Source organism: Buteo buteo, chromosome 2 (genome assembly GCF_964188355.1).
Source record: "Buteo buteo chromosome 2, bButBut1.hap1.1, whole genome shotgun sequence".
NCBI classification, from domain to species: domain Eukaryota; kingdom Metazoa; phylum Chordata; class Aves; order Accipitriformes; family Accipitridae; genus Buteo; species Buteo buteo.
The window spans coordinates 6767861-7056218 of NC_134172.1; the positions used below are offsets into that span (position 1 = coordinate 6767861).

At 42.7% G+C, this 288358-nt stretch overlaps 1 protein-coding gene across 6 annotated transcripts; it reads left to right on the plus strand.

Annotated features, from left to right (window-relative positions):
• The first annotated feature begins 10795 nt into the window (after positions 1-10795).
• On the plus strand, positions 10796-227944 carry LOC142038847 (sodium channel protein type 5 subunit alpha-like). Of its 6 annotated transcripts, none has more exons than XM_075044726.1 (27): positions 10796-11427; positions 51990-52308; positions 54024-54141; positions 59518-59608; positions 63027-63155; positions 67960-68051; positions 76190-76420; positions 91897-91960; positions 104710-104851; positions 106460-106657; positions 110529-110711; positions 122737-122869; positions 126405-126643; positions 131404-131577; positions 133006-133362; positions 157133-157603; positions 171993-172139; positions 178940-179060; positions 187740-187894; positions 191754-191927; positions 207042-207164; positions 214123-214404; positions 221075-221128; positions 223091-223232; positions 223930-224030; positions 224503-224773; positions 226390-227944. In XM_075044726.1, exons 2-27 carry the CDS (start codon positions 52042-52044, stop codon positions 227622-227624), a joined length of 5694 nt encoding a protein of 1897 aa, XP_074900827.1. In that variant the 5' UTR covers positions 10796-11427; positions 51990-52041; the 3' UTR covers positions 227625-227944. The 6 variants fall into 6 exon arrangements, with proteins under 6 accessions (XP_074900827.1, XP_074900818.1, XP_074900836.1 ...); XM_075044717.1 differs by having other exon boundaries at positions 10796-11008; XM_075044735.1 differs by having other exon boundaries at positions 10796-11008; positions 171996-172139.
• Positions 227945-288358: the final 60414 nt, after the last annotated feature.

Sequence of the window (288358 nt, forward strand, 5' to 3'; positions counted from 1 at the left end):
AATTAGGCCCTCACCTGGTATTATTTGATTGATAGTGTTGAGCCCATTTATACCAGCTGAGGACCTTGTCTGCTAAAATAATCAAGAACTAAACCAAAGTTATGAGGGTTTAGGATTTGGGGGTTTGTTAGTTTGGGGGTTTTTTTGGTTGGTTATGAGACAAGCTAATATGAAATTTATACATTAGAAAAAAATCCAGAATTTTTTCCCTGTTTTGATTAAACTACTTTCCGAGCCAGTCTTATGTGCATTACCAAGTCTTTTAGAAAATACTATTGTATCCTCTATTACTTAAATTCTGCAAACTTCCTTAAAAATCCATTTTTCATTTTTTTGAGCAAGCCTTAGCGGCCCATTAGCTGACATCAATCCCAACATCTTCTTCAAACAACACCTCTTTAAACAAATAATCTGATTACAGAGCAGTTTACTGGTGCTTCTGGGGTCTCTTTCTAGAGTGCACCTTCTGGCACTGCTCTCTGCTCAGGAGGACACCGTCTCCATCTTTCTCTGAAGCTAAGAAAAATCTGAAGTATGGTGGCTCTTACAGTCAGCAAAATGACAGAAAAATCTTTAGGAAGGAGGCACTGTTCAGACAGTAGCTGTTTTATAAGTGGGGTCTTCTGGTTATGCTTGTGGCAAGAACTTACCAGTTTAGGAGAACCAGTCTCCTTAGCATCTCTGTTGAAGGACTTGGTGTTATAGGTTTGTTGAAGTGAAGAAAAAAACCCCAAAAATCCAAACCAACCACCCCCCCCCCTATATATGTGTATATATGTATACTTATCTAAAATAAAACCCAATTCAATAAAAATAATGCTGAGATTCCTGCCTGACTTACTGTCTTCAAGGTACAGAAAGCAAGTGGGAGGACTGGGACTGGGTGCCTTTACATCTTACTGCTTACAAGTCAGTTCAGGCAGGAAGAACCCCATAGAGGAGCTGCAAATCTATGTATTGGGTTTATGTGGCAAGGTAAACTCAATACAATTTATTAATAATACAGAACAACCTCAGTTCTAGGCTCATGACACAGTGAGTGCAGGGGAGAAATGCATCTCAAGAGGTTGATTGATCTTATCCATCTAGGGATGGGTAATCACTTATATCTCTCCACTCTCCCTTTGAGGGGGAGACATGGTATGACTTACTCAGACTTGGACTTTGGTCTCACTTTTAGGCACCTTAATGGGAGCACATGAATCCCACTATAACTCACGCAAGATTGGAAAAGATGTGCAAACCTCATAGTTGTAAAGCACCAACCTCTGACAGGTTTACTGGACAGTCACAATTTTAGGAGAAATTCTTGGACTTTGCAGTGAGCGCAGGTCTGCTCAGTCTTGTGAGTACCCTCCCTCATTTCAGTCTCAGAGTTTCTTGTGCTACGTTATGACCCTAAACCCATCACGGCCTCTGTTTCTAATGAGATAATAGGGCTGAGAGGTATTTGTGCTGTGTTTCTCAGAGAAGTCCTTGCTGGGGAAATTGTTGCAGCCAGGTTTTCAAAGCCTGTGGAGAATTCATCCTGGGTTTTTTTTTTTGTTTTGTTTGTTTGTTGTTTTTTTTTTTTAAGAAATGACTACTTTTGCTTCCTTATCCATTGTACAGGCTGGGTTTCATACTTGCACTTGTCTTTGTGTTGGGCACAAAACTTAGTGTGTGAAGTGAGATTGTGGAGTGGTGAGATGCTCTTGGGGAGGGACCAACATAAGTGTTTTACTGGTGTCAGTGTGTTGTACAAAAATAGTAAAATGATGACCCCATTTGTAAGAAAAATGGGGTAAACTGTCAATCAATTCAGAAGTGGGTACCTGTCTTTTACATATATTTACACTTCAACTTTTCCTTTACTTCAAACCATCCATTTAAAACAGCTTTTGTGCTGTTTTTCCCTTCTCTTTTGATATGAACATGAGTACAGAAAAAGCTAAGAAGTGAAAATCTGTTAGAAACAGCAAAATATGAAAAGTGGCAGGCAGCAGGAAGCACTTCTCCAGCATCCATCCTTTCTGTTGGACACCAAAATGCCCACGAAGAGAAGCCGCTCTTGAACCCATCCAACTCTTCTGGAAACCAAAGTCAATTGTTAGGATTTTGTATTCTTGTCTGTGGGTGGCTGTGTTTGTATTGAGTACAGCAATTCCCTTCAAAATACCTGGCAGAAGCCCCAGTCCTATCCCATTTAAAGTCACCCCCAAATCAATGCTTGAAAATAGATGAAAGAATAAATAAAAAAAAAAAACACCTCCCTGAGAGAGTACTCAAACTCTGCAGAGGGAAAAAAAGCTGGACTTTGCTTGATGCTGAGGAAAGCATTCAATATCCAGCGAGGGTCTGACCCTGCACTCAAAGGGGGTCAGCTTGGAAAGCAAAATGTGGTTGTTCAGTGTGCACATTGATGTGCTTTAATGCTAGATTTCCAGTCAAGGACAGTACGGTTCTTAAAGGCTCCGTTTGTCAGAGATAGGATATTGCATTAAGGATGAAGTATAAAAAGCTGGAAGCCTTGAGCAGTTACGGCTTTGTTTCAAATCTTCTCCAAAGAGGCAAACCAGAAGGAATCAAAGGATTCCTTGATTTTTTAACAGGCCAAATTTTCAGATGCTTAGAGGACCCGATGACTTCACTATAGTTTATCTCAGCAGGTAATTGGGCCTGTTGCGTTAACAGCCAGGTTCTGATTGAATGCTGTCCTCCTCCAGCCCTTTCTTGTTATTGTGAGTGGCACGCTGGTTTATTGCATTAGGGTTACAGGTGATTTATGCTGAAGGATCCTCTGGTAGAGGATTTAGCTTTGTCTCAGATCTAGTTTGGTCTAAAAATTGCTTGCTGGGGAAAGGAAGATGAGGGGGAAATCGGTGGTGGGACCTGATAGCAGTTTCAAGCTGGAAACGGGAGCAAGCAGGAGGAGGGTGAGAAGTTTGCAGGTTGTGCTTGCAAACAGGCAGACAAAGGAGAGAAGGTGAAAGCCCAAAGGTATGTGTGAAGGCTAGTGCTTGGCTTTTCACATGTGCAAAAGAGGCAGCTGGTGGATATATTTGGTAATTATTTCTGGTTGCGCAGCATTCCCTCAAAGGTGGAGGGTGGAGATGTGCACATCAAAGCGTCTCCTGGTCTTTGGTCTTGTTGGTGCCTTTTGTATTCCCCACGTAGAGAATGGGTCAGCCCAACAGAACCCCCAGTTTGTGAGTGCTTGTTTGTTATTGAATCCTTTTCTACTTACAACCTTCCACCCAGGCTTTTGCTGAGCACCCATCTTCCTTGGGCCTGCATCCCCCCAGGAGGATGAGTACCAGCACTCGTGCCACAAATCCCCAAAAGCAACGGGGCTCAGACAAGTTGCCCACATGCAGTATCAGGATAAGAGTTTTAGACTGAAACAGCCTGAGCCCCATGTCCACCTGGGACTCCTTAAGCTGCTCAGCTTGAAGATGCTAAAAAACATAGTAATGAGAGTTCCTGAATTCAGTCATGTCTCCCTCTTTTTAGAAGGAAAGACTGTTGCCACATCTCTGTGCTGTTGCAGTAGACTTGGGTTGGAGATGGATGGAGAAGCAGGCGTGCTAGGGAATAGCGAACAGAAAGAACTCATCTGGTGGACTGGAGACTTTTGCAAGCAAAATAACATGGGCAGTCAAAGCCCTGCAGCCTACAACCCCTGGCCATGCAACTTAGCAAGTATAGGGATGAAAACATCAGTGAGGAGCACCAGAGGAAGGGCACTGAAGGGTAAAGATGATGTAGAAACCTTACAGGAAACCCTACAAGAAAAGGAACAGGAGGATAGCTCAGTTTAATTTCCCTCCAATTTGTCAAGCTTTTATCAGAAATTCTGAGTCACTTAACCACTTGTAACCACAATTTGCCTGAGATCTGCTGATGCAACCATCGATAGGCCTAGAGGAGTCCTTAAAGAAGTCTGTGGGACTATTTCTGTGCTGGAAGACATTGTGGTCTATTGCTTAGTTACATGGGTCTTTCTATCCCAAGCACTTCCCAGAAACTGAAACAGCAGTGTCTGAATAGAAACTAATAGGCATTACAATTAATTAGAAGATTCAAATTTAGAAAAAAATGGGAAATAGTTCATGATTCATGTCAAATATTAAGTAAATGTACTGGAAGGAAGTTTGACTTTAATTAGTGTTAAAATGCAGGAGGGAGGGCTTGATGGACTGCAACGAAAGAAAGAAAAGGGATCGGGGTACTAAATGCAGAAAATTACTTTATCACTTTGAATTTCCCTCCAGTCCTTGTGGGGGTCTTCTCATTAGCTATGCCTCCGTGACGCACCCAAAGGCATGTTTCTAACTGCAGGCTTGCAGGTAGTGTTTGACCAAACCCAATCAATCAACCAACTTTCTCTGACTCTGTTAGAGATTTCTTTTTTTTTCTTTTTTTTTTTTTGGTGTCTTTAACACAATGAAATGTAACAGACAGGCCAGTATTAATTTCAGCCTGGAAACAGCGGTGAAATACCTTGGAGATCCTCTTTATAAGGTGCAAGGGGTGGTTCTGGAGGCAGAAGTAAGGCAAGGATTTGCTCAAAGTGCCTGCGCAAGGAAAGGAAAGCATACAGTAAATGTGATTTGCCACAAATCAAACGTGATTTTTACATCATGTATGGTCAATCTTGCAGGGTCTATAAGGCACCAATATTTCTAGATGTTTTAGATTCTATGTGGAAATATTTCTAGAAACGGTTAACTTCTCTCTGGTCTGCTTTGAAGCCCTTCGCGTATGGAGATCATAGCCAAAAATCCCACGGAGCCTGGCAAAGTTTAGATTTCAGCCCCCTAAAACATCTCCCCAGGGCATCCAAAGTCCAGCTGTGCCTAGGAGCTCTCTTGGTTCCCTCCATGGACTAAGCCTTGCTGCCTCTCAAAGCCACTGGACTGGTGGCAGTGTCCTCCACAAGACAGGTCACAGGGGTAAAGCATCTTTGGTGTCATGAGTTGGTGTTTTTGACCCCAAAAGGAGGGAATATATTTATATTTCTCAGTCACTTTGCAAAGGCTCAATGTGTGATCATTCGCTTGTAGGAGGGTTTACCTAGCCTGGGAAAGCTGGGGGTTGGATAACTCTTTGGAGGGAGTTAGGGAAGAAAAATTTGTGTGAATATTTTTTCAACTTTCTGGGTGTCAAAAATTCATTTAGCCTGTGATTTGTTAGGATGCAGGGAACACAGGAGGAGCAGGGAACACAGGAGGAACAGAAAACTTTGCTGGAAACCCAGGCTCTGCCTTTGTGACACTGCTCATCGCTAAACCCCATGTAATGCTTTCCCCACTTGGCAAAGCAGTGTTTCTCTGCTCTCTGAACTGCCTAATCACCAAATATTTGTCCTGTCCACAGGTGGCAAGAGCATGGTAATGGGACATAATTCAGCCCAGCACAGTATAACCTTCATCCCCTTTGAAATTAAAATGCAGCTGTATTCTGGTGTGACATAAAGTGGCCTAATTCGGGGTGAGGGGAGGTGGGAGGGGAGAGGTGAGCCATTTCAGGGAGATAAAATAAATTTTACTTTAATGATGTGAGCTGTTATGTGCCTATTAGAGCACTGAATGTTTTCTTCACACTTGGACACGTTCGTTGACAGAGGCACTGCCTGCCTGTAAATTTTTTTTCTTTCCCCATTAAATTAGATTAGCTCACTTTAGGATTATATCTTTGAGTCTGATTGAACAAATGTAGCAATTTAGCCAGGCGTTACAGGATTTCCCCATGGATGCTTGATGAGAGATGCTCCACGAGGATGATACGCTTAATTAAAAGACGGAAGCTGAAGACTGATACAGATGTATCCTGACACAGCAGCTGGGTTTATGTCAGGGTCTCTTTGCTTATTGAAATTGAAGTGGGGGATGAGAAGAAATCAGGGCTTTTATTAGAGAAGAAGGACCAAACCCAGATCCCAACCAATGTTATCCGATGAAGCTTTAGCACCATCCCCGATGTGACCCAGCGGTGGGCTCAGTCCTGGTGCAAATAGCGGGCTGACCTTACGTTTTCCATAGCACAGAGGTGGGGATGCTCCATTCAACCGCAGTGGGGCTGGGAAGGCAACAGGGAAGGGAGCTTGTGGGGATCCTCATTGAATTGGGGTCAATACGGGATGGCCAAACCCCTTTTGACTGGTTAATAAATGAGCCACGTGTTGGTGATATCCCGAATCTGAAGCCCTTTCTTCATCCCAACCACCCTGAATTTCCTCTTATCTTTAGATTGGAAAACCCTTCTTGTCCTGGTATCTCCCTTTATTTCAAAGGCAATTATAACGAACCGCAGTATTTTTCTTTCCCGGTAGAGGGAAGTATTGGCTAAAATGAGTTTTGCGTGTGACAACCCCATGGAACCTCGTGCTAAAGGAGCTTCTCACAGCACTTATCCCAGGTCGTAAAAGGCTTTATAGAAAGCCGAGGTCTGTGGAAGTCAAAAGCAGTCCATTGAGCACCAGCAGGGTGGGAAGGCAGGGAAAAACCTTTCAAATTTTGAAGAAAAATACTTTTTTTTTTTTTTTTCCTTTTTGCCAAATGAAGTTTGTGAGAAAAGTATTTCTAAAGAAGCAAGGTTTTTTAAAGAAAAAACAAAGAATGTGTTTTAAACTAAAACTGTTCTCCAAACTCTCACAGGGTTCAAGAACTGCACATTTTTCAATTTCTTTGTTTCCTTAAAATAGGCAGCAACAAATGTGTAGGGATATGGGATGAAAGAAAGGCTTTATAAAAAATCTTGGGAGAATAAATGGGTCTTTACAACCAGCACTGCTGTCTACAATCCCTTTAAGCAAACAGTGATTGCTTTGTGGGGAAAAAGGTATCTTTCTGGAGAGAAGAGAATAGAAAGATGACATCAACCGATCTCCCGCATAGTATTTATTTTCCTGCTGGTACTTACTTCTATCTGACATGTACATTTATTTGGTTTCAGCTGACTCGTCTGAACTTTTTCAGACATTCAGTAAGCCAGCATTACCTGAATGTTTCTTGCAGAAAGGAAGATTTTTGGCAAGGCAGCACAGGTTTAATCAATTTTCCTCTCTCGGAGCAGTCTGTCTATAGGGTTCCAATTAATGTGGTTGCTTTATGATTAGTGTTTGCATTACAAGTTGCTCCTGTGCCAAGGATGCTCCCTGCATGCTGCACGAGTTCGATGCTGCACAGATCCAGAACCCACTCCCAAAATGCTGCCTTCAGCATATGTTCCTGGGTCACATTTCTGTATCTTTTGAAGTGATGCTCAAAGGGAGGCAATTTAGAAACAAGAACCCAAATAATGTGTACATATCGGAACTGAAAACTGGGGGAAGGGACAGTTTTCTGGGCTGTGAGTTGATCTAGGGAGTAGGAAATGGGGGACTCTCTCAGTCCTGCTCCTGGCATGGAATAAATTTGACGGGTAGCTTTCCCCTCCTGTACTTCTTCCTACCTTTTATTCATCTTATTTATTTCCTTTGTGAATGTTGCTCTGTGTTTTCTGTAAGCTGAGTTCAGACTGAGCTGATTTCATTATCATGGGAATGAGGATTTGCTAGTATTAGGAATAATTTCTCAATTTCTAAAGACAGATGAAACAGAGTTGGGTCTTTCTGGTGCTTCACCAGGGTTTAACAGTATTTCCTCCCTCCATAAACAAGTGGTAGAGTTGAAAATTTAGAGTAGCATTACGTATTACAGACTGCAAAAGAGAGACAAGAGATGGGACAGTGGACAGTAGATGGGACATCAAGTGAAAGCTTGTGCCTTTCCCCTCCTTTCCCTGGCTGTGACACTAAATCTGTGCCACTGAGACCCTGCTGCCCCCCGTGCCCCTGTCCACTCCCACTTCATTTCTGTCATCAACCCTGAGATAGTCTCTGCTGAGATTACTGAGGAAAGAGAGAGGACAGACATGAGGACCTTCATTCAAGGGTTGTGAGTGGAGCAAGAACTGGATGGGAGAGACTAAAATATTTACTTTTAGCAGCTGATGCCCCTTCCACATGAAATTCCTGAATTTAAGTTAAAGCTCCAGCAATGTCTGTGTAACATCAACCTGCAGAGGCAAACTCTGGCCTGTGAGAGCACAAGTGAGGATACACCAACCCCCAAATTCCCTCAAATGCATACACATGCAAATCAACCCCAAAACATACGTCTTCACCTGTCATCAGCCCAGAGAGCACTATGCCACAGCTAAGGCAGTCTATTAATTAACTCCTCCTCCATAGGAAGAAGGATTAGGTTCACCTGTCCTGTCTCTGCACAAGCCAAGCTCCCCCGTGATACTACTTTTTAGCTGTTTGGGGGATTTGAGGGAAGAAGCACCATTTTCAGAAGTGATGTAGGACATGGCTCCATGGTAGGAGGCTCTGCAGGTCTGAGCACCCCCCAGTGATGCTGAACCTGCTGTCCCAGAGCTGGGGGTGTTTCTGGGTGCTGAGAGCATCTGCATGGTGGGACCATACCATGACCATCCCAGCGTGGAGGATTTCCACTGGGGCTGTGCTGCTACGATGAGCAGCGTGAGCCCAGCTCGCTGGTGCTCAGGCCGGCAACAATCCCTACACAGCATTTTTGCTCTGGTTTGAATTCCTCGTTCTGGTTGAGCATAAAATGGTGCTGGAAATCCATTAAACTCTGTGGAAAAAAAGCTGTTCCTCTTGGAAGGTAGGGATGTCCTACAGAGATGTACTGGCACAGAGGTAGGGGTTCAACAGCAGGGCTTGAGCTGCCAAGGACTCAGAGTTTGCCTTTCTGGTGTTGAAGACGTGCCCGTCCTCTCTGGGTCCTCGTGAGAACCTCCTTCCCTTTGCAAAGCTACCGTTCAGCTTCACGTTGAGTGATTAAATCCCTGAGGATTTGTCTTCCTTTATCTCCTACCCTGCACATCATTCTGCGCCTCTGCGCTGCTCTGGGCTTTCGCGGGCTGTTATCCCACCGGGAACTCATGGTCCTCCTCCTCTGCTTTTCCTACCCTTCCTTCTCCTCCATCTCCCTTCATCTGGAGTCTTTGTTTTCCAGTCTCTGACCTCTACCCCCTCTTCTCCGCTCCCTCTCTCCTCCTCTTCCTCACCCTGTTCTTCCCTATGATATGCTTCCTCATTATCTTCTTTTCCAGTTCTGAGTCTTTGTATATTTTGAATCCCTTAATAATTTCCTTGAGCATGAACTTGCTCTTGAATGAGGACCTGCTCTCCATCCATCTTCCTGGGGCCACTGCTGCATTTCTGGGGCTGTTTTGTAGCCCCCTTGGTTTTTCCCTACGTGATCTGCTCCTTTCCCAGCACTTTCTTTTTTCACAGGGGTGTTTATTACAGCTCTGGACTCTCTTTCGGGAGCGGTAACAGCCACTTCACAGCCCATCACTGAGCCAGTAAAGCAACACCAGTCTCCCCTGTACGCCCTCCTTTACCTTGCTCAGTATTTTGAGGTCTTCTTGCAGTTCTTCAGAAGTTTCTTCCACTTTTACCACCCTGAATACATCAATATTGCCAGCGAACTCCCGCCACCCCTCTCTCCACCTGTGAGCATCTGCCTGAGCCCTTCCCAGTCAATGCTGGGCAGCTTTTTTTCACTCCAAGCTGCTGTTCCCGCTCAGCGGAGTTGCTGCGCTGTAAGGGTGACCCCGGCGAGGTGCGAGGCACCAGGGAGAGGCGGCTGCAGGAGGTCTTGGGTGGGTTTGGTCGGCCGGGGGCGGGGGGGGGGGATCAAAGGGTCACTTCTCACCTACCCCCTTCCCCCCGCTGTGCCCCACCTCGGCCCTGGTCGAACCCTCTTTCCAAGCACCTGTGGCAACCCCCAGCCACCACCGTGACTCCTTCCCCCCTTCTTCCCTGTCTTCTTCCTCCCACCTTGTTCCCACACCCTCCCTCATCCCCTCTCCTGCCTTCTTTTCCATCCTTCTCCTCCCCAGCTCTCCTTCCTCCCTACCCACTCCCCTTCCTTTCACACATTTTCTCCTTCCCCCCCTTCCCCATCCTGCTTCCCCCCTCCTTCCCCATCCTGCTTCCCCCCCTCCTTCCCCATCCCGCTTCCCCCCCTCTTCCCCATCCTGCTTCCCCCCCTTCCCCATCCCGCTTCCCCCCCTCCTTCCCCATCCCGCTTCCCCCCCTCCTTCCCCATCCCGCTTCCCCCCCTCCTTCCCCATCCCGCTTCCCCCCCTCCTTCCCCATCCCGCTTCCCCCCCTCCTTCCCCATCCCGCTTCCCCCCCTCCTTCCCCATCCCGCTTCCCCCCCCCTCCCCATCCCGCTTCCCCCCCCTCTTCCCCATCCCGCTTCCCCACCCTTCCCCATCCCGCTTCCCCCCCTTCTTCCCCATCCCGCTTCCCCCCCCTCCTTCCCCATCCCGCTTCCCCCCCCTCCTTCCCCATCCCGCTTCCCCCCCCTCCTTCCCCATCCCGCTTCCCCCCCCTCCTTCCCCATCCCGCTTCCCCCCCCTCCTTCCCCATCCCGCTTCCCCCCCCTTCTTCCCCATCCCGCTTCCCCCCAATTCTTCCCCATCCCGCTTCCCCCCAATTCTTCCCCATCCCGCTTCCCCCCCCCTTTCCCATCCCGCTTCCCTTCTTCCCCATCCCGCTTCCCCCCTCCTTCTTCCCCATCCCGCTTCCCCCCTCCTCTTCCCCCCTAGCCTTTCCCCTCCCCATTCTCCTCCTCCTCCTCCTCCTCTTCCTCCCCCCCCCCTCACTGCCGGCAGGGGGCACTGCGGACCCGGCCGGGCGGGGCGGGGAGGGGCGGGCGGTGCCTCCTCCTCCTCCTCCTCCTCCTCCTCCTCCTCCTCCTCCTCCTCCTCCTCCTCCTCCTCCCTCCGCTCTCCCCCTCCCCTCTCCCCCCCAGCCGCCCGGCCGGGGCTGCGCTCCCGCGGCAGCCGCACAGACGGCGCGGCGGCTCCGAGCCATGCGCCCTCCGCGCCCGGCAACCGGGCCCTTCCCGCGGGACGGTACCGCTCGGGGACTAAAACTCTGTGGATACAATGAAGTGGCTCTGGGACTCATGGTTTAGCAGGAAAAATTAAATAAACCGATGTAAGTTTCTCCTTTTTTTTTGTTTTTTTTTTGTTTGCTTGTTAATAAAATAATAATAATAAAAAAGAAAAAAAAAAGAGGCAAAAGAAACCAAAAAAACGTCCGGTTCCGAGCGTGTCGTGGAGGAGGAATGGGTAGTGCCGGGGTTTTTCCCTTCCCCAAACTTTCCCCTGGAGGAGGGGGGACCGCGACCGCCCTGTCCGGGCAGGGTGGCGGAGGGGCTGCCAGGGGCTGGAGGAGGGAGAAGTTGGCTCAGCAAAGCTTGCGCCGGGGTGTAAGACAGGAGGATAGAGAGAGATGGATCTGTTTTGCCGTTGAAGGGGGAACTCCGGCAGGGAAACGGTCTAGTTTCCGTCTCGCTTCTCGCAGAAGTGCCGGAAAGAAAGAACGACGGGGAAAAAGACTCGGCGAATCGTTCGGTAATGTCATGTGGCGTCAGATGTGTTGGAGTGGTAATTTAGTGGCACGTTTGGAAGGGAAGAAATGAACTGGAGCGGGGATTTCTGTGGTGGCAGGGAAAATGTGCCGTTCTCCTGTATCATGAGAGTATTACTGGTATTACTTACTGTAAGAACTGACATATTTTAAGCGTATATCTTAACGGGCACCGCTCGCCTCAGAGCTGCTTGTAGAATACCTCTGCTTAAAACGTCTGGAGTTTTTAGCAGCACAAATTAAAAACTCGACTTGGCTTGTGCAAATAACAGAATAAACAGGGAAAGCTGTGCTGCGCTCCGGCAAGGTGATCGTGTTTTTATTGAGGCAGCCCTGAGGGGAGCAGTGACATACTGGGAGCACTGTAAGACAGAACGAAAGCTGAATTAAAGCAAAACTTATGCAACCGAAGTGGGGCTGCAATGGGAATAAATCAGAGCTTTTTATTTCATTTTTCCTGGAGGTTTGGGTGAGGAGGTGGAGATGAGCTTCTAGGAAGCGGAGAAACGCACGAGCCACGCACACCTACAGCAACAGGTCTTGTTTTGCCTGGAAAGGATAAGCTGAGCTTTGTGAGTGCTTGAGCCGAGCCTTTCCAGTTGCAACTGGGGCAGCCGCTGATCCCGCAGACGGGCGTCGGATCCGGAGCTGCTGGCCCCGATTTCTCCCACCGCCGGGTTGGCGAGCAGCTCTTCCCAAAATACAGGGTGGATAGTGGAATAAACGCGGCGATTCAAAGAGGATTTGTCAATACTAAAAATAAACAGGCCCGCAGATGTGTCCTAGAGGGTCACGTCCAGGCGCAGCGTTTTCAGGGCCGATGAGCCGATTTCGGCGATTTTCCGTCCGTGTGTCCTGTCCAAGGTGCTGAAGTTCATTTTCTTGCGATTTCCCAGGATTTCGGGGCTTTGCAGAAGTGGTCTTGGAGGCTTCCTCTCGGCTGAAACCGGGAGCGGGGGGGGGAGAGGAGGTTCCAGCCCGGGTGGTAGGAAGAGAAAGCAGGGATGTGTTTTCAGACACGTATATTTGATCCGTCGTTTTGGCGTGGGAAAGCGGGCCAGGTGGAGCCGCAGATGGATCCGGCAGATCCTATAAGCTTTTGGTGGCAGAGAATTGGAAAGGTCAGAGCTGTGAGGCAGCGAGGAGTGAAACCCCCTTATTCTAATGGACCAAGAAAGTGGTATTTCTGAGAGTGTCGCTGCTGTTGGTTTGAGTGGATTGCCTCCGATGAGACATCTGGTTCCGAAAAAGTTGAGGGGAGCCCAGTGTCAGGATGGGATGGGAATGATGCAAATGGGATTGGAGTGATGTCCACTGATTTTGGTAACATTTCTTTTTTTTCTGGTGTAGCCTTTTCAAATGGCAAACACGGTTGACAGACAGCTTCAGAAACAGAGGGTCCTTAAAAAAAACCAAACATGTCTTTTGGGGGCAAGTGTCTCAACATTTAAGCAATGGAAGCCTGTCCTGCAAGTTGTGATATTTTTAGATTAATGTGCCAAAAGGTCTCAGCCTTAAGTAGTGGAGTTTATGTAAGATTTGGTATGAGGCAGATCACAGTATTGCCAGAAATAATCATAGATGAATATGTTACTTAACTTATATGTGACTGGAGTTCAATGTTGTAACATGGTTTTTTTCTCAGTTCTCGACACTTGCTCTGAATCCATTCATAATACAGCTTTGTACTTCTGTCTGAGACTCTCAAAGGGTTTTACAAACACAAAGGGTCAGAGTCTAATGCCTGTGTTTGCACGGAGAAGTAGTTTATGCTGTGAGGAGTCCTGCAGATCTAAAGCATGCAAAAACTCTGTACAGTATGGTAGAGAACTGATATCGTTTCATACCCTCAATCATTCGTCAGAGCTCACAAAGGTATTCGGTTGCATCATTGGGTATGTAGCCTAAATACCTTGACCATGAAGGGTGTATGTAGACCATGAGGCTTCCTGACTCTGAGTGACAGCTTATGGGTACAGACTTTAAAACTGCAACCGAGTTGAAAACATTATATTCCTGGCTTGAATCAGAAACTGGCCTCAGTTCTCGCTATGAAGGAGTAACACCTGTGGCACCAGCTGACACCTCCTAGGACTTTTACAGGCTACAGGAAAACGTTGAGTAGTTGCTGTACTCTTGATTTAAATGTCTTGTCAAAATTATATTTAAAAATGTCCTGATAGGAAATGACATCCTGACGGGCATGGGAGATTTATGAAATACAGTTAGTTTTAATTTCTTTAAAAGATCCTACTTATGATATTAGACAGGGATTGACCTCTTCTCTCTTCTGTCTTCTCTCTTCTGTCTTCTGTCTTCTCTCTTCTCTCTTCTCTCTTCTCTCTTCTCTCTCATTACCATTTTCTATCCAGTATCTTGAAGGAATGCTCTGTGTATGTATGTGAGTAAAGAACATTTCGGGTTGCATATTAAAGCATGTTGATGGTTGCTTGGAAATCCTGGTCATGCTTTTCAGAAGGAACAGGTTTTTATTATCTGTTGTCACCTCGGATATCTTAGTTTTTGGAAGCTCAATTTGAAAAACAGAGAAGAGACCTGTTGTTTTCAGAGGGTGGGTGCTCAGTTCTTCCTGAAAATTACTACCTTGTAAGTTGTCTCCAATCGTCCTCAAGAATTACTTTGGAAAATTATAGCTCTGATAGTTAAAAGGTGACAACAAGTAATTTCTCAGTTCTGTTAAATAAAACTCAGGTATCACAGAAGCAGCATCACTTTTAAGTACATGCTTGACTTTTCTGCTTTGTGTTTACGTGCTGTCTTGAGATAGGGCCTTAATCATAGTGTGAAGCAATTTATATTTTAAATTCTGTCATTGCTTCTCACTTTTACCATCTAACCTAGAGGAAAATACACAAAGTCAGTCGGGTATATTCCTGTTTGCTTATAGTGAATATCTCTTCCATGGTGTCATGTATGACTGCAAACAGTTCAGATAAACAAGTGTTTATTTATCTTTTAAATAACATCGTCCTTATAAACATCTACCAAAAGAAAACCCCGGTTATATTTCTATTGATCTTGGTTTATTATTTACTCTGCAAACCAAACTGATGGGCCCTCTTTGACCTGGCTCTGTCTCTTTGGGTTTCTCTTGCAAAGTGACAGTTTCTAAATCAGGAAGGAAATCAGGTCACATTTCTGGCTCTGCAGGATTTATCTCATTGCTCTTCTTTCAAAGTAATTAGAGTTACTAATAATGAGGAAAAGAAAACTTTTCCAGAACTGGAATGTCCCTAACCCTTCTCTCCTTCTTGCGGTTTTTGTGTCACCGAAGAGACCCAGGTAGTTTAGAAAGTTTGTTGTGGAGGATCCTTTTGCTGCATTATACAGACAGTGACTTCCTTTAATTGTAGCTGCAGTGATGTGGTTGCCCTTACTTTCTTTCCCTTGGATTAATAGCGTTTCCTTATTTATTTCCCACTTGTTCCGGGATGGTGTTACTGGACCAGCTGTGGGCTGCCTGGTTGCAGTAGGTGAGATCCCACTGTGGAGCTGTTCAGATTTTAATCTGGGAGAAGAACAAGGAGACATTTACCAAAGTTATCCCCATCCCAGTCCTGAAGAAGGCTGGGGACAGAGTGGGCATGCTGGTTTTGTTAAATGCATGTAGTATCAGCTGTTGTGATCGCCATTTGTACCCCTTCTTTTTAGGTTTCTTATCAGTCCCAGTTCACGGAGGCATATTCCCAGGAAAGATGGCAAATGAACCACAAAAATTCGCTCTCTTCTAACACACCCACCTCTGAGGAGGTGCGGTTTGGCCTCCTGTGAGGAGGTCACCTTGTGAATCTTGTGTGTGCAAAATTTTCATTGATGTCAAAAGATCTCTTATCTTTTCTGGCAAAAAACATGCCTCCCTGCTCTTTTTAATGAACAAAGCCTTTTTTAATCACAATTCTTCATTACAAGAATGGCTTCTTTTTATTTTTATCATAATATTGCAAGAACTTTTTAAATGTAGAGATACCACACATCAAATAATGTTTTACCAAAGCATACAGAAAAATTAAAAATTCTGTTAAGCTCTGAGTTTTCCCTTTGCCTTTTTTTTATTTACTTTTAAAATGAGAAGATTTTCTTTTCTATCTTGGAAAAAATAAGCCCATTCTTTACCAGATTATTTAGTTCATCTTTCAGCTTGAATTGAACTTTCCTGGTTCACTAAACTTCTGCCAAAGAGGCTTTCTGCTGCAATGCCGAGAGCCCTACCAACAGGTTATAAATGCTTTTTAAAGCTTGCTGGATTCCTAAGGTACTAAAACTGCTCTGCTTCCAAGTTATAATTTGAAAGATATCTGCAAGCTGTGCTTTATTAATTTTAATCCAACTCCAGTATTAGTATGGGATATTTAAAAGGCCTTATTGGTGTCAAGTTCATTTTTAAGTGTGGAAAAGCTAGGTAACTGAACGCAGACCGTAAGCACCAGTAAGGTGTCTGTGTTAGAAGCAAGGAGTCCCTCTCAATATTCATGGCATTTGCAGGCTGATTCTGACCAATAAGCCAGATTTTGGGGCTTTGGAGGGGTCTTGGAAGGGAGGAGTTGTGGGACTTTTTTTTGCTGTTTCTAAAGGCTTTAGAGAAAATTGGAAAATCTGTGTAATAAGAACTTATGGAAAAACTTGCCCGTGAACAAATTCCTTCAAGACCCGTTAGCTGGAGATAGATTAGATATTAACTTTTTAGGCCAAAATCCATTCTCAAAGACTGTATTATTTATAAAGTGATTTTTCCAAGATTCTTTCTCGTGTCATAATGAAACGGTCACTTTATCCAAAGAAATGGGCAGTTTTGTTAGTGTCTTGGTGGCTGAATACGTCTGGCTTGCAGCGCGCTGGGTCTAACAAGCTGTGTGTGCATCACGGCTCCGGCTTTACAGAACCAGATTCCCGCTTGGTCCTGGGTAACCAAACCAGGACAGCACAGAGGGATCATTTCTAGTGGTTTTCAGTGAGCAAACATTCACCCCTGTAGGAGCCAGCTCAGGTTTTATGCCCTGCTGTCAGCCCATTTCAGTCCTCTGAGGAGCATCTCTGCTGCCGGGCTGTACAAGGGCAGACGCTGCCCCTGGGAAATCCTGAAAAACATGAACTTTAGAAAAAGGTGATGATTAAATAAACTAAAAATGGCTCACCATCATGTAAAGCTCGTAAAGAGGAGCAACTCCGTGATGAAGTTTTCGTTTTTCCCCGTGATATAGCCGCCAAAAGTGGGCAGGGGGCTACGGAGAGAGATGTTAGAGGGAGGCTTTCGGTGATGGGAGGAATCTCCGCGCACGGCTGCCTTGCTGGAGTTGCAGCCGAAGCCTCCGGACAGGGATGGGGGTGGAAAGGGAGGGCACGATAACGAGAGGTTTAAGCCCAGACTGAACCGCTCAAACACATCATTAAAGTATTACAGCCTGACCTGTAGACAGGCATTTAGCGTTGTCTGAGGCCTGACACGTTAGTAGCTGTTACATAACGCACAATTATAAAATCACACTAAAGCCTCTTTAAAATACCTGCCTGATTATAACAGGGTAATTATGCCACGTTTAATAGAGCTGGGTGCTGCGGGGAAGGGACCCCCCAGCACCCGAAACCTGTTCCTCCTCCTGCCATATCGGATGCGGCCGACGGTGCCGTCCTCTTGTCCCGGGGAAGCCCTAAACCCTCCGAAGCCCCCCACGGTCGCGTGTCTGCCCCCCGCTTTGCCGGCCCGCGCCGGCTCTCACGTTACAGGGGTTGTCCTTTCCTTCCGGACGAGGATTTCTGGCAGCCGCTGCTCCCCATATTAGTACAGCCAACGCGGCGGCGTGACGCAGCCACCCCCCCTCTCCCTCCCCAGGGCCGAGCACATCGTCTCCGCTGCCTCCCCAGCCCCATTTCCAGCCTCCCACATCGAGCTACGCGCGGTTCCCGTCCCGCTGGAGGGGCCGGAGGCGTTGCCAGCGGTGTCTGCGGCAAGAGGGTCTGGAAAGCACTGCAAGTATCTTAAGAATTTTTTTTTTTTTTTCCCCTTTTATCTCGTTTCAACAGTGTTTCACGTCGAGAGGTCTAATCTCCCTCGATGCGCGTGTGTAATTCCCATCCATGTGAGCGCAGGGGCTGCCGCCGGCTCGTGCTGCGCGTCCCTTAGGAAATAACCCCTTCAGAGTTGCGGCGCGTGGCAAAGTTCCCCCTGTTTGCTGAAGTCCTCGTAGCTCTTTTCTTCCCTGCGTCCGTCAAACGGAGGGGTGAATCCTCCTCTCGGCTCCACCGGCGTAAATCCAGATCGATTCGTTTGGCTTCAGCGGAGCTAATCCAGATTTACACAGCCCTTTCCCTGAGGACTTCCCTGTTTTTTTTGCTCTAGGTGGGCCAATGTCAAAATACATCCGATGTAGTCAGATTCCCTGTCTGCAACCATTAATTATTCCTTGGCAAAAGTTTCTGAGGAAGAGTGGTTGTATTTGAAAACAATACACAAATTCCGTTGCTAATTTTAGAAAGTAAGGGGGAATTTTTTTCTCCTCCTGTTGAAACTAAATATAATTTGAAAGATAATGTACGGAGATTTAAATATAGCATGCAATTATACATTGCATATGAATAGTTTCTCTCGTTTTTAACATGTTTAGTTTATTTTTCCATCGTTCTCAGCAGACAGCTGTTAGATAAAGAGAGAAAAGTAAATAGTTGTTATGAAACCATACGTCATAACTAAAAGGAAAAAAAAAAGGAATCATCATATGAATATGGAAGAAAAAGGCAGAATAAATCCTCTCTGTGCTTTTTCCCCCTTGTCCCATTCTTTCTTGATACTTCTGTAGTAGTACATTAGCTAAAGAAGTACTTTATTACTTTAGTCGAGAACAAATTTCCTGTAGGTCCGCTGTGCTCCTATTCCTGCTGGGTCCAGGCAGCTTTGAATCGAGGATCTGAATTCTTCACGGGAGGATGAAATTGGGGTAGAAACTTTCCCAGGAAAGTGTCTGAGTTCTTGGCTTCTTTTGCCCTTAGTGGAAGTTTCGTTTGAGTTACGTTGAGTTTGCTTTTCTAGGAAGCTGCCTGAACTTGACAACCCCCAAATGTTTTGTCATGACCACACGGTGTCTGAAAGAGCATCTATCTGCAAGGTGTACAGATGTCCTTCTGGCTGCCTTGGAGAACTTGCTTTCTTCTGTAGCTGTGAAATGCAGCGCTGCTCCTCGTGTGCTGTTAGATCTGTGAAAAATTGTTCTTTTCGTTAAAAGATTCCTCCAGCTTTCCCCGGGTTTTCCCCGTGTTGTGAAATCTGAGCGGTGCTGGGCTGGCAGGGCTTGCTGTGAGCTCAATAGTCAAGACTCAGCAAAGCTCTCTGCTTTTTAGCGGCTTCTCAGGGCAGGCCAGAAAGAACCTAGAAACACTGCACTGAGTCACACATTGCCTTTTCTAAAGAAATACGGAGAAAGGCAAAAAAGACCCCCAAAACAATAATAACAATAACAATAATTAAAAACAAAAAAAAAAAGACCTGGTGACTCTAGAGTCCTGGGAACAGAGCAAGTGGCTGAATATGAGGTTATGGTCTGAAAACATTGAAAGTTTCTGGGCTGTGGTTTTCTTTTATTAATTAGCTAAAGTGATGTTCAGAACCTGAAACCAAGGCTTTTAGACACATCTCTGGTGCCTAATTCCACTCACTGTCTCATAACAGGGTGAATCAGGAGACTGTTTATCGAAGTCAGTGATGCAGCGTCAACGTAAAAGCAACATAGGGAGATGGAGGATTTGTTTACAAGCATAAAAGTCCCCTGGACAGTTTAACACTAACAGTGAAAATTACTGAATAGCTGCAAAGCACAGAGCTTACATGTAGCTGAAATAAGTTTTCTGGAACATTTCCAGAACTATTTTAAGGGCCTGATCCAAAGCCCGGTGAAGCCAAAGGTAAAGCTCCTTTTGACTTCTTCGGATCTGGCATTACGCTTTGAAACATCATTCCCTCCCCGGAATTTTCTGAAGCTGTCTTTTAGGTGTTTTTTGATTAGCTATTATGCCAGATGTAATGTCTTTTGTATCCCTTTAGCGCTTGGATTGGTTAAATATAAGAAGGAAATAGCATAATTACTTTGTTGCACAGGAAATTCTGATTTTCTATGTATTCAGTCATTCATTGCACAAACCATAGAAAATCATCTTTTGTTGCTGGGCTTCTCAGTTGGTTTACCATTGCTCTCATTACACATCTGTTCTATCCTGTAGCTTTTGAACCCGCTGGGCAATTTGATTCAGAGATTCAGGACTAAAAGATATCTGGGGTTTGCAAGTGCTGTCAAAGGATGTTCCTGGATAGACAGTAGAGATACTCAAAGGAGTGTCATATGTAAGAAAGTGACTGTAGGGTGACTCAGCCACATACCACACAGCAATGAATCCACCAGAGATCCATAGGGAAGCAGATTACTTAGGCACCGTGGGTTGTTCACAGAATTTCTATTGTTATACCATATTGTATTTTATGTTTAGTGTCCTGTTGCCAGGCCAGTGACTGCTTAACCTACATCAACCAGGTTCATGAGATCAGGTAATGCCAGATGTAGGCTATAACTGTATCGTTTTAAAGGCAACTTGGAAACAAAGCCCTGGGATTTCAGCCTCTTTTGAGATCACATCTCAAAAGGCTCCATCATATGAATGTAGTGCCTGATCCAGACCCACCAAAGCTCCCCGTTGGCTTCAGGAGGCTGTGGATAGGTCTGCGTGTGCCACCTGCTGAGGAGTGGGTGTCAGGAGTCAGGGACCAAAGGTGCCCCCAGCTGTGAGAGAGCCCGTGGTCCTGTCGAAAGACTGGAGGAGGTGAAAGAGGGACAAGGATGATGTCCCAGAGGACCGTGGCCCTCCTGCTCTAATCCCGCTCCGCATGCTGTTATATCTGAGTCTCCCTGTGCGCCTGGGGGATGTTTGACTGTATTGGCACTGCTGCCCACTTATGGGCATCAGCTATGGATTAATAACCATATATATGCATATGTGTAGAAAATATATATTTTATTTATATACGTGTATAAACAAATCAGGAATGAAGCAGGGCTATAGAAAATGCAATTTCCAGCTCCACCAGTTGCCTACTTCCCCTTTTGCTGGGAAGAGATGGGACATGCGTGCCCAGCTATTGCAAGAAGCTGGTGCAAACCGGGCTAAAAGGCAGCAGGGGATACGCTGAGGATACCTTGCAACAAGGCTGCGGCTCTTTCTCCCCCAGCCCTTGGCCCGACCATCGCTGCGAGTGGTACGAGGAAGGGAAAATGGAGGGTGTCCCTGACCCCAGTAATCCCCAGCTGCCACCGAGCCTCCTGGGAGGCACCCATGGCCAGCGTAGATTAACACAGCCCACAGCGGGGACTGGCCTGCGGCCAGCATGGCCCCGGGATCAAAGGAGCATGGAGGTGGCTGAGAGCCACCAGCGGGCTCCTCCTCCTCGCCCAGCTCTGCAACAGCTTTTGCCTTCCCTGATAAATCAAGCCCACCCTCTGCAGTCGATTGCAGATCAAAATGGTGGTTTTTCCCCATGTATTGCGTGGCTTTCTGAGCTAATAATTGGCATATAGTCGTCTTCCTTAAGCATCTTGCTAGGGGAGCGACATGCGTGCGTGCTGGCTGCCTTTTTTTCTTGATGAACAGAAACAGGGTCTTCTGACCCCAAATGATAAATCACGATGGCGCAAGGCTGGGAACCATTGTGAGGTTGTCATAAGCAGATCCAGTGCAGAGGCATGTAACGAGCTGTGCCCAGTTCTCTGCAGTGTCCTTTCTGGGCAAGCTGCCTCTAGGAGGAAAGGAGCAGGAGGGAACTGCATGCACCATTACTTTGGAGATCGAAAGGTCATGAGAAGCCAGGGAAAACACAGGCATGTGCACACCCAGTGCTGAAAACGGTATATATTAATGTCAGGCTAGTGCCCTTGATGTGGTTTGTGGTGGGTGGCCTAGCTGAGAAGCTTTATCTCTGTTAGAGAGGTTATTTTGGAGGGCTGCTTGTCTGCCAGGACCAGGAGGAAGGTGTTTTAAAGCATACTTTGGAGAGACCGTCAGCGTTGTCCCCATCAGCTCCAGCAGCCCTCGTGCCCCAAAACACGGAGGATATTTCCCTGTGCGTGGGAGAGCCATTCCAGGGAGGTTCCTCATCCCATGTGCTCCCCTTGGGCACCTTCATTTTCAGCTTCTCATCCCTGGGTCGACAGCAGCTTTGTAAAGCAGGGAGTGCTGCTGACCAGCCCTGCGTGGCCATAGAGTCGCCAACAACCAGCCCCATAAGCCCCGTGGTTCATAGGTTTATTTTCCAAGGTGGGGATTGTGCCAACTGTACTGTTTTTATGGTGAGATGGTCTCTGGGGGTGGCCGGGGAGTAACACTGCCTTAACTTTTGTGAGCGTGTCAAGTTATGCCTCCTCAATGTTAACCCAAAGTCCTGCTCAGGCAGGAAACAAGCTGAGCAGCAACACGCGGAGAAATGCTCTTGCGAGGGCATTTTCTCCTCTCACTTCAGTGGGCCAGGATCTCACCTTGAAGGCAGAGCACCTTCACTTCATGCTCATTTTAAATTGTGGCAGCAGGATGTGCACAGTGGTTTGCAGGACCACGTGGCCCAAAGCAGGACTCAGAAAGCAGCACTCTGCACATTTAGGTCTGTGGGATGTACAATATGTTGGATATTGTTCTTCCCAATGCCAGTTTGAAAGCAGGTTTTACAGTCATAGCTAGCTTTGCATATGTTTGAATGGTTCCCTGGTACGTGATTTCTTCCAGGAGGTTCCTATAATGTTAATGAATGTGAAAGTTGTGATTAGCATGGGAGATTATTGCTTATAGCAACTACACAATGTATTAGGCTACCCATCAGTCTTGCTGTTAGAGCACTCCACAGAATTCAATAAGTGACATTATTTACACAGTTGCCTTTACGAGCTTGGGAAACTTTGCAAAACGCCTTATAAGCTGGGCGGTAGCTTTGCTACAAAGCACGTTAGCTTCATCGACTGCAGTTCTTCACTTTGGTTGCTGAACTGTACGCTAAAAAGAAATTTTAAAAAAAGCAGAATCGAGATCAATCTCTTATTGATTTTGACTTGACGTATCCAGTTAAAAGCAGAACCAATGCTTTCTGAAATGTTACTGATGTTCAGGAGCTTCGTAGAGCTGCATATGAGAGAAAGCATCAATAGCAGAGTATAAGATCTCTTAATTTGGGCTTCATACAGAGTTTTAGGCACTTAAATGTCAGACTAAAGTTCAAGTGTTCATCAAAGTCCTACGAGGATCTTCAATGTCAATGAAATTCCTATTAAAAACTGTCCTGCGAGGCTTTGCTGCCTGTAAATACTGATTCCGTGAACCAGAAATTGCACGGACTGTTGGAGCAAAGGCCTCCGCAGAATAACGGGATGGCTGGAGAGAGCTTCCGAGCAGGGAACAACAGGGGACCTGCCGCGGGAGCTGCCACGAGAGTCAAGCTCAGCTGCTTTGCTGTGGCTGTGGGTCGGCTGGGGACAGCATCCCGGCGGGCAGGGACGGGCTCGGTGGCTCCGTTCTGTCCCTGCACCTCCAGCGAGGCTGGGGGAGCTCGGATTGCAGCTCCCGTGCTAAAGGTGGGGGAAACGGCTCTTTCCCAGAAGAGGGACGTCAAGCAGGGACCCTCCACGCGATGCTCAGCACCACCCCGATAACACCCCATCCCGCTCCTCCGTCTCCAAAAAATACCTCCCGGCGCCTTCCGCTGAGGTTGCTGCTTTTCTGGGTGTTTTACCCTGGACCGCCAGCCCTGTGCCTTTGCGGGGGGACAGAGGGAGGGGAGAGCCAAAACAGAAGGCAGCCTATTTTTAGGCTGACTATCTCCCACTCCCTGGAAGGATGGGTGCCAATTAGGTGGTGTCGCGAGGCGACGCTTGCCTGTCTGTAACGCAGCCCCGACGGCGGCCGGGCTGGGGCAGGTGCTGGAGCAGAAAAAGAGCGGAGATTTGAGCCATCTTTCTGCAGTGAGGGACCCTGAGTCTGGCTAGATTTGCAGTGATGGTTCTTTTTTGCCATTGCATCTGTTTATTTTTAGCTGGATAGCTTTCTCGTCCCTCCCATCACATTTTATAACAGAGCTTCATACACACCGTGACACACAGTGTTTTGAAGTCCAAGTACGGGGTTTCAGCTTGTGCCTTTCTGTTCATTTGGTAGTGGGATAAAAAAAAAAAAAGCTATAAAATTTAGCGTCAACCCTCTAATTTAGATATTATAAAACCATAAAGTAAAACTTGATAATCTACTCTGTCATCAGAATAGCAGAGGGCTCCTAGTAATTAGTGTTGTTTGAGCTAAAGCATATACTGTCTAGAAAACAGGAATTGAGGGGGATAGATTTTCCATCCTTCAGTTTTTGGTAAATTATCAGTCTTTGGTAAACCACGGTTAAATTATTTTCTTCTAAGTGTGCACATTACACCTGATTTATGTTTCTTTTGTGCCAGTTCCTGGCCACTGGATTTCTTCTATCTTATTCTGACAGACTGCAAAGTACTCTGTAAGGTGTGGAGTAGTAGTATTGTTGTAGCTGGTGTTGTCCAAGGGTGCTGCTGGTACAGTGATTGATTCATCCGTTTACTTTCTCTTTGTATGATTGAGCTCTCTGAAGCATTTACTATGAGGCTGTTTTCCAGCTCGTAATTGTCCGTAGTGATACTTCCCTAAACCTTTCTAATTTATCACCATAACCCTTGTGTTTGGACATCAGAACTGAAATGCTCTACAGGGGTAATGTTCCCATCAAATTATATTACTGTCCTCTGAGTCCTGATTAACCAATCCCTGCATCAGCTATTCTGCTCTTCTGCCCAGAAAGCAGAGATGCTGACAGTCACTCAGATCTTTCTGTTTATCTGTATAAAATACTGCCGTAACTGTGGTTTTCTTCTGGTGCTTTACAACAGTGTCCCAATAGCTGGGAAAGCAACATTGATATTCAGAGTACATCTTGGCCAAGTCTGTAGTAACTCTTGGGTGCAATTATCCTGACTTGTTGATTTAGAAAGTCTCGCTAAAAAAGCTGGTGTATATTGTAGTTCTTTATCGCTCTTAAATTGGAAAGAATGTCATTCTCAGCATATTACTGCTCTATTGCATGGATTTTTCCCAAGGACAGAACAGAAGTATGTATTGAACATTTCTGCCCTTTCCGTGGTGTTGCACCTGACAGTACTTACAGGATACATTTGGTTCCTTATGTGTTTGAAAAGTTCCTTCTTGTCCTTAAAAAGGCCAGCAATGTCTCTGGCTACAGTTTTCTCACTGTGTCTTTCTACTCTCACTGGCACCTGAGTTACATGTATTATTCTTGACTACTTTTTTTTTTTTTTTAAAAAAGCATTTTGTACTATGGAGTGTGTGCAGCATTTCTTTGCACCGTGCAAGACATTTTGGTTGACATAAGATAGGATGTAGACACTTTTTTGAGCCCTTCAGTGCCCAGGGAGAGTGACTGTACAGTCTCTGCACTACATGGCCAACAAGGGATTTGAAGGACAATGCAGTGGGTATTTGGAGAGAGCTAGGAAACTAGGGAAGAGAAAAGTCCCCAACATCTCATTAAGGGTGAAATCCTTTCTCTGCAAAAAGCCTCAGCAAAGCAGACCTGCTTCACATCACCAAACCTTGATGCATCCCTTTTAATAAAGGACAGACTAAGGGGAGCTACAAGTCCCCAGCCATTAATACAGAGCAGTCTTGTATGTGTTCATTCCCACATCATACTATATGATGGTAACTGCAAATATACTCTTTTCCCCCCGTGAAATGTGGTTGCCATCTCATGCCACCTTCTTCTGTGTTTCTGCTAACAGCCCACACATAACTGGAACTTAGGAAAATGATACCAGGGGCAAAACCAGAGTCATGATCCTACAGCCACTGTCCTTCTGCAGCCGAGCAGTAAATCGCTCCTCTCTGACTTCATTCTAAGCTGGGGACTGCAACAAAACAGCATCATTGGGACAGTCAGCGGCCTCAGCACGCTCTCGCTGGGCTGAAACACTCAGGATTTTGGGAGGAGCGCTCTGCTCTGTGGGAAAGCCCAGGCTGGGAGGTGAGCTATAGCACTGGGTCAATAAGCCAAACACCAAGGGTTACAAGGAGGAAGAATAACTTCCCAAATCACGATTGAAACCCTACAAGCTGGTGAGATTGTCTTCCATTTACTGCAAGTATCAGAATTCAGTCTCTCAAACCCATTGACACTGGGGTCCCTTAGCGAGAGACGCAAGGCCTCCTGGCTTTGACTGGATATGAACTCTGGGCTGATGCATATTTATTTATTGTTATTTTCTATTTCATGCTGCTGATTGTCCTAGATGCAGGGGAGGAAAATGACTTTCAAATGAGAAGATTTTTCATAAGCCTACAGCATAGCTGTACTTGGAATGCAAACTTTAATCAGTTATTTGCTGGAAAAATATGTAACAGAAGTGCCATCTCTGCTGGGTTCCCTTTCATCCTAATATCAGCTGTAGGATGGCGTCTCTTGGAAGAAACATGGATTCTGCGTAAAGAATTTAGGCTCTTTGTAAGCACATTGTGGCAGGCACTATCTACCTTTCTTATGTGCCCTGAGAGTAATAATAAATATTAATAAAAATGATATATGTGGCTCGGTGGGAAAGCTGTGCTTCACTGGCTTTACTGGGGAAGTAGAGTATTTTTAGTTTTGAGAATTTCTAAATCTTTCTCTTGGATTCAAATGTCTACTTCTGCAGTTCAGAAGCAGTCAGGTTCCCATACTCTTGGTCAAAGGAGCACCTTTAACCCCAAGGAGGCATCGCTTCTTCCAGCGCCCCAAAGCCTCTTGCCCCACGCGCCTTGCAGGTAGTCGCACACCAAGTAGGAGAAAGCTCTGCTGCAAGAGCAGCAGTATCTCTCTGTGGCTGATTGCGTGAGCTCTTGAGGGTCCATATCATCTCTCACCATCCCACTGTGCCCGAGGGGCAGTGCATGCCCCAAGAGCTTTTGCTGTGCACCTAAAAAATCACGCTCGTGTAAGTGATTGCAGTAAAGAGCTACTGGAGGAGGCTATTTTTTTTTTTCAGGGCACAATCGGAGAGGCTACTTAGCATAGTTTTACATGCTGCTAATGTGGTTTTATTGCTTCTAGGACCTGACCTACTATCGTTGTGTGCTGCTGTATTATGTGCTATGGATGCTTTTACTCATTTGGAGCTGGTCCAGGGATCTCTAATGGGGCTCTGCACTGCATGACCTAGGTGTGCTCAGCATGACACCATCCCCTGCACTGGGAAAGCTGGTTTATCGCACTGCTGTGGACTGGAAGGATTGGGGAATTAGGCCAGAAGCCCTCCCTACCTTATGCTGCGGTCTGGATCCTACAGAGTACTGGGGGATGGCGGGGAGGGGTGGAGGGAGGGAGGGATGCCTCTGCAGTCCCCATCACCGCATGAGGCCAGGGCTTTCTTTTTGCTCCGTCGAGGACTCAACGTGTGTGTACAGAGCGCTTCAGTCCAAGCAGTGGTGTGCAGGGGATTCGGTGAGCAGTGAGTCATCCCCCGCTGCTCCTAACGGGAAACCTGGCAGCATCCAAATTAGAAATGGAGAAAGGGTGGTTTCTGGGACTCACCTTTCCCCACACTGCTGAGCCACGGCTGCTCTACTCCATCCCAGCTTCTTCCTCTGGCAGGTTGAGCCTCCAGGAGGGAGAGGAAGGATGAGGCAGAGAGTACTGCTGAGGGAAAGAGCTCTTATTCATCCTGACCCATCAGCAGGACCACTCCTGTCTTGTAATTGTTCCGTTGGCCAAAATAACAGGTCTTAACATCATCTGTAGCGCCTTAAGCATTTACCACAGCGGTATATTTAGTAATATAAATTATGTTTTGTGTGTTTTAGTGTTGCTAGTTTTGACCTTCTTTCCCATTCTACAGCCTCAAATTGCTAAAGTGAACGTATACTGTCTATTGTGCTTTTCATAGTTTCTTCACAGTTAACAGCATTTTACATTTGGTACAGTTTTCTACTCTGCCCCCCCCAGTTTTAAAATGCTGATCCAGGCAATAATATCTTGGTTGTGAGGCCAGTTTCTTTCAGAGGTGCTTAAATACAGATTGAGAAAACCTTCTTTTGGTAAATGGTGACTTTTATGCCTGAATAGTCTATAGGGACCTTGTCTGTATTTTGAAAATCTAAAGACCTCTTCTTTGTCACCAAAGTAGCAATTTCTCATGGTAAGTGGCAAAAAATTTTGTATTACAGAGGTAAAAGCTTTGGATGACAATGTGATTTTACTGTTGGGTACTGTGAGCACAAGCAGGCATGTTTAGCTTTAAGTCAAAGGAGGTATTCATACATGTTGCTTGCCATTATTTTTAAAAGTTATTTTTTTAAGGGCAGGGCTTTGATTGTCCAAACACTGTTCCTGGCTTTTAGTCTGTGATAGTTCACTTGTTTCTCTGGGTGGGGAGAATGGGTGAAGTTGCAGAACGGACTGAGCGTGGGGCTGGAGTCAGGGGCAGAGTTTCCCAAAGACCCAATTGGACTGGGAAGCTCTTCAGTTACTGTCAGTTCAACCAGCCTCAAGGAAGCTTGGGCAGGGCTGAGATATCCTCCAAAAAAAAGGTTGCAGCAGCTGAGGCAAAGGGAATTGTAATTTTGGAGGAGAGGGCCATCCCTCCAGGGAGGAGAGCCTGTGTCTGCTTGAGAATGGGAGGTGGAGATCACTCTGAGAGTGATGTTTGCCTTGGGTGCTTTTGAGTTGCCTGAATGAGGTACCTGGGCATGTGAGAACACTGCCAAACTGGGTTGGAAAATTAAAGGACTGGTTCTCAGTGAAGAGAAAAAGAGATAGATGCTACCTAAATTAATTACTTGAGAAAAAAAAAAGAAAAAAAAAACAACAAAAAACCTCTACCAAAAAGTGACATCCCCTGTGTTTATTTAGACAGCATCTTTCTACCACAGGGAGCTCTGGTTTTCTCATTTTACAGAGGTAGACTTGAGGGCAAATTGCATGCCCAAAGTCCTGCAGAAACTGCACAGCAGACAGTTGTCCCTGCACCCTACAACAGCAAACAAGTTGTTGCACCATTTCTTCAAACCTCCACAGATACCCCAGCATGCACCTTCTAGGGGCCTGATGAAGGATCTTTCCACCCATAGCTCTCCAGTGTTCCTGCCTTCACCACCATTCTTTTTTCTTTCCCCAAAACCTTCCCGCTCCTGCCTTGAATTCCACTTAGGAGAACAGTCCCCATCACCTTGCTTTTGCTTCCTTCCAAGCAGGAGAACCTCCCCCCCCAAGAGACAGCACTGGATTCAGGCTTTTTGTGGACAGGAACTGTGTGTGTGAGCATGCCTTATGCAGTTAATCGGGTGTAAAGAGAGAACACAACTTGTATGGCGATGCTCTTGTATGACCTCAGACATTGCCCGGAGGTGCCTCTGTCTGCGTTGGTGCCATATGAACCCAGAGTATCTGCGCTTTCACCACGTGCTTTGCTAAAGTAGGATGGCTAAAATGTGCTGCTTAGGTGATCAAACGCAAAAAAAGCTCTTGTCTTCAGGGATGCCGAGTTTTTCAGCCAAGGTCTATGCTGCTCTCCAGTCCTCGAAATGGACCTCTCCTGGGGGCCTGCCTAGCTTTTTCTCTGCATGGAGTTTGCCATGCATGTCGAGACCGTGCTGTAGAAATAACAGAGCATTCAAAGTGTGTTGGCATGAGTGGCTCTAACCCCGATCCTAGCCCCGTATAGACTGAAAATGCAGACTCAACAAAACTGCTGAAAATGTGTTGGAGAGCTTAGCCATGAGCGTATAAGATCTGTAAAATATTTAAAAAGTAGGCAAAAAGGGGGAAAAGTTGAGAGCAAAAGGAGAAGCGAGTGTGCTGCTGGTTCAGCAGAAAAGACAATTGTACCTGCTAGTAGCAAGAACAACTTCATCATCTGACGCATGGACTTCTTCCAGCTTGTCACAACAAATACTGCATACCCAAGGCTATTTGTTGCATTAGCAATAAACCAGTGAGCATAGGGAGCTGCAGCTCATGTTGGCACATAAGCTAGGCACCAGTTACCGCCTGTGCAGATATACTACTATTTAGCAAGCAGGGGAAATGGTGAAGACATGAAATGGCGTCGGGGTCACACTTTGTTTCCCACCTCCTCTGAACTGGGTGTTGATCAAACCCAAGTGCTAAGTCGAGCCTCGAGTGGTAGTATTATCTACTCTTTTGCTAGGGGTACTTAAAAGGCACCTATCACCTTCCAGCTGAGGTTCACTTTGCTGTAGTTAAGATAGGACCAATCTCTGTTCTAGGACTGGGCAGGGCACAGGAGCGGCTGTCTTCAGATCCCAAATGGCAGTTCAGAGATGAATCTAAGGAGAAACCTGCATTCAGCTATAAATGAATAGAATGACATTATTTATCTTACTCTGAACTCAACAAGGATGGAGGCGAGATGTTTTTCCCAATATGGCTGAGTTCCAGAGGTAGGATCTGTCCTACAGACACAGCTTAGCTTCATCACAGGGAGCTGCATCAGAGCAGTGGTACAGCTGGGGCTCAAATCTTTCTTTGAGTTTGTTGCTAAGGACTTTCACGCTGAATAACACACAGGAGCAAATTAGCAGTCAGAGGCGTATGTATTACAAGTGTAATGTGCTCAAGTGGTCTGGTTTGTTCAGAAGGCAGATAGCCTCACATTAACATTTGCTATATTCTTGACAAAACAGTCTTACAAGGTAGACCCGAGTTGAGTGTGTTGCAATAATGCTGCCTTGCAATGACAGAGACCTGAATGAACTTGGTGGGAACTCCATTTTATAAAGGTATGTACAATCTTCTGGATACCTGAAATGAGAGAAAGGCATTCCTCAACAACACAGACGGAAGTAATCCTCCAGGTTGCAAATGACCGGGAGGACACATGCTAGAAAGGATAAGATGAAGAAGAAAGCCCACATTACTCTTGTTAAAAACACTTGAAGGTAGTTCTCTGCTGGACATCACTCTGATTTATCTTATTTGAGGTAAAATCACCTGGTTTTCATCAAGGTTCCTATCTGTACCAGGAACTGGATGACCAGGGAGACAAGTGAGCTGCACCTTCTGGAAAAGGCTTGCAAAATAGAGTGTCATTGACTTTCATGGTGGAACTATGTACCCAAGGTGTATATGACGTTGCAACCCAGATTTTTCTCAGCATCTTGACCTGAACAGAACTGTTCACAAGATAAAGGAATACAGAGATGACAGTAATGTGGAAAAAGCAATTAGATGAACTATCCTGTGTGAAAAAAGTTCGTACTGCCTTGCCTTCTGCTGGCAGCCTTGAGGCTGCCTTCAAGACAAGACTTGCAGGACATGCAGACAGTAAATCCTGAATTCCAGAGATGGGTACAGCAGATGTGGCTTTGAAAATCACAGGCTTGTTAATAATTGTGTATTAATATATCAGAAGAGTGTTGACAGGCTGCCTAGGAAGTGCTCGTGTGGGCAGGAGAGAGAGTCAGAGCACAAGGTACCTAGAGATCATGGAGACTGAGCTTTCAGATCTGCACTGACCAACCCACAAAAAACAATTCCAAGCCTAGTTTGGTCTCCCAGACACCTAAATTGTATCTTGTCCTTCCAATTTTCAAAGCCAGCAGCTCTGGTTTGCCTGTCAGGCGCTGATTTTGAGGTGAGAGCTGCCTCCAGAACCAGAGCTTGACTGATGGGAAAGCAGCTTGGCTGTTGAGCGGGAAGATGACCTCCCGTTGTGGGCATAATTGCTGCATTCCTTGATTGGGAGAGGAGCGGAGCAAGCCTGCCTGTGTAGGACTTACATGGAAATGGCATTTTTATGGGAATGACTGAAATGCCTCTTACAGGCACCCCGTTAAACACTCCTCTCAGTCTGGCCACAGGCCAGTCTGGAGTCCTTTGAACTTCTTGCCCTCCAGGCAGAACCCAGGGTTGAGTTTTCCTACTGACTTCCAGGATGCCAGGTCATTGCTAGCCACAGCGAAGAGAGCCCAGCTGCCTAAAGTGTTGCCCACAGCATTGCGTGCATCTCGTTGGCCACGGTAGCGGTTTCACAGGCACATCCGAAGGCAGGCGTTGCTTTCTGCACTTTTTGTGGCACTGGGTCCACTGGCAGACCTCTGTTTTTAGCAGGGTTAGAAATCGGACCACAGCTGGCAGCCAGGCAGTCTGCCAGTGTGCTGGGCGCATCGGCCATTTCTCATGATATAGAGCAGCTGAGCTGGATTTTTTTTTTTTTTGTGGAAGCTTTGAAACATGTTGAGCTTGCCATGTGGGAGAAAGTTCTGTTAGTCCTGTGCTTGTCTGCATCCGTTTGCAGCAAGGGCACGTGAGTTTGGGAGCATATTTCTGCTCCTGGCATAAAACTTGTTTTCAGCATATTGTGCATGTGCACACAAGACCTCTCGTTAAGATCCCGAGGTCCTGTTTCTAGGTTCAGATCTACAATGTGGTGCATGTAGTCAGGGAAATAAAGCTATAAGTGTGTGTAAATTCAGAGGCTGCTTTTGCAGCTCTCGTGTACCATATGCTGCTCTCAGGAGAGTAGGATTTCAGCCCAACAATCAGACTCCCCGTGGGAGTCTGTCACTGCTGCTTTACTGCCCTGGTCAGAGGCTTTGCATGAAGTTACTACCCCTGAACCAAAATGAGAACTGAACACAGCCACGGAGAGCTGAATGGCTTTCACGTTCTCACTATTCTGCATGGTGCTGCTTTAAGGGATTGATTCACCTTATCAGTGTTGTTTTCCTCCTCTTTCTTCAGGAGCTAAGTTTTAGACTTTACTATTTCAAGGCGGAAAAGGATAAGAGAGGAAGCCACAATATTAATCCCTGCACGGCCACACTGATTTTGCTTTTCTAAGGTTATTATCCTAAAACAGGAAAAATAAAGCTCTTGTTGCTTTATGAGTGGCAAAGCTGTGGATCTAGCTCATTTAACTTGCCCTTCCAAGCCCATAGTCTCTTCCTGACTGCTTGTGGGGCTAAGTGGCAATGTGTGCAACAGCTTATTAAGGCTTCATTTGCATCCCTAAACTGATTGACATGCAGACTGCCGTCTCTCAGAACGGGTAAGGGGCTGGAGCTACACCATAGTGGGAGCACTAACTACTGTTGATTTATTTTACTTAGCTCTTTATTTCTGTAGGATGAGTGGGTGTTTAGTGTATCTGAAATGTCTACTTCCGTCTCAAGTGTGGTTGAAATTGGCCAATGGATTCAAAAGTTATTAGAGGGGATTAAAAGACAGACAGCATGATCAGATAAGCCTTTTTCCTCAGAAAACTAGGCTAAAAAGGGAAAAAAATCTAGTGCAAGGACTCCTGCGATGTCCTCTGTACATCCTGGTTTTCTCAGCATCTGCAGTAGTTAATACTGGAAGCTCTGAGTATTTACAAATGAGTGATGCAGCACATACAGAAATGCCACTCTCCTTTCCTCTGGCTGTTTATTTACATTACACTTGCAATACTGAATGTGGTCAGCCCACTGATGTGGCATCGCTCCCTTGTGTCAGCAGCTGAAATCTGTCTCGTGTGCGTGAGGACTGGCTCCAGGTTACCCCCATCTGAACACCCCCTTGCCCAAAACAGGATTTAGCTGCCAGGAGACAAGCCCCATGGACTAGTCACTGTTTGCTGAGGGGCTGTCAGACAAGCCGACAGGTTGGTCATTCTGTATCCTTGAGCAGCTAATGAGGACTTTGCTGCTTCTCCTCAGTCTAGGTGTGAACGTGGAAATATTTTTGTTGAGTAGGGATATGAGGCTGTGCCCCTCTCAGCCCCAAATATATATTTGACCAGCACCTTTCACAATGGGCAACTTTTTGCTGTCTAGAAGCTGCCGGTCCCGTTCATAAATCAAGGTATACAGACTCTGGGAGGTGGGGAAGTCCATGAGGCCCTGTACTTGGTCTCTAGATAAGAGGTTGCCACTTTGCATGTACAGCAAAGCTGATGACCCTTTGATCCCTGTGCACATCTCAGAGCAAACTCTGTTAATCGTGATCCATGATCCAAGAGGAGTGCTGGAAAGGGGTTGGGTTTAATGGAGCCTTTCATCTGAGAGAAGGGTGCTGGGATGAAAGCCAGCCTCAGTTGCAAGAAGAAAAATAGTTAAAGCCTATGAAGGTATTAAGACTTGGAATTTAATTTCAGGCTAAATAAAGGCATGTGCTGGGAGATGGATTTTGAAACAGGAAGGAAAGGTACAAGGCTAAGATTTGGGGTTCTGGGTTATCTTGGCACTTCTAGCCCAATTTTCTGTGTTCCTGTTTATATAGCAGAGCTGGTACAAATTTTCAAGCAGACACACAAATCCAGAAATAAAAGGAATAGCTGGTTGTGAACCTGCCGCCCACGCACACAAATCCAGCAAGCCAGCTGGGCTCCAACGCTCCTCCCTCCCTTCCTGCTCCTCTGACATCCCCACCGTCTCAGCCGTCACGACATGCCTGAGCTCTTACAAGCATTGCTGAGGCCCACGAGGCAGCTTCCCGGAGCAGGATGGCAAATGAGCTCCAGAGGACAGCCCAAAGAGACTGCCTTGTCCCCCTCCACCTGTAGTGCTGGGGGTCTGGTAGCTTCTGAGCACCCCCAGGGAGAAGAGGCTTTATGGCTCACAATCAGTGCTTTGAACTCTATTTGGAGGAATTCGGATGAGCTGGTGGGCAACGTGGTTGGCTGAGGTGCTGGGCATGAGATTAAGTTCACACCTGCCAAGAAAAAAGTTTCATCTGGTGCTGGCTTGGGCTTTCAGACCTTCTGAGTGTGTCTCACCCCAGCTCGTGGTGCAGCTGCACTTCTTGCATGGGGAGGCAGAGGATGGGCTGCGGGGCAAAGCCTAGGAGAGCTGGAATCCCTTCACCTCGCTGGTGGAAGAGGCAAATAACTTCACGCTTTCCCACCCTTTGTTCAATCCACAGTGTGTTTGTCCAGCACCTAGCTGCAAAGTAATTTCATTTGGGGCCTCTGGGTGCTACTGTCAAAGAACAAAAAATAGCAACAGGAATTTTGGGGGCTGGGCTTCAGTTCAGAGGCTCAAAAAGATTGTGCGCGCTTGAAAATCCCTCCCTGCCCTTCCCCCTCAGCTGGACGCTTAACATTGTGAAGGAACGCTTGGTACCATGCCTAGTCTTCAGGATTAGTAATTTGCTTTGTTGTCTGTGTTAATCTAAAGCCCCTGACTACATAGCAAAAATTTAGCCAAGTTGCTTCTTGGAGAAGTCTGGGAGGAGGGAATTAATCTGGTGTGCGTACTGAAGCACTCCGCTCAAAAGGGTCGTTATCTGTGAGCCTGCTGGCCAGGAGGGACCACGCTGCCTTTACCCTGGGTACATCAGGTGTGCAGCTGGGGGGAACCCCCACCATCTCCCACCGCAGCCAGAAAAAAAGCTCTGAAAATGGCTCGGTGTCAGAAAGCAGTTTCCAGGCTGAAGTCTGATGTTTCCACCTGGGGACTGCAGAGCTGCTGCCTTTTGGCATTTTGCTCTCCAGAGGCAGTTGAGAAGAGGCAGCTTCTACCCCTGCTTTTGTTGGGTTGGTTTATGGGAGACTTGGGTGCGCACTGTGCCATCCAGGAGTGGGTCACTGCCCATGCCTAAAGATTGCGAGATGCCTTGCAAAGTACTTGCAAGATGCCTTGCAAAGTACTTTATGCCTCTACCCTGGCCTTGATCCCTTGGCAATGTATATTCTGTACAAGGATCCACCAAATGCTTCTCCTTCCCCACCCCCCCACTGAAACCAGCTCAGACTCATTGTTTTCCTTTGTTGCTAATTTGTGGTGGTGGTTTTTCTTCCTGTGCTGCAAGAGATATAGCCTCATATAACCTAACTCTGAAAGACTCCTGATACTAGCTTCCTCCCACCCTCCTTATTCATTTGTCTTGTGTCTCATTTTGCAATCGCTATTATTTCATCCCTCTGGGGCACCTACTAAGGCTACCCCGATGATGGATGCTGCCAGACCAGATGCATAAATATTAAGAAAGGCGGGAAGAGCCAGACTTGCAATTTCTTTGGGCAGAACAGTGGTGGGGATGCTGTTCTTAGAGCTGACAAACACAACTGCAACCTGAGCTCCAGATTTAAAAGCCTGTAGGTGCTGGTTAAGCAAAAAGTTTTAGCTGGGGCTGTAACTAGCTAGCATCTTGTGGTCAGGCAGACAAGCAAACATGCTGGTTATACTGGTAATTTTTGCTAGACTGCTAAAGGGCTTGTTCAGGAGACTGGACTGGTCTCCAGATGTATACTGTACCCTGTCTAATTTCTGTTGCTGGTAGAGCAAGTCAAATTTGTAACTAGATGATCTTATTTATTTGCAGAGTTTCCTGAATCTTGACATGCAAAATCTGATGTGAGCATTGGACCCTGTGCATGGCACTAGAAATGATTATGTTAACTGTCAATCTGGACGTAATCCTTGTAGTGCAGTATCACAAGTCACCTGTCTACGTGACCACCTTAATAAATCAGTGTGTGATCGCCTGGAAATGCCAGAGGTTTGGTATTATCAGAAAGCCTGATAGCAATATTCAGATACTGGAAGAACAGAAAGTCTTGATTAACGCTGAGTTAGCTGTCTTTTCTCTAATGCTGTTTCCAGTTCAATGGATGTCTTGATAATAGTGTTTGGTCCGAAGGCCACAGACTTATTGATGGTCACAGATCAAAATACCATCACTTCTAATAAATTATGCTGCCCTATTTCTGTTAAGAAGTGCACCAAGGAACAACATCTATAAAAGCAAGGGGAAAATCTGAGCAGCCTCAACAAAGGCTCATAGCACTACTATTCAGAGTGAGAGCGAACATGATTGAAATACATTTCCAGAAGTGAAATCCGGGGAACGCAGATTCATTGCTGGCAGGGCATCTTTACTGTGGATCCTGGAGCACACTAAGGCTGGTGTTGTTTTTAGAGGATGCCAAATTCAAAGCTGCCTTGCCTACAACCCTTTCTGTATCCCTTTTTGCCCATCTATCCCACCTTGGATCAGGTGTAGTTTGGGAAATTTGAGGACAGATAGATCAGGACTATTATTAAAAAAGCACAGAATATTTTTCTTACAGCTCAGGGTTGCAGCTAATAGTGGCAAAAGTTTTTGATAGATTAGAATCAGTTTAATGTTCACAGTCTCCAAAATATCACCTCTCTGTTATTACCTATGAGTATTGAGGCCAAGTGTGATCATGCAAAGATCTCAATAATCATACACCCAATACCAACTGAGTAAACTGACACTTTGTAAAATCAGGGATTATGAATGTAAAACCATCCTCATCTTGCTAGAGCTGATCAGAGTGGAGTATCTCTGCAATCTTACCACTCTTCCAAGGATCTTACGTTGTCACTCCTTACGCTGTGCGGGCAAAAGGAAGCTCATCAGCTTAGCATTTTCCAAAAATATTAACTTGCACTTACAAAAAATGTGCAAGTTACCTTCCTCTATTTAAAACTAGCGATCAGAGTCCATTATATTTTCTGTAGTAGGAAAGAGATTGGAAGGCATCTCATTTCAGAGCATACAAAAACTGACCGAAAGTCCAGAATCACTCACTTCTGTCCATTTACTACAGCAAACCCTAAAAGCAGCTGTTTGCGCAGTTCACACATTCCTTAAGATGAAAACTTTTGCTTTGTGATAACCTATGAGCATCCATTAAAACACAGACTGTGGAGCAGAGCAGATTGTGTGGTACTGCCCATCTGCACATCGGATACCCGTGCTTACTTTTTAATAAGAGCAAGGAGCTGGATGTAATGTCATGCAGTCATAATTCTTGGCAGTTGCTATAGTTCATATGTTTATTGGAAGCTGAAGCTTTGGAGCATTTATCAGATCTCTTTACGCTTCCTGCATTAGTGCTTGGGGTTTTTTTTTTGAGCTGAGCTCTCAGGCTGCCGAAGCCCTGTTTGGTAGGGAAAGAGCCGTGTGTCCGGTGGAGTGTTTCATGCAGTGAATGACTATGCTGAAAAAAGTGAACGAGTCCAGAAACACCTGCCTGGACAATGCATGCTTGTAAGGTTAAGGGGTTTTTTAGAAGTTTTGAGAAGGACAGAGAGATACCCATCTGTAAAAGAGTCGGGTGTGAAATGGAAGTTCTAGCCTGAGAGATGAAGGACTCTCCCTTGGAGAGAAGGTGGGCTGTGACAGACAGGTCTGGGGAAAAGCAGCATTTTCTGCCATCTGAAAGCGGACTGCTGTGAACTCATCTGTCAGCCTTGGGATGTCATTTAAGGGTTTGACTCAGGCTTGGAGCCACGGCTTGCAACAGAGGGGGTTATATGGCAGCTGGAGCCAAGGGAGAGTTTCTAGCTGGTTCATCCAGAAAACCTCCTCATACCACGTGCTATCTCCACCACATGTCCACTTTAGGAGAAGGCTCCAGGAGAGCTGAGGATGTACGTCCACCCCCAGTCCCGCTGGCTGCTCCCTGCGCCATGGCACTGAGTGTTCGACATCCCTGTGCACCTAAGCTGGGCTGGCACGTGCTCCCAGCCATAAACTGGGAGTAATGCTCCTTGCCGTGCAGGGCCGGGGGGAAAGAGATGCTCCCAGGGGTTCACAGCTCTTGGTGTGGGCTGTGGGACCTGCAGGGAGGATAATTTCCCGGCTTTGCTGGGACAGCCCTGAAAGGCGAGGGTCAGGGCTCGCAGGTCTCCCTCTTTTCTTCCTTTCCCATTGCTTCCATTTCAGTGTAGGAGGGCAAAACCAGAGGATGCTCTGAGCTCCCCTGCTCCTACGACCCCAGCCACCCAAATAAGCCAAGTAAAGCTGGAGTTTGCCCTTAGGAAGGTGGTATGGTATAACATTTCTTCTAGGGTGAAATTCCTTCTTTTAATAAAAGCCCCATTTAAATAATCAAAGTCTCAGAGATGAGATACAACTGGCCCGTTTGCCCAAGAGAGCGTTTCAGAATACTTTTACCCAACAGTTGGTCTGAGATCAAACAGACTTGGCATTGCACTGTTTCCTGGATAACACGCCATCATTATTTATTAATCTGAATCAAAGTGCTTGATGTTTTCATGCTATCAGTTAGACAGAGCCTTCTCGTCTGCCTGCCTTTTTTTTTTTTAATTTGTTGTGTTTCAAGAAAGTTTTGAAGCTGTTGCAGTGGGAAATCCATAGCTTAAGTGGCAGCTTGCTCATATTTTATTTATTTTTGTAATAATCCCGTTGTTACTCATTCAAAGCTCCAAAAATCCTTGTCCTCAGTCAAAAGTTTTATGCTTGGATGAGATTCTAATGATGACTTTTAGAAGAAAAACAGGTTTTTCTGGTTTTGAATAGGTATTGTCACATTTATTGTTTTGTGATTTAAAGAGGTGTCATTTGTCTGGTCAAAACCAAGTAATTTTAAAATACATTTTTATATTGGGATCAAAATGACTATGTAAAGTTCCCAATTTTCTCATATACTTTAGAAACACAAACACAGGGACGTCAAGCCAGTGGGAGAACCAGAAATGGGGTGTGATTAGGGTGATTTCTGGCCTGTTTCCCATCATTCTTGGAGATAAAATATTTTTTTTCCCCCATGAATAATTGTGATTTTCTGTAAGAAATCTGTCCCCTTTTCAGTTTGGAAGCTTCTTTGTTGTACAAAGAAATTTGTATCTCAAAGTGGATGCTCTTTACTAAAATGCTTCTCTTATTGGAAAAGCATTTTTCTATAGAAATAGAGTTTCAATAGGAAATTTGCAGTCAGCTGTTACATACGGCAGGCAATGCTGCTCCCCCTTCCTCTAGAGAGGGTGGTTTCATACAGAACCTGCACTTCTGCATACCCATGCCAGTGTTGTGGTTTTTTACAAGCACATTTTCCTATGTTAAAATGTTTTCCTGTCTCCTGTTTTTGTGTAAAACATCCTCACAAAGAGGGAGGATGATTAATTGGAAACTACAGAGGAAACTACAAAATCAATTGCACTCAAAGAACTGTCTAATGTAGAAACTAAACCAATAAAAAAAAAAACCCAAGAAATATATGTTTTTCTTTCTCTCCTTATTTAGTCATAAGAGTCTTAACTGTTACTTGGAAGATTTTCCTGAAACAGAATTATAACCCTTATATTTTGTCTTATTGGTGCGCAGCTACACATTATCTGTGAACATAGCAAACAATATAAAAATAGAGGCAAAAACTGTCTTGATGGGCTGCATACTTATTCTGACCATTTACACCAAAAGATCTGATCCCCAAGATGATTGTGCTTCTTTATAAAATTAATCCATAGATTTTCTGCTCATAAATAACTGTGAAATGATTGAACTTTAAAACATAAGACTTCTCGTGTGCTAAACCTCACGGAAGAATAATCTCTTGATAAATTTAGTTTTAAAGTAACGGAAGCATAGATGATTGCAATTCTATTTTTAGACATGCGCAGTAAAACATTTCTATTTGGTTTGTAGTAATGTTAGTTTAAGTCAGAGCCTCCAAATGAAGTTGGAGATGTGAGAACAAGCAGGAGCAGCAGGGTCAGCGTGGTGAACAGTCCTGGCCCTGGGTTTGGAGGCAGTTTTGGAAAAAGGAACCTAGCTTGTGTTTGCCAGGGCAGGGAGAAGGAGGCGATGAGTGAGATATGAGATGGCCAGAGCTGATGGCACCACTAGCCACATAGCAAAAACTCAAAGAGCAGGGCCTGTATCTCTGCCGCCTATCTGTGCCAGCCAGCAGAAAGCGAAGCACACGTAAACCATTAGTTCTTGGGATCATTATGGTGTGCATTGGGTATAATGGAGGCAATGATATCTGTGCTATCAGGCCATACCTAAATAATAGATACAAGAAGACCAGGTACTGATATGTGTTTCTGCTTCGGGTGTGTAAGGAGAAGGGAGTTAAGATAAATCAGCAGAAGTCTGTCCTGGACTATCTTATTCTTGTTAGCCACTGTAAGAGTAAATGTTAAGCATGTGAAGTGGGATTTCCCATTACATTCTTAATGTGAATCTTCAATTTAATTTAGAGATTCATCTGGGAATATTGTGAATTGTAAGAATTGAGAGGATCAGTAATGCTTTTAACGGTCTGATCTTACAAGCTAGATGTACTTCTTGCTTGGACCTAAGGGCTGGCTTACAGGCTCTCTTTTGTGTTTTGTGACAGCATTTTACACAGCTCTCTTTACCAGCTCCATCCCTTCGGGAGGGATGGAAAGGGGAGACAGGAGAACCCATTCTGAAGCCCAAGGCTGCTGTGACCAGTTCTTCCAGGCCATCATCTTTAACTTCTTTGCAGCAAACTGTCTTGGAGATCAAGTGAGAAGCGCAGTTTCCACAAAGGCTGGTGTGGTGGGTTAACCTTGTCTGGCTGCCAAATGCCCACCAAGCTGCTCTCTAACTCCCACCTCCTTGGGTTGGATTAACCCACCATAGGTGGTTATTAGGTAAAGGGGACCTAATATCCAACCATCCTATATAAAGGATGGTTATTAGGCCCTTGGAGAGTGTGAAATGTATCCTGGAGACATGGACAAGGGGAATCTGTGACATGCCATCCACATTTGCCTCTTTTCTTTTGCCCACTAACATTTCTCTCTTCTCCGGCACTAGAAGTGGGCAGGGGAGAGCTGGGATCCCAGACAGGTTTTCTAGAGTTAGCACTGCCAGTTTTGGGGATATTTTTGGAAGGGAAGTAGAGTCAGGGAAGCCTATTTTGGAGCCAGGCTAAACACTTGTGTGGGAAGAGAGAAACTGTGCCATCCCACTTGTTCTGTTTTTAAAATCACTACATGCTTTGACATAATCTGCAAGACAAGCCCAAGACTGGAGTAGGAAATTGGCTGTGAACTAGGATGGATGTGCATTTTCAGCTCTTTTATAGGTTGTTCCGTTGTTGTCCCCTAGAAGTCATGGATGCCACTAGCCCGTATTCCACTCTACTTTTAAAAATATTAGCTCAAAACAACTTTTGCCCATGTAACTGCACAATCCAGATCTCAAACATCCCTTTAATTTGTAGAAACAAAAGATAAGACAAAAAATATTTTCCAGATTTGTGAGTCCATGGTGAGTCTGAGAGTATCAGGATAACCTGGGTGATCATGTTTCTGAGAACAACATGGCTGTCATTGACTAATTAAATGTATGCCATTTTTGAAACTGAAGATCTGTGCTTCATGTTGTAACGTAATTGTGGGCACTGGAAAGCTGTTGTAGAAGTGTTAGAGTTTGCCACCGGCCGGAGTGGAACAGCCCCATGCTCCATTCCTTTACCACCGTGCGTTTAGAGGTAGCCGGTCCCTTTTTTTCCCGAGAAGAACCAAGCAGAAGAGAAGCTAACGCACATCACAGACCTTGCATCATATTTCATAATGGTCTGAATTTTGGGAGGACAGATTTCAGCCCAGATGTCCCTGCTCTGTCAGAGAAAAGCAGGCATGCAAGCATAGACACTCAGTTCACAGGTACCTACAGGTACGTATCAACACCTAAATTTAGATGTTCTAATAAACAAATTGAATCATCAGGACCTTCGCTAGGGTCTAAAGCATAGTTTATCTCACTGAAGTAGACATACAAAACAGGAGAGATGACTCATGTCCTAACAGTGTCTACTTCTTCCTGAATGTCTAACATCCTGCATTTCTTTGGTTTGGCTAATCTGTTCCAATGCATCAGAGAAGCTAGATTTTAGTTGATTCATTCTATCCTGTGTATAAGGCTATTTCACAAAAGCTGCATATCCAATACATATTTTTTAGCCAAAAATTTCTAGAATACATTATTTGTCCTGTCTAAGCTGCAGAACTATACTGCAGGATGGATAAAAATACAGGTGAATGTACAGAGGAGCAGGCAGTACTTGAATTATTAGCCCCGTACATGGCAGATTAAAAATTAAGAGATCTGACCAAAATCTTCCATTTTCTTGTCAAATTTTTATTTTTAGTTGAAGTTGTCTTGAAAGAGGAAAAAAAAATAAATCTGAATGTTCAAGCAGTACAGTCATTTCTGTATCATTTTAGGACCCTATGAGAGTACGTGCTGTTATACCTCGTAGACAAAATGTCATCTGGGGGCTCTTACGTTTCCCCCAATATCCATATATTATTGTGGGTCTCTAGCATAGACAGAACTCTGGCTATAGGAGGGTATTAGGGCCAAGATATTGGATGATCTCTTGGTGCAATTGCTGTTTATCATGGCTATTAGTAATGATAAAGTTATTTTTAGGAATAGTGTTTTTTCTTTCAGGAAGTGCAAACAAGTTCCCAAATTATGGAGCTAGTGCATTTTCCATTTAGAAAACATCCTGCATTGGTACCATCATCAGATGTTTCTCTTTCACAGGCCACTTGATGTATTTTTTTCTGGTTTATTCATTGACTGTTTGGTCCCATAAGCTAAATTAAGCAAGAAGCCACAACGGGGTTTGCAATACTAGGCCACTATTGTATGCTTCCAGTGCATTGTGCCTCAGGCCCAATTGAGTATTACCAACCACTCGAGCATGCACCGTTGACACATAAATGCATATTTCGATGTAGCTTGTTAGTAAATGCAAAGTCCCCAGCAGTTTTATTTGGATGATTATATTATTGCTAATTAACAGAAAATGTCATGACTTTTGGAAAATAATTGTTTGTGCAATGTGTTATTTACTCTGAAAAATTCTTCCATGTAAAAAGATGAGGAAATTATACAGGGGAGAAGGGGAAGAATATTCAGGAGAGCCACAGGGTTCTCAGAAGCCTAAGTCTCATTGACATCAGTGGGACATAGCCAAAACCACTCCTGGTAATGTGACTCACTCGTGTACCTCTAAAGTCATCCACGTTCACCACTCTTTAAATGCTCCCCATCATTTGCTCAGATGCACTTTAGGTTTTGGTTAATGTCAGGAGAAATAAAGTTTAATTCAGCCAACCTACCAGCAAAATGTAGCAGCTAGAAGAACATAATCTTGGTACTAGCGTTAAAGTGCTACTAGGTATTAAAAAAAAACAACACCCAACAATGAAAAATCCCTGGCTTCTCTGCTTCTGTGCTTCCATCCTCCTCATTTACATAATGGTTTAGAGCATTATGTAATTCAAATCAAATTGCTGTCAGTCGACACCAGCATCCATTGCATCTTTTCCATGAAGCTATGCCGGGTTGCTGAAGTAAACGTACTTGAAAGGAATGATGGAAATGAAATAATTCTGTCTCTTCGACGTCAGGGGTCTACCCACTGCCTATTGCAGTCACATGAAATATTCCCCTTGACTGACATGAGCCGAGGATTGCACCCCCAGAGCCCATGTAAGCTCTTAACTCTGATTCCTAAACTTGGCAACCAAACCCAGGAGGTTTTCAATCGCAAACGGGCAGAATATCCCTCGTCTTTGGACAGCAATAATCTCCCTCTGTCTCTCCGGGGGGAAAATCTCTTCCATCAGAGTGGAAGATCCACTAGCTTGATCCAAATAATATTGTCAAATTTACAGTGCACTAAATAATGAATTAAATCTTCTATATACCCCAGCAAGCAGCAACCAGCTACTCCCTGATAGGGTCCCTGTTCAATTTGTCCTTTGTGAGTCTCTATTTCCATTACCAGGGACTATAATTTTGCCAGTGCGCTTCTAAATCTGTGCCTTTTCATTTTTCTCCTGTGTATTTTACTGCAAAAGCACTGAAAATACCTGCCAGTAGCTGGGGCTCCATTAGCACCAAAGACCATCCAAACCCAGAGACAAACAGGGACCCTGCATCCTTGTCCAGGGGAACTTACCGTGATAGGCAGAGATGCATTGGATGGGACAAAGGGGAGAATAAAGTAGCCGTGCCAAAAAATCACGTCGGATTGGTGTGAATGTCACTTCAGGGTTGTCGCCGTGGACAGGGAAAGGTTTGTGGAAAGGTTATGTTGACTTGGCATAAAGTAGGTGGGAGGATGAGATCATTTTCTTGGCTAATGAATAGGAAAGGGACAGAGGTGGAGAAGAACGGGAAGCTGTGTGTAACGGAGGTGTACGGATGGGGTGCGGTTCAATGGAGGATGGTGGTCGTGGAGCAAAGTGCTCCTGGTACTGCAGATTTGGCAGGACCTGTGGTCTCACCTCATATCTGGGGGATGCGGGAGGGGGACCTGCCACCTCCCACAGCTTAGCTTTGTATGATTTGGGTCTGTCTCTCCCAGCCTTTCACACCCAGTATTTTCTTGACCCCTCATGTCAGCCTCGTTTTGTTTCTGTCACCTGAAAGAAGGAAAACCTATATTGCTCCATTCACTATTAAGAATGAAGTTCTGTTGTTACGTCATGTTTGTCTCTTAGTTCAACGCCAAAATTGTGAGAGGCGCCCTGGCTTCGCTTCTAGAGTTTCATCCATCTTTTTTAACATAAACATGCCAGTTCTGGTGATGGCTTTTAGAAGTCTGTTGGTTTTCCCTGCTGATGAAATGTGTCTCCATAACTTAGATGGGGGCGATCACTGATGCCTTTCCTATAACTTTGTGGTAATACATTAGACAGCTTTCCAGCCGTGGCTCCCTCTCCTCTAGGAGCATGCAGCCAAGCTTTTGGTGGCCAGCATAAAACCTGCCTTCTTCAGCAGCATAACTATCCCATAATGGCTTCAGAATATATTTTAATAGCCATTTTACAACTTCCTATATCCATTAGAATGTCTTTACAAAACGGTCTGCGAATAAAATGGACCAGATTTGATATATTTTATTCATGTGAGCATTCAAAGCAGCTAATGGTGTGAGCAGTGTATATTATATTTGGCACAACATGGAGTTCTCCTGTAGATTTCTTATTTCTTGTTCAAAAGCTAGTGACTGCATGCTGAGCTGAAAACATTCCTCTTTCTTGGTAGCTCTTTGCAAGCTCTGTTGGTTCAGAGTAGCAAAGGAGAAATCTTTCCCTGGATCTGAAGACTGAGTAGTTTATAGTAAAATAACTCTGAGGCCAATCTCTACTTAATTAAAATAGACATGAAAACCTGTTGGGTACGGAGAATTATAATTTTCAGCAAAATATAGAGATGCGCATTGGTAACTATAATGTGCTGCTTCCCTCTTGCTTATTTATGTCATTTGGTTGCAGCATAATTTGATATAAAAACACCTGCAAAGAAAGCAGAATATTTTTAGCTCACTAAAAATATATATTTTATCATAAGAGAAGACTTAGTGCCAGCATTTAATTCTTGGCATAACATTTGTCATCCCCAAATACTGTTTCAATATCGGGATGAAATCTTCTGAATTAATTTCCTTTTAGCACATGTTAGCTTTCGAAGACTTTATCTTATCAATAAGCCATTGGTAATGTCAGAATGCAGTGATTCTGATGAGCAAGATGCCAGCAAAACTCATTAAAGTGGATTTAAAGGAAGATACAGCGTAGGCAGAGCTGGTTGTGACGAAAGGCTCGTGGGTCGGTGCCTCTGAGATTTTGGTTTGGACATTTTGTGTTGTTTTTTTTTTTCCCAATGATGTGAATGCAATGAGATCTCTTATTTATTTCTGTCCCTGGTCACCATGCGTGGTGAAGAAACAGGGCTCATTTTAGGGAATGTGTGTTGCGCAAGGTCATATCAACCTGCAGGTTTGCCCTGTGACACAGGCAGCGAGAGGAACTCTGTCTCGCAGCTCCTCCTGCGTCAGTCTGGGGCTGACTTCAACGCTCTGCTTTTCCCAGATCTCCTTTGAGAACTCAACACTGCAGCCGTTTCCATTAGATTTTTGTGGAAAACAAAACCTTTCCCCTGCAGGCCAGTGACAGGAGCCTGCCCGGTCCCTGGCAGGCACTGGTGTCTCCAGCACCCCTTTTTGCACCTTTGACTCTGAGCTCACCCAACAAGACGTCTCTGGATGAAGAAGCATTCGCAGATTTCCTTCACACATTGCAGAAAACCCCAGGGGTTTCTAGCTCCTGCAAGCTTGGTTACCTTCTAGGCCATTACTTTAAAACCTCAATTACACACTCTCTGGTGTTCATGCTCTGGTGTGAAGGTAGTCTCTTTAGAGAAAGCATTTCTCTCTGAATATACCTGGTCCTAATAGATAATTTCCCCAGCTGCTGTGACTTCCCTGGGATGGGTAGAGCTGTGCTGATTTACGCCAGCTGGAGATGTGGCTGATTATATGTGTTAGGAATGTGTGCTACAAAAAAATCATTGTTTATGGTCTTGACAAAATCATGCCTGTTGAAAAAAAGAAACAAACCAGATATCAGTCTAAGCAGTGGTAATGAGTGTGCTGTGTAAAATTTCAAGGACTGTATTATTCAGTTCCCCCTTGTTTTGATGTGAGCGCACAGACCCTCAGAGTGTGTATTAACAGCAACTGAAATTTTTCAGTTAAAAGAGAATTTCCCATGACACCTCCTAGCTGTGGAATGTGAAGTGCGGTATAAATATAAGTGAATTAAGTCTCAAAAGGTTGCCTGTTGATTGTCAGTAAAATTATGAAGAGCGTCTAAGTCACCTAGACTCCTTTAGCCTCTTGATCTTTATGTAACTTTATGTAGAAGGTCTTTATTTGATCTTAGTTAAAAACAGGAGTTCTCCATGAAGCTATTACTTCATGGTTGGAAAAAACTTTCATGTGATCCCGTATCACCTTGTAGTCTTTTTAAATATATAAAATGTTTGTGTGTATGTGTAAATGTATGCAGAAGAATTTGTGAATCTAGGCCAGTGACATTAAATTAGATGTGTCATTGTATTGTTCTTTATTTCCCTAGCCTATTATTCTCATATTTTGCAGTGCTCTGCAGGTCAAAGGAAAATGCTAAAGAGATTATATGGAAAAGAAGGGGGGAAAAAAAGAGACGACTGTGCTCCATGCAGTCTCAGACATTTAAAAGAAACCCATCCTCATGACTGTTTTTGTTACCACAGCAGTTAGGAATGCAAAGTCTATATTTAGTCACAAATATTTCTTAAACAAAAGGAGAATTTAGGACTCCTGATTGTTATTTTGTAAGATTTAGGTCTAGCAGAATCGCAGTGGAAACATACCTTCTGCCACGGGCTATCATCCCTCTCCCCAGCCCATGGTCACCAGTAGCTTCTTGAGTGGCACCATGGAAATCCGTAGGGTTAAACTGATACAGTCCTGCTCGAGATGAACATGTCTGATGGTGTCTAACTTCTAGCCTGTGAGTGCCGCTTTCACATTGTTGATCCTCAAGTTTGGTTCCTTTCTTGTCATTGCCAAGTGTCTGAAATATAGGCCTGCATGTCCTTGATACCACGCCAGGCAAGCCACCCCATGCCATCGTGCAAGAAGGAGATGGAGGTGCGAGAAGCCGTGAATTCTCTGAAATCAGGCGTAGCGCACAGCAACGACCTCAGCCTCTGCTTCTGCTGTTGCTTCTGGGGGATGGGACCTCCCTGCTGGCTCATGTCAATGTCTTGGGCCATGATAAGGGGTTGGTGGGTGATAGTGGGGTGGTCTGAGTCCACAAAGCCCACGCAAGAGCAGGAGGGCAGCTAGCTGGAGGTGAGCAGGACCCACTTTCCCTGGATTTACGCCCCTGCAGGCAACCTGTTGCCCAAAGTGGCCTTTTGGGCCATGGTCACCCATCCACGAAGAGTCAGGGAAAGGCTTGTAGGGCATGCAGGTCATGTTCTGAGAACCTGAAAGGACATTTTGAGCTGGGGTGGCTGAAGCCTATGAGAGTAAGGCTAAAACTGTAATGGAAAACGGCATTTATCCTTCTGAATAAATACAGGCGCTAGCAATATCTTATTTGTTTGTACTGTTCTCACTTCTTGCCATGCCATAGAAAATATGCATCTTGGGGCTTTATTTTCATATGCACATTTTGTTTACATAACCAGTACATTTTTATCAGCAAGAACCGATGTTAACTGAATTTAACAAAGACAAAGCAAGAGGGAAATGTTCATTCTGTGCATGGTGATATCACAGAAACAATGTGTTTGAAGCCTTGTACTTCAAAAATATGCCTGAGAGGAATGGAAAAATCCAGGCTCATATTGTAAAAACGTGAGTCACAACAGCTATTATCTCTTTAAGAAATGGCAGTCCAGCTTTTTGATTCAGTCATTGATGATTTCCCTTTTTAAGTTGTGGTGCTTTCTTACCCTTTTAAGAAACATCTGGGCTAACCCTGGCTATTTGTAGAAATGTTTGCAATTCATAGATTAAAAGAAATTAGACATAGAAAGGACCCGTGAAATTATCTTGTCCATTTCCTGAAAGCATATGAAATTGAAAAAGAATTAGGCTAAATATATATATATATATTAAAATTTGGAACTTTAACTTATGTACAATATGAAGACAGAACATGTCAAGATTTTTCAAGGATGCTGGAAAATGTAATTTTTTTAAGGAAAAGTAAATAGAAGAGTAGCAAAAGCTCTAATGAAGTTTATGTCGGATTTTGCAGTTGTTCCTAGGCAGCTATCTTTCTGGATTTTGCAGACAAAACTGAAAAGATCTGGTTTTGACCAGTTTGAGGTTGATTCAATTTTCTAATAAGAGAGAGCTTTAAGCAAAAATAATTCCCTTTTAAAGAAAAAAAAGAAATTGAAACTTCTCATTTTGAGTAGGTTTTTCTGGCTATTTTATCTCCCTCACCACTACCTATCCTTTGTTTTTTTCTTTTTTTTTTTAAATTTTGACCAGTTCTGTTGCTAGAATACCATCTTTCAGAAGTCTTTAGGGAAGTCTGAGAGGACGCTGAATATTCTAATGAAGATTCAGTTTTTATGAACAAGCAACACCCATGAAAACCGCGACACTTAGTAGAGACATCCCACGTACTCTCTTATCATCTCAGTAAAGTCCTTGCTGTCCCTCATGCTATATGGCCATGCGTCCAGTTTGACTATATGGAGAAGGTGGTGCAGAGGTGGCTACCACCGGTTTTCCAGCAAAGGGAATGTCTGCGTAGGTTGGAGGCAGTCACGCAGCCCGTGCTCCGAAGCCCTGGAAGCAGGTAGTTGGTGCACCCGCAGATGTACGGGGGTATTAACTTTGGATCTCCATGTACTTTTACGTCTGCGCAAGCTCAGGCCAGCCGCGGAGTCGGCAGGCAGATCGAGCCCTTGCCCAAGGCAGCGTAGGCTGTCTTGTGTTGGCATTAGTGCTAGTAAGGACAAAAGCATGTAAGATGAGGTGACTGGTTTCTCCAGACTGGTAGCCTCGGAAGAGCGTAAAAATAGGGCAAACATAAGTAGTCCTTCTTGCATGCACCCAGGTTCTGCAGCTAAGGGATTTTCTCAGTCAGAGACAGCATCTTTGTGTTTAAAACCTTTAATGGATCTTTTGCCCTTGGATTTGTCTTGTGGTTTGGTGAATCCTTGCCATTTGCTGCCAACAAGTTTCCCAGGACAGCTCTGTGCCCTGTGGAAAGTGGCTCTAGTGGTTGTTTCAAACCTGCTGCTCTGTGGTTTCATTTAAAGTTTCTCCATTCTTGTATTATGAGAAAAAATGAACAATCATTCCCCATTCACCATCTTCACAGCACTCATGATTATCTAGTCCTAAACTAACAGCCCGCAATGATCTGCTCTCCAGTTTAGAGACCTAGTCTGTGCCCCTGCAGAAGTAGTGATCAGCCACTGATTTTTGTTGTCCCCTTCAGCACTGAGACAGGTTTCACTGTGAAAAAAACAAAAATTAAACCACAAAAAACTCTGAGAATTCTCTGGCCACCTGTACTGATGTCATTTATAGAAAGTGAAATTCTATTTGCTTGCACTGGTGCTGAGTCACAAAGCATTGAGCATAAGAAAACTCAATTTGCGGGAAAGCTTCTAATTTCCTGTTTTTCAGGAGGAAGGGGATAGAACAAATGATGTGAGGGGAGAGGGGAAAGGAATAAAGAGACTAAATCTGAATAGAGAAGAATGTCAGAATACCCAAACTCCGGGAAAGCTAATTCATTTTAGCCCTGCTTGTTCAAACAAGGAGTAATGCAGAGTATAATGTACAAGCTCCAGTAAATCATTCCTCTATGATAGGCTGTGATCAATGACAATTTAATGAATTCATTTTAAAATGAAGTCAGAATAGGAAAAACAGTAGTTATTTGAAAGAGTACTTTACTCAAATAAATTGAGTCAATAAATATGCTATTTGTCATGCAGAGTCCAGTTAAAGTCTTGTTTGCTAACAAAAATGCTGTCATCACAGAGCCTAATAGAGGCAAACTATCTGGAACTATCCACTGTAAATAGACAAATACCATCTGAAAGCAGAAAACAACAATTGCAGCTGAACAAAGAATTGTATCCTGTACACATCGATGAATGCAATAGGGTAGCCCACCTCAAAATCTACTATTTTGTTTGTCACCAGCTTATATTCTGATTTAGTATGAATGGTCTGGTGGTGGTAAAAAAACAAGGGCTGTGTTTCTTCTGTGAAATGAGTTTTAATTGTTGTGTAGTGAGGGTTCCTTTTGCTGGAAAGACAGGCCACTAAAGTCACTATTAAATTGCAAAATATGGCTTATTTGAACTTGGATGGATTTGTGCAGGCTACTAGAACAGGGATAAGCTTTATCCCTTTTCAAACAGTAGTTTTACATTAATTTTCACCGCTATCCATGTTGTTTAGTGCAGATACAAGAAGGCTTTTTGTTTTGCTGTTTTTCACACTTGTCTTTATTCACGTAAGTTGAAGAGATGTGACAATTGTCACTCATTTTCATTCAGGTGGGGATTGGAAGTGTTAACAGTGAAGCGCCATCAACCCAAGATGGTCAAAGCTCACGGGTTTGGGTTAGATGTTCAAACTGGCATTGGATGGAAGGAGCCTGGTTTTCAGATGTGATGAACTGGCAGCAGTGGCTATTCAGCATCTCAGAAGCTTGGAGTGCTCTCATGAAGGTCTCGGGGCTTTGCCATGCACATTTGGGCTTCCAACATCCTTCAGATTGTAGGGTGTGGAGGAGAAGAAAATGCTCAAAAGTCTTGACAGATATCTTGAAGATGGTATTTCCTATCCCAAAGGAAAACTAAATTATGTTGCAGAAGCCTAAGACAGAGATTATGAAGAATTTCTATGTGATTTAAGAATCGGAACTTGACCCTTCACTCTTTAAATTTGGAATAGAACAGCTGGGGCATTTTTAGAGTTTGCATCATGTGGCCGGAGATCGGCTGATTTAAATCTGCCCTGCAGTCATCTTAGGCACAGTGTTCATCCACTCCCAGAGCTGCATTTTCAAAAATGAGTTAGGAATCCAAATCCCTGTGACTTTCAATGAAACTTAAGCTTGTATGAATCTAAGTTACTCCTTAGTTTGGATTTAGGATCCCAAGTGACAGAAAAGCTTAAGAATACTCCACAGTCTATCTACAAAGTCTTTTGGCTCTGATCAGGAGTGATCCCTAATTGAAATTACAGTTTCAGACATTTCTTTTTTTCTTGATCTTCTACTAACCACATAAAAATAGATGAAGTGTTTCCTGGTAATAGATAGCCTACAAGTTATTTGCGTTATTTTTTCATTCCCATGGCTTTGTTCTTCTTGCTTTGCTCCTGTCACTAACTTTTGGTACTTTTTGTTTCAGCTGTTTCCACTACTAGGAGTAAAGACCAGTAAAGACAAAGCAGGATGAAAAGATGGCTGACTTCTTGTTACCACCGGGTACTAACAGCTTCCACCGGTTCACGCCTGAATCCTTGGCTGCTATTGAGAAACGAATTGCGGAGAAGCTTGCAAGGAATGCCAAGCAGGAATACAGAGAGCAGCTGGGCGAAGAAGAGAAACCTCAGCCTCAGTTTGATTTGCAAGCTTGCAAGAAGCTGCCCGATATCTATGGGACTGTTCCTCCAGATCTCATTGGGGAGCCACTGGAGGACCTTGACCCTTTCTACAATGATCGTAAGGTGAGCACCAGCCAGCCCTCCTGCTTCTTCGCTTTTGCTAAAGCATAAACACTGTCTCTGGTTTGAGGCCTCTTGTTTTTATCTTTCTACAGCCAGTAAAAATATTTTTTTCCACATTACGGATCAGAGTTTCAGCATGAGCAGGGCTCCCAGAAAACATCTAAGCGGGAGGGCAAAGAGGGATAAAAAGCATAATTAAAACTTGGGTGTTTTCAGATAACTCTGAGTATGAATATACAGTGTCTGAAAAGAGCAGAGCAGTAGCTGAGTTAAATTAAGCCAGAGGTTTTTATCTACCCTATCTTGTCTTCTGCATGAGCCTTGACTCTTCACAGGTCTGTTTATCACTTAAAACCCTTAATGTTAAGGGCTTCTGGGTGACTTGAGTCTTGTGCTAACACTCTGCACAAGGGCAGGAGGCACCTCCACAACCGTTCCTGGAGAGCAGCGGTTCTTTTCCTGCTGAGGGATAGCTCAATTCCATTTAAGATGACCAAAATAAAGCTGAAGGGAAATGTGAGTAGCATGTGCAATGCTGGCATTTTGCAGAAGGGTAAGTTTCATCCCAAAGCGAGAATCACCTGATGAGGAATCACATGTAGGCTGGACCAACGCCACAACAGTGCAAACAGCTTCTGTCAAAAGGCTGTTGACAGCAGAGCTGGGCTGGTTGCTTACTACAGTTCATTCCGCTTTCCAAATGTTTCGCAAAACAGAGGACAATATTGTGCTTGGAAGCATGGTGTATTTTTAGGCAGCTTCCAGTTCTTTCAGGTACTGATGTTCCTGATTTTGGGCTATGCGGTTTCCTGTAAACAATTAATTAATATGACCACGATGCTACTTCCATTCGAACAGTGTAGAAACAGGTGCAAGAACTAAGCTAAACGGATAAAGACAAATAGATTACTTACCTGGAAGAGCCAGAATTAATTTACCTTTTAATTTGCCTGCTATCCCCAGGCACAAGCAGCAGGATATAGATTTGCAATTTTAGTGTCATGAAGGTCTTAGACTCAAGGTGGGTGAGTTGCTTAGAGTTTACTTATTGGGTGTCCTGATCCTGTCTCTGAGTGAATATTAGTTCCTCTGTGCATGGTGGGGCATCTTCAGAGCTCTGTAAATTGGGCCAGCATCCAATTCACCTTTGCTTTGGATTTAAGATGACTCAGAGTATTGGTTTCCTCCGCCCGTATTAACCTGAGTACAATGACAGTGCTTCAGTGCCAGGGTCAGATTCTGCTGTGGAGTTGTGCCTCATGCAGATTCCTACTTGGTGAGACAAAAAAACATCGACTGAGAGCAATAAAGTGCTCAAGGTAGAGAAGGTGGAGTAACAACACAGTAAGGTTCCTGGCACCTGGGAAGAAAAGCATCATAAAAGTCCCTCCACCACATTTTAGTCTCCAGGTCATTTTTTATTTTTAAAGGTGATTCCGCTTTCTTCCCAGCCCCATGATGGAGACGATGGCACAGGACACTGTAAGGAGTGAAAGAAGAAAATATAGTTGCAAAATTGCAATAAGAGAGGCAACAGCTCTGCTGGGAGGGTCTTGGATAAAACTCTTCACTGAGTGAAAAGAAATTTGGGGGTCTTGGGAGGGAGTGGGGAAGATGTATGGAATAGTGGCAGGAGATTCCCAGTGGGACATGGGCTGGGAAAAGAAAAGCATAAACGCAAATACTGAATGTTCTCATTTTCTTTTTTTTTCCAGACATTTATAGTACTGAACAAAGGGAAGACAATCTTTCGATTTAGTGCCACTCCTGCCTTGTATATACTTAGTCCTTTCCATCCAATCAGAAGAGCAGCAATTAAAATTTTGGTACATTCATATCCTTTCTGTTGATTTCCTTCCTTGTGTACTTTATATGGTTTTTAAACACAGATGGATGGAAGTCAGAAACCATTTTATTTCATTAAGCTGTTTTAAATCTTTTGGTTGAATTTGCTTGCACAAGAAGAAATGCATTTGAATTTTGCATTTGTTTCACTTTACATTGTTATGTGAGCTATGAAAATGACTATATTATACTGCTGGCATCAGATAATGTGAACTGCACTGGAGACTCTGGTGAGTTTACTCAGGATTAAAAGGTGCGAAGGGCCTGATCATGTTTAGTAAAGAGTCAGTGGAAGAAACTGGGTGTAGTACCTTAGAAAGAAAGGGAACCAGGAGGCTGGAATACACCTGGGGACATCTACACTGACGGAGAGTTTTGCTACTGAGCACTTAAGCAACCTCTCCCGTAAGACTCTGTGACACCATATGCAGGTGCAATTTAATTTTGAACTGCCTCAGAACTGATTTTTTTTTTCTCTCCTGAAACAGAACATTTAAAAAATTGTTCTGCTGCTTTTTTAGTTTGTTTAGTACAACGTGTTATCCAGCTAGGAATGAAAGCACAGGCTGGCCTGCTGGACCTTTTGATGGAAGGGTGATGCCTGATTTCCCTAGTTCTAGTTCTGAAGTCATGCAAGATATATTGCAGTGGTTGGTTGTGGCTTGTTTTGTTAACACAGCAACAGAAACATTATATTCTGACATAGTCACATCTCTCTGGAAGACCAAACTGACCCAAATGTTCAGCTTTGTGTGAACATTACTAAAAACACACCCTTGTTCATGAGTTGCCTGCTTTCTCTACGGTTCACATGAGAGACCTGGCAGCGATAATTCAAAGACTCCACATGCTGCTGTGATGATTGTGTGATGTTTTAGTGATGGAAATCCCTCATCTGCAATGTTCACGTCCAGCACAGACAACTAATAAATACTAAGCAGGTAGTGTCTTAGAATCATTGGTTTATGATAAGATTTCAGGCAAAAAAATAAAGAAAGAAACCAGATTCCCAGTGGTTGTCCATACAGTGAGAAAGAAAAAAAAAGTGAGACTATAGATATTCCAGCAAGAGGAAAAATAGGTGAAGCTTCTAGTTACAATAATTCTATGCAAAAATGAATATGTGATATCAGCCAAGACATTATTATGGTTACTGAGAGTACACCATAGAATTTTGCAAAAAGATTTTCTTACGGACCAGGTTATATGTGCAGGCAGTGCTGCGCATACTGCTGCATACCCAGAGCCCAGCAGTGTTTATTAGGTACAATTACATCAGCACAGACTTGCTGAACTTAATTGAGGTCAATGAATTTGTGCAGGTATGGCTAAGAGAAGAATCTGAAAATTGAGCTTCTTAGAAAAAAGTAAGTATGTATGAATATTGCCTCCAGCTTTGGAGGCCTGTTCTGTCTTCTGCTCACTTTCTTCTGCACTGACTGGTGAAGCCAAGAGGTCACAGGTATGTGTAATACACAGGAACTACATGCCTTTGGCAGCAGTCGGCCAAAAGATAAGTATGCAAGAAATCCTGAGCACATTACTTCCAAAGATAAAGACCACAAAGGAGTGAATTTGAAAGATATGTCAGGAACAGAAATATGGTCAGATAAGGAGTGTAAAATCTGGGGAATGGAAGGTCACGATGCAAAGAGCATTTTAGTGCCAGAAAGACCCAAGTTATCACCTTGCATTGATAATGTCAGGAAATCCAACAGCTCAATCTTTGGCAAGCACGGGCAGGAGGCAACAGCTCTAGTCCCAGCGAAACAGCAGTGGAGTTCCTGCATTAGGCACTGATTTGTTTTCTGTCGATGAAGACCTTTCACATCAACCTGAAACACAAAGGCCAATTGGCTGAGCAGGCAGTCAATATCCCAGGCAGAAAGGAGCCTGAATCGGCAAGTACTCAAGCAGATAATATCACAGACATGAATCTGGGAACCAGATCTATTGTCTTGCGTGAGTGTAATCAAGCAATCTTTATTTTCCCCAGGGCAAAAGCCAAAAAAGAGCATTAACAAATGGTGCCCTGTCACGGAAGTGTCTGAAGCAACTTCTTTAGTAGATGCCATATTTCCATTTCCAGTCATTGAGTGTACTGTAAAGGCCAACAGTAGAACAGAATAGAGGACAGAGTAAAATCGTCCTATATAGGAGCTGTGGGGGTCACATTTCTTGGTTAAGTAGCTGTATATGGAGTTCTTCCTGTGAGACTTCAGGCAGGATAGATCCTGTAAGTTCACTGCTCATCCAGCCAAGCCTGATTAGTCTAGGCATTCAAAAATACACCTTTCCAAGGGCAAATAACATCCGCAGCCTCCTAGCAATGTGAATTACTTCAATTAACAACATATCCCTAAACCTCTTCTAGGTAATTTTGCTTCTTCTTCGGAGTCTAGGTGGCCTCATGAAAGGACCATGGCCCAGGCTGCTGCCCAGAACAAGGTCCTGGTCCGATCCTGTCACAGAGGACATGGGGAGTGTAGGTCCGCATCCCATTGAATGAACACTTTTTGCCTTCTGCATCATTATTAGCTATTATTAACATCTTTCTTTACCATGTCCACCTATTAATAAGATTAAACCATTGCTAACATTTCATTGATGCCTTATGCTTAAAAGACTCCTCTTAGTTCTTTTTGCCTGCAAGCCAAGGACCATTCTGTGGTGTCCTTAGTTTCTTCGAGCCCTTTGCTGCCCTGTATAAAATAGATAGCAATTGCTATTCCTAGTTTTTCTAGCTATTATAGATAGTTGCTCTCAGTTTGCCACTGATCCAAAATGGGGTTTTGGCCAAAATTACCATCCTTGATGCTAGAATTATGGATACTGGCCCATTAAAAAAAAAAATCTTCTTAAAGAATTTCCAACCTTCGTTCTTATTTTCTGCTTGCAACTTTTGTCCCATCTGATTTTACACACTTTCCTCCATAAGGGAAAATGAGACCTTGTGAAGCACCAATTATATGTACTATTGATTGGGACTAACCTTTGCTTGCACATATTATATGTAATTTGGCAATGATCACTTAAAAAGCCCCTAGTATTCAGTCTGCTAATTAACAATTATCCATCATAATGAGGACTAGAACAGAAGTATGCTGTGTTTGACTCAATATCTTTGTGCTAGAAGATAAAATTTATAACTTTGAGAATCGGTTTGCGCAAAGCCTATTCTATAACTTCACATTGGAAATAATAGGTTTAATTTATTGCAGAAAGGATCCTGATGAGTAGTTTAGTATATTTGGTTTGTGGTCCATAGCAGAGTCCAACCCATACTTCTGGATGCATTAGCCATGTCAACTCATGGGTCAGTAGGCTTTCAAAAATTAGAATTAAAAGCAGTTCTAAGACAGGTAACAGACAATGCTGCTAATATAGCTTATCTCAATTTCATCTGCTTCACTTTGTCCTTTCTGAGTAGATCATCATCACTGACCTTTTCTAATGCAAACAATTGCATTAGCTTTCAGGTCAGAATGCTAATTTTAATTCTGTAGGAGTTTCTGTTTTCTTTTTTCTTTTAACACAGGTCTCTGACTTCTGTGCATAACCAGCTGATATGTTTCATTCTTTTATGTTCTTTGTAGTTTTCAGCTTGGTCATGAAACTCAGTTTGAATTCATAGTGTGTTTGATGTCCCAAAGCTGACCCCTTACATTTTCAACCTGTGTTCTCTGGTGTATTGTCTCCGGTGTTTGGATAAGAAAGTAGTGACACCTGCCTATAAGTGAGCATCTGGGAAAGCTGTTAGGTTCAACTTATACACAAGGAAACAGGGATGTATAAATCAGACCAGTGATCCTAAAATGGGTGGTTATAGAGGAATGTCTTTCTTTGGAATTGGAGTATAGTATCTGTTTGGCATGGCCTGAAGATACCACTCTGTTTTACTGTTGTTGTTTACATAGCATTTCATAGCATTTCACTGTAGTTGAAAAAGTAATCCAGTGTTTTCTAGGCTAGCTGCAGCTTACAACCTAATTGTGTTAACCAGATGGACACAACTTATCTCAAGCTGACGTGAGAAAATGTGACTGGAAATCAGATATCCTTCCCAGTCCTTCAGCAGGAGGTGTTGGTCCAGAAGTGGAAAATGTTTGTGAGATGAACAGTCCCTTTGAGTTCAATTACTGCTTTCTGCAATGGCGCTGTGGGATATGCAGGTTGGTTACTACCAATTTAACCTCGTAGTTGCTTATGTGGCCCATTGGAAAACGTTCCACTCTGTATTCAGCAGAGATTTTGGCTCTGTGAAAGGACAATTTTCATGCAAACATTTCAGGACATATGTTTGAAGTTGTATTCTTTGATCACTATTCTCAAACAAAAATAACACCAATGAAATCAGTAAAGAGGTGAAAAAAAACCCTCAACTTATTTTTTTTCCTAAAGAAGACAAAAGAAATGTACATTTGGATGCTACCGTTCTTCACTGGGAAGGCTCCCAGCCTGTTCACTGAGTTGTAGGCTGTTTTCCTTTGCCTTTTCTTCTGTCCACTTAAACTCATTAGTTAAACTTTCTCCAGTAGCATGGGACCTATTATTTATGCAGGAGAATCCCATCATGTTTTGTAATTTTTTTACAGAAAGTGGCACGTGCTTTTAGGAGAGCAGTTCAGTGAACTATGTTTTCAATTTCAGGAATTTGATTTAGGGTGCTCCTTTTTGTATTTATGGCCTCAGCTTAGCAGCTAAGTGCATGGACTATACACTTGGGAGGTTCGGTTTAGCCTCCAATTAGGGAAACTGGTGCCTCAGCTGAGGCAGTCAGCTTTGCAGACCAAGACTGCATATTTGCCAAGCGGGTTTGCAGACCAAGCCTTAAAATTAGTGGTCTGAAACTCATATTAGCTTTTGGTGAAACTTTATACTGAAAGCGAGACCTCAAGCCCATTAGAGAGATTAGAAAGACCAGATTTATAACTTGCCCTACTGCCTGAGAAATGTTTCAGGATGCAAAATAAAATGGGAATTTGCAGACACAGGTTTTTCTGTAGATACTTAAATGAGACTAATCCCTCTTTTCATACAAAGTTGTGCACCTATGCACATTGTTATCTGACCAACACAGCTGTAAATTTGGGGTATTGTATTTTCAGAAGACTGCAGAGTCAGTACATTTGTTTACTATATAAAGTATGTATAAATGATGTAGGCAAAGAAAAAAAAAGCAGAAGAGGTTCCTTCATTTTTTCTATGTTTATATAATTGTTTCCTTATGCACTTGCAAACAAATGTTTTTAGTCCTTTTTAAGCAACTTGCAAGTTATGAGTGAGCTGTCACCTCTTGTGTAAATGACAAAAACTTATGAATTCTTATAACATATGCGTTGTTTTCCTTAATTCACTTATTTACATTGTTCAGTATGTTTATTATGTGCACTATTTTAACTAATTGTGTCTTCATGGCACAATCAGAGACTCCGCCATGGAATAAATATGTTGAGTAAGTATCCTTTCTGGTTTACAGCTGCCCTGTCCTTATCTCGTCCTTCCTCTTCCATTTGTTACATTCTTTTCATCTTGTTTGCTTTTGTCTAATTTCTTTCCAGTAATACTGACCATAGTATCTGTCCTGACAAAATGTGTTTTCCAGGTGTTTGTTGCCTGTGAAACCTCCCTTAGTAAGTAAACTAACAATTTTTAGTCTACCAAGCTCACACCTATTGCTAAATGCACCTGCTATGCTACATCTGAATGAAATCACATATGAGGACAACTCCATTTGAAACTGGGCAGCCTTCCACAGTTCCCATGCAAGAGATTTGATGGTTGGGTGCATTAGAATAGGCTGATGGAGTTTAAGTTGAATTATTTCAGAAAACACTTCCTGGACATACTTAGTGCTGTCCTTAAACTGAAACTTATTGGAAGCAAAAGTTTCTTTCAGACTGAGTGCATCATGAGAAGTGTTCCCCTGGAATTGTTGGTAGGCATACTTTATGAGCAAGCATAAAATTGTCTGGGAACACTTTTATGAGGTTCCTGTCTTTTTAGCTTGTCAAACCTTCAGAAAAAATAGCAAAGATATCACTTGAAGGTTTTTTGGTTGGATTTTTTTTTTTTTCTTAAATTTATTTAAAAAGAGGCTAATGGGCTTCAGGAAGCCCCTTTCATTTCTTTAAGTTGCTTTAAAATATTCTTCTTAGAAACAGATACCAGATGCACAAGCTAATCAACCTACAGTGCATTAAACAATTATTTTGGCTCATTGAACCAATCAGAACACACTTTTTATTTTTGACTGACATATGATAAACACAGCCATCTGCTGCTCCATAGCCTGGTGTTTGGTCTACTCAAGGCTGTAAGGAAAGACAATAAAATGCCCTTATTTTAGGTTTCATAAAATCATGCAAGGCACATCTTCTAGGCCATAAATTACTAATTATAGACAGCACTGAACCAAATATTTCCTCTGATCACAATAACATCCTAATCCCAGGTTGTTTCATGTATTCTGTATAGTCTAGTACCCCCGAGTATGTCTGTGACTTTCCTTTTCCCCTGACGTTGTCCTTTTCCTACTGAAAACTGTCAGACAGTACCATAGCCACGTTGTATTCAGCTGAAACACGGACAACTCATCCATGTGAGTCAAAATTTGGTCAGTGGGTCTACAGCTGGGAATTTGAACATTCTGGAGGAAAATGATATCAAAGTGCTTGTTGTGTCTTCCGTAAGCAGGAAAATGTGGATGATGTTATCAGTGCGCCAAGCAGGGCATGCAAGAAACGTAGAGCAGAAGTGCAAATGGGCTCATGTAGCATGGAGTAAATCTTCCATGTTTCCTCTTCTCCTGTGTCCCTTCATACCTCTCGGCTTTTCCTCCTCAAATGCATAGAATGAAATCCAAGGCAAGTACTTTTGAGGAGCAAAATAACTCAAGGAACTGTAATTGAAATTGATTAATATTGGATTTGGAAAAGACACATTAAATCTGTTTTGTTCTGCTGTTCCAGAGACTCACAGGGGATACAAGACTAACCTCGTGCAAATAATTGTCCTTTAAAATATTTTCCTTACCATTTTGGAAAAAGAAATCAATTCAACTTCCTTCCACTAAATTTTTTTTTAAAATCCTGACTCCTGTTGTTAAAGAAGCTGTTCAGTTGCTGGAGGACTTTGCCCCATCCATTTAGAATTAGATGATGATTATACAATCAATTAAACCATCTGACATGCTGAATAAATACAAGTGCTTTATCATTTTAATGAGCTTATGTACCGTTAAGTATTTTTTTTAGTTCTTTGCATGTGTTTTCTGCATGTATTACTGAATACACATGCTTAAAGAGACTATCACATGGGTGACCTATATTTGAAATACCAGAGCAAAACTGAATAGGAGCCATGAAAAGTCGGATACAAGATAATGCTTAGGTGTATGGTCAAAGAGGAGATGTAAGAAACATTTAATGCCTACTGTTGCACAAAAACTGTTCTGCTAATCTCCATTTTAAGATGAAGCATACTGAGCTTTTATAACATGTGTAACTAGCTCTACTGTGTGACACGATGGCAGGAGGGCGTGAGATTTGCCATTATCTGTCTGTATGCCCAGTTGCAGATCAGCGGAATACAGCTAGAGAAAAGCTTTCCTTTTTATGCATAATGAAGTTCTTCTTTATATTACCACCTTTAATTGCTTACATCTTTTTTTTTACTAAACAGAAGTCCCAACTGTTATAATTTTTTTGTGTGTGATGGCATGATTATAGCTACTGATGTTTAGGGACTGAACAGAAAACTCAAGCTAGTGTTTCCAGTAAAAGCCTCTAACATTATGACTTACCAGATTTGTGTTTTATGGGATTTTAGGTGTTTTGGTTTTTTTTAATAGGCTTTGATATCATCTGCATCTTCATTTGGAGAAAAGGGGTAGGGAATGCCAGTGGTGGATACTAAACTTTTATTATTTTTATTAAGATATGGCCTAGAATACCTAGTCCCACTGGGCTAGGTGTGTGAGGTTGAAAGATTAAAAAAGAGGTGTTGTATGCCCTGAAGTATGTCTCTAATGGTAGGTAGAGCCCTGGGTGAATGTTATAAGTCAGATACATTACTGTCCTCCACAGAGAATTTGCTGAATTTTATTACAAGTACCATCTTTATTACAGAAGGTAAGATGTATGTTCTACCCAAGATCATCACAGTCAAGAGACTGTTGGTAACAAACAATTTATCTTATTATGGGGAAAAAACCACCCTTGTGTCTTTTACTGTCAAGCAGGTCAAAATTACTAGAGATAGTATTCGGGTGGGAGTTGTTTACTCTTTTTCAGTGAGGGCAGTCTGTTGTTTAATTCTGAGGGCTGGTGTGATTTACCATGGATAGTGAAACACAAGGGAAGTTGCAGGAAGAATATTCTTTTTAGCTAATGAAACCAAGTGGTGACATTTTTTAACCTACTGTCCTTCAAAATGTCCTGGGCAGGAAGAGATGAGAGGTATGAATGGAACAACCACCCTCGTTCAAATTAGAGAAACAACAAGGAATGTGGCATAATCCATTCCTCTTTCACTGGCGGTGGCAGACAGAGCTTCAAAACATAGCACAGCTTAGCAGCGTAGTATTCATGCTTGACTTAATGAGTGAGGATTCATCCAGGTACACCCTCTGGTGAAAATTATCTTCATCCTGTGGCTGTCGTGAGCACTTTCCCATTTCTTACGTGTTCTTTGGTCCACACGTGAAGCGGCTCATACACAGCCCAGTGCTGCAGCCGTGACTCACATGAGCAGCCCCAATGGTTTGGGCAGGAGTGTCTCGTGTGAGTAGGACTGGGTTGAGTGTGCCTCTGCCGCTGCTGCCGTCTACTGCTTATAATGCTCTTGCTTATCTTGGCTACTTTATTCCCCAGGTACACTTTCACTGGCATTTACACTTTTGAGTCATTGATAAAAATATTGGCAAGAGGATTTTGCATGACAGAATTCACCTTCCTTCGAGATCCATGGAACTGGCTGGATTTCAGTGTTATTGTTATGGCGTAAGTAGCACTCCCTTATATTTTTCAAGACAGCGATAAGCAATAGAACTTTTTAAAAAATCGGCTGTTCTCTTTTTTCCCACTCAAATTGTACTGAAAATGAGAAAATGCTGAAGTGTATTAGGATGGAGGTTTTTTTTCCTGAGTGGTTTCTGAGGAAGAAGTCAGAGGGATTCTCAATTCTGTTCTCTCAATTCACTAGACTATTTTGGAGAAATTATCTACTCTCTGTCTGTGCTCCACAGAGAGAGCTGTTTGTAAAATATCTGTAATAATACTTTAATACTTGCCTATCTAATGTAGTTTTGGGAAGCTTCAGACCCCTGTATAGAAAGTGTTATAAGTGTGACTGAATACCCTTGTATTTAAATCCCTATTTATACTCTATCTATCCACAGCACCACCAAAGCTGTTTTTGCATTCTTAACTTCACAAACCTTCTTCGCCCTGAAAGTAATTACTATTTTACTACAATAGAGAATTAAATTAAAGGCCTCTGAAACTTGTTATATACCTTGGGAATAGAAACTTTTCCCCCAATATGATATTCCCCTTCAGCTGCATACTTCTACCTAGATTATTAGAGTTCACTCAGGACACGTGGGGTTCTGGTGCGTTGAAGGAGCTGATGGATTTGTGGCATCTAGACAGCTAAAAATACATGGGGGTAGGGGAGCAGTCAGCCAACGCTTGCAGCGGACACAGGGTCAGCCCAAGCTCTGGCCAAAGGCAGATGTCTGACACCATCGGTATCTGCAGCTGAGCTAGAAATCCAGATTTTCTTCACAGTCGAAGAGGAGAGAAAAGCATGCAAAGAGCACATGTCATCTTGAAGTGCAAGCTAGTAGAGATGCCCTGAAAGGTCCCATTTCCTTATCGTAGAAGGATTTCAGCTGACCTCCCTGTATTTTCTGCTTAATGAGACCTATATTCTGTTCTGGTTTTAGTTTAGTTCTCATTGCCATCTTTAAACCTCATAATTCACAGCGTTATGTGAGATGCAAGCCTGTTAGCACTGACATTTGAGCTGAACTCCTGGGCCCGTGATATTTGAATGGAACCAAAACTGGGAAAAAACTTTCAACCAAACTTAGTTCAAACACCAATGAGGGCCACTGCAGTTGACAGCACAACTCTGGTAGGGTGCAGGGATCAGGGCCAATATCCAAGGAGCATCTGGACGATGCTCTTAGTTGTATGGTTTAGTTTTAGGTAGTCCTGCAAGGAGCAGAGATTTGGACTTGATGATCCTAGTGGATGCCTTCCAACTTGAGATTTGATGTTTCTATGATTCTGTGATCCTCAGCAGCATTTAGCAGAACAGCATGAAGATGTGTAAAACCTATGTGGACTTCATCCGGAAGACTCCCATTTATTTTAGTAGGCTTTGGATCAAAGCCAGCCCTAGGCCAGATCCTGGTATCTGTTACTGCATTCCTATGGATTTGGCTGAACTGACATCTGGCCGTCGTGATAAGCTTTTTTTAAAAAAATGCAACGCAGATGGGGAGGAGCTTTTGGAGGTCAGCACATATTAGGTATTTTTCTCAGATAAACTTCTCCTCAAGTGGCGCTAAGTGCAATTCTCCTGCAACATTTAGAGGCAGACAGAACGACAAGCGTCACCCGCCTGCTCTCCCGTCCATCAGGCAGGTGGTAAAAGCAGGGTACGAGAGTTCATCGGTTTGTGAGTTACGAGATGAGTTTATTTGCAGGTCTCTGAATTCAGCACAACATGGAGAGTTTCTGTGCATGGGTTCCCTCTATTCTGCAAGGAAGGAGGTTTTTGAGAGTGAGGCAGAAAGGAACAGAGAAAAGGGCAAGAGGACTCACAGCCTTGGCAATGCATCTGCTCCACCTCATCTTCTCAGCTCAGGCGGAGGTTGGGGCATCGCCCCCAGCTCTGAAGAACTCCTCTGGTTCTCATCTCATTTACTGGCACTGAAACGCAAGTCTGAACAGTCAGGTCTGGATATCCCTTAAAGTCTGTCCACATCATCTCTGGGTGTTTGGGGCTTAGGGAGCTGGAAAGATGTGAAGGTTTGCACAGACCTTGAGGTGCAATTCACTCCCTGCTGGTAGGAAGCGGGATTTGGTGCCCAGAGGTTGTGGGCTTACACGTCTTTTTTCTTTTCTAATTCTAGACTTGAATGGCCACTCAGGGCTCCAGCTCAAGGATTCATGAAAACTTCCTTAAGGCTTATTTAATGAGAGGCTTGGGTGTCTGTGCTTTCTTTCCTAGTTACATTTCAATTTTCTTTCCAAGTGGTATTTCGTCTCTTAGTTAGAAGATCCTTAAAAGAGAGGGGCCAGCAACTGTGAAAAATCAAGCTTCTAAACATCAAATTATAGCAGTGGCTGTGCTCTTCGTAACTGGTACCTGTCCCTATTGTTTCTTACTTTAAGGCATATTATACTAACATTTTTCAAATAGAAAAAAAAAAGAATTGGAATTCTGGAAGACAAAAGAAATAGAAAAGTGTTTTATTGAGCCTATAGGCAGCAGTGAGAGAGTTAAAAGTGAACTGCAATATGATCTTCATATGTACAATGAAACCTCCTTCCCAAATATGCAAGCAGCAGATAGTACAGAGTGTTGGATAATGGACTCTGATATGATTTATCCTTCATATAAATCCAATTTGCAAGTAATTTAAAGTAAGATTGATCACACAGGTAACCCTGGTGTTGTCTTCGCTTATAGCCAGCGCGATGCTAGAGGTATTTCTGTATCTGGAAACAAAGATGGCATGAGGGTTCAAAATAAGAGGGCCATGAGATTTAGACGAACCGAGGGTTTTGAGCTAACAGAAAATCTGATTCTTTCACTGATGGGTGTTACAATGGAAAGACCACCCCTTGCTTTAGAGTTATTGCATAATAACTTCTTACCTCCTCTTTTGGGCAGAAACGGCACAGGTTGGGTCACAGAGAGTAGTTTTAAATAGCGCACTAGAGAGTAAGATGTGCCCCAGGTCTCCAGGGCTTTCCTCCCACCCAGTGCCAGCAGACACAGCCATGGCTTGGGACCCTCTGTGGGGCCATGGATGGGTTCTGGGAAACTTCTGAAACTGCCCCTGTTTCGATCAGTCTTTCCCAGACAAGCGAGTACTTTCCAGGACAGGCAAGGGAGAGGCAGCTCTAACTCAGGGTTGGAAAGTGTCTTGCCAAAAGCTTAAAGACAATAAGCAATTCCCTGGCTAGCAGGAAAATTCCAGATGGGGATTCCAGTTGCTTCTCGCTCCCCAATAGGGATGAACCAGTCTGCTGCAATTTCACCCAAGCAATGGCCAAAATAAATCTTAATTAAAGACTGTGAACAAGCAGCAGTAGGATTTGTTTCATATGCTTGTTCACTTATTAGTAATGTGTTTTTACAAATCTCTGGTCAGCAAAAGCATATGCCCATGCTATTGCTTCTCCCAAAATCATTTTTTTTTTCTACACTTGCATGCTGCAGAAGAGTTTGGGAGAGAAGCACTGGGTAAACCTGGGGAGGAAACAGGTAAATCTTTGCCCAGACTCCCCTATGAGATTATGAAGAGGAGAAGCAATATTGCTTTTCCAGGCTATAATCTGGATTAGTAGATATGGAGAGGATGCTTTGTCCTCCCCAGAGGCCTTTGCACAAAGCCCACTTAAGCAGGCTTTGTAAAATAACCAGGTGAGTTTTTTCCTTAACGTGTAAAAACAAATACCTCAAAGAAGTAGAATATGTTAATGAAATTTAATCGAAATTTAATAGTGAAATTAAAGGGTCCAAGAGCTCTTTTGTTCAGAAGAAACAGTGGTGACTATGCTTTTACTGTATACCGACTTGGAGGAAGTGATTTTGTACAACACTGATAAAGCCAAACTCATTCCATAACTGACCTTTCTGGGAGCATTTAGCTCAGATGTGGCATGGGTCTCCATGATGACCAAAATAGGCATGTCAGTGAAGAGCTGGGATTGGTATTTTAATCCTAAATAGTTTTTAGTAGGATTGCAATTATATTCATTCAAAATCCATCTTCCTGCAGCCAAAGGGAATGGATTTGATGTTCAAAACAAAATAAAATGTTAAGCATCCCTTGAAACCAACATCTGCTTTACCACAGAGTACAGCATCTTAGAATAAATAACTCAGTAGAAACATTTGCGCTGATATTTTCCAATGTTGTCCTATATGTAGTTTACAGAAGCTATTATGTGAAAATTACTTGGGTATTTGAAGCTTTTATTTTTTTTAAGAGCAGCAAAGTAACTCTTAATGTTTCCTATAATGTGAAGAATTTTTTGTTAAACTACATGATGGTAAAATCTGTAAAGTATTTATTGCTGAACAGCACGATAACAAAGTTCACCCAGTAGTTTTATAAATTGATGCCTATTAGATAAGTTGAATAGTTCAAGAAACATTTGAAATAATGTGTACTATGAAAAACCTGGGACAAATGGCATCAAAGAACAGCCTGAAAAGTGGATGCACCTCTCATTCGGCTGCGTTCGCTCCTGTTGTGTATGAATGCATTCTTCATTCAGACAAGTCTCATACTCTATTGTATAATTCCAAATAACTGTGACTTAATTCTACAGGTATGTAGGAGAATTTGTGAATGTAGGCAGTGTTTCACCTCTTCGGACTTTCAGGGTTTTGAGAGCTTTAAAAACTATTTCAGTAATCCCAGGTAAGAAGCCCTGATCCTTACGTTTTGGCTCTCAGCTACAAGTGATTCTTTCTCTGTCTCTCTTTGTCCCTTTGACTGTTGTTTTTTTTGCTGGTGTTTTGTCATTGTCTGTGTGTGACTTTCCCTTGTTACAGATACATAACTGAATTTGTGGACCTGGGCAATGTCTCAGCCTTACGAACGTTCAGAGTACTGCGGGCGCTGAAAACAATCTCAGTCATTTCAGGTGAAAATCAGGTTAAACACTCCGGCTGCAGTTAAAGCCTACATGCCATTTCCAGTAGTAAACACAGTAATTACAAATGACTTAACCATAGATATTGTTCAGGAAATGGAGGAATGTAGGGAATGTGACCTGTCAATAGAATACATTTTTCATATGTTTTTCCAATACTGTTTTTGTGGGCAGAAGGAATTAGAGTGCCTCCAAAATTACAGACCTCACTAAGACGAGTGCTCCTGTAAGAACGGCGGTATGCGGTGGCTCGTGAATCACATACATAAAGTACTCATTCATGAACCATAGGAAAATGGCAATGGAACTGTTTCAAAGTCTTCAGATATTGATTTTTAAAAATGGAAGGTTAATGACCTCAAAATGCATATTCGTGTTTAAGAGCGCATCGATAGAGGAATCTAAATCTGTGCTATGAGCTGAGGTTTCAAGACTGCAGGCATAGATAGCCTAATTTGTCATGGTGTTTATCCATTTGCATGTGATAGAAACACTGTTTAAATTTCGGACCCTGAAGAGATCAGAAAACGTTTCATCGTTGATTTCGGTAGGTTCAGCATTTCATCAACTCACGTCTTCTCACATTTTCAAGGATATGATTCTCTCCCTGCCCCCCCCCCCCAAGAAAAAATTACTACAGATCTGGTAATGAAAGAAGCTCTTTTTTCATAGCTTTTTATCTAATCTATTACTATTTCTTAAAATAATAAATAATATTTACTATTAAGTAATTTATACAGAGATGAGTCCACCGAGGACTAACCATATGACAATACTTTCTTGCCAAGCATTATCTATGGACAGGTCTCATTCAGCCTCAGTGTTTAACATCGCCAACCTGCATGACAAGGTAGAGAAGATAGCAAAACCCATGCATGGTAGATCCTTTCGGTGATAATCCTGAACAGATGTTGGCAATTACATGTCAAAAATATTCAAAACATTGAGACAGCTGCTCAGATTCTCACGCACAGCTCTTTAAGGTTAGAAAGGCTTTTCCACCCATTATATTATGCACATCTACACTGTAATAGAAATCTGATCAAATTCTGTGGTGTAAACTTATAGGGATGTGTATTACAACTATCACTAGCACTCACATGGAGTATAAGCTAGAAATGGGAATGATGGAATTGGGGTGTTAAGAAAACATATATATCTGGGTCTAGGGCTTACTCCCTCTTTCCAACATTAAAGTAATGAAAGTCAGTGGAATTACGGAAAGAGCAAGGTACTTTTCGTTGAAAGTGTATGTCAAAATATAGCTTTTAAAGAATACTTTAAGATGATAATTCATTAGGTCTGGTATTACTTGAAATCAGTTCCCATCAGGTTTTGGTTTTAAGTTTAAAAAGAATGATCTATTAGCAGAGAGGGTTTTTTTAAGTTTTCTCTAATTGGATTTCCACTGAGAAAGGATTTTTTTTTCCTTGGGAAGCAGAAAGTTGAGCACGGTTTGACAGATCATGTGGGATAGTAGTGGCTAATCAGAAAGAAAACTGGAATTTCCTAGTTTCCTTTGCCAGCAATTTGAAGACTAACTTGGAGGGACAGCCATCTCCAGGGGACACCTTTCACTTTCCATCTTGTCTCAAGCTTGAGCCTCTTCAGAGCAGAGCCTGTCAATTTTGCTGAGTTATATATATAACAATTTTCTGCTGTCCTATATCAGGGTTAGAGCTGGAGCTTGTTTTACATCAAATGATAAATTTTGGCTGTTTTTTTAGTGGAAAAAAAGGAGTACTGAGATTCAGAATAACTTTATTTAAAAATATATCAAAGCCCTTCAGTGATATTAAACACTGAGTTGTTCCATTTGTTGGTTAACAGAAAAAGAAAAAAAGATTAAGAGTCTTATTTATTAGTGTAATACATAATAACTCACATTCTCTTTTTTTCTTTCTGACTGACTATTTGATTAGGTTTTTGATAACTGCATTTTTAGGTACTAGTAACTAAATTATTTGCTGACATAACTGCATGAAGATATGCTAATAGAATATCTGGCCTTAGATTTTATTGTCAAGATTACCTGTGCCCTGAGTGTGTTTAAATTACACATGTGGAGGGTTACAAATTGCCAGGGAACACCTAGCTGCCTGTAAAGCACAGCTAAGGTTTCTTTTTAATGTTAGCAGATAATTTCGGAGGAGGTATTCATTTCTCAGTTAGGCAAGTATATTTTAAAAGAAATATTGGGCGTGATGCTGTCGTTTATTTGGAGATCGGTCTGAGTTTTTGATGATAACACAGGCTTATGCTGAGATGAAATATTTTTCCCCAATAGGCTTAAAAATGAAAAGATGATGAACACTAATATCTTCCACGAGATTTTGGGGTTCAGCTGCTAGAGAGAGGAGAAGGCAGCCGTCATTTTTGCCTCCTCTTTTACATCTTAGGTGAAGAACACTGAGAGGTATTCTCCTTTGCAAATATCTAAGCTTTTCCTCAATAAAATTGATCACACTTTTCCATCAGGTAGTTAGATTTGCACAAACATACTTGGCCTCAGCATGCTCAGTGAAATTGCTTACCGAAAGTAACGGGCCAAGTCCTCCGTGGTGTAAGGCTTCTGTCCAGCAAAGCACTTAGAGGCTGGTTTTCAAAGGCATTCTGCTTCACTTGAAATCAATGAGTTTCACTATTGACTCCAGAGGGAGTCAGTAAAGCTAACAATTAGTGCTTTTAAAAATCTCACCTACCTTCAATGCCTGGCTCTAAGTGCGCAAGCAGGCACAGGGACATTTAGGGGACATGGACTCGCAGGGCTCCAAAAGATCTCCTAAACTCCCAGAGTCCATTCCCCTGGCCTAAGGCTGCATTCAGTACAGCTCAGACTTGGCACGATATTTATTGCCTGACTTGTTCTAACAATCCTTCAAAGGTGGAGGTCTCACACCATCTTCCCGAGAAGTCTGTTCCAGCACCTCATTGCTTGCACCATTAGAAGATTTCTTCCTGGGAAGATGGGTTCAGATCCACATTCAGCAACACAAATATTAGCATCTACCAGCAAGCCCTGTACTTCCCCCTCACTGGAGCTCTGGGGCTCACTTTGGTTGCCATCACACCAGTATCTCCTGCTCCCCAGGACCATGGATCACCTCCTGTCTCTGAATCCAGACCCCCATCCAGCCTCGCTCTTTCTTGGTGCATTACCAGCTCTTTATTTTTTACCCGACAGCCAGTGTGTAGCACATCAGGTCAGTGCCTTACCCTCTGTGGCAGCCCTTAACATGCCAGAGGACCTTTATGGATCTCCTCAATTTTCCCTTTTTTGTGCTAAGCACACCCATTTCTTTTTGTTTTCCAGTTGCCCGTGATACCAAGAGAAAGCAAGCTTTGTACAGTAGCTGCATATCTGTCTATCTATACTCATTAAAAGAAAAAAGTTTTTAATTTCTTCAAATAACACTTTATATTCAGGTGCTTAGAAATAGGTAACATTTTCTCTATGAGAGCATAAAACCTTCAACTCTCAGTGATTTTCTGTATTAATTACCATCTTGCACATTGCCATGGCAACTGGATTCGTTCGTTTTCAATCTAGATGGGAACCATGGTCAGCAGCAGAACAATCCACTGAAGTCACTCATTTGTCTCCCATTACCAGCGTATCCAAGTCCCAGGGTGCTCAATAGGAACCCTTCCCATGACAACAGAGGGTCTCAAATCATAGTTTATCTGCATGGAAATCACCAATGTTTTTGATGACTACTAATTGAGGTAAAATTGAGATACACCCTTGTATGCCTCCCCATCAAAAGCCTGCAAAATACAGGCCATCGTCGTCACCAAGATTTTGTAAAGTGCCTGTATCTAGAGAAGCTCCACTGCTCTTTCTGGAACAGGCGTGTACATCACAGACATCTCACATGAAATGACAGGATACTGGCGAAAGGTGACCTCATAGAAAATTGGGCCAAGGCACTTTGGGGCCTGATCCAGCTCCTGTTTAAGTTAGTGTGAGTCTAAAGGCTATAAATAGTGCTGTGAATGTTATCCAGTGCTTTACTGATAGCCAGAAAAGAGCTGGGAGCACAAGAATTAAGACTGTGTGGAGGACAGTGACCCTCGTTCCCTGCTTCAATCTCACTGAAGTCCTCCTGCAGAGAGATAAATGTCATCCTTCCAGTGGCTAAATCACTCAACTCAAGAAGTAACTATCCCAGAGGTGAAAAAATACATGACATATTTGTGTTTTCCTTGGAGTCTGGCCTGACAGTCACATTTCCACGCAAAGATGGTCTACAGGAATGCTGACAACCATTCCGGTTTGCCAACATGCTCTTAAACTCTATGCTGCCCCACGTCTCAGTGGCTAATGACAAAACAGGTTCATCAAGAATGAACTTTTCCCTCCCTATATGCACATGGCTCAAGCAGACATTTACAGGACACGTGCATATCCTCAGGAGAAGGATTAGGCTAGGTGAGGACAATCATGGTGCAAGTCACACTCTCTTTTTTTTCGTTTTTGCTTTTTCTCCCCGCTTGTTTCCAGACTGTGCATGATAGCGCCTAATGTTCTGTAGGTGATTGCCAACATCTGGTATGGATGTCATACTGAATTACGCTAATACTTTCTCACATCTTGTAGAAGGAATGGATGGTTTTGTGGGATCTTGCCATTTCTCATTGTTTGGTGTTGCTTGCATTTTCTATGGTTTCTGATTTGCATTTGAAAACTGATTATTTGATTAACCTCTGAATGTGGTAATTTCTACCTGCATTAACAGGAATGTTTGGGCCAAATCCTTCTTGCTTTCTGCAAATGCCAGGCTGCCTGTACAGCCCCCATTCCACTGATTTTGGATCTCGTGGTGTTTTTCATGTCATGCAAGCAGGATTTGGCCCAGAGTTGTGGAAAAGAATTCAGTGATTCAGGAAAAGCCTGTATCGATTATTCCATAGGGAGTAATCTATAGACCCATTGTCATTAACGGGTGTAGATGTTACTCAGCTTTGGATCAGATCCTCAGTTTTTCTGTGCATGCTGCCTGGTTTGATGTTTGACTTGCAAGAATTAAGTAAATGCCTTTAATGCCCCATAAATAGTATCTTCTATTAAGCTATATTGCAGTGCTCTCATTGGCACTATTTCAAAGGAGGATTATTTATCTAGAAGATTTAACAGTGCTCTAAATTTGAATACATCAAGCATTGCATTTACAAAACATGGGATTGATTCAGAGAAATACAGAGCACCTGCAAGAGGTTCTGGGTGTCCTTATTTCCCCTCAGCCCTTCCATTTATGAGGCACAAGAAGTTTAAATGAATGGTGATTTAAACACTTTGCTTAGCAGTGAGTTGTGCCGAGCAACTTAACGGATGCTACTTCATTTTCTGGGCAAATTTTGTTTTTAAAGGGTGTGAAAAAACAGCTAGACTGTAAGTATACCACTCTCCAAATGGTTTTCCTGGAAAGTTTTAACAAAGGTCCAGGAGGCAGAGTACAAGTTATTTTTGAATGGTCTTTAATTAGAGCAATTGTATTACTAAAAAATTCTTTTCTTAAACTGTTCAGAAGCCTGTATGCTATTAAAACACAAAAAGGAAAAGAAAGTAAAGCAGAAAACCCTCTCATAAAGAAATTATTTGATACCTGCAAGGAATGAACTTGTAAAACTAATAGTATAGGATTACTATTCTATTTAAAACCCCAGTAAGTAAACTGAGAAAAACATGTTTCATGAAATGACCTTGAAATCAACAATACTGGGGCCTGATTTTGAAAACAGATAGTCTTTACGGGTGATTAGGATTTTGTAGGTCTTGTTTCCTAATATTATCCCTATTCACGTTAGGACTCCCATTGTACTTGCCCATGTGAGTAAGATTAATTAGTGTACTTAGATGATACTAATACAGGCTCCAAGCTTGTATTTGTATTATGAGCAAATAAATATGCTGCAGGGATTTCACAGAGGGGACTGCAGTAAAAGAATTTGTGGTTTGGCTTTTTTCCCTTTCTTAAGACTCAGTTTGCATTTGGACTTCCCAAGTTTCACCAGCCTCAGTGAAGAAACATCTGTGCATTCAAAGGACAGGCAGTGATGAGAATCATTGAAAACATTTCACAATATTAGATAAAATAAAAAAATATTCAAGTGCATTTGCAAATCATATTTCTTTTCCATACCTCACTACCTGTTTAAGACCTGGCTGTCTTAAAGGTCTTGTAGTCTTAACACTGGGTAAGGGTGAGACCCCAGAAAGACCTTCAGAAGTGGGCTACAACTAAACCTACTTTCACTTCAGGTCTAAAGTTCACTCAAGACTAGATTATCGGAAGAGCTATGCTTTTTATTTAGGCATCAGAATAGGTAGCCAAATCTAGAGATGGACTTAAAAGTTCAAAGCGGGCCTTTTTTTAGGTACCTGAATAGAATTGACCTCATTTGTAAAATCTCTTTCTGGTGAGGAGTGCACATAGCATGCAAATCCAGTGTTTGCCTCATGTTTGTACTACAATATTTTTGCTCTATTTTCGAGTGGAACGGGGAGCTGTCTAACCTCTCCTTCTTTACCATGCCACAAACTAGCTTTAAGGAGACAACAAAGAATTTAGTGGAGAAAGGGGACTACCCACACCTGATGGGTCAGTCCTTTTTGGTTAAATGGCCGTTTTATAGTCGTTAATATCATTCACATGTTAATGTAATGGCAATACCTTATCCAGGAGTGGAATATTTTAGGCTGCTGGATACAGGGACTGCTGGACCTGTTGGCCATTCTAGCAGCTCATCCTCCTTTGAGAAGCTATGATTTCCCCTTACTTTAACTGCAGAGTTTAAGCAAGACCAAAAACACATTTTGCCTTCCTGTGAGTCCTCGAGTACATTTTCATATTATTTTAAATTATACAGCACTAGCTCAACCTTTGTGGCTGCCAAACTCTTGGGGTGGAATTCCAGGGAACTGAGATTTAATGTATATGATCATATTCAGTGAGCAAATCAATGTGCTTCTGAGTATTGCCCAGGAGAATTCCTCCTGTTTCCTCTTTGCATTTTCTTTGTTCCATTTAACTCAATTTCTCTTACTGCTGCCATACTGGTGACATTGATTATCAGAAGCACTGATTACTACTTATCAAGTACTAATTAAATATAAATAGGAAAGAAACAACAAAATTGCTACCATTGTGCAGGTGATATTAACGTCCAACTGCAGCACACAAGTTTAGAAGAAGGGTCTTTTTTTGAAAAGAGTGGGGTTTGTCGTATTCATGTGATATTCAATCAGCTCAAATAGTGCTGATCGCCAGGAACATTTCAAAAGCAAGCAATATCTTTTGAGAAAACAGTATAATTATTTGTATCTGTGTATTTATAGAATAATAAACTGAAGCTAGTGCTACAGGATGAAATAACACAGGAGAAGCTAATTTGTGTGACCCAAGCCTTCGGTGTTTGTAATAAGATGATTTATCTATATTGGCAACATATTACAAAATTATACACTTCGCCCAGGTATTGTTGGAGCCTCAGGTTGTTTTAGTCAAATAGTTTCCACTGAGTTTATTCGATTGCCCATATTATCTGGCTTATTTTTAATCCCAAATTCTTGTTGTCTTAAGCAAATGAACTGAAGGCAGAGGAATTATTCATATGAGGACAGTGAGCTGGATTTGGCACCAAAATATGTAAAATAATCAGGGAATAAATAATATTTTCATACCTCTTCGTCTCTTTATGTGAGGGATAAAGTTATCAGAATCACCTGAGTGATTTAAAAGTAATTCACATTCTCAAAATTCAATGGGATTTAGGCTTTACAGCCTCTACTACCACTCCATGAAAATGTAAAAGACATTCTGTATTTTCTTTATCCATGAATATTTTTGTACCTCACTGTTCCTCCATTCAGTTCTTTCCCTTAATTTTTAAATCAGTGTTTGTGTAAGAGTAATACCAAGACTTTTGTCCAGACAAAAGTAGGCCAAATGAAACATTCATAGTGATCACTTGTCTCTCGTTTCTGCCGTCCAGTTACAAACATGTAGTGGAAACCCCTCCGATTTTCCTTTCCATGGAGATTTTCATAATTAAAAGTAGCTATCTTTTAGCTACACAGACATGTTTCAGCCTCTCAGTCTAGAAACTCTTGGCTTTTATCTCCCTAGGACTGAAGACCATTGTAGGGGCACTTATCCAGTCTGTTAAGAAACTTGCTGATGTGATGATCCTGACCGTTTTCTGCTTGAGTGTCTTTGCCCTCATAGGCCTCCAGCTCTTCATGGGCAACCTGCGACACAAGTGTGTCAGGGACTACACCAAGTTTAACTCCACCAATGGCACGCTGTACCTGGATGGTAGGATGTGGAACACCTCGGAGGAATTTCTTAGTGATCCAGGTAAGCTCTTTTTCATCCTGTTGTCTGGTGTTTTTTGGTTGGTTTAGTTGTTTTTTTAAAAATTTTATTATATCGACCATAATCTGTGAATCAGCAAATGCAGCATTACCTGACTACTGGCTCTTCATGTTGTTGATTTGGTTTTGAAAGTTCTAGATAGCTTTTTCTGATCTCTGTGGTGCCTTCACAGTTCATGCTGAAAGTATTTCTGGTGCTTTCCTATGATCCAGACTAAGGTCCTCGTTGTATCATTGATGCTTTTCACAGTTTTAGGGTGTCTCATGATATTTTTCTTAAAGCTCCCTTTCCTGGAATTAGGCAATCACATAAAAATTTCAAGCCTGTGTGTGGGTCTGGTTTGCCCACTGTTTCTTTGAACAATATATACCTCTTGCATTTTCTAGCAAAACTTCAAAATTTGAATTAAGGGTCTTAAAAAATCAAAAAGTGAAGCAGAGCAATTCAGTATTTATTAATCTGAAAAATCCCAAGAGCATTTTTTTTTTAAGGAAATCTTATGCTATTAGGGCCCTAACTCATTATCTGGGTTGGGCCATCTTGCAGTATCTGGTGCTCTGATGTTTATTATCAAAAGGCTTGTTTTCTAGGCCAAAGCAATTTTTAATACTCTACAGTCTGCTATACTTTGAATTACAATGAAATAGGTTCACTGAGCTAATTTATTAACATTTTTTAAAAAATAAGCACTTCATGTAAATAAACTTCAGAATGTAAACAAGTGGCCCAGCTGTTGCTGCTCTGAAACCCTCTGAGGCACTGGAGGACCCACACCAATTGCAGTGGACATGGACTCACATCTAAAACAATCCAGTATAACTCTCTTGAGAGAAGCAGACAGACTGATGTGCGTTGGTAGGAACTTATGACCGGTGACCTTTGGTATTTTATTTATTTTGAGGAGAAGAACGTGGACCCTACAGGCTTCTATCTCCAGCCATCCGCACTATAAAAACCCCACACCTGACTCCTGGAAATTGCCTGGCTTGACCCAGGGCTCTGTTAAATGCCTGGCACAGGGTTGTCTCCAGCTCCTGCTGGCTCCTCAGCATCGTATACCTCTTCAGCCAGGCTGTGTGGTCCAGGGATTGGGCCAAGCGCAGTCCCACCGTTCCCCACAGGTGACTTCTGGCCATTCTGCTCGGCTCCTCTCCCTGCGGTCTGAGGAGCTGGAAGCAGTGGTGTTAGAAGGGTTTCACTCAAGGAATAAAAAGTTCAACGTCGGTGTCTTTAATGTATGATGCGGTCGATGCAGCGTTAAGGAAGGGCAGGTCACAAAGCTCTGGCTGAATTAGGGTCGTCTTTGGGACTGACCCTGACTAGCAGGTTATGTGTCCTCTCAATGTCCCTGTATCAGAGCCTCTTGTCAGCTGAAAGGGGAAAGAGCTCTGTGCCACAGCTAAAAAACCACTGTGGGCCTATGCTGGCTGGTGATGGGCGTGCTGACATGTTTTCCCACCCACGGTCTCTGTGCTTCCAGCTTGGAGATGAGTGCTCATGGAGCTAGTAAAGAAATCTGTGCACCTGAGGTGGGTTACGGCACTTCGCGGCTCCTCCACCCCCAGATGTGACAGATGTGTGAGGTGCTGCTCTCCCCCTCTTATAGAGGCATTGAGGGATAAAATAGTGATGGCTGGAAGTATAAAGCCCTGCAATAAAGGTGAAAGGATGAAGCAGAGCTGTGAAAATAGTGTGGCTCTCTGGAAATGGAAGTAGGGTAAATGTGCTACTGGATAGTCTCTATAAAAATATAGTTAATGTCAGGGCCAGCTGCAGCATTGCTTTAAATGGGAGGAATTGTACAGCTGCTCCAGCATACCATGAGCAAGTTTATTTGTGTGGCCCTGATATGGGGAGGAGGGGAGACGCTCCCGTAAATCCATTTAGTAAATCCAGCAATGGTTAATATGGTCATGAAAATATACTTGTGTTGCTACAGGAGATTTACCTATTACAAAGGTAATCAACTTGGTGAGATAATGGATTAAAGCAAATTAAAGTTTGACCATGTGGTATTAATAGTAAGTAATAATAATATCAATGAATGTTTTCATGTTTTCAAAATATCTGAAAATAAAGACACGGTACATTATGGCAAACAGCCGTCAGTTATGGTGGATGGAGGAAAATGATTTAAATAGTTGAAATGTTGAGTCAGTGCAGCAGGCCACTGAAGAACTAGAACAAAAGTAGATTTATAGGAAAAACGTACTGACTTCTGACGAAGAATAATGAAGTGTTCCTCGAAATGCTGGAGAAGGTGGTTTAGCTATTAGGCTAGGGAGAACAATATTAAGTAGGATTTTCATTTAATGTTGACGGTTGCGCTAAAGCAATTCAGAAATGGAAGGACTGGCTCATTTTGTAACTAGATGGGATAGTGCTTTATATTTCATTTTGCATAAGTATTATGGTGAAATGAAGTGATTGTTTAACAGAGTAGTACTGACCACAATTTAATAACAGTCTGAATTTCAAGTACTGCAGGGAATTAAGCAATACATACAGTTAGATTAAAGTGTAGGCAGACCAAATTAGATAAAAAGAGGAGTATATTAAGAAACAGAGTAGTGTCAGTGTTTATTCTGAAGAAGAACTAGAGAAGAAAATTGGCCAACATGTTGAGATAGTAGAGTTCACTCGAAGGGAGCACAGGCAATTACAATAGCTCTTTGGAGACTTCAAAACCAATGAGGCTGAGTCACTTAGTTTGGAGCAGGGATACTAATCCAAAAAACAGAAGTGTCAGAGATTTATAAGAAAACTTAAAAAAAAAAGGGGGGGTGGGGGATGTAAAGAAATAAAGGAGTGAAAAACACTCAAAAACAAAGTTGGAAAAATGAATTGTTAATTCTATTCATCAGGACACCAAAATAGAGAATCAAAATGGGGTGATATGCAGTTCTCTTCTTGGAGAGCAAAAGTTTGCTTTGGATTCTTTGAGAGAGTTTTTAATGTTTTAAAGTACAGTGGGGAGCCTCTGAAATGGCATCAGCCTCCTCTTGTGCCTTTGAACCTTTTTGCATGAATGGAAAAACAAAAAACGAATGAAACCCCTTAAAAGGGTAAAACAGTGAAGAATTGCCTGGTGCTGCAGAGGAAATAGCTGAGAGACTTAGTCATGATGTGCAAAGAAAGATAAGAACTCAGTTTTCAGTCTTTCAGTGCCCTTTTTAGCTTGAGATAATTGTGTGCCACAGGCACTTCGTACAGTACAGGAGACATTTTGGGTTTGTAGAAGGCCTCGGATAGCTTCAGCTCTGCTTTTTTATTCCAAACTGACTTGGTATCTGGACTAAATTCTATCCTCTTTCCTTAGCTCCTTTCAGCCCTCAGGTAGGACATATTTTCTCATCTGTCTTCTCAATCCTCTTGTTTTCATTTTATAGATGGGGGGAAAAAGTCAGTTTATAAACTTTGCATCGTCATTGGCTTAACCACCGTTATGTGGTAACGTTTGATTTTTGGTTGATCCTTGAGGAAACAACCACAGTGCCCCCAGGGTTCAGGAACTCCTCCTTCCTACACACTGAAGACCCACTCGTACTTTCCTGCTCTACCACTCTGGTCACCACGACTATCTTGGCAGATGGTGCAGGTGCTGCCTGGCCCCCCTGCTACCCCTGTTCCTGCCTCCACCACCAGTAAAGGCAGCATATCAGCAGTGGTAGTGGTGGTGGCAGGAACTGTGGTGGCAGAAGAAAAATCTTTTTTTCCAAAAAAAAAAAAAAAAATTGGTCCATTTTTGTGCATGATAGATCCATAAGCAGGCATCCCTCACCACTTCCCCTTTCAGGCCTTTGGCTGTTACTTAAACTTTCTTGCATTAACTTGTCAGTTCTACATTGCAAGGTTGCTGGTGGTGTTGAGAATTGTTGGGTTCTCTCCTCCTCTTGTGCATCTGCCATGAGACAATCCTACAAACTAAATCCCATAAGGAGCAAGGATTTCCTACCTATCCACCCAACACTTAGCTTGTTCTTTCCATCATTTCACTGCGTCGTGCAGCTGTACGAAATGCCAGGTCACTTGGGAATCAAGGGACAGAGCCATTAAGCACGGGGATTCAGTGGGAAAATACACACTGAGTGATCTTTGCCATCTAGCTTCACTAATCATTAAGTCCTAGCATACAAAAGCAACATTGAATATTCCTGATCAGACTGTCAAGAAGGGGACTTTCTTGGCATTGTCATTAAAAGCTTAATTCTGTGAAAGAAACTTCATCTAAGCTGCTGGAGGTGCCTCTCTTTTCTCAGCTTTGTTACTGGGCGCAGCAGTTGTGGTAAGGTGAGATACCTGCTTAGTCTCGCCTCAACTCACAGCGGAGACGCAGGTCTAAAATCTGCCTTTTGGTGGGCACATCTATCTCATGATGAACAGGAGGATTCTTCTATTCTTTCCACCCATTTAAATGACTCTAGGTCATCACAATTTACAAACCAGCCTCTAAGAAGGCAACTTATCAGAAAAGTTATTCCAGTTTGGTTTGGCCTCCAATGAGTAATGCTTACCACTGCAAACCTAGGAAGGAGAATAAGGAAGAGTAAGGCAGAAGTCGCTCATCAGGTCTCCCAGACTCCTCCATAGGACAGTCCTTTGCCTGTATGAATGGAGTGTGGAATGGGTGACCGTTGAGTATTAGGTAGAATACGGCTAAAAAATTCTTGATGTCAAGTGCCAATGGTAAAGTTAAAATGGAGGCACAGTTCATTCATCTGGGAAAACAATGACTACTGGTAAGTAACTATTTTCCTACCTGCGATTCTAGACTCGGTAAGGGACTGCAATCAATAAGCCCAAGGGTGATTATTTTTAGACATTAATAATAACAAACCTGGGAATCTGAAGTTGTAGATGCAGCAGTGCTCATATATAAGAATGAAATCAAGACAAAAAAAGTAGAAAATAGTGATGGTTTACATCCACAGCATTATGAAAATTATGTGGTCAATATATCAATAGCAAAGTCATTGAGCTGTCAGTTATCTTTAGGAGAGCTAATAGTTTAGAAATACCAGCTGATTGAAGATCTGCAAGCTTAATTCCAATACTTGTAAAGATTTCTAGGAAAGCAGCTGCAAATAGCATGCTTGAAAGCCTGTCTTAGGCTGTGGTGTTTAAATTAAAGATGTATTTGATGAAGTGAAGCTTTATGAATGTGTGAGTTAGAGTGGATGTCAGATATGTCACTGGCTGAGAGAGAGAAAAGATGTAACAATGGACTGGGTGTAGTTGATTCATATGGCTGATGATTGTAGAATCTTTAATGTCATTTATGTATTCCATTACTAAAATGGATTATTGACTAGTCAGTAAGTAGAAATCTAAGTCTAAATAGCGTGTTCCTTTGTAGAGCAGGGCTCAATGTAAGTGCTGAATGCGTAAGAAAAAACACGTCAGAAAAAAACCTTAAAATTTAGTAAAATTATTATAAAATAGTTTTGAAATGATAGTCTCAAACGCCAGTATTTTCTTTTTCTTTAAACTAAATACCCTACTTAAGACACTCTGAAAAGGTCTTGTTTCAATGTATTCTATATATATTTTCTCTCAAAATCAGTATCTTGTAAGGTAAAATAAAACCCTGTAATTTCCTTAGATAATCTTGTCCAAGCTATTGAAATAAAAAAATTTAAAAAATAAAATAAAAGAATGTTTAAGCTTTATTAACCTTTTACTCGGGAGGTATCAACTGCTATTTTTATAGCTTAAAAGACGACTTTTCAGGGTTGTTTTTTATTTTTTTTTCCAGACTAGTTTCTGGCATTCATTTCGTGGCAGTGATTTTTCTCTTCTTCTGAAGTCAAACTGTGTAGTTACCAAAGGTCGGGGGGGGGGGGGGAGGGGGCAGGAAAAAGCTTTAATTAGAAAGAAAAAATCCAGATAAAGAGAAATGTAATCTCTGGCTTGTCATGTCCAGATATACCTGCAAGACTTATGGTTGCTTCAGGTTCTATATTTAGAAAGATGTATAAAATACATCAAGTTTAGGTCCTTATTTTAGGTACCTAGTCTTTGCGGGTCCCAATTGCATCCAACAAAGTGATAGGAGTGATTTGGAGAAGGAACTTTCTGAGATGGCCTCTGGAGGAGTCTGCTTCATTTTCTATCCCTTAATTATACTAGGCAGCCTAGGGAGATGATCCAACTAAGCCAGCCGTGTTAGATGCCTAAGGTTGAGGAACATGATCGCTCTGCATAGATGACCTTTGGTTGCAGAGCAACTTGCTGAACATTGATGTGATTCCCATCCAAATCATGGTCTTCTTGGGTACTTGAGAAGGGATGACAGGCTTGTGGGAAGCAACTGGTCTTGCTCACGGTGTGAATGAACCAGTCTGGCTGCTCGGAGCTGATAAACTAGGAGCAGTCCCAGACCAATGTGAAATAATTCTAGAGACTTTCCACATCCTCCTCTTTGATGTCCTAGGTGTAATGCACTGTCGAAATAAACGGGCATGGATGTTGAGGCGTATGTCTGAGAATATACAGGAATATACTTGTGTGTATATAGACCCGTGTGTGCATACACCTGTATCTTCTCTAAGCTCTGTGCCTTGTTAGCGCCGCCTGATGAATTGTTTCATTTTTGCTTTCAGAACCGCTGAAATGGAACTGCATGAACTGATATTCTGAAACTGTATGAGAACTGTATAGAAAATAATGATGTCCAAGTCAGATAATAAATGTAGCAAGTTTGGGGAGAGCTGAAGTGTTTGAGGTGTTGTCTGAGGTGGTAATAGAAGACAGTGAGTGTTTGATGAGTAATTATGGAGGTGGGAGGAAAGAGGAAAGCAATAAATCAGGTTGAGACTGGAATAGGTGTTTTATTATGTATGATTGTATATGAACCAATGATTAAGACAAAGAACCTCTCTGGGCTTTCAGACTGTGCTTGTCAGCATGGAATCTGTTCACGTTACTCCACCGTTAACTGTAAATATTGTGGCTTTGTCCGGGTGCTGTGGATCTTTTGATAAAGAGCTTCATAAATGCTCAAACCTTAATGCTCTGATGTGTTATTAACATGTACAATTAAATATTTTAAGCTAAATAGAAAAAGAAAGACCCAGCAGAAGAAGTGCATGGATCAGAAAAACATAGGAATTGGTACGGTTGTATCCAATACAGTGTCTTTCTGACCATTCAAAAGGATTTTTTTTGGCCTTGTGGTGAAACAGTAAGTTCTTACTTTGGAACAGTTTGTAAAACAGGAGGATTTTTTCCACAGGTACATTTCTTTTGCTCTCATCACTGCATTACTGCTCACAGAAAGGAGAGATCTACTAAAGGAAAGATCTGTCAGAAGATTCAGACTGAACATTTTCAGAGTTCTCCTGCACCTTCAAATTGTTCATAAACTATCAAACTAATACACCGCTTGACTTGCACAGTGATGTGTATTTGAAAGGACTTTGTCTGTGCCCTTTTGAGCCTGTCCATGGACTGGTGCTTGCACCAGGTTTGGCTGTAATGTGCCTTGCAAAGGCAAGAGGTAGATTTGCTTTTATCTCTGAACAGTCAGCCCAGGTGCACTGTCAGCCCACCCGCAGAGAATGGCTCACAGTGCTGCTTTCCCGCATCACACAGGTTTTAACGAATAACTAAAGAAATATTTTCTTCTGATACTTTTCATCAACGCTGAATTCACCCAAGCGAGGTGAAGATAAAATATAGGAATTGCCAGGCTCAGTCTGGCCTTGGTGTATCTACAGCAGCACCTGTGGCACAGAGCAGCCCCACATGTTCCAGAACAAATTAGTAGAGCCTGAAGTATAGATATTTTTCTAAATTTTTATTAACATTAACTATTATAAGTCTGGATATCCTTTTCTACATTAGCAACAAATTCCTCTTTGAATGTTTTGGACACAGGGGCAGCCTGTGGCAGTAACTTCAGCACTTGAAATGGCAAGTGTAGCGAAAAATATTTCCTTTATCTTTAGTTTTGAAAATTTTTTCTTCTTTTTTTTTTTTTTCCCCTCTCCATTTTCTTAGGGCAAAAAACATTGTTATCACGTTCTGTGACCGGGACCACACAAAGCTCCCCGTTCTCATTTTCCAGAATGCATGCTATTTTTTACTCTGATAGTCACCTCTTTTCTAGGATAGAAGATCTCAATTTTTCCAATTGCTCTTATGATTAAACTTTTCCTAGTCATTGTCATTACCTGCTTCTCAATACCCTCCAGTCCAACAGTAACCCTATAGAAAGCAAAGCTGTGGTCTGTCTTCTGGACCATAGAATCATTTAGGTTGGAAAAGACTTTAAGATCATCGAGTCCAGCCATTAACGTAGTACTGCCAAGTCCACCACTAAACCACGTCCCTAAGTGCCACATCTACATGTCTTTTAAATACCTCGAGGGATGGTGACTCAACCACTTCCCTGGGCAGCCTGTTCCAATGCATGACAACCCTTTCGGTGAAGAAATTTTTCGTAATATCCAACCTAAACTTCCCCTGCCACCACCTGAGGCCATCTTCTCTTGTCCTATCTCCAGCCACCTGACAGAAGAGACCAGCACCCACCTTACTACAACCCCCCTTAAGGTAGTTGTAGAGAGCGATCAGTTCTCCCCTCAGCCTCCTTTTCTCCAGACTAAACAACCCCAGTTCCCTCAGCTGCTCCTCATAAGACTTGTGCTCCAGACCCCTCACCAACTTGGTTGCCCTTCTCTGGACACGCTCCAGCACCTCCATGTCTTTCCTGTAGTGAGGGGCCCAAAACTGAACACAGGACTCGAGGGGCGGCCTCACCAGTGCCGAGTACCGGGGGACGATCCCTAGCCAGGATGCCGTTGGCCTTCTTGGCCACCTGGGCACACTGCTGGTCATGTTCAGCCAGCTGTTGACCAACACCCCCAGGTCCTTTTCCTCCAGGCAGCTTTCCAGCCACTCTTCCCCAAGCCTGTAGCGCTCCATGGGGTTGTTGTGACCCAAGTGCAGGACCCGGCACTTGGCCTTGTTGAACCTCACACAATTGGCCTCAGCCCATCGATCCAGCCTGTCCAGATCCCTCTGTAGAGCCTTCCTACCCTCGAGCAGATCAACCCTCCCTCCCAACTCCTTGTCATCTGCAGACTTGCTGAGGGTGCACTTGATCCCCTCATCCAGATTGTTGATAAAGATATTAAACAGAACTGGATAAAAATATTAAAAAGAGCTGGATGAGACAAGCCACTGGTTTATAGGTTGTTTCCTGTATAGTACTCCATCCTGTTTCTCCTGCATCTCAATATTACACTTTTCTTTGATCACAGCTTCGTATTACATAAAACCGTTGGCTAAGGATCCCTAAAAAAAAATCTGTATCTCTTACCTGAACTGATACAGGGAATTTAAAACTTCAAAAGGTTATGGATGGGTGAGATTTTCTCCTTCTCTGCTTTACTTCACATTCTGACAACATAATATCTCACTCTGCATTTCTCTGCTCATTTTATTTTAGTGGAATAGGCCTCTTTAGTGTTCCTCATTCAATCCTGGCCTTGGACTTGATTTATCTGGAAAATACTGTGTATAGTAGATTTTGTCACCTCTCTGCTCACTCTCTCTTTCCCTTGTACTTATAAATGTAATAAAGTGGTGCAGATACAGCCCTCTGTTAGCCTGCAGAGATACTGCACATTGACTTTTCATCTCAACCTTTGTCTTTTGTCTCTTACTCAGTTTTTGATCCAATTCATTTGTTTTCTTTATCACAATACAAGCAGGAGTATTTTCTTCTATTTTTCTGGCGTCTGTCTGTAATCACAAATGCATTCAACCCTTGTATCAGCTTTTGATTTTAATTCTTTTGTGTGAAACATATAAAAAAACCTCCACAAAATACACAACCTCTACAAAACTTCCAGAAAGCACACTTCAGCATTTTGCTGCCTATTCATGTGAAGCGTACATCTAAACAAGTGGTACTAAATATGCTTTTAGTTACGTGCTATGCAGCCTACAGCCCTAAGAGCGTGGGTCTGCGTGACTGGTCAGACACAGAGACACGGAAGGAGGTTATCTGAAGATGTTTAAAAGCCAGCATGTGTATTTATTGCTAGGCATTGTCTCCTGTCTCGTCTTCCTCAGGATGCTCATGGACTTGGCATGGTCCCCAAGGCAATTTGACAGCATCTAAATTCTCTGCTCCCCTCTAGTCTGCGGCTCCAAACACTCCTGATGTGCTTTTCCTTCCCTCGGACCATATGGGCAGCCCGAACCAGGTACTGTGGATCTTTGAGGCTTTCAGAGCCTCTTCCTAGTGCAGGGGAGCCATCTAGTAGAGGGCTTGATCGATATTTTTAGTGGCTTTTTCTCAAAGAGGGAAAAAGCTGTACTATCAAAATGGGGCACGTTTTCTGTGCTGTGGTCACTGCTGAGCCCTGGCTGGGAAATTGCTTCTTTGGCTTGTCTCGACCATGGGGGGAAGCAACGATAGAAGCCTACCAGAGACACTTGAGCTTAAGGAGACCACTTTCCTCCCAGCACCTTGTTGTATGGTATTCTACGACCTCCTCCCAGCCCCTCCATATCTCTGGCAGGATATCTCATGCCCAGAATTCAGGGCTGTAGTTACCCTAAAGTCATGTATTAACCAATGCCGTATATAAGATTCTCGAAAAAAAAGTTGCCCCCTTGATCTCTGCCCCCTCTACCCCCCCCAACCATCCTCACAATTAACTCCTCCTGTTGCTTTTTTAACTGAAGGATGGAAAATGTCCTTCTAGGCGGTTACGCGGTAAGGTGGTGGGAGAGAGCTGGGCCAGAAGCAAGTGCCCAGGGGAAGAGGGAGGGAAGGATGGGGAGCAAGAAGGGAGAGGAGAGCACCCAAGAGCTTGCGAAACCCAGCAGAAGGGCCGGCAGCAGCAAATGCCAGGGGACAGCAGAGGAGAACCAGATCCCCTGTCATGGGGGTGAGCAACAGGAGAGTAACTGATTATTATAATTATTTGCAACCCCTTTTAGCAGGGAAGAGCTAACTGGCAGTGCCATTTATTCCCAAGCATTCTTCCCTAATAATACCCTTAATACAGCCTGTTCCATTGCTTTTGTGAGGCATGTTTTTCATCTTCAAACTCAATTTCATTTATTAGAGACTTCACCGTATGTGACACAGTGTGCACACAGCAAGTGCAGCAAGGATTCATTTTAATTATTATGTATTACCAGGAGGTACAATGTGTTTGTGCCGGTGGGCGAAAGGGCGAGGAGGGGGTGTTATCTATTTTGATTCTGTGTCACGTATCACAACTGTAAGGTGATGGGGCTTTCTGAATTGCATTTTAAATTTGGAATTGGGACATTTGGTGGCTGACAGTGCTTTGTGCCAGCCGTAGCGCAGGGAGAAAGTCTCCAACCAGCGAGCACCCGTGTGGCTGCAATAAATAGTCTGAGATAACAGACACCTCTCTGAAGTTTTTGTTAGAAAGTCAGCCAGAGGACTCTTCTCTGGGCAGTGACTAATGACATTTGAATGCTGCTCTTTATGCAAGTGTGATAATATATAGGGTTTTTTTCAAACTGGAATGAATTTGTTGTAAGACAAGTCAAAATATCATTTCAGTTGGGTCTTCGAAGGAGGAAGAGAAGCTGGACTCAGAAGCGGTGTTTTCTAAGTTGACTCTAACCTTTTTTATTTTTCTGAACTGGAAAATTTTCCTTTCTTTGCACAGAAATGAGGAGGCCTTCTACCCTGGAGCTCTATGTACCCCATTGGCTTTCTGCTCAGTGGTGTGATGTAGGTCTGGAAAGTATAAGCTGCAGCATAATTTTAATTAGAATAAATTATTTTTTTGAGGAAGTTTGCCTTTTTTTTAAACTTGACAGGTGGAGATATCATGAATGTTTGCTCTATTAGAATTGCCTGGTGTGGAAGGGAGCAAAGCAGAACCATGAAAGATATTGATAAATTGGAAAAAGTATAGAACGAAACAGCAGAAATTATGAGAAGCTTTGGAAGGAAGACATTGCAAGAATAGTCTAGAGGAATTTGTATATTTCCTCACTACTTGCATACAGCAACTTTAAAACTAGGGTCAATGCTGTTACTTGGTGCTTGAGCCACTTTGGCTGAAGCAGTTGCCATCATCTCGCTGTCCTTTGCAGGTAGACAAAACTCTGTAAGAAGCTAGTAAGCTGCTTGTGAGCACTCACTTTATCGGATTATTTTACTTAACTTGGCACCTCTAAAACACAAGCCTTAGGAAGACAACCCCAATATATGGATTCATTGTACACTTTTTTAATGGCAACAGAATCAACCTAACTCAAGTAATACTATATCAGGAGCACTGGAGATACAGGGTCTTAGTAAGTATTTATAACGCTCAGGCACAAATGTGCATATGTTTTGGAGAAGATAGCATCTGGTTATTAGAAAACATATTTCTGTTGAATTTTTGACTGCTGAGTACTGACAAGAAATGTTTCATATTATTGAAAAATAGATGAGTTTATTTGGCAACAATAGAGTAAATAATGTGTGACCGACCGGAAACTGATAGGAAGCTGGTGTTATTCTGACCATTTTTTTGTTTTTTAATTCTTTTAATATGATCAAGTAGTTATCTTGCTCTGGAGATTCCTGTAGAAAAGTTCCTAAAAGGCATTATATACGCTATAACTGTGAAATCAACATTTTAGTAAAGCTGGTGGGAAAAAAAATTAGCATTTCCTATGGAAAGAATGGCATGTTGCATAAAGATTATGTACACACACGCATGCATAAAAACATCATTGTTTTGGCTTGATTTTACTTTAAAAATTAAAAAAAACCCCTAATATGGAGGTTTTCAGTTTTGTTTTCCACTTTCCTTTTCCTATTTTCTTTCCCACTGACACGCTGAAATTTTTCAGTGAAAAAACTAACAAAGCAAAACAAAAACTAATTGTAATCTTCCAAGACAACAAAAAAGTCATTGTGTTTTCAGGTGGTGATGATCAATTTGAGCAGTTTGTGTTTCAGAGAGAAAATCCTACTGCAAATGAAAAAGACGTTTTATGTTCTTTGTCCATGTTAGAGTTAACTGACAGAAAGCTGAGGCCTTGGGTTAATATGATACCAAGGTGGTTTGTTCTTAAAAGCAAGAGTGATGACTATTTGCTTCTTAAAGACCTCTGATTGCCCGGCATGCTTGATTGTAATCCAAACCAACTTGCTTTGAATGACAAATTGATTGTTGTGTGCATTTTTGATAATATAGCAATTTGTCTCCTTGGGTATAATACTCTAATCGCCCCTTCATTTATCAGTAGGGAATCGGCAATTCGGCTCTTCCTCGGGCTGAGGTTTGGCAGGGTAGCCGTCACACTCTGTTGCGCACTTGCAGACTCTGAGTGAAGAAACCCCCTCCCGGCAGCATCGTGCACCCGTTCCTCAGCATGCATTTCATAGCACTCTTTGGCACCTACCGTATTGCTTGGTTTAAAAATGTAAATGTTTAAGTCAACAGCAGATGAGAGAATTTTGTCTGTTCTTGAGATTTTAAATTTCTTGTTTGCACACAGTCTCCTTTTCCTCCTTACTTCTGTGCTCTGGGCCCGTTTCTCATCTTCTGACCTGACTGAGCAGGAGGTGTTGGTTTGGTCTTCAACCAGCACTGTGCTTCAATCATCCCTCAAAGTGGTCAACACACAGTGACAGATCTGTGGTCCTCCTGGTCTTAGTGTTTGCAGTATGAAAAGTTGCCATTCCCAGGGAGCAGTGCATGTTTGTGAAGTTCGGGGTACCCCGTGTAGTGATAACGTTTCTTAACAAGGTGCAGAAGCTCTGCAGTTGTTTGTCTATCTCTTATCTCACGGTTGTACCATATTTCCTCTGTACCCCAGACTCTGATGAGTTTGTGTCACTAACTCTATGTACCCCAAATAAGATACGCTCTCTCCTGAGACAAGCAGAAGTCTTTCACCAGCAGAAGGGGAGGGTGAAAGGAGATGGAAGACATGGCATCCTTCCCCCTTCTGTGGTGGTTGGTCACAGATCCTTAACCATATTGAATACCTGGGTGTTGCTGGCAGTTCAAGATGTTTCCGTAGAAAACCCACGTGTAAGACAAAGTGGGAAAGCATACAGTCTGAGCAGGCTATATACTCTGATAACTTGTGAACCCCATCACGTGCCCTCGTAACCACAAGCTCATGGACAGTAATTCCCTCTTGGCATGCAGCAGGGTAGGGCTTTTCCACTGCTCGCAGCTTACTGAGAAAGCCACAGCACATCTGTTCGGTGGCTTGAGCCATTGAGCATTCTTTGCATAGCCTGCCTGGATAAGCTGTCACTCTTGATTTTTAAAACATTTCACAACAGAGGGTTAGCCTAGAATGGAGAACCTCTTCTGAGCATCATCTGCAGAGGCCCCTCTGCTCACAAACACATGCTGCTTAAGGCTGCCACCATCGTGTCTTATGTCAACAGGGGATCACGTCCTCTCCGCTGCAGCAAAGCACACCGGATTATCTACCCTCCATCAGTCAGCCGCTGGCCTCTGTTTTGCATTTATTATGTTTCTTGATAAGTGCTTTTATCTGTTCTTCCATGCCGCCACTCAGGTTTTAGAGATGCTCCTTAGAACATCTCCTTTTCTTCAGACTCTCTCTGGAAAACTGATTTAGCTTATCCTTTTGAGAAGGAGTTGGCCTCCTGTTCCATTTCTCTGAAAGTTAGACTTTGTTGGCTGGAGATAGAATACGGAGTGTGTAAATGAAGGCCCTTGTTAGCCTGGGGATGCTAATTTCCTTAAGCCTCATTGATAGTCAACCAGGGAAAGATCCAGAGCACTTAAATTTAGCTTGCTGCTCTGAGTCTGGCTCAGAAAGTGTCTGTATCTCTCCATTGCGATTACAGATGACTACGTTGAGAAATATTTGTCTTTATGAACACTTCCTTGTTTGTTTAATCTTTAACAGGATGCATTTTTCTGTTTCTTTTGCTTTATACTGTGTGTTTTCTATGCTGAGCAGAATCCACCAGATTGGGGGAGTGGGCTGCTTTGTTAGTATTATTACGTTTTGACTTACAGCTGTTGCATTTTTAACCTATGAGTCAGGAATTTCTATCACAAACTTCAATTTATGCACATCTCATCAGTGTAGAGTCTAAAAGTTATGGACAAGCTCATGGTTTGTCTTTACTACATAGTGCTGGACTGAATTCGGTAATAATGTTCTCGGTTAGAACAGCCAGGGACATGGCTAGATGTTTCCTACAAACATTGCCAACAGTCCTGCAGCCACCTTATTAAACTGGTCAGATTTGAAATACAAACAGCAAGTGCTTAAAGAGCTTTGAAAAATAAATTTGTTTTTACAATTTATAAAAGTTAAAATTAGCAAAACAAAGCAAAAGCACGCCATTCATCTCTCAATTACTGTCCCAGTTGAATACACTGGTTGGTGGATGATATTTGTAAATGTTATCACTCCCAGAATGTACTTGTTAAAAAGCCATTTCTCTATTTCTGTTGCAGTGAACTATTTCATAAAAAATGGTACAGAAGATGTGTTGCTGTGCGGCAATAGCACTGATGCTGGGTAAGTACTTTAAAAATATCTTCACTTCTGGTTCGTTTTTGTTGCAGGGTGGTTTTTTTTCTTGCTACATTTTCCTTCCATTGTCTACTTCTCACCAGCATGAAGTAGATATTTCAACTTCCCTGTGTCAGTCATAATAGGAGAGAGGATAATGACAATATTGTGCATAGTAATACAGTTTTCTGAACTGCAGGGAAGAGAAGTTTGTGTGTGTCATGTATTCAGGTCTAAAATCTTTAGGGGCCTTATTACAGTTCTTTTTCAATACGTTTAAATATATCAGTAAAAAAAAATAGTGAAAACTAAGTAACACTTTGGCTGAGTGGAGAGTATTTTAAAGGAAATGAAACAGGAAACGAAACAGAAAAGCTGGAGGGATTTAGACTGATGATGAATTCTTGGCTTTTGGCAGAGGAAGGTAAACAAATCAACAAATGCTAGTCCCCAAAATAACATTCTTTGGAGGTGGGAAGGTACTCAGTTTTGAGTTGTGATCTACATTTGTACATGACATGTTTATAGACTATGTGTGCTTCATTTTCTTATAATATAGACAGTAAAGAGATCCAGAATAATTCCTGTGGTATATAACTTACTCTGCATAAAGGACTTTATTCCTATCCCTACCATCTGTAGATGCTAGCAGTTCCTCCTGCATCCAGCCCTCAGAGTCTAAGCGCATTGTCTGAGAGTGTGATTTTGTTTGACAGGTTCTCATGATCCTGATGGAAATGAAAGAGTTCAGATGGGATGGAGAGAGATGAGATCTTGTGTGGGCAGAGACTATAAACATGCAAAGATTGTAAGCTGTTAGGAGTTGTAGGAAAAGGAAGAAAAGACCTTAGAGTGGTGGGATGGATGAGGTTTGATCCAAGTATGTGAGAGTATTTGAATCAGGGAGGTGGATGACCTAGATCAAGTGAGGGGAAGAGGTGAGATGGTCTACTTTTGGAGGGAGATGTTTTGAGTTGGTAGAATTAAATGTAGAAAACTAAAAAAAAAAATAGGGTTTAAATTAGGAAGAAATGTGAAAAGAGGGAGACAGTAGGAAAACGAAGGGAAGATAAAATCTAAACTTGCTTGTGGACAGGAGGGCGAGAAAAGCCATGGGATCCTGGAGAGAGATGCTTTACTTTCTGCTGCCACTGTCTATATCTGTATTTACATAAGACAAAGGGAAAGCTGAAGTGTCAGCCTTCCTTCTGCATGTCTTGTGTGTCTGATCTGTATTGCCAGTCTAATTTAGACTGTAAGCTCCTTGGGCAGAGGGCCACGCTTTCCTCTTTGTTTGTTCCACGGAAGGTACAATGTCAGCATTCATTAATGAAGTGCTTTGTTGATTGTAATACATTGCATTTATCCAGGCTCAGGCTGGACTCCAAGACTATTGGGATGTTTCCCGAGGATCCCAGGATTTGGCAATCTGCCTGTGCTGGTGGACTTCAGCCTTTGCTAGCCAATAGGCAATAATATTGAGCAAAAAATGTTCTGCACAGCAACAATATTTTGCACGTCATGAAATATTATACCTTGTTCTCTCTGACCACCTGAACCATGTTGGTGGCAAGCTGCTAATGTCATGAGTGATGGCGAAAGGGTTGATTAGATTATAGGTAGTTTGTGAGGCATAGTTTAGGGACTACTGCTTTGGAATTGTCCAAGTGGTGGGAACTTAAATACCAATCCAATATCCATGGAGTATCTATTAGTAGCCTTTATGGATTTAAGGATTGGGTTCTAGAAATGCATGTTAGCAAAACCACCCTTATTTCCTTCCCTAGAAAGTCAATAAATTGCAATGTGTCAGCAAAAAGCCATGATTGGAGAAAACCTCCAATGGGGGCACTATGCCCATGAGAGAGTCACAGCCTGAAACAGCCAGGGGAGAACTTCCAGCTTTCCTGTATAAAAAAGAGGAAAATGCCACCCCAACAGCTAGAGTCCTTGTGCTTGTTTTGATAAATACATCAAAACTATCAGTATTTGTGCCGTTAGGGGAAACCCACTTCCCCTTTATGCATCAGTTCTTTCTTCTTCAGCCTCTTGCTGTTTTAGTTAAGTATTTAATACCACTGAGTAAGGTTTGGTTTTAAATGCCTAAAAATGAGGATTAACTATTCCTACTTACACTGGTTTTTTAGCTCAGGACTAGCAAGTGTTGTCTCATCTGTTATACCTTGCACAGAGTTCCTGCCAGTCCTCCACTCGTGTTGTTTAAAGACATGAAGATAATTAGAAAGATGATCCTAAGACCTCAGGGGACTTGCAAAGTCATGTATTCCCACCTGTTAGGCTAGAGAGACCATCATTTACAGGCTAACGTATTTAACAGAGTGGATTTGTTTTCTTTTATTCTTCAATGGTCGAAGCCAAGAGCAAGTGCGTTCAATGGTAAAACATAAAATCTGAATGCGTGGGACCTTTTGGGACAGGATCAGGGAGGTGAGTTAAGAGTGAGTGGATGCATCAGACTGGGGTTCCCCCATCTATTAGCAATGAAAGTAATGCTTCTGCTTCTGCTCCCAGTTTGGAGCTTGAATTTATTAGCCTCTGGGGTACACTGAGGACCCAAAGGAAATGCAGGGAAGGGCAGCGTCATGTGTGCACTCCTGGAGGGATTTGTTGTTAGTGAGGGATATCTGTGTTGTGGCTGGGATATTAAATCTTGAGGTAATTGACAAAGCCATTTTAGTGCATTTTTAAAAGCATGTTAATGACACTCTGAGGTTTGGCTGGTTGCTGTTATTATAGAAGAGTAAAAAAAAAAAGATCTAAATAAATCTACGATGGCAATTATTAGGTCATGAGACTCAGATGGTCTGATGTAAGAGTGTGTAGTGATGGAAACTGCAACCTGAGCTGGAGTAGCAGGCCAAAATCAGCAGGGAAATGATCATCAGTGGATGCTATATCACAGACAACCTAATTATCTCCAAGGTGGGGGCTTTATTACATTACTAAGAGGGACTGTTTTCTGAACAAGCACCCAAACTGCCAATAAAGTAGGAGGTAATGGATCTAGCTAATATTGATTCTAGTTCAGAAGGGATTTGAATTGATGTATGTCACTCAGCAACAGCAAACACGTCCCTAGTACTTCACCTGGCAGATGGAAGAAAAAGCATTTATTTATGTTTTTAGGTATGCTTAAGCAACCTCAAGAAGCCACTTTAAAAATCACACTGCAGACACATAGTAGGAATGTCAAGGGGATGGCATATTTCTTAGTTGCACAAGAGCTAACCTGTCTGTGGGGTTTCCCATATGTTCCCTCAGAAACTTTCTTCAAGATACATGAAATCTGATTTTTCTTCATTTAATCAAATAGAAATTTTGTGTTGTTTTTCTTCTTGTTTGTCCAACTGCATTTTTCCCCTTGAGGTACTGCAAGAATTTGCTTTGTATTTACAAGGAACAAAGAGTCCAATGGAAACAAGAAGTAATGTTTGGAGAAGGGAGAAAATCAAATGATTGTGATCAAAGATGTTCTTTAGCTCAAAGTGAACGCTAGTGACGTGTGCTCAGTGTTTCACAACAAGCACATTCAGAGCACCACGTTAATGGAAAAATCCTCTGCTCTGAGGTGTGTGTCACAGATTGGTCAGACACTGGAAGCAGTGCTAACAGCAAGGCTCTTTTAACAGAAAAAACATAGTGTATTTGCAGAATTATTCATGTTTCTAGATGTGTTTCGGGGTTAAATTTTGTTGTTCTTTTGGATGTGGCTGCACTAGGATTTATCCAAGTTGGTTCTCTTTTCAAATTCAGCTTCTTTGATTTGATTTAGTTAAAATAAATGGAGAAAGCTCAGTCTGATTTTTAAAGGGATTACAAATTCTATAAACTTACTTTTCAATTTAATTCCCAGTGTATAGCTTATCCAATTTTGAACACCTTGTTTCAGCCCTAAGGAAGGTCCAGTAAAGATCCAGTACAATGATCAAATATTTGGAAGATCTTAGCTCAGAGCGGAAGCTGAAAGCTGCTCTAGCCTTTGTGAAATCCAGTCTTAGCATCAAGTGGACTACGCTTTGCAAGGGCTACAGAAGAGCAGGCGACAGCAAACAGCACCGTACACTCCTGTAATCAGGCATCACGGCCCTTTTGAAGGCATCTACCCTACTGGGTGAAAGTTGCCCCTGAGGGCAAAATTACTTCATATCCAGTGATGAGTATTTATGGTGATAGTGTCAAAGGGAAGGCCTGGAGTTGGGCACAATGCTTTAGGGTGTGCTCGGGGACCTACAGCAAGGACAAACCCTGGCATTCGGTGCCTGGCTCCAGGCAATGGGACATGGCCAACACCAGGCAAGAAGTGAGGGAGCCTCCAAGGGCGCTGCTCTCAGGAGGACACGCGGTCCTGATCCCACCTCCAGATCCAACGAGCACATCCCCACTGCTTCTACCAGGCATCGCCCTACTGTGGTCATCAGAGCAAATCTCCCAGCAAGTGGGCTGTGGGAACCGTTTCATGTCAACCTGCTTCAAGCCGCCCGTACAATGACAGGTTGCTCCTTCTCCATGACTATTAACTGGTCATTTTGATGAGACGACCAGCACCGCAGAGTCCTGTGCTTCCCCGCAGAGTAAAGACTCACAGGGGCTGCAGCAGCTTGGAATTATCTGTCCGTGAGAAAGGAAGATACATTTCAGCTCTAAAACATTTCCACTTTTATCCTGTTGTAATTTCACAGGGGCATTTTTCTGCTGTGGTTAGACTGCTGTTTTTTCTTCCCCTCTGCCTGAAGGTTTGGAAGAGCAATAGAAACAGCAAGGAAATTTGTCCATTAGGAGAAAGAGAAACGGACAAGATGCTATCAATGTACAAAGTAAACAAACAGACAAAAAAGAGAAACTTATCTTTGTTCTTTTCACTTTTTCACTCACAACTACAACAGGGAGCTGGCTTTTCAGAAAAGTGTGCATGTTTTAAGTCAATTGTATCCCCTTTGGATCTCAAGGTCATACTGCTTAATATTTTTTTTTCCCTTTCACATGATGTGTCCTGTATATTCAGCTTGTAGGCAGGAATATTCTACGAGATCATACTGACAATGAAAGCACATTTGCATCGTGTCTGTACTGATATTACCAAAAAGACTAGTGAGCAGGAAGGAAAAGCAGCCAGTAAAGCTACTTCAGGATGCAACAAGAAAGCACCTTTGGCAACTGCATCCTAGTAACTGTTGCTATAGAAACTTTAGCTACCTTTATCCTCACTATGACCTTGATTTTTCTTAACAGGGTACATTAAAATAATGTACAGCGCAGGGCAAGATTCTATATGGTTTGGTAAATTCTGCTGTCACTGAGCTTATTGCATATAAGGGATGAAGGAACGATCATGTGGTGTAGTGCTCCTCAAAGTTTTTGAGTGAGTCCTAACTCTTTCTAAAGCATCATCAGAAAAAAACTTTGTTTCCTTTTGTGTTGTGGTATTTTCCTAAGGTAGTTAATACCAATACATAAAGTTGCATCAGATGCCTGTTTTCATAGTCACCAAGAGTACCAAAAGCAATGTTTTTATGGTAGGTTCTCCACGCCACCGTACTGTCAGCGTACTCATTATGGTAAGTACAGCGATGCAGCACTTTGATCTCTCTGAGCTATAGTAACATTCTTTTGCCTTTACGCATCCTCCACGCAGTGATTTAAAGTCCCTTGCAAAAGCTTATCGCACCCCTCAAGGGTAGAGAAGAAACATGCAGCGGACCGAGGAGCAGCGCTGCTTTCAGATGCTTCCACCAAAGCTACTTTGCGCAGCCCAGCGCTGCAGCTCTCACCCAGCCCTCGTCCAGTGGAGAGCCTGGAACAGCGTGCATGCCTGCCAGAAGAACGTGTCAAACAGCATGCTCTCCCACAGCACTTAGTCCCCTGACTACAAGCAAACATGCCCAGTAACACAACCCCAGCTGTGCTGGAAACTGGGGAACTGCACCAGAGAATGATGCACCCAGGCGATTCTTTATTTGCTGCTGGTAATTAGGACCACTGCAGCTGTGAGCTGCCTGAACTTAAATCCATATTATTATTAATTTATTGTTATTATTACTTGTTTTCTTAATATAAGAAGGCTGCAGATTCAGGCCACTTTGCGTTGGATACTGGACAAGTAGGGTGGGAATAGCCCCCTTGGCTTGCAGGGTTTGCATTTCAGAGGTGCAGTCCATGGATGGATAGGGTGAAGATGGTGCTCACGTGTCTCAGTTGCACACATCTACTCCTGGGGAGCGATAGCCAACTTTGTTGGGCAGGTCGTGGTCTGGCAGCATGTGTTTATGAACGGGTCCATCACAGGGAATGGGCTACTGGGGACATTTGGCATGTGCCTGGTGGGAGTGGTGTGTTCATGACACTCGCCAAATTCAGTCTGATGGGGTACAGCTGGCTGACGGGTGGGAAAGGCTGGAAAAGCTGGTGGAGTGAGGAAGGGGATACAGTTCCCAAATGTGTCTTCTTCAAATGTCACCAAAGCAAGGGTATTTTGGAAAGAACGAAGTGTGTTGTTTAAATTACCAGAGCTAATAACGTAATTACACCCCAGATTAGTAAGCAATATTAATGAATTTATTACAAACCTTCAGGCTGTACAGCATACCTTAAATGAATTTAACTAGATTCTGATGTAAATCACACAAACTTTTCCATCTACTCTGTGTTGGTACAGTGACAGGAGAATGAGGATGGTTTGCTCACAGTGAGAAAGCCTCTCGCTTGAGTATGAGAAAAACCAGAAAGCAAGTATGTCACCTGAAAGATGCTGCAGGGGCCATTGGCATAACATTAGGTATTATACAGGCTTAGGGGCAACAATAACAGTCCCCACTCCTAGGGATCAGTTGTGTATTTGGAAGATCATGTCTCTGGTTAAACAGCAGCAGTAGGGATTAAATCCAAATCCACTCAATTCTTAAGGATGGGTAATATTACCTCTTAGTCAAAGCTGTAATAAGCTCATCAGCCACATGAGAGAAGCAGACTTACCAGGGGCTACAGTCTTCATTAAGCAGTAATCTACCATTATGTTTATGATAAATTATTGCCCTACATTTTGTTTGATGGGTTAGACAGAAGATCCAGTGTCTGGCCACTGGATTGAGTGAGAAGAAATGAGAGTTTGCTTACCTTGCTGCAGCACAAAGTCTAAAAAAGCCACACTGCAGCACAGGGAGTTCTTCCTCTCGCTGCTTGCGTGTGTGTGTGGAGGGGTCTGATGTGTCAGGCTGAAACCAGTGGTTTTCCATCTGCCTGAGCAAGTAGCCCGTGGGGGGAGGCAGAAGCTTTTTTCCTGGATACAAGTCAGTGGCACGCACAGGTCAGTGGGTGCTCTGAGCCTGTGAGCAAGCCTGCTCATGGGCATCTCCTTCCCTTTTCTCTTCCAGTTTCAGCTCCTGGTTGATGTTGCTCTTTATTCCGAGCTTTTCTTCTTCTTCTTCTTCTTTTGTTTTTGGTTTTGTTTTTTTTTTTTCTACCCCCTTTTTTTCCCTTGGTTGGACTTGCTTGCACTTCCTTCCTTCCAGACCATTGGCACCCCTTGCTTTAAAAAATGCCTTTCAAATTCTCTCTGACCCCTTAGATGCCTGGAATAAGAGCTGCTGGGGGCTTCTAGGCAGACCTATCCAAAGTGAAGGGTGCCTCTGCGAGTGAGATATTGGCTCTTAGATGGCAGTTAAGGGGGAATTGTAAGTCAGACCCTCTAACTGTGATTAGACTTTGATATATCAAAACAGAAAGAGCAGGGGAAGGAGGGTGACCTGTGAATTCGGGCAGACTGGGCACCTGCTGACGGCAATGCCCTGCTTTGGCTGGGGCATTGCTGCCTTTTGGCCCCTTTCTCCTGCATGCTCAGTCGTCCTTACAACATCCATTTTTAAAAATATTGCCCTGTTTCAGAATGGGTGGTTTCGTCTTCTCAGGTAGGAGCAAATGTTAGTCTAAGGATCTTTGTCAGTTCCCCCACAACCACCGCACAGTATGCACTCCTCGTTTGGCTGCTGGTCTCCTGCCTCAAAACCAAGAAAAGTGAGAACACACAAAAAGTGCAGAGAAAAACACTCAGGCCTGTGACGTAAAGGAGATCTAAACCTCTCTTTTGTGGCCTGAGGACTTTAGCGTGAAGAGGCAAGTTGAGGAAGACTCTACCGTGCACATCAATAAGCCTTGGAGGCCATGGGCACCAGCTGCCCTTCAGCTCTCACTGCCAGGCTTTGACACCCCACCGTGCTCAGCAAGGTAGTTTCCATTCCTCTGGAATTAGCCATGTGTCAAAAACGTCAGTGATAAACATTTCAGCTTGGTTTCTGCATTCTTGGGCTTAAGCTGTGACCTAAGCAGGAACAGTAAGGGGCCCTTACTGCAATATGGTTTTGGTTTTTTTAATTTTCAGTGTGGCTGTGGTATGTACTTTATCTCCCATTATTGCTTCTTTCATAAGCAATTTGGTGTAGCAAGCCGTAGCGTGCCTTTGCAAACTAAACCAAATGAGAGTGCAGCCTTCACCTTACAGATGTCGTAGCTGACGTTAGCAGCTGCTTGATGCTAACTCCTGGTAACACATGGACAACTCTCCTTGTATTTTCAGGGTCTGAATGTTACAATCCAGCACATGGTTGTTTTACAAATCTTTTATTGCACAACCCTATTGGCCACTACAGTTTGGATCACCAGGTCACTTGGCTTGCCTAGATTAAACTCTTGAGACAGAGCATTTTGTAATTATGCCCCTCAGCTACAACTCTCTGGCAATCCCAATCTGTGTTATTTAAAACAAAGCTGTTTCTTCTGTTCTTTAATTTCCTGTACCAATGCCAGCTTACAATGGTGATTACAGCCTGATGGATAGGTAGGTAGACTGATGCTTTTAACTTTTCTGAATCAATGACACTAATTTTATTGTGATCAATTGAACAGCATCCTGTTAGGCTCCTGTGGAGGATATTATAGTTATGTAGCTTGCTGTTGTTGTTGCCCATCCCTGTGCATCAGAGGAGAGTGCAATCCTGTGAAATGCTTCCCCGAGGTAAAAGAAGCTAAAGAGTTTGCTAAAAAATCCAAAGGGGAAGGCTTAATATTATACATTGAAGATGCTTCAGCCAAATCTTGAGACTCCTTAAAAAAAATCCTCAGAGGAAATGGTCTCAGCTGCAAAATAATATTCTCATATGAGACTCTTACACCTAAATTTCTGTAGAGTGTTTTTCTGGGAAGCAGCTTTTTGTTTTCCTCTCAGTGTTCTTAATGCATTCCCATACCCCATGGGTTATCACTTTTGTTGGCTACAAAAGAGGGCGAGCAAGAATAAGGAGTTGAAATGTAGGATATTTTGTCTCAAGTGTCTAGTCTCTGTAAGAAGGATGCGAGCTAACATTAATAGCATTTTTGAGCTGAAGTTCATACTTTTCATGCTGAAGACACCTTGTTTGAATGCTCTTACACCTGAACATAATATTAGAGTACCGTGTACACTCACTGCAGAGTAAGACAGTTCTTTTCACACCAGCAATCTACTGCTGAGTGGGAAAGGTTTTAGAGACACATAAACACAGAATGGAACATGAAAAAATACTAACTGTATTATAAACAGAAAATATTTGTCTTAGGTACCATTGCTCATTTTCACAGTCAGGGGAGTTGCACCTCCGTGTCCTCGGGCTTTCCAAGCAGTTGTGGTGAAGTGCTTTAAGCAGTTGCTCTGATTTTCTTCTGCATCAAAACAGAGTTTCCCCAGGAAGCAACACTGGCAGTGAACCTAAGAGTGACTTTGCAGCCTCTAATCTCATGGTGCGAAGAGGTTCCTATGAAAATACAGCTAAGTGCAATGCTCCTAATATATCCTTTCTTTCAGACTCTCTTGTGCAAAATGGTGAAGAGATTAAGAGGAAAGTCTCTCTCTCTGTCATATTGAAATTAATGGCAAAATTTCCATTTTGCCTAAGATTTTAGGCAACTTATCTGGATGAAACCTAATTTCCAACCGACTGCACTGTCTAGGCTTAAGTTCACCATTTGTGTAATCACCATCAAGTTTCTCACAGCTGTATTCGGATGTTTTAGTCATTAGTGATGTTAAAATATGAGTGATGAGACTTGGAACTGGTCTTTTGTGGAAGACTAAGGAAAGGCTGTCCACCTCTGGACATGATCACTTAGTTTCCAGCCAAGCACAGTAGGTGAGAGCAGTCATTTTCTCATGGCGAAAGGAATAAACCTTACAAAAATTTTCATGTCCTGTCTGGACATGATGTCTTAGCACAAGCAAGTGGAAAGGGTTTCCTTCTCAGGAATCCAGAGGATCCATTTCTCAGAGCTCTTGAACAGTGTCAGCAGCACGTCACAGGCACTGAAGGCTGTCTGCAGCAGCAGATCAGAGGCAGAAATCTCATGTCTCTATGGCAGAGAGTGACAGCAGATGCTGCCTTTGGGAGAGAGGAGATTTCGTGAAAAGGCTGCCTTGAAAAAGGACATGGATATAGAAGGGAGATTCAGTGTGCATCTGCATATTATAGGGGGAAAAACCCTGAGATTTCTGTGTTTTGTTCTCTTCTAACTCAGTAATGTTACTGTAATTTTTATTCAAATGTGGCTCTTACCAGGAAACAGTAGGTAGTCAAAGTAGGAAAGATCTAGAAGGAGGCATTTCTAGGCTGGCAGGGAAAAAAATTAGAATTGGCTCTTTTTCTTTCTTTGTGAGCTATAGTTACTATTGTCTAAATTCTCAACTGATATAAAGTAACTTGGCTCTACCTAAGGTGACAGAATCACTTCTTATATTCTCACTTGTGTGTTACATTTAATTCATTAAACATCAACGGTTCCTTTTCATTTTTATTGCTTTTTTCTGAAGAGTACTGCAAACAAGGATATGCACACATTTTGCAATGCTTCAGCACTCCTTTTTTCAGCGTTCAAAGCAGACTTAAAAATTTGTGCTTGACTAATGATATTAAATTAAGCTTCTTAAAGTGTTGTCGAATGTCTAATGTTGGTGGCTGACACCATAGATTCGTGTAACTTCAAAACCTATAACAATTTTTTCTCATCTCAACATGCAATACGGGTTTGCTATCCTGTGCTGTAGAGATTTGATTTATATCAGTATAAAATTGATATTTAAAAAAAATAATCCTTGATTTTCACACTGAGACACACTCTGCTTTCTCAGGAGTCAATTTCTTTTTTGGGTGGCATTTTAAAAATTACTTTGCATTATTTATATTACTGCTTTGCATTTCAATTTGTGGCAATATTCGGCTTTGGTAAAAAACAGCAGTGATTGAAACACTATGGGGTTTTGCTGGGAGAAAAAAGTTAAAAGCTGTACACATTGGACAAACTCTACATGACTGATGACATGTCTAAAATGGCTGGATATTACAGTAATCATCCTATCTGAAGGCAGTTCAGAAAACCTTGATTTCTCCATCTGACAGGCAGAACATCAAGCTCACCATCTGCCAGGGCAGAGGGTGTTGCTCTGTTTTCAAAACACTGCCTGGAAGTTGGTGTCTCTCAGTGTCTCTGATCTCTGACAAAGTGCTTTCACAATCCCTCCTGTTCCAAACATCCCTAGTTGTGTCAGCTAGAATTTGCACCAAATTGTACGAGGTTCATCTCTATCTATCTATCTGAAGCACAAGGAGAACAGAGAGAGATGGCATTACTGCAAGTTCTCCTGAAGTCTGCTTCTCCAGATAGTTAGATGGTTCCCACCTAACAAATTCCCAAATAATGTAGAGCTCCAGGATGCTGGCAATGTCCTCGATCTCGTATTCTTGTCCTTTACATAGAACAGTAAGCCTTTGCATATCACTCTGTGTCTTCAGTTTCTGATGGGTCATATCTTATGCTTGGGAAGCAGCTTGTGATATGCAAGAGGTGTGGGATCTTTGATTAATCATATTGCACCATTCTGGGAAAGAGGGTGGCTCATTGACCCGGCATCTCTTCTACCTTGTGTTTCACCTGGTGATGCAATTCAGTACTTACATAGTACCACTGAAAGCATTCTTTTTCTATTCTGGCATATGGGGCTGGAAAATTACTTGTCAAGAGTTTCAAAGTTTAATAAGAGCCAGTGATATTCATGCTGTCTGCATGCCATTTAATTTGTGAGTCTTCAAGGCACACAAGGAAATAATTTTCCTGGCAGAAACAGAAAAAATGTTGTGACCCCAGACTACGGCAGTGAGCGGAACAAAGGACTGGGTTTCTTAGATTAAAGATCTAGTCCTTGCAGGGGGTGAGCGCAAGGTCAGGCATAGTAAGCAATTGGGAAGGGGCTCAGATGGCACACGCTGGTGTCATCCAGCCAGTGTCAGACTACCCAACCAGAAAAGCAGGTTCACCATCACAGTATTACCCACAACTATCACAGGAGACACCTCATTTATGATTCTTAATTAGGAACAAGTGCCAAGAGACATCATATTTAAGCACCAAAGTCCTGCTTATACACCTAATTGTGGTCTATTCCAAATATCTGAAATGCTAGGTGCTCATTTGCCATTGCAGCTCAAGCTGTGGTTACCATTTTCCAGTTATCCTTTCAAAGGAAAAATAAGATTGCAAAGATCTTTGGTATTGTGAAGTTAGCATCCACCTGTTTCCTGTGTTCTTACCCAGTGAAGGAATTTACCATTGAGGATTTATACTCTTAACCAAGAGCATTCCATGTGTTCCCCTGGAAATCAGTTTCTCCATGCTGAAGCCATCTATGATGCATTTCATGTATTGTCTTTCATGTTTTGCAGCACGTGCCCTGAGGGATATATATGTCTGAAGGCCGGGGAAAATCCTGACCATGGTTACACAAGCTTTGATACTTTTGGCTGGGCCTTTCTCTCTTTGTTCCGTCTTATGACTCAAGATTGTTGGGAACGTCTTTATCAACAGGTATGAGATTGTTTTGTTACTGTTAAGAATATAAAATAAACACATCGCCTTGTTACAGTTATATATCCAATAATTAAAGACAAGAAAGAATTGCTGGTTATTAGGTAAACTGTGCTCTTAGTGTTCTGGAGAAGATCCATCTTTTCTTTTCTTAGGAGTGATGATACCAGAAGACATTATGCTGGGTGTTTGGGGAAAGGGGGAAAAATTGGTACCGAGAGAAAGACATTTTGAATGGGTAATTCACCTGAATCTAAATGAAGTTAACCACTTGAGAAAGATCACCACGTCACCATATAATGATTTTGGGGGGGGCTGGTGTAACATGAACTAGTCTTTGGAGTCCAGCTCAGAAAAAGGCTAGAGAAGCAGCTGTGTACTTGGCAGATCTGGTTTTGCGAGGCATGATAATGAACACGAATTCAGCAAATGGTAAGACTACCTGGTACCTTTCAGTTCTCTCTGCTGCAAACTTTTCATCAGGGACACCTGACAGCCAGAGGCACAAATGGAGTCAGAGTCAACTTACAGTCATTTGTGCAAGGTGTGCTAGGTAAATCCTCATTTTAGCGTGCGTTTCCTGAAATGTATGCGAACTCTGAAGAACTACGTATGATAGTTTGGTGCTGAAGGACATACTCTGTCCGTGAAGCCACTGAAGATTTACTTCTGCATCTCAAAATCGCCCAAACCAGAACATGCTCATAAGGAAATCAAGGGAGTTAGTGCTGACAGATACTACTCCGAAGGTACTGAGGCAGACATCTTTGAAGGTATTGGGGATTTCAGCTTCACATGCAGCCAGTTATACAATTTCATTTCAGGAAAATGTGAAACAATGAAATTGAAGTTTCTTTAAACTATATTCACTTACTTGGCCCACAGCTGTATGTACAACTCTGAAAGACTGAAAGTGTGACGGCAAGTAAGGGTGAATGTCATTCCCTTTTATTATTTGACCTTATAATAACACACAGTGGTTTCTATCACTAGCATCAAGTCATTGACCATGAGACATATCTGTAATATAAGCTCAGCCTGTTAACCTAAACTCCAGTTATGCCTATAAAACTGGTGAAGAACCAGGCGATACAGTCAATGGTCCCAAGGTTTGTTTCTCCTTATACCAAGGCAGATGTCTAAATAACATTCAGTTGAGTTGCACCCTGAAAGTATCTTTTTCTCCCCGCTGACTGTAAAGGACCTAGACTGTAGACATCTGAAGGGATACAACATGAACCCTGCTTGGAAAGTTTCTATGCACTGGACAAAAATAAATTGAGCTGTGTGGGGGAAGCTTTCACTGCAACTGATCGTAAGATTATTTATTCTAAAAGAAAACCAGTGGAGATATTTGGTAAACAAAGAAAGCATTCTTGATTTAGAAATGAATTTTCCTGCAAGGCACATGATTTTTGACTAAGGTATAAAAATTTATTGGTGAGAAGATTATTTCCTTGCATGTGGTTGTCATTTGTCATCAAAGGGATTCTGTTTGGGCTATTAACAAAGGCTTCATTCAATTATATTGTAATTCTAATTTTTTTTTTCCTTTAAAAAAACCACCATTGTAAACAAGTGTTAGTGATTTTACTTTTGTGCTTACAGACTCTCAGATCTGCTGGGAAGATCTACATGCTTTTTTTTATGCTAGTCATCTTTTTGGGCTCATTTTATCTGGTCAACCTGATTCTGGCTGTTGTGGCCATGGCATATGAAGAGCAGAATCAAGCCACTATTGCTGAAACAGAGGAGAAGGAAAGAAAGTTTCGGGAAGCCATGGAGATGTTAAAGAAAGAGCAGGAGGTCAGTAAACTATGTGATATGATTAGCCTTGGGTAACTTGAACAGATGGTACCTTGAGATTCACATTCTCTTTATTTTACATTTATGTGATCACCAAAGTAAGACTTTGCTTGGAAGCAGCTTAACGTTTATTGTCCTGGACAGAGTTATTACAATTCTCTCTAAAGGAAAAATGATGGCTCTTCCTGCTAGCATTGGGCCATTTAGGGTTTACATATCCAGAGTTGTACTGGTCTAACTGTACCACATATGCCAGCAGAGGAATTTATATTGGTTGGCACATAAGACATTTTAATGATGGTATAACTACATCTGCATTTGAGCAAAACCCAGCTATTTTGGTAGCTCAGCCATAGCCCCAGCTGAACCTTCTTCCACCACCACTTTAACTCATGTTCATTTCCTCACTGCCTCATTCAAACTGCCATGAATCTCCAGCCATCCGATAATGAAGATAAAGATGTAGGATAACCTGTTTGAAGCACATACGACTTCATTCCTGAACAAGTAAACAGGCAGATCTTGAGGCTAAACTTTGCAAATTATGCAAAGGATATGGATTTAATGTTATGTCATAAGTTTAAACAAAACAGGGAGGCCAAATGGTGGATGCAGCCATATAGCCTTAATAACACTAGTTAATTTGCATGTGGTTTGTATGGGGTAGAAAGTCTTTATTAAACAGCTGAAGAGAACATTTTAGGTGCTGTGAACAAGAAGACAATAAGAAAATTAGTCTGAAATAACACGTAGCACTGTAGTTCAGAGAAATAAATCCTCAATACACAATATAAACTAGTATACATAATTTTCTTTTGGGTACATATAGCTTCAGGGTCTAATCCAAAGCCCATTTAAATCCTTGGAAAGAAAATAGAAAATGCAATTCACCCTTGACAAAGTGCTAGTAGAGGCTTACACATCGTTTAAGTCCTTTTAAAGGTCCTCTTTGATGGTTTAAGTAATAGGTAAAAGCAATTTAGTCCATGTACAGGCACTTTGAACAGAGTAACTTTCTGCCGTAACCTAAGGGAGCAAACTGAGCTCCAACTCATACCTATTTTATACAAATTTTCATGTGTTTTGACTCCAGCTGAGCTCTTCCTAATAACAGCCAACTTTGGTAGCCCCAGCTATAATTAAAGATATTTAAGAATTTCCTTTTGAAGGCTTTGATTTCAGTTAAGCCTGTATGTACACAAAAAAGGAACATTAAGCCCTGAAAGTCAGAATGTGTCAAAATGAAGGTTGCTCGTGAAAACTTAAATTGTTCCCATTTATCTATATGCTTTATAACATAGTCTTTTCTTCAGCCAACCATGTCTCATTTTTCCTGTGCCCTATTCAGTACAAAGGTTGGACAGTGCATGACTCAAGAGCAGCTCTTCGCTTTCTCATCATTTGTTCTGTACCCTTAGGCCAGCTCGAGCAGACTTCCCGACTCAGGCATTCAAAGCCTGCTTCAAAGACAAAATGACTAACATCCTCAGAGGTCTTTCAGTGCCTCTTGTCTCTGCTCAGGCTCTGTGTGCTTCAAAAATACTCATTTGTATTTGTAATACTCCTGGAGAATTATCTTAATCTTATCGAAAGGAAATTTAGGAGTGTAGCGATTGGTGTCCGTCATGTCACTAGTGAAGACCAGTAATTCTGCAAATCAACCCCCGACATCTCAGATTAGACATCTGGAAGAAGAGGCTCAGGAAAGTGAATTGGGTGGATGCACCACATAGCTTCCAGATGTCCTTCTCGGGTGTCTCGCCCCAGCCAGGGCTACTCGGTTTTAATCTTGCTCTCCAAGCCTTCATCAAGATCTTGATTTTGACTTTCTTACTGTACCTCAAGTCCTATCTCCTGCGTAATCCCCATGTCAGTGCTCGTGTGAGCTAAGCTTTTCTCCCATCCTTCAGCCACCACTCGTCCTTGCCAGACACGTCGGGTCCCACACGCCTTTCCAGCCCCTGGGAGTCACCGCGGTGGGTTATGGCTTCCAATGCCTGAGGGGCAGGACGTGGTCCAGCCACAGGAACCCAACCAGAAAGAGTAAATAGGCAGCACGTGGGGACATCCTCCATGCCCGGAGAAACAATTTAGTCCAAACCCTTTTTCAATAACTGAAAAAGGTACGCAGGGCAGAAGCATTTCGACCCAAGCAATAGGTAAGAAAATGCTAGGAAATTGAAAATTAGCTTATTTTGCAGCAAGAGTACAGCATGCTTAGTAGCACAGCCTACAATATTTTCTAGATTGATAAAATATGACGGCAATCAGAAAGGAAAACTGAAAGTCTTTAGATCAGCTTTTACACTGTGCAGTATAAAGAGAGCACAAATATAATTGATAGGCCTGCTTGAAGACTATCAGTCAATTTACACAATTGGTCTAACACATTCCTAAACCTGAATTTAACACCAAAAGACTTGCTGAATCTTTATGAAGAGAAAGCACTTCAGCATAGCAATTAAATCAATTGGCTCAAAAAAAAAAAAAAAAAAAGAACAGCCTAGACCAGTGTCTGAGCCCTCCTCCTCTCTACTCTAAGCAGCTTGCTCATGAAAGATATTTCCCACAGGAATTAAGTTTTGTTGTGCTCTCAGCTTGATAGAGCTACCGCTACTCCTTGAAATACATGATTGATTCTTTACACGACTGTTAAGTGCCTTCACTTTCCTTGGACTGATGCCTGTGGGAGGAAGGGAGTATTTTGCTGCGGAGAGCTGATTGCCTGTTTGATTCTAGTGGCTTACTGACAATAGCATTGAGGATTCATCCATTTCTCCTGTTCTTGGGAATCTGGAGAGGCTTTTTTTTTTCTTTTTTTGTAATTCACTCGCTTTATCTATTTCGGCTGGGAGCTCTGCAAATGGACTTGTCTCCAGGCCATTGGTGTGGCTACCGCTGAGACGCTGGCACCTCCAAACCTGACCTTGTGCTTTGCGCTCAGATCCCCCTCGCTCCGTCCTGCCCTCACCAGGGATGGGGACCCGGCTTCTTCCTCGCACCCATCAATTCTTCCTCCTGGCTGCTCCTTTGCTTCCAAGGCTGTGGCTTTGTGGGCTCAGGCTTTCGCTTTCGGCTTCGGCTGGTTTTCTAGCAGTTGGTCTGTTATCGGTCAGCTCCTGCAGCGATCCCACCAGATAGCCAGCCCAGCACCAAAGCACACGGCAAAGCAAAGTCCACCTTATCTTCAGTTAAGCCCGCGGTTTTCTTTTTGCATCTCTGATTAGAGCTGCCTGCTCTGCTGCTCGGGATAAGTGTTTACAAAAACGTGCCAGCTGAATTGCCTGCTGTTCCTCGCATCCCTCTGTGATGGGGAGGAAAAATCCTGGCAGCCAGCTTGGCTGCCCTCCTGTCCAGCCCTCTCAGTTCAAGGGGCTGAAGTCCAGGGGGGGCTTATTCGGAGGTTCCCCAGCTTGAGATTTTTTTTGGCTGGCACCAGAAGTGTTACTCCAGAGATATGTGCACAGTGTACACCTGCAGGTGTATGCACACAGGCTGTTCCTCTCTTGAAATGTCAAAGGATCTGGCATGTGAGCTCTATATAAATCACATTATTTTATGCAGCCATTCCTAATGCTCCCTCATAGGATCTGGGTGGCAGACCTGCAAGTGTGCATTTGTACTAGGAACGTGTCTCGCTTGTTGTTTCTTTTCCTATGGCTAAATATAGAGGTTAGAAACACGTTAAGACCAGTTCCAGCCACGTGAGATAGTTTTCTGATTAATGGCCACCTGAAATTTTTAATTTATCTCCTAAACAACCTTTAAACTTAAAATGAAAAATAATTGCTGAGCAGAGTAATTATTAGTTCTCACTGAGATCCTTAACTCAAATAATAAATTTTACACCTTCTACCATCTTCTGTTTTAGGCACTAGCTGCTAAAGGAATTGATTCAATGTCTCTTAGTTCATTGGAAATGTCACCTTTGTCATCCAAAAATGCCAAGGAAAGAAGAAATAAGCGAAAGAAAAAGAAATCTTTGGGAGCAGAAGAGTACGGGGAAGACCAAAGGAATCCCAAATGTGACTACGACGATGGTCAGAGGAGAATGGTAAGCCGTGGTCTGAAACGTCACTTATTCCACACTGCACTTTGCTGGATAGGCCAGGCTCTGAGTAGGCAATTTAAGCTGAAACATTCAGCTTTAAAGAAGAATCAGATGATACTTAATGTCATAACTGACCTGCAGACAGTCTGTGTTAGAACAGTGGAAGGAAATTTGTTACCACTTTATTTTCAAAATGAATTAAAAATGCCCATTAAACATTCTTACGAATCTATTTTGTTTCAATTTTTTTTGCCTTTTTTTCACTTCAAGATTACCCACAGTCTGTTTTATTTCCTGACTTTAATTTCATTCATCTGATTATATCTATCCTATCCCTACTAGAGATAAAAAATTCTTAGAAAAAACCTGCAAAGCTCAAAAAGCAAAGGGAGGAGGAGAAAGCGAGGAAACTTGTCTCTGAGGGCTTTTTAAATGCTATACAAAAACATTATTAATATTTTTATATTCCTTTGCTAGTTGCCTTCAAGTCAAAACTTTTGTGGCACTTGTTTCTACTTTCTACTGCAGGGGAAAAAATAGTGAGACTGTTGTTAAATAGGGTTTTATGTAAATGTTACTGACATGCATGAATATGAATCTGCACACGCTGTATGTATCAAATGATCATAAATAGCTTCAGATAATTTGTCTTTGCTTAACTGAGGGCAAAGTTTAAATCAGTTTATTCTGTTTTTCTGAATAGCCATGTAATGGGCTAAGTCTTTTTACATTTTGTTGTCAGTGAATTTAGGGATATTTGGCAGCCATAAAAAGCTCATAAAAAACATGTAAGTGATGTAAGTAAATGTGACCAATTAATGACTCCCCAGCTCACAAAATTTACGCAGAGCTGGATTTCTGTAAATGACATGTATTTTTTAACCTTATAGTTTTGTTGTTGTCTCATTGGTCGAGTGGGTTGCGTTACAAATTACACCTTTGTTAAAGCTAGAATTGCTCTTTAGCTCCATTCTGGATGGGTTTCAAGGCACCACATACCAGAATGACCGTGGATTGGAGCTGTGCATTGCCAGTTTGTTTCTTAGATTAATATTTCTTGTTTTCACTTTTCGCCCCTGGATGTCATATGCATGAGAAACATGGGAGACACATTTCAAAGCTCATAGTAAATCTTCTCTGCAAGACTGTGTCTGGCATGGTTGGAGGGAGTAAGGCTGAGTCATCATTCAGATGCAATCTGAGCAGCTGGAAGTATGTTGCCATCAGAAATCAGTCTCAATGACTGTGCCATGGAAACCCAGGCATGGATTTTTGACCAGTTAAAATTTGGTAGCAATCCAAGCGGGCTGGTTTTAGTTAGAAGGGGCCTGGTTTTTGTACTCTTCCTTGTACCAGTGTCACAAAATAGCAGCATTACATAACTCAGTGGTGTAAGCTACAGTGCGAAATGAAATCAGGCTTCATTTTGTTTGTCTGGTTTGTGGATGCTGTGGAGATCTGACCTCTCTTCGTATATACTTGGCTCATGAGAAAGTTCTGAAGAAGCTGAAAATTCTGTACAGGCCATAAAATCAAAAGAATGTTCTGCCTAAATGCTCTTACTCCAATAATTTCCTCTTCAGATACAAGGGAAAGGGATAGACTTGAATTTCTTATGCATTTTCTGAACATCCTTTTTACTCCGCCAGGGTTTAGGTGTGTTTAGTCCTTGGCTACATCTTACTGATGCTCTGTCAGAGTTGCACTCTCACTAGCTGATGTCAGAGTGGATCGTCAAGGCTGATATTTGAGTGTGAGGGAGACTGCTGTCTGTGGAGGTTACCTACCCCTTAAAGCAACCATGTGCATTGGGATAATGATTTTACAAACTAATAAACCATATCCCTCTTCTTGCTCTTGTTTTGTTTTTTTCCTTTATCACCTTCTTCCGTCGTATTCTGCTTCTTCTTCTTCCCTCTTCTTCTCATTTTCCCTGCAGTTCATTTCCTGCCCTATTTCTTTATCTCTTCTTCTCCCACTGCAACGTTCCTTCCCTAGCTGTTATGAAGATGTGTGATAATGCAGTAAACTGGAGCTGGATCCCCTTCCCTGCTCCTGTCTTCCACTCCTCGTGCTGCCTTCCCAGGTCCTTTGGCACTTATCAGATGGGGGGGAGTAGAAGCAAAAGAAGTATCACGCTACGAGGTGAATGCCACCTTGACCCTTCCTATATCAGTACCTCTCTAACTGTCAAGTGTTAGACAAATACCGAATAGCTAGGAATGACTATTCAACCTCTTAACTTTATGAAGGTTGAATACGTGTAATTAAGTCTTTCTCTAAAGCACTTGATTTAAAATGGAACTTACTGCTCTCCCCAGACCTTCCTCGCTCCTGAAAACATGTTGCAAAATGTTGTTTCTCTTTCCCCTTTTTCCTTTCTGGGGGTTTCTAGACTCTCCTTGGCATTAGTTATGGTCCCAGTGCAAACTTGGTGAAGCGCAGAACCAGCCACGGAAGCATATTCAGTTTCCGACTCCGTGGCAGAGACACTGGCTCCGAAACAGATTTTGCCGATGATGAGATCAGCACTGCTGGGGAAAATGAAAGCCACCGGGGCTCTCTCTTAATTCCAAGATCTGGGAGGCGTCCGAGCGTGCAAAGTCAAGTGAGCCATAGTTCTCACCCTACTACTCCCAACTACACCCAGACGGGCAAAAGGAACAGCTCAGTGGATTGCAATGGTGTGGTTTCCCTGATAGGAGGAGGCACCGGGGCACTCAACCCAGACCCTACTTCTCCTGCAGGGTTACTGCTCCCCCCAGTTATTATGGAAAAACCTGGGACAGGCGACCTGGTGAGTACTTTATAACTTTTGTATGTGATTCACGCTCTTGTTACCTTCTAAATGTTGTTGGAGTTTGCTGTAATTTATTTACGCGATACGCAGTCGACAGTGAGAAACCCGGACCCACCGTCCTAGGCAGGGTGGGAAGACGACGGGCCAACTCACATAGCAACGTGTGTCTAGTGCCACGTAAGAGAGGTTCATAATATTCTGGTGAGACTTACTCCTCAAAGCTGGCTGGAGGCAAATACCTAAATCTTGGGTTTGATATGATTTTCGTTTTCTTGTAGGGACATCTCTTAAGTTGGTTTCTTTTGACATTTGAATATCTGGCATTGTCCGGTGGCTAGATGATGAGGTGTTTAAAATGATTCAGTGTGAGTCTTACCATCTTGAGACTGCATTTTCTCCCACTGGTTGCTGTCTGCTTGCATCTAACCTCTGATCTTCCGCATAGCTGTTTGTGGAGGGCTGTTCTTACAGTCCAAAGGTAGTTCCCAGAAGGGTTTAGCATCCAGTTCAAATACGACCCAGGAAAGATGAGCAGATGATCAACAGAGACTTCAAGCCTCTTGCAGATTGCCAGGATCTTTGTTGCAAAGCACCACTGCTGCAAAATATTTGATAAGGCTGTAAATAAAACTATTAAGACCGATACCATTAGGACCCAAGCACAAATTCACTTGGAAAACCGTGAGATGGTGTTTTGGAAATAGCTGCTACACAGGCAGGGCAATTTGGACAGGTTGCCAGTTTGATATGATGGGAATTTATCTCTTTTAATGTAGATAATCTACATTGGACTTCATCACTCTCAACAGTCATTCAAGCCATGGAGGTCTAGTCCTTACAATCAGTGTGGGCAGGACTTATTTAATCTTAGAGATCAAAAATGGGTCAGAATAATCTCTCTCTCTGAAAGTGCCTCTTTCTGTTCACTTTAACTACAAGGGGAGCCCTAGGTGAATAACTCAATATTGCACATGTCTTAAGTCAGGTGAGATGAAGCCCACTCAGAGTAACAAGGTGCCAAAAATGGGTTATGTTGGTGTGGAAATAAGCAAATGTGATTCTAACATGTACTAGGCAAGGTATTTCCTGAAGAGAAAGGCGAGTGAGATGGAATCCAGCCGTGGTGTCAGATTATCAGTAAATTGAGAAGTAGCTTTTTTTCTTTAGAGCCAGACAGCTTCTTCCCTTTCAAGCTTTGGATTGAATTTTTTTCCTCACATAACCGGGCATTCCCTGTAGTCCTGCAAAGAGACTCTCACACCGTACATGAGAGGAGGGGCCATGCTGCGTGTGGGAAGCTGGTTGGTGTGGGAATTATCTGTTTTGTTGACAGTTTTGAGGCTGTTGCTGCTTTTTTCAGATGTTCACACCTTCATTCATTTAGGACTTTAGGAGTCCCATTTTTACTATCTGCAGGCAAAGAAGACCAGCCCTGAGAGCAGTCTCAAGGCAGCTGAGCAACCGAAACACTATTTGTAGATAGTGGAGTTTTATGGGACTTAACCTGGTGCAAAAAAAGCTGTGCGTTAAAGAAACTCTGCAAGAAAGGGTGTGCATCTGTTTAAAAGAAAAAAATCTGAACCAGAGTAGAAAGGCCTCAGTAGATGAGCAGGGGATGTCCCCCTTTTCTCTGTAAGAAAGCAGCTCTGCAGGCTGCTGAGGCTCTTCCAGCTGTCAGAAAAAGCTTAACAAAGCATGAGAGCACTCAACCTTTCACAGGAAATATTGATATTTTACAGGATTGGGCCCTGAGGTGACAGGGAGGCTTTGAGCTCTGCTGGCATTTCTTTTTGTTTGCCAGCTTCCTGCCTTTTAAAAAAATGAATGTTGAAAATTGAATGGCCCGGGTGGGTGAGCTCACTTGGCAGTTCCCTGGTCATCTAGGAAATAACACCCAGGCACTATAGTAACAGATGCTCATTCAGTGATGCAATGTGAAGGATGTTGTGTCTTCTGCAAAACAGGTTTGGTATCTAATCTATCCAGAAAATATGAGCTGGAGTTAAAAGCTAATTGGCAAGAAGCCCATTGCTGTACAGATGTATTCACTACAGGAACCATAAGCGCTGGGCATAAACGTGCAGCCTCAGCTGTGGAGCGCAGGCAGAAGAAAATAGCAAATCCAACACCTCAGTGTGCTCAGAGATAAATCAACACATTTCTGGACTTTGTGTTTGATTATTTTTGCCTTTTTCTTGTTAAAATTTGAAGTTGAGTTTGTTCTTTGTTAGCAGTTCTGGCTTCTTTTTATAGTCTCTTGATATGTTTGGGGGAGGCAAAAGAAGGATGTTGCAGGGTGAAGTTGAAGTTACCTCATTAACCCCAATGACCCTGCCGCTGTTACTTATTTTGTACAAGTGTAAGGCCATGGAGAAAAAAAGACTCTCTTGTGCTATCTGTTGTATCTTCCCTGAACAAGAAACGAAGGACCAGTCCATGAAAAGGCATCACTGTAATGTGCACTAAGCCCTGACTTGCAGCCTCCTGAGGTGTAAGTGTGGCTCCACTCATGTAAACGCAACAACTGACTTGATGGAGCTGGCAAAACACATTTTACAGTGTTAGGTTTTGAAGACACATTTGTTTAGGTCCCCCTGTGATGCTCAGTAGTATCAGATAAGCGTGACACAGACCTGTCTGATTGCTACTGATGGGGGAGACCACTGAATTCTGGTTTGGGGAAAGCCTGGAAGAGCACTTCTGATTTAAAAGGCAGAGTAAACATCAAACAAGGTCTGACCGTCTCTGGTTTTGAGTTTCCAGCCTGCAGCCCTTAAGCAGACCATAGTTTCAGCAGATGTTCAAACTGGACCCTCCTACGGTTTCTCAGGCAAAGCACAAAAAGTCACTAGCCGCTTTTGAGAATTTTAGCCTGATCAGTTTTAGCAACGTTCAGCCTGAAGATTTTACCCCAGGCAAAGTAGTTGGGACCACAATAAACAACTTTTATGCCCTTGCGTCATCGCAACTGCTACCCTCTGTCCCAGCCACGGGCCCTTTGCCCACGGGAATGGCTGCGAGTGGCAGCTGAGCCGACGTGAAGGCATCTGTGCAGCCTGTGCCCTCGCCCATGAAAGGGGTGGCTGCAGCAGATTATCCCACTCTTCAGGCCGGTGACTCGGTTGAGTGGTCTCCTGACACTTGGCTCTAGAAGAGCATGTAAGCTAAAAAAGCCGGTTTCAAATGTTCTTCAGATGGCCCTGGCTGCTTGGCACAGATGGATGTGAGTGTGTTTCCATGAGAAACCAAGTGTGCTTGCACTTTACATCTCCTCCCCCTAATCCCTAAATACAGCCAGTGAAACAGGAGAGATTTCCGATAATCTCAGAAGATGGTGCTTAGGCCCATCAGTCTTGTCAGCTGGGGTAGTCTGACTGGTCAGCAGGATTGCTGGCCATGGATGGCATGGTCCATGCAGAACGGCTCCGTCCATGCAAGTCTTCTGCATCGAAGCGGTCCTGCCAAGTCACCAGGGGCTCCAGTGCACAGCCTGGGCGAGAGGAGGGACATCCTATCCTCTGCAGGGAACCCAGGCATCTCTGCACACTTTGCTACACCCGCTGATGTTCCCGTGCCACATAAAAGCTCCCACAAGGAGTGGTGGCGATGTTGTTGGGGAGCTGCCCGTGGCGGCACAGAGGGTTACGCTGCGGTGTTCAAGCTAGCAAGCCTGCTGAGGTCATATGTAGTGCAATATGAAAGTATGATCTGTAAATACCCTCCACGAATGTGGCTCTGGGTCAGGCAGTCTTCACCTGCATGTGAAGAGCAACAGGCGTTCAAGTCCGAGGGGTGCAGGGAGCCTTCTCCCAAGAAATCCATGCTAAGTCCTAGTCACCCTCCTGGAAATCTCCGGTGTATCCTGCAGAGGACTGAATCAGGGCTGGTCCTGCTCTCCTACCAGCTTTATTTAAGTGGTGTAGCTGCTGATTTCATCAAACTTACCCCAGTGTAAATAAGACATGAGCAGGACCTCGTGACTATGCTTAAAGTCCTAATTTTTTTTGCTTGACCTGAGACTGAGGTTTGAAAAATGATATGTTTTTATGCTCCTGCTGATTGCTGGGCTGGGAGTTTGGGCTTTCGCCTTTTGTAGAGAAAGTCTATGCATTATGTAACTTCAGGACACACTACAACCTAAAGTTTCTGCGCATTCCTGTAGTATTTATTTGTAGCTATGTATTGCTCTGTTGTGTCTTGGTGTTTCTTAGTTAAGAGGTTAGAATAACATCTTCCTTCACAAGGTATTGATCTGTTTGAACAGAATTGGATTGAGTTAACGAGCAGTTATCTGGAGCTCAGTTTATCCATGGGATCTGATGAGGATGAATAAGGTGTCACCTGTGGTTGTCAAGAATTTCTTGAGGCTTAAGAAATACATGTGACAGCATCCCCTCTTACCTCCTAAAGCCAGCTGGAGCCCTTTCTTTAGCTCTGCGGGGAAATCACAAGGTTTTTGGTTTAGCCTGACTTTCCAATTATTTTGGAGATTAGAAGTGGCAGAGAAATGGATGCAGGACTGAGGAGGTGGTTGGCTGCAAAGGGGCAGCTGGCCGTTAGCTGGTGGTCCCCACTGCTTTGCTGTCCCTGGGGCACTGGGGCACTGCTCATCAGTCCAGGAGCAAAACAGGGCCACCAGTGACACGGCTTTGGGATGGGCAACAAGGCCAAGGTTGGAGCTATCCGGGGTGTCCCTCTTGCACATACAACCTTTCCTGAATTTCACCTTGGTCACACATATGTTTTTTTCTTTTAGGAAACTAGAAATGTCGAGTATTGCTAGTCTGACAGGAATGAAAACTAGTGGGGAGTGAGCCCTTAAGAAAGGCCAGGCTGCTTATCGAGGTGCCAAACTAAGGATTTAGAAGATGATCTTTAGATAAACTTTTTGTTGTCTTTTTTATATATTAAAAAAAAAAAAAGGCCTTGGCTTTTGTTGCCGCTAAGCATGAAACCGTTTTGCTGACCACATTGGTTTGAGGTTTTCTTGTTGATCCTAAGACTGCCCCAAGGTAAAATTTCTTTTTTTCCCTCCTTGTTTTGCCACAGGACTGGTGAAAAGGGAAAGTGTTAGCAGTTTCCATGTTCAGAAAAAAGGTCAACAAAATAAGTCATCCAAAAATCGCCACCAATAAGTTATATGGACGAAAGCTAGCTAGTCCTCTGCCGCTGTCACACAGGGAGTTGTCACCATGTCTCTACTTTCTGCTCATTTCAAACTTTGCTTTAGCACATCCTAAGCGTAAATGATTCAGATTTGACACAAATATTGCAAGCTGCTCCGGTTTACAGTGCATCTCTCTAAATAATCAAGCATCCACAAAATTATATGGCTTCTTTTTAATGCTGTGCACTATTATGGTCACCTTCAATCTCATTAAACATTTTTGCTAGTGCCTTACTGGGTCCATTGTTCATGGTGTGGCCTGTCCACCTCTTTTTATGCTTGAAAAGATTTTAACTGTACAAGGAAAATTAAACCTGTCCCAGTTACCAAATGTGGTCTTTAAAATGCTGCCATGTATAAGCCCATCTTCACATAACAGTTCTGACATAACTCCGAACTGTAGGCACTCAGACGAAAATAATTCTGTAGTGTTATGCATCCTCATTTACATGTAAATTACTGAATAGTATATTTGTCCCTATAGAATTTAGCTAATCCAACTGAGAAACATTTCCAGTCAATCAGGGAGCAACAGAAATAATCTCATGCTGCTGGAGGTGCCTGTGTTGAACTCCATTGTGATTTCTCATCTGGATCCTAAGGAGACTCCTTCCATAACTGTAGGGACTGTTGTGATTTTTGCTGAATTTCTATAGAAATATAAGTATGATGAACAACTGTGCCTGTGTATATTCTCTCCGTAACGATAATACCCTTTATGCTGCCTTGTTTGTCCAGTTCCTGGAACTGCTCTCTATCTCAGAATGCAAAACCTGCCAGTTCCTTGCGTGACTATTAGCTATCTCTGTTCTAAAATAATAATCCCCCCCCCCACGCATCTATTCTTTACAAAGAACAAAAGCTCATAAACTTCCCCAAGTAACTTCAATGATTTTAAGCAATACACCCGGATGGAAACTTTCTTTCTTGAAAAAACACTTCATAGTAGATGGCAAGCTGACTATCTGATAGATTTACTGCTCTACTGGGAAAGAGACCTCATCGTCCTGCAAGAGCACAGGAGGATTCCTTACAGCCCGGCGTTGCCTGCCAGGCTCTGTGTTCTGGCTCCGGGGATGAACCTCCGCTGTGTGCCCGCTGCCGAGCGGCTGGCAGGGAGCAGCGGGCTTCGGGCTCTGCCCTCCGTAGCTGGGCAAGTGGGTGGCTACCATGCGCAGGAGCATTTGCTCTGAATGCTGGCCAAATTGCACTACCTCGCCTCTCCAGAGATGAAGGAAGGAAGGAGCCATGCACGTGTCTCCTTCAGAAATACCCCTCTGCACACAGAGGACAGCACATGGCAAACAGTCCCCTTGACTCCAGCAGGACTCCTGAAGTCTTGGGGACTGCTTCTTATTGGCAGGATTGAGGGTGCTGGGCTGGAAGGAAAAATAGGGTGACTTAAAATACTTGTTGGGTTGGGAATATCACATCAAACCTAGGGAGAAAGTCAGTTCCCTGCTATTTTTTTTTATGAAGTATATGACAAACCTGTTTAACTTGGACTTTTCATTTACCCTGGATTAGCTGAATCAAAAAATAGGAAGAATGAATCTCTGAATGTTTTTTCCTTCGACTTTTTACCTCTGCAGTGAATTCTCTTTGTACCTGTGAGCAAAAGGTGGCTTTCAGAAAAAGGCCACCAACCCATAACTTCTGCAAAAGCACTTCTGCATGCATGAATAGGAATATAGTACCTTCCCTGACAGCCAGAAAACTGGTATTTCTGGGGATGAGGTTGTCTAAAGACGTGCTACTGGTATGCTCTAAGCTTTGGGTCGCATGGGATAGGGAGATGGTACAGTCTAAAGAGTTAGATGATCCAGAGGAATTTGAAATTTGAGGTTGTCTTATGGTTCATTCTACAGATAAGGGACTTGGAAGAGCTGGATTTTTATTTGGCTTTTTATTCCTTTTTCTTTGCTTTTACACTTTTAGTTTATTCTACTTCAGAAATTTGTCTCCCTCATGTTTTTTATCTCCTTGTCTAGTTATTTCTTTTCAATCCCATGTATTTGTTATGTACTCCAAACTGGTGTGAATGATTATGCAGTTTTGTAGATGCTTTCTTCATTAATAAAACATTTGTTGTTTCTTATTTTTTTACTGGATGTTTTTGAGGTGAAGGGAATCAAGCGAACTAATGCATCTGAAATACAGTTCCTGGTTTCCCCAGCTCCTAAGCCAAGGATAGAATATTATCTTGTTATGCTGTGCACAAGTAGGAGTCTCTTTGAATAGGTTCTGATTATACCTCTCCTTTGGAGATGACTGCGTCAGTAACTCAATGGACAAGCCAATTGTTTTAACAAAAGAGAACATTTTAGAAAAACAAAAAAGACATTTTGAAGCATTACTGCTTTCCTGGCTTAGCTAATGTTTTAAGTGCTTGCTTTAAAAGTCCTTACTCTTCTCTGGTCTTGCAGTGATTGGTATTTTTAACTGCAGTACTTTGAAGTGACCTGGGACCAGTATCCTGGCTATTATTTTCATTGTCAACTAGTGGCCAAGCGGCTTTGTCCTTTGCCACCATCTGGCAAGGGGATGTCCCCTGCCCTGAAGAAGTCACACTCCAGACAGACAGCTCGAAGAGCTTCAGCACTCTTTTTCCTGCCGTTCTTACCCAATTGCCTTTCTTGAAGAGCAGTTTTGGTAGAGAAATGGTGAAGAGGAGGGATCCCGAGTCTCCCTGGGTGCATGTCCCAGGCACAGATGTAGAGCTGTGGAGCTGCTGCCCATGGCACCTTTCAGTTAGCATCCTGGGTGCTGCTCAGGGTGCTTAGGGCCATTTCAGACCCAAGTGATGGAAGATCCAGAAGACTGACTCCAATTCCTGTAGCTCATTTGACTATGGAGAAGCAAAAGCAGCTATTCTGACACCTGTATAAACCAGGGGTTATCATCTTCATAGGGATTTCTTCTCCTTTCACATTTCCTTGAGCTATATTGCAAGAACCGTCAGAACCCATCTATCTACAGAGCATCTCTCTTGCCTACATAGTGTCTCAGACCTCACAGCCTGTATGCTTGGAGGACCAGGACAGAGGTTGTTAAAACATTTATTTTGGGAGACTGAGTCTTTCACCCAGGAGGTCTGTGACAGAGAATGATGTTGTACCTGGCTTTCCCAGATCCTTACCCCTCAGCCACCACCTTTCCTTCTACCTGTGGGAGAGCTGGAGGAGTAAAGAAAGCGGGATTTGTCTCTGTATGAAGTGGGAGCTCATAACAATAAAAGTCTTAACGTCTTGCTCCTGTGAGCTGACAATATAAAGAATTTAATACAGTGTCTGTCTGCAGCTATCCTGTGTTTCTGGCTGACTTCAGAAACCCAAGCCTTCAAAAAGCATAAAACTAATTTAAAATGAAACATTAAATAAAGACAGTTTGGGAGTTCTGTTTTTCTGGTACTTGATTTCTTTGGGTTTTTTTTTTAAGCTTTTCCTTGAGAAACATGAGAATAAGAGAGTTTGGGTTATTTTTCATTTTTTTCTGAGAAAAAAGAAGCTGTGAATCTCCCCTAATTATGGAGCTTCAGAATCCATGACACCAAAGATCACCAGAATGACAATATGTTCCTGAGATTTGGCAGTGTTTCAGAACAAGAAAAAACATGTGTTGAGGAGTCAGTTTGCTTGGTATGATACCAGAGGCCTGTAATGGAGCTGTTACCCACGCCCCTTTTCCTCTTCTAGCAGTATAATTAAACAGTTAACACATTTCAGAAATAATGGAATAATTAATGTAATTAAGCAGGGCTTCTTTCACAAGCAAAGAGCGTGATAAAGCAGCACTGCTGTTTCTCCAGCATCAGAAGCGTCCCTTTATTTTCACCTGCATCTTTCACCTGTTTACATGAAGGTAAAGGGCAAGGCAAAGTTTCCAAAATTGCTCAAAGTGCCATTTTCAAAAGCAGTACCCTATTAGCATGTGTCTAATTGGGAAATCAGTGAGCTTTGGACTTTTCAGATGGGAAAAAGAGTGCTTAGGCAATTTTGAAAATGCTACCCTGTACCTGCCTTGGTTTTATTCCGCTGATCCGATGTGTTTCATTTAAACAGACCTCTCCCTCGGATGAGGCAAGCAAGAAGCAGCTTTTAATGCCCCACCGCCCGTCGGTGGACCACTCGGAGGAACCCTTTCAGAGGCAGAGGGCAGTGAGCGCTGTCAGCATCATCACCAGTGCCCTGGAAGGTAAGATACGTCTTTAGTTCCCCCACTCAAAGCCATATTCATCTTGATTGGCAGGAACAAAGTGACACAAAAGACCCTAATAAACTCTTGCTGTTTTGCAAGAAGGCATTATAGACAGTTATTGTAACCCCTATAACTGAGGCAGTGCTGTAACAGAAGGCAATATACTCACTGTCTTACCCACGGACTTGTCAAATCCTGACAAAATGCTGGCCATATAAAACTGGATCTGGTGAGATTTTGTGACCCCATGGCATTTGATTTACAGAAGGCTAACCAAGACGCAGGGTAGTGGAGCACCAGACTGTTTGGGTGACTGTACATACATTTGTACCTCATCCCTCTGGAGCTGATGCAAAGCGTGGCATGTGCAGTCACCAGTTACGTGCAGAACTTCCAAGTTGTGGGGGATGGAAGTCTCCTCCTTGCAGAGCAGCTAGTGGGAAACAACAGTTTCGTGGGTGTTTGAATCCCACTGTGAAATTTAAGGGTGCTCAAAGCTCTCATTTGTCCATACAAATATTTCTGAGGAAATTTTTTCATTGCTTATTAGTCTTCTCATTAAGTGCAGGAGGATTGCCCTTCCCTGTCTTTCCATACACAGGGACTTTGCATTTCCCTTTCACAAATTTATCGATAGCAAGACAACAACTCATAGCAAGACATCACATTTCTAGCCTCTTTACATACAGCATGAAAGGGCTTCTTACAGTTCCTCGTGTCCCCTACACTGTAAATTGAGAAAAGATGGGAGGTAGCAACTAGAAGTATAGAAAAAAGCCTGTCAAGAACGCAGTGTGGAGCAAGGGAAATTTTGGATTCTCCTGCAGCCTTATTCTCTGTGTTACCCATGAATAGAAGGCAAGGCAAGACAGAGGGACTTAGCTGGGAGATGCCTTACAGAAAGGCACTGGACCTATCTCTTTGGAGACAGCCCAGCATGAAACCGAAAAGCTCTTCTTCTTCCTCAGCTTTTTACCATCCCCTGTGGTTATGTTCAGCAGTATTGTGGCCAGAACAGATATATATATGTTTAAATAAATAAAGAGTTGTATTCTTAATAGGTAAATAATCACTTCAATGTATTCCAATGTTTAGTGTAGTCTGCAAAGGTTTTGTTTTCTGCGGGGTTTTTAGCAATTAGGTTTGTGATTGATTTGCTTCTTTGTAATGTGTTAAGGATGCCTAAAAGGCCTGAGCTGGACGACTTCTTATTTATTTAATGGTACTTTCTATTACTTTTTACCACAGAAATAGTGACCATCAAGTCTAGGGTAACTCAGAGGATGTACTTTTTTGGCTTCATATAGAAGAAAACTGTTTCAAACCTTATCAAAGATTTCCTAACTCACAGACTTTGATTAGTCATTGAAATTTAATACTTGTTAACAACAAGAGGAATATCAAAGCAGAATAAAATGTATCACAGGCTTTAACTATAATAATAGCTGTATGATTTGTGCCAAACTGTGTGAAACAGCCAGCCCAGAAATCCCTTCCCCTTTAGTTGTCTGGTTTCTGCTCTCAGCTTGGGTAGTCATCATCTGCCTAGTTTTCCCAGACATTGCAAAGCTTTGCGTTCAAGGAAGGACCTAGGTTTTTTTCATTTAAAAATAAGAGGAAAAATACCTCCAACACAAACTTTGACTGTGCTTTTCTGACCATTTTTTTTAAAAAAACAATAAAATATCAGAAAAAAGCAGTTTAGTCTAATTTTACTTTTCCCTTTACAGATATTTTTCAAAAAATATTAAATCTGTTGTGACAACCAAAGATCACCTGTGGTGGAAGGCATGTGGTTTCTTAACTGATTTAAACCCTTCTGATGCCACATGACTGCCAAAAGAGGACAGTCACACCTTCCTCCTTCCCTTGCTGTGTCCCTGCAGTTTGATTTGACTGTACAAACAACTGGTTTTCAGCTGGATCAACAAGCAGAACCAGCTCACCCAGAAGGTCCAGGAGCACAAAAGCTGGCAAAAGGACAGAGAAATAACATGTGCCTGAGGCTGAGAGGGATGACACTACCCCTATTAGCAGCAATCTGGACTTAAAGGGGCTTGTGTCCGGTGTGGACCCTCAGGGAAAAGAGTCACTCATCAGATGTGTGTCCATCATGAAGGTCCCCAAATGAATAATAGTGGAATAAGCAGGGTTGGTTAAAAGTGATTATGAGGAGTATGGATATAGATAGATGTGTTCTAGGTTTACCTGGAAAATTAGATCCTTTAGGAAGTAACTGCCCTAAACTCTTTATTACTTTCAGAGGCAGATTTCCAAAAAAATGCAAAATTAGGATTTTACATTGAAATTGTTTGGGGTATGGATGGTTCTCACATCATTTGAGGCACTTACCTGTAAGCCCTCTGTTTGGAGGCTGGAGAGACATAGTTATTTCTTGGGAGCACTTTGGTTTCCCAACGATTTCAGAGCGGTGTAGATGTTTGTGCAAACCCTGTGCATGTAGGACATCATCTGATATTTTGAAAGCTTGCTAGAAGATACTTAATATTGCAGTTCTGTTGTCCAATGAAGAAAAATGCACAGAGAAAGCATCCTGTCTTGAGAGAGGAGGCTGTTTATGAACTGATTGAAATAACAGCCTTGGCTGAAGTTTTCCTGTTATCAGTGCAGGTTCTAATTATATAGACTAAAACCGTTATACAGCATTCCATGCCCATAAAGGAATCAGAAAAGGAAAGCATTAAGCAATTCCACTAATCATTATCATTCAGCCATTAACTGTCTTTTTTGGCTTTTCTTTTTCACTGTTTAATGCAAATTATACTTATGAAGCTGTTTCAATTCTTTTGTGCTCAAGTAAAATGAACATATAAAAGTTGTGTTTTAGGTAATGTTTTAAAAGCACCTTTAAAAAGCACTCTGGAGCTCTAGTAGCATTTTCAAACTGACTTATGCACTCCCCTGATTTTGTATGTGGGCCTTTCAGAAGGAATCAGACGCTTAATGCCTTTTGGATTGCACATCAAGAACAGAAACCCTATTGATAACCAGTGATACTCTGGCTCTCAAGTGCTTAAATCAACTCTAAATATTGGATTTAAGCTCTTTCATCTCTTAACCACTTTCAAAGGTATTACTTGAGATACTTATAAAATGTGACCTGGGAATGAAAAAATATATTCTGATCTAAGTTAAATGAAGATAGTGTATTCTTATCCATTCGAACTTGCCAAAATGGAAAAGAGAGTAAAAATCTGAACCTATATTTAAAAATCTGAGCCTATATATATAATATTGGACTTTACATATTTAGTGTGATTCTCCTTTTTTTGCTTGTGACACTTTTAAAAGGTTATTACTTTCAGAATAGGTCACTGTCTGCTAAGTGCAGGTCAACTGGCAAAACCCCCAAAGTGCGTAATTTGCCAGCTTTTTAGGACAGAAATATTTTATCCTCAAAAAAAGTTTGGGGTAATGCAGGGGGCTTCCTCTATGTTATGCGTCATTTTAAGTGTTCCCTTGTCATATAACTCAGCGTGAATTGACTGTTACTTTACTGCTTGTGACTTAGAGCTTGAGGAATCACACCAGAAATGTCCTCCCTGCTGGAACCACTTTGCTGTGAAATTTCTCATTTGGGATTGCTGCCCGCTTTGGCTTTTAATCAAGAAATTTGTCAAGTTCGTGGTAATGGACCCATTTACCGACCTCACCATCACCCTTTGCATTGTGCTGAACACGCTCTTCATGGCCTTGGAGCATTACAAGATGACAAAGGAGTTTGACCACATGCTTTACATAGGCAATTTGGTAAGTGAATATGAACCTGAGGGAGTGTATTTCCTGCTTTTTAAAGTTTTCGCTGCGGCTTGGGAAGACCCCGTTTTGGTATGCTGTCAGCATCGCTTTGCCTAGGACATACCAAGCAAGTCCACAGAGTCACCTCTTTCTGGGCGTGAAGAGAAAGGAATGAAGGACAAGGGTCTATTTTTATTGAACGAACATATTCTAATGTTATTAGTAATCATTAAAGCCACATTTCTGGGCTGTTCCTGATAGGTATCTAGTTTGTGTCTGTTTAAGAAATGAGGTAAGAGAAAGCTTATTTGGGATTTCTGGTAAAGCAATGATAAGGCAGCATTGTTGACTAACAGTGACTTTTAAGTTATAAAAAATAATGACAGGAAAAAACCAAAGCACGATCATGGAGGGAAATAGAGTGGTGTTTGATCGTAGGTAGATGCATATGCGGGAAGGCGCCTATGGCACATTTTCTGTATGTCCCCGTATGTCCTGCTGTGCCTCCCGGTCTTGCCCAGCCGCGTGTGCTGGGTCCCATGCACACCCTGGGGACGAGGGGACATGGAGCAAAGCACGGCTGATGCTTCCAGGGGAAGCTCTTAATGTGCAAGCTGGAGCACCCGGGGAGAGAGCTGCAAAGTAAGCAGAGACCGCACTTCTCCAAGAAAAAGCAGAGTGACAGATCTACAGCCAAGCTGCAGGGACAGCAGAAAAGCCTTTCCAGAGGCGATGCGGTACAATTTGTTAACCCAGGGGGCCACTAAAATTCTGCAGTTACTACAAAACTGAAGCTTTTTCTTTAACCGTCTGTCTCTGAGTTTGTTTAAAAGTTACTGTGGTTTACTGCTTTAAAACTTAATGTTTAAAATCCTTTTAATTTTAGAAGAGTTTGTACTGGAAAAGGCACAGGCCATCTAGCTATGATGTGGTGGAATTGCCCCTAAAATCTAGTGATAGAAGCAGAGATATCCTATAGGACCATGAGTAAGTCTGGAGTACCCTGGAACGTGAATGCTGCTGAGTTTGCATTTGAGAAGCTCACAACAGACATTAAAAAAGCCCTTTATTTCTATAAAAATGAAGGCTGCAGTATCTCAAAGTGGGATTCACCTTGCCTAACTTTAGGTATTTACAGCGTAGGAGTCTCTGTCTGAGTCAGTTGCCTTTGTCTCCCTTTAAAGCCAATGGAGAGTAATGGACCATTTTAAGGCACAGTTAATGTCATGTTTTAAAGCCATTTACTTTTGGATAAGGTGAACTATGTCCTGGAGGCCAGTAACTGTAGTGACCATCAACTATAGTGGGAGTATGCAGAGACACTACAGATGTGATGTCTGCCTTTAGTGACAAGCATCCTACGCTGGCAGGTTTAGGTGGGTAGTAGCAATAATCAGACTTTTTGTATCAGTCCTAGCATATGTGGTACATCACGTATGGATTTTTTTCTTTACCCCGATCCTTGTTATTCTTAGCTTTGGGCCACCTTGGGCAGGTTGAGGTTCTTTTCCTAGCCTGTGGGACCAGTCTCCAGTTTTTCAGCTGCTGTGTCTTGGCAAATCTCCCTCTGATGTTGCGCTAAGCAAAAATCTGTTTGGGTCTCTCTTGCTTCAAAGCCGTGCTCTCGCCCTCTGTGGGAAGCAATAGATAAGGGTAGCTCAGAAAGTCATCTCACAGGACTGCACCCAGCTCCACTTTGCAGCCAGCTTTCCTTGTTGCTCAACAATTTGTGGCCTTCTGAGATGACTTAAAAAACCTCCTTTGGACCGAGTATCCACCAGAGCAGGTGGCAATGCTGCCGTTTCCCCCGCTGGCACTTGGGGTAGTAAATGCGATTGCTCCTCGCTCTGCTTTTGGCAGCTCAGCTTCTCCCTTTGCAGACCACAGGCAGTGAAACTTTAGCCCCTGGCATCCCTCCTGCCAACACGGCTCCTGCAAACCTGCCGGGGCTTCGCGGGGGCTTCGCCAGGTGACAACAAGGAAATCGAGACCATGAGCAGAGGGAGGAATTGCAAATCAAATTTTGCAAAATTTTGCAAAAAAAATAAATAATTATCTCACTGTGAGTTTCTCAGCACTGCCTAGAGCTATTTCTCCTCTTTGTGCTGAAGTGTAAAATAAGCAAAGCAGCTTGCTAAGATTTTTTGTAGCGGACTGATGGCACGGGGCTCCCCTTCTCCTGAGACCCCAGAACGGGGCTGTGAGAAGCCAAGACCATCCCAGCTCCCCCTCGCCAGCTTTACCAAACCTCTGCCTAACCGGATTGATTGCGACTAGAGCAGGTTAGCGGAAGGTAGCTCCATTTTGTGGAGGATTTTGCAAAGTCATTTGTAATGAAAATTGACATTTTTTTGCAATTCCCTATGAAAGGGAAGGGAGTCCCAGCTCCAGCGCAGACGGACAGACCCCTCCTCTGCCCCCACGCTGGCCGGCTGTCATCTTCCCATTGCATCTAACCCTCTTTGAGTGATTATACTAGCATTAAATGGGGGGAAATATTAAAAAGGGCAGGTCTTCTTTGGCATTTTTTCCTCAAAAAAAATATTTCTGAGAGAAGTGGAAGAATGAAAGTGGAATATGAATTCACTTTCTCCAAGAGCAATTCTTTGTCTGCTGCCAGTCATTAGAGATCTCCCTCTGTCCATCTGCTTCATGCAGCATCTGCTACCTTCAGATTCCTTCAGTTCATCACTTACAGGAATCAACAGTTTCAAATGTGATCAGAAGGCCAGCCAAGCACATGTACATCTTTACATGGTTCATCTGCCTGTGCAGTGCCATCACTTAAAAAGTGGGTAGATAAAGCAAGATTCCCCAATTTTTTTGTTTTTCTTTAGAAACTGAGATACCATTATGCAGTATTAAAGCCTAAATGGCTGAAACGATAGATAAAAGAATTTTTTTAAGACAAAGTCCTCCAAATCGGCAGCATCATATTTAGCACCAGTGGGATGTGAAGTTAGTCGTTTTCTTTCCAGCCTTTATCACATTAAGTATCCGCCCTCTTGTACAAGCGCAGGCGCCGTGTACCAGGTGCTGGTGATTTGACAACTGCCGTTTGAAATTCGTAGCTGGTACACGTACACAATTCCCGATGCCTTTAGGAAGGCTCAGACACTTTGCTATCTTACTGTGACATTTCCTTCTCAGAAGGCTATTGATTAAAATGATTCAGGCAAAGAAAGTGATCCTCCTGAGTCATTTCTCAGCAAGATGGTTGCATAATGTACGCAGCATGGTATTGTGGTTTTTAAGGCAGTCCTCTGGATACAATTTCACAGACATCCAGTTTTGTCTTGTTCTCTGTCCTAAGGGAAATTGGAGCATTCTGGTGGGAATCTTTGGTATCTCTGACCACTGTGACTCAGAAATTGTTGGCTATTTAGAAATACGAGACAGGTGTTGGGTTCTTGGTATGAGATGGTGATGGGATGTTGCTGCATCCCAAGGGATTTTTGCAGTCCAAGGTATTATATTCCTGATGAGAAAGAGAAGGTATTTTACATAAGGAATTGTGTAAAATGGCTGCTTGGAAAAATTCCTTCCTGAAGCACTACTGAGTAAAGCCAAGCATTCCTCAAATGCAGGCTATTATCATTTTTTTTTATTCCTTAATATCATAATTACGTAATCTTAAATTTTCCCTTCCACATCTTAATGGGTTTCTCATCTCTGTTGCTCAGAGTTGATCGGTTTTGCTGGGATAATGCTGCAAATATTCAGTTTACTGGAAGGAAAAAATTTCTCCTTGGCTGTATGTTACTAATATGTGAGCTCTGGATTTTCCCCTCTTGTTTGACCAACACAGCGCATTAATACTGATCCTTTCACGGAAAACCATGTGCTTTAATATATATGTACAATAGAGAAGTTTTCAGAAACACAAAGCTTTGTGCAGCTTGTATTGGGGCTTGGAATGAAAATAAAACAGTATATGAAGACCTCGGTGCCCACATTTTGTCACTTTAAGTTGACTGTAGCCTTGCGTTGTTCATTTAAACTGTTACTTAAGGAGGGTGTACGAAAGGACAAGATCTGATTCTCTGAGATACTTTCCAGGAATGTGTTAAAACTGAACTTGTTGTCAGTAGCTTTCCCTTACCCTCTCCCTCTGCCTCATAGGTAATATTTATATGTTGTTTTAAAGAAAAATGTTCCAATTAGAAGTTCCACCATATGACATTTGAACTGGGTCATAAATAAGCAATGTGTTCCCAAGATGCTGTAAAAAGAAAATTGCCGTGACTATTTGTAAAAAAACCCTAGGACTCAAATTAGAGTTTCTAATCGCCTTTGCTGCTAGCAATAACCTCAGAATGACTGGAGGCTTGTGTTGTCCTGGTATTGGTAATAATAACAAAATAAAAAGGGATAATACAGCAGGTATACTACAACCCAAATACCCCTTAACACTCACACTCCATTCATTTGGGTTTCTCCACTGAAATGAATAGATTTAACCATTATAAAAGGCACTTTTACTCTTTCTTTTTTACCACTGGGATTATTCAGATGATGGAAGGAGATGGAAATGTATGTTCCAGTCCAGAGCTTGAACTCAGATGTCATTCTAAGTTTACAGCAGTATCAAATATTATTGTGAAAAAAACTAGACAAGTTGTAACAGTGATAAAGACTCAGCCATGAAAAATAAAGTATTTGCTTGTAAAATGTTTTTGGCTTTCTGCTGTGTTCACCTGTATCAGTGGAAAGTCTGCAAGCAAGGAGGTGTGCTTAAAAGGTTACTTTGAATTCATATTTTCTTTCTGCAGGTCTTCACTGGGATTTTTACAGCAGAAATGATCTTCAAAGTAATTGCCCTTGACCCCTACTACTATTTTCAGCAGGGCTGGAATATTTTTGACAGCATAATTGTTATTCTAAGCCTGATGGAACTTGGTTTGTCCAGCATGGGAAACCTGTCTGTTTTACGCTCCTTTCGACTGGTAACGGTCTTATTCTGTTCTTACCCCTCTTCTTTTATTACATATAAACTCTGACATGAATGTAACATATTTTCTTAAAAACGCATCTGCCGATAAAGACTTTAATTGCTGTAAACTAGTGAACAGTACATGACACTAATTATAGGCTGCGGGATAAATGGAATTGTTCCAGATTTACATCAGGGTAAATGAGAACATAATTTGATTCCTTCTAGCTGTGCCAGGTAATTGTAGCACACTTAAAATGTTTGAGTTCCAATTTGTAATAAAAATCTGCCATTTTATACCTGTACACCTGTTAGCATAGTCAGCAGATAATTGATAGCCCAAGGAATGCAAGAGCCAGTAAGGTGTTGTTTTAGAAGTTGTTATTCCTAAATTATGTTATAAACATGCCACTGTTCTTTTAAATGTTGTCAAAAGAAAATGTCTTTGATTTATTCGTGGAGTGATTTTTTTTTTCTAGAACTGATCAGCATAACATAGCATCTGTCTTTCACGGGAACTCCTTAGCTGTCAGCTCCTTTGTTATGCACGGGATAGTGGTATTCTATTAATGAGAGACTGTTGACATATTGGAACAGAAAAGTAGTTTCCTTGCCAGCCTGACATTTGTGTTGCACTTCATGTACCAGGATGTCCATGCTAATCATTCTGGCCATGATATGGCTTCACAACTTGGAAAGATGAGGAAAATAAGCCCTTATGGTTACATTTAGCAGAAGACTTTTTTTTTTATCAAAGTTCTCTGCACTGCTCAAAAATGCAAATTTTTCACCACTGGTGTTAGGTCCTGAGAGTCCCCTCTCCGTTTTTGAGCAGTCCCTCTTCAATAGGGCTGAAATTAAACCTTTAGTTGAAAACACAGCACAAGGGCTAGGCACCATTTACATCCTTAAAATAGGTCTTAAGTGGGAAGTGGGTTGTGCATAGACTGCGTGATCCTCGGCACAGAGGTGATTTTCACCCTGGGAGCTAACAGCTAATGGCATCTGGCTGAGGCTTACTCTGAAACACAGAGGAATTTCTTCTCTCTTTGTGGGATCAAGCCCTAAACCCCTTCCCCCACATGCCTGCCAGGCTGTTTAATCTGAGGAGGAAAAGCAATGTAAAAGAAAATATTAAGGCCTGAGATTTTTTCCTTCCATCCTCTCCCCACCATGATATTGGGGGAACGAGCCTCTAAAAGCACAATCTACCTAACGAGGCAGAGCATAGCTCTGGAAAACTTAATTCTCACCCACGAAGCCCAACTGATATTTTATTAATAGATGTAGCGAGTTTAACAGGAAATATGGCTAAAATCACCTTGTACCACACACACTGTGGCATTTAATGTCTTTCACTTTTTACCCACTTTAATAATTCATCAGCTGAAAAGTCTGTCGCTTCTGTGAACTGACACTGTTGTTTATGTTTTGTTCACAGCTGCGAGTCTTCAAATTGGCAAAGTCCTGGCCGACCTTAAATACGCTCATTAAAATCATTGGTAATTCAGTGGGTGCCCTCGGTAACCTCACTCTTGTGTTGGCAATCATCGTCTTTATTTTTGCCGTGGTAGGAATGCAGCTTTTTGGGAAAAGCTACATAGACAACGTGAAGAAGATAAGCACGACCGGGAATTTGCCACGGTGGCACATGAATGATTTCTTCCACTCATTCCTCATCATCTTCCGAATTTTGTGTGGGGAGTGGATCGAGACCATGTGGGACTGCATGGAAGTAGCTGGGCAGCCGCTGTGCCTTCTTGTCTTCTTGTTGGTCATGGTGATAGGAAACCTGGTGGTGAGTTCTCAAGATGGTTTTTTCTCCCTTTCTTGGCGGGTTTGTGCAAATGTACCATGTTTTTATCCAGAAATGGCCAATCTCACATTGCTCCACGGCTTTAATTCGATGAACCAAGTTGTCACCCAGAGAAACTTGTTCATATCCCAAATACAAAATTGCTAGCATTGCATTACTAATTAGGAATGAAGGCTCACTGTTTTTAGCAGAACAGATAATGTTTTACTAGAAGAAAGGCACATGAGTTGGTTATAATGATTTTATTTCTTAAGCCATTCAAGGGGCGGAAGGCATTCCAGATCTCTCTTGTATATAGGAGTGAATATCAACTCAACTGTCAGTGTATTGGGAGATATTTTTATTTCCCTTCATTTTTGGTCCAGAACACCTTACAGCTAGCACAGTGTCTTTTGAGTGGAGTTTTGAATGTCTTTAGCCTGCATGTTCTAGGAAGCTGCAGGCTGTGTTTACAGTAATGTCACTTGCTCACTTGATTTTTTAATAGACTATCCCATAAGCATGGCTTACATAAGCTCTGAACCTATTAAGACTGAATTGTATTTCCCTGTTGACATCTTATGGAGCGCTTTGCTGGCTTGCAGTCATCATGGAAATGTTTCGCCTGCTCAGCTTACAGAGCATCTTTGACATTGTGGCTCTAATGGGCTTACTGTTTATGTAGTGAGTTGTTTAATAGTAGATGCTGCTATAAAAAATGTTGGGGTTTGCTACCGATTGTTTTTAGTGGTTGTTTTGCTTTTAAGTACCCAATGTTTTGGTTCTTAGCTGCTAGGGTAGAAAAGTTCTTGAACGAGCTTCTAGAAAAACAGGCCATTGTATTATTTACATTAATTTATATTTTAACAGTTAGTTTTGCACTGAGAATGTTGATTGCAACAGCAAGTTATATCTTACAGGGTTTTTTTATAAAAGTCAAAAGGTTAAACTGTGATTACTCAGAAAGTGCCAGATTACTTATGCTTTTTTCCCTGACTTCCTGTTTCTATAGATTTTTCTTGGAACTAAATGTGATTAGAGAAGTTCAGGCAAATTATGACTTTCTGCATATCTTTTGGGGGAGTTTAGCCTGAGAACCAGAAAGTTAATCTCCCCCTGCCATTAAGCAATGGATTCTGTGTATGATAATGAAACCTGAAAATAATATGTGGTAAATTCTGGGGAAAATGTGAAACTTGAAACATTTGAAATATTCATGGATTATTGAAAGATGTGAATTTGCAACATCTGATATGCTTAGATATTAACACTCATCAGTGTGCATAAGATCTGTTAAATATAAGATCTGATTCAGCAGAGATTGCACTAATATTATCTACATATATTTAACCTTCAGTGCTCAAAAAAGACTGTCCCAGATGTAAAACCACATATTGAAAAACTCTGTCAGCATGGATAAGCTGAAGTTACTGGTCAGCTGAAAGTAAAAATGCTAGCTTTATGCTTTTCAGCCAACAGTTCTGTAAGCATGAGGCAATGACTGGTAAATAGGAATTATTATTGTCTGTAGATCACTCAAAAAAAAAAAAAAGAAAATGATTCATAGATGTGAAAAGAACAACAGATTCTGAATCATGAGATTCATCCAGTGTCAACTGCGTTACACTGAGATTTCATGATGTTGATTAGCAGGTAGAGAGAAGGTCATCTTATTCCTCTGGCATCAGCAGAATTCTTGCTTTCTTCAGTGAGAGTGGATTCAATTCACAGACTCACTTATGTGCTGAACATCATCAGACCCCAAAATTCTTGTAGCTGAGAAGCACATGAGCCCTTTAAAATAAGAATATTCGAGCGCTAAATCTTTTACCTGTAACTCCATTGCAATCTGTGCCAGCAGTTTCTCTTTTAACTTGCTGAGATCCTTGTTCCTCCTCTGAGTTTCCAGAGTCAGTTCTGATAAGAAAGATATTATCCTGAGGTTGTATCTCATTTGGACTCTGAACGCTTTCTTAGTCTCTGAAGGCATGGAGGAAATCCTACAGCGTTTTTCCCGGTGTAGCAGATCTGCACACTCATCTAGATTAAATGCTTTTATCTGTCACATCTGCCAGTACTTATTGGTACTGTCTATGGTCTCTTTCCCAACTGCAAAGTTAAGCGTTACAGAGCTTAGCAGACCTGCTCTTTAAATACTGTAAAGTAAAGGCTGCAACCTCTGCGATTCTGTACTATGTTCAGTCATTCAGCTTGCAGGTCTTACCGAACCTCACTAACAGAAATTCAAAGAAATGGTGGAAGAAAAGTCAGGAAAGTTAGTAAGGTGCCCTGGGCGACTTCATGTTATAGAGCAGTCCAGCTGTTGAAAGGAATTTTAGTAAATCTTAAATCTTTGGTTTGTATTCATATAACCTGAAGATGTCTTGGACCAGTGCAGTGCCACGTGAAACTATGTTTGCTGCTGGTCAGCTGGTATTTGAGTCATCTTCAGAGAACTAAACTTTACAATGTATTTGGAAAACTATGTGCTGTGTAGCTACTTTTTGCACAATAAGACTGGGCTACTGTTGTCAGATGGCATTTTTAGTGTCATTGAAGCCGCTTTGGAAGGTAAAGCCAAATGAGAGAGATAATAAAATAGTTTCTCCCTCATTTGTAAGAAAGAGCTTCTGAAATTGCTAACTGAGTAATTATGTTTACTGTTAAGTTTTATAAAGGGCTTAACATATTTCCTATGTATGTTTATGTTACAGAGGTTAATAAGGAAAATCACCAAGACAGGAATTATTAAGAAGGTGTAGGGGAATTTGGGTAGCGAGGCAGTCGGTGGTGCCCCCTGCTCTGGCAGGTCAGCCGATGCGCGAGTCGAGCGTGACACCAGCCACTTCTCAGGGGACGATTGCACGTTATAGGTGCTAACAACGTGCATGAATAAAACTGACACTTCCATCACAGACGGAACAACCTTCCAACCTCATTGTGTGTGCATGACGTACGCTGGCCGAGCCGCCCTTTTCTTCTTCTGCCAGCTACGCAGATGAAACCTGTTTTTCACCAGCTTCTCCTGAAATGCCACCAAGTGAAGGGCAACTCCATGAAGGGCAGAAATGCACTCACTGTCTTTGCTCATGCTCCAATTCGGCTGTGCATGGCGTAGACAGCACCCAAAAAGGATCAGTTAGTGTTAACCCAAGGTAACAGCCGCAGTGCGTTAACTCACCCTCAGGGCTGAGTTTCTGGACTGCCTTTGTCTCACCTCTGCCTGATTGACATACATTCCTTCGTACTTCTATGGCACATCCATCCCCATTCCCCAATCCACCACAAGCTGGGAATTCACTGATGCATTTCCAGGGTGGATTTTGTCTTCCTGGAGTCAAAAGCATGCCAAGATGGAGAGTCTGCAATCAGGGAAGGGACATCTTCAGAATTTTCTTGAAAGGTGAACTATAAGGCTGGAAGTGCTCTTTTAGGGTCAGTCCTAGGCCTATTTTTTTTTGTCTACTGTTCGTGGAAATGCTATTCACTCGGAAAAATATTAATGACATGTTCAGAGAACACAAAGGTAGAAAGCACCACCAATTTCTAGGGTATCAGGCTATCCTGTTGGAAGAATTGCATAACCATTATCATTGAATTAATGCGTGATGCATGGAATTATGAAATACGAAGTGTAAGGTCATGCACTCAGCCCTATTTAAGAATTTATGTTATGAACAAGTAGCTTACCAACAGAAAATGTTTGAGAGGATAATAAAAGTATATGTACCAGTCACTGTGGACATCTACATCTGAGATAATTGCATGGAGATGCCTTTGTAGTCAGATCTGGTTAATGGAGTCTGTGAAGTCATAAAATATCTTCCCCAAAAAGACATCTAAAATACATCAGATTAAATAGCCCTAAAAGTACCTGTTTCTGTCCCTGAAGTCTTGGGAGGCAAAGTCTGCTGTAGATATCCCCATGTACACATCACTCTGGCTGACTGAGCCAGTACGAGGTACCAATGCACCAGTACATTGCACCCATTAAAAAAGTAAATGAGATTCTAATACATATCAGGAAAGATAATTACAGAGGAGAAAGGAGAGTGTGAATGCTGTCGCACAGCGATCTGCAATACTGGATATGCAGTACACCCCATTAATGGCTGATGCTCAAGATTAAGTACTACTGGGAAAAGCACAGTATGGGAATATGAATGTTGATGAGGGGAATGCAGAGCTAGGCATGGGAGGAGAACAGTTTAAGTGACAGGATAGTGCTCATCCCAAAGCAAAGGAGTATAAATCACTGTAGGTACCTTTAGGCTGGGATTGGAAAGGAGGCTTCTGACTATCGGCACCGTGAGGCTGTTTGGAAGGACTTTCCAGCAAGACTGACTAACCCCAAACCAGCAGTGCGTGAGATGGAGCTTGACTAGTTCACGAAGGAAACAACCCATGTTATCAGGGAGCTTGGCTTGGTGGCCCAAGAGGACCTTCCAGTCCTGTCTTCCTATGGTAATTGGAGTGCCTGGCAGCAGACCTGCTCGGAATGGTTTGAATGAGATTTGAAGTGGCCTGCTTTGGTTAAACTCAGTGGAAATTTTTCTCTGAAAAAGTCAGATATGCCTGGAACCCGTCCTCTTTTCTGCTTCCATGTCTCAGGAAGCCTTAATAGGTATTTCTTCTGTTCTAACATGACCCATGACTGTGACACACAGAAATTTGGAAATGTCACATTCTTGGAAAAAAGATGTTCGTGCCTCCCTGTATGCCTTTCCTACAAGTTAGTGTAGGACAGTTCCTTGAAGAGATGTTCTGGGAAAGTGCTGCTAAATCTCCATCAAGTTAAAATCTGTGGATCCTCAAACTGGTCAGATGCCAAGAAGACCTCATTAGGTCTCATTCACCAACATTTCAATCTTTAACAGCCGAAGTCTGTTGATAAAATGGCATATTACCAGAGCTGTTCTGACAGAGAAATGTCTCTGTGGCAAGGCAAGAAAGAAAGAAATCAAGTTACGGGGAATGTGAGCAGTGCATAACTTCTTAGTATTTCCACTTCAACATGTCCTTCCACAAGAGTCTCCCTCCCACTAGAAGGTTGTGCTGAGCACCACCAATGCAACCTGGATGGGAATAAATGTCCTAGAAGGAGGAGAGGGGTGAGAGGGATGAAGGGCCATTTAGCACAGACCCTGGCCTGTCAGATGCGCAAGAGAGATTTGGGATCAGGAGGATTGTTTTGGTGGGGAAGAGAAGTGACTACAGGTATATGTGAAGTTTAGTCTATGAGAAGAAATTTGTGGCAACTTCCTGTCCTGAATCCTTTTCCTAAGTGACAGACCCGAAGTAACATAAGGAGCCATTGGGTCCCATGTAGCTGTCTAATATCTACTAGCTATGCCTGTAATCCTACAGTTAGGCAAAATCACTTTCTATGTGTGCCTGCAAATTTGTGTCTATCCGGATCAATTGCTTTTTTTCCTGCCTATTTTTTTAATATTTAGAACAAAGTAAGGGCATGTGATAAATGTTTAATTCTGATTAGCTTTGTTTGCCTTTTTTTTCCCATTTGTTTGCTAATGTTGCCTTTAGTTTGGTGTTTGCAGTCAAGAAAATAGAACAAAAACCTCACAAAAGAGGTAGCTGTGATGTATAGTGTATAAACACTTAAGACGGGACTGCTATTTGGATTAGTATCTTCTTCAGCATGGGGGCTTTGTTTCTCTATAAAACTGGTTCCTAGAGTTAATTACTGAGTGTTGCTACATGAGCACCACGATCTCCAATTGAGGAACATAAGAGTGAGTGTATGTGGCCACCTGTGCAGGAGAACTGGTAGCCCACCCTGTGGGAATCCATCAGCTGGCTGACTATATGGGAGTTTCACAGGCAAGGGACTATCCCAGCTGAGATTTTGTGGTCAGTGCAGGGTATGAAGAAGTTTAATAATATGGAGCAAGATGGTCTTTTGCATTTGTTCTCAGTATCACAAAATGTTCCTGGGCACATTTAATTTATTAGTGTAGAAGTAGCCATAAAGTCCTGTCTCACCCGATACTGATACATCTCTGTCACTGCAAGCAGGCTTGGAAGAGGTTTATGGTAATGTGTCAGATTTTCTCTTTGTTTAAATGAAATGGATATAGAGATCTATCACTGTCCCTTGTGGTAAAATCACAAGTAATAGCAAAATAGCTAGGCATCTAACAGGCCTAGGTAAAAGTGGATTACAATTTTACATTTCAAGAGCTCAGACAGCCAAAGCATATTATGATGGTCAAAGAAGGTCTTCAGATGAGACTTGTATTTCTGCCTGACATGATGGGACTGTCACTGAGGAAAGCTACATCAAGACTCTGATGCTTTTAAAAGACATGAAGCATTACACCAAGGGCTTTCAAGACCATGAAACTTTTTACAGGGTATTCAGGGTTGCTTTACCCCAAAGGAACGAGGCCTCATTCATTAAGATTTCTTGCGCCAATAAACGAATGAAGATGGAACACTGATGACATATGATAGCACTTTTCCAGCTATCTCCTTATTTTCTTTTCAAATTATGTACAAATCTAGAACTACTGAAGCCCCATTTTCACAGTTTTTACTGTCTATCCCCAGAGAAATGTACAGCTCGAGAGCTGCAGCAAGACTTGCTGCCCTGAATCAAGTAATCATTTTTGCATTTAATGACAAACATGCTTTTATTCAGAGGGGCCACTGAAGATATCCACTCTGTGACTAAAGGTTAATCTCCTTGGAGGGAAATGTAGTATTTGTATTGCAGCTGATGATTAATACAAATGAACTGGAATTTTAAGATATTGTGTGTCTTCTAATTGCAAATACTAGGTTAGATCTGCCTGCTGGAAGTTAAAACAAGTTTGGGGAGAAGGTATTACAAGCCCAAGTTACAACATTTTAGGTTTTAGTTTTTTAATTTTCAAACCATGGTAGAGGTCTGTGTCCTTAAGCTTTGTACATTGTACTTCTACCACCAAGCAGGTATTCTCCTTGGGGCCCACCGGTTCCATTTCTTGCACAATGGAAGGAAGAGGGGATAAGACACAGCTACCTAAAGCTGGGGAAGAACAGTGTTTTGCAAAGAAATGTGCATCCACAGGAGATTCAAAGAGAAGTTCAGGTTGTCCCAAGTCTTGCATGAGCACTGCCTTCCCTCCGCTCTCTCTGCACCCCCACATTCATGTCCTGGGTGCTTTCGTTCACCTTATCTGCTCTTTCAGCAGCTCCCAACATTCTGGGAATGTGCGTTTGTGCTTTGGTTACATCAGCTGAGAAGGCCACTAGACAAACAGGCGAGAATAGGCATGTCAGTAACAGTCATCGTCAGGACACACAAAATCTGCAAAGCGGCAAGCGGAGTGCATGGGGGGCACCGTGGAGGAGGAGAGCTCATCAGAAAGCTGCAGGATCCATAATGAGAGCTGGGGGAATACTGGAGGTGGGGTCCAGAGAGTTACAGGGTCCAGGAGAAGCCAGGGAGCCCAAGGGATCATTAGTGAGAAGTGGAAGTGTCGCTGGAGTCTGTCTCACCAATTTGGACACTTACATAAGGGAGGTGAATTTTCTTTCTTGAGTCACATGCAGCTTTGCAGAAGAGCAGCCCAGAACACATGAGTAAGCACATTTGGGGACACAAGCAAAATAGAGTCAAAACAACCGTCAGCATGTTTCCATCTTTTTTTGCTTCTATTGATGTATGCTTAAGGCTGGCAGCAGGTACATTTAGCGTGATACCGGAGAATTTAAACCTCAGAGGAAAGTAGCTAAACCCCAGCACATTTCCCACCTTCTCCCTTCATATTTTTCATTCCAGCTACCTGCATAGTCCACATGTCCCAAAGCAATTTTTGCTGTTCCCCATTATCCATCCTTGCTTGAGCAGTGTCTGGTAAGCAGAGCACTCAGGTAGCTGATGCTTTTGAGCAAACATCTGGCTATATCTGCTTAAGTATTAAACATCCTCAAGAGTAAAGAAAGGTCCACCAGAAACAGATAGCATCATGGGATAAATCAAAAAGATAAAACCAGACACCAGCCATCAATCAGTCCGGTTGCCTCTGATGACTCCTAGCAGAGATGGAAAGCTTGTATCCTCATATCGGTTACTTTAAATACAAACCTTTTGCCTAAGACTCCAGGCTTTAAAAATTTTGTGATTTATCAGTGCCCACATAAATGACTATCATTTATTTTGTTGAGTAGATATATCCCACTCTCATGTGTAACACCAGATGCTGGTGCTAAAAAGTCTGGGGAGATTAACCTCAGGATGTTTATGATGGACCACCAAAGACTGCTGGTTTTCAAAAATGCCATTTTATGGTAGGTTAAGTAGAGTCCATTCAAAGCTGGGAGGTATAGGGCTGCTTTGCCCAAGAGATGTGAGGGAAATACACCTGAGAAGAGATGGGAGGAGAAACTACTTTCAAAATGTACTCCTAAAAAGTAATCTGCTCCCTTCTGTCACTCCAGATTTATGAGTTTCTGTATCCTGCCACAGGCTCAATTGTTTCTTCTGAAGAGCTGAATCTTGGAACTTGGTGACTAAATCTGAGTATGCGTCTTTTATTAGGAGACAAGTGTGTTCAGTTCCTGTTTTCAAGGTACTATGTGGTGTCCATGTTGAATATACACTAAAATCTACGAAATTTTCTCTGTCACATCCATCCACAGAAAGGTAGATCTTTTTAAATACAAATAGCCAAGATCCTAATAAAAGTTGGCATACAGAAGAGGAGCGAGCTTTTGCTTCTGAGGCAGATTAGAGGAGGCTGAAAACAAAAACTGGACCAAGGCTCTTTTTTCATCTGTGAAATAAGGAATTCCCAAAAGCAATAATCCAAACCAGATTCACTGGTGAGCTGTGACAGATTTTGGCATTTGGTGCAGATTTTCATCGGTAGAATTGTAAATATTGCTTCTCGATCTATAAATTAGTCACTGGGATGTATCAGAGAGGAAAAAAATCTGATAATATTGCTAGTGCTCTTCCATAGGTATGTATATAAGGGAATATGAAACTACCTCCCATTAACCTTCAGGGGTGTGAGACAATAATGTATTAGTTCAATCAACCTGCCCCTTGGAAACCATCCTTATACCTTTTGTTCTAATTGTGTTTTCAAGTCAGAGATATTTCTCTAAAAATATTGCTTAAGCATTGACTCCATTATGTGAACTGCTGACAAGATGAAATATTTTTAATAGGATCCACCTTATATATATTTGCACTTATATATTTTATTTGGGAAGATGATACTAGTGGATTGTTTGTTGAGATTTGGTTGTAGTCTGGGGATTGAAGGGGAGCTGAGTTTTCAAAATAAAAACCGCAGCCCTGTTAATATAGCAGGCATCAGTAGGGTAAAATACCTCCCATTTTTTGTACTGCATCTGGCCTTGGTTAATCATCTAAGTAGGGTTTTGTCAGTGGTTAAGCTCTTGCTAATAGCTGGGTAGTTATTAAAAATCTAGAAGACACTGAGTCAAATTTAATTGGACAAGAGTGTGCAAAGGTAGGTACAACTAAATATGTCTCTTTTTATTAATGTCACTGTGCGAGTTGTCTGGATGTCATTGAAAGGGTAATGACAACAGAATTCTTCCTAGTGTGTGTCGAGGGAAGGGCAAGCTTTTAATGTTAAAATAGACATGGTGGTACAAATTTAATACATTATTCATTACTCCTAAACATCTCATACTTTTGTTCAAAAAAAAAATCAGTTAAAAATATTATTTTTCCCCACCAAAACTAAGCAGTGAGCAGTTAATTCTAACAGCTGCCTCTAGAAATAGCTTGTTAAAAAGGATATGTGAAACAATCAGCTAGTCATGACAGGCTTAACCTTCTTAGGAGGTGTATGATATTTAAAAGAGACTGGAATTTATCTTTTCCATGTACAGTGCGTATTCATATCTGCATTTCTCCACCTAGCACATACATGACAACATAGTCTGCGGCTTCCCAAGGAAATACGCTGAAGAATACATTTGGAAACTAAATGTAATACACAAGATTAGATACCAATTTCCTGCCTTTTTGGGTCTTACTGAACTGTAAGAAGTTCCTGCAGTGAAAGAGGTCTTGCCATTAGTTTCCTGCTACCATCTCACATTTCCTCCTGTTCCCAAAAGTCAGCTTGGCTGGCTCTTACTCTGTTAAACTCCTACAAATCCAATAAAACCACTGGCCCATATTTGCCAAGGAGAATCTCCAACAAATACAGATCTACTCCATTGATTTTGTATTACTGCAAACAGTGCAAAGAAAAGGAGTATCAGACCTGTTGTTTTTTCATCCCTCTTAACATTTTTATTTCTTTGCTGCTATTTAGGTCTCTTTTGTTCTATATCTCCGTCTCTAGATTTCATGTGCTATCTTTTCTTCTTGTTTTGTTTGGGTCATCCCTAGCCAGACTCTTGTTTAAATTAGTTCTCATTGAATGTGACCCAAATCTTCCCTTCCTTTATTTTTCTTCTACCTAAAATGTATTTTCTTTCTTTTTGGTCAGCTCTGGCCTTGATTATAGTAATTCCCTCTTTGATGTTGCCACATATCTCTGCTGTAGTCTTCCTAGTCTCATGCTCTGAGCAAACCTCATTCTTTTTCAACATTGCTTTGGCTTTCTGCCTTTTATGACATCTTCTGCAGGCTCCATCTCATCGTGTATCCTGACTTCACCCTTCCCAACACACAAGCAAATTCCAAGTCTCTGTCCTGAAGCCATTTGAAATTCTTGCAATTTTTTCAATGCAAAAGTGGTTTTATTTTTGACCAAGCCAATGTTTGTACAGAAGCTCTGCCTTCTGTGGGTCATAGTCATATTTTCTCACGAAAAGAGTACATGCTAATTGATCTTAGGGTTTGGATTGAAGTATACTTGATATTTTCCATGCTGAATTTTCATGGAGATGAAAAGAGGCACTTACATTTGTCTTTGGAGATGGACGTTTGTGATGGGTTGATCCTGGCTGAACGCCAGGTGCCCACCAAAGCCGTTCTATCACTCCCCCATCCTCAGCTGGACAGGGGAGAGAAAAATATAACAAAAGCTTGCAGGTCGAGATAAGGACAGGAGAGAGATCATTCACTAATTACCGTCACGGGCAAAACAGACTCAGCTTAGGGAAAATTAGCTCAATTTATTACAAATCAGCCAGAGTAAGGTAATGAGAAATAAAACGAAATCTCAGAACACCTTCCCCCCACCCCTCCCTTCTTCCCGGGCACAACTTCACTCCCGGATTTCTCCACCAAGCCCCCCCTAGCGGCACAGGGGGATAGGGATGGGGTTTACGGTCATCCCATGTTATTTTCTGCCGCTTCACCTCCTCAGGGTGAGGGCTCATCACACTCTTCCCCCGCTCCAGCGTGGGGTCCCACCCACGGGAGACAGTCCTCCACGAACGTCTCCAACGTGGGCCATTCCCACGGGCTGCAGCTCTTCACGAACTGCTCCAGCGTGGGTCCTTTCCACGGTGTGCAGTCCTTCAGGCACACACTGCTCCAGCGTGGGTCCCCCACGGGGTCACAAGTCCTGCCAGAAAACCTGCTCCAGCGTGGGCTCCTCTCTCCACAGATCCGCAGGTCCTGCCAGGAGCCTGCTCCAGCGCGGGGTTCCCACGGGGTCACAGCCTCCTTCAGGAACCCACCTGCTCCGGCGTGGGGTCCTCCACGGGCTGCAGGTGGATATCTGCTCCACCGTGGACCTCCCTGGACTGCAGGAGGACAGCCTGCCTCACCAGGGTCTTCACCACGGGCTGCAGGGGAATCTTCGCTCCGGCGCCTGGAGCATCTCCTCCCCCTCCTTCTTCACTGACCTTGGTGTCCGCAGGCTTGTTTCTCTTACATGTTCTCACTCCTCTCTCCGGCAGCTGTTCCTCCCTCTCCCAACTTTTTTTCCTTCTTAAAAATGTTATCACAGAGGCGTTACCACTATCACTGATTGGCTCAGCCTTGGCTGGCGGCAGGTCCGTCTTAGAGCCGACTGGTATGGGCTTGCTCTCTCTCGAACACAGGGGAAGCTTCCAGCAACTTCTTACAGAAGCCACCCCTGTAACCCCCCCCGCTACCAAAACCTTGCCACACAAAACCAATACAACATTTTTCAAGCAGCTCTACTCTCAGTTCATCCCCCTTCCCCTCTGTTTGCTGCCTCCTCCCTGCCACCAGTTCCCTTCTCTTTCTGGTCCCCTTCACCTATACTCATTTGTTGCAACCACACAACTAAGAGCACTCTCACGCTCCCTGTGCTCCAAACTCCTTTGTATGGGTGTTTCTTCCAGGAGGACTTCCATATCCCTTCTCTCCTGTAATCCTCATCTCCCACATTTAGATGTCATGCCATCCCATTTCTGGGAGGTTCAGCAAGTGCAAAACGCCTTCTGAAGTCTCTCTGCTTGAAAACACAGGCAGGTGGCTGCATCTATAAACTGGCCAGGGCATGAACTCAAACATTATGAGTGTCCCTCCTCTGTCTTGGTTAACAAATTCCCTGGCCACCCCGTCCCACCTTGTGCCTGGACAGCCTTGGCTGGGGACAGCAGCCACGAAGCAATCCTGCCTGGGGGAAGAGCAGGGAAGGGAGGTGAGCTGCTTACCCTCAGGGATGGAGGACAAGCCTTGGCTCATCTTTGTTTACTACTGCAGATGCAATTTTTAGATCATAAAATGGACTAGCTGCCTAGCTCTTGGTTCCTTTCTTCTCTCTAGCAGATTGGCAGTGAACATAAACTAATGAAAATGTTCTTAGGGACAACTTACACTACCAACTTTCTCCTTTGATTCCTCAATTTTATCTCTATGTTGTACTGAAGAAGACTTTGAGCAACTCCAGTTGCTGGGATTTCAGCCAGGCACACAGCATACAATTAATACATAAAATAATTTTCAAATTTCCACATCAGCACAATACCTTTGTACTTCCTGATATAAGAAGGTAGTCAAAGATGAGGTCATCATGCCTGGAAAGAAGAGTTTGCTTTGATCGTGCAGTTGAGCACAGACTTGGTTTGAAGGGTGCTGGTAGCCAGTCCTCCACAAAGTGCTTTTCTTATGTTTTTAGTAATGCTTCTCTGCAAAACACAGCTCAGAGCCAGCTTTATCCTGTAGACAGACACCGAGGGAAGAAAGGACATCCACCTCCTTCCTTGCAAAGGAACAAGGATATCTCCCTGGGAATTTAGGAAGCACTATAGACTTGCAGAAGTAGCCACAGCTAAGCCAGAGATCAAAGAAGATGGGCTGCTGACTGGGGGCACTGTGGGAGCCAGGAGCAGATGGTGGCAGAGAAAATGGGTCACTTTTTAGGACAGCAGTGAGATGTGCGTGTCAGCACCTCCTGCCTTGCAAACAGAGGCGTGGCTCTCATTTTGGAGATGTAACTGGCATCACTGCTGGTAAACCCTTCCGCCCTGTTTCTTTAATGAAAGCCAGGGGTTTGTCCCGCTTTTGGGTCATCGGTCTTCGGCAGCAGAGGTATGTGAAAGCTGCAAGCCCAGCCGTGTGCTGTGAAGGCAGGAGATTTTGTACTGTGCAAAATTACTAGTAGAAATCTGTTTTGTAGCTTTCCTGAAAGAAGTCCTCCTGGCTGGAAGACAGCTCTGTCACTCTGCTCTGCCCTCCCAGGAATCTGCACTTGCAAAACGCAAAAAAATCAGAACCTCCTTACACCTCTGAAATTCACTAAATAGATATCCTTTTCACATTTCACTTAATAGGAAAGTTTGATTGCATGATGGAACCCAAGTTATAATATCAAACCTGGGAAATGGCTTAGAAAGTAACATTTTAAAGGAAATATTGTTCCCCTCCCTGCAAACAAAACAAAACAAAACCCAAAGGCAAAGCTAATATTAATTATTTCTTGACTCTGATTTAATTTTCTAGTCTCTGGACCTACCGTCATATTGATTTTGCTTTGGTGTAATATATTGGCTGCAGGGAAGTCATTGCTTACTGTGGCCATTATCACTGGTTTTCTTTCTCTGTTACTCTGTTTCCAGGGTTTTTTTTATCCTTTTGGTTCTCTGTGGCTTATCTTTCCCCAGATGTTTTCTGCCATGTGTGAATGGGAATTACCTTTTTCTCTTGATCTCTCTGACTGCCCAAGGGTCATGATGGCCTGTAGATGACCGAGGGCAAAACGTAGCACAATCTTTGGTCACAGCTGGGTGTCTTCCTCTCAGGGGAGGTGTAGGATCTGAATTTTAAAGGGTGACTCCAGCAATCCCACTCTGCCTTGATTGGGCAGTGTCCTCTATGTGTGCCCAGCCATGCAGGGTTAGGGCTGGTGTGGTCTCCAGGTAAAAACCACAGAGCTTAAACTTCCAAAATTCTTTGGTTTTTTTATTTGTGTCTAGTCATTGAATAATAATTGGTAGAGCAGCTGATGAGGTGGTGTTTGTGTATGAGTAGTGAAAATATTCCAGATATAATACAGGTGTTTCTCACCTATCATCACTCCTTGAGGGGAGCAGCAATAGCAAAGACTCTTGTGTGTACAGTCAGCCCAAGCCTGTGCAGTCTGTCTTGCCCTCTGGTTTTCTTGACATCCTAATCACCATGACAGCTAAAGACTTTTGTTGACTTAGCAAAAAGGTAATTGTCTCTTGGTTTGTAATCAATAAACTTTTTGTAGTTTCTCTAATGCTTTTGGGGTATGTTGAGCCTTTCACATCGCGAACACAGCTGTCTTGCCAGGAGAGGTTTGGAACTGGACTTGTCTGATACCACGTTTTGTCTGTCTAGACAGTGGTTTGAGATGTCCCCAGCAGCTCTGATGGAGCTCTTGCTATGCTGGTGAATTAGTGTTGTTTTGATATCTGATGAAAAACCTGTGGGAACATGTTTGTTTTTAAGCTGTGGCTTTAGCAGTGGAAAGAATTTCTCTTCCTCCACTCACCATCCCACCCTCCTCTTTCATACAGGATTTGGAGACTAAGATTTTCTTGGTTGCCAGAGACTCGTCTTCTGATACTTCTAAGGGACTTACTTTCAAAAAAACCTGGAAGTCATCAGCTAAAAAAAAAATATCTAAATTCAATTCAGCAGTTCTTGACCAGCACTTGGAGTGGTACAGTTTGTGTGCACTTTTATACCCACATAGGTGGATAACAAATGAAAAAGACTTGGGATGAGAGACCCACCAGGTTGTTGTAAGAAGCGTCATGGGTTGCCTCAGATCCGTGTTTCAGAGTGACAAGGACATAGACCCCTCATTCTGCCCACTTTTGGGGTGCTGCAGAGGCTGGAGGTGGGGAAAGTCAGAGGCTAATGGCTGGTCCTTGTGAGACGGGACCTGGGGAAGCTCCAGCGTCTCCCTCCCAGTTCAGCTTCCCTCTCGGAAGAGGCATTTCGTTGTGTGGTCCTGTGCATCAGACTGGTAGCAAGACCGATGTTGACGTGGTGCCCTTTGCCTGCCTCCCCCTCTCGATAGGATGTAGCCGTGCTGGGTCTGACGTACCCCGGTGCTAGTGCAGCTTTGTAGCTCCACTGAAAGCAGGGAGGGATGAATGGCAGCTTCAAATGACCTCAAAAAATTCTTATGCGACACAAAGGTGTTGTGAAGTGTAATTAATGGACTTAATCTACCCTTCCATTACTCAAGGAGATTTACTCCTATGTAAAGTGGCAAGAACAGCACCGAGGAATCTGCTCCATTAATTATACATATGCTTTTAAACACTGAAGTGAGAAATAGAGTGACCATTCCCCCCACCCATCCACACACCGTCAAATGTGGGCAAGCACAACTGCCGTCCAGCATCACTTCTCTGCCTTGTACTGCTTAAAGGCAACCAGCTGCACAAGAGACCGCTGAAAGAACGGTCAGCAAAACTCGTAGCCTTATGGTAAATACCACAAAACCACTAATGAGATGGGGGGGACATTAGTCTCGCCCAGTTTCAAGAGTCTACCGTGCAGATAGCTACAGCTGCATCACCCACCCTACCTATTCTTCACAGTCAACAGAGAGAAAAGGCACTTTTACTCCTTCATGTCATCTCACCTGTGCAGCCATCAGATTTAGGATGGGATACATTGGGCTCAAGCTCCTCTGACCATATGGATTGGATCTAGCCTGTCTATAAAAAGGACCCTAGATGCCTTCGACTCCCCTAAAGGGAGTGTGAGTGCCATCCATGCCCCCACGGCTGCACTTCTCAAGCACGCGGTCTGCGAGCACTGTTCTGCACCGGCAGGGAAAGTGCACGTGGTAGCTGGGAGGCTAAGGGCAAAATCAGGCCTTGTTCTCTTCTTTCTTAGGGAAAATAGAAATCATTCACATGAAATCACTGAAGTTATAGCCACTTTTGTATTTGCATATGAGAGAATTATTCCTACCATATTACTTCTGGGTTTTTTTTTTTCAAGTGGAGAACATTGTTCTCATTTCCATCATAAAGTAGTTTAGGGATTTTACATGGGAAATAGGCTGAATTTGGTGCATTGTTTTTATTAACTTTCATTTTCTTATATTTAACCAGACAAACCAGTTATTTCGCTGAACCGATTGACATGGAGTTGATAAGAAAATATTCCTGTTGCAACAAACTGGTCCTATAGTGCCCCGAAAAACCTCATCTACAACTGCTAGCCTGCCTTGTAAGACCAAACACAGTCCACTTGGGAAGTTGTATGGCTGCAAGGCAGGAAATCCATATCCCCATTTCCATGGTTTTTCCTAGCTGATCTTGGGCAAGAAACATGAAGATCAATCCTGCTCCAACTCGTGTTCTCTCCCACCTGCCCCTGGCCACAAGGACCTCATGCCATACTTGTGGTATCATGATCATTTCGACAGCAAGAAACTAAGATATCACGAGAATGGAATTATGAGATTGACTACAGGATAAAGAGAAACTGGGCGGGGAGGATATAAGCCTCTTATCCAAGCACAAATAGCTTAAATAATAGAAAAGGGAATATAGAAAATAACTGATCATGTAAATTGCTTTTTGCAGGAGTATTCTCTCTTGGTAAACTTTGCCCTGGGATGAAAATGTACAAAGGATTGGAAAATACACTTCCAAAGAAAGAAATAATCCTCCAGTAGCAGAGATGGACTAGATGACCTATTACTCCAGGTCTCTCTCTTAAACTTAGATCTCACACTTCCTTGATGTAGTGAAAGCCTTTATGAGTAGTTTTTCTTTGCAGCTTCACGGATTTTGCTACAGTAAATAAAATTTAAAAAATGGTACATGTTGTATTAGGCTTGCTAGAAGTCATCAAGGTCTGCAAAGAGAAAACTGCATCTTTCCCATCTGTGTTAGCCAAAGAACAGATGTCCACTGCCATCAGAAAACAAACAGGAAGGAAGAAAATTGGTTTCCACTGGTCAGAGAGTGCCTAAATAGCTTCTTACTGGTCTGTGTCTGACAGGCACTGCCGGAGAAGTGGGTTTGAATAGGCTGAGGTGTATGGGTCTTGTTTTATCCACAAAAAAAAGTTATTAGATGAGTAGCTGATGTTCCTGGAAGGTACTTCACCATGCTGCGCTGTCTGGGCTTTTCCATGCAGCTGAGTGACAGCAGTGACAATGTACTGCCACAGGGATACAGTTTGTTTTAACCGCTTTCTTTTTTGCATGACAGAATTCACTGATGGGGCATGTTTTCTGCTCTGGACCCTATTGTTATAGAAAACCCTGGTTAGCTGGCTCCTAGGAGATTCCTCTTCTACAGAGAAGCACCCTCAGGTGACGTAGGTCCCTTGTAGCTGCCCTCAACTGTCCTTCCTACCCTCCATCTCCTGCAGATGAGAGGATGGCACACATCTGCCGTTGTTTGAAGGGTCCTGTGGGTTTACAAGCAAACAAGTGCTCACGAGAGCAGCTCCTGCTCTGTGAACCTCCCCCTTGCAAGGATGATCCCATCTTTGATTCCAGCCTACTAAGATTTGTCCTGTGTGGTCTGGGCAGATGAGAATGTCTGGCCTTAGTTGCTGCTCACTGTGAAGGTTCATTTAAACTGCATGCACAGGAAAGGATCAGGGGTTCGAAAATCAAACTCACTTGTTTTGTTGGTAGTGTGTGGTCACGACAGATCCCACTACTGGAGAAGCTGTGTGGGTGAGCTCATCTGAGATCCTCCGCAATCAAACAAGACCAGTAGCTGAGGACTTCACTTTGGAGATGGCTTAACCCTGCCATTGAACTTGTGCAGCTGCAACATCATTCTTGCTCCTAGCTAAATGAAATATAGAATTATTTTCAATCATCTGCTAAGAAATGGCCTTAGACTTTCCAGTGGGTTTTCAGCCTATATTCAGCCCAGTGCTGAGCAAGGTGCCAAATGCCCTCCGTCTGGGTGACACCAGTCAGAGTGCAAGGCAGAGAATGCATTGCTGAATCAATTCACAGGAGCGCAGGAGGATTGCAGGGCTGCACACGGTTTGACTGAATGACAGGTGGAAGGTTAAATACATAGAGATTTATGTCCCTCCATTTTTGTCAAATCAAGATAAATACAAGAATGGAAGGGAAATGAGGGAGTAGTCACACGCTTTTGCTCCAAAAGTATTTTAACTTCAGCAACAGAGTTTGCAGACATATTTTCAAAAAGCGTTTGATGAGAAGGTGTCATCTTAAATGAAACTGTCTGGTTTTGTCCTATGTTGGCCAAAACAAAAGGAGGCAATGGAGCCGAGATGTTCACCGGGGAGCTAGGAATTACCTTCATGGCTTCATGCCTCTGTAACTCTTCACTAGCTGCGACCACAGAATTGGCGTAACACTGTGCAGTGGCAGGCTTGCTACCTGTGTGCTGCAGCTCTGGTCAGGATGGGGCTGAAACATCCTGAGCTCTTCTCTTACCTGGTGAAGGTTGCCTGGTTATAAAGGTTGGCCACCACTGGCCTGGAGCGTGGAGTACCAGTCTGGTACCAGGAAGGACTTTCTGGATACCTTGCTGGGTTTGGCAAGTCACAGATGATGCTCTTAGTCATATCATTTAGTTTTAGGTAGTCCTGTGAGGAGCAGGGAGTTGGGCTCGATGATCCTTATGGGTCCCTTCCAACTTGAGGTATTCTATGATTCTCTGTTATTTATTTAGCCTGCATCGGTAAGTGCCTTAACTTCAGTCTAGCTGCGAGATAGTAAACCCAAGCTAGCTTAGGCTTCAGTAGGCACCACCAGCGATGGTTCAGCTCTTCAGCATCTCCTGGGATGCCAGACTGTCTCCATCATCTGCAGACATCCTAGGAAAACTCCTCCACCTTAAGCACCAAAGGGAGGCACCTGACATTAGGCTGGATGAATCTGATTGTTTGTGCCTTATAATGGCATAACCAGAGTCACCAGCTTTGGAAAGGCATTAGAAGTGAGAAAGCCTATGAAAGCATGCTGTATTGTCATTAGGATAAATGCTTCACATCATTATGCTAAAGGAATTAGGGTTTCTTTGAGTGCCTCTGTCATTCGATTCCTAACCTCAAAGACCAAAAAAGCGACCTGCTTTCACAGGCTGGCTGCTTGGTGTCACTGGAAAGCAGATTACTTTCTAAGGGGATCCATATGGACACAAATCTGCCATTGCTTTTGAAAACTGAATTAGTCTTTAGTTTGCTTTTACTTACACTGAAAGCATTGCGTTAGCAACCAGGAGGACTGGATATTATTAGTAACCTTTTACAGGACATGTGGTGTGTCATGGGTTGAGCATATATTTTTCTGGAAAATGCAGTGTACAGTGAAATGGGGGGGAATAAGTAAACATAAAGTGCTTATACAGCAGTTCACTCTATTTGAATGCCCAGCAATAGAACTCTGAGGTTACCTGCTCATAAAGGAAGGAGGGAATGATATTTGAGGTTTATTTTTGGCTAAAAGCATGAAGTGCAAATAGCTCTTTGTGCAAAATGTCAGCTGCATTTCTGGGAAGCAAACAACATTGCCTTAATAATCCATGGTAAATAACAACACTAAGAATGTTACCAACTATTATATACACCTGCAGGTGTATCTGGATAAACTTATGTAACTGTAGTTTGACACCTAAAATAAATACAGAAAATTAAAACAAGGCATTTCAAGCAAGTTATTCTGTGAACAGCAGAATTAATGAAGTATAGGATGAAATTCAGCTTCAGATAACAAAATTTGGGTGCCTACACAGAGGTATTCATATATGGAGACGACGTCTGAGCTACCACTACAGTCTGCTGAGATCTGGGGCTTGACTCAGTTTTGTCTAGCACAAGTGGGGATACTGTAAGGTAATCCTTCCTGGCCTCCAACTAGACACAGATCTCCCATAATAGTGTGTCCTCTTGGCCAGTTGCCTCAGGATGACTTGGGCACACTAGGGTCGGTTGGCACTAGATGACTACATATTGGCAGGTGCACGCAGCCCTGATGTGGTTACCTGTATTTGGTCAGGCTCTGTTGTCTGCATGGTTAATTTATTTTGATTGAAATGGGACTTAGATGCCCCATTAGACCCTCAAGCTTTGGTGTCTGTGCCTAGAGGCAATTGCCATCCTTGAAGAGTTCAGTTCCCTAAACACCACCAGTCTGTTGTCTGCTGCAACACCCTGTCGTGACCTGGTTGGATGATAGCTGGAGCTTTTTGGGAGGACACACATCTCCTGTAGGTCTGATGCAGATGTCTCAGATAACCTCAAACAACAGTAGACACCTCTGTTAAGGTAGCTGAAGTGAACCTATAAAGTTCAGAAGATTTTTATTCTGGATTTCTTTATCCCCTCCCTCCTTCCAGCTCCTTCCCATGTCCCAGGACTGCCACTGGGAAGGAGACACGTGCTGTGGCTTGTTCCAAGGTCTGTCTGACTGGTGACCTGGGCAGTGTCTCTTCTCTACACACGTGCTTATTTTCAGGTCACTTGTAGCAATGTGTTTATCTCTGAGCCCCCATCCTTCTATCAAACTTGGTTAAAAATGACTAAAGTGATTCTACCAGTGACTCCTTCACTGATGGGCTCCCACCTGCTTGGCACTATATCCAGTAGTCTGGTTTTCAACTACCTATCAGACAACATCACTTGGAATACCTCCGAGTGGGATATGGAATGAAAGATTGATTGATACCAGACCGCCACAATGATTAAGAGGAGACCCACACAAGCTGTCAGGGACACTCCAGTATGATGGACCAGCTAAGAAACAATTAGCTTTAATCACACTTTGATTTAGAGCAGAGTAGTGCTCAGTGCAGCAATAGTTTATACAGCATTTCATAATGGACATGGGCATCTGCTGTGCTACCAACTGCTTTTGTTTATAATCACGGTGATTGCAAAGAGTACTTTACAAAACAGTACTGACAGGACACTTCAAATTCTGTGTCACCAGAGTGATTAAGACCAAGTTTTCAAAATTCCAGCTCATATATTCTGAATATTTGAAATAAGAAGGAGCGGGGGGGGGGGGGCGATAGCAAAAGTTGGTGGTTCTTTGGTAAGGCCCAATTAAATATAAGTACTTTTAACTCTTTATTTTGGTCTAGCAGACTGTCAATTCAAAATGCTATCAGAAAGATAGAAGCCAGGGGACTTATAAGTATTTCTGGTAGCTTTAAGAAATCGCAGAGAAAATATCTTCACAAAGTCCATTTTATTGCTAAAACTGCAAAAGTGCTGCAGCACTGATCTCTGCCTTGCAGTGCCACAGAGCTGGCACCCACCTACCTTCTACAGGCAGCAGATGACTTGATACCAAGCAATTTGCTCCTAGTTTATTTTGGGTAAATATATTTTAGCCGGTGTTGATGTGAGTCACCTTTGCCCCATTCCTGTCATCCCAGACATATACCTCTGGTTTGAGCTTCTTGCCCTTGTCAATCTGGCAAAAAGCTGGAATTCATTCCTTCTCAGACCACGGGCAGGTGTAATGTCCCATACACAGCAACTGGTGATCAGCCTGCAAGACATATTACTGGGAATAGCCTTTGAGAAGAAGCTAGTTTTATTTATTGGATATAATTGTATTTATTGGAGGGGGGAAGAAGGTAAAAAGAGACTTAAATCATTAGATATGTCACCCAAATGTGTAGTTATGTCTAATCTTGCTGTGTGCTAGCAGCAAATGCTGACAGTTCTGAAGTTGCAGGAACAAGAGGAAGCCAACTTACAGTCTCCAGTTTGGTTTGGTTCTTCTCATACACCTGTGAAAATCTTCAAATAGTTTTTTTCCTGACTAGTAGCAGCATTTCCAGGACCAAGCCTGCTTTGGGGGTGAACCCTGCTCAGATTTGGCCACGTTAATCCTGGTTGTGATCATTCGTTTTTGCCTGGAGGGTTTTGAAACTATATGACTTCTTAGGTGTTTATTCACAGTTTATTCACAGTCACAATAGATTTTCCTCATGGCCCAGAGGATATTTAAATCAAGACTATCTGTGAAAATACATACGAATGTTTAGAAATGTTTCCAAATGTACTTGTTGCTTTAAGTACCATGCATATGTATATCATTATCATAGAATCATAAAATAGTTTGGGTTGGAAGGGACCTTTAAAGGTCATCTAGTCCAACACCCCACCATGAGCAGGAACATCTTCAACTAGATCAGGATGTTCAGAGCCCTGTCCAACCTGATCTGGAATGTTTCCAGGGATGGGGCATCGACCACCTCTCTGGGCAACCTGTTCCAGTGTTTCACCACCCTTATCATAAAACATTTCTTCCTTATATCTAGCCTGAATCTACCTTCTTCGAGTTTAAAACCATTACCTCTTGTCCTTTTGCTACAGGCCCTACTAAAAAGTCTGTCCCCATCTTTCTTATAAGCCCCCTTTAAGTGTTGAAAGGCCACAATAGGGTCTCCCTGGGTCCTTCTCTTCTCCAGGCTGAACAACCCCAACTCTCACAGTCTTTCCTCACAGGAGAGGCGTTCCATCCCTCTGATCATTTTTGTGGCCCTCCTCTGGACTCGCTCCAACAGGTCCATGTCTTTCCTGTGCTGAGGACCCCAGAACTGGATGCAGTACTGCAGGGGGTCTCAAGAGAGCAGAGGGGCAGAATCCCCTCCCTCGACCTGCTGGTCACACTTCTTCTGATGCAGCCCAGGGTACGGTTGGCTTTCTGGGTGGCGAGCGCACATTGCCGGCTCACGTCCAGCTTTTCATCCACCAGTGTTCCCAAGTCTTTCTCTGCCTGGCTGCTCTCAATCCCTTCGTCCCCCAGCCTGTATGGATACCGGGGGTTGCCCCAGCCCAGATGCAGGACCTTGCACTTGACCTTGTTGAACCTCATGATGTTCACATGGACCCACTCTTCCAGCTTGTCCATCTCCCTATATATTATATACTATGAAATATAAATAACAATATTCACACTGAGTAAAAACTAAAAGGTCCTGAAAACATTCTTCCTATAGTCTTTTTCTAAGTGTAAGCAGTATCTTTCTGGATGTCAGTTAGAGTTGCAGTTAGTGCTTTTCTCCAAGATGGAATACTGGCAATTATAGGAATTTCATTATACTACCACTTATGAGAATATTTGCACTATGTAGCTTGCAATTAACATTTTATCCTTTATGCTGTTCCTGAGCTTTATCTTTTCTTTTCTGTGTTTTGGGGTGTTGGAGGGGGAAAGGGAATGTCAGAGTTTGTTATTCTCCATGCTATACTTCTGCACCTGAAATGAATGCATTTGGAAATGTCTGAAAACCTCTTTTTCCTACTGAAATCACCTATAATTAGAGGTAGTTCCACGAACGCAGGTGGTGTTACGGTGGTACGGATGAGATGAGACTCAGACCCTCCTGCTTCCAAGACCAAACATTCATCCTCCACATTTAAGGGTCATTGATTTCCTTTTCACTTTATTTGTTTCAGGTGCTCAACCTGTTCCTTGCCTTGCTTCTAAGCTCCTTCAGCGCTGACAACCTCTCAGCACCAGACGAGGATGGGGAGATGAACAACCTGCAGCTTGCTTTTGCTCGGATCAACAGGGGTCTTCAGTACGTGAAGCACACGACGTGGAATTTTTGCTGCAATGTTCTCCGGCACCCCAAGACGACGGCTGAAAAGAAGGCAATGATGAAGCTTGCTGCCCAGAACACAGGTGCCCTTAATAATTGTGTGAACAGTCACACAACCGCTGACCTTGGCAAAGACATGGAGAATCACAAAGAGAACCACGCTGAGGATGGAATGAATAAAAATGGGGAGAAACACCTAGGAATTACAGACAACGATGATTTTATGACCAATCCTGACCTGTCCATTTGTGTTCCTATTGCTGTGGGAGAGTCAGATATTGAGGAGGAAGATGAGGAACAGAGCACCTTTACGGAAATGGAGCAGGTAGGCAACTAAAATGTTTGCTAGTTGCAGCTTATTCAGACAGCCTTTTTTCCCACCTTTGATCTGGATCCATGGCTCGTGATGCAAATGTCCTATGGCCTAATCCTGCCTTTGATATGTTGTTAACTTCAGAAGAAGTTACAAGTGCATATCCAAGAGCAAAATTCAGTCTCCAACAAGAGGCATTCCCTTTCTTTGTATTCTTTGTGCTTGTCTAGATTAATTCTTCTAACCAGAGCAGTTAAACCCTTTCTCACACAGGAGACTGTTATTTTTTTCTTTCAGCTGAATCATGGGAATGTTACAGAACAAATCTTAGGTCCTCTGACTGTGACAGGGGGTTTTCTCAGTGTGCAAAAATGGGCAATGGCTCGGTTTGATTTGTGCAGCAAGAATCGAGGGCCGGGTAGTTCTCTTAAACATACAAGGCAGAGGCTGATATGACAAGGCACCAAAGAAAGAGAGAAGACATGTAATCGTATGTATTCAGTCAGGAAAAATAGTTATTTGCCTGGTTTTTGGTGTGACATGGCAGATTTTCATTTTCCCAAGAGCACCCAGTAGTAAAGGCTGAAAAATTCTGTGTGGTTCCAAGTGTCGGTGTAAAACGGAGAAGAGAAATCTTCGTGGGAATGCTTTTCTTTCTCTCCTTCTCCCCCTCTCCCCTTTCTACCAGCTTTATCTCTTGGCTCCACACACTGTATCTAGTTAATGTTTTCCAGACCCTCCAGCCTTGATCCAGCATCCTCTGACACCGGCTGAGACCCACGGAGTTCAGCAGACACTGGATCAAAGCTTCCATTTTGGATCCAGCTGTCAGGGTTGAGGAGAGGAAAGTTTTGAAGCAAAACTGTCCTTAGAGAAGGGCTGTCCTAAAAAACCCCGAGGAAGGACTCTGTGTCAGGAGGCAGGCACAAATTGGCTGCTAAACATCAATTTCTGCCGCTCCGTTGCGGAAATCTTTTCAGTGTTAGTGCATCTGCTCAGCAGCAAGTCTTTTACATTGATCATACCGTTGGGGAGCTGAATGGCAAGGGGTCAGAGAACTTTATCATCAAGCCTCACTGTCCAAATAGACACCTAGGTAACAAAGAAAGAAGTCTGAAATTTTTGGTAAACACTTTTAGGGATTTTTTTTGTATCTTTTTTAAGGAATACTTTTATTGAAATGACCTGTGGATCAGTGTGGGTGGCATGGATGGTGTCTGGTTTTTTTCTTTGAAGTCCTTCTCTATTCTCAGTATTGTATTAGTTAAATCTACAAGCAGAGTACACTTGAAAAGTGAAATACGAATATAGTAGATGGGTTTCTTAGTATTATCTGATCTGCAAATACTGACTAGTATAAACATGTTTAATTCTGGAGTTTTGGATTTGGTGGTTTGTTGTGGTTTTTTTGGCCTTTATAGATATCCATGCCTTTCTGCTACATCTGACAGAGGGTCACAATCATAAAAGCTCTCAGATTTTTTCCTTCTCAGTGAAAAGCAAAAGTTTGTTGAAACTTTGCATGTAAGGGTCCCTGAGGTCTGGAAGCGTGTGTGTGTGTATGCAGACATGTGTATGTTGCATCACTGTATTCCACATTCCTCAAGATAAACAGCAGCGTTCACAACTGCAAGCTAAACTGCAGCATAGAGCACGAAGGGTTTGGGATTTTTGCATCTTACTGTACCTTAAAAGTATAAAAATGTGGATTTCTATTTAGCTTCACAATGTGTCCATGTAGGTGCTAGTGTGTATATTAGTAGACAAAACAGGTAGCTGTCCATTTTATGCTGTACAGCAAGTAAATGTGGAATTAGAACTTTAGTGAGATCGTTAGAATCATGAGGGAGAGAACTGATGTAGAAAAATACGCATTTTAATGACATGGAACATCACGAATAAAAGTTGATTTGAAAATATGAAGAAAACTTCTTCAAATTGTTTCAATAATATTGAAACATCATATGTAATATAAACATTGAGGATTCAGAGTGAAACAAAATAGGAGGAAATAAAACCCAGTAGGAGAAGCAAACCAAAATACTGTTTTTCACACTATATCTTTTCATGAAATTTTCAATAAACATTAGCGTAACATTGTCACATTACCACAAGATACTTGCATTGCAGTGAAATAATATAGTTCACTGCTAGAGTGTGCATTACATAGAAGGCATGGAGTTGAGAAATGTATTAATTAGCTTTGTCATTAGTGTTTTCCAGGCTTTGACAAACAGCTGCTGCAGGTCACTGCTGTTCCCCTGTGCATAGCCCTGATCAATGGTTTTCAACCTTTGTCTGCAGGCCTGAGGGGTCTACTGCTGAAAAGGTCCAAACAAGAACCGAGTTCAGATATCCAGCAAACAATTTTATTGAATTTCTAGGGAGGAAAATGTGTGCATGCAAGGGGGTTCCAACTCAAAGACTCAAAATACTTTGGCATAATAAATAAACAAAAATAGGAAGAAGCTTAACAGCAGAAATGATAATTGTGTGATGAGCTTTGCATTTGCTTTACTGCAAAACCCTAATAAATTTGCGCAGCTGTAAGTGTCTCCATAAGGAGCAGGGCCATGAGAAAGCAGATTCCAAACAACTCAAAGATCTGTCATTTTTAATGGTGCCCTTTCCAAAGATGTACTATCTCTGGACCCACAAAAAAAAATCTCTTGATCAACATGAAGGTTACTGTAGAACAAATTATTGCACCTGCAGGTCAGTATGAAATCCCAATTCCCTGGATATAGAGTTGTGGGCATTACAGCATGCTAAACTTTGTATCAAGGGCAGCCCTGTGGGACTCTGGGGAATAAACTTCCCCACTCACTCTCAGAAGCTTTAATCCTGCAAGCCCCAACTCCATGGGGGTCCTTACCTCCTTCCCTCCAGGTTGGCCATAATAATCACGGCAGAGCTTGCAAAGGAAGAACAATGTGAACAAGAGCAAAATTTACATGATTGCACTGAAAGGGCACAATTACGGTGAAGTACCCTTTTGTGTGGAGGGCATCATACAGAAACGAAACAAGAACTACCAAGGGTACACTAAACATTCAAATATATTCTAACTTGCCCCTAATTATATTCCATATTTTTACATATTTAAATATTTTAGTATGTACAAAGAGACTGTGTATGTATATTTACTTCTCGGGAGAAGACAACGTACCCCTGCTTCCCTTTAAAGTTGTTGGCTGACCTGGAATTTAGCAGCCCTTTGGCAACATTGCCAGAACCTGCCTTCCTCCTCGTGCATGTAGATTTTGGTGCAATAGAGTGGAAGAGGAGGTGAAAGTTGAAGCACAAGAAGGGAGTATATGTAGGGGTGCTTCTCAAGTTCACAGCTAGGTAAACCTACACAAACCTTACACGTCCTTTACGCTTTCTCTGTCAGTTGAAGATCCTGGACCATATTCTGTTCATCTTGTGGTCACATCAGTCTGGACTCATCCGTCATGAATCGGAGAGGCTAAAGGGAGGCTGGTCTCAGGCAGAACCACAAGGTTTTTGATCCCAATGGGGTATTTTAGGGTGATGATTCGCTCAGCTTACAGCTCCTGTACCAATGCCGGGCTCTTCCCGGAAAGTCACAAAACTACTCTGAAGTAAGCCGTCGTGGCTATGAGAAATGGGCCCCACAGTGTTACACTCAGCAGTTTGAAATTTCAGATGATGAGAAACCCTTCGGTGACTGCACATTTTCCTCTGAGTAATAGAAATGTCTAAGTTTAAATTTCAGCTGCCATTTCTATTATCAAAGCTTACGCTGGCAGCAGCTGTCTTCCTGAAAGCTACCAATTTGTGGCACTGTCCTTGAGACGGTTTAGAAGGAGCAAGCCCACCTGATAGCTTCTAAATCTCCTTTGATTACTGAGATGCAAGTGAGATGCTCTGCCGGCTTGGAGAGCCAGGAGACACATGCCTGTAGCCCACACATATGGTGAAAGGATCAGAAAGAAAAGCTGAACTATAAAAGTCAGCACAGGTGCAAGAAGCTGCCAGAAGAGGAGCGAGGCTGAGAAAGGACCCCTTAATTCATTTGTCATTATCGTGTGATACGGGTGTTGATGCCACTCACCGCAACATTTTAGCTTATGACTTTATCTAACCCTGCCTCCTTGCCCTGCTCATAGTGCTGGGGAAGTCTCTCCCTCTCAGTCCACAAGATTTCTTCAGGATTTGATGATAAGTTTAGCCCCATATTGAGAAGAAGAATAACTGTATTGAGAAGAAGGATAACTGTCTTCCATTTTTCCTCCGTCTTTCGGATGTATAATTTAAGTATGGGTTGTTCTAGCAGGAAAACAGCTCCCAAAATCTCAGCAGCAACCACAGTAACATGCTGGCTGCATCTTCTCAAGGTTCTCTTGGGTTCTCATTTTGGTTTCCTAGATGATTAAAATGTGGAAATTATTTTCTTGGATCTCCTTAGAGTGTCTTGTAATTGCATATAAAGACCATCTTTTCCTATGTGACATCAACTTCCAGTCTCTTAAAGGAGTAAGAACCAGATTATGGGGACAGTAAGCTGATGGGACAATTCAGTGTGCATGGTCCAGTCCACCTGACACAGTGGATTCTACTAGAACTTAACTGCAATTTAACCACATTGAAAGTTTCAGACATCAGAGGGCTTTGTACGATCTACATTAGATATCAAAGTCCAAAGCTTAAATCTTCAAAATTCCTACTTTAGCATTGCTTAACCTTCAGGGTGCCCACAGCTGTAGCCCAGAACGGCGTGTGCCTATTTCGCAGTGACATCACTCTGTGGTTCAGAGGAATCCTGTGATTAATGGACTAAAAGGAGGTTCCAAATGAGTAATGCTGGGTGTCCTGAATCAGTCCCCAGAGTACAGTGTCCTGCATTTATACTGTTGAACTCTGTCTTGTTTCTATTACCCCAGACCTCAGTGATGTGCAGGTCTTTCTGCACACTGTCTGGATCTTTTTCTGCATTGATGAGTTCCTGCAGTCAGCAAATTTTATTAGTACAACCTAAGAAAATGGCTCTACCCTTTCCTTGTTGTTCGAGTCAGCCCAACAGGGTTCTTACTGCTTTCTCCCCTTTCTTAATTTAATTACTACATGTGCTGCCTCCCTCAAACTACTGTCCTCAACTTGATCTGTCTATAGCATGCCACGGAGAAGAAAATCCACGCTGCCGTGGCGAGTGGCTCTTGGCCACATCTCACATTTGCCCCCTCTGCAGTGCCAAAGCCAGGCACGGACGCTGCTTTCCGCAGAGATAACACCTTGTTATTTTCACATGCGGAGCAGTGCCGAGCCAGCAGCACTTGCCTGCTTGTCTTCAGAAAATGCCATTATTGATTTGTTCCGACGGAGTGGCTAATTGGGTCATATGGAAAGTGCTGGCCGCCTGCTGCCGGGCCGGAGCGCCTTCCAGCTTCTTACCCCTTCCTCGACACCAGGCACGCGTGCCGTGGGACGCAGCGCTGCCTTTCCCTGCGCCAGGTCCCGGCTCCCAGCGTCGCTAATTTGTGCCATCCTGAGACCGCAAAGCAGCGGAAATCCTTGAAATTCCGCTGGCTGTGGAAATCCTTGAATAGCGGAGAGATGTTGCTGTGCCTGCTAGGGCTCACCTTTCCATGACCTGGCAGGGAATATTGCCTGTGGGAGGGAGATAGTGTCTTTCATTCCCTCTCAAGGTTTCCCACCTGCACGGCTGCACTTCTCAGTGTGTTTTCTTAGACCCCTCCGAGGCAGAGCAGCACCTCTCCTGTGATTTTCAAGAGGTTTGGGTCTGGGTCTGCACAGAGGACCCAAGGGGTGTACGTTGCCTGGATTTTGCACACTGAATGAGTATTCATTGCTCCAGAGCACGCTTCGCTTTCTCAGTCATATTCATATTTTTTTCTTGATTGGCAGTTCTCCCCTTGTCTGGGCTCCACCAAACGCATCTCCCAGGAAAACCAGACTTTAGATGAGTAACTGTCTCTATACACATCAACATTAGAGCTGGCTGCCACCACGGTTCCTATGCAATGGTGCAGTTGCTATACTGCCCTGAACTGGTTCAAACCCCCAAGCTTTTATTCTCTTCTTCCCTGTATTTATTTCAGAATTACTGATTCATTTTATTTCATTTGACAAGGTGAAACTGTTTCAGATGCTTTTTTTTGCATGTTTCTACCAGTAAGAGATTAATAATTTGGGGGTCAGAGAGGACCATTAGGATGATCAGGGTTTACCTTTCTCATAACACTGAGTCAAAAACTTCAGGCACTAATTTCTGCACAGAGCCTGTAAGTTTATTTTAGCTATGATACATCATCTGTAAGAGAGAAAAAAAAGAATGAAATGTCTCAGGTAACAGAGAGTTCACCATCTGCATCTGGACCCACATCTGTTTCCTTTGTATACAGTGGAAATTTGACTGTACAATTTCTGTGCATTACAGACCTGCTCCTAAACCTGAAGTGATTCTGTAAAAGTCAATAGAATTATTCCAGGTTGACATAAGTGTAGCTGAAATTATTGAAAATTGCTATAAAAATGCCAGTGCATAAAGATTTTGATATAAAATTGTTTGTGACAATGTCTTATGCTCCTAATAATTCTAACGTCTATAAATCAGAGATACCATGAAGTCATGTGTTTATTTGACAGGGTACGTTAATTTCAACCTTTTACTGCAGGAAATATACTTTATTGTCAGGAACCGTAATGCCCTTTCAAACAGTATTTATATTCCATCTGTTTTCAGTTCCAGTCTGTAGGACACGTTCTCTTTTAGTGCAACTGGATAAAATACCTTTGAATTCTGTTGATGACTCCCCAGTTCTTACTGGCAGGAGAGTGAGCCCACGTGTATACATGCATGCAGCACACAATAAATCTTACAGCATTCTTCTTGTCAGCTTTATTTGGGCCAATATTTTTCTGATCTCTTAAGTAAGATAGCAGGGGTTTTTCATTATTATTACATACAGAGTTTGCCTGGATTTCTCCCTTTTTAAACTGTATGTTTTGCTTTGCTTTGCCTGAAAACTGCGTAGAACTCAAATTATTTGCTAATTATTTTTAGCAATAAACCAGAACATTTTTGTATTTATTGTCTTCAGAAGAACAGCAGCAAGGCCATTAGGAAAAGAAAAAGGACTGTAAATCACAGCAGCAGATTTAAAGCACCTATGTCCTCATCTTTGCTTCTACTTATAGAAAGACACTCATGTTTATTTTGTTTCAGTATGATGGGGCAGAAGGAGAATATTCCATGTCAGATCTCTGCTGACATGATTAGAGCAGTCACACTGTGAACAAAGGTTTTAGGGTGCTTATTCAGTACGCGGTGGCAGGGAAATATATTTGTCCACAGCATAATGCCTAAGGTGCAGGAAACACAGGGAGCTGATGGAGGAGAGAAAGAGGGGGGAGGAAAAAAAAAAAAGCCTGGCATTGAAAGAGCCGATATCAGGCATAGCGGACTTGACAACATGCATTTGGACAAGTGCCCAGACCATGGACTACACGTCAGTCACAGCTTACTGGGTGCCATTTCCCAGTATCCATATCCCTCCCCGGAGCAAAATGCTGCCCAGAAATGAGCATTTCTCAGTGTTTCTCCCTTTGGTAAAGAAAATGCCGACATTTAACATTTTGGACAAAATGAACAGCAGCCAGTTCCCCAACAGCTCCTGCGCCAAGTGAGACAGTGCGTGCCTGTGTTGGGGGGAGCTGAAATTACTCCCATTAGTTATGGTCCAACATAACCAAATTTAAAATAATGGTTATTTTGTTGCTATTGCCAGTAATAATATGAGACTTCCTTAATGATCAAAATATTAACGTCTTATTTGGGTGAAAGGTTCCAGGTTATTTCAGGCACTCTTACTCAATGCACTTTAAGGCAAACTTCCAAAATTTAAACTTCCATCAGAGGAGCGCATTAGTTTGAGTTCCTCATATTATACTGTGGAGAGATCCCAAGTACCAAAAGAAACATAAAGTAGATTGTGATTAAACTTCAAAATGCAATTTAGCAGAAGGTATTAGCTTGAACTCTGAACAATGAACACTTACAAAACACTTTCACTGCCTATTTAAGCCTATTGAGTTGATAACAGGCTAAATTAACTTTGACAGTCCATCTTTTTGCCAAGTTCTCCCACTTAGACTAATTTTACGAGTCAACCCTCAGAATAATGAATCTCTGTTTTATTATGGGCAGTGTGTTGCCCAGTGAGGGAAAAGATCTCGGGCCAGCAAAGAAGAAATAATGGGCCAGCCATTAGAAATAACGTGCCTTGCTCCTCCACTGCCAGAGTTCAAATGCTTAAAATGTTCTGGATTAATCTGAGGAGTACTGCTGAACTGCTGTTTCCCTCCTTGAGGGATGACATTTGGCAAAGCATCCAGCACCTGCGCCGAGACCGGCAGTTAGTGGCTGTGATGATGTTTGTCTGGAGAAGTTTTGGTTCACCTTTATTCAAAATGAAAGAAAATACCAGGGCAGGCTGGTTCCAGGGGAGTTTTTGCTGTTAACAGCCTCTGCTGAGCAGCTGTGGTTTCTGGCCAGCCTTAGCCTTAGCCATTCTGAATTTTAAGGGCCAGATTCTGGTCTTTTTGTCCAGCTAAGTACTCACAGGTGTTTCATTTTTTTTAGAACAAGTACTGCAGTTTTCTTCCAAATACCCTGTGACTTTCAGGGGGGGGAAAAGCATTTCTTAGGTCCACCAGGAGGACAAGTTCTGTGTTTAGCTACATAGGTGTAACTTCAAACTTCAGTGGCCTTAACTCTGACAGATGACAGCACAGTTGGAAACTCCCTTGGGACCCGTGGGCATCCAAGCTGGGGACATCATTTCATCTACCCAGGAGCTGGGCGACAGGCCTATGCTGTTTTTTAACTCGAAGACTATTGTGTTTAACCTGTTTTACCCACGTTGCTCTTCTGCATGCATATGTTAGTGATTTGGTTTTTAATAAATGGGGTCCCTATAAAGGCTGGGTCACCGAGAAAAAGAAAAAAAATCCAGATGGATTCACATGGCAAACATGAGCAGCACCTTCTAATTCTCATCTTTTACTACTCCCTTTGCACCAGATTGTTTCTGACTTTTGCATAGATGAATGGCAAGAGAAAAGACTGGGAGGGGTAGATAAGGGCTGAAAAACTGAACAAAAACCAGTCTGCTAAGCTAGCCTGACGTCTGGTTGTTTCTGCTGAAGGGGAACGACGGACCAGGTGACAGGAGGGAGAGTGGTGATGACCAGTCTCAAATAATCATGTTTAGACTTTCTTTTTCCTTTTTTCATACTCTCTCTGAGGAATTTGCAGGTCTTAAATGATATACATGTGTTGCAAAGTTAAGGTAGGACTTCACAAGCTTTACATCAGTAATGCAGGTGCTGTAGTCTGCCAATAAAATGCACTTGTAGAGGAATGTAGTGTAGCACAAGTTCTGTCTGTGTCTTAGCTATAATCCTAGCGCTGTGGTGTGGTATCGCTCCAGGTTTTCCTCTGGTTTCTCATTAAACCAAGTAGCAGCAACTCTGCTTTACAGAAGCAATTCTTCAAAGCGGGTTAGAGAGATTTTTAAATGTGCACACTTAAAATTGACAGCTGCACACCAGCCCTCTTTTTTTCCTAGCAGAGTAAGTGATATTAATCTTCCCCTTCTCATATTAAGGGAGCGAGGGGATTTTCCTGATGTATTTGGTGATTTTTCTTCTATGCTAAACGTGCAGAAAGATAAATCCACTGATTTTATTGGTGCTACAAGGCTTTACATTTATTTGTGAAAGAGGAGAACCAAGATCATAAATGATCTCTTCCGGTAATAAGAACCCACGATTCGTTTCCCCGGTTCGCGGTTATTTATTTCTCTCCCATTTTAGCTCAGATTTTTCAAGGCTTTTCAGAAAGACTGAATTCAGCATATCTAAGAGTTGTCAGCCTGACAGCTCTACAGACTGTAGTCTCCTGTTTGCTTTACACACGAAACAGGTGCCACCGAAGCAGTAATGCAAGCTCGCCGTATTTCAGCAGCATTGCAATCTGCTTGCTTCTCCACTTATGCAGAGGTAGGATATAAACAGTTCAGTTTTCACGATCGTTTACTTCTTGGCTTCTTTGCAGAGGAAGCGTGCCAGTTACTAGACGCAAACTGTTGCTGAGAAAGGATGCCAATTGCTACCAGGCACGGTAATTTTATGAAATCCATAGCTGTCTGCAAGGAGGAACACAAACATCAACAATTACTTTACAGAGTAAACAGTCCTCTTGTAACTATGTGTGTCACACTGCTGAATTGGGTTTACTATACATGAAAACCTCCTCAGACTCCCATCACGGTTTTCATACCCGAAAACTGGCTATAGGAAGCTTTGCACGTTAAAATAAGTTGTTATCTATTAAAGGACTAATTGCTGCTCTATTGAGCTGCATTTCTCGAGGTGGCTCAATTTCATAGCGTCAGTGAATGGCGAAATGAATGGCTAAAGCAGAGATATTTCTGTTGCCAGCGTCCTTGCCTGCTGGTGATGGTTCCTCTGATGGGCAGTATCCCGTGGTAAAGCAGGGTCGAGGGTGTGCAGGCTTGTATGTGGGGGACCGGGACAAGCCTCCCCAATGAGTCTGCACCTGGAAATGTCCTGACCAGCTCATTCCTGGTCAGAATCTGGACATTCCTGAAATCCCATTAGTGTCTCGAAATTGGTCTTCAAAGAGGCAGAAGGATGCACGAGTCTGGTGGGGAGTAGACAAGATACACAGGGCTGAAGCTTCCCATTGCATTGTGGACTGAGGGAAGGGCAGTTAGCATTTGCGCTGTCTCACCAGAGACAGGGGATACCCTGTCCACCTCATAAAGTAACTTAAATTAACTTTATCCTGCCACATCCTTTGTCCTTGCTTGCTGGTTCTGCAGTGACGGTTGCAAGGGGGAGGGCTCCAGAGCCAATTCCCATTTCTTGCTTCCCCACCTGCTTGGGAGAGGAAGCTTCCTGCTATCAAAGGCTTTGCATGCCTTCCTTCCCACAACAGCCGTGGCCAGGGAAGCAGGGAACAAATGTTACAAGCCAGGGTCATGATCTAGGGAGTGAGTGAAGCATCAGGAGAACCCACGTGAACTGATCACCGTCTGAAAGGCAGGTCCTGGGATCCTCTCTCTAAATTTGTTTGCACAGGATGGAAAAAAAAAGATATTTCCATGGGGAAGGAATAAAGTGAATCCATGCTGATGACAGGTATTTGTTTTGTTTTGCCAACAGCAAGTCCTCTTTCCAAAGGAGCGGCATTTGCACTAATCCCCATTTGAGCCTGAAACAATTAGCCGATCTGTGCTTTTCAGAGGCAGAACGCAGTGTGAAGCCTTTGTATTTATTTGTGTCAGCAAACAAGTATGTGGGTCTGTGCACAAACACACTTGAGATGTCACCCAGATTATGCTCTATTTTCAATCTGGTTGCTGTTTTTCTGGTGCTACAACTGGCCTGCAGCATGCAAGGGGACAATACTGGATCCGTCCTCATCCATGCGCTAATTACTGGTACGGTGTTGGCACGTCACCTCTTTTTAGGGCCCAGATAAGAGCAGAGGTGAGCAAACTTTTGGTTTACGCTCTAAAGGAGCTGAAGTCTGTCCTGGGCTCCCAACCCTCCATTTGCATGCACAAAGTTTTTGTATTGCTGAATGGTTCTACTTTATAAATTATGAAAACAACTGAATCAATAAATATTAACATAATGTGTATTGCCTTGGCAACATGGCACTTGATACAAAAATTAAAAACAAATTATATAAACCACCCACAGTAGGGAGCTTTACAGGAGATAAACCTGCTGCCGTTGCTGCCAGAAGAACGAATCATCTGGAATCAGAACAAAAGCAAACAGTCCAAAGTTAAGCAGCATAAACCAAAGGCACCTTCCCCCAGACAGGCCTGTGCTGACCTTCAGGTCCTGTGTGCTGGAAATGGGACTGTTGCATCCGATGAGAGTCGCTTACCAGGACTGGCATCAGTCGCTTGCAAAAACTCAGCCAATTCCCTAACACTCCTTTTGGGATCAGTCTATATAACCAGGTTCTTTTGAAGAGTCTATTTCTCTTAGAGATTTTCTCCCACCTTAAAAACTTGCAGAACAAGTCTGAAAACACACGGTGATGAACCAAATCATTGTCCAAACACATGCGTGTGTTATCCCCATTGGAAAATTTGCCAAGATATATTTCATCGGTTTATTGGTACAAGTATGATTTCTGGGAAGCAGCTGGGTCCACATTTCCTAGAGTTTAGTCTGTAGTAAATTGTTGCTAAGTCTTGGTACCACACAGAGGGGTTAGTAAATAGAGAATTGGTGTAAGTTTGGCATTTGACTCTAGCTTAGTGCAATAATTTGCTTAACAACTTGAATATTCGTCAGATCAACTGAATTACACAGTCTGTTCTCATACACTCCATAGTTTCTAATGAATCTGAGTGCACAACCTTTCTGCATAAATGAACTTGAGATGTCACCTCAGATTGCATTGTGCTTTTAACATGAAACAATTGTTTCTGTTGTTTTAGTGCTATAACCAATATCATGCCATTAAGATTACTTGGTACTAAGTTGTATGCACATTGCATTAAAAAAAAAAAGACTTTTTATGGCTGAGCGCCTTACTTGTGCAAACTGTGCCTTCCACGTTTGCTTTTCCCCTGAATAGTACACTATTTCCAAAGATGTGCCTTAAAGAGTGTACTTTTTGACAGGGACAGAACTGTAACTCGGTGATTATGGAGCAATCTCTGGCCAGTGAAGATGACTGCTAAACTGGACCTAGAAATTGTATGTAATACATTCTTAAGCAGAGGGTACAGGCTTGGACTTGCATAATTTAATTTATTAAAGTTAGAATATATTTTAGACCACATGCTCTCTGAAGCAGGAAACAAGTAATTTGATTTTAAATTAATTTGTTAGAAACACAGAATGACATTTGAAAGGGCTGGTACAAACCTGACAGTCCAAAAGTATTTATATAAAGAGCAATTTGCTTAACCAACTGCTTCCTTTGTGTCATCTGTTCTTTCAGATAGTTATATTTGGAATAAAGTGTTTTTCTGCTCCTGGTACTTCTTGAGGGACTTCCTGTGGTGATGTGGCTTTAGAACTGAGGCAGGTAGGCTGCGGCTCCCTGGGGAAGGGAAACTCACTTAATACATGAATAACATCAAATGTCAGTCAAGCCAAGGGAAAAAAAAGTGGACAAGTGAAAGATAAATAGGTTTAAATAATTACTGTTGAAATCCTGTTATGCTTGTAATTTTTTTCTCAGCATGGAAGTCCTTCTGTAAGCAATTCAGCACAACCCTTTGAAACCGGCTAGGGTTTTATTAATATTTTAGTAGCAGCATTAGTAATGGCATGAACAATGGTAGCGCTGTGATGAGCTATGGAGTTTTCAGAGAAATCCCTGTCTTAGGTGAATCAATAAAGCCAGACTGATTTACACTAGCAGAGAACCTGGGCCTCCAGATGTAGGGACCGACCCTGCAAACATACTCTCCTCTGCCATTAGTCCCCGAGTACTTCTGGCCAGCTCAGCAGTAACAGTCATCACCCCAGGAAGAAGTGGCTGGAGTTAATGGCACCACTCATACTAGCAAGCACTGGGTCTAGTCAGATGTGTTTGCAGGAAAAAAAATTAGTGCTCTGGTTCCAGAGTCCATCCCTTCTTAGGGAAGAACTTAAGGATTTTCTCTCCTTTCAACCTGCCTTCAAGTCCCGTTGGCGTCAGTGGGGTGCAAAGTAGTCTTAAGTGTTTTGCTGAATAGGGGCCGCATACCTTTACGGGTTTACCTGCAGTTTTTCAGCATCTACTTTTAGACACTTTTTATCTCTTCCAGTGAACTTTGCATTTTCCTCCCCTTCAATGTGTATCTTGTCTCCTCTGGGTGCGTTTTTTCCCCACTGTTTCAAGCAGACTCGTAGCACGGTGTTGGGTATTACACTCGCGCCTTTCTCCAGCCGTGACACTGAGTATCGCCACCTGACCGCGCAAATTCAGAGTACACCCCTCGGTTATTGCACCGAACTGCAAGCACCTTTCTGTGCGCCTCAGGTCACTGGAGGAAGCTTGTATCTCAAAGCCAGACTCAAAATGGAGATTGCAAGGGAATTTGCTCCTGCCCCAGCAACAACAGCTCAGAAAAAAAGTTGGCCTATTTGTATTTCCATTTTCTACAGCCAGATATCTTGACATATCCTATTGCTAAAGCTGAAAAGTTACAGCATAAGCTTGTGTTATCTTGTTTCTTGCCATTTTCCTTAAGATGTTTTCCCCTGACAAGTATAGTCCAGGCTATTTTCTCTTCTAGCTGGGGAGTTGTCCTTAAGAAATAAGCATGCTATCAAAGAAAAAGAAAATAAACCCATCTAGGATTATTTCCAGCAGGAAAAACAGCTGCAGCTGAGGGGGCAGCGATGCCAAAGCCCAGGTGTCCGGAGTCAGAACTCTGAGATTTGTGAAGAGTTAAGTGAGTTGCACGTGGATAAGCAGTTGAAGGCTGAGCCACCACCTCCAGTAGGGCAAAAAGAGGTAACAGAAACAACTTTCCTACCTGATACTGCATGCAATTCATTGCACCAGCTCCATAGTGCATGTCACTGATTTATGTGGGGTTTATGGCTTGTGAAAATACATGTTTGTCAAGTGGTAGGAAAGCAATAATACATAGTAGGTATTACAGTCTTAGTAAAGAAGAGAGAGGATTTTGTTGTTATAAAAATAATTGGAAAGCTTGGAAAATGTGCATTATAAATTAAGATGGGATTCCAAGAGGCTTTGGGAAAAAAAAAAATACCACAAAATCATCTATAATGTTACTGTCTTATTTTAGGAGCAAATATGTGTGTGTTTTCCCACTGAAAAGTAGCTTAAGAATGGCATCTGCTGACTTGGCAGATCGGTACCTTGAGTTCACTGGAGGGCATCTGCTATCCGTCACAGATTACCATTTCTTTTCCTGTTAGCACATAGATCCAAGAAAGGTGCAACAATTTAAGTAGCTGAGGTGAAGATGCTAACTAAATAGTAAGCCTTGGTATCATTCAGTTTATGTTGGCTAAAGTGCAGCTCACTCATTGTTTCTTGATGCGTACACATTGACATTCATTTTCAATTTGTAGGATTATGTTGTCCTTATAAGCATGAATACCAAAAATACATGTACTTGTACTGTACACTGAGTGACTCCAGGCTTCAGATTCCCTGTATCCTACTTGCTGACTTGCTGGATTTTTTTCCCATTCAGATTTAGCATTTTATTGACATAACATTGCCTTTATTATTAGAGAGTGACGCATTCCTCTCTTTGAAATCAGGAAGCGGATGTTTTGGGTAATGTCCTGGGACTTTGGGGAACTCCATAGCTCCTTGAGATTGGAACCACTGGTGGTTTTGGGGAACTGAATTAATGAAAGGGAAAGGATGACACAGTATCAACACGTATCACACCTCTCCCAATTCTGCTATAAAACTGCTGGCAAGTTTGTGCCCAGCCGGAGCAATCCCATGGAGAAATCTTGACAGGACAATAGGAAAACAGACCCATCGCAGAGCCAGAGCTCCTCTTCTTCAGGCCTGCTGATTCATATTGTCGTATGGGGTGGAATTTACTGAACTAGATGTAGACATCTGCAGCTGAACTTGTCATCTGAGACCCCTTTATCGTCAATGAGGATCTGGAGCCAATGTAGTCAGGTAGATGTGTCTCAGCTCCAACTGAAATCAACATTTAAATTAGGTCAGATGAATCATCTTCTAAAAGTGCTGGTTTCTCTCCATTGACTATAAAGGGAGCCCAGGATAACTAGATGAGTTGTACATGTAGGTGAGCTGAATTCCACTCACAGTAACCAGAAATCCTCTAGCCATGAAGCATTTCTTTAAGGAGCGATCGTCCTTGCCAGAATACTTCTTGGCGTATCGAACTTCATCTTCAGAAAGAAAAGGTCCTGAACGTTAGAAGAAGGAGACTCGAATATTTGATGTTCCAGTCTCAGAAAAAAAAAAAAAAAGTATATATATTTACCCAAGAAATAAAAAACTTCAAAATAATGAGATGAAGCATTATAACTAGGAGGAATTGGAAGACCATTTCAGGATTTCTTCTCTCAGGGGATTAGGTATCTTTCATGTTTAAATGCCTTTTTGAGATAAATAAACCTTGTGATCCTAACATGGAAGCTGGACAATTATGTCCTTTTTTAGTGCTATAACGAAATGTCATGATAAATCAAGAACATTCTAGCCTTGATATATTCAGCAACATCGTGATAAAGAAATAATCCCCATTTCCTCCCTCAACTTTCAAAGGGTCCTGGGACACAAATGTCACCTTTCTATAGTAGAGTATAATTGATTCTATTTGCGGCTGCTTAGAAAGAGGTGGAGGAATATGGCAATAATCCAGGGATGACTTGAAATCAAGCGGAAGTTCACATGAGGCTAAGAATGCCAACATGAAAGAGCAAAGCCCAAAGGATGCTATTTTTGAAGGCCAGATCTTGTGTGGACATTACATACTTACAGTCCTCCTATTAAGAAGTAATCTTTGTGCCGGCACACAAGGACATGCTAATCATCTTTTTGATGAATGTCCCAAGAACTTGCAACTAGCCAAATAAAGCCAGCAACTGTGAGGAAGTAACAGATTTGGTATGCCCAAGAGGCAGGGCTTTGAGTGATTCAGTCAGGAACACGAAGCATTGAATGTGTTCTGAATAAAACACTGCTGATGTCAGTGAAGGATACATTATATGATTAAAAATTCATCCTATGTAAATCATCAGAAAGACACCATAGAAATAAAATCACTGATGTCACAGGTGGATAAGACCTCAGAGAACAAACTGGTTGATTTATTTGCCAAAACATTGCCCCATGAAATATTTTGTACGGCTTTGTGGAATCTACTTTTACATGTATCAGGCAACTTAGATTTCTTCATTTACCAAAGGGAACAAGTCACTTGCTTAGAAAAAATCTCATGGCTGGGTATATTGCCTTAATAACCAGCCCTTTTTTTTTTTTTTCCTTTTTTCCCTTTCAAAGTACCGTTTCATTACTCTCTCTTACCAATTTTATCCATCATTCTCTTTTGATGAATTAATATAACTTAATTTAATAGACTGTTCTTTGCTTCCTTTTGTCTTTGGCTTACCCCCTGAAGTAACACGCCATTGCTCTTTCATTTCATTATTTCTTGTAAATTAGTGTCTCTGTGCCCTTTATCTGACTTATTTTTACCTCTTTCTTTGCAACTCCCTCAGTTGTTCCTTTTTGGAGTTGTTTTGCCAAGAAGTAAGCACAATATTCCAAATACAACTTCCAAGGAACCGTAAAGAGAGGAAATAGTATCTCATTATCTAGACATGATGCTTTCACCTAAGTTTTCTACATTGCTATATCCCACTGCAAAATCACATCTAATTTTTTAATATTACTGCAGGTTTCCAGGATTTTTCTGGAACTCTCATTTGTACTGTTTTGAGTCAAGTCCCATTTTGCTATATTCTCTCCATGTTTCACTTCTTTTTTCCTTTCTGCTTCCTCGGTTTCAATACTCTCTCCAATTTAATGTTACCAGCTAACATGAGGATTATATTGGTCATATAGAAGAGTACCTCTTCTATATCTTTAGTGAAGACAATGCTGACTCTAATCCCTACAGATCTCCTCTGAAGACAAAGTGTGTTATATATCTGGGTCCTGTGATGGCTTTTCTCCACGCAGCAGTGGGTGAATCCAAGCCAACTACATTTTATTTTAAAAGTAGACTTTTCTATAATAGACATTCAGATATTTTCTTAAGGTTTGTATATCACATGTCAGTTTGATAGATTCAGTCTGTGATCTTCAGAGCTGAGGGAGAGAGGAAGTGAGATAAGAGAGTTAAGCCTTGAGCAAACATCAACTTTCAATGAGATTTCAGCATCTCACTGCTAAAGGCTTTTTGAAAAAGCCATTCAGATCAATTTGCCATGATTACAGACACAAGAGGTGGGTGTAGGAGCCTTGTCCTTTTACTTAAAACAGCCAGTCCACCCAGAAAAATATTAAAAACTACCTTCTGCAGTACGAATTTATGCACTCGTGGGAGGTCTCCCAAAGGTGCTTCGGACAGATCCCGTTGTCTCTGCCTGGTACACCTCCTTCACTCACTTATGCTGAGACAGAAAGAGGAGCTTCTGTATTTATTTGTCCTTTTTGCCTTCTTTTGGCCTCTTTGCACCCTGTTTGTGCACAGTACCCTTAGCATACAGGAGAACCACCTCACTGCCTTTACGTGTCTATGACATTTCACTCTGAGAAAGCACTCTCCTTTTCTCCTCTGAGTCTTTATTTAATTTACTTTAATCACAGGCTACAGCAAGTGTTTAGTGATCTGTGATTCCCATGATTATTCCGTTTTCCTCTTCTCTAAGCTCAGTATTGTGTTTACTTATTGCTGCTCTCCTGGGCTGTTTCCATTTTTCCATGAGCATTCACTATTGATTGCTAATGGTGTGTTAACTTGGTGTATTGGATCCCTTTTTGCCCTACAGTGTGCCTTGCCTGGATCTACTGATTTGCGTATGTTGCAGGCTTTCTAGATATTTCTCTACTTGCATTTGTATTAATTCTAACAGGCTCTCCCCCCTCTTTTTATTTATCCCCTTGTTGGATTCTTTTAAAAAGGGTTTATTTTCTTAGGCAACTGAATTTTGATTAGTTACCTCTCCCTCATCAATTGTTATTATGTCTCTAGCTCTTTTTTTTTTCCATTACTGAGTTCATGAAAACCTTCTTAATCCCTTTAACCTTTCTGGCAAAGAGTAACCTTTGCTTCTTTCCTACAAGCTCTCCTAATCTTTCCCTCCCCTCTCATATCTATGGTTCCTTCTTTTTCTAGTCCCAGTTTGGACCCTCAAACCTTTGTCTAGTGTTTTCTGAAGCCATGTTTGCTGCCTCTCCTTCTTTGAAGGCTTTTCAGAAGAAATCCTGTCTGTTTTGTCTTGCATGTTCCCCATCTCCCTTTGACGCTAATGGATTCTAATATTTTCTGAAAACTCCTCCCGATAAATAACTCTCAAGAATTCTTGATTCTCTAAGATGTTTTCCTTGTAGTCTATTATAATTGCACTGTATTGTGTTCTGTTCATTTCCTAACCTGTCTCTGCTATATCCAGCTCTCTCATTGACTATGCTATCAAGCTGACATTGTTTTCACAGTTTTCTTTGATTTCTGTCTGTTGGTAAGAATTCTATCCAACAAGGCTTCTTTTCTCATTGGAACCCCTATTTTCCACATCCTACAGCTGTATATGATGTAGGACTATTTCGGTGATCTGTGTTTTGATGTCTTCATAACAGAGTATCAGAAAGTTCTGACTGTGCTAAAACTTGGTATGACATTTTTTCCACCATCATATAGCGCTGGTAGTCTGTAGAAAATGGGCTCTGTACAACAGCTGCATTCTGAATATGGATTTTTTAGAAGCTTTAACCATGTCTTTGACTTGTGCTTTCTGTTCTGACTCTCTTCTAAAAGGTCTCTTCTCAATTGTTAGCAGTCCTTTTGAATAGAGCATTAAAAACCCTAGCCAAGACTATGACCTTCTGGATGCTGCAGCTAATTGCAAACAAGTAGCTTCCATCCCCACTTGCAAGCATTGCTGGAATGTTCACTCTTGCCCATTTTACCCAAGGTTCAGCATTTCTCTGAAATCAGCTATAAATTTTGCATTGACTGTGTATACTGGAAAACAGAGGACCCATTTTCACATTAATAATAAATATATAAAGCTGTACCTATTCTCTAACTCCATCACCATCATCCTCATGAAAATAATATTTTATGTGTACGTGCCATCTCTCATATAACTATCTCACAGGTTGTTTAAAAGCATGGTAAGTATTATTGTCCTCATTTTTTTTTTTAAATGGAGACAATAGTATTGCATGATAAAGTACAAAAAGATTTCAGTATGTACTCAGAACAGAATAAGGCAGTTAACAAATAACCCACCTTTCCTGATGCCTGCTTATTGCTATTTTGCATTGATATGACCCATAGAAGATACCAGCTTTGGTGTTGCCCACTTATGCCAGATAGTGCTCTAATACAGTCAGAAGCAAACTGTGAGCAGGGCTAGGCAAATATTAGATCTTTCACTTTAGTGGCCAAGATGAATAATCAAGTAAAATACAATTTTGGATTAACAAAATAGAAATGTTTTATTTTGACTAGTAAAATAAAATATGGGGGAAAAAAAATCCTGTTTTCTTCTAAAGAAAATGTTTTTATTCTGCTAAAAGAAAGTTTTGACCTGAAATGAAATTTCTATTTCATATTTGGGTGACTTTTTAATCATGTATCATATCTCTTTTCATAGCAAATTCAGGCTCTAAAACAATTTTTTAAAATAATATATTCCCCAGAAATTTTTACCCAGATCTACTTGAGAGTTCCTGCTCTAAATAGATAAGACAACCAATGCTCCAGGGAGTGGGAATATTCCTGTCCCCATTTTGCAGAGAAGGATTTGAGAAACGCTGAATTTAAACAACGTGCCCGAGATGATGGTGTCACATATTTCAGGCAAGCAATAGAGCCTCTGGAAGGCTTTGAAAAGCCATGTGTCCCTCCTCCTACGTCACCGTGAGATCAGAAGTGTGTGACCAAATTGCGAGGGGCAACATCACATGGTGGGAACTAGTTAGACCCGGGATGAGGCAGGTGGAAGAGCCCTCTCACACGGGTGTTCCTGTAGCATCGTGTGGCTGGACCCTGGTGACGGAGGGTCTTCTGCTCATCTCGGAGGAGAAGCTGTGGCAGCAGGGACCAGGGAATGGTCCTGACTGACAAGGTGCAGATTTTACCCATCAGCTGTGGGTGAGGAGCCTCAGGAACAAGGCCCCTGGCACAGGAACCCAACACAGGTCATCAAAATCATCCTTCACCACCATTTCAGGAGCTAGGTCCCACTTCTGGTCCCCCCCATTTAAAGGTACGAGCCTTCAGGACATACAAGCCCTAAAATCATGAGTGGTTCCATCATTCCAAGCTTCCACCTACCATTAATATTCAATGGCTGTTCACTATCTTTCTGCGGTTTGCTTCTGTTTCGTTTTCAAAAATAAGTTTTACTTGTTAACTTTGTGTTGTTGTTCTTGTCGATGGGTCAAGCATAGGCAGAGCTGCCACTCGAGGAGTGGGCACCACGTGAAGTGCATGGCGATGGCTCTCTTGGGGTGGCTTTAGCTGGGATATCGGTTAGTGGAATAAAAACTCAGCTACTTCCTCCGGGGCGATTGATTAATTTGTTTTCATCTTTGCTCTTGTTGACAAAAAGCTTGATGAAATCAGTCTTTCTGAAGGCAGCACAGTGGATTTGACAAATCCTGCGGAACTGCTGGAACAGATCCCTGAGTTTGCTGAGGAGCTGATGGAGCCTGAAGATTGCTTCCCCGAAGGTAAGGGCCTGCATATTTCACACAATGCTGAGGCAAGAAACCTCCTCTTCTCTTAGTGAACATCTCTCCACCTTCACACCACGTTCCCCTGGCTGCTTGCAGTAGTATTGCACTGGATGCCCTTCATTTGTTAGATACCGTAATGCTCCAAACGCACGCTCGGAATCACTTCTTATCACTAGTCTTTGGATTTCCAAGGTAAGGTAAGCCCAAAGCGTGCTCTGAAAGGCTCTGCAGCTTCTAAAGTGGTAGGCTTTCTTTCACCATAATTTGTGCCATAAAGGTGTTTGGGTTTTTTTTTAAATGTTGATTTTTCTGACTTGGCCAATGAAGATTTTTGCCTTCCAGTATGTGTGCATGATCAACTCTGGTAGAGAACTGAGCAGATCAGGGTGTTTCTGTTGCTTAAATGTATATAGGCAGTTAACAGACACTGTCTGGAGAGTTCATGAGTCCCAGGGACTCTCTTCCATTTATTTTAAAGGGTGTTAAGATTAGCATGTCCAGTAACTTTCATCTGACCAGGGATGTGTTATGTAAAGCGTATTTTACTTAATTATTTTAGATAACAACAAATCATATTTACATAACTCTTTTAACACCAAAATATGCCATCATTTTATCAATTTTTTAACACCATCCTGCTCCAAAACACAGGTTTAAAACCCGGCTACATCAGATCTATTTTAAAGTTAATTTATAAGGTAAACAACATTTGAAGTTATTTCTTCTCAGAGTGAGTTCTATTCCAAATATTATTTCAGTCAGATTCCTCATTTTTATTTAAATCTAGGTTAGGAAAAATAGGGTTAGCTGAATGTTCGTATATTCCCTTGAAAATTCAAGGATTATTATAAATAAAAACAGAGCTGCTCAGATGGGATCAGACAGAGATGATTTGCTGGGTATACGAATGCCCCTGAAGTCAGCAAAAATGTGCATCTCTGTATCTGTGAGAAAGATGATTGAATGAGGTAAGGGAGCCCTGCAGGGCTTACAAATGTCCCTAGGATCCAAACATTTTTTTGGCAGCTCTGCTTAAAAGCAGTAGCCAAAAATTAATGCAGTTGATGGAGGAAAGCATGGGGTAACTATTCTGGCCCCTGCAATAACATTTAGAAATTAGATCTGGTGTTTTCATTCTTTCACAATATATTTCTTAATGAAGCTAGTGAGCAGCAATCTATGTTATGCGCTGCAAAGTGAGAAATTATATTACAATTGCTTAAACAAGCCAGTGCTGTAAGACCAGTGCTAGTCAGAAGCCAGTTTACAAATTCTGAAACTGTGGTTGGCCACAATCACCTTCCAGTTTGTAAAAGAAATGCGCGCAGCCCTGATTCATTCCCAGAGCAGTAGCACTCTGTAATTTGCTCTCTCTTCAAATAACCAGAACTGCCTGAAAAACCATCGTGCAGGACCACACCAGTACCAACCCAGTTTGTCAGATCTTCTCCAATGCTGTCCATGGGATGCCGGGTAGGAAGCGGTGCTGTTCTAGATCACTGGAAGCATTAAGCTGGTTTTGAAGCCCACTCAACCCTGGCAGCAGAGAAATGTAGAAATAAAGGTGTTGTGGGCTGAACCCCAAGCTTGGCCTGGGACATGTCCACCCTGCCGGCTCCTGCTCCCTTCCCCCCCAGCATGATTCTCACTGCAATGACATTAACATTTTTTTCTATTTATGCAGGGAAAAAAAGTTGTTTTCCTATAGTTTTCTTCCATTAAATACCTTCCAAAATTTTTTCCCAAGCCTACCATTGCTATTAAACCGCATGCAGTTATCATTCCAGTCTAGTTAAAAAACAAGCAAACCAACAAACAACAGTCTCGTTAGCTAAGATATGACAAGGTTATAAAGTACTAAAGTGGAAGTATTGAAGGGCATGCACTGGGCAAGTTTATCTAGTGTTGCCTTTACTGCCTTGATACAACAGTATTTGGTATATTTGGGAGAATAACCAGCTAATATTTGTGAAAGAAGGAGATTAGGTGAGATGAAGAGGAAGAGCGAGAGGGGAAGGGTTAAGTTTGTACCTTGTTAGCTCACCAGCTGTCTAAATTCAAACTATGCCATTTCTAAACACATCCAGCATAGGTTATGTCCTGAACAAATATGTTCCCGATTCAGCCCCCTTTTTCAGATAACAAAGGCAATGAAGATAATGCATGTTCTTGAAATAGTTGCTGAAAGTTTGCTGAGGTCACAGTTTTCCGGGAGTTGGGTGACCCAGATAAGCCATAGGTCATTTTTTCTTGGGGAGACTTGTTAATTCATTATCATCTCAAAATAGCTTTGATTAGGGTCAATGGGGAATATTCTTCAGTCAGGAAATGTGAAGCCAAGGTAGGGTCACAGCTCTGGCAGCTAACAAGTATTGCTGGGAAAAACCTGACAGAAATGGAGAGATCATTCTTGTTGCCAGATGATGGGAAAGCAACATCTAGGCAATGCCAGCTCTTTGGGTATTTTTTCCTCCAGATGCCTTGCAACACTCCAGTCCTGTTACCTCCATTGGTATGCATTCTCTGCATCAAAAATTGCTATCTGTTTGGATATTATCTTCTGTGTCTCACAGAAGGTCATCCAAAGAAAGCCCCCTGGTCCCAGCACACTCCTCTCTCCCAGACCCTAATAGGAGAAAGTTTTCACCAAGTCCTTAAGCGTAATTCCCCAGACACAGCCCGCTGGCAAAGGTTTCAAAGGCGTATCATTGGATGGTCATGCAAGAATGAGCTACCTTGCTCAACGCGCAGTCGATAGCAACTCGTGACACCAAGGACGCCCCAAACCAGTTTTTCATGTGACCATGTAGGAGCGATTATCGCAGCTGGAAAATACCATGCACTAAAGTGGAGTTACTCTGATTAATGGTAGGATCTGCATCATGCCCTTCCCAACTGCAATTAGCGGCTGTTTAGAAATAAAAAAGTGAAGAAGAGAAAAACTAGACCGTCAAACTGAACAAATCTAAACTGAGCTACAGGGACCACCACCAGATGATGTTTAAAGCTAGGTAAAATGAAACCAAGCCCATCAAAATGTGTTAATTGTCATCCTAGAAAAAAATGATGGAACAAAATCAAGTTTTAAAGTATCTCTTTGCTCTAGCTGCAATACCTGAGATACAGTGTATTTTTCCACCAGGAAGGGCAAGCTAGTGTTTTGTTGTGTACAATTTTCAGACATCATAAGACTCTTACAGTCCTATTGGATGTACAGAATTAAATTAATTCAGGTTGGACAGGACCTCTAGATTTCAACTCGTCCACCCCCTCGCTTAAAGCAGGGCTGACGTCGGTGGTAGACCAGGCTGCCCACTGCCTTTGCTTCAAGGCGTTACGCTGTTATTTGTAGTGACCTCTGAGAGGATATGTTTTGAGGAGAGGAGCAGCAGATAAACAAGAAATGTACCCTTGTAAAGCCCTTGGAAGAGTAAAAAACACCTGGCAGACTGTGGCTTTGTCAGATGCTCTCTTGGCAGCACCCGGCTGTAGTACACAAGAAAAAAATCAAATCTCCATGTGTGCTCAGGTACCCAAATGCTGGAGGCAGTGATGGCAAATCTTTTCCATGTCAGCCAGGGGGAAAAAACTCTTTTCTGAGCTGCACAGTATAAAACCCAGCCGTGCATGCCAGGGCGTTAGTGGGGCTCGAAGATGAGAAAGGTGTTAAATAAGGAGGGTCTGCAGAGATCATGTTCCCTCCAGCATAGGGAGATAGCTGGGGTCTTACAAAGGGACTACAGCTGGGATTGCTTTCTTGCTTGAGCGTACACAGCTAGCTAGACTGGTCATTAGAAACCCAACTTGGAAGATATATATATTAAAACCATGTTACGAATACCCACCTGCTTGAGTTTATGCTGAGGAAGCTGTATTTTCTTTGTGTCAAACCAAGCAATGCTGTAACCACTCAGAGCATTCAGAACTAAGCAAAATATTGTTTTGTTCTAAAAATGAATGTCCCAATAATTGGGAACTCCTGTGTAAAAGTAGTAACAAAATTACTGCAGTTTGAACACAAGGTACCAGACTTGCTGTACCACAGTAGAGAAGAAATTAATTGGCCTTCCTACTTTATTGAAGAGAATCAGCAGCCCAATCCATCCGAAACATATCTAATAATTTTATGTAAATTTAAATGTATGTATTGGTGTGAACAAGCAGTGGATTTGTAAAGTCTTTACTCATAAGGCTGAAATCAATAGTCTTGGCTGTCATGTATGCAGGAGGAAGTTTTTGCTGTATAGTTCCCACATTTACAAAGAGATTTTTTTCCTAATGCAGCAAGGTAATGCAATCAGGTCTAACAGCTCCATTATTATAATGCACCAGGCTAGAAAATGTGAATGTGGAACCAAAGGAATATTTACACAAAATGCATTGTAAATTAAATTCCTCTTGCCTTTTTTTTTTTTCTTTTTTTGGTAACTTGTTTATCATTGTGGCAGATGCTTAAGTAAGAGCTTTCTCTGTCACACCTGCAGTGGAGACTGCGGTTTAGGACACATTTTAATCTGCAGTTTGTGATTGCATGACAGGACACCCCAGTGACTGAAGGGAACAATTCCCTTGTTATGAAAAACAAACAAAAAGTAAATAATATCATAGTATACCGATGCATTTGGAAAGGTTCCTTGGTAAATAGGTCTCTGTTTCATGAGAAATGGTATATAATGTTGAAATGTGAATTGAAAACAGATGTTGTTCTTGGACAAGTTGACCACTGATGCAACTCAGTACAGCTTCACTGATTTACCAGCATGTAACTCACCCTTTGGGGGGACTTTTTCTGCTGTTCTGTGTTTCTATTGAGCAGTAACCTACTAGCCAACAGGCCATGGTGGAAATGAGTCAGTTTTGCTCTCAAAAAAGATGTAGCCCAACATGAATTACAGTGGTAAAATTAAGTCCTTACTAAATCACAAGGCGGTCGGCTTCTCCTGCACAACGAGTCCCCTACTAGCACTGATTTCAGGGGGATAGCACAAATCTATTAGACAAGGCAGTATGAGTAATGCTGTTATAAGAAATGTCAAAGGGTTTATTCCTGCCTTGACACTTGCTGTGCTAAAAGGTGTTAATGAATAGTCTTCTTCGTGTGGATAAAGTAGCTTTCAAAACCTGAAGCTGGGCTCTGCTGACCACCTGCCTTGTTATAGAAGCCAGCTGGAGTTATGATTGCACAGACCCTCACCAGGTCATGCCTTAGACACATTGGAATGTTTTTGATATTTTGATTTCACAGAAATGGGAAAAAAAGCCACTATTAGAATGCTGACCAAGGTCAGGTAAACTTTTTTTGTTGGGTTATGTGAAGCTTCTAATTCAGTATTTAAGCTCGGGTCAGGGTCACCAGAACAGTAGGCTACCAGCACCACGAGAGAGTCCAGAAAAGCACAGGCATAAAATAACAGTCAGTGAGGGAAATCATAAAATTTGAAATGGAAATAGAACTTTACTAATTCATTAAAAGACCTATTTGTGGTCAGGGTTTTGTTTTTTTTTTTGGTTCCATTTTCTTTTTTTCTGTTTGATTGATGAATAGTTAAAAAGAGCATTTCATCTGAATTGCAGCCAGCGTGATTATTCATGGAAGTGCTACTTGACATTAGTAATTGTATCAGAATCTGGTCTAAACATTTCTGAATTGGGCCCAATCAAAAGAATGGGATTTAATAGCGCTGTGATTTTGGGCTGACTCATCTGAGAAGCTATTTTGGATTTTCCAAGGTATTACTGTCAGAAACTAGGACTTTTTTTTCCATCACAAAAGAAGTGACTTTGGAACTCACGGTGCCCTGCTCATTAGTATTTAATTTGAAGGTGATCCCCTAATTTTAGCTGTGCCTGGGCTCAGGTAATCATGTAAGCTCCCTGTGTAGTGGAAAGACAGAGGCAGACTCCTCCAGATAATGATTCATCTAACTGTCTTACAGTGGGGAAAACCACTTCCTGGAAGATCCTAACCTTTTCCAACGGTACTTACAGAGCAGTTCTACTCTGTAAGACCATGACAGAGACTGTCAGGCCTGTTAATAAGTAGCTGAGCCCAGGCATTCATCTAAGAGACTAAAAAGCCAAGTATCCATCTAGGAAGTAACTTAGGAGAGAAGAGGGGAAAGTTTCTGGGCAAATGTTTTAAGTCAGAAAAAAGCTGATTTTTTTTCCAAATTGAAACTGTTTATGGGGACAATGTAGGCTCATCGAAAGTTTATTCTGCTAGAAGAAATAGTTACTTCCAGTACCAAGGGGGATTTCTGCTTAACATGAGAAATCCACACTTACATAGCAAACAACCTGCTCATTAGGCTGTTCACTTGACGAACGACGGATCTGAGCCCAAGTCTCCCTGATCCAAAGCTGAGTTGACAATGAGGTGGCCAGTGTACCTGCATAACAGCACAGAGCGTGGACCAGACACCTGAAAGATGGTAATGACCGTACCTGTTGTGGGGTGAGAACTTGTGTAAGAGATTTCTGACAGCGCTGCTAAGAGATGCAACTAATAGCCCCCTCTTTGCTACCATTGCTGGTGGGATTATAGCACACAGGCATCTCTAAGCAGAGCTGCCATACAAGTAGTTCCATGTACCTACTTCTTAAAATACACCCAAATCACACACATTACCTTCTATGAGCAGTGTAGCAGTGCAGTGGGTTTAGCAAAAAGTAGTGACTAATATGATATCCTTTTATCCCTTGACATGATTCTTTGGTATTTAGGATTGAAGTGCTTAGAAGGATAAAACTTGCCTTTGCTGGACTGGTACCTGACCTACAAAGATGCAGAGAGCTGGTTCTTACATTTCTATCTTCTCCTAACATTATGTCCTTCTCAAATAGGTTGATTAATTTAGTGTATTTCAACTGAGCCCATAATTTCTCTGAATTCCAGAATACAGTGGTAGACTGGGAACTGGTGTGGGTCTGTGTGATGCAGGCATTTAGAGGACAGGTAGTTACTTGCATCACTTTGACATTACCTTTGCATAAGTGGTTTACTGTACTGTTAGTCCCATACCAAAAATCTCATACAGCCAAGAGCCTACACCTAACTAAAATCTCAGAAATGTGAGGGAAAGGGGAACTCTGGGAGTGGTTCATGTATGAAACATCCTACATTTCTGCTGCTCCATAGCAGCGATCTGGGATAATAAAAACTTACAGAAAATGGCAGGAGGACCACAACAGACTTAGCACTACGCTTCTTCCTGGCAGAGCCTGCTGCCAGCACAGCCCAACTTCCAGCTGCTTGGGAATCCTGGCATCCCAGGAGTTGCACTTGATCTCCTTGCATATCACATGCAACTCAAGCACCTCAGTTATGCCACCTTGAATTAGCAGCGTCTGCTGTCTGCGTAACCTTGGCACTCACCCTCTTTCCTTCCGGAGCTTCCTTGCCTAAATATTTTTTCTACTTGCAATAACATTTCATTACATCACTACAGTGAGATGTCCTCCCTTGTCACTTCTGAGCAGTTGTCGTATGCTTCAAGACATGCTGGTGACCTTGCCAACCTTTCAGCTACAGAAGCAGTTGGCCTGTGGTTTTTTTGCTCATGATGGGACTGATAAAGCTCCATAGTTCAGTCTCTTTCTATACAACACATAGATTAAATGTAGGGTAAAAAGCTTGCTTTTTTAAAATGAAGTCATTTCTGAAGGTCATTCTCATCAGCAAATGTTGTGAAATTTGAGTCAAATTATCTCACATAAGGCTGAATGGTCAGCCTGGAAGAGGACAAGTCCCGGATACCAGGGTGTCCTCTCACACAATTTTAAGTTTTTTACCCAGCACAAGGCAACACACATGGTGTTTTTTAAAATGGGAGAGATGGATAAGTCCATTATCAATGACAATAGTTTTTTGTTATAACAAATGAATGTTGCTAAGGAAACTAAAAATGGCTATGGTTTTGCTGATCAGAAATCCTTGTGTGGTCCCCATTACGACCACAGCATTTGACTATCACACAGTATTTGTCACCAAGGTCAGAAACTGATGCTATGAAGCATCAGTGGGGAACCTGCTGTGGACTGGATATCTAAATTTCTTCTGACACCAAAGGGGATTTAACCACCTAAATATATTTCCAAAGTTGTTCTAACGCCTTGTTTAAGCTCATGAGAGTCCAAGAGATCAAAATCTGTTCCTGCTTTTGCTGTCTGAGTCTCTTCAGCACGTTGGTCCAATCTGCACTGTAGCACCTCCTCTCCTCATCTCCCTTTCATCAGATTGCCACTTTTAATCAGTAATTCTAGTGGTATCATAGTAGCAAGAAAATATCCTTACTCCATTCAAAAGGATGTGGAAACTATTGGTAATACTCTGCTAGAGTCATTAGTCCTGATCAGGGGTGCTGCCTGAGCTCAGCTAATACAATGTGATCAACCTAGGGCACTGGTGACTCATGGCCAATATATTCCATATTATAAAAATCATTGGGAGAAATCACTGCGGCATGTTTTAAGTGATTTTGAATGGTTTTTAATAGATGAGTGATAGGGGGAAATGGAAGGCAGAACAGAAGAGGTTGGTGAGAAAAACAAGGGAGGCAAGACTCCATGCAGCAGCTTATTGCTAGAAGAAATCTTATTTAGCAGCTCCTTATCACAGCTTTAAGAATTAAATGGGCCTTTTTGACAATTTGTTTTTGTTTTGCTCCTTTTCAGTTTGTGTGCGATTCTTCCCATGCTGTTCAGTGGACATCACGAAATTTCCAGGCAAAATCTGGTGGAGGCTGCGGAAAACCTGCTACAGAATCGTTGAACACAACTGGTTCGAAACTTTCATCATATTCATGATCCTGCTGAGCAGTGGAGCCCTGGTAAATGTAACAGGATTTCCTAGCTGGTCAAAAGTGGACATGGTTCTCAGAGAAGGTGTTCTCCAGTTAGCTGTCCCTAAGATCTTATGAGCCCTTACTGATAATTTCTCACAGAAAAACATGTTTGGGGCTAAAACAGGTCTTCAGCTTTTCTGATTTCACCTGCCTGTACTATATGGTGGGGAACTTCCTTCTGTTATAACATAAAATTATAACCTGCACACGTTTTGAAAAGCAAATCCTTAAGAAAGTCAGTGTGAGGAAGTATCCCAGAGTTACTTCAGCATCCCATAGCTGCTCCATGGCAGTTCCCATCTGGAGGCTTGTATTTTGCTCCAGGGATGGCTTTTTGTTTTTTTCTTTTTTTTTTTTTTTTTAGCACATTTTGTAACCAGCAAAGCAAAATCACAAAAGGTGCAGGGGGCACAGAATCAGTGCTATCCATGGAGCTAGTGGGTGCCTGTCACATTCTGAATACACGTTAGCTTAAACCTCTGTACTTTTCCTGCACAGATCGCTCCTGTTTGCATCCAAATGAATGGGCAGGTATGGAGGCTGGGTGGTCATTGCCCAGGACTCTGATAAGGGATTCTTTCTGAGATCCCACTGCGTACTGGGATTATCCTCTCCGTATTATCAGCCCTGGGCTCTTCGTAGCGATGGCAGCATATGTTTATGTTGCTAATTTACATGGCAAGAATGTCACCGAAGTTGGTGGGATTTCTCCCAGGTTTTTATCTAGGTGTAGAGCAAGGGGTATATCAGGAGTTCTCCAGGCTTTGGTCTGGTGGTCACTGATCTTCTGCATGACAGAGTAAGAAATACACCTACTAAATTTGCAGGCAGTGCCGTGTTTGGACAGGTTACCCGTGTATTTCTGGATGTCAGGATTAACTTCAGCCAAACAGATAAATCTGCCTTAAATAGTAAGAGGAACAACATCACCTTAGAAAGGTGCCTGCTTCACCTCATCAGGAATACTCACGGGCAGAAAGGCATGATGCAGGATGACTGGTAAGGTAGCAGATTTACTAAAAAGAGCTGGAGAGAGAACAGGCAACAAACAGGATAGAGTAAACTATAGCACAGCACCACACAAAAGCCAAACACCCCACTGGGTTGTATAAATAAGCATGTTTTTCCACTCCAGTTGGCATCAAGGAGGCCTCAGCTGGAGCACTGGCTTCAGCTCTGGGCATTGCACTTTGGGAAAGACATGGGCTAATTGAAGAAACTCCAGAGGAGAGCAACACAAATTATCAGTGGCCTAAAAAAAAAGAGGAAAATACAGAAGTACTGGGTTTGTGTAGTTTAAAGAAAGTCTCTGCAGGGAGACAAGAAGGTGGAAACACATAAATGTTGATGCAAAAAGGAAATGAATGGACTGTTCTCCAGGTCCACCAGGGATGGGCTGAAATTTCACCCAGGGGATTTTATTTTATTACGAAAAGTAAGAGGCTGAAAAACTTGGGTAAATAGTAGGCTGATGAAAATTGTCATAGCTTTGCTGAAATCAATGGAGTCTGACAGTTTTTGCACCAGCTTGAGAATCAGCATGTTAATTTTTTAACACATTTTAAAGGGGGCATGTCGCTTGCTATAATAGATGAATACACTTCCTTACATATGTAATTAAAAGTGCCTTAGATACTGAACACTGCAATATAAATCTCATTTAATTTTCATTGCATGCATTCATTTACTTTTTGCGATTTTCAATTTAGCCAGTGCAATTCTGTATAAGGGCAAATTATGCTGCATTTTCTCACATATCAGCACTGCGCTTCAGTATTTGGACTGGAGATGTTGGAGGCAGCACACAACTTTTTTCTCCTGTTATTCTGGGGTGAGCTCTTCCAAAAACTGAGCTCATCTGGCTACATCCCTGGGACATGCTAAGTTCTTAAGGGAGTTTAAAAGCCAGTATATATTTGTGTGTGGTAGTTAAACCATCAGAATACATCTATAGCTTAATGCAAAAGATACAAACCCCTTCTTATGCATTTAAGCCATAAGCACCCAAACTGGGAGCCTGTGTTTTAATAGTAGTTGTGGATAAGACTGCAGGTATCCCATTTAACGCTTTTTTAACACACAAAGCAAAGCAGAAGAAGTGACCCTTATGATGTTTTACATTGTAAAGATTTCATCAGTTGTCACCATGAAAAAATGCAAAGCACCAGAGTTTTGTCATTTGTGTAATATCGATAGCTCGTGCAGAAGTACAGTGCACCTGAGGCATTCAGGTAGCATATTTTTCATCCCTTATTAAGCTGCTTCTGGACTCACAGGGTGCTTTTAGTAGACAAAACACAATGTACTTTTTGACAAGTTAGTAGCAAATAGAGAGAGCAAAGGAGAGGAGGAAATCACTTTAAATAGTTTGTTGTTATTTTTGCAGTAATTGCAAAGTACAGCAAGTCATCTGACAAAGTGAGTGAGCCCCTACAAGAAGTGATAAACTCCAATCGCTCTGTGTATTGTTTTCTGTGGCTTTCTCCAACAGCTCTTTCACACCCTTGAAATATCATTTTTGAAGGCAAGATAGGAGACTGAGTTGCAGTGAAAATATCACCCCAAAGTGTGGGGACAAATGGACACGCTTTGGCACAGGCTGCCAAAGCTTTCTTGTCAGTTTAATTACTGTTCCCTGGCAGGCAAAAGAGCAGTGTGACTGCTTGAGTGACAAGTAACACACTTCTTGTATCTCCAGGCACTGGGTGTTTGCTAACTTTTTGAAGTTCCTCAGAAAGTAGCTACAGATCTCAAAATATGTAAATGCAGATAATTAATATGATTAGCACAGACGCTCTCAAATAATGTTGTTTCTTCCTGCCAAGTGATCTGGGTCACACGATGGGATGAGAGTAATATATCAAAGCTTGGGTTATCCAGGTTACAGGGACATGGGAGCAGCTTGTGTAGTGACGGTCACTGGAGAAGCTGGGGGAAGCAGACTGTAACCACTGCTCGACTTAGAAGCCCCCCAAACGGGCCATATATATGCAGCCCTGACACTAGGATCCTACATTTTATTTGACCTACGTTATAAAGTGAAAACTAAATTATGAGACAACTTTATTTGTTTTATTTTAGTAGGCATATTGTTTTGTATCTTAAATATTTTAAAGGGGTTATTAAGTTGCTTGTATTTGATACAGATGCTGAAAGTCCTTTGATGATGCCCTGCAAAGATTAGTTAGAGAGACAGATGAGATGTGTAGATAGATACCTTCACCTTTAAAACATAATTGTTCTGTTAAGTGAATAATAATGAGCATTTCTTGAGGCAGAGAGCTGTAGCTACCTGAAATGTGATGGCTGAACAGAAGCCAGGGAACTCCAGTACTCTATAACACAAGCAAGTTAATAACTCAATTTGTCTTCATTAGCAATAAGACACATTTGACTAAATGTATGGGTCAGATTCTGCCTCCTAAAGACAAGTGTCCTCTGCCCTAGGACACCTGATGTGCCCCGATAGCAGTGGCACAGCCAACGGGACCTGAGGCAGGATACCATCGGGCAGCTTGGGTATGGCAAGCTGCACACAGATTCACTTTCCCAAATTTAGGGTGCTTAAGCTCTCCTTACACTCAAAGGATGTCCAGTCAGTACAGGCAGTAGAGGCTGGAGAGAGATAAACATGTGTCCATTATAAGAGAAAGCTGATCAGGTCTCGGTTAAGGTCAGTCCTATTTGTGCCTGTGCACATTTTCTGATGGTAACATTAAAATATATCAGGAATCACAGACAGTACGTGGTATCCCATCAAATAATACCACAGACTTGCAGTGCAGCACCAATGCTTTCCAAAACAGCTTAGGAGAAGTTTGTAATCAATCTTTTGTACTTCCAGGCTTTTGAAGATATTTACCTTGAAGATCGAAAAAACATAAAAACCATGCTGGAATATGCTGACAAAATATTCACTTACATCTTCGTCTTGGAAATGCTGCTGAAGTGGGTGGCTTACGGCTTCAAGAAGTATTTCACCAATGCCTGGTGCTGGCTTGACTTCCTTATTGTAGATGTAAGTATCGTTTTGGAACTATGACGCTTCTTGTGTTGGATTTTATAATGCATAATAATGGGCTGTTAAGTCTGGCAGCTTTGTGTTTGCAAAATGACAGCTGTCACTCTAATTCTGAGTAACAACCCTAGGCAAAGCTCGAAGGCGGTCTCGATCTGTAACCATGCATCCCCAGCAATCGGTGTGCCAGAGCGGAGAAGACTTCTTCGTGTCGTTACGTAGAGGTGTCACCCTGCTAATTTGAGTCACGTTCCCTTCTCATCCCTAGGAACTCGCTCTTTCTTTTAGCATTTAACATCTCGTTCCACACCCCCGGCTAGCACAAGGTCCGGTTACCTCTAACTGCTCCGCACATGACCTCGACACACAAGTCTTTCAGCAGATTAGAGAAGCTGTCCTTGGCGTAGTTTCCCAGTGAGGCTGCCAGTGGCGTGTAACAGTATGTTCAGTGCCGTCTCCCAAGTATTTACCAGCGAAGGAGTCCAGAAGAAGGTGTGAATAGTCCTCTTGTCAAAGTTATTTTACTATTACAAAATACTTACTTACAAAATACTCCAAATCCTTGAAATATCGCCATGCTTCGTTCTCCTATGAGGACAGTCCTTAAAAGCGAGTAATAGTTGAACAAAAGGGAGCCCATGCCCCAGGAGTGTTGCTAGAACCAGGCACGTCCCCTCTGAATTTTCACGTTGCCTGGATGTGGGATCTGCCAAATTCAGGAAAAGCCAGCAACACACCATCCTCCAGATGAGGTTTAAAATTTCATCACAGAGTATCAACAAGGAGGCAATTACCTCCCTGAGACCATTTCTTATTAGCTTGAGATATTAATATGGAAAGCTGGCAGAGCTCTGCCATGACTGTGTAACTTATTAAACTTTTGATAAATTCTTTTTCCCCGTTTTACATCTGAACCTTGACTCAGGGGAGAACTGCACTTTCTTTGGCCCCAGTCCAGGAAAGCACTTCAATGGGACGATTTACTTGTTTGAAGTTATGGACGTGTCTAAGTGCACTGCTGGATCAGAGCCTTTGGAAGCTTCTCCAGAGCTTTAATAAATTGATTTATGAAAAGGAAGTTCTTTACATAAATCGTAGGTCATAAATTCCTCTTTGCATACATGCTTGGAAACCTCTTAAAGGGAAGGCACTCATTTTTCACAGATTAGCTTCAATGGAAGAGGAAAGCCTGGTTTAATTATCTAACCACAAAATTGGAAACCACCAGTTCCTAAGTTAGAGCCCAACCCTGAAAACTGTGCTTACTGTAGTTTCAGTCGAGTGACATAGCTTTGCTTTCCTGGTTTCTCCATCTGTAAAATGGGACTAATAGGACTCACCTAAAGTATTATATGGGCTTCCAGGAATTTGTTATTGGAGTTGTTGTTTTAATGAGCTTTTGAAGACCAGAAGGGCTGGATGAGGACTGAGTATTGTCACAACTATAAGTAGGGGTCTTCCCGACGGGAGCAACAGTTTGCACAACAAATTCACCAAAACAGTCTGGAGCTCTGCTGCATCATTAACAGTTTGAAATGAGTTCCACACTTGTTAGAAATACATGCTTTATAGCATGACAACTATTTAGTACCAAAGAGAGTGAAACAAAAACTAAGCTAAATTCTGTCCTCTGTGAGAAACCCTCCCTTGGAACAGCAGCAATGCAAAGTCAGTATGTAACCCCCAAATTTAGCTACATATTTGCCTTTTAATGGTGGAGATTGTGAGTATAATGACAGATTATAGAGGCAGCCACAGGTGGGCTGGGGAAAGGGGCTTCACCTCCCCTGCCACGCATCTGGAGCACATGTGGCATAAAACAGTGTTTTGGGGAAAAGGGGACCACGGCCCCTGGGACTCCCCTAATCCCCAGAAAATCCGCCCCAGACCCTTCTTACTGACCCAGAGTTTTTTTAGTTTCTTAACCCACATTTAAATGTTGTTTTTGCAGGCTCCTGATCTAACCCAAAAGTCGCTCCACCCTTGAGTTTAGTTATTGATTGACTCTAGGAAATCGTTTGCCTTTTGGCATTCTCAATGAATAAAGCTTTTCCCCATGCCCCATTCTTTTCTTCAAAGTCATTTCCCAATGCGGATTATGAGAACCTGGTACTATATTTTTAGCGGGTTTAACAGATGCTCTTCTCCTACCCTATTGCTCGCACACCCTGCCACTCTGAATTGGCAGAGTAACATGCTATCATTTTTCCAGCACACTTTTTACTTCAATTTACATTTTCTTTTTGGTCCTTTGAGAACCAAATCACTGCAACTGAGCTGCAGAAGGGAGTGAATGGGCGAATTAGCTGCTCCAAAAGAAGCAGATGAACCACTTGTCTGATTTTCTCAAATTTATTTGTTTAAAATTATTCACTTAAAAATTCCTGATCTGCAAATTATTCATTAGCAGTTTGGTATCGGTATTCAAAATTCAAGCTGTGATGGTTGATTTTTCATTGGACATGTGAAACCATCCATCATCTGTGTTTTCTCATTGTATAAATGCAACTCAGAATCCTTTTTCTGTTGTGAATAATTCATAAAACCAGCTCAAAATTTGCAAGTATTCACTATTTCTAAATGGGAAGTGAACCCAGAGGGGGTATAAGCATTCTGCTGCTGATTTTTTTTTTTTCTTTTTTTTACTTACCCTGTCTTGTGAAAAACCTTTGACACTGATTTGGGCCAGTGGAACAGCAAAGGCTCCATCTGACAATTGTAGATTACTAAAGAAAATTCTGTCTTGCAAAGAGTGAACATCAAAACACACAGTAATCCACAAACTGAGAGCTATTTTTTCTGGATGTAGAATCCCTAAAGGATGATCTCTGATAAGGGCTTCTGCATCTCAAAGAAGTGTGCTAGTGTAGCAAACCCATAAGAGAGTGCTTTTAAATACATTGCAATACAATAAAGTCCTATCAACAACATTGCAACAGATTTCTTTGGGAGGAAGGGAGAAAGGAGTAATCAAACTACAAAATACAGGCTCATTTCAACTTAGGGCACCTGGGAAAGATGCCTTAAATGTCTGCTGAAATTTGGATATACTGAACAGCATTAATGTACATTTATACATGTTACCTCCCTGCAAATAACAAGCATATTGCTAAAAGTAACCCCCTTCTACGCTACAAATACAGACTCTCTGTGTTCATGAAATGGAGTGGTGGGCACTCAGTCCACACCTCTTTTTAAATGAGGGAAAAGCGGAGACCGTAGTATATCTGAAGTATGGACAGACATCAGTATCACCATCAGGAATGGTGTTTATGCACAATCGTCTTTGCTAGGAAGCACAGGCAAATATTTTCACAAGGAATAGATATTTTTCCAAGCATTCATGCAATCAAAACCTCTTTGTACAAAGCAGATTAAACAAGGAGTCGGAACTTGGCCAGAGATGGAGATGCGTGGCATTCAAAACAAATGTTTATGAAAACCGCTCTCAACCAGGAATGTCCTGCGACAGGCAGAGACAGTTGGGGTTTAAAACAAGGGGCAGATAAACTCCACCGGTTGTGTATGCTGGTGTCATGTTTGACGTTGCTTTCAATTGTTTCCTCTGACCTATAAATATTATCTTGAGCTTATCTAGTCTGAGCTTCAGCCAATTAATTCTGAGCTATGTCCCAGTCTCTGCTGACAGCAGGTGGATTATTCCATTGCAGTGGTCAGTTGAGGAAAGGCATCAGTCTGGAGCTTAGCATCGTTCAAAGACTGGAGGTGTTGCAGTCAACAGCTTCTTTGCTTGCTGATCATGCATTGGAAGCAGAGGGAAGAGAGCAGTACTCTACGGAAGCTGTCACGAGAAAGCTCTTGGGAAACGAATGTGAAGTCCCTAAATCATTACTAAGAATGCTCAGGAAAAAAGTCACAGCCAAGTTCCATTGCCTGTAGCATACACAGGAAAATCCTCTTAAACGGGCCCTAATGTCATCTCTCTACAAAAGTCTGTTATCACAAATCCATCATCTCCAGTGCAGCTTTTGGGTTCAATTTAATTGACCAAAAGTTAGTCCCAATCCAGGCTTAAAAAAGCTCCTGATTGTCATTTACTGATTTTGGAGATGAGTGTTGATGAGGGTTTCTCCACCAATTCTTTCTAAGATTATCCCATCTTTCAAGATTTGATACTTGGGAAAGATATTTTCTTAAGCAATTGCTTTTTTAGAGTTGCTGGCAGCCTCCTTCCCCTTCAGCCATCTCCAGCAATGTGTCCTAACACTATGTCCTACAGTGAGGAGGGGAAGATCATCTCTAGTTCTCAATTTTTACTCCGATGCCCCACCAGTTTCTCCTCAGCTGAGTCACCACAGAGAAAGATTGCTCCTTCCATCCCTTTTCCCCAAGAGCCTGCTCTGCTGCTGTGGAGGCAGGGGCTCACAACAGCTTTAAGCAGTATATTTGCCTGCAAAATAGTTCAAGCAAGGCTCAGCAATGGATTTGGAGGCCAGACATCTCAAATGAGTTATTCAACAAGTCCACTAGGCAGGCTTTTGTAGATGCTTTTAAGGAAGGAAAATACTTACGTGCTTTTCCCCGTCGCCACACCGTTTGTGAATGATTATAACACAACATGTTTCTGCTGTTTGCCTGGAGCTGCTGAGTTTGTACCTAGAGAGCTGTATTCCCCACTGAGCAGCTTTCCAAATTTCCTGTTTGCTGCCAAATTTCCTGTTTGCTTGTTTGAGAACTGCTCAGGGAAGTTCAGTCATTAAATGCACCATCATTTTCGCTGAATGCTTAAAAAAATACAGATATTATGTTTTCCAAGAGAGTTTCCTGGAAAGCACTTGCTCTAAGATTTCTCCTTTGGATACTTCACTGCCAGATGAGTTAAGAAGCAGATAATCATCTTTGAATTTGAGATGAACAATATAAAAAAGTCTTTCTATCCCCAGTTAAAAATTGAATTGGGTTAAATTATGCCCTTGTGTTGGATTGTCTTTAAGTGACAATTAAAAACTTGCTGTGTGAAGTAAATATTGATGACTTATGATTACTTTAATTGTTTTTTCCATCTGTATTCCTTGTTGATTAGCAAGGTGATTTCTGTTTGCTTTACCAGTAATTACACAATCTGCTGTAATGAGTTGTTCCCAAACAGCACTGAAATCCAATTTGTATTCTTGGGAAATTATCCTAAAAGCATGCAAATTTCATCTAGTTTCTGTTCAGAAAAGCACACAGGAACAGAATGACAAAAATACAGCCGAGGCAAAGTAAAAATAATGTAGCTTGTCACTTGGAGAAGCATCTTAAGAGTGAACTTATTAGTGCTCTCTGCGAGTTATCAAAAATCCATGGGTTTCAACAGGGTACTATCACTTCAGAATTCTTTTTTGACTAGTTTTCTTCTAGTTCCTCAAAGCAAATGCTCATGTGGGATATTTGAAGATGTCTCAGTGCACGTTCTTCTGGGCCCCTGCTGATGGCATAAACCTCCCAGATAACTAATAGGAAAGAGAATCCCTCTCCAGAAGCCAAGGAGCTTGGTTTTGAAGAGAAAAAAAAAAGAAGAAAAAAAAATGCTGGTTTACTACATATTGGCTAATTCAGGATAAGTGAAAAAAAAAAATTCCACATGAAGATGAGATAACTGGTTTTAATGTGTGTTAGCAGGTCAGCCGATGCTGTAAATCTCCCTGCTGCCTCCCCACATTTTATCTCAACATAACACATGCAAAAACATCCAAATGTCTTGTCTTATCTTGGTTTGCACCTCATGTCAGTTACCACATAGATGCTAAAAGGAGAGCAACCAGGCTTTGCCAGGAGGAAGCACAAGCTTGGTTTCAGACAAGGCACAGCAGGACAAAGAACGCTGCAGCTGGAGGAAAAGGGACAGTAAACGGAGGTGAGGAGAAAAGTCCAGCAGTAAGGGTAGCTCACTGCCTGCCTACACCTTGAAATGGTTGCAATATGAAGAATTACTGCAATTACTGAAGAATGTCAATTACTGAGGGAGAATTTCAACTTTTGAAAGCGGTGTAAAAAACTCGTTCAAACTCAGATTCTGCTGAACTAAGTTTACCAACCATGTTTATTTTTTGAAGTTATTTAAAGATGGAGCACATTTCAATGTCCTTTTTTAGAAGAATATGCTTAAAAAGAAAATAATGAATAAAACCCTGGAGCTCTTGCATGCAGCTTGCTTGGCCCTTTCCGTTACTGTGAGTGTAGCAGCCAAATTCCTTATACAGTGATGTTCTCCCTTGCACGGAGGCTCAGAGCTGGGAGGGACATGTAAACTGGATTTAACACTCCAGACAGAGTCCCACACACTCTGCAGGGATGGGGAAGATTGTCCTACCGTTCCTCTCCCTGACGACCAGCAACTTTGCAACCTCAACTGTTGCAGACTGAAAAACATCTTCCCACCACCCCTGTGGCTCCATCTGGGATGACCAGGCACAGCTCAAGAGACTGGTGCCAGGAGGAGGGGGAAGGAAGAAGTAAAGGGAGAGAAACAGCCTGCAGAAGGGTCAGGGATTCTTTATTGGTGGGGGGGAGAGATCAAAGGAATTGGGTTGAAACTTGAAAGCTGGGCCACAGTGGTGTAGAGACTTTGTGCTGGCCTCCTACCCTGGTATGGCTGGCTTTGGGGTGCTTTGTGCTAAGGCAAATGAAGATGAGGATTCCTACTTGTAGTATGTACTCCTACTTGTACCATTGTCCTTTCTGGCAGAAATTAGGGATCCTCTAATTCTTCCGACTCTCTCTCCATCCTAGCATATTCAATACAATATCAAGATCAATCAGGTTCGAGAATCCAGCTAAACAGAGATGATTTTCAAGCTAAGACTGTCATATTTCCCACATCAACTTGGTATTTTTCGTATTGATTTGGAACATCTGATTAAATAAGTGCTTCAGGGAATCAAGCAAATCCAGAACAGCACCTTGTGGAAACAGCCCAAACAGATTTTTCTCTTTTTTAAAATTTTTTTTTTTTTTTTATCAAGTCATATGTAAGTAGGGTTGATCCTAATCCTGCCCAGAAATAGGCATGCCTTCAGCTCAGCACCTCAAGTCCCACCGGCTGGGATGGAAATGCAGCAGAGCTAAGGGGCCTGAACCCCCAGGGAAATGTTCTCTCAGTAATCACTATGCGAACCTTTGGCATTATAACGCTATCTTCAAATAATAAATAATAATCAAGCGTATTCCCGTCTACTCCTGACAACAGTGTTCAGCATCAGGAAGGTACCCTGGGATGAATCGTGCCGTGGTTTTGGAGATCTTTGTAAGGGGAGAGTATCTTTCCTCTTCAGCTGCCCTAAATCAAGGCTGTCTCCGCATGAGAAGCAGAACGAAGTTGATGATGAAGAAATTCTTTTGCTCTCAATCCCGGTAGAAATACAAGACTTTTCAAGGCAGATGCACCTGCACAGCCACCACTGCTGCAACAAGAAGAAAGACTTTGGGTCTTGGCCAAGGTTTGGCTGATCAAGGAGTGTCATGTGGTCCCAAAAAGTCACAGCGATCCCTCTGCCATGCCTACCCAGTGCTGATAAACAGGACCCAGAGGTCTGGCAAAGGTGTCTGTTTGCAGTGGAAAGGTGAATTGAGACAAGCTGAAAATCCATTTGGAAAGGGTGGGGTGGGAAAACTGCAAATCAATAAGTCAGTTTGCCATCTCGCTGGATGTAAACTCGCAGCAGCAGGTCGTTCAACTCGCCCTCAGAAATTTGCTGAGGTTTAATTCTTGATTCACAGCCATCTGCCTTGGGAATTGACTGGAGCTGTTAGAAAAGCCTGAGCAGGTGTAAAGGAGGTGACAGATTAAGAGAACAGCGAGACGTAAAGAGGTTCTTCTGGAAACTGCCAGGAAGCAATTAGGATGGAGGAATGATTTATTTAAAAGCATTTAAGCCAACAGGAGTGACACATGCTGTTTGCAACAAGGCTGCCCTCTGAAAAGGAAATATTGCCTCAAAAAGCATGGACATGAGGACCAGGAAACAAGCTGAGAAGATGGAATATTAATAGAGTTTCACAGACTTAGTTTGAGTAGTAGATGGGGAAACAAAAAATAAGAAAAGAAGAGGAAGTGTCCCAGAGGAAAAAAAAAACATGAGTGGGTGATGTAAAAGCCTTTTTTAACTTGAGTTATAAGAAGCAGCATTGGGCTTTCCAGGAGATAATTTTTGTTTATAATTAATCTAGGCGCTCGTGTAGCCCGTCACATTATGATACACGAGAGGACTCCACAAGCAGTAATGAACTCCGCTGCTGGTGAGGGAAGCTGTTCATTAACTCGTTTACAGATGCGCTTTCATCTCCATGCCAGGGACTAACTCCAGAGCAGCCCTAAGGAGTTCGTAGTCTTTACCTGAACGTGAGGGTTGTGATTCAAAAGAACAGGTAGCGGAGGTGGGAATTTGGTTTAGGTCACCTTAGTCTCTCTCTAGTATCCTAATTTGAAGACTTTCCTTTAACTTTATGCCCTTCATTCATAACATGCAATTTCTGGATTGGCAGGTGCAATCATACAGTTAGGCATCCATATGGCAGAAAATGCAATGTCAGAACGAAAGGGTAACAAGATATTAAAAAAAAAACCAAAAAACAATAATAAATGTCTGCTCAGAAATGGTAGACGATAAAGGGAATACCAACCTCATTACAAGCCCTTTTCTCCCGAAAGTATTATTTCAGAGTGGCAACAAGAAGTTCCATGTATTTCAATTTATTTGCAAATTCCCCTTTCCCTGTAGTTTTTCCAGTTTGCATTTGGGGTACAGACCTAATTTTGTTCCTTTTCAAATCAAGGGGAGCAACTTGGGACCACAGGCCTGGCTCTTAAATATACTGGGGTGCCGCTCGGGCTGTGAAGATTTCTTTGGGTAATCCTATCCTTGGCAGCAATGGACAGGAGAAACCCGACTGCATTGAAAAGAGGCACCCAAAGTAATCCAAGCTCTCTTTCTTCTACTTTTTTTTTTTAAAAAAAGCACAATTAGGGATGGAGAGACAGGTGTTCCTGAGGCACACAAAAAGCTATTTAAAAGCACTGGGGGCCTGCATTAGCTGAAACTGCTTATTTAAATAAGTGGCCAGAGCTTTCAACTCAGCTGCTGTGTTCTCTTTCGAATGTCCTTTTTTTTCCCCTGCTCCCTCCCCTCTAATTTGAACAAGCAGGTTAATTTGATGAAATCCCTCGCTGCATAAAACATATGCTGTTGCCCAAACCGGGAAGGAGGTCTCCTCTTCTCCCTGAGACAGCAGCTTGCAGGGTATCGCTCACAGCTGTGTGCTGCAGCAGGCAGACATTTAGTAGAGGTTCTCGTTGTTCTCCTGGGTTTTAGGATTTCTGTGACTAGCCAAGGAGGATTTTTACTGTTGCTCAGGCAGAACTCCTTGTTCCCTGGGCTCTGCTATTAATTCATCTCAGTGGCGATCTGGGGTTAATTCAAAAATGCCGTCTATGGCGAATAGCATCTGCCTTTGAATGGTGTTGCTCAGATCTGCTTCCAGCTCAGTCCAGTGGATGCTCGCTGGTTATCTGAAATTATGTGCTTTCAGGCTGGTGGGAAGGAATGGGAAAAAGAGAGGAGCGGCCCCTATTCCAGCTCAAACTCACCTCCTCGCTATAAGAAACTCTGTCAGCCTCAGGTGAAACACTGCTCCCAAAGTCTGCACCCTTCGGATTACTGCCACCAGCATAATTTCATGGCTAGGGAGTCTGTGCGTGCTACTGATATGCAATTAAAATGTATGCATATAAGAAGGAACCCCACTACTGTTATAAATGCAATAGCTCCTTGGGAAAAAGAGTCTGATCTTTTGATTAAAGACTCTTTCCCTTGTGTGTGCTGAAAGGAAGCTGCGTTATTGCACTTCCTACTTTATAATTGTTTTTCTGCAACCTTAAAATTCTCTTCTGACAGCTTTACTGGAGTTTACATTGGTTTACAACACTGATTTTTTAAGTCATTGTCAGATAATGAAGACATATATACCTATTATATAACTTTATCTCTCTGTGTTCATAATGAACAATTTTAATAGTCTGAAAATGCTGCATATCTGTTAACTGATGAATTACTGTAGGCACCAATGTGAGCACACTGGGACCCTAACACTACATGGGTGCCACCTGGGTACAAATGCATGAGCTGTATTTCCCATCTCAAGAACGACAATATTCCACTAAAGTAGTAAACCAAAAAGTGGCAGTTACTGAAAAACCATCCTGATTCCTGGATAAGACAGTTTTTGGTCAAATATAATCTAATAGTGGATTATCAAAATAATTAAGAAATTGAGACATTACTCTCATTAGAACATATTAGCAATAACTTTGAACAGTTGTCAGGGAGGCTAGCCTCTCTTCAGAGAACATTGCCTCTGTTCTAGCAGTCGAAATTCATTGATTCTTCTTGATTTTGCCCTGGAAACACATATGAATGTCATACAGTGGGGCACTCTAGATCTGTGCTGCTAATGCCGCTAAGCCACGTAGATAACAGGAGGCTGGCTTTCAAAACACCAGCCACAGGCCCAGTAATCCCCATGGCTGGTATTTTTAGTGTTCAATGCAGCTACAAGCTTTAAAATCTCACATTTTTACCTTGAGCATAACACTGAAAAAGGCAAAAATGGAAGCTGTGGCGTTCATTTATCTCTTCCTTTACCCAGCTCCAGGAGGCTGTCATACAAACCTTTGTAAAATCTATATAGATAAACTTGCATATAGAAATATGTAGCAATATAGAAATACAGAAATACAGGTCTATAGGTATATAGATATAATATATTTACAGATATAGTATATTTATAGCCACATAGATAAAACTATCTCTGGGCAAAGAAAGTAAGGAACAGGGGCAAAAAACTTCCCTAAACGCCAGGAGCTCAACACCTTCTGTTTGTCTACAATGGCAAGAAGAAGCCAAGGTGTGTAGGTAACATCAACGTGGCTTTGCCTGGAGCCTGAGCTGGGAAACTCTGCTATTCAGCTGGGCAGTAAATGCTGTCTTTCAGGGTTTCCACTCTTTTGGATTGGAATAAATTTTGGGAAGTTACTGACAGCGCTGAGGCTGGGCTCTTGTTGGGCTGTGCTGAGACGACCTGAAGAAAGCAAAAGGGAAGAGCTGCCACGCGATTGAAATCCTAGCCGGTGTGATTGGCGAGGCTTTTGCCGTTAATGTCTGCGCAGACAGGATTGCATACGCTGATTTATGAGGACCACTCCCCACCTTAGGGACTCTCATTGCTGGCCAGGTTGTACACTGGGGTTCACGCTGGATAGACAATTCCAGTGACAACATTTTCCTGGGAACTTCAGAGGCACCAAATGAAAAGCAAGCCAAGGGGATAAGGAACAGTCTAGAGCTAACGTGGAGGATATTATTACTTGATTAAGTTAAGGGTCAGGAAAGTTTAGATGGAAAGCTGTGAAAGCTTCTTAGTAAGATCTAGTAGATTCTGGAAAGACCCTCAAGGGAAATGCTAGAAGTAGAGCATCTGCAAATGAGAACAATAATAAGGCTTCTTGGGTCAGAAGAAGTGCACAGGAGGATGAGAGACTCCGTAGCTTGCCGGTTAGCACACATGCCATGTGAAAGGTGAAGGTGAGGTGAAAGCTCAAACCCAACAGCAAGTTGTGGATTTTATGCGAAATGGTTCCAGGCAATAGTGACTCCTTAGGATTCACCTGCTCTCCACGATGTTACAGTGCTGCACGGTCTTCAGAGCTTGGGTTTTTTTTTTCTGAAAAACCTATAAAACTGTTTTCAAACAGATACTCAAAGGATCAGAAATGTGTGCCATATTGTGAGTCTGGAGGTTACATTGACCCTGGAGGTTCTTTCTGGGTGCCAGCACGTTTCTGATACTGAGCAGAGCGCAAAGCAGAATCTTACAGCAGCTCTGGGCTGCACAGCCTTGTAACAGGAAAAAAAAGGTAACAGAAACAGCTGACTTCACCTTTTGCTGTGATTATGTGGGGCAGTCAGCACCAATTTTGAACACTGCTTGATTTTTTTCCTAAAAATAGCCTTCCGGGTCACTTTTAATCAAGTCCAAATGGCCAAGTCTCTGTGTTAGTGATTCTCCTATAAATAAAATTTGACGGGGATACCTTCAAAACCAACATCCAAGCATTTAAACAAGTTGTCTCAAACTCAGTTCTGACTCCAGGCCTTGTAAATCATTGCCAAATATCACACAGCTTCATGGCCTAATCCTCTGAAGGGATATCTAATGCTGCGTAAATCTGTGTCAGGAGGACAACAGCACCTGTGATGTGTTTCAGGGTGACATTTACGGGACTCCAAAGAAAATGGTAACCCTCTCAGATCCGTAGTCTGGTCTTGCAGGATTTGAACAGAATGTCTTCTGCCTCGAGAGAAAGGGGAGTTACAGGACATAAATCCAGGATGAGTGAGGAAGCATGCAGGTGCACAAGGCAGTGTGAAGACCTTGAGAAGATCTGACTTTCAGTCACTGTGGGTGAAGCTAGCAAAGAAGGGTGTCGGGTGCTCTCTGATTAATTTTCTTTTAAATGTCTACATTCATTTTACAAATGAATGAGCTTCCCTTGGTATGTGAGTGTGTGAATCTTGGTTTCTATCACTGAGCATCCTATCGTTGAGCTGTTTTTCTTATACCTCCAGCCTTTCTGGATAGGAAGCTCCAAGGCTTTGTGGGGTTAAGACCGTTTTCGGCACTAAACTTTCCACCAAAGACAGAAATACGTGCCACAGTGTTACTCCTATCACGATATCTCAATAATGCCAGTTATATTGCAGTTTTAAGATGACTTATTTGAATGGCTATAAGTGTGCTGTGCATTTGCTTACTGCTATTAGACAAATCCTTCAGCCCTTTCTCATTATTTAGGCAACATTAAGTCAATGAGGAGAGTAAATGAAAGGAGAAGGCTTTGGACTGTATGTTAATGCAACTTCAGGGTACAGGATGTAATCAAGGCTGGTAAGAAATAGGGAAGACAGAAAAATGGGTGCTGCCTCAATTTGGAAGCACTGGTGAGTTTAAGACAGTTTTTAAGTCAAACCCAGATTTTGACCTTTAACTGTGAGCATTGACTGAGGAGGATTTAGGTGAAAGAAACATGTCAAACCTATGGCATTGCTTACTGTGAAATAACTTCTTAGGCATGCTCATGTCACGGGTTCAGATCTGTTTTCTTAGAGATGGAAGCAAAGGCTTCACTGGTGATTTTCACCTCCCCGTGTCTAAGGGGCCTAAGACATCAGACCCTGAATCCAGTCTGCCTGTCTACTGTGATGGTTTTACAGCACACTCACCACTAAAATGCAGAAGTGTTTATTAGGACCTTCCTTCCGCGTCAACCGCTGGGTCTGTACACGAGAAGTGAGTTCGTGTCACACCTTGTTAAAGAGTGACATGTTAAAGCGTGACAGCCAGCCTCTGTGCCACTTAGTAGTCTGCAGAGGTGGGCTGTCTTCTCCCAGCAGAAACCAGTCCGCTGCATCCAGCCCAACCTTGGTGTCTCTGAGACCTCCTGCCCTTAGGCTTGCTGTCACCCACATGCTACAATAAAGCCATCAATAGGTAAATAATTTAACAAATTGAACAAGTTTTGCAAAGTTGCTTAGCTGTGCAGACAGTGCATATTCAGGAGAAAGCTGAGGACACTAGTTTGCGACTTATGGGACCAGGCTCATCTTATCCTGCCTTATCACAAACCTCATGGGTGATGCTGGGCTCATCAGCCAGCAGTGGGGTTCAGAGAAAAATGTCATCCCGTCCTAAAATGACAAGGAAGGGTTCCCACCAGAGCTGTGTGTCTTCATGGGGGAGACTAAAGTTTCCTTTTACATTAAGCACCTATTTTTATATAGTGTAGAAGAATCCCTGGTTTTAAACTTAGCTGCTGTCTTTAAAATGGCAATAAAGCACACTCCTTCCAGATAAGCATTCAACACTCACATTGGTGAGTGTGAGATAATCCGATACTACGATAACTGGGGCTGCGAAAACAGCTAAAGTAAGATGGGAGTAAGGGAATCGTGATGAACAATATACATAGGTCTCGTTCTTCTAAGAAAATAATAGTTTCTAATATCTAGCAGTTAATTTTGCTTCTTTTTTAAATACATGCAAATTGGCATGATACCTGTGGTGTTGGAGAGCTGTTTGTTTCTCCCTGCTCGGTAAGAATTCAGGCTGTGAACACTGATTTGAGCATGTAAAACCCAATTGCTCCATGTGCTTGTTAATCTGACCCATAATCTCCACTGCCATTCAGTTCATCCAGACTCCAGTCCTGTGCCTGATAGCATCCGCATTTCTGACCAACTGGGCACTGCAAAAGGTCTGAGAACATGAAGAGCATTGGAACTCCTCCATGCTGTCTCCAGATTTGGAAATAGATAATTTATTTCAAAGAAATAGTCTTTGAGAAGTATGAACCTCAACGCTGAGCACCTGCCAAGTTTCCTTCTCCTTCAGAGCCTGTGCAGAAACCAGAAAAAGTGAAAAAGTGCAGAATCAAGGTGTCATGCACATCATTCTTTTAGAGTCTATGGTATAAAGTCACGTCTATCAGCAATCTAGAAGACTTGTTTCTAATCAGTAAATTTAAGATTAGTAATTGAATGGTAATGCTAAAATCTTTTATCTCTGCTAGAAATGGTTAGATCTTACAGGTGCTTTCATCCAGAAAGCCCTAAATTATAACACTTACGTGACTCATATTTTCAATAGTGGAAGATACACACACTTTGAGGGGTGTACAGGAAACCTACAGCACAGGCATCACAGAGCAGTGGTTTTGTACTAGTGATCTCCTTTCTCATCCATTTTGTGCAAGGTGACATTAAAAGGATTTCTATGTGCTTAGTTAAAAGAAAACCAACAGCTTTGAAAGTCTGTATTTCTATAAATTTTGCATTAACATGAAAACAAAAGTTTTGTGAGTTGGTAAGAGTTCTGTATATGTGTGGATATAAAAATATCCTTTTTTCTGTGTAGGTTTAATTTAACGGCTTCCATTTAAGATTTTTTTTCCACTGTTCCACTAACTAGCTGTTTCTTTTCAGGAAGGAAAGTCAGAGGAGAAGGAAAATGGCAGGAGTGTACTAACGGATTGGATTTTTGCTTTGTGTCTCCATTCAGGTCTCTTTAATAAGCCTCATCGCCAATACACTTGGATACTCTGAAATGGGTCCCATTAAATCCCTCAGGACCCTCCGAGCTCTGCGACCGTTAAGAGCGTTGTCACGATTTGAAGGGATGAGGGTAAGAGTATATAAAGTATCGATCAAAGCTCAACTGTGTGACATCAAGCATGTAACAGCAAACTGTTGCATGTGGTTTTTGTCTTTGTTTTGTCTGCAGAAGGAAATGAATGATAATGCTGTATCAAAATCAGAAATCACTCCTTTGTCTTGATTGCAATTGTATCATTATAGCTTTATCCTCTGGTGGATTTAATGATAAACTAATCCTGCTGCCTAACTTGTCATATTGCACTTTAAAAAACAGCTTTTTGGCCAAGGAAGCATCTGGCTAACAATTACCTCTCAATTATAAGGCGTATCAGGGGAATAACCAAGCTACAAGTTTGCTCCCTGCTTTTGACATGTATTAAAATGAGACCGACTGGGAAAGTTCTTAAGGACTTTTTCACTAATAATTAAAGCAAAAATTAGAAATGCTAAAGATAGGGAAAGCAAATGGATGAATATATAAAATCTTTCCTTTGAACAGATTGCAGTTTTAATGTGGAATGTCAGGATTAACATTAAAACTGTGTAGCTTGTGTTTGTTGCTCCATCTTGTGCATTGACCGCTTTCCTTTCTGCGTTCCTTTGCCAGCATGGCTATATCCACACAGCATACCTGTTTATTTGTTAAGCCTACCTGCTCCACTAATCAATTATTCTCTAGATAAGCACTTTATTTAACTCCTTGCACCATGCATGACTTGCAGATGATGACAACTGTGTTCTGTATGAGCTGAGGGTACAGCTAATCTTGAAGATTGTATAGCAAGATAAAGCAAATCTGTGACAAAATTAAATGTAAAACAACCTACACTGTCTGACAATCCCAAATCTCTCTACTAGGCCAACAAAAACACTACAGCTTTCGTACTGAGGTATATTCAGGGTAAAGCTTTCCTCTAGACAAAATTTTGGTCCGAATCATCAGTGACTGAAATGTGTAGTTCATGCACTGAGCTCCAAGCAATTAACTGTTCTTATTGCAATACCCTTGCAGTAAGACAGACTGAAGGCTAGAGAGCCTAACGACCAAGATAACCCAGGAAATATGGTGACAGAGCAATTTTTGAAAACCCTGTACCAATGCTTTGCCTATTCTGTGGAAGACCAGAATTGGGGTTCTGTGGCTTTATCCCACAGTCCTTGTGATTATCTAAATGACATTATTTTTGTGGGTGAAGACCAGACAAACCTAGTTGCAGACCACTCTCCTTTGTGTTAGTACTAAGACAAAAAGATTCAAAAAGCTCTATTCATCTCGGCACCCAAACCTGAATTGTTTTGTTCACCGCACTCTTTTCAGCAAACACAGGCAATATTTTACAGGTTATTCACAAAATAAAACAAAAGCAAGCTGCAGATACTCAGCTGGCACAAAGTGATGTTGCACTACCGACATTAATTAAAGCTCTCACTCCTGTGTCATCTGATGACCTCACCCCAAGTCTATATTAAACATTCGCAAATTGAGCAAAAGTTGGTATCAGCAAAAGCTGCACTAGTTTAACTACCAGAGCGATTTGTGAACGGACTCTCCCAAATCAATTTAAATCTGGCTTATGAAGGCTTAGCTTCTACTGGTGGATTTGCAAGTTCAAGCAAAACCCCTTTATGTCGGGAGGAACGGCTGTAATCAAGCCTGCTCCCTCCCGTCCCGTCTGCTCCGCCGAGTCTTATGAGCAGATTTGAGAAGCCCTCCGTCTGTTTCTCGGCCTAACAGATTTGAGGGTTGCGAGCGGCGGAGGAATGCACAAAAGTCGACTCAATATGAGTGATAGAAGTGATTCACTTTACTTGCACGGATAGCTCATATTTATACAGTTTACGATAATCATGCCTACTAGTCCTAATATTATTGGTACATTGCTAATGTTTATTCATTACTAAAACACACCTACTTGTGGTTTGCAGCTATGTAGGTTCCGCAATTTTCTCATGGGAACTTTCTCAAAGTTGTCTATGAAACCTTGCCAAGGTCACAGTGGATGCAGTTACTTATCTCCTTCTTCAGCATCCAGGTGTTGCTTGTAAGGCCAGGCTCTTCTTATCTTCTTTTTTCCCAGCACACAAGGACACAGTATTTTGTAAATTTATACTTTGTTCCCACATAGCGGCTGGATTGCTCACATACCTTTGCCCAGCCAAGAAATCCCCAACACCTTTAACATATTCTAAGCTGACATAAGAATGTTCACTCGTGACTTTGCATCAGTTTAACTAAATTGGATTCAAAACTGAAAAGCAGTGGGAAGGCTAGCCCAAAGCATCAGAGAAGTGAGACTGAAATAGGAAAGAAAGAATGTGAAAAAGTTCACATCTCTATCTGAGAACAGCAAAAGGTTGGCTTGGCGGAGATCTTACGTGGCATAGACACATGCATCAGCCCTGCAAGTTTGCTTCCTAACGTGCTCATACTTGCAGGCTCCCCTGGCCCCTGACCCAACATCCCTTTTCTTCCCTGTACCATTGCTGCAGCTGAAATATGTTCAGTCATTCTGAGCTATTGGAGGTAGTGAATTAGCTTGTAAACTGTGATAAAGTGTAATTGAGAATACGTGCTATTGGAAAATCAAATCATTTTATTTTTAGTTTGTCTAACCACACTTAACATGACTAGGGACAGTTAGACCTTTCATTATTAGGAGTTCATATGCTCCAAAATGCACAGGAAAATTGCCAGTGCAGTGATGGATTAAATAATGATAATGTTGAGAAGCAAACACTGACAGTAAGATAATAATAATAGTTTGCTCTATTATAATGTCTTTTTCTTGAATAACTGAAAGATCTCTGCATGGTTAGAACAGGAGCAAGAAAGTTGTCATTTATACTGCAGTAAGAGACTTATTTCTTTGACGCTGTACCTAAATTTTGGAAACAATTGGTCCTGAGGCAAAGGCACAGAGTAGGACTCTTATGGCCAAGAGGACCTGTTTCCATCAGACTTCAGCCCTTTCCCTGTCTTCAAACAGGTTGGGACCCGAGTTTGACACAAGTCCCAGCAGCTCCCATGAGAGGTCTGCAAGATAAGGCTGAACTGTTGTCATCTTGCCCCTCTGTCCCCAGAAAAGATCCCAGTAAGACCAGTATCCCACCTGACAGTTACTGTAGACCCTGGGGTTTTCCATACTTGTGCCACCACCCTGCCTCACCCACTGCTTTCCAGGCAGCATTAGAGCCCAGCGTAAATTAACTTAAGTCTGCCTGTCCTGAATCATGAAGTCTCCCATGTCTCCTCATTTGTTGTCCATCAGGGAGTTGTTTCAGAGGTGCCACTTCCCTGCAAGTTTCTTCCCAGCACAGGAGGTTATTGCAGTATTTTAAAAGGATGAGTGGGATGATGATAGACCATTTAATGTGAAAATGATACTAGGCAAAGTCATGGTGAGGCTGCTACAAGATACATGCAGGAAAGAAATAGCATAATTAATGCTAGTTAGCATGATTTCATGGGAATAGTTCTTGTAAATCCGATATGGTCCTTTGATTTGATTACAAATTATGCTGATGACGGTAACTGTGCTGATATAATATCCTTAGATTTCAGAGAGGAATCTGATACCATGGGACATTGTGATGAAAACACAGGTTTTGTACCAAGCCAAGTAAACATATTTTAAATTAATTTTAAATGGCTGATGGATCTCAAAAAATAATTGTAAACAGTGATGACACTGTACATTTGGTGATGAGTGTCTCAGGGTGAGGGATCCTTCAGAATGAGAACTGTCCTTAATCTGGACTTTAACAGCATCTGGAAGAAAATATAAAATCTTTGCTGACAACACACAAAGTGAGCGGAGTAGTAAGCGATATTACGGATAAGGGAATTATACTGACTGATCTGGATCACCATGAAGAACAGATCAATTGTACAACATGCATTTTAATAAAACCACATACGTCGTACACCTCGGGAGGAGGAAAGTAGGTCACCCCGGGGGATGTTTCTTGGAAAACAGCAGCTGAGAAGGACTTAGGGATTGGGATGACTGTTCAACAGGACACAAGCTTTTGGGCAGGTCCAATAAATGAGGTGACTATTACAATCCCTCAATATGTAGGGAGATAACCCAGCAAGCAGAGGGAGAGGGCAGTACTTCAATACTGGAATTCCACCAAACTGCTGCAAATGGGGTGGTAAAAATGGGAAAGTCTCTGCAGGGAGCTGTGAGCGTGATTAGAAATCTGAAGGAATCATGACAGTTAGAAAGAAGCTCTGTTTTTTAAATTTTTTAATTACCCAAAGCAACATTCACTGGTAACTCACATGCAGTGAAGATGGGAATAATAGGAGAAGATATCTAACAGCAGATGACTAGTGCCTCAAGTTCAACAAATTCAACCTAAAAATACAGCACCTCTTTCTAACAGTGAGGGCAAAGGACACCAGGAATAGATTATCTAATAATAAAATTTTTGTCCATTATTTGACATCATGACACAGTAAATTAGATGTCTTTTCAAAAGCTGTGCCCAGGCTTGGCTAAGAGTTATAGCCTGGGGCTGAAATTACTGTGGGAATTCTGGTGGGCTCTGTTGTAGCAAAGGGAGGATTTAACACATTATGCAAGTCTATCTCCGGATTTAAAATCTGTATCAACTTCGGCTGAGGAGGTGGCCCATGAGATCAGGAGAGCTGGGGGCCGGGCACAGACTATAGATTTGCACCACTGTGGATGAGGGCAGAGGGTGGCTCAGTTTCTAGGCTATCCCTAACGAAGTCACCTGGAAGGTGGTTTCAGCTATAAAGGTATTGATGGAAACCGAGAGGCGTGAAACCTTTTCTTATACATGGCTATGTATGTTGCTGTTCCTAGATGCAGCAGAAATTCAGCCCTTTCCATTGCAAGGTTTGCAGCTGAACTTTTAACATGAATTTATGATAATAACTTGCCTTTATGTATCCAGGTCTTTAAGTCTTCTCCCTTGCCTCAGTGCAAATCAGGAGTGCTTCCAGCAGACCAAATGCCATCATGCTGGTGTAAGAGCAGAAGCAGCGAGAGAAGAATAAACCTCCTTGTTAATAATTCATTTGGAGAGGAGTTACAGGATTTGCTTCAGCTTCATGTCGTGTTCTGTTATCTACAAGTCATCAAACATAATTCAGAAGAAAGAAAAAAGCAGGATGCAGGCATGGCCATCACTTGCACTGCTGAAACCCACTGGGTGTCTGTGTCCTGTCACAGGGCTTGCGGGCAGGAGCTGGGTTCAGCACTGTATGTAACATAGGTGCAGTGGCTTTTTGCTGGCAGGGATTAAAATTGAACAAAAATATTGTCCCGCATAGCAGCAAATGACAGCTACTTTGACAAGGGCCAGGGCTATATCCAAATAAGCCCTTGATTTGGAAATTATTTGGCATTTTTGTTAACATAGTAAACTTGGTCTTAAAACAACAAAGTCAGAAATTGATTAACATCCAAAACTGAAAGATAAAATCAGGAAAAAAAAAAAACCAAAACAATTGAAAAGTCATCAGGAATGGGCTTATACAGAAAAAAAATTTAAAATGGTCAAGCAGCTTTTCCTGTGTGAAAATTAGCTTCATTCATAAATGCACAAAATACAAATCTGAGTTTTGAAAGATCTACATAATTTTGTATTGTATATTGTAGATGAAGCTGCTGCTATACATGCATGAAACCCATTTTACTCTTCCGGGTATTTTTCTTCCTCAGCAATGCAAAAATGATGGGGAAACGACCATTACATTATTAGCTTGTCAGAAAATTGGACACTAATACAAGAGAAAACGAGATCTGACATTTTCCATAATCAGATTCACAATAGAATAAAATTTAATTTTTATGGATCAATATCACCTTGTCTCAGTTTCAGAAATGTAGATGGAGTAGAGGAAGAGCTTAGTGTCTGCCTACCAGATTTTAATCACCAAAGCATGACAGAGATGGAGACAAATTCATGTAGTGGAGCTGGTGTCTGCTGCAATGCTGTCAGGCAGCTTTGCCTGCACCATGTAACGGCAGCATCTCCAAAAGCTGTGAATATGGAGAAACCTCGGTGACATAGGAAGGAGAAAACTACGTTTTGTGATAGTGTTCTTCCCTCAGAAAATATCTTTAGTATAATGTTTGGCATGCATAAACACCTTAATGTTCAAAACAGTAAATGATGCGTGTCTTGCCTGGTTGATGTACTGGTATTATAATGCTGCATTCAAACCTGGCAGCTGTAAAGGGTCTGTGGATCGTCTGAAATTATCATTTCTTTTGCATGGCTTCAGGATGGTGTCCATTGCCAGTGCCGTCATTCCCACACCTTAAAAGCTCCTTTTGCTTTTCATCTTTATGATTTTACACAGGGGTTTACAGCCCTGCCTGGGTTGGTGTGTAGGAACTTTACAGCATGTCACAGGAAAAAATAACGCATTTTTTGTTAAATTAGAATGGTTTCACTGTTTTAATCATGCATACTGATCAGCCAGGGGAAGCTGGCTTCGTACAGTATGTCTCAATCAGTTATTATTTAAATAAGCAAAATTTATCACAGCTAGAGTTCACATCCCAAGGACTGTGGAGGCCTGAGTTCAGTAAAAGATTTCAGAAATCTTTTTTTGTCTCTTCTGAGACATTGTGATGTACCCCAGCTGTTTCCAATTAATCGTATGATTATGAGAGATAGTTTGACTGAAGTGTATTAATCCAGTAGAATCTGAGAGGTCAAGATGACTTTACAGATTGCTCCTGAATTAAAAGATTCCTCTTAAAAAAAACATCATCCCATGTGTGGGATGCCAACAGATTAACTTTTCAGTTACAAAAGGAAAAAAATAATCGTGCGTGAAGCCTTTAATGGTGGTCTGGCTCCTTAGGTAGTGTTAATAGTTATCCACCTGTCACCATGTGAGGGTTAAGCCTAGTTAATCAAGAGTGCACAACAGCTTGTTAGTTAAGTGTCTATATAAGTGCTGACATTAATTCTGTTTTTCCTCTCCTGTTTCCCCCAAGGTGGTGGTCAATGCCCTCGTGGGAGCCATCCCTTCCATCATGAACGTTCTGCTCGTCTGCCTCATCTTCTGGCTTATCTTTAGCATCATGGGAGTGAACCTCTTTGCTGGGAAGTTTGGGAAGTGCATTAATAAGACAGAAGGAGATATGCCTTTAGACTCTAAAATTATTAACAACATGAGTGACTGTATACTCTATAATGTGTCAGGCACGTTTTACTGGACAAAAGTTAAAGTTAACTTCGATAATGTTGGTGCTGGGTACCTGGCTCTGCTACAAGTGGTAAGTGTGAACACCAGAAACTGATGGGAAAATGTCACTTGTTCCCATTGAAATCATCAGTTTAAAAACTCAAGTTAACCTCTGTGCTTTTCTGGGATTTTCAGCCTTATCCATCAGGGGAATGCCTTTCATCAAGTGTAAATGAGTCATATTTGGCTTACTAATTTGGCCTAGACATATTTATGGCATCTTCTGGTTTTAATCTGAATTTCTGCTGCATCACTAATATAGTCCCCTGGGAGGTGATTGGACTCTTGAGGTGAATTAAAGACCACTTTGTCAATATTGTAATCCAGAGCAAAGTTCATTTCCAGAAACAAAAAGTCATGGTCCAGGAAGGCTTGTTCATGCAGACAGAGTGCACTGGCCTTCCTGAACAGCCTGGGACTTCACTATACCCTGCTGGGAAAAAATGAAGTTGCATTGCCTTCAGTTACTCAGCTGAAGTTATTGCATAAAGCTGTAGTCACAGAGGAATCTTAATTTACAGTCCTCTGCTCACCTTCCATGGAGATGTTCAAGAAGGACACTGGTGCCTCTCATTCTGGTTCCTCACCTCATTTCCACCTGCTAAACATAATGAGTCAGATTGAACCTAACTATGAGACATGGTGGTGATCAGATTGCTGTAATGCCATACAGCCTGGTCTCGCTGGAAGGGTGGCGAGAGCGTATCAGAGAAGAGACTTGAGGTTCAAAGGTGATGGCAATACTTGATCTACAAAGACAGAAGTAAGCCACTTTTACAATGTTTTTCGGCAGCAAATGTAAAACATGGATAAACGGGTTGTATGCACTGAGATTTACTGCGTTGTGACGCAGCACAACCTAATGGATAGAGCCACAGGAGACTCCATCTTCTTGTCCACGCTCTGCTGCTGGACTGCTGAGTGATTTTAGACTAATTGCTTTGTGTTTCAATTCCATGAGGCCCTCATGTAAAATAGTGGTAATGATACTTATTTCCATTGTTCCTAATTTGCTCTGAAGCCTAGCGATGACAAGGGCTGGATATGCACTAGGACTGTTTGTTGTGTTGCATTTTATGTACGCAGAGTTAAACAAGTGCCTTGCTACATCCTTGGACTTTCTTGAAGCGCCTGTGATGGCGTTCCTTGCTTCTGAGATAAAGACGTGCATTCTTGGAGCTTAATTCGGTGATCACATATAGACATCCACCCTTCGCAATGAGTAGAGTACTGCCCTGGGCCCCACCTGCCCTTCCAAGCAGGCACGTGCCTCCCACACGTCCCCATCAGATCTGCCAGCCCTCCTCCTTCCCATGATGCAAGTTCGCTTTCTCCCAGATCTTTTTTTTCTCTGTCACAGATACATGAAATAGCTCCATGAAGTAGGTTTCCTTTCTTGTAGAAACGCTTATCCTTCTGTACTCTGTTCCTGGTACACATACACTTTAGTTTGCCATCTTCTGACCACTGTCCATTGAGTCTTTGCTTTCATAACCTCTGGAAAGCAGAAAGGTTAGAATGGGCACAACTACTGCTGGTTCTTTCCATGACATAAAGCTGAACTTGCTGAGAGCAAGAGCTTTTATCTTTTGCATGTAATTATGATATTCAGCTCACCCATGCAGGGTAGATTAATTCACTTTGAACGTCTTTAATTAGATTTTCCGTTCTATATAGCGCTTTCTTTGTCTTTTAGTTAAACATCCAATCTAGCTGAGCAAATATTTCCAGTTTTAAAATACTGTGCCTTACCTGAAGCTTTTTATCTTCTCCATGACTGCATAAAAGGTGCTTAGTTTGTTTGGTGAAAAAATGCCATCAGAGTAGTAGTTATTCCTTCACCATTTCTTCTATAAGACTCAAACTTCACCCATCTGAAAATCTGAAACTTTTCATAAGCTGGCATTGCCTAAGGAGTATCCTGAAGCAGTCTATTCTACTATTCTGCAGTATCAGTTCCTGGGCACTTGGCACTGGTGATACTGGTTGAGTTCAGCAGGTGGGACTGCCTTCTGTTAGGATCAGTGATGGCAGAAGAAACATAACTGGTCGTAAGGTGGATCTTGGCACATATATGAAGGGATGATTTAGTACTGCTGTTTTCCAGCTGAAAATGGACTTAATGACCCTGCAGGTTTCTTTCAAAGCTATGATCCTGTATTGGGTAGCAAAGAAGTAGGTTTTCCAGTTGCAGAAGGACAAAAGAGGTGCTGTAAATGTAGAGTCTGAGCAGGCTGGACAAACTGGCTATGGCAGAAAATGAGGGAGCCCTAAAACCTTGCTCAGCTTCTATGGTAGGTGCTGGTTCCTTCTTCCAGGAGGAAGGGCAGGAGCCAGATGCCATTAGGGGATTGATTTTAACTTTCATCCTGCACCTGGAGCTCTTACGTCTGCTGCTAGCGACAGTCCTAGGCAATAAAGTGTGAAGATGACAGCCACAGAGAAGGGACCCAAACAGCTGGATCTCCTTTGCCAGACTCCAGCTGAGGAGTGTTGGTTACAGGTGCTCCTTGCCAAATATCCTCCGTATGGGGTCACATTTCATGAGCAAACTACCGTAGGAATCGCAGGGGATCAGTTAACAGTCAGCTTTCCTAAAGAGACAGACACATCCAGGCATGCTCACACTGAGACAGTGTGTAGCAATGACGAAATAAGCCTTTTGGTTACAATCCTCCAGGATCCAAAATATGAGCTTTTAAGTGGGACTTGTCTTTTGACTGTTGACATTTTCAGCTGCTGCAACACACTCTTTAAGTGACTCTAAAGTTACCATTGGATGCCTGAATGTGTCTGAAAATTCAAATGGAAATATGTAGAACAAATCTGTCAGTCTAACGTTCTGTCTTCACTTCTACAGCATTCTTGAAAGAAATGAGAAGTTGCTACCATGGAAACCTTAAGGCTTACTACTACCCAGAGGCAAACTTTCTGACAACATAGTTGAGAACTGCATGAAACTTTCCCCAAATATCCTTTCCTATTTTCCTACCTTGTTTAGGATCCATCCTGTTGTTCTGACGATGCTACTTTGAATTAATGAGTCTGAGAAAACATTCATGTGAAGTGGACAGTCAAGTTTCAAGCTTCTCCAAACAGGCTGTCTCAAAACAGGTTACTAAAATAGGAGGTAGTCTCTGCTCACTCTACAAGCAAGAGAAATGCCTCATTCACAGGGAGGAAAAGATCTTCGTTACCGCAACTTTTTAATTTGCAAGAAGGATGTTTCACTCTTCTGGGGATTTAACACCCTTAACACCTTAATCTATTAGGAAAAAATTATTGCTACAACCCAGTGCTTCAGTAATGCTTTTCCTATACTCCCAGAATTGCTTTGCAGATTGTAGCACCTATGTTCTATAAATCTGTATTTGAGCTAAACAAAGAAACATCTTAAATTTCCAGTAGGAGTTTTGCATTTCCCTTGCAGAATCCTTCCTTTCACGTTATGATCACCACAGATTTTTTTGCAATGTATCTTGAAGTTTCAGCAACCTATTGAAGAACACCAAGAAAACAAGTGGTCTCTCATGCAGCATCTGGCTTGCTTGGAAAAGTTCTTCTTAGACAGGAAAAGACTTACATCTAATATGTCCTACAACTCTTTGTCACTCTGGGACTCCAGATAAGGAATGGGAAGATAACAGAAGCACTCCTAGACCAGTACAGCAATCAGGAGCTGCAGAGTTAAATCATCCCCTCATGCCAGGTTCGAAGTCATGACCGAGCTCATAAATCAGCTACAAAATGGTCATGAGACAGCGGCGTGTGTCTAAAGTTACTGAGTTACACGATCTCTTGGCCTTCTGTAAACTGTAATACGGGATTTTACTTTCACAGTGGATGCAAAATGTGCAAAAAAAACGTGCTTCTGAACAAACCATAAATTGGTGCGCCAGGGTAGATTTCTCCATATGCGCAAAGATCAGGAGTAAGCGGTATTTCCATGAAGAATTCCTTGTGGAAATTCAAGGAGAGCAGAGGCAGTGCCCTTGGAGCCCGCATAGCCCAGCACAGTGCAAACCTCTGGAATGCTCTGGTGGGTCCAGTGCCTGGGGGTGTCCTTGCCAGCAAATCATCTTAATGCAAAATAAACATAGAACAAATGTTTGGTATAAATTTGCTGTCATGATGAAGTTGAACAAACTGACAAATTCAACAGAAAAGCCAGCAGATAGTGAGTTATCCTAGCCAACTTAAATATATGTAGTTTGGCTGTACTGTTGGTGGCTGTGGTTTAGCTTTCAGAAGTTTCTCTTGCCAATAGTAATGCTTAAAGAAGCATTTGAGAAATGCAAAGACCAGTATTTCTGCCGTCAGAAGCAGACATTTTTATTGCACTATTGCAGTCCTTTTCTAGACACACACCCCCCCTTGCAGATTTAATGCCTTGTTTTATTTTAAGGCACCATTTGGTTATACAATAAATGGTTTGAGGGCAGCTAGTGCCATCCCACCTATTCTCCTCCCCACTAATTTACTGCATTGCAACTCTAACCACCAGTCAAATAACAAAATGTAATCCCATCCCAAGATGAGTTTATCGGTAGATAATCTCATCACATGACAGTTTCAGTAGAAAATGGTGTTTCTCTGGATAGCTTCCAGACAGGATAATATCACAAACACTCCCATGAAGATATTGTCACTTCCTTATCCAGAGTGTAAGTGGTTACTAATTCCAGATAAATAATTTCTTTCCCCAGTGTTATATTTCTTCCATTCTCAGTATCTTTTACCCTCTGCAGATGAAGTGTCTAGGGAAGCTTTCCAGAAGCCTTATGGATTTTTAATTCTCTTACTTCTGGACAACTGGGGAAAACTGAAAATCACAGTACTTCATTCTCTTAATATTTATTTTTGTCAGATCACTTCATCATCTGTTATCACTATAAACCACTGCGCCTTGGCAGTAGAGTCTCTCGTGTCTGTGGTACACATCGAGGGGTAAAATAGCTACTCAAGAGAAAAGATTTCCTCCCAAGTGGGAGAAAAGTACAGGCTAAGATCATATCATTTTGTGACACAGGGAAAGGATTTCTTGTTTCATCCTGTCCACCCTTCTTGAACTGCACTTTGAGCTGGAAGCTGCAAGCAACTGTAATGACACTAGAAAATCTCTCATCAGATTAGAAAGAGAAGAGCAAAAAAGGGAAATATTAGAACAGTTGAGGAGGATCAGCATGAGAGGTTCAAATAATTATTTGTTTCAATAAAACTGCTGATTATTCCTGTAAACACTTTACATCCAAAGTGTTTTTAACACAGTACCATGGAATAGATTTTCCAAAGGGTTCTGATTTGGGGGATTTAATCTCTTTCAACCAATAGATAAAAATGAATGTAAACTTTCAAACATTATTTTATATATACTTTCATGAGAAATATGGTTGACCTCTTGTACAACATTTTCCTTTGGCTCAGCAGCCTTCAGAGGGAAATGGGAAGGCAGTGTAACCTCCAGGATTTAATTTAATAATAGAGAGTGTATAATGGAGCATTTCTAAAACCGCTGGATGTACCCAGCTCAACACAAATGCCTGGGTTTCTCCTGGGAAACACTGGCCAAGTTCCTGTTAGCGTTATCGGGAATTGTGTGCCTACACACCAGGAAAAAATTCAACCTAAGTGTCAGTAGGATGCAAAAAAATATTGGGCATGGAACTTTCATGCATGCTAGTATAAATCTGTTTAAATAAATAAATCTAAACATGCCTCATTATCTGCTCACACTGATTTTAAATCCAGTGAAAGTCTAAACGGGTCAGAAGTCAGATGAGAAACAATCCCAGAGAACCAAAAAAGTCAATGTGGCTTAGGCCAGAGTCAGACCTAATGCCAGGCATGTTTGGCATCAGGCTGTGTCTAATTAAGAGGTATATATTGAGAGCAAAGAGTCATGTTTTTGCTACAGAATAGTAAAAATCACTTCTACATGTTTCTCCTAGGAGAGTTGTGACTGCCCTTTCTCCATTGCATGTTCCAGAAAGAGGCACTGACTTCTGTGGAATCCCTCCTTGTTTAAACAATTAAGAAAAAAAAAAGTAAAATTTTTTAAAAATTAAAAAAAATATATAATCTGAACAGTAAAGCAGATTGAATTTCCAGGGCCAGGCTCACAGCAGGTGTTGATTGCCTTTACGCCTTTCAAGTCAACTGTGATTTATGCGACTCCCTGGGCTTTGACACTGCCTTGATTTACCCTGTTTTAAAAAAGGGCAGAATCCAAGCTTTAGTGGGATCCTACAATGTAGTCACTGCCCATCAGTCTGAACAAGCAATATGGATGGGATCCGGCTCACCTGGTCCGAGACTTGTGCAGGACAGCACTCTGAGTTGTCCTGTGTAGCCATATCTCTTCATTACTTGAAATTCTGAAGGTCAAAGCTTCCAAAGATTTAATTGCCATGTTTTCTCTCCTTTTTAAAATCTTTTTTAAAAACCTCTGTTTTATCGCTGAAAGTGCAGAAAATCAGAAAACATGAAGGAGAGAATCCAGGAGAAAACCATTCTGTAATGATTTTAAATATCTAAATGAACACGAATTCATAGATACATATTGCTTTAAAAGAGAGGCAATTCATTAACTGTGAAAAACACGTTCAACATTGCATTTTTGAAAACTCATCACAGAGATTATATCATTTCAAGATATACTTATTTAATATGCTTAATTATATATTTTGGGGCTTTTTTTTCAGGCCACATTTAAAGGTTGGATGGATATTATGTATGCAGCAGTGGATTCACGAGAGGTAGGTCACTACAAGGAAACAAATCACTTCCTTTTCCATTGACTTTTGCATCATGCATGATGTTTAACAACAAAAAAAATAGACAGAGGTTGCCAGTCCTTGCCTTACCCTGGTTGAGACAGTTGCAGACCTTCATTTTTTGCAGCTGCTACTGAAGCATCACGATCCTGAGACTAAAACAAATGTAGCCCTCAGTTCTACACGACTGATTTATCTATTGGTACTGCAAAACTCCCAGCACAGAGAGGCACCTCCAGGGTGAGACTGAGTCTACTGAAACCCTAAATTGTCCTCTCTGTTTCTTCCACTCTCCCTGTTGACTCCCATATTTTGCAAGGCTCTAACTTCTGCTAATAGACCCTCTCTAAAAGCACTGGGATAAATTACATTCCCCTGTAACCAACATACTCAACCCTCCCTGTATCTTCACCTTGATCAAGTTTCTCTGCAACCAGCAGCTCCATCCAAGAAGGGCTGGGAGGTCTCCTGGCAGGGAAAGAGGCTGGTGGGAGCTTCCAGCTCTGGCTTGAGATGTGCTGGAGCTCCGAGTGCTGGGGACTGCCCAGTTCTTACCTGTATCCTGTTCAGCTTTCAGGTTTCCTAAAAAGAAAAAAAAAAAAAAAAAAGGCATTTCCCTTGCTACATCACATGTGGTTTGTTTATTTTTTACGGAAGGACCTGTTGTCTCCTTTCCCTCTTTTAATAATATTAAAGAAACAAGATTACACTTCCTGTTAATTTTTGAGGTAGTTATCTGGTACTGGGAATTTGACAGGCTGAATTGAGTAAAAGGGAGTTGAGCCCTAAATGGAGGAATAAGCGGTGGAAAAGCCTCATGGCATCATAGAGGCAGAGAATTACCTTTGCGTAACATAGCTCATGATGTTGATTTATTCTTGTACTACATGTACACGTGTGTGTATCCTCCCTTCTGCTGAATGAAACACATGGGTTACACGTGAGAAAATACGACATTTAGGGAAATGCGAGCTTCTGGCTTCTTGGTTAGATACCTGGAGCTGATGGGGCAAACTTGAGCATTTTTGCCAAATGTAGTACGTGTGATTTGAGGCTATCAGACTGCGTTGCTCAGTTCTTCAGCAAGAGAACTTATTCATTTCCACCCTTCATAAATGAAAAATTGTACTTCTAAATACAGTGTTCTTCAGTAGCGTTTAATTATACTTTTGCTTTTTATAAGTAACATTAGTTCATATAAGATTGGGGATAATCAGAAAATTGATTGTCTTCCCCTTCTGGGTTCAGACTGAGAACATTTTATAGGATTTATTCTGAAGTTGCGCTTTCTGGAGCAGTGTGATCGCTATGGCAGTGTTATGAAATGTAGCTGAAATGACCGTGGCATTGCAGATGCCAGTAGAATAATAGAATCATTTAGGTTGGAAAAGACTTTAAGATCATCGAGTCCAACCATAAACCTAACACTGCCAAGTCCACCACAAAACCACATCCCTACGTGCCACATTCACACGTCTTTTAAATACCTACAGGGATGGCAACTCAACCACTTCCCTGGACAGCCTGTTCCAATGCTTGACAACCCTTTCAGTGAGGAAATTTTTCCTAATATCCAAACTAAACCTTCCCTGGTGCAAGATTGTCTGATCATGTTCAAGCAAACACCTTCAAGACACAGTCCTTATTATTCTCTGAATCGCTATCCTTCCCCCTAAATCTTCATTAATTTAAATTTGCTTGTTTGACCATTTTTGAATATTTTAAAAATATTATTATTAATTCTCACACTAGAACAATTACACATAATAAGATAGTAAACTTCAAACAGAGACCGAGGAGCGCTGACTCTGCTAGTGGGAGTTACACTGGTTTTCCTGTTTCATAATCTCTATTGCCAATGGACAGTTTTCTTTTTAACTGCATTAATATTTTGATATGTGCAGAAACGGTGTCATTTTCACATTTTCCCTTTTCCCTTTGCAGTGTGAGGAGCAGCCTGAATGGGAATGTAATTTGTACATGTACCTGTACTTTGTGATTTTCATCATCTTTGGGTCTTTCTTCACATTGAACCTCTTCATTGGTGTCATCATTGACAATTTTAACCAACAAAAGAAAAAGATAAGTAGTGCATATGCTACACATCACCTTGTGATTGCTGCAGAGACCAGGGCAAGGGATAGATTTAAAAGCAGCTCTTTTGCCACATTAGCCTCGAGATTAGCATTGACGGAACAGCCGCAGAAACCACTTTTACAAAAGCACAGCTGTAGCAGCCCCTAATGTCCCCATAGGATGAGCATCCTGAAAATACAGGCTGGGGGATTATATTCCCCACAGAAAGCAGTGAAGCAGCTCCACGCGGACGGGATCTCTGGCACAAACTCTGCCACAGGGGCACAGACCACCCTGGTGTTCCCCGTGCACAAACAGCGCAACCTGGTCTTCTCAACCCATCGCCCCCCTGCCCCAAGGTCCAGGCAGGATCACAGAGAAGCAGCCTGGCCTGAGAGCTGTGTTTCTCACTGCTTTGTAGGGTCTAAACAAAGGGCTGGGTTTCTTATATTTCCTCCTCTCGCCCTGGACCTACCTCGAGTGCAGACAGAATCAGAGTCTTGCTCCTCCTCGGTTGCCCGCACTGCTCCGTCTCCTGCCCTTTGCCTCCATGCGATAAGCAGCTCCTTGCACTGCATCTCATCAAGCCCTCCTTAGATATTTTGATGAAAGCTACATGAAATAAGAAAATAGAAGAAGAAGATGCAGCCCTGAACTGGTTTTTTTTTTCATCAAAAGTAATAGCTTTGTTCTCACCCTATACTTAGGTGGCCAGGACATCTTTATGACAGAAGAACAGAAAAAGTATTATAATGCAATGAAAAAACTAGGATCTAAGAAACCTCAAAAGCCAATCCCAAGGCCACTGGTAAGGATGGCATAATTTGGCTGAACATTTAATAAAATAAATGCAATTCAACTTCCCGGTGTAGGAAGGTTGATCACTCCCAGTTGAAAGCCACTTAGTATTTACATGTTTTGATTTTGGACAAACATTTGCAAGTCCAGTGACCTGTGGTACAAAATTCCCACTGTTCTGCAATATTGACTAAAAGTCCAATTTACATATGCATTTACATAAGCCAGTGGCCACATGCCTGTATTGAATGAAGTCATGGCCCCAGTCCAGGGTCTTTTTTCAGTAGTTTCAAGAAGCATTAGGAGTAAATGGGTTTGAAAACTATCATACAACCATTCGTCATCATCTTTAAGTTCATGAAGTTCCAATCAGAAACAGTATACTGTCTATTTTCCTCTACTTTCTGATAAATCAGGAGACAATGATGTCAACATTTTGGCATAGTTCAAATTTCCTAACTAAATCTTCTCCTTTCCTCCAGAACAAATACCAAGGTTTTCTTTTCGATGTCGTCTCAAAACAAGCCTTTGATGTCTCTATCATGATTCTCATCTGCCTTAACATGGTTACCATGATGGTGGAAACAGATGACCAAAGTCAAGAAAAAGTGAACATCCTCCATAAAATCAACATGCTTTTTGTTGCCATCTTCACTGGGGAGTGCATTATCAAAATGCTGGCTTTGCGACACTACTACTTCACCAATGGCTGGAACATATTTGACTTTGTCGTCGTGATTCTGTCTATCGTAGGTAGGTGAATCTAGATTTTCAACCAAACTCCAAAGTTAAAAAGGCAGACGTGAAATTAATTAGACAAATTTAAAGGCTTTGTGCAATAATATACACTTTCAACTCAGAGAATTGGATCCTAAGCATATTTTTTTAATATGTAATGATAATATAACATAATACTACCAAACAATAACTTGTGTGATCAGCAAAATGATGTAGTTTATCATACCACAGTATTGGTTTTAATATACGCTTAGTGGTTCAGGGTGATAAAACATGGTCCAGAACTGGCACCATACACTTAACCCTGGTTCTGTGTAACAGCCAAAGACAGAGAAGTAAAAAAGCCACATGAAAAGGGCACATGTGAATTGCTATTGTTTTACTATTTCCTTTTTATTACAACAGTATGAAATAGTCCTTCAGGGCAGGTTTGGGCAGGTGCAGTGAGTCTGGCTGTTCTCAGCCCTGTTGTCGCTAGAGCTCCACACCCCCAGATCCCTCCCCACCCTCATGATCAACTGATCCAGTGAGCAGAAGGAACTCAGAAATTCAGCTCTTCCCAAAAAAATTTCCATTTTGAAGGAGGGAATAGGTGAATGAAAAAGTGTCATGTTAGGAAAACAGAGCCATCTGCTCATTCACTGATGCTCCTGTTGCTCTAAACTCTCTCTGGTGGACTGGGGAGCCTGCAAGATCCCGATGCAGGAGATCGCTGGTGCCCAGAGAGCAGCCGGTGTTTTGGGGGCCTTGGACCACCTGTATTTCACAGATTTGGGTCACTCAGAGAACATCACTACCATGCAGCTCTCATCAGAGCCTTGATGCTGGATGCTCTGGATATGCCCATAGCAGCCAGTTAACCACAGCAGCCACGTCGGTCATAGTGCTGCCCCGTGATCAACCAGGTCATCCCAGTGTCGGAAGACTCGGGCCGTGCCAGTGAACCCTCTCCCAGGCTGGGCTGGGAGACACGAGCTCAGCACAGCGCAGTGCAGCCAGGGACTGTTGGCATCAATCCGGACCAAGCTGCTGTGTTTCTGCAGGAAAAGTTTAGCTAGAGGGATGCAAGCTCATTTCCTTGCTAGTACAATCTTAGCCCTTAGTTCCCTGCCAGCCCATCAGGGAAACTGGGAAAATTAATAAGCAAACAAGCAACCAAGTTGATTTCCAGTGGAAACCTGCACTGTTCTGGTGGCGGCTCAGCAAACAAGCCCAGCACACCAGCGTCTCAGTCAGCTGACTCGCTAACAGTTTACAGACAAAAATATTGTTGTATCAGAGAAATTCTGACCAGCTTCACTCAGGATAAATTTCTCAGGTGGGTCGTGGCCCAAAGCTGCAGATATCTGTGTCCTATCTGAGTTGATCCTGTTTTCTCATTCCCAATAGACAAGCTTTCCCTTAATAAAACTGCCGCTACCGTTGACACCTTTGCTCATAGTCTCAGCAAAGTTTGAATGTATTAAATGGGCATGAAAACGTTAACGACAATGCCATTCCCTTTACTGTGGGTCTTCCAACCTGAGGAACTTTCCATTGATTTTGTCCATAATCCTGACTGACTGCTTTAAAGGGAAGCCTGGGATTATTTTCCATGTACTAACTCCCTGTTTGTCTCTTTCCTTTTCAAGGCACCGTACTTTCTGACATCATCCAGAAATATTTCTTCTCTCCCACACTCTTCAGAGTCATTCGCTTGGCTCGGATTGGCCGGATCCTAAGACTCATCCGGGGAGCCAAAGGAATTCGAACTCTCCTGTTTGCCTTAATGATGTCTCTACCTGCTCTATTCAACATTGGCCTCTTGCTTTTTCTGGTCATGTTCATTTATGCCATTTTTGGCATGGCTAACTTTGCCTATGTTAAGAAGGAGCATGGGATTGATGATATGTTCAACTTCCAGACCTTTGCTAACAGCATGCTCTGTCTCTTCCAAATCACAACGTCGGCTGGCTGGGATGGTCTTCTCAACCCTATTTTAAACACTGGACCACCGTATTGCGACCCAAACCTTCCGAATGCAAATGGTTCAAAGGGAGACTGCGGAAGCCCTGCTGTAGGGATTTTATTCTTTGTTACTTATATCATTATATCATTTCTCATTGTTGTAAACATGTATATAGCCATTATTTTAGAGAACTTCAGTGTAGCCACTGAGGAAAGTACAGAGCCTCTAAGCGAGGATGATTTTGATATGTTCTATGAAATCTGGGAGAAGTTTGACCCCGAAGCCACTCAGTTTATTGAGTATTCTGCACTTTCAGACTTTGCAGACGCGCTGTCAGAACCTTTGCGCATAGCGAAACCAAACAAAATCAAACTCATAGCAATGGACTTGCCCATGGTCAGTGGAGATAGGATCCATTGCTTGGATATTTTGTTTGCTTTTACAAAAAGGGTGCTAGGAGAATCCGGAGAGATGGATGCCCTTAAAATACAGATGGAAGAAAAGTTCATGGCAGCGAATCCATCTAAAATCTCTTACGAACCAATTACAACAACTCTCAGACGGAAACAAGAAGAGGTCTCCGCCATCGTCATCCAGCGGGCCTACAGGAGACATTTGTTTCGGCGCTCCATGAAGCAAGCATCTTACCTGTACCGGCACAGAACTTTTGACGGCAGCATCCTCGAGGATGATGCACCCGAGAAGGAGGGTCTTATTGCGTTCATGATGAACGAAAACTACGGCAGGCCAATAGACAAATCAGAAACTCTGTCCTCCACATCTTTCCCTCCATCCTACGACAGCGTCACCAGAGGTACGAGTGATAATCTCCAGCTGAAGATGACGGACTCGAGCAAAAGCGATGAGGCTATAGATTGTCTTCTCTCACCAGACAAGGATAAAGAATCAATTGTTTAAATGTTTGTTTAGAATGCTTTAAAATATTGTTTACAGAATGTAATGCTGTAACTACACAACGATTGAAGCAGCCTTCTTATTAAAAATTAGTTGCAAAAGAAACAATGGAGTTTTTACCCTTAACTACAGGAGTCTAATAAGACATATAACCTTTGACCCTGCTCATTTTGACTTCGCTCAATATTTATATTTATATATGCACAGGAAGAATCTTTGCAGGGTCATAGCTGTTATATCAATGGTGTGAATAAGAATATGCTAGACTGTAAAACAGTAAACACAGTGTATATCTATCCACAGATAAAGCCTGGCTGTATACATTCATTTAAGGTCTTACTCATATTAGTGTGTTTACTTATGGCGATGTATGACCTTGCATTCTAAAAAGAAAAAAAAAAATATCACAGCTGCTGTAGCAAAATGTAACACTTACTGTATATGTTGTGAATGGTCTTTCATAAATTTATTATATTTGATATTTTTTTACTTAAAAAAAAAAAAAGTCTCTTTTTCCATGGAGATTAATGATCCTTACACTCTTCATGATGAACTCTGAGTCAAGGTAATAGGAACTTGCGGGATCCCCATCTTTGAAGAGGAAAGTTGTTGCAAAGTAAACTATCAAATTAGCAACAGTTTAACTGTTTATATACGCTAAGCCCTCCCTCTTGGGACTTGCAACTGCTCATCAGCAGAAATACAAAAAAAAAAAACCAAAAACCAGAGAAGGAAATGATGTCAAAATAATGAGAGAAATGGCTTGTTCTATCCTTCAGGAAACTAGACAGTAATGGATTCTGTTTGTAAAACTGTTAATAAAAGCACTAATTTTTTAGTATGTTTCAAGAATCTGCTTTGAATACCGCAAACTCACCATAGAAGTAGTGCATCACATTTGTGTGTAGCGCTCCAAAGCACCATCTATGCTGGCAAAGTTTCTGTTAAGGTAGTGGGATAGGTCACGTTTTCCCCAGGAACACTGAGCTAAGCAGCCTTATTGGAAACTCTGTGCATCAACATTACTCCAAAACCACTACTACTGCTACGAATAAAACCAATGCCAATTGGACCGTGCAGAACGGCTGCGGCAGTGTGTTCAGGAAGGTGGGAGGGGAATTGCCTCTGGATCTGTATGTAAATTTTGAGGTTTTGAAGCCTTTCTACTCAGTGTCCATCTTTCATTTTCTCAGATGGTACAGTTAGATTACTGGGGAAGGACAAGAAATACAGGAACCCATAAAAAGAATCTACTAGAAAATAGATATATCCTCATTCCTGTAGGCAAAGTAATATTTGCAGTTGGTGTGTCCATCAGCTTCAGGCCAAAGAAATGACAAGGGGGTGAAAGGTGGATGTGTGGCTGTAGAAAAGTATTAGAGGTTTTACGTGCTAACATAGATTATTATTTATTATTAAACTTTCAGCCTCGATAGAATGTGAGGAAGTATTTATGGAATATAGAGACAAGTCCATCATTCAGAAAAGTTCTTTCTTTTTCACCTTCAGACTGATTGTCCTTGGGTTTGGTTGGATTTCATGGAAAATCTTGAGATTTCTGTAATGAGCCATTGCACTTTAAGGAAGAGTAATTGTGCTTTTCACCTTGGAGAAGCAAAGATACCAAGAATGTATTTAAGGTGTATTGTCATTGATATTTAGTTACATCCCAGGTTGTAAAGTAGTCAAAATCCACATGGGGTTGGCAACAAGAATTAAAGCAACATGTTACAGTCAAGTTTATCTATGGCCATTGTTATCTGTCCTCTAAACAAGTCAGAATATGTAAAGACAACATGTCAAAAGGATGACAATGTATCTGTGTAAATAATATATATTCTCTCCATTCATTGAGAGGTGTCTCAGGCATTCACTTGAGAGTGGTCTATCGGTTAATTCAGAGGATTTGCCATCAGGATTCCTGGGGTCTATTCCTGATTCTTACTACACGATTTTTAGGCAAATAATTTAACCTATCTGTGCCTCAGTTTACCCATCTGTAAAATGGGGATAATAATACTTACCTACCTCACAGGGGTGTTGTAAGACTTTCTGGTTGCAAAGTGCTATAAGGGAATGAAACGTACTATATAAGTATTATTATAATCATGCTCTCTTGCCCTTTTAACCACATGTCTATGGTGTATAACATAGGGCTGTTCCTCTGGGCATTTTGTTGCCTTTAAATCTTGTATGTAATTAGATTCTAACTTAAGGGAACTACTCTTCGTTCCTTAAAGTGAATACACTCTTTATTCCTTCCTCCCTCCCCACTCCTAACTCCCCCCCCCGTCCCCGAAAAAACAAAATTGCTCAAGGCTTCTCAAATTAGGGAAACTTTATACAGATTCCCTGTGTATTTATGCTGTAATGTTATTCTAACTGTACATATCACCCAGAAAGAGTATGCGATTTTTATATTTATATGCATATATATATACACACATACGTATATCTATACATATATATGTATCTTGTGAGTTTATAGAGTGGCTGACACTCAGAGGACACGACTTACTGATTAAAATGTTTTCTTCTCAATGGGATTTATTGATCATTAGCAACGAGCTGCTGCCTATAATGAAATTGTTTAATTAGAAAATAGTACATTCATTACTTGCTGAACAAGCATTTATTGGCTGACAACTGGTAAAATTATTTTCCTTTCAAAGCTTTAGAATAAAAAAAGAGGGGAAAAATACTAAGAAAAAGGAGCATTTCTTACGTGATTTTTTTCACGTACAATGTAAACTGTTGAAAACCCAAGGAAAAAACCAGTCTGCACTCAGCAGTGCGGTGTTGGTCACGCTGTTTCAAAAATATTTTAATTATTTGCAACTTGTATTAGAAAATATTCAACTGGTATTCTTATTAAGAGTCAGGCCCAGTAATGAACAGGATGTAATGGGACGATTAGCTGGTCACTGATTATATTAGAGAAGAGCTCTTCCTCTGGTCATTTCACCCTTGCGTTGAATATTTTATTGTCATTGCTGTGAGACCCTACAGTACTGATGCAATTACAAATGGTTCTGTCTTCTACCCAAAATCTGTAAAAAAAACCATAATGCAAAAAAATCTGAAAGAGGGTCTTAACCATAGATGTTTACAGTGCAGCTTTCTAAAACTGAATTGTAAATTACTTTCAAAACCTTTGTAACTGGAAGGTTGGTTTTCTATTGTTTTGTGGCACATTTCTTTAGAGCTGAAGAGGGAATGGTATCTTTGTATGGTATGCAGAACTCCCCTCAAAAACTTCAAATAACCTCACTTGCAGATCTTTATTAATGGAGATGCCAATCCGAATCTAGCAATGACACAACCTCCCGGTGCAGTGATTTAGTTAAAGACACTAACTCAACAGTTGGCCCACACTGTCTATAAGCATGGTGAGTGCTACCATTTTTTCTGTTGATTTGTTCAATAAAGGCTACCACATGAATCACTCAAGCTATGAAAAGAGCAAGGAAAATATCAGCCAATATCATAGGACATATTAAGCTGTTTGTACCTGGAAAAATTCAAGTTTATTATGTTTCTTTATTAAATAAATAAGGATAACAAATACTTCCTGTGCCTTTTTTTTTTTTTTTGGTTATTTTATCAGAATTTATGTTATTATTTCTCTGACTCTTTTTCAGCACATTTGTTTGGGAAATGCATGGTGACTTTTGTTAGAAGGCTTGTCTGTGAAAACCCCTCCAGTTCATCTTGCATTGTAAGGCTAACTACAGGGCATTAAAGGCTTGAGCCAAAGCTTGTGGAAATCAATGGAGAATTTTTGGGTACTTCAGATCCAAAAGCTTCTCTTCAGAGTAATTTATAGGATGAGGCCAGCATTGATATTTTGCCCCATCCTGCCCAGTAGGTTAGCTGGAGGAGGAAGGGGTTTACTGGAAACATGGGATCCCACCTGGAGATTAAAAAAAAAATATATAAATAAGATTTTCTTAATGCTAATATGGATGTCTTTCCAGTTTAATTATACTGATTTGCATTTTGGTTATTATTATGTTAGTTATATGTAAAAACTTGTACTAAACAAAGAGTGACATCCTTCCCAATGCATGCATGCCTTAATCCTGGAAGGAGCTTCAGAAGGGACACAGATGTTCCTTGGTTGTTATCAGCATTGATTGAATCAGCCTTATATTCACCCAGGCTAGCACCAATTTGGTTACCCTGTTTCAGTGCTCTAATTTCTATTTAAACATGGCAGGTTCCTAATCATATTAAAACAGAACAAAATTGAGGTGGTTTAAATGGCAATGAAAAAGTCCACTCAGTCCTTTGAATTAGTTTAATAAAATCACTTTATAATCATGTTTTACATTAACCTGGGGCAGTCTGACTTGCGGAAAAGACTTTTTTTTTAAATAAACTTTTGCTAAAATGTGTCATATACTAATATGACTTCTGAGTAATTGTGTATATAGTCTGTCTGAAAAATTTTCAGCAAGATATTTTTGGTTGGAAGGAACAGTTTGCTGAAATGAGAACACTCTGTGGAGACATATCAGGTTAGTTAAGGAAATTCCTGGTTAGAATTTGTGGTCAAAATTCCCATGGGAAGGAAATTGAGGGTCATAATCCCTACTATGAAAATTTCCATGCCTGGATTTTTTCCAGAACCACCTAACCCCTATACATGTGTTCCCATCACTGTGCTAGGGGCTGCTTTGGGTTACAGGACTCTCTTTATTTTCATGCAGATCTTGGGGGAGTTTCTAAAGGCTTTCAGATTTTCCATTTTTCAGGACGAAATTTTTAAAAAAATTTGCTAAAGGGATTTCTTGTTTTCCAACCCTAGCAAGGAATGTGGAGGACTGGCTCCTCAGTAAATGCAAGTTTTTATAGGTTGTTTTTTTTTTTTTAATCAGTCAAATTACGTTGATTTTACAAAGCTGCAGATCTATTAAATTGAGCCTGTGTGAATCTGTGAGATCGGAGTCAGGGCCTACAATTTCCAGATGCAACTTGAGATTTTTTTAGTGGTTTCAGTTCCTTCTTACTTTTGATGTGGATTGTCTTACTAAATAGCACGATCATTTTGGAAACAAGTCTGCGTTAACAGCAGCACAGGCAAACTTAGGCAGTTTTCTTAGAAAAAGCCACATGTTCGCAGCTTGCTTTAGATTTAAAGAGAATTTTTAGAGTCATCAAGTATGCTGTAGGAAGAGGTGAAATGAAAAATAAATGCTTTGCAGCGTGAAGCCTCCGCTGGGCTCTAGTATTAAAGGACGCCCATGTAGGATGACAGTAAGTGTCGTGTTTCTGACAACAGCACTGCATTTTTCTGCTCTGTGCCGGGGTGCCGAGGCAAGAGCAGAACTGGATTTAAAACAAGAGAAAAGAGACGGGAGCGCAGCACAAAAAAAGAATGCCAAACGCCTGCGAAACGGCTGCTTCTTCATGTCAATTCTCCCAGCGAGCTGTGAAAGACTGGCCGCGCCGCGTGAAGAACAAACATGGAAATCCTTCTGAGTGTTTACATATTACAAAGAAATAGCAGCCGTGTCAAAGGGAAAGCATGTGAAAGCAAATAGTCTAAGGGGAATAGCTATTGGCAGCGAGCGAAAAAATGCTTTGGAGTCAAACGTCACCGATAACCCCACGAGGGCTGGAGGTGTTGGGCCGCGGTGTGGGGATGGGTTTGTCAGCACCTCCGCCTGAGCTATTTTCGCCAGCTGACAAACAGGACTCTCAGCAGCTCCTGGCCAGCGTGCTTTTGCCGCGGCAAAGTTTCTGAGACCGCTGCTGCGGTTGTTGTCCCTGGGGTCTCACTGGTTTACGTGGAGTAGTAAGTCCTGGCCAGGCCAGGGCATCGGGGGGGGCTTTTTCCCCCTAGAAAATAACTGTATTGAATATTGCGCAGTCCCACAAACCACGTTCCAGTGATCAAACATCACCAGAGGGGCTTAAAAAGTGAGATTTTATTTCAAAATTAATGTCTCGGGGTGCATGTGTAGTAGTGGTAGTAGTAGTAGTAGTAGTAGTAGTAGTAGTATTTTCTTTTTAATTCCCCAAAACTTTAAGGATATGTCCTGGTGATATTTTCAAGCTTTTTGATTTTCTAACAACTACGTTAAGAAAAAAACCTGGGGCTTTAAAAGACCAAAAACTGAGACAGTTAGGATAACACCACGCAAAGTGGTCCTAAAAGGAGTTAAAATGTGGTTCTTTGCTGAAAGGTAACTTGAACTATGTACCTGTACTTTAAAACATCTGTGTTTTCTGTGAAATCTCGGTTACTCTAAAGCCAAAGGGAATTTAGCAATTGCCCTTAGGGAAGCCAGGTTTCCAACCCTTTTTTTCATATAGACTGTCCCAGTGGCTCACATTTGTCTTAACTTTTAATCTTCCCAAGCCTGCAGACCAAGCACAAATAAAATAATTTTCATTTTTTAGCTCAAGCACAAGCTGTGCAGGTGAATTTCTACAGAGGATACAAACCTGGAGTCATGGCACCCAATGCAACATAGGACAATTCAGCCCTTGGTGACACCTTGGAGTGTAAAGGAATTTTTGGCTTTTTTGAGGACCAGCTAAGTCCTACTAGGAGGAGACCAGGAGCATGGTTTGTCTCGGTGATGTCTGAGTAGGAGAAAAGCTCATTGCATCATGCAGGGCTGGCTTTTTAGCAAATATTCGTGCAACTGCAGCCCAGGCACAAGGAAAAGTTGACCATAAGCCCAAAGCTGTCTCCTTTATACAGGCCCTTTTCTAGACAAAACCACATGGACATCTGTTGACGCCCTTTCTTTGCAGGATCTGCAGACCGGCGTGACTGCAGGTGATTCTCTGAATCCGCTCCCAGCGGACATGGAAATGCTGCAGGCTGAGCTAAAAAGCTTCAGGTTAGGCAAAACTTGCATTCACGCTTGGGGCTCGAGAGCAGGTACTCTTCCAAGAAGCCGTACACCCTCCGACACATCCCCACGTCTGCTCTGCACCTTTGGCTCATGGAGGATGCTCTCCATCCTGCAGCTGTTTCCCAGTTTGCACCTGAGTGGGGCAAGGTCTGCGGGGAGGGATAAATCCCTAGCGCACCTCTTGGGCTGCTTTCCTTCACAGACTGGTGTGAAGAGCTGCCTTTTCTCACAGCAGAGCATGGCCATGCTTGGAAGGCACACCTACTATTTCTGAAAGGTGTTTTGTTGATCTTGAAGGAACTCAATATTCTTTTTTTTTTTGCTGAGTTGAAGACTGCAGACCACAACTTGCAGTGCCAGCCACGTTAAACCTTAAAAAGGAGTGGACATCACTTCCACCTGTGCTTGCCTTACCCCAGAGGTCAAGTAAAGCAGAGAAAGAGCTAGGCGGCTTTAAACAAGCTCCTTTCTCCTATTATGGGAGTAGGGACTGAAAGGGTACTCTGGGGCTTAGCTGTATTTGTTGTGGGATCTGGAGCTGGTGTGAGGTTTCCTGGAAAGACTTTGGGGGAAGCAGAAGAGAAGAAGGTCCTCCTGAGCCTGGGACAAAGTGAGGGGCTGAGGTTTGAAGGTGGGTTGCTCTGGATGTTGCAGGAGGAGGTTCGTAGCTGTGACAAGTCTCTAAAGCCTGTGGTTGATATGAAGATAGCTGTTTCCCTTTTGTGGCGGGAGAAGGGAGCCCCTTACCCAGACGGGGAAGATTGATGGGGGTATCAGCCCTCAAAGGAGGCAGGTGCCTCTGAGGATCTGCCTGGCTCTCCGTGGAGATGAGCTACGAGCTCCCAGGGTCCATGTGCATCTGCCTGTGTCTGTCCCCCTGCCCTGTTTCAGTCTGGTTTGATGGAGGGGTGGGAGTCTCAAAAATAATTTCATTCCTACAAGTTTTGTGAAAATAAGCAGCTGGGGAGATGTCCACTGTGAGGCTTCTGCAAGCAGGAAAGGTTGTAAAAAGAGCTCAGGTCTTAAGAAAAGACAAAACATTTTCATCGAGAGGGCAGATCTTGTAAATGCCTCAGTTTGTAAGGGGAACAATTCATTTGCACTTGTTTTACCACCAGGGACCACCAATTCCATGGCATGAAACACAGGAAATCAGATGTTGTTAGTTCTGGTGCCTTGAGATTTGTTTGGATTGCCTTCACTGTCGAATGGGAAGATACTTGAGACAGAAGCTGTTGTACTTTTTGTTTTCTATGAGGATCTGGGATGACAGCTATGCACTTTAGAAGTAAGATCAGCCCTGTACCTCTCTCCCTAGCCCCACTTCTCTGAAGTGTTTCTCATCAAAAGTTTGAGGATTTGAGAAATGGGGAGAAGCAAGGTGGGGGGTAGGAGTATACAAATAGCTCGATTTTCTTTGGTACGAGCAGTTATTGAATAGTGTGGTGGGTGGGTGAGGGGGTAAGCTCAGTGGTGATGACATTGGCATAAATCACTTGCAATAGGCAACGCTCATCGCAGTAGCAGCAGCAGTGATGCAGACTTGTAAGCAGCTCAGGGTTGCGTGCAGTGCCGCGACAGATGCCTCTGTGTGTGTGCAGCACGGATAACTGCTTATCTGCATGGCTGGTGCTCCAGTGTTCATTTATCCTCCTAGAAATATTGCAGAGTTCAGCTGGGCAGGCTCTCCAGCCTCAGGTTTTCCCTGCACAAAAGGCTGCCCTGACTCTCTTCTCCAGGCAGCAGGGAGGTGCAGAGGGCAGCAATCTGGATGTGCTCCTGCATGTGGGGCCCCGACGGTTGGATTCACCTCCCAGAAAATGGAGCACAAAGCACCGTGATACAGTAAGTCAAAAGAGAAGATGCGGTGGGCTAGAAAATACATCCACTGGAGATAAGATGCACTTTCATTATTTTGTTTTTAAAACTCAGGGCTGTGTTGGGGGTCTTGGATTCAAGTCCTTTTTCTCCTCATTGTCAGACGAAAGCCCTTCTGAAACCCTGTAATATTTAACCCCAGTGGTGCTACTCCTGTTAGCAGTTATAAGCCAAGCTGTTTCTCTCCGTTCCGTATAACAGGGCACACTGCACAGCTGGATGTTGGTATAGGAAAAGAAAGAAAAAACGCAGTTAAAATGCCCTGTTTAAATACCTAAGTTTGTTGTCATTCAAGCTATGATGAAATTTCTTCTGCCAGGAGTGTGTGCCTAGCAAAAAAAGCAGCTCCTTGCAATAGTACTTGCAATAGAGCTGGGCTAAATGAGTGATCCCACTTTATCCACTGAGAAGACAAGAGAGGCCAGCAGAAAAACCACCTACCTTCTCACAGGTGGAGGCTCGCTAAGCTCCAGGGAGTTCTTCCTCATTGTACTTCAAGCTTTTAGTGGTTAACCAGAAAGGGAAATGCCCAACTGGGTGAAGTCAGGTTTCTGATCCTATTCTGAGCCTGATGTTGGGCTGCCATAGCGCAGTCAAAGATAAGTTGTCCCCGGTGAAAACAGGAGCGCATGGTGCAAGGGGAAGCTGGTCGTGTCCACAGGTCAGGTGTGACCACCAAAGATAAAGCCCCAGTTTGTCACCCCGCTGTTGACCCACACTCTTGTACCATGAGAAGGTCTTGCACTTCACATTATGGTATGTGTACTCCGGGAACCGTAATCCACAAAGGCTGCAGAGGCTTATTTTTGGGTAGGGTCTCAAGGACTTAACAGCTTTGGGGGACAGAGCGTGAGCCTGCTTCCCGGCAGCTACGATCTCCTCACACCTCAGCCTCCCTGGGAAGAGTGGGAAGATCAGCCTGGAGATTAGTCAGCCTTCACATTCTTGGAGTGTTTGGCATAGAAACACTCCTGGACACTGACAGGGGGGAAGGTGAAGAGCTACCCAGGCTCCCGAAGGTGGTAAACGTGGCCCCTGTCCAAATCTAACAAGGGTAGTAGGGCTGTTGCTTTATAAGGTTGCAGGTGACATGGGGAATGGGGGGTGACTTGATGGTTTACACCTCTCAAGTCAGTTCAGTGTCGCAGTGTGGATCGGGAAGGGTGGACGAAGCACACCCCTTCACACTCGAAGTGAGCCATCCTCCTTAGTTTCCTCTGAAAGGAGTTTAGTTCACATGCTTGGAACCGGTGTGGAGGATTTCTGGTAAAACCATATTATCACCTCCACGAAGGCAACCAGACCGTGCCTTCCTTAGAGATCTGTCCTGGAGCAAACGCCAAATAAAGTTAAAGGGAGCTACCCAGAGTAAAGAATGAGATAAAACATGATCCTGTAAGAATCTTTTTATCTGATGATGTTTGCAATTAGCAATCTGAGCTTTTGTAATCCTCTCCATTCTTGGTGTAGGTAGTTGATGGTTGCAAGTATCACGGTTCTGGTCTCAGAGCTGTGTCCAAATCCCTGAAGCCTGAAGCTTAAGGTCGTTACCCAGCTCTAATTTGAGAGCTTTGACTCTCACACCAGCTGACTATGTGGATTAAATGCATGTAAATACCTTCATAGCGACTGGCAAAACATGCTCGTGATGCTGTCCTAAATTGGGATGCTCTCTCTCCAGGGGTGTCAGTTTGATGTTATCACCTACTCAGCAAATAAATCCCTTTATTGAAGCAGGGAGACCTGATGCTCTCCAGTGAGGTCCAGAAACAGCTTCTTTACCTTCTAAGTCTGCTTTCTACTCTGCTTTGCCATCACTAAAGCTGGTTTTCTAAACACCGCGATGCAAAGATGCTGTTATTAATGCTTTGATGTAATCTCTATTTCAGCTCAGTTTGCTATGAGTCACTCTGATGTTTGCACCTTGGTGCTCTGTCTTATTGGTCTATGAAAGAGTCAGGATGAGAGTTTCCATTCCAAACACTCATCTCCCTCCCAAGCTAATGGGGTCAGACAGGTCTGCCTGCAAGACGCAGATTTTCTTAAGGGTGTCATGTCACTGACAAAAGCTATGAGAAGGTGGTCCCTTCAATATGAATCAAGAGTTCCTTGGCTTGCAGCACTTGCTATACAACTGAGCACAAGGCAATTCCTCAAATCCAGCCACGAGACACGCTTCATTCCCCCACCCCTCCAAAATGGTTGAGATACCCTACACTGGTTCCAAGCACTAGTTTTCTGCTGATTTCCCTGTTTGTAAGGATATATGTTAACGTCTGACTATTGATTATTTTTTTTTTTTTTTTTTACTTTGGCTGTAGGATTCAGGCGAGCACAATGAAAACATGCTCTCTGTTAACCTCAGACATAAGTAGTTTTGGAGCAGTGAGCCAGGCAGGGCTGTTTACCTGCAGGGACCACATCTTGGGCTGCGTTTCTGACTCATACAGGTTACACCCACACTGTAACCAAAAATGAGTCACAGGTTGTTCTTCTTGCCCAGAGGCTAAATAGGATGGCAGGACTAAACCCTGGTCTCCCTGAGCAGGGTCTCGTCTTCCAACCTGCTTAGCTCTAGCAGTCCTCAGCCAGTCTAAACCCTGAAAAACATATTTGGGAGATGCACATTGACCTAGAGCAGAACAGTCCCAGGGATCATTCACTGATCACTTATCAGGGTTTACTGCTAGACCAGTCTCCACCAAAGCTTCAAGACTTCCCAAGAAACAGCTGCTGAGAAAAGAAATGTAGGTAGAACAGAACTGGGAGACAATCAATGAGAGATGGGAAGGGTTGTGAGGGAACAGGGGGATTAAATATGGGTGGCATGGGATAACCTGGGGACACCACCAAGCTGCTACCACTACCAGAAAGCACACAGGGAGCAAGTGGTGCAGTGCTCAGAGCAATTTTGTAGTCCAGATGATAGTGTGCCAGCACTGAGGTCTGTGTCTGGCCATGTCTCATTTAGTGGTACAGGAATAATCACTTTGACAAAGGGCTCACACACCTTGGAAGCAACTCGGGAAGTTCCCTAGATAGGCTGCCTCTCCATCTGTTCAGTCCCGACAAGAAACCTGGCTGATTTGTCAGGTTACCAAAAAGTGTGGTATATTCTGGTTTGAGAGTTCTCCTTGGTAGGCTCCTAGAAGTTAAGGACTTTGGGGAATGTTTGTCTAACAATATTTTTTTTTTTCCCCACAAGTCTAACCAATCTCATTATATTGTAAAAAATAAAACCATAAAAGCAAAACTCTGCATGCATGCATATGTATACATGGAAATACACAGCTGCAGGAGGAATTTCTAAGAGTGATTTACCTGGAGAGGACTCCACATCTCCATCCTGGGCTGCTGAGGATATTTGTCTGAGCCAAAACATACTCTTCATTTTTAGAGGATGGAGAAGGCAGGCTATTTTATACTTTAAAAACGAGTGCGACACTAATGAAGCCAAAACCACAAAAGGGCTCAATTACACTTGCATTACAAAGTGACCACAAAATCTAATATTGGTGGAGTTCAAATGCCTGCTGTCTTACAAGAAGATGACCACAAGGAATGCAAAGCACGATCTGGTTACTGCTGTCGCCACTCCTGGGGAGAAAACCTGCTGGGCTAGAAACCTGCCCCAGGCAGCTGGTGACCCAAGATGTGAGTGCAGTTCGCTGTTATTGTTGCTTCCTTCTTGCTAAATCTCTTTCCTCTTTGTTTATAGGGGATCACAGAGGGAGGCAGGAGGCTCTTTGTGCTAGAGACAACTCATCTCGCTAGTGACAGCAACATCATCACAGGACCCAAGGCCAGAGTGAGATAAATGCATCTGACTCAGCAGTAAATCAGCTTTCCTCCTCTCCCCACGTGCAGCTTGACTACTGCTGATCCATAAAGGATGCTCTGGGCATCTCTCATAACAGCAGCTGTCCCTCTGTTCAGAGAAAAGAGGCATCTAAGAAATCTTGGTATGTCTCCTGCCACACTCAGCAGGAAAACTCAAACAGCACTGCAGGCTAAAAGTGATCTTGCAGCAGGGCCAAAAGGTTCAAGACCCAGTCGTCCTTGTCATAGCACATTAAAAACGGGTAATCATTCAGCTGTGCACAAGCAATGGCTTTTGTGTAGAGCAAATGTAATCTTCTGCCACGAATCAGCATGAGAAGCAGTGGGCAAGCTCCAGGAGTTAGCTTTCTGCTGACGCTTGGAGTCTCCATAAAGATTGCATGCTCAGCAAGACCCAGGTCTCCGAGAGGGGGAGATAAGTAAAGGATTCCCCTTTTCTTTGCAAGATTCTTTCCAAAGAGCACTGACAACTGATGTCCTCTAGCCATGGGGCAGATGCAGGCTGTCCTGCCTTGCTCACGGCTAGTGTTTGAGGCTCGGTGGGCCACGGGATGCTTCACGGGAGGATACGTGGCAGTCCAGGGGTACCAGCCATGCTGGTGTGCTCTCCAGAAACACCATAGCTCCTCTTCCCTTTCCCTCCCCTAGCATGGAGGTCTCCAGCCCCTCACTGGTTAATAACAATATTCTGCCAGGACTTCCCCTAACTTTCAGTGACAGAAGTGCCGCTAGCAGATGTTTTTTCTTTCCGTTGTTGAACAAAGTCCCCAATTCAAATCTTTTGGTCAATTTTATATTAAACATTTTGACTGAACCAAATCTACATGTATATTTATTAAGGGCAACTTTGGATGAAGACATCATACCGCAGTATCACACTCAGATATTTGGACTCCACAGCTTTCTCTCTGAATACGTTGTTTCCTTATCCGCCTTTTGTTTCATTAAGATTCAGGCTAAAAGAATTTCAAGCCTTGGTCAAGCTTGGACATCCAGCTCATGTCAGATGTCCCTGGCGCTACTGTCCGTGCTACAGGCCAAAGAATTTAATTCCTTTCCAGTAGCACTCCAGCCTGATGCTGTACCATGTCCTGGAGGTGAAAGTCTCCATTGCCCACTGGGGTTTTTGTAGTGTGGGCGAGCATCCCTACGTTGTTAATGCAGCAGCGAGCTGTGAGCTGCTGCAGCATAGCACTGTGCAGACTCGGTTGCAGAGACGGGTGAGCTGCCCCAGCTCTGCCCAGATGCAGCGTGTTCCTCTGCAAATGCATTGCTGTACTCCGTTTCTCAAGCCCAACCCTGGCCGTGAATAAAGACAGCCTTTGTCCTAGGTGGCTGATGCTGTAAAGAACCAAGATCATCTAATATCTCTTCAAATGACTGTAGATTTTCTTTAAATGCTGTTAACAATTGAACTATGTTCAACTTCGTGCAAATTTGAAAAAGGGGGTTAAGAAGTATCCTGCTTGAAGCCGCAACTGAAAGCTGTTACCTGAAGCCTGCTTGATCTACCGTAACATTTTTTGGCCCCTCCGTTATGTTTGCTTTCCCCAGAACAGCCTAAGAAAATTACAACAATCCTAGAGGATTTTGGTGGTAGTAGTCACGTTAATAATCTCTTCCATAGCCTTTTTCCAGTGACACAGTGAAAAATTGCCTCTCGGGATATTACTGGGTCTGCGGGACTGTCAGAGCCTGTGCAGACATGAGAACTTGCAATCCCATCTCTTGTCGCTTTCCAAAGGAAAGCAGATCTGGGGTGCAGATCTGGGGTGCAGACCTGTGGCCTGGGCTCCCCAGTGCCAGCATTGCTGTGCACACATGGCACCATGGAGCTGCCACTCTTCTGCTACAGTTAGGTCCATGAAAGGATCACTGCTCTTCCTCCTGTGGGCCAATGCTTCTCATTTTCTTGTGTAAGTAACTGACTGAACCGTTTGTAGTCGGATTCAGCCGACAGCACTGCCCTTAAACAGCAAGTACGTGATCATTTGTTCTTGCACTCCTTATGAACAAATAAACCCAAGAAGACCATCCAGCTCCACGCTTGCACCTCTCACTTTAAGAGCGTAAACCCTTAAGTACAGTTTGCCCACGTGTTTCTGGTGGGTTAGAAAATATTTACATTGCGACAGCCATTGCTGAAATGTGGTCACTTCTGGGAAGGGAAGCAGCTGCTGTTTACTGAGGGGAGGGAGGCTTTGTGGTTTGGACGGTGGCTGGAGCCCAAGATTTTATTCTGGTAACACCACTTCTGGGAGCTGCAGCATCATGTAGACAAGCCTTTGCAAGATGGGCGTTGCATAGCTCAGGTGCTGGTGGCAACGTAACCACAGACATGAGCACAGATCCCTCTATGAACTGATTCCTCCCTGCCTTGGGTAAGGTACGCAGCCTGTTCTGACCTCTGTGCTGTTTTAATTAGATTGCTGCAGGCCAGCAGGCTTAAAACGAGCTCGTGTCCCACTGGTACCTAGCCCTAGAAGATCCTGAAGTGCAACCAAAGGGTGACGTTGCAGATTAATCCCTTGAGGAATCTGTCTGCTTTCTCTGCCCTTTGTGAAATGGATGGATAGAGTGCATGCAGTGGAAAGGCATTAAAAAAGAATAACTAAAGTGTTAGTTAGAAGTTAATACATGTTTCCGCAGTCCAGCAAGGTCCAATCCTCCCTTGGCTGATGCTCCGACACATCTGACCTGTCACTGTTGAGGACCGTAAATGGAGAAGTGGCTACTCAGCTGAGACTGGAAGGTAGGAAGAATCTCCTTGGCAGACCTTCCCAAGGGACATTATTAGGCAAATTTAAGGCACTTGCATACCTTTCAGATCCCCTTTTGCTTTTCTTCTTGGAAATACTCCTTCTCTGTGGGGACTTAGGAAATGGCTGAGGTGAGTTGGGAGTTCTCTCCATATGGACAGATGGGACATCCCATGGTGTTAGCCATGGGAATGTGCCACCCCCGCTCATCTCCCTGCTGGACTCAGATGCAGGCTGGTGATAGCAAAAGGCCTTTTTTTGCCAGATATCAGAAAACAACAGCAGAAGCGAAGCTGAAAATGGCCAAATAAGGCTAAGTAGGAAGTGGCCTGTTAATTATTTCATTTCATGGGGAAAAGGATCCAGTTGGATCCTATCCCTAGTATGGCTGTAAAGGTAGCATAAGGGTACCTGTGGTGGCACATATCTCAAACCAGGCAATACCGGTCTTACGAGAAATGCTTGCTCATTTAGTCTTATGCCTGTATGAGTTTTATTTGGTAACCAAACTGGATAGGTTTTTTTTTAATGGGATCCAGATGTGAAGCAACCTTTAAGCACTAACAAGGAGTAGTTTGAATCCTCTGGGTACAGCTCTTCCTCGTCCATCACTTTAACGTGATGCAGCAGCCCAGGGTTTTGGAGGGATGTGCTGGGAGTCAGCAGACTGCAACGGCTGTGTCTGTCAAACTGCAGGACGCTCGGGAAGCTGCGTTTGCAGCCCCTCGAGGACAGCGGGGATTGGCATTGATCAGTCAGACATAGAAAGTCTCTCAAGGGGGGGGACAGGAGCAGCGCTGCTGTGAACAGCAGCTGGAGGCTTTGCTTCTGCTTCCCTCCTGTCTCCTACCTGCCTGGAAGAAGCCCGTGCCACCAAAAGATGACGCGTGAGATTTTCTGAAGCAGAGTCAGAGCAGATTTAGGATGGTTAAGATAGCCTTTCGATACCTAAGTGTTAAAGCCTATCTTGGAGCCGTACCCAGCGCGCTGCGATAAGGGCCTGTTCCATTTTCGTGGTGGCATTATGCTGCACATGCCACAACGCCAAGTCACGGCCCTCAAAAAAGGTAATGAGACACTCGATACACCAAACATGTGGCGAATCACAAAGGAACACGAAGAAATATTCGATCAGATACTTAACCACAGGAACACACTAACCGTCGTGGATGCGGTATATCATCTTCCTCCAAACGAGACACCCGTGCCTGACAACTGTTACAGTCCATCAGTTACCGCCCGTAGTACACCTCCAGCCCTACGCGGGTCGAGCAGGAGAGTATTTGCTGAGTTTTTGGGGTTTGTTTTTTGTTGTTGTTGTTGTTGTTGTTGCTTTGGAAGGCTGCCTGCTCCCAGCATTGCTGCCGGGTCCCACCGCAGCCTCCGCTCCATCCCAGCCACGCGGGATCGTGGGGAAGAGCCGGAGAGCGGCTGCCTCGTTGCTCTCCCCTGCCTGACAGGGATGGCTGCATTTGTCAGAAAGCTTCCATTAGTCGTGCGTGCCAGCTATAATCTCCCAGCCCGAACACGGCAGCATCTGCTCCGGAGCCAGTATTATATAACCGCAATTGGCCTGCGCGGGGCGCGTTAAAAACCGTGGGCAGGAGAGAGCCATCGACTCCGCCGCAGAGCTTGTCTTTAGTTAGAGCTTTTCTGTCACTCTACAAACCTATGTCGGGGTTTTTTTTCCCCTGGTGCAGTTTGGGGGGGCTGTGTCTCTTGCAAAAATGCACGTGTATCCATAGGCACCGGCTGCTTGAACTACTGATCTTAAATTCCCCGTCCTGGACTACATGAAGTTAAGAAGAGTTTTTAAAAAAATACTTAGAAACGGTGACAGTGGGATTACACGCAAGGGGAAACTCCAGTGTGTCAGATTTGTTGAGAGGCTAAAAATATGTGCCTTTTTTAGAGAGAGGGGGAAGTGACTGGCAAATAGTTTTAATCTGAGACAGCCTAAAGCAGATAGAAGGATTATAAAGCAGCTCATTTAGGACTGCAGAATTCATTTTCAGGCACTCCTTTGCAAAACGCTGGGTGACTCCTGCGCGCCCGACAGAAGCTCTCTGAAAGCAGTGTGAAGAATGCGGGGAGGGACTTTAGCCCCATTATGCACAATTGCAAATCTCTGGGTAGAACATCATTAACTGTACTCAAGTGACAGCCAGGATTAACTTGGCTGAAACCAAACAGTATAGAAACATGTAAGACTAAATTCAAGGATGCCTCACAAACTGCGAGGATAATCTGTCACAACAGCAGCTTTAGGCATGAGAAGCCAAAAAGTCCAGACGGACTTCCCTGCCGCTTCATGAAACTAATGCGTTGGCTTTTACTGGTTTTAAGTGATTCTGTGCGTGCTTGTGCACAGCACACGTGCACGGACACACACACATCCTCTCCTTTCCTCTTTGGGGTGGTGGAAACACCCTTTTAATGTGTGACCGTGGTCAACCACTCAGCCTTACAGACCCTCCTGCACCGAGGGGCTGCCAGATGACTTTTTGAACGAGCATGAGCAAAATCTCAGGAGAACACACACCAGCTCTCTCCAGGATGCTCCAACCCTGAGATTGCAAAGAAAGGCGGTTTTACACAGCCTACCTTCACAGGAATGGGGACTGCACAGGAGAAAAGGCCAACCTGCATGAAAATAGACGGGTCACCGCACAGAAAAAAAGGAGCAGGGGCAGAAGAGCACTTTTATTTTGCTTTCCATCTGCCAGGCTGGCTCTTGGAGGGCCCCAGCAGCACCCTCTGGTGACCTGAGCTGTCCCAAACAGCCAGCAGTTACTGAGAAGAAGGGGTTGGGCTCTGCAGGGCTTTTGCCATTACTGGAATAAATCATTCAAAACTCTGACAGTCCCCAGGGGGACTTTGAGGTCACGGAAAAGTGATGGGGGAGGAGAAGAAAGAAATGCATTGTGAGGCTCCTAGGAGATGGGTGAAGGTTACCTTCTTTGCGCAGTCATCCTGTAGGAGGGCTGGCTCTAAATGCAGAGGCAGTTGCTTAAGCAGGTTACGGCGATGTGGGCAGGAGAGACGTTAGTATCTGCTGCCTGCCCCAATTTCTGCCTGCAAGGGGGTGGTAAGGGGTTATGGATGCTACAGCCTCTTGCAGGGGCAGTTCAGTTGCTGCCTTAAAGGCTCCTCAGGCACGAGGCACGGCGTCCTCCTGCCGCAGGCAACGCCTGTGAAACGCACAAAGAGCATCACCCCAAAATTTCGCCTTTCTGTTGCCTCCTGCCCAAACATCCTTTTCCTACTGACCAGCGATACAGCTTGTCTGCTAACGCTTCTCGTTACCTCTCAGCTATCGCGGTGCAATATCCCTGGCACACGGGCTTCAGTGCCTGGGAAATCCCAGACCGCAGTGTGCTGCGTGTCTCCCTGGTGATACCGGCTCCTGCACACACATTAAGTCTCCTCTGCTTCCCGCTCTGCCCAGGGAATATCAGATCAGATTCACAGTCGCTAGTGCCTACCTTGCAAGCATTTAAAAGCATGGACTGGAGGTATCTGAAAGATTGCCTGGAGCTCTTAGAATAAAATCCATGGTTTATAACTTTGATTTCTGTAGTGGAAGTCAGTAATGTGCCATAAAATCACAGGCTAATTTAGGCTGGAGAGGACCTCTAGAGGTCCAATGCCCTGCTCAAAGCAGGGCTTGCTTCAAGCGTTTGATGTTAAATCAGGTTGTTCAGGGCCCTATCTACTCAGGTTCCCTGTTCCAGGCTGCATTGCTCTTTGGGGGATTTTTTTGCCCTTATACCTAATTGAAATTTCCTTTGCCACAAATTGTGCCATTGCCTCTTACTGTTTTGCTGTGATCCTTGGGAAAAAATATGGTTCTATTTTCTCATTGATCCCACATCAGGTAGGAGAAAACAGCAGTGTGGTCCCCTCTTAGTCTTTTCTTCCCTCCAGGCTGAGGAAAATATTCTTTCTGACCTTCTTCTCACACACTGTGCCCTCCAGCACCTAAACCACCAAGTTGGCCCTCCACTGGACAAGCACCAGTTTGTCATATCTCCTTTGAATTGGGAAGCCTGAAACTGGACACAGTAATCCAGATATGACCGTATGAGGCTCAAGAGAAGGAAAAAATTACATCCCTGGGCATCCTGGCTGTACTTGTGCTGCTACAGCCCAATATGTGAGAGACCTTCACTGTTGTCAGGGACCCTTGTAGACTCCCGTTCAACTCCTTACCCTCCAGGACACTTTCTGCAAAGCTCCCCGTGGCTGGTCAGCCCCCAGCAGGTCCAACTGTGTGGGGTTATTCTACCCCAGGTGTAGGACTGGAGCACATGCTCTTGCTGAGCAAATTGCAAGAGTATTTGCTCGTGCTGCAACCTGTGAGGTTCCCATCTGCCCATTTCTCCGGCTGAATGGCAGCCTTGACCTCCAGCATGTTGTCTGCTCCCCTCGGGTTCCAGGGAAAGTAATAGCTGGCACATGAGCAGGCTTTTAAATGGCACTTGATGCCTGGTATGTATGGCTTCTGAGATCGGAAAGCTGGAAATTCAAAAAGGTCATTGATTGACTGGTAGGATTGTGCCACTTCTTTTTGAGGTGACAACACCAGGCTCCCAGTAAGCACATTATCTGAAGGACGAGCACAAAATATGTCTTAAGGCACTGTTAAGGAAAATACTCTGCTACACGTTGTCTGGTAAAGTAAAACTCAGTCCCAGTCTCCTATGTCTCAGGGTAGGTCCAACCAACATTTTAAGGAGCACTCCAGCTTCTTCTTGCTATGTGTGGTCTGGGAGGTGGAGAAGGGCTGCACTGGTGGTCCAAGTGATTTTAATCTCCCCTAAAGGAGCAGGGCACTTATTCTTAGGTGCAGGAGCTGATCTGGGACTAAAGCTTCAACGTGCTGCCTCCCTCTGGTCAACCCAGGAGGTCATTAGGCAAGTGGTTATCAGATGTTAAATAAGGACAGTTACCTCTGACTGACAGATCTGAGAGTGAGTTTAAGTTTCACCATGGGGAATGGCACAATGCAGTAGTCTGGAGAGATCTTGAGCAAGATTATCTCCCCTGAGCAGGTGGTCATGTTGGTTCTGCACTCTTCTGATCCCTACTCCTTAGTCTTGCTCCACTTGTTTCCTTTGGGAAAAGGACAAGAACAGAAGCTGGTTTTACACTTTCTTCTCTGCATTCAAAGTAGCATCTCTAGCCTTCAATTTTTTATGTCACTCACTCTTACATATTTTTAATGTAATGACTCTTATGCAGAAAAGCATGTTCAGTTATCTTCTCTAACCAATTCATTTTATTGTGCCTCATTTTTCTACTTAGTCTATTCTTAAAAAGACAATGAAATTCCCTTTGTTTTCCATCATCATGTGGGCCTGAGATAAACAGACAGTATTGAAAATACCTGAGCTGCTTTGTCCAGAAGGAGCTGGGATACGACATGGCCCAACAAGTCCTCCTAGGTCTGGAGCGACTTCTGCAGACCCCCTTGAGTCTGCATCCCATGTCACATGCCCTGCAGCACCAGGCCCAGGGGAGAACAGTACTTTGGGTACACAGAGACACGTGTAGCTTTGCATCTGAGTGCTGCACCTGATCAAAGCTCTGGAAATAGCTAAAGGACATGGTGGAGAGGCTTGCTGATCATGCACAGGGATGCATGGACCCACCCTTTCTCATGACACTCATGCACTTGCATAGACTTATGCATATAGACTTGTACATATGTGTCTGCCTACACATGTAGACAGAAGTGCTCTCCCTCGTGCTCCTCTCCAAACGCAGACCAGTCCACGCACCAGCGGTATGGTGCAGAGAGGCTGGAATGGCTCCGCTGGACTTGGTCAACACTTGGTGGAGCTCATTCGTTTCTTGACGTGCCTTAGAAGGCATCCTATGGAAACCCTGTACCCAAGACATATGAAGTCAGTCTGAGGATCAGGCCACTTTAGAAAATGCACTAGCTCTTCTCTCTAACTGAGATGAGACAAGTAACTTCAGAGTTCAAATAACAGTCCACCCATTTTTATATCATCATTGCCTAATCTCATCAGCAGTTCTTGAAACGCTCATGAGCTAGGCTGATCAGCTCTGAGTACACTCTTCCTAATGAAGCTGTGCAGAGGGGATCGTTCAGGGGTTATGGCCAGGGTGGTTATAATTTCAGGGTGCCCAGAGAGTGGGACTGAAACAATGTGGGTGCTTTGCTCTCTGAGTTTGGCTGTCTGTGGAGGAGAGGCTTTCACTGAGCTGAAGAAATGTCTTTTGTTCCCATTAATATAGAGCTGACTACTCTGTGAGGAACTCAAATCATCATTTCAAGTATGAATTACCTTACATCTGCAGAGGGATGTAATCTGCCACCGTGCTGCCGGGTCACCTACCTCCAGTAGATGAGCTGTGGGGGAGGTTTGTGTGTGAGTCAATGCTGGATCAGCAACACAGTGACTGGAGCACTCCAGCAGAAATGCTTCCTAGAAAAACGTGGTCTCATTGGATGGGTATCCTCCTTTCTTCTGATGGGGAATCTTAAAAAAAAATAATAATTTTGAAAGGGGACTCTTTTTTTAGAGGCAGGAGGAACTTTTTAAAATAAAATAGGAAAATTTCCCAACACTAGATAAATTAGAAGACAAAGACTGTAATGTGAACATTACTGTCCTCATCCACAAAGGGTGAAGTTAAAACTTGCTTCTAAGTTCTGGCATTGAAACACGACTCATTGGAAATGAGAATTTTATTCAGAGGCTGAAAAATCCCATTGAAACTCCAAGTTTTTTAAAGTAATATTTCTCCTGAAATAGCAAACCTTTTCTTCCAAATTCTCCATTTGGCGTTTCTTGGGAGTTAACAAGACTTTTGTTTTCATGCAGGTGGAATAATCCAATGAGGGTCACACGACTACACTATTTCTGCTCCAGAATAAATGCAGAAACCTGAACATACAGTGCTTAGGTCAGCAGCCTACTTCTGCAGCTGGGGATGGAGAATATTATTATTTTGAGTATGCCATTATTATTTTTAGTTCAGACTGCCCTACCACCTTCCTCACCTGCTTAACCTAATTTCCAACTGCTTGTAGAGATGGGGTGATATATACAGTCCCAGAACTAAACCAAGAGCAAGCTTTACACCATTTTATTTACAAGCCCTTTCTGACTGTTGAGCTGACTATTTGGCTGTCTGCTTTGCTTGACCTACAAGATAGATCTACCAGCATTGCCGTTGGTGCAAACATACTCTTTCCATCCATGGAGTGTTTCAGCGCTGACTTGACCCACCAGGGAGGTGGGTTGCCCAGTTCCCAGCACAAGGCTTTCAGAGGATGGCAGACCTCCTGGCCAGATGTATCAGGATGGTCCAGAGGCTGGCAGATGTTCTCTGTGGGTAGTGCAAGGTAACTTGCAAAGGTAGGGTGATCTTAACACTTACGACCTACAGCCTGTCTCAATGAAAGCAATTTTCTTCTGAGCTATGAGTATGAATCAAGAAGAGGGGAGAAAGGAAAATATTTCCCATTGGGTTTGGGGAAAGAGGACAAAATAAAGCTCTGCTAGAGACAAAGTGCAGGGCCTGAGGCTGGCTTCCTGTCCAGAGCCGAGTGATTTCCTACTTAAAAGCTGATTAATCCAAATGCTTTTCAATTTAGAAGGCAGAGATCAATCAATAATTATCCCATTTAATCCCAACATAAATCCTTTAATTTTTTTTTAATTAAAAGCAGCCAAGCACCACCGGCTGGGATACACCAAATTGCATTAAACCCTGGAGTCCCAGGGGAGAGGCAGAGGCAGCAAATTGTGCATGTGATTTTCTTCTTCCACTGCTGGGTTTGATGGCAGTTCTCTCTGCCTCCTGGTAGAAAATGATGAGCTTGGGATGTGTCTGGCAACGAGCAGGCAAATTAGACATTTCTTCCAAGCGTGCAATGACTCACAAATCAGACGAGTGTCCCCTTTGTGAAAGGAAAATCAGGAAGGGGGAACTTCACCAACTCCTTTTCTGCAACAGGGCCCTCCAACAGAGATAATGGTCCTTGGTCATGGTAGGATCCATGAGGTTCAAACTTCCAAGCTCCATTTGAGCAAGATTTGGGTAACTCCTTGTCGTGGTTTAATCCCAGCCAGCAACTAAGCATCACGCAGCCGCTCACTCACTCCCCCCCACCCAGTGGGATGGGGGAGAAAATCGGGAAAAGAAGTAAAACTCCTGGGTTGAGATAAGAACGGTTTAATAGAACAGAAAAGAAGAAACTAATAATGATAACTGTAACACTAATAAAATGACAACAGTAATAATAAAAGGATTGGAATGTACAGATGATGCGCAGTGCAGTTGCTCACCTCCCACTGATCGACACCCAGCTAGTCCCCAAGTGGCGAACCCCCACCCGTACTCCCCCCAGTTTATATACTGGACATGACGTCCCATGGTCTGGAATACCCCTTTGGCCAGTTTGGGTCAGGTGCCCTGGTTGTGTCCTGTGCCAACTTCTTGTGCCCCTCCAGCTTTCTCACTGGCTGGGCATGAGAAGCTGAAAAATCCTTGACTTTAGACTAAACACTACTTACCAACAACTGAAAACATCAGCGTTATCAACATTCTTCACATACTGAACTCAAAACATAGCACTGTACCAGCTACTAGGAAGACAATTAACTCTATCCCAGCTGAAACTAGGACCCTCCTAAATCTGGCTCTTGGTTTGAGAATTTCAAGGGAACCTATTACGGTACATCCTATTACCTGCCTGCTTAGAGCAGAAGTCTCTGTTCCTGGCTAACAATTAGCACAGTGTAATTGTAGGTCTAATCAATTGTTTAATGTAAACAGTAAAAATGTCCCAAGAGCTATAGCTCAGCTGTCATCAAATTTTACAGCCACCATGCCAGTAAACACTGCAGGAAAGCCACAGGGTGTACAGCAAATGCCTTTATTTGCAGCCTTAATTTGGTGGTTGAATTATGAACACTGCTTGCAACCAATTGTCAGATACATCCATGTTCTACCTCTGTTGGTCTAAGTGATTAAGCTGAAGTCACACCTTTCTTCTTTGATGCCAAGGAAATCTTTATTAAATGTTTTTTATATAAGTGTGCTCCTGCTACAACTTTAACAGTGAAGTTTAATTAAAAATGCCACTAATTAAATAGAGCTGGGCTGTGTGACTGAACATCTATTCCATGCTCCTTACCCGTGGTAATGAGTCAGTTGTGGGACACAACTATGGAAAGGGTCAGAGGCCCATGAGGTTGAAGGATCCTTTCTACAAACAAAAACCTGTGTCTAATCCACCTCCTTTTCTTCCAGCTCGATGTGAAAACCATCGGAGTTTAAAAAATGCAGGAATTGGCTGAAAATGGTGATGTTGCCTTTTACATAGCAAGATGGCGAGGTATCCTTAAGGCACCGTGCTGGAAGGGAAATCCTTTCCATTTGTTTCTTCTCAGCAGATGTATCTGGTAGGAACAGCATCCCAGCATGACTAGCTGTGAGCCAGAAATGAAGAGTAACGATCGTAGAAGCAAATACAGCCAAAAACATGAGACATTCCCCTTGGTTTGTAGAGCAACTTTCAATGTAATATAGCTACAATTTTTCTCTTGCTCTAATCTGATGGCCTTTTAAAGACATCTTTGGGTTTTAAAAGGCTGTTTTTATTGAGCTAAAAAAGGCCTTTGTAGCACTGTCGAGTAACAATAATGTCTTTGTTGGCAACCACAGAACAAGGGACCCTTATTTAAATGCCTCCCTTTTTGCTGGTTCTAGTGCTCTATTTTTGAAGTGTGTGCAATTTAGATGTCTCTGTAAAAGCAACCCTTCCTTCATTTCTTGGAGTTTGAGGGTTTATTTTCTGCCAGCTGTTCTTTGAAAGGTTTTGAATAAAGCAAAGTTTAATTATCCATAGAAAAGAAAAAAGAAAAAAAACCCCACCTAGTTATTTTCTGCAGCACCCTAGGATTTGAGATGATTGAGGTTTTTGAGAAAATAAATTTTCAAATAGTTGTCACACCTGGTGAAAGTGAAAGCTGTGTTAGAGCCACACCATGCAGGCATCCCCTAAAGTGTTAAGCTTTACCTAAGAAGTACCCTGGGAATATTTTGGATTACAGCACAGGCTACAGCATCTTTGAAGCATGCATCACAGACCATTGCTCCATGGGCTATTTAGGCGTGTCATGAAGATCAGCTGAAGATCTAATCCATTAACTTGAATGTTATGTGCTGGCCTGGCCCTCATCTATCTCTGCTGAGGAACATGATACTACTTAACATGGCAAGTCACCTGCTGGGGTGGCTCAGGGATGAGGATGTTTCAGCGATGCTCATTAGCGTGACCTGTGGGAAATGACTGCCTGTTCTGACATTTCATGTGTATAAGCTCCCTGAAGGGAAAATGTGTTTAAGAAGAATTCGAGACTGCTAAGGCAGTCATTGACATGCCGAAACAGAGCCCTGGATGTTAGAGGAGAGGTTGGGAATTGCAATGTTGGTATTTTAGTTGCTTTTGAAACTGCAGACGATGTCTGGGAACAGCAGAAGTTATCACAAGACCTGTGGCCAAGACCCCAACCACGATCAACATCCACATCCACCTTCCCTAGACTTTGGGTCTGGGCATGTCTGGGTATTCCCTGGACAACCCATGTCCCTGGATCAGTCTTTTGCCTCACAAAACCCTCTCTTAAATCTGCCAGAAGCTTGAGAAAACAAGACAAAGCAACAAGTGTAGTGTTTGCGGTCATTCCTCCCAAGCTTGCCACATGCAGAGCCTCTACTGCTCCTGTATTTGAGTTTTATGTAGAGGGTGGGAATGGGAGACACCCTCCATAATTCTGGCCAAGCAGCAGCCTGTGTCTCTTCCATCGTTTCCTCCTCAGATATCTAATGCCCCAGGATTAACGATTCTGCCGACTCACTGAGTGGCTGGGGAATGTCCCTGGGATCAGCTGCAGCTGCTGCTATCATGCTGGAGATACTCTGTAAACTCATTAGCCCTTATCAGCACGGCAGCTCTCATCCACACAGAGCCGCCCCGACAACACTGGCATCAGGTTTTCTCAAGTGTGTTTTAAGGACACCAAATGTGGGGTTTGGGTACCTGCTGCTCTGGAAAAGGCAAGGTGAAGGGTGCATGCCTCGCTCGGAGCAGAAGGCATTGAGATTTGAGGTGACCACCAGCTCCTGGGTTATACCCTTGCTGAACTTGGGCTTGGCCTCCACTGCAGCTCTTCTTCGTGCACATGTGAACTTTATCCTTATCACAGACAGCTCTGCAATACCTCGAGAGCACAGCTGTCAACGTCCAACCCTTGGACTTCTGAGAGGAGGAGGGACCTGCTGGCACCTTGGACACAAGGTCTGAGAGCTTGGTGTGATTTGGTGCTCCCTGCAGATCCTCTGGAAGAGGGATTTTTCCCTGTGCGAGAGCAATCCTTGCAAAGAAGATGTACTACAACCTACTATCAGCTGAAGTTTCCTCTTGAAATTCACCAAAGAGTGAGCAAGGCCAAACTTTAGTCCTTTTATATCAATGCCTGTTAACTGCAGCAGGAATAGGGTTTGACATGCAACCAGTTCAAGCAATAAATCCGCAATGCTAGGGGAATTCATCCATGCTCTGGCTAGAGTCCACATCTTCAAGGAAGGGTCACTTGAGTAGATGCAAGAAGGACAGCCCTCACCGAGAGACCTGGAGGTCTGTCCTCCAAAGTGAGGGTGTCGCAAGGAGTTGGCAATACCTATATACAGTGGAGGTGGTGCAAACTGCCGCTCCAGCGCCACAAATGCTCTGGGAAGTTTCTCTGGGGTCTGTCAGAGGAACACGTACTGAATAAATGTCTATTATCCATGCTGGCTGGCAGCCAGGGAGCTGGGTTATGCTGCTGCACACCACCGCTGACAGCTTCTCCCTACCCCTCCGGCCCAGCAGATTAGGAATGACTGGGAAGAGCTACTGCACAGCACATGCCATAATTACAATATCAGCCCTGTCAGAGAACCCATTTAACAGGCTATGCCCAAACACAATTTAAGAAAAGTCTGCAATATGTGTTTTTCCTATTTGGAAAAAAAACCCCAAAACCTAGCAATATTGGGAAAGGTCTTTCAGGGAAAATGCTCTGTGATGCTGATTTACACCCTTGCACGGACATAAATCATAGTTCCGGCAGCTCAAAATGCATCTTTTTGACTTACCCCCTAACAGGAAGCCCATACTTATGGGTTCCAAGTGAGTCCCTTCGCCATGTATGCTACCCATAAATGCTTTTTCTTGCCATTCATCTGGTAAGACATACACACATTCTTATGAGGATAGAAAGCAACCTGCCTGTTTCACAAAAACGAATATCCCTAGGTTGTATCACAACGTGAACAGCCTTGACTTACCTTTGTCCTGGCACTTCCAGCATATTTTCATTTTTTAGTATCTGTTTCATTAATTAAAGAAATCTCTTCTACTCTGTATGTGACCTGCTCTGCAAGGACATCAGTGGGATGCGCTGTTGGTGAATAATGATGTTAATGAGTTACAGTTTCACTGCTTCTGGCTTTGTACCCCTTTATTGCATCTCCTTGACATTTGACTTGTGTTGAGCTGAATGAACGCCCCTGGTATCTGAATAGTAAATTCACATTTTAATTTTGTCTCTTGCCCCAGCTTGGATTGTAAACTTCAGAAATGGACTTTAAAAGAAAATCATAATTTTTCTTGCTGTTACGATCATACCTGCCTTCAGATGATGCTCAGTGACTGACACCATGACTGCATAGGAAATGAGGACAGGAGCTGACGTATTCCAGGAAACTGCCTTATTCCTTTGTAAACCTCATATTTTTCTATGATTTGGGAAAAATGTGAGGAAGTGGAGTTAAGGGCAAAACAGTACTTCTAAATCTGTGTTGAAGTACAGGGATTAAGTTCTTCTGGCATATACTTGGTACCTAGCTAATGAAATCCCTTTCCTTTCTCCTCCCTCAATAAAATTTGACAAAATTCTTCAACTTGCTGCTCCCAAGGCTCTGCCAGCTTTTTATGTAAAGGGCGCAGATTCATGGCTAGAAACTCAGGGAAATGTCCTGCATTTGGATTCCTACACATGCAACTGAGGGCAGAGCTTATTCTGCCTCTGACTCCAGGGGTCATCTCCGTTCCAGTCAAAAGTCAACTACAGCAGGAGTGCTTCAGGACACAGACTTGACCCCACATGCTCCACTAGACTCGTTAAAGCAAATGACTTCTGCGAGATGTGGATGTGGAGCTGGTCCTTGATGTGATCTGTCGCCAGGCGTCCCAAGTATGGGCTCAGTCCGGACACGACTTTTGGATGTTAATGCTGTATGTACCTAACTCAAGAGCTGTTAGCAACAGGGTTGTGGAAAGATTTTGACAGTCATATATTGCTCAGCTGACAGGACAAGTGGCTTCCAGACAGGGACTCAGCTCTCCCAACCCTTCATACTCAGTGCAGGATTTGCCTTCTGTAGCAGATTTGGTGGGGGGAACAGACTTTCCTCTTTCTTCCCAGTCTTTTCCCTAGGACAGACTTGACAAGGGATGGTTGGAGCTCTCAGTCTCTCCGTGGAAGACTCAGCCTTGATATTGTGCTTCAGGCTGACCCAAATACAAGCAAATAAGGCAAATGTCTGTCCATGAAAAAGCTGTTGATCAATGACCTTCCTTCTGCAATCAAAGATGTAGACCGCTGCAAGCAGGCTTGAAGGAAGGCTCATGGAGACATTGCCTGGCAAGGACTGGTGGTGGGTCCTGGTGGACATCCTACAGCACAACACCCCTAAAAACTCTGACAGCCTAAAGCATGGGGATTAATTTTACCATACGTACTTTCACTGGACTCAAATCAGCTTGCTCCCAAGGCTAGAGCATCCACTCCAAGGGTGGTTCGTCTTAGGATGCAGCTCACGTGGCTGACATGTTTCTGACCACGTAGCCTGAGTACCGATGCCCCTGTGCGAAAAAGGGAGATTGGGGGAAAGGAGAGATGAGCACTGTTTGTCTGTCAAAATCCCTTTTCACCAAGAAATTGACTCTGCGGTGAAGCCATCTGTTGTGAGAAGTGTTTGCTTGTGATTAACAAATCTCAATCTTGTAAGGAAACCAAATCATTTTATTTAAAAAAAAACAAAAACAAAAACCCAAAAACCAAACCAAAAAACCCAAACAAACAAACTTTTTGAAAGGGAAAAAAAGCAGTAAATATCTCCTGGAAAATAAAAATATTCTTAACCTCTGTGTAATACATACGTGCAGGAATACCCTTCTGCCCAGCAGTGACTGACTCCTGTCTGAGGGAGCATCCATCTCCAGGGGAGCACAATCCCCTTGGCTGCTGAGATCACTAACATAAATGCTCCCAAATCATGACTGGCTACCCCTTTTTTCTTCCTTCCTGCACCCAATAGCAGGGTGGGAGAAGGAAACAGTATTTAAAAAAAAACAAAAACAAAAAACCAAGAAAAGGTTCAAACTCCTCTTTTGTTCTTTTTGCTTCTGACTTTTCAGCATCTGTAGGTCATATTTTCAGACTGCAAAGTGGTGGGCATTTTCTCCACTGTAAGACAAAAAACTTGCATTTTAAAAATCCTTCCTAAAAAAAATGTTTAAAACACCTAATCACTAGAGTCCCAAAGCCAGGGCTTTAAGGAAAACACAGACTACTGCAAAATAGGTATTTTGAAGAGCAAGCACTAACGCAGACCTAAAGGCTTCTATTACATCTCCCCAGATTAAGAGAGACTCCATTTTGCCCACTGAAATAGTTTTATCCCTTTATTTGGCGGCTGAAATGAGCACTTTGTTTAGTAAGCAGTGCCCATACTGAATTACCACACCCGCGGGCACTCTCTGCCCTTGGGCTGCCAGCATTTTCACAGGATGCAGAGGGAATTTTTCCCATTTTAACACTTGATACCCTGCTCCTGGTTTTACAAACATCTCAGATACCGGTGCCAATGCAAATATGATTTGCATTTGGTAACCTTTGTGCCTGTGGCTCCTGAGAATACATTTCCCGACTTTGTATCACCTTGTAAAATACTTAGAGTGAATGGGCAATAATACACAGATATTACTCCATGGAGCAACCATTCGATATGTAAAGTCAGGAGTTCAAAGAGGATTAAGGATCACTGGCAACGAGCAAGCGGCATTGCTTGTGGATGTGGAAGCAGCCACAGCTGCTCTCACTTTTCATGCACTGGAATTATTTCAGCGTCAGTACAGGAGTGCTCTGGAGTTTTACCTCTCCAAAAGCCACTGACCCATATTTGTTGTATTTAGCAGAATCAAAGGTCACAGGGTTAGGAAAGGTGTCCTGCTTAGCAGCCGTGAAGTAGTTGTTAGCCACTCAGTGTGAGAAAATTCACTGTATGCATGCAAGATGGAACTCGGGCTCTCTTTGTCTAGAAACGTACCATCTCACCCATATAAAAAAAGGTGAACGACTTCCCATCTCATTCATGTCATTCCTCTTAGGGCCAGTGGCTGCTTATTCTAGTATTTGGACTATCACTTCAGAGACAGTGTTCTGGCTGGCTCATTTCAACTGTATGACTATTTTCCAGCTAAAAATAAAACAATTGTTAAGAGAACAGAGGTGACAGCAGAGGAAAGGGGTACTGTAAAATAATATTACTTGCACAGTGATGTGTACTCGAAGGAGCTGCTGTTTGGGAACATTATAACAACTTTTTTCATGTTGGTAATAGAAAAGTGGATACAGGCAGTAATCTCTTGGATCCCTCTCTCCAGATCCTGTCTCCAGAGCACCATTTAAATGCTCGTGTATAAGATAGGGTGTCCAGAATTTGGACAACCTCACAAGAGATGAGATTTGCCTCTCACAGAATCCATAATTATTGGAGCAGTGATTTAGATCCTAACTAGCATGAGCAAGCAGTACGAGCTCCCGCTGGCTGTCGAGATGATGGGGGCATGGTACCTCTCAGTGTCGTTTTGTCCGACGGAGCCTCGCTAGCTGATATCTGCCAAGGGAGGGTTCTTTCCTAGCAGCTCTTCCCATCCTTCCCACTCCAGCCTTGGCCGTGTGCCCCTTGGCTCCCAGCTCCCGTGAGTGGGGGAGAATGAGCCCTTCTGACCCCCAAAATGCTCTCGGACGATTTGTGGATGCTGTAGACTGACCTGGCAGCTCATCTTCAGTTGCCCCTGTGACATCTGGCTCGAAGAGGCAGGCAGCCAAGAGCCGGCGCTCCTTGCAGCAGCTGCACACAGCTGTCTGCCCAAGACATATCGCTGGGTGTTATTCATCGAGGGAAGGGTCAATTATGCAAGTAAAGCCACGCTGAGTTAGGCCATATCTTGCTTTGACCGTGTTTGTGATATACAGGACTACTGAACAGGGAGGGGCGTGAAAGAAGTTCTGCAAATGCAGCATGTAATGCTCGTTCTTGGATGCAGAACAGGGAGTTGAACCGCACTGATGATGTCTGGGACATTTTTTTTTATTTAATCCTACAATAAAAGTTTGCGCCAGTGTTTGTAAGCTGGAAGTTTTTGCCTTCTCGTCACAACTCCTGCTGGAAAGCACTTAACTTTTTTCATGAAATTAAATTATGGAGACTCTAAACTTTAAGGGAATTAGAAAGTTCAGACATGGATGGTGTTTCTCGTTACTGCTGGTTTTAAGGCTGAACAGCTGAGTGCTTGCCTTCAGGGATGCTCACTGTTATTCTGCCTGTGGATTATGTCACTGCAATGTAGTCTCTTCTCCTACGGTTTATTCATGACTGAGATTCTTGTAAATGTAAACCCAGAATATTTTATATGGGGCAGTTTTCCCTCTAACTCTGCCAGCTTGCTTGGCAACAAGGTCTAGTTGTTGGAGCAAACCCTCTGGAAGGCAGGTAAACCCTTTGTGGACCTGCTTGGTGTCTCTCCTGTGGAGTATAATTTGGTTTAGCCATAGAGATGGGGTTTAGAGCACCCAAAGTTTACCAGCTGCTTTGAGATATTGCAGCAATGTGCCCTGGATAATGCAAAGCTATAGGAAACGTTGCTCCAGGGGTTAGGCGGCATTGGGTAAAATCCAGTTCAATTCCTTGCTCTGAGTTTCTCACCCAAAACTGATGTCTCAGTCTGAGATAGAAACCCTCGGCTCCAGTGGGAATCAATAGAAACAGGCAATTTCAGAGAGCAATTCCCCATAGACAGCCATATTAGGAGAAGATGAATCACTCTGTAGAGGCACCTATTTCTCTCCATTAACTTAAAGACAGCCTGGAGCAATAGTTCAGCTGAGGTCCCTTGGCTAAAGAGTCTCATCCTGGCTCTGTCTACCCCATGGTGCTCTTAGAGCAGCCACAGATACAGTCACAGACTCAACATCTCTGCTGTGTCCTTGATGTGATAATTCACCATGGCCACCCTATGGACAGCTTGTCCATATGTTCATGTCCAAAGACATGAGGGTCTACACCTGTGTACTCCATGCCTGGATACATGCCCGCAGTTTCTTACCTGCCCAGTTAAACTGCTCCATAGTGGCTTCAAAATTCAAGATTCATTCTTCTAGGCCTCGATTCCCAAGAGATAAAATAGGAATGATTGCATCTCTGCTCGCCCCAGGGTTTTTGTAAGGATAAGTACAGTCAGGCCTTGAGAAAACCAGCTCCTATAGGAACTGTGGAGAGATGGCATAAAAACACCTAACTGCCATTTTTGAGAGTCCCTCTGACAGAAGCCACTGGCATTTTGTTATTTGGGAAAAGGTCGGCTCATACCCCAGGAAGAAATTTTTTAAATAACTTCATTGAATGTTGAATTAAGTTTGTCATTCTGCTTTTTCAGATTATGTAAAGTTTAAACTAATTTTTAACAGAAGGAAAAGTTTTAAATCCCTGTATTCTTCGCTTGCTCTCCGTGAACATAATCTGACCCCAGATAAGCCTCAGACAGATGTTTGCCTTAAGTGCGTTCTCATGCCAGATAATACAGGAAACTTGGGATGAAGATGTCAAGTGACCTTATAAAAAAAGCCTCAGTGTGGGTGCTCAGCTCTCTGTTCCTGGTGCAAGATCCTTGGTGTGATAAAGATCAAAAATAATCTGTGAAGAGCCCACTGCAAGAGCATACCCATCTCTCTGATGGTGAAAGAATTGGGAACCCTTGAGCCATCCGAGGTCTGACGGCAACATCCCATAGTCCTTCCACCACCGGGCAGAGGAGGCTGGGGATCATGAGACCCCCAGAGGTGGCCTTGGCCACAGCAAGAGCGAGTCCTTGTGACTTTGGAGACTTCTGGCATGTATTGATTTCTGCAAAGGGTTAATACGAAGGGAAGGAGAGGGGATACATGATGGAGAGAGAAGTATGAAAAAAAGGGAGACAGAAGGGTTAAAAATAAATCAGGATTAGACTGATTTACATTAAATGACAGTATAGGCTTACAGGCTAGGCTTATATAGGTATGCTGTGAAGAGAACAGGTAACTCCAGGAAAAAGTGAGTTATGTCCTTTTTTACTCATATCTATCCTTACATTAGGTACTGAGGAGCAGGTTTTGGCAGAATCTGATTCTCACCTTGTAAAGGCTGGTAGGGAAGGGGTTTGCTTTGGTTAGAATAAAAGTACCTGGAAATTTTGGAATGCCTTAATGTAAGTAACAAAGGAAAAAATAATAAAATCATGGCTAAATCAGGAGCTGCCAATAAAAGTCAGTGGGGTTTTATGCTCGGTTTCCTGGTTACAAAGATATCTCCCCAGCAGCACCTTTAATACTCAGAAGCAGTACAGCACTGCTGGAGGGACTGTGCTGTCATGCCTACATCCAATTCAGAATAACACAAAAATCACCTTAAAATGCAATGTTTTAGCTCCGATGACTCTTTATTTGACTTTCAGCTTTCATTTAGCATCTGGCCCATTCCCACATCACAGCGATGCCCCAAGAAGAACTTGGCAAACACTGATCACCCCTAGCAGCGAAGCAGGATCAGGGAAAGTGTTTGCAGCACCAGAGTTACAAACATGGACCAAAAATTATATTTGCCTTTAGGGGGAACAATGCAGGAAAGAAGGTGTGAGGAGCAATGGGAAGATGCAGCCTTTACCCTTGTGATCTTGTCCCTTTTGCTTGCAAAATAAGTAGGTTTTGACTGTATTTTTTCCCCTTTGAATGTCTAAGGCTAACCCATCATGTTCCTTGCTCAACTTGCTCTTGGCCACAACTCCATCCCAAAGCAGTAGAGAAGAGGAGAGTTAAACAGACCTGGCTGTGACAGCGCCCTGTCCAAACCACAGAATAAAGTGTAGAAAAGAGGAGTCTGGAATCAGGCACCATCTCTCTCACCGCATGTGGGAGTTCACCTGAAGTTCACATCTGACTTCAACGTGAAGTTGGAGCTGATGTGTGGGCTCGTATCCATCACGTCCTTTGGCTGTAATGAATTTAGCGGGGGAGCTTGTTTTGATGGAGGAAGATCACAGAGCTCCTCTAGCAGGAACTGAGCAGCAGGGAAGTCTCCAGGCAGAGACAGGAAGGAGGAGGAGGTGTTTTAGGTAACAACATACATGTAGGTGTGAAACACATTGATTTTTCCAACCCCAAATTATAATGCACATATTTCAGTTATAACTCCCTGACCTTACTCAAACAAAAGCCATGAAAAGAGACTTGTTCTTGTTGAAATATTGTTTTTTTAAACAAGAGCTTATTTCTGTTTTTTGTGGTTTTGAGCTCTCAGAGTCACAGCAGTGGGATGAGTTTTTACAAAATACACAAATAACCGCTTGTGAATGCAAAGCGAGGACTGAGGCTAAGTTTATAATATACAGTGCAGGCAGATTTGAGCTTGCTTTGACAAAACTGAGCCAAACAATAACAGAAGCCCCATGGCCACACTCACAACTGCCAACCTAGTTTAGCCTTGCCTGTGCAATGCAGGGTGAACAGGGGCTGCACACCAGCAGTGCAGCAAGCTTCTTCCCCAAACGCTGCGCAGTGCTCCCTTTAAGCTGTGTGCGGGGAACACAGGACTCAAAACCGTCTCACATTCCTTCCTCACATCTGAATGGATGACCTGGGTTGCTTTTCTCTACCACCAACCCCATGAGACAACACGGTGAGCCTCTTAGCTGTAAAGGCACTCAGGGCTATTAGGTTTTGCATCAATCTCTGCAAAGCTGGCTTTAATTAGCACTCTCCTGCCAGCCATGCAGAGCATTCTCTGTTATATCAGGCTGGCAAAAAAGAGAAAGAAAGAAAGAAGGCAGCAAAACCTGCAGCCATCAACATGGTCTTCATAGCTGTTTGTATGCTCTGGCTGTCTGGCCTGAAACGTGTATACAGACTGCGTCCTAAGTGCCCTGATAAGATTGGGGCTCCAGAATGTGTTGTCCTGAGAATGCTTGCTGCTGTTTATCTGTGAGCTGAAAAACTTTCCAAAGTTTCCCGGCCACCAGCCCTGACACCCTGATTCAGACCAGATGACAGGCAGACGCGATACCGAACAGCTTTCGTGCCTCGGGGCGATACTGAAGTGGCTGAGAACCCAAAAGCTTTGAGCGTGCTGTTGAGTCGGGTCTGCTGACATGGTGGTGGCTGTTGATACCCGCCACCGCTGCTCTTGTGGCATCCTGTGAAAAGCGTGGGATTTGTCCCCTCCCGAGACCCAGGGCGCTCCTCGTCCTCCTGCAGCTGGTGGTCAGGAGGTGACAACCCCATCCTCCCTTCTCCTTTCTTCCAGGCTGACGGATGCAACTTATGCGTGACTACATGCAGCATCAGCTTATGAGCATATATAGTGCTCCAGCACAGATGCGTTTCATGTGATGGATGTGCAAAAGATGCCAGAGGCCTTCATTGTGGGCATTTGTGTTCTTCAAAGCGTAGGCACTTTGAAGTGCCAGTGGGTAGGGGCTATTTTAAAGCTGAGGGGATTGACATCGAGCTGCGCTTACTTTCCATCAGTGTACAGCATGGGGAAAACACCGAGCAACCTCCCGGCATGGTGCTCGCTTCTGTGCTCCCAAGACCACCCACCCACAGCCTGCCTGTCTCTAATTTGCTGACATTATCCTGATTTATTAGATGTTTAAGTCATTTATATAGGAAAATAATTTCTGGATTTATTTTTCCATTTTTCAACCAAAAAAAAAAAATCTACTACGAGTAAAACTTAATCTTCTTACTGTATACATCCCTATAAATCCTTACATACTCAGTGGGGTGTTATGTGGTTTAATGGCTTAATTGGTTAATGTTTATAAAGCACTTCTGATATCCTTGTGTGAAAGATGCTGTAGAAGCACAAACTTACAATATTTTCACCACCCACTTAAGATCAAGCAACCTATAGGAAAGAGATTTATTTACGTAACTTAAACATTTTATAACCCTTCCAGAGCTTGCGAGAACTCAGAGAAGAAATCAGACTGGCTGCTGCTCCAGATACCAACTGCTGACAGTCCTGGAGGTTTCTGGTAACCTGTGTCCTATGGGAAGGGAAAGTATTTTCTACAAGAAGCGGGTGTTTTTCAACCCGGCGCAGTGTGGAGTGTGGTGAAACGTGCTTGGCACCAAGGCTGCCCGCAGTTTGAATTCCAGACACTAGTAGCACTAGAGAAACGGCATGGAGACTCTGGAGTTAGGCACTATTTCTGGAAGTCCTCCTCATCAAACAAGCTAAAAATAGCAATAAATGCCCCAGGTCCTTTGCTAGAGGGGTAGCAACCAGGGCCCATCAGCTCTGGTTCCCACCTACACAGATCCAACTCTGGCGTAAAGGTCCACATGGAATTATTTGCTTTCTTTTCATTCATGCCTCTGATGTCCGTTAGTAGCAGCGGTTTTAATCAGTGATTTACATGCTTTTTAGATCCAGAGCAAACACAGAGACATCGATTTCCCCCCATGCGTGTGGCTTTGTTCATGTGTTTTGCAGTTTTGAAGTCTCTAATCCTCTTCCCAGCTGAGCTGGGAATCTGGCTTGTGCCACCACCACACAGCCAATTGCAGACAGAGGTGGGCAAAAAGCCTCTATTTTGGAGAAATAGCTGCCACGCAGGAAAGAAATCCTGGAGCTGAAAGGGGTATTCTAAGAAAATGTCAGCTTGAAGGGTGGTCGTGGGCAGAAAAACAAACTCTTAGGCATCACTGGGAGAGATATTAATGTGCTTCTCTGTAAATATGGGGTAAGTCTCCTTTGTGCCTGGTTCCCATCTCCCCCTTGCCCAAAAGATGCTGCTGAGTTGGTGCAGAAAAGGGTGACAGGCGGGATCAAAGGTAGGAAACAGCTCCCATGTGGGGAAGGATTTAATAGACTGGGACTCTTCTGCCTGCAGGGCAGATAAACTGAAGGAGGATGTGATAGAGGGGTATAAAATCATGACTGGCCTGGAAAAAATGAATAGGGAAGGAGACACTGACTCCTCTGATCCAAGGACTAGGGAGGTGTCAAATAAACCAGTAAGTGACGGGTGGGAAAGCAATAAAATGAGTTATTCTGCACCCTCCGTGCACTACAGCTTTGGAGCTCGGACCATGGGATGCTGTAGTCATTAAATTTTTGACGTGGGTTCAAAATGCGACAGTGCAAACCGATGGATGAAAAGTCCTGCAGGGATTGCTAAGCACGGAGAGTTCCCTTGGGTGCCACAGGGCGCTGCTGCTGTCTGCCCACCCTGCTCTTGCTCACGGGTGACGGTGGGACGCTGGGCAAGACAGATCTCTGGTTTGGCACAGTATGGGTATTTTTATGTTTCTGTTGTGCAACATTTATTTGCCAAAAAAAGAGGGGTTTCCTGCTAGTATCTCAAGTCGGTAGCTGTGGTTTTACGCGTCGGGAGTGAGCCCAGGACACGACATTGGGAGTGATCTCTGCCTGCTTGAGGCAAACCTCCTCTGTGATGGTGCTCACCCAGCCACGTAATGAGCCTCCTTCACACCAGCAAGCAGCTTAACTCCAGCTACTCTTTTAGTGCTTCTTCCGTATTTTCTCTGTAAGGCTTTCTGCAAAGGGGTTTAGCCACAAAATATTATTTAAGCATTTTTCAGACAGCATTGCTTTAACTCTGCAGCCCTCGGAGATGTTCCTTCCATGTTATGGGCATGGGTGCAGAAACAAGACCTCTTCCAGTTGCAAGGAGAACCCCAAATTCAGAGTCATGTTAAGGTTTCTCCGATTCAAACTCTGTAGATGACTAGACAATTTAACCACAAGGACAGTCTTAAAATACATTTGCAATACAAAACCTCAAGAGCACCCACTGAGGCCTGGCCAAAGGCAGGAGCTGAACACTGATTTTCTGCATTCTATTTACTTACCTAAACACAAGACCACCTTCCTGCTTTTGATTTTATGATTAAATCAAGGCTCATCCTTTATCCTTGATATGAGGATATTAAAAAATCCTTCCTGACCTACTGCCTGACTCTATTCCTTCTAAAATTGCTTCCAAAACTTGGGGTCACAATTCTCCTTCATGGTGACCAGCTACTATTTCCTTTTCTCTTCCTTCAGCTACAGTTGCTGGACTTCTAAAATGTAGTCACAAGATGACTGATTTTTCTCTCAGCTAAGTCTATAAATTTGAAACATCACCTCTGCCTTTGATCCAGGTTGCCAGCGTGAAGAACCTGGCTCTGAAGCATGGACAGAGGATATAGCCAAAAAATGAAAAGCTGAGACAGTTCTAAATCCAAAGTTATCCACAGGACTATCTTAGTCTTTTGGCTCACTAGAGACCTGATCATGTGCAGGTCCACATGTACCTTCAGTGTTAATGAAATTTGGAGCAATATAATGCTCTGCTTTTAGTGTAGGCAAAGTGCAACAACAAAACAAATTCATTCAATCTCACGTAAACATATAAAATTATTATTACTATTATTATATATATTCTGTCCTCTCTCCTTCACTGGCTGTATTTTCACACTTTCATAGCATAGGCATTTCAAATATTACAGTGCCAGCAGTGCTTCTAATCTGGTATCGTTTCAGGCCTATATATCCCCATATACACTGGGATAGCACAGAGCTTGGGTAACAAAATAAATCCTTAAGTCTTGAAGCCACTTTTTAGTTAATCATTGTATTTGGAGGTGGTTTAGGGCTTCCCCTCAGCTTTGAAATTACAGCCTATATATTTGAAACTATTTTGTCCCTCAAAACACCTTGTCACTGAATTATTCCATGCAGGAACTTTCTTATAACTTATCTCTTCCTCTGACTTGTTCACACTTAAAGGTCACAGTCCTCTGCCTCTGATATCACCAGTTCTCGCTGCGGAAAGGGTCGGAGTCTCAAACTGCAGCAGGAATTTGAGGAGGAGGAAACAAAGGACTGCAGGACAAAAGCATCTTTTTTTTTTTTTTTTTTTTTCCAGGTAATTTATGGGCTGTTGGAAAGCAGAGGGGGTAGGATGTAGGGGACGAGAGCGCCTGGTTGCAGCATCAAGTGGGCAGCCGGGCAGCATGGATATTGCGAAGCAGAGGTCAGGACTGGGCACAGGTGGGTATCCCACCTCTCGATTGCACCCTACATGGTCTTTGCTGCCCATGCCCCCATTTCTGAGCAGTGTGTTATTCAGAAAAACTCATCACCTGGGTGGCAGCGCCTATCTTGCCTACCAGATAGCAGGATGCGCTGTAATAGGGCTTTTAAATGTAGCCCGCAAAATGTTCAACTGAGTATCTGTACCTATGTCAGGACCCCGGGACGGGGTGAAGTCAAAACACCTGCATCTTGTCATTAAACTGAATACACCCCAAAAAACCCTAGAAGGGTTTCAAATCTCTGAGCTGGATACAAACTAGAACAGGAAGATCTCTTAGGCAAAAGAAACGGGGACGTGCTGGGAGAGGTAAAGGGAAGTAAAAGAGGTTGGGAGTGGACTTGGTTAACACTTTTGTTCCTGAATATCTTTCAGCAGCTCAGATCCTACAGCCAGGTGTGCTCAGCTACACCCACACGGCCTATTTCAAGGTCAAAATCAATGAGAAAATCTCCCAGTGTCCAGATTTAGACTGGAATCCAAAACACATGAGGGACAAGTTAATTTTGCCTCTGATAAAAGGGGAGGTCTGGCCAGCAGATTTTGCTGCTGTTTCAGTAGCAAGTGGAAAGGCAAGGCAAGGACTATTCCCAGAGGAGACCTGTACAGGTTATACAGTCCACGTTTCCATTTGGTTGGAATTATGTTAAAGCTAATTGAATTTCCTTTGGAAAAACAGAAGCTTAAGTGAGACGATGCACTGTTTTACCACACTCTTAAAGTAATAAAAACTGTTGTAGAGACTCTGCAAAAAGCCAAAGCAGCAGGTTCTCCCAAACCAAATCGTCTTCCACCACAACATATGCAGGGAGCAGACAGGCAGGTGATGATTGATAGAGTGACGGGGAAAGAAATGGGACAACATTTATAGATAAATAGGGATTTGTACATATTAAATGCGAGTCTTAATGGACTTGTATTCTCTGCCAACACATTGACAAGGGAAGAGGATTAGCGAGCAGTTTGGCACAAAGACCTCCATCTAGAGAGCAGATATTCTGCAATTAGGAGGACCTGTTCTTTGAGAAAAACATTTATGTGGGTCATCTAAAAACTGTTGTTGAAAATCTACCTTACACACACACGTGCTAACTTGCAAAATTTTTGCTTTTTTGCTTTCCATGATGAGCAGAGACTGAGATCTGCCCCACTGCTCTGAAGTAGATTCTGCCTCTGTAAGAACTGTTTAAGTGCTGTTATTGTGAAATGATATGGATGTGCTAGGCTTTACTGTTGATTTCCAACAGATCTATGTGAATAATTGATTTTGTTCCGTTATTGCCAAAGGAGAAAACTTAGAGGGGGAAGCAGAATATTAAATAAAAATTAATAATTTTCAGGGTTTTTCTAACTCAAAGCTGTGCTGTGCTTTTATTTTGGTTTTTTCCCATCAGTGTAAGTTCATTGCAAATCCACTGGGAAAGTTAACATCTATGTTAATAATTGTGCATCACATTTGGAGGAGTCACTTTGATACACTATATCCAGTTCGCACCCAGACAGTGTCACCAGCGCCTGGATGTAGGTTTTGGCTGGGATAGAGTTAATTTTCTTAATAGTGGCTCGTATGGTACCGTGCTGTGGATTTGTGACCAAAACAGTGTTGATAACACAGGGATGTTTTAATTCTTGCCGAGCAGTGGTTACACAGAGTCAAGGCCTTTTCTACTTCTCCCACTGCCCCGCTAGCAAGGAGGCTGGGGGTGCACAAGAAGTTGGGAGGGGACACAGCTGGGACAGCTGACCTCAACTAGCCAAATGGGTATTCCAGACCATGTGATGTCATATTCAGCAATAAAAGCTGGGGAAGAAGGAGGAAGGGGTGGATGTTCAGGGTTATGGCATTTGTCTTCCCAAGTCACCATTACATGTGATGGAGCCCTGCTGTCCTGGAGATGGCTGAACACCTGCCTGCCCATGGGAAGTGCTGAATGAATTCCTTATTTTACTTTTGCTTTACCTATTAAACTGTCTTTATTTCAACCCACAGGTTTTCTCACTTTTACCTGTCTGAGTCTCTCCCCCATCCCACTGCAGGGAGTGAGTGAGCGGCTGCGTGGGGCTGAGCCACTCAACTGGGGTTAAATCACAAATACACTGGGAAATGGCATTTCCCCAGCAGCTCTCCTGGTTCTCCACATCTCTGGAACAACTTGGTCATTACAGGACCACACAGTAACCATCCAAGGTTGCTGTACCAACTTTATTAAGTTCAAGCTGAACTGAGCTGAGCTGGTTATGTCCCAGGATAGCAGCCACCTAAGTTTGCATTCCCCACTGCCTGGCACAACTGTGACCTCCAAGGAAATTATTGCTGTTCTCAGTGGGAGCAGAAGCAACCACCCACGAGCCTCACAAGCTGTGAATTTGCTATCTTCATCGTATATATATTATAGGAAAGCTCAGTCTTGACTCCTTCCTTGCACCATCTGAACCATCATTTTAATCAGCATTACTAAACTATGTAGGAGCATGAAATGCTCATGGACCACAGTGGGTTTAGTTTTTCTATACCATTTTCATACATTCCTGTCCCTCATCTCTACCTGGCAGATTCTGTCCATCCCAGGTAGGACTCTGCAACACAAATACCTCCTGTGTGGAAACAATGTTGGGTTTTTTACCTTTTCTTTCCCCAAAGTCAATTTTTATTCTGCTTACAAGGTAAAATTAACTATCTGAAATCAACTGTTTAATGAGTTGAAGAAAAATATTTTGAAGTAAGAATTGCTCTTTTGGTAAGCAGCAACTTCAGGTCTGCCGAACTTCAAAACTGGCAGATATTTAGGAAGATCATGAAGCCCTAGATGAGCATACCTGGAGTGTGTGCACAGATCTGATCGCTACTTTATCTGTCCATCTTTACCAAGGCAATTCACTCATTTTAGTAGATATGTGCTTTTAAGAAACCTATCAGACTGCAGTTTCAAAAATACCAAATATCAATTGTTCCGTTATATGAGGACATCATCACCATTACGCCAAAGCTGTGTTTTGCTGCTGCTGTTATTAAGCCCTCCGATGTTTGCGTAAGATAAATTCACTGCACTTCAGATTATTTAACACCTAAATGAAATTGAGTTTGTTCATGCCACTGAGTTGCTAGGCAGCCATTACAGAGCATCATGCATTTCTGATGCGCCTGTTAGCAGGTGAAATTATTGAAGAAAGTGTAAATAAAAAGAACAAAACTGAGTAGATGATACATTTTTAAGTCAGGCACCTGTTTAGCACACCTGCTTTTGTACCTGTGTAAATAGGCAACTACATGTACTTCAAACACGTGATTTTTCACACAGGATGCCTAAGCGTTCATTGCATGGACAAGCGAGTGTTGTCTGTGTCCGTGATTTCCATGCATGTTTATTCAGCTGCAAGCACATATAAACCTTTAGCTTTTAAAAATCAATGCCGAGCAGTGCTTGGAGGAATCCAGTATGTTGTGGCACAGTGGGTCTCCCACCTTGGCATGCAGGGCACCTCCTGGGACGCTACTTAGGACCAGCCCCAATAAAGGATTAAACATCTAAATGTGATTTAGGAAGGTTTAGACACTGAAACTGCTAGAAGGGAGAAGGCTGGAGAACCATCCACCCCTTCTTTGTAAAATGGGCCACTGTGCTCCTCAGATTAATTCGGGTTCAATCTACTACCTGCTTAACACTATAACAAACAGACAGCTCAAGGAACAGGAGGTGCAGCAGAGTAGACCCTACTCCTACAGGAATGTGCAAACCACACAGTTTCTGAGCACTAAATCATGCAATTAGCAAGCAATAAGATACACCAGTTACAATGCTGTTCTGAAATTTTTCAGCATATTTTTCCTTTCGGAAACCTCAGATGGAGACAAGTTGCAATCCAGTTCCCTCCCACTCTCCCCTATGGAGCAGAGCCACAAGAGATCAGCTCCTTTTGTATTACATGACACTCTCCAGAAGAAAAATTTCAATCTGGGAATTTTAGAAGCTTCAGACCAGCTCAGGTTTTTCATCTTACAAAGTGCACGATACTGGTAATTTTCAATTAAAGGGAAAAAAATGTAAAATACTTAATACTGACTTAAGTTTTGCGAAGGCTCAAGAGGACAGTCTCCACTGTCAGAGGAGACTTGGGTTTAGCAATACGCCAGGCTGATATTATTTCTGATACCTTTTTTGTAAAACATATGGCTGACCATACAAGTAATGATCCTACCCAAAAATTACCAGTTGCTAAGATATCCCTCCACAGCATACTCCGACATACTTTATGTCAATGCATGAGAAACAAGGTAGAGGTTATATTGCTGAAGGAATGGGGATCGTGGAGAAAGGTGCATTGCTTTGCTGGGAAGAGGAAAATTTCCCTGCTGGGAGGTGACTTGGCACTGGGCCCTCTGGGTCTGGCTCGTGAACAGCATCCTTTGCTGGAGCACCATGGGCTTTATGAAGTCGAAGATATTCAGAGTCGTTCTTCAGCTGCACAGTGATTATAATAAAGTTCAAAAAGAGATGTATGTCAGAAAATGTAGCAACCAGTCACTTCATATTTTTTTGTTTTGAAATGTAAAATAGCTGTGTTGAGCTGAGTCTGACAGGACTGGAATTTTGTCATAAATTTACAAGTTCTGGACTTGGAAGGAATTCTTCGTATTTATTCCAAAAAAAACCTAAAAGAAATCTTTCAAGAAACAGGGTTTTGTGGATATAAACAACATTCTGGAAATGCCTTAACAACATGTCATTTTGTTCTGGTAGTACCTACATTAAGTGCTTTTTGTCAATTTAAAGATGAAAGAACACACTTTAAAAAAAAAAAGTTAAGTAATTGTTTTGGAAGTGGGGGTGAGAAAAAAGTACCCAAAGATGAGCCAGGTTTCACATGCAAACGATGGGTTTGTTTGACTAAGTGAAAATGTCTGTGTCCGGTTGGGGAACCAACCAGCACAGCCAGCAAGGAGCAAAGGACTTTACGATGTCGATGGCCTGGGTCCGTCCCAGTGCCTAAACCAGGGCAGAAAAACGGTGCTGGAAGTGCCTGTCTCTCTCCAGTGGCTTCGACAGGAGTTTAGGGTGAGTGGCTCTTCTGCAGATGCCTGCACGGTAGGCACCTGAAGTGAAATGAGATGCAACCTCTCCAAAATCACACCTGTAGCAAACGTATGCGACGCATTTACAGCTCTGCAGCACCGCAGTGGTCGTCCAACCACCCGTGCGGGGTGCGGGGGCAGCTGCCTTCGGTGCACGGGTGGGAGATTCTGCACCGCTCTGGGATCCGGCTTTAAAGAGAGTGGTGGGAAGATGCACTCTGTCACTGCACCGCGGCTTTCTGTCTGCTGTGTGACGACCTCATGCAGAGTTGTTTTATGCATCAGATATTTGGGAGATCCGAGTCTGTTCAGCTATGCCATATAAGGGGATTTCAGCAAAGCATGCCTCCATCATGCCTGTTGGGTATTATCTGTATAACCCCTTCGGGCTGGATTATCTCCTTTACTGAAATCTGTTCCATATAAGGGGCTGGAAAAGGGCTGTGCTTCTCAATCTGCTCGTGCCTTGGAGTGGCGAAAGGACCGTGTGCCTGTGAGGAGTTGGCTCCAGCCCCAAAACATCCCCATGCTGAGGTGGCTGGAGCAGTTGGCATGGAAGTTCATTGTCTCCGTGATTTGCCATCCTCCAGTCCTTCCCCATGAAAGTTCTTCAGAAAATCGGTAGGTTGGTCAGATAATGGTCTTTAGTGCCAGGTAGGTGATGCTAAAAGGCTGCAAGCAAGATATGAAATCAGCTCTGGAGTATGTAATAAGTGGGAGAAGTCAACACTCAAACCTCATATCAACATCCAGGAAAGAGTATGGTCAGTTTTGTTGTCATGGAAATGCTACAATTAGATTTTACATATGGCAAATGCACTGTCTAATCTCCTTTATACACACTACAATTGAGTAGCTATGGGAAAGGTTGCTGTACCGCAGCGAAGGAGAGACTTTGTGAAGCAAAAGATTTTTCCATTCATTTCTGGGATGCATAATAATAAGTTAATGGCATGGTCAGAGCAACTTTCCCAGCCTCCCCATTAGTATGTGGTCTGTTTTGTATATAAGTGATTCATCATAGAATTTTACTTCCATAAAAGCTCTTCTACCCTCCTTTTGTACATATTCCAAATGGCGAGGAAAGACAGCGGCAATTAAAACAAATATGGCTTGAATTACAGGCCTGTTCCCACAAGACCCTGTGATAAGAAAATGGGTTAAGATGTGCAATAAGGCAAAGTAGATGCTGTAGAGGGGCCACCTTCTCAAAATTGGCATTGCTCCTGACATCCTTGTGCTCACCCCTTTCCGTATAAGCCAGGGTCTTTCCAGCCTTGCTGCATCCTTCCATTCAAAGTGGGTACAAAGGACTGTACCTACATTCAGCTCCTGGTCCCCATCACCCTGCAGTGTGGAGCCATGTCTGCTCAAAGGCCAGGTTTTACCTCCCCAGCCCAAATTCCAGCACCTAAATCCAAAGTGTTTTTTTCTGTGGGTGCTGGTGGGAGAAAGCAAGTAAAAAGCTTCATGCTTGCAAAGCAGAGAAGAGAGTAAGAACATCAAAATAGCAAAGGATGAGGGAAAATGAAAAAGGTTTTCTATCTTAGACCTCTGCTGTCACATCAGATCAGGGAAGGCAGAAAAGGTCAGCATATTTATTATTTCAATAGTGCGTTTCCTCTGGTGAACTTTCGGTAGCGTCACCTTCTTCACTGTGATTAGATAAACAGATCAGGATTTGGGGAAATGCTGCATCCTACACTAGCACTGAGAAAGGAATGGTCCAAAAGCAAGTTCACTCCTGTTCAAAGCTGCAGGATGTACCAAATCCTTCCATTCTTTGGCATAGAATTGAGAAGGAAATTTAAGATATTCTGCTGTATGCAGAATGACCCCAATACAAGTGTTGATCGCAAAAGAATTAACGTATGCGGTCTGGTCTCTACAGTAGGGCATGAGGCTCCTCAGAAGGTCAAGGAGAAAGAAATAATCTGGACATCACCGTTGTGCTTCTTTATCTTATGATAAATATCTGTCCTACACAATCTCAATTCTTTACACCATAGTGTATTATACATTAAACCTTGTACTCAGCCCTTTTCCACAAAATCTTGGGCTAAACTCTGCACTTGTATTACATTTCTGATAACTGGGTTGCATATGAGCAGAGCTTGACATCACCATGGGTCTGAATCCCCAGGAACCCATTAATCACCAGTGGAACTGATGCCACGGCAGCCTGCTTTAAATGAGGTCACACATCTGTATCTTCAGGGCTGTTTAATGTCCTCAAAAGCCAGGGCTTGGTCCACATCCCCTATGCTAGTTCCTCTGGCATACAACCATTTGAATGGACAAACTGGCAATTCCCCTCTGGCTTTTGGCCAAAACTCTCCATAGGACATTTTCATTTAGCTGACATTTATTTTTTTACAAAATGCTGGAAACACGGTTTTTGAAAACAGGAAAAAATGGTGCCTTTGGAATAGTGTCTGTGCTTCCCTGGGCTGTGGGAGATGGGGAGAAGGAGAAACTTACTTTTTAGTCCAGCTGCCAATGAAAGTTAACCAGGCAGTTTAATTTGCAAATTCCATCTAAAGCAATGATATTTTAACATCTTTTGTCATTTTTTCCTTAAAAAATGCTTACCAGAATTTTTCCTTCACTGTCCTCTTGTGTACAGCCCTACACTCCATAGAGGCATAAGTCTCTGGGCAGAATGTGTTGAGAAACCAGTTGCAAGTGGAAGGGAGAGGCAGCAGGAGGAACAAGCTTTCTTTTTTTGCTCTATATTTTACACTGCAGCAAAGAACATCCCAGACTTTGATCACTACCTCCACATTGCGTCAAAGTAAAAAAGCGACCTTCAAAATAGTGCAACTTGAGGTTGCAAAGCTTTGGTTCAGGGATTTTTATCTCTTATGTTCCCCTTGCACTCCCATTTAACACTCTTCCTACTGCAGGTGAACTCTTCATGCACGTTTTCAAACCAGTATTTCCTGGTGTGAAATACTTAGAAAGAAAGAACTGCCAATGCTGGTCTTCATGACACATTGCAAGGATCCAGGAGAAGGAAGGAGTGAGCACATGAGTATCTGAGTTAGAGCTCTCTCATGTCTCACCACAGGCCATAAGTTCGGACAGCTGGGAAGGGGTGAGTGGGGCCAAAAAACCAGTAAGAGTTATAGCTTAAATAGACAAATAAATAAAAAAACATTGCTGACCTGTTTTCCCTTGCCAGATCTCATTGCTCATTGAAAAAAGTCAGTAATGTTAAGTGCTTACTACATGTACGTCAATTTATGAGCCTACATCCACCCAGGCCGCTGTGCCAGAGATGTTTTTAAAAACTTTTGCTTACAGGGGAAATTCGTCCTGCAAGGTAATTTGTGAGCTGGTCAACAGATGCTCTAGGTCTGACCTCCCATAACTTGGTTGCAGTATTATTGCAGGGCTATACTGCAATAATGCAACTCCTCTTCTCCCAGTGCAAAAAAATAATGCAATATTGTGCTGGCACAAGAGGAGGTCAGTCTGTCCTTGTCTGCCCTTTCTTTGGCAAAAAAGTCTGGCTTAGCCCTGTACCAAGCATGGGTGATGGCTCAAGTTATTCCAGTCTGTTCTTTAGGGACAAGACACATCTTGACACTCTCTCTTCCCACTCTTCTAATTCAGCAACAGGAAAGAAATAATCCCCAGGAGCAAAGGTTTGTTTAGGGCACAAACAGTGTGATCTTGTTGTCAATACAACCCTGTATAATCTGGGGCAAAAAAAATTATTGCACCTGGCAAGCCAAGGGATGTGCGCTAGCCCTGTTCCTGCGATTAGTACTTTTATTTTACCATATTTGCCCTTTTCAATGATTATGTTATGCTGAGCCCCACAATGCTGCTTTCATCAGTCTCTAGTTCACTTGTGGGTCATGTGTGGGTCAACACAGATTGCCCCAAGCCTCAGCCATGCATCCTCCATCAGAGGTAAAATAGGGGGGGAGATGGGGACCAACTGGAATTGTCATTATTGTAACTGAATGAGCAGGCACAGCCCTCCGCAGAGCTTGGAAAGCATTGATTTTTACCTGATTTATTGTTATTTATGCCCATGCTTAGCCTGTCTCCCGGAAATGGATGCACAGGGTTCAGCTGATCTACTCGTGTGAGTAAAGTTAAGTACGTCAGAGTTTGCAGGCTTTGGGCCTAAACTCATAACAGCAAAGCATCTTGCCACATGCCCTGAATTTATCTAGGCCAGAAACCGTTATTTCAGCTTGAAGTTTCCCAGACCCTCTGCCTGTGCTTTCATAAGAGGATGACCTTAAGCCCTCAACATATTCTGTTGAAATGTGATTTAAAGTTCTGGCAGAAAGGCAAAACTATTTTATTTTTTTTTTTTGCAAAGAAATACACAATAAAAAAGCATAAGCTGCTGCCTTTCTCTGGCTCTTCACTTCTTCTAGTAGATGGTTTCCTCGGGCAGACAGGTAAGACACAATTGAATTTGTGAGCCTAATGCATATCAGTTCATGCACCCTAGACTAGCTCCCAAAATTGCACATCGTACCATCTGTCGTGCATAGGTGGAGGGTAAAAAATCTGCCTTGGTAGACAGAAGAAAATCATTAGCATCGGAAAGGGTGCCGTTACCTGAAAAAAGGCAACATGTGCCTCAGGGAATGAAAGCTCATTAGCGTGCTAGTCTCTGTTTCCTTTCTTGTTAACCATCGTGGATAAACATAAGCCAAAATGTCTAAAGGATTGCGATGCTCAGTCACACATAATTTTCAAGCACTTTCTAGATGTCTGTTCTTTTCCAAGAGCTGTTCTTTCTTTCCTTCACAGCATTTGGGCTTTCCCTCCATATTTCTCCATGTCTCAGCCTGTGGAACTCTGTAACAACGCCTTTATCTTTCAAACTCCAGTTTCTCAGCCCGCCTCTTCAGAAACCGTCACCAGAAGCCATCAGCTTCCTCCCAGAGCCGGTCTCCACTGTGGTGCAGCCGGAGCCCGTCCTGCTGACGTGGTGCAAGGAACAGCCCAGGCTTTACCGAGCAGGTTTTGGGGCAGTCGATATTACTGCAGGTCCAAATTATGTCAGTCGTGCATTTGTTAGAGATCACCATGTTCCACAACGTTTCCACTAATTCCGGGTTGACTCAGTTGTGTGATGGGTTGTGCATCCAGATATTCAGTGCGGTTTGGACTACGCTCCTTCCATACGGGAGATGGGTGCTGCCGTACCAAAATCTCCAGCTACCTTCCAAATGAGACATCTCCAACGGGGTTTATGTGTTTTGCATCTTGTTTTCACTCATCAGACTAGAGGATGACAGCATCCTCTTTTCATTTGAATGATTTATTTACAAATTTCTCCAGCACTCACTCCGTAATGAATGCACTGATCAGAAATACTTGAGACGCTGCTAGTCCTAGATATAATTGAATCTTTGCTCTATAACTTGAAACTACTATCAATACTTATTGAAGCACAGAACATACACTTGTCCAGTGAGTGCTTAAAAGTGACTTAGGTTATTATGTTGTGGTTGATTTACAACAAAACCATCTGAATTATGAACTGTGTGAAGAAGAGGTAATTAAATTTGAGATGTTAAGGCTGACGGTGCTTCAGATTGTGATAAATACAAAGTCAAAAAAGTCTTCCCCAGGGACACTGGCATCAAGAGATGATCAACTGCTCCATAGGCATATGCTTTATAGTGGGACAAGTCTTTTATTGGCAAAATGGGATTTATCTTTTTAGGGATGGTTATTCCACAAGTTAAACCAGTATGAGCTGCTAGATGTTACAATGGGAAGGTTGCTAAATGGTGAGAGAATTAAAAAAAAACAATCAAATCTTGCATCAGATTGATTTTCTTTCCTTACATTTTAGGTCTCAGATCTATGGAGGCAGTTTTAACAAAGTGCCTACAAGCGACTTAACTCGAAGCTTTAGATGCCAAGTGCTCTTTCACAGCAAGTTTGCTGCCATTGTTACTGCTCAGCAAAAGCTAAATTTTCAAACTACATTATTAATTGAACCTAATAAATAGTCAGTGGAAAGGGATAAATTCCTCTAGAGTCTGATTCACCCCACTTATCTAAGATATCTAATTTAAGAGGGGATAAATTGCCCTTTGTGAGACACCTGTCTCTCACCACAGACTGCACATGGACCTTTTAGCACCTAACTTCAGGAGAAATAATATTAAAGGAAATCCCACTTGGAAAGACTGAGACAAAAGACAACTTCTTGTTCAGTTTGTGTGACTGGTCATTGCTCCTACCTTCCATGCTGCACACATATATCTTTCTGCCAGTGGTAAGACTGGGATGTATATTGCCCGGTCTGTCAATACAGATAGTAGAAAAAATAGAGGCACACGATGTGTAAGATTAATATCCTTCCAACTTCAGGCATCTGCCATGCAGGCTCCTGCACCTCAGCTGGTGTAGCTCTCATTATAGTCCGTGCAGAGAAATAGACACTTGCAGGGCGTGATTCATCTGACCTGCTTTAGAGGACAAGGTGAATCATGCCACCAATACCATGGATTCTTCCAACTCCCAAACACCACGATCTATTAAAAAAGCAGGTGAAGAGTTCAGAAATTAATGTTTTCAGTGGTGTAAGATGTTTAATCAGGTGTAACCCACATTTATAGTCATTGCAGCTGGTGACTAGGGTAGATCCAAATCACAGACCAGAGCAGGAAAGCTTTGGGCTGCTGTTCCTTAAGCAAGAGAGCTATTGAAAAATCCAGAATGAGGAAGCATAACTGTTTACATTAGATTAATGCACTTGATGTCACATATTTATTTTAAAGGTCCATATTACAGCACATACCTTCTGAAAACTTCCTCATGAGGCTGCTTCAGAGTCAGTACACTTCAGTCCCTTCTCGAACAGGTGATGGATGAGGTACTTTCTTTCACTCATTTATTATGTGTCTCTTACTCTAAAAACAAAACAGCTTTTAGGGGAAGGAAGGCTTTTTCTCTGATTCTCCTACGCTTGGGAAAGATGAATTTTCAAGGTTTCTTTCAATTCCATTTTTTTATGAATAGCTGATTTCTAATTTCTATGAAAAGGCACATTTGTCATAGACTTATCACGCACAGTTGTCAAGATTACAAGATCTGTTCCTACTGCTTTTGGTGTTAGCAAAAATAATTCGTAACTCCAGAAGACGCATTGTTATTTGTGGATAGCTTTAAAGGATGCTTTTGTATTTCTTCCTGAATTAAAAGCTGCAGACATGGAAGCACAGCAAAATTTGAGTCCTTGAAAAGACTTGCTTCTGCAAATACATAAACCAGATGTTCTTGTGATTTCTAAGCTGACATATATTCACTTCAGCGGAGTTAAAGGGATTTCCTGGATGGATAAGGATTTAAGCCATTAACCCTGGTCATTCCCTCCTCTCAGCTTCCCAAGGTATCAGTTGTCCTCAGTGCCTGTCCCTTCGAACCCCTCTGTGTTGCGCCTTCTTCACCTCTGATGTGGTGATCAGCTTTTCCAGCTAGGTATTTTGATGACTCTTACTGTAATACTTGTGCAGACAACCAAATATATCACAAATAATTTCTTCTCCAAGAACCCCATCATAAGAGTATTATCGTGTGCCTGGGGAGGGGTTTGCCATGCAGTGTTTCTGCATTGCCTGGCAATAAAAAAAAACTGCTGAGCTTGCTGCACATGGGATGACAGATGCCTTTTTCTTTTGAAACACCAATACTACACTTCTGACTCACGGTCCCCTTCAACTGTGAACCAAGGCAGGGGCATGTGCCCACATCTGCAGCCTGCACCAGCATCAAATGTGGGATTTCCCTCACTCTTATTAATTAGACTGGGATATGGGCATTAAAATCTGGTGATGGGACAACATTAAGCATTTCATGCGTGATCCTACCAGTGAATAGAAAAAGTTTCAGACTGAGAAAGAAGTCCAGGACATAGAAATTTGCGGTCCACTGCAGGAAAGCAAATATAGACAAAAGAGTGGGATCAGATGTGGGAAAAACATGAGAAGAGAGAGAAGGGAGAATAAAAAAGTGAAGAAATTGCAGTATCCTAAAAGGAAACAGCATTAAAGCATTGAACACATATCTCATCACACAAATTCTGGTGAAGGAAATATTGTCCCACTGCTATGAATGACCTACTGGTACTGGTGATCATTCTCTCTGCACTGTGGGGTGAAGAGACTTGCCTTTGTACTTGGCCTAGAGACCATTAAATATAAAATCTGATCTTCCTCCACAGGCGAATGTGATGCTCCTTGACCAGAAAATGTTAGAAATAGTTTACCTTAATTTTCTATCCTAAAATGCATCTATACTCTTTGGATATTCCTGCAAATTCAGCCTCCTCCCATCCTTCGCCCCAAGGATCTAATTCCTGTCTAAATCAACTGCACAAATGGAGGGTTCTCTCTAGTGTGTGCCCATGTGCAGCCTGGAGCCAAGCTTTGCAAGAAGGCTGACAGGAGAGTAGACCTCTATTAAGAGAGGTGGCAGCAAAGAACAACACAGTGATTAAATGCAAAATTGAAATCATAATGAAAATTGGGGCACTGAAAAGAAATTTTAATTAAGTAAGCAACTGCAAATCAAACAAATGTATTCATTATTTAATCAACTAGTGAGTGCAAAAATCTCAACTAATCAGGAAAGTCTCTGGGAGCAGATAAAGAAACAAATCAAGGAACCAATTTGAAAGCCATAAGAAAATAGCACACATCCACACTATAAAAGAGCATTTGTCTGAGAAACAGAAGGTGAGCTGCTTTTTTTCCCACAAACATCCTTCTTATCTTTGTAAGGCTGGATGGTGTTTTGTAAAAAAACAAAAAAAAATCTTATGCTGGGATTTGGGAAGCTGTGTCTTCTTGCACATCTTCTTTTAATCCGTTCAGTCACAGAAAGAGTGACTGCAAAGTGATGTTTTTTCTTTGCCTACTTCCACCCATTTTTAGCCTGCTGCACAGACCCCCTTGAGGTATCACGATAACCAATTTGTTTTAGAAGGAGATAAAACTTTGGGTTCCCCCAGCTACTGCTCAGCGACATGGCACACCGGCAGCGCAGAACATTTGGGAGAGGTGGCTGAATCCAGCCAGGCTGTTTCACACACTTGAGTAGGGTCAGCAGAGCAACATGATTTATTATTAACTACAGTTTTGCCACAAAACTGGCAACTTGCTCCTGCCTAAGGGAATGAAGGGATGGAGATCTGTATGATGGAGATCTGCATAAGACTGCGCTCTTTGGGCATGTTTTCACCCCAATTTTTTTCTGTCCGACACGTGTGAGTACGGGAGTGGGTATGCACCGTTCACTTCAATGAACTCCTTGCAAAGTCAGCAAACAGCTCAGCGTGAGCACAGAGAGCCCTTTCAAGCCTCGGAGCTACTTCAGGGTAACCAAATGAGTCACAAGCGGCCAAGTAATTACTTTTCCAGGCTTCCTTACTTATGAATTTGGATCTGTGTACAAAAGCATGAATCCTGAGAGAATTGGCCGTCATACCTTGCGAGCACAGTTGTTTGCACTCAAAGCAGTTGGATAGGGGCAGGAGATAAGTTAAAGAATAGTACAAACAAGTCATTTACTGCACAGTCTTGTAAGTATAGCCTGTCTAGAGCCTAATAAAAATCACATATTTAATTAGTGGCTTCGTTCAGCATTGTGTGAACAGTGATTCACTATGCCAGGCAAGAGGAGATGGGTAGCAAATAGACCTTGCCCAAGGTATGTGAGAAAAAAAAAGATATTTTATGCAAAGAGTAAAGATCAGCTGCATAACAAAGACCTGTGAGAAAACACGGTGGTGCTTTTAAAACACAAGTGTAGCAAACTCTTCTGTAGAATAAGTGGAAATTGAGTACATCTTTGCACCAAAAGGAAAGTAGTCTGATTTTATATCCAGAGTAGGGATTTGGGAGACCAAATACCTGGTTTCTTATTCTTTCTCTGTCCCTGGAACACAGTGCAAACACTTTTCCTTTTCTATTTCTGCTTGTCTACATTATTTCATTGCTCGTACTGGCACAACGGCCAAGCACTTCGCGCTCGTAGCATTTTTCACCTCATCACACCTATTTTGCAGATGGAAGTACACAGCCCTACCTCCACGCAGGGGTTGCGGTTGCCTAAACATTGCTTGGGGCTCCGCGGTGAAAAACTCTTGTTCTGCAGAGGCAGGGCTCAGGAGGCCCTCGAAGTTCAGAGCTGCTCATGTCTTTTTACATTAACGTTTCCAGGTAGTTAAAGGTCTGCCCATAGCACTCCCCAACATGTCCCAGTCTTCGGAAGACCAAGTATCCCAGCACCTACCTCATTCCTCAGGCTTATCATACTGCACAATTAGAAGCTACCTTGAGTTTGGGCTGCAGATGTGCTTTGAGCATGCTTGCAAGACCAGGCTTTGCCCCCTCCAAAACTAAATGGTTCCCTGCTCTTCTCCTGTAGATCCACCACTGAGGAAGCTGGTTCATTTGTGGAAGACCAAAATATGGTTCCGTCTCCACCCATGGGGAGCTGAACCCATTTTCTGGCCACAAAAGCATAGGGCATGCTGGAGCAGCGATGTGTGCTTCATTCCCTGATATAGATGTTATTTTGGTCTCTTGAAATAACTAAATGGCAATTGGGCTGGGCTGGAAAGAAGGGAGAAGTGTGACTGATTTTCATGAGTCGGGTGCTCCCCTAGGAGGGGGTAGCTGGCTTCCAGTCCACTTAATATTTTACTGCTGAATATTAAAGAGAAGGTTTTGCTCTGTGCTATTCCCTGAGTGCCTCCAGACGTACATAGATCTTCCACCTCAACCCTTTTGTCCAGTGAAGAGCAGAAGCATTGCAAGCCCAGCTGGGTGCTGACTTGCACAGTGCCAACCACTCCTGTCTCTGAGGGGTGTCTGGAAGCATCTGCCCATCACGAGCCCATGGGCAGCCCCAGGGAAGCCCAGTTCAAGCTTCGCATGTGTTTTTCTGAATCAGGGTTGACTCGTCTTTCTTAAACTGCAGAAACTGCAACACAAAGGTAAGTTTAGATGGGCGTCCTGCTGCTGACTACTGCTGCTCGAAGCAGTCTCAACTTGGGACATTTTATGCTTCTGTCATCCAATTCAAACATCATTCCAATTTTATGATCGGGGTATAGCATCCCTCTCCTGTGCAAGCAGCAATTGCCCCCAAAGCCCGTGGTTCGCACACGTGCTCTGGTGCTGGCTTCACTACTGCCAGCCAACATCCCAGAGCATCTCCTTCTCCCTCCTAACCACATTAGTGGGAGGTAATGACGTCGTTCAGATCAAAAAGAAACAGTAAATTCGATTGTGACTTGCTGGCAGGATTGGTGTGCTGTCAGCAAGCACACGCACACGTATACATGCACATGCCCACAGAGTGACCTATCCTTACATACACACCAGGGTTTGTCTCTGGAAACACACTTTCAATTAATTAGCAGAGATCAGAAACAAGCCTCTTAGTCTACTATGGGAGATAATGTCATTCTGGGATAAGAATAAATCTATCAGCTGGAAACTGGGTGAATGAGACTGATTTTAAGGAGGATGAGGTCATCTTTAGATTACATCATACAGCCATGTTGCATCCCAATTTATATACTATGAGAGCATGTAACAATTTCAGCTTTGCTACAGGAGCGTATTTGAGTAAGCAGTCTCAGGAAAGAGGCTAGAAATCTTTCTATGCACAGAAAGCTGCTTTATGAACTTCTCCATCCTATAGCAAAGGAAGCATTATTATCTCCAGAAAATCCATCTCCTCCAAACCCCTGGTTATATCTGGGGCTGGAGGTCAGAACTGTGCTTGCTAAAGGGAAATCCCACTCAGCACACATCTAATTATGTTTCTATCTTCCAGATCCCACATAGCAGTCCCTGATAAAAGAATAGACAGGAAAGAGGAATCAGTTGCAGTCCGCTTTATGATTTTACATTATTAAGCCATTGGGGACTGCCAGACAATCTGAGAGCTTAGTGAACTGAACTCTCTAAGACCTGTTAAGTACTCAGGAGGTACTATGCAAACCCACAAAATAGGAGCATTAATCATCAGGCAGACTTGTCAGGATACTCAATACATGAGTGACAGATGAGAACAGAGTGGAAAAGAGAATAGGGAAGGGCAGAAAATAAGAATTAGGAGGTTTCCACAAACGTCTCCTCCAAGTCTTACAATCATTCTTCAATTTTTATTTTTTTTTTGAGTGAGACTTTGCTGTTCATTTCATAGGGGCAAATCCATTCTTTAGCACTGATTTCACTGGAATTACTCCAGATTTACTGCAGTGTAGCTGTACAGCACTGTCTCTTTATAATAATATGCCTCATTAGTAGCTACTTACAGTGTAACTGAATTATAGGACGTCTAGTTCTGGGCAGTTACTGCAAAATGGAGCACTGACATGACACCTAATAAAGTACTTGTAAATGCCTTCTGGGAGCTATAATGCTATATTATTTATGAAGTGCCATTGTGTTTTAAAGACAGAAGACCAGATGTTAAAATCTGTTTTATTTACACAGTGTCACCAAGGATTAAATCTATTGTCTTTACTGAGCATATCCCAATATATACAATGCACATGTTGGCATGGAGCATCCCTGGAGGCACAGAGGTCAGACACACCAGGGCACACCAACACCATCTATGGAGACAAAATAGTTCAAAGTGGATGTGTCCTGGTTTGAGCGCCAAGCCAGATGTTAAAAACTTGTGCAGAAATAAGTAGGGCAGGATATTCTTCCTAGATCTGACTTCCCATGAAGCTGGACATGGTAGGCTTTTTTGTGATAACTTATGCAGCACTTCTGCAAGGTGAAGAGTGCTCAGGGGAGAGCAGGACACCTCCTAAACAAAGAACAGTGCCCCATCATGATTTTTGGGAGCAAGGGGATTCCTACCAGGAGTTTCTTCCTAAGAAGCAAATCTTTGTATGCAAGCTCTTAATGTGTATTAAAGAGAATTCTGATGTAAGAAAAGAAATGCAGTGTAAACGTGAACCCCTACAGCAGTAACATGCCATAACCCCACTTGCTGCATTTGCTGTTCAGTGCCTGAGGGCAGCACGTTGCCCGAGTCCTGGAGCACGTAGGCAGAGGTGTCTCCTGCCACATTGGAAGTTTAGTCTGGTCGAACCCTGAGGCGCTGCCACCAGGCAACTGCAGCTCCAAAACCAGCTGTCACATCGGCAGTGGTCACCGGGGGCTGCGTGCTGCTTTGCAGTGCTGCAAAGACCTCTCTCTGTCCATGAAGGAGAGCTGTGCCGAGCTTACATCAGAGCCCTGACAGTGGAGCAGAAGTCTTTCTTGGGGAAAAAAAAATAATAAAAAAAATTAAAAAGTAGATTTTGGAGCTTTGAGGACATTATTCTCCTTGAACCAAAGGGGAACCAGCTCTTTTCTGCAACCCACACATTGCCTAACCATCTCTCTTGCCAGGCTGATGCCCAAAGTGTTGCTGAGGCATTGCTGGGCAGGCAGCTCTTGCAAGCTCCCATGCACTCAGCAGCAAAGGGGCCCATTACTCCCTTGGGCTTCTCTCCAGCTCTGAATATCAGATAGGGTCAAGTCATTCTAGTGAAGATCTTTTCCCCTTTTTTTTTTTTTGCACCAACACATAGTAGCAAGAAACATCTTACCCCCTAAAATCATGCATTTCTCAAAGTACTTCCCTCAGATGATTTGAGCGTTCATGACGCTCTCCCAACAGGTATATCCAGTTGTTGCAAACATGATGAGCTGCTGTAAGCAGCCATGGCTGTCCCAGCACCACCAACGCTATGCAAGGATGTTGTGGTTCAAATCTTAGGGCTTTAGTCACCTGGAATTACCCTGTCTGAAGCTTTGCTGAAGTTTTGAAGAACACCTAAAATGGAAAGCATGACTGACCACAAATGTTGACCTACTTTAAGTAAGCATTTCCCTAGGAAGGCAAATTGTTTGTTTTGGGCATGTCAGAGGAGTCTGGGATAAGTGGTCTTGCTCTTTGCTTGCCTCCTGCCTGGACAGTCCTCTACTGGCACCAAGGGAAAGGAAAGGGGTGTAAGGCAGTATGGGCAGCCCTGTTCACCACCATCAGCTTCTGTCCTTTTCTCTCCTGTTTTTCTTCAGGGGGGACCTATAATACCAGTGGAGAGGGACCAATCAGTCCCTTGTCTGCTCTCAAGTCCCCCAAAGCCTCCAAAATCTCTAATCTCCATTCCCACCTCCCTTCTTCCCATGCCAGTCTCAAGCTTGCCACTGGTGTGGTGCTTTCCCAAATTCTGCTTTTGACCCATGAAAGTACCACTGATCCCTTCACCACCCTGCAGCAAAGCCCCCCAAGGCTCTCCCAGCCATCACCGCTTTCTGAATTCCCACTAAGGTCTCCAGGGTTTTTAAATGCTAGAAGTTTTGTTAAAATAATTTTATAGGTAGATTTTAGTTCATTTTCTAAAGGGAGCTGTTTAAATTGTGAAACGTTTAAAATCCAAGATTGCTTTTGCTTCCACAACTCTGGAAGAAGGGAAACTAGAAATCCTAAGATAGAGAAACTGTGGGGGAGACACTGTCCAGTGCTGCCTGAAAAAGTGAACTTCTGTACAGGAGGTTGCTGGGCTCAAGGTCTGCCTTCCAAGTTATCCCTATGTATCACCCAAAGAGGTGTGAAGGGGACAGGGTTTTGGACAGGATTTCACAGTGGAAACCTCCAAAACTGAGAATACAATTAGGATAGCAAAGCCTGGGGCAGGTGTGAGGGCAATGAGGTTCCTCTCGAACAAAAAGGCTGGAGCTCTGGGCAGCCGTCACCCTGCAGAAGGGCAGCAGTGGGCTTGTGCAGAGAGGTGTCCTGGCCAGCTGGGATGGACATGAAGTGGCACAGGAGCTCTGAGGAGCTTTGGATAGGACTAAAAATCAGCCTGCATTGTCAAAATGTCCCAACAGAAACACACTATAAAAACAATTGCTTTTCTGTAGTTTTTTAAATCTTTAACAAAACAAATCCCATTTGGAGTGAACCTAAGAGTGCATGGCCATCCCATCGGGGAGACCCCCGGGGGTTTAATAGGTTTGGAACCCAGTCTCAACTGTGTGCCATGTAGGTGGGAATGTCATTCTTTATTCAGGATAGATGGATGTGGTAAATAAGCTTTTTGCAATGCACATAGTTGAAGTTGCAAGGCTGACCAGCAGAACATGTGAGGCTGATCAGAATTAAACTGTGTGAGAAAGGCCTGGCTTTGGGACTGGATGCCAGAGTATTAACCTGTGCACTGGTGCTGGCAGAGTGCTCTGTGTGTGTGTTTGGCTAGATGTGGCTGGCACAAAAGGAGCAAACAGGTTGCTAAGCAGAGAGAGAAGGCATTTACAGGATGTCCATTAGAAAAAATGATAGAGAAAGGTTGAGGTGCTGACAGGAGGACAGAGCCTGGAAGAGGAGATGTGCTCTTGTTTGGTTCCTAAAGCAGTGAGGGACCAAACATGTGCATCAGAGACCGCATCAAAGAAATATCTTATTATAGCCAGTTCCCATCCCTGCTGGAAACAGCCTGGGGATCCCTCAGCATTCAATAGCCGCTTGGCTCAAAGTGGGGAACAGTAATTCCCACACTTCAGTGAGAGCAGTGCCATGTCTCTGATGGCTATGAAATGTTATCTTAGAGCTAACTTTGCATTTCTCAGGCATACGGTTTAACAACTAGTTAGACATGGCTGTGGTTTACATCTCTTTAAGTACCACCTGCTGCAGCAGTCTCCTAGACCCCGCTCAGCTCAGAGCCGGGACTTTCGAATAGCTGTTTGGGTGTACTGCTGGCATGTAATATATTTCTTTTCTGCCAT

What these genes read in the sequence shown, in the direction of transcription:
- LOC142038847 (XM_075044726.1), top strand. Translation starts at nt 52,042, where the DNA reads ATGGCTGACTTCTTGTTACCACCGGGTACTAACAGCTTCCACCGGTTC. An exon ending in TTCAGTGTTATTGTTATGGC is followed by an intron (nt 63,156 to 67,959) that starts GTAAGTAGCACT and finishes CCCTTGTTACAG; the next exon opens with ATACATAACTGAATTTGTGG. An exon ending in TGGTGATAGGAAACCTGGTG is followed by an intron (nt 133,363 to 157,132) that starts GTGAGTTCTCAA and finishes TATTTGTTTCAG; the next exon opens with GTGCTCAACCTGTTCCTTGC.